General features: G+C 35.4%; 24 protein-coding genes, 7 long non-coding RNA genes, 4 other non-coding genes and 7 pseudogenes across 70 annotated transcripts; 19 read left to right on the top strand and 23 right to left on the bottom strand.

Annotated features, from left to right (window-relative positions):
- Window positions 1–6,376: 6,376 nt before the first annotated feature.
- Window positions 6,377–8,588, bottom strand: LOC104790726 (uncharacterized). 2 transcript variants are annotated; one of them, XR_768800.2, is made up of 6 exons: window positions 8,023–8,588; window positions 7,336–7,920; window positions 7,090–7,259; window positions 6,956–7,011; window positions 6,687–6,811; window positions 6,377–6,607 (listed from the first exon to the last, which is right to left on the bottom strand). It is a non-coding gene; the product is annotated as an uncharacterized LOC104790726 (long non-coding RNA). The 2 variants fall into 2 exon arrangements; XR_768799.2 differs by lacking the exon at window positions 6,956–7,011 and having other exon boundaries at window positions 6,687–6,900.
- Window positions 8,589–9,367: 779 nt separating this feature from the next.
- LOC109133425 (uncharacterized) lies at window positions 9,368–12,116 on the top strand. Its single transcript, XR_002038527.2, has 7 exons — window positions 9,368–9,492; window positions 9,860–10,524; window positions 10,819–10,859; window positions 11,015–11,100; window positions 11,245–11,314; window positions 11,616–11,673; window positions 11,794–12,116. It is a non-coding gene; the product is annotated as an uncharacterized LOC109133425 (long non-coding RNA).
- A 6,886-nt stretch (window positions 12,117–19,002) lies between these two features.
- Window positions 19,003–21,136, top strand: LOC147942507 (putative F-box/LRR-repeat protein At3g44810). The gene is made up of 4 exons (XM_087455739.1): window positions 19,003–19,130; window positions 19,384–20,308; window positions 20,389–20,535; window positions 20,637–21,136. Exons 2-4 carry the CDS (start codon window positions 19,397–19,399, stop codon window positions 20,904–20,906), a joined length of 1,329 nt encoding a protein of 442 aa, XP_087311865.1. The 5' UTR covers window positions 19,003–19,130; window positions 19,384–19,396; the 3' UTR covers window positions 20,907–21,136.
- Window positions 21,137–21,916: 780 nt separating this feature from the next.
- LOC109133306 (MATH domain and coiled-coil domain-containing protein At3g44800-like) lies at window positions 21,917–23,536 on the bottom strand (annotated as a pseudogene).
- Window positions 23,537–29,458: 5,922 nt separating this feature from the next.
- LOC109133305 (uncharacterized) lies at window positions 29,459–31,933 on the top strand. Its single transcript, XM_087456090.1, has 5 exons — window positions 29,459–29,630; window positions 29,736–29,944; window positions 30,056–30,112; window positions 30,179–31,457; window positions 31,569–31,933. The coding sequence occupies exons 1-5, from the start codon at window positions 29,459–29,461 to the stop codon at window positions 31,931–31,933; spliced, it is 2,082 nt and encodes a 693-aa protein (XP_087312216.1).
- A 31,628-nt stretch (window positions 31,934–63,561) lies between these two features.
- On the bottom strand, window positions 63,562–64,856 carry LOC104790725 (MATH domain and coiled-coil domain-containing protein At3g44800). The gene is made up of 4 exons (XM_019246702.1): window positions 64,756–64,856; window positions 64,481–64,641; window positions 64,110–64,366; window positions 63,562–64,035 (listed from the first exon to the last, which is right to left on the bottom strand). Exons 1-4 carry the CDS (start codon window positions 64,854–64,856, stop codon window positions 63,562–63,564), a joined length of 993 nt encoding a protein of 330 aa, XP_019102247.1.
- A 987-nt stretch (window positions 64,857–65,843) lies between these two features.
- LOC104790724 (splicing factor U2af small subunit A) lies at window positions 65,844–68,312 on the top strand. 11 transcript variants are annotated; one of them, XM_087452957.1, is made up of 5 exons: window positions 65,844–66,135; window positions 66,397–66,483; window positions 66,597–66,657; window positions 66,764–67,329; window positions 67,434–68,312. In XM_087452957.1, exons 1-4 carry the CDS (start codon window positions 66,127–66,129, stop codon window positions 67,309–67,311), a joined length of 705 nt encoding a protein of 234 aa, XP_087309083.1. In that variant the 5' UTR covers window positions 65,844–66,126; the 3' UTR covers window positions 67,312–67,329; window positions 67,434–68,312. The 11 variants fall into 11 exon arrangements, with proteins under 11 accessions (XP_087309083.1, XP_087309082.1, XP_087309079.1 ...); XM_087452951.1 differs by having other exon boundaries at window positions 65,850–66,153; XM_087452958.1 differs by having other exon boundaries at window positions 65,870–66,135; window positions 68,128–68,312.
- A 2,418-nt stretch (window positions 68,313–70,730) lies between these two features.
- LOC104698846 (uncharacterized) lies at window positions 70,731–76,872 on the top strand. Its single transcript, XM_010414234.1, has 6 exons — window positions 70,731–70,757; window positions 75,334–75,531; window positions 75,666–75,738; window positions 75,838–76,076; window positions 76,338–76,482; window positions 76,829–76,872. The coding sequence occupies exons 1-6, from the start codon at window positions 70,731–70,733 to the stop codon at window positions 76,870–76,872; spliced, it is 726 nt and encodes a 241-aa protein (XP_010412536.1).
- A 1,317-nt stretch (window positions 76,873–78,189) lies between these two features.
- On the top strand, window positions 78,190–80,040 carry LOC104790723 (UPF0725 protein At3g44770). Of its 6 annotated transcripts, none has more exons than XM_087452946.1 (6): window positions 78,190–78,602; window positions 78,691–78,769; window positions 78,898–79,111; window positions 79,216–79,337; window positions 79,420–79,497; window positions 79,613–80,040. In XM_087452946.1, exons 1-6 carry the CDS (start codon window positions 78,442–78,444, stop codon window positions 79,847–79,849), a joined length of 891 nt encoding a protein of 296 aa, XP_087309072.1. In that variant the 5' UTR covers window positions 78,190–78,441; the 3' UTR covers window positions 79,850–80,040. The 6 variants fall into 6 exon arrangements, with proteins under 6 accessions (XP_087309072.1, XP_087309071.1, XP_010514803.1 ...); XM_087452945.1 differs by having other exon boundaries at window positions 79,213–79,337; XM_010516501.2 differs by having other exon boundaries at window positions 78,223–78,602; window positions 78,691–78,825; window positions 79,300–79,337.
- A 2,014-nt stretch (window positions 80,041–82,054) lies between these two features.
- LOC147942506 (uncharacterized) lies at window positions 82,055–88,024 on the top strand (annotated as a pseudogene). The gene has a single exon (XR_015558963.1). The product of XR_015558963.1 is annotated as an uncharacterized LOC147942506 (transcript).
- Window positions 88,025–94,009: 5,985 nt separating this feature from the next.
- Window positions 94,010–98,988, bottom strand: LOC147942505 (uncharacterized). Of its 3 annotated transcripts, none has more exons than XM_087452941.1 (6): window positions 98,509–98,988; window positions 97,953–98,424; window positions 97,734–97,858; window positions 97,583–97,664; window positions 97,393–97,501; window positions 94,010–94,355 (listed from the first exon to the last, which is right to left on the bottom strand). In XM_087452941.1, exons 2-6 carry the CDS (start codon window positions 97,958–97,960, stop codon window positions 94,164–94,166), a joined length of 516 nt encoding a protein of 171 aa, XP_087309067.1. In that variant the 5' UTR covers window positions 97,961–98,424; window positions 98,509–98,988; the 3' UTR covers window positions 94,010–94,163. The 3 variants fall into 3 exon arrangements, with proteins under 3 accessions (XP_087309067.1, XP_087309069.1, XP_087309068.1); XM_087452943.1 differs by having other exon boundaries at window positions 94,010–94,454; window positions 98,509–98,938; XM_087452942.1 differs by lacking the exon at window positions 94,010–94,355 and adding an exon at window positions 95,347–95,556 and having other exon boundaries at window positions 98,509–98,971.
- A 1,442-nt stretch (window positions 98,989–100,430) lies between these two features.
- On the bottom strand, window positions 100,431–102,474 carry LOC104790721 (histone deacetylase HDT1). Its single transcript, XM_010516498.3, has 9 exons — window positions 102,334–102,474; window positions 101,946–102,016; window positions 101,634–101,848; window positions 101,499–101,518; window positions 101,363–101,419; window positions 101,219–101,280; window positions 100,906–101,059; window positions 100,742–100,814; window positions 100,431–100,644 (listed from the first exon to the last, which is right to left on the bottom strand). The coding sequence occupies exons 1-9, from the start codon at window positions 102,344–102,346 to the stop codon at window positions 100,581–100,583; spliced, it is 729 nt and encodes a 242-aa protein (XP_010514800.1). The 5' UTR covers window positions 102,347–102,474; the 3' UTR covers window positions 100,431–100,580.
- Window positions 102,475–106,326: 3,852 nt separating this feature from the next.
- On the top strand, window positions 106,327–107,445 carry LOC104790720 (putative phytosulfokines 6). Its single transcript, XM_010516497.2, has 3 exons — window positions 106,327–106,544; window positions 106,642–106,706; window positions 107,133–107,445. The coding sequence occupies exons 1-3, from the start codon at window positions 106,469–106,471 to the stop codon at window positions 107,241–107,243; spliced, it is 252 nt and encodes an 83-aa protein (XP_010514799.1). The 5' UTR covers window positions 106,327–106,468; the 3' UTR covers window positions 107,244–107,445.
- Window positions 107,446–107,597: 152 nt separating this feature from the next.
- Window positions 107,598–107,717, bottom strand: LOC147942504 (U5 spliceosomal RNA). The gene has a single exon (XR_015560592.1). It is a non-coding gene; the product is annotated as a U5 spliceosomal RNA (small nuclear RNA).
- Window positions 107,718–108,510: 793 nt separating this feature from the next.
- On the bottom strand, window positions 108,511–108,729 carry LOC147942503 (small nucleolar RNA U3). The gene has a single exon (XR_015560645.1). It is a non-coding gene; the product is annotated as a small nucleolar RNA U3 (small nucleolar RNA).
- Window positions 108,730–108,883: 154 nt separating this feature from the next.
- On the bottom strand, window positions 108,884–115,820 carry LOC104790719 (kinesin-like protein KIN-14F). Of its 2 annotated transcripts, none has more exons than XM_010516494.2 (18): window positions 115,452–115,820; window positions 114,865–115,051; window positions 113,743–113,906; window positions 113,505–113,651; window positions 112,980–113,366; window positions 112,772–112,840; window positions 112,461–112,688; window positions 112,242–112,323; window positions 112,062–112,157; window positions 111,798–111,977; window positions 111,538–111,644; window positions 111,251–111,429; window positions 110,974–111,138; window positions 110,630–110,883; window positions 110,376–110,539; window positions 110,105–110,299; window positions 109,313–110,034; window positions 108,884–109,236 (listed from the first exon to the last, which is right to left on the bottom strand). In XM_010516494.2, exons 2-18 carry the CDS (start codon window positions 114,959–114,961, stop codon window positions 109,086–109,088), a joined length of 3,387 nt encoding a protein of 1,128 aa, XP_010514796.2. In that variant the 5' UTR covers window positions 114,962–115,051; window positions 115,452–115,820; the 3' UTR covers window positions 108,884–109,085. The 2 variants fall into 2 exon arrangements, with proteins under 2 accessions (XP_010514796.2, XP_010514798.2); XM_010516496.2 differs by having other exon boundaries at window positions 114,865–114,996; window positions 115,452–115,724.
- Window positions 115,821–127,433: 11,613 nt separating this feature from the next.
- On the top strand, window positions 127,434–129,505 carry LOC147942502 (uncharacterized). Its single transcript, XM_087456089.1, has 4 exons — window positions 127,434–127,665; window positions 127,771–128,269; window positions 128,434–128,716; window positions 128,768–129,505. The coding sequence occupies exons 1-4, from the start codon at window positions 127,434–127,436 to the stop codon at window positions 129,503–129,505; spliced, it is 1,752 nt and encodes a 583-aa protein (XP_087312215.1).
- A 3,290-nt stretch (window positions 129,506–132,795) lies between these two features.
- On the bottom strand, window positions 132,796–134,643 carry LOC104698845 (arogenate dehydratase 4, chloroplastic pseudogene; annotated as a pseudogene). The gene has a single exon (XR_015558962.1). The product of XR_015558962.1 is annotated as an arogenate dehydratase 4, chloroplastic pseudogene (transcript).
- A 2,859-nt stretch (window positions 134,644–137,502) lies between these two features.
- LOC104790718 (uncharacterized) lies at window positions 137,503–138,678 on the top strand. The gene is made up of 2 exons (XM_010516493.2): window positions 137,503–137,750; window positions 138,439–138,678. Exons 1-2 carry the CDS (start codon window positions 137,539–137,541, stop codon window positions 138,500–138,502), a joined length of 276 nt encoding a protein of 91 aa, XP_010514795.1. The 5' UTR covers window positions 137,503–137,538; the 3' UTR covers window positions 138,503–138,678.
- An 816-nt stretch (window positions 138,679–139,494) lies between these two features.
- LOC104790717 (uncharacterized) lies at window positions 139,495–140,319 on the bottom strand. Its single transcript, XM_010516492.3, has 2 exons — window positions 139,854–140,319; window positions 139,495–139,749 (listed from the first exon to the last, which is right to left on the bottom strand). Exons 1-2 carry the CDS (start codon window positions 140,278–140,280, stop codon window positions 139,646–139,648), a joined length of 531 nt encoding a protein of 176 aa, XP_010514794.1. The 5' UTR covers window positions 140,281–140,319; the 3' UTR covers window positions 139,495–139,645.
- Window positions 140,320–145,169: 4,850 nt separating this feature from the next.
- Window positions 145,170–146,437, bottom strand: LOC147942501 (uncharacterized). The gene is made up of 4 exons (XM_087456088.1): window positions 146,087–146,437; window positions 145,813–145,969; window positions 145,484–145,720; window positions 145,170–145,324 (listed from the first exon to the last, which is right to left on the bottom strand). The coding sequence occupies exons 1-4, from the start codon at window positions 146,435–146,437 to the stop codon at window positions 145,170–145,172; spliced, it is 900 nt and encodes a 299-aa protein (XP_087312214.1).
- A 7,418-nt stretch (window positions 146,438–153,855) lies between these two features.
- LOC147942500 (uncharacterized) lies at window positions 153,856–155,292 on the bottom strand (annotated as a pseudogene).
- Window positions 155,293–156,723: 1,431 nt separating this feature from the next.
- Window positions 156,724–160,053, top strand: LOC104790713 (histone deacetylase 9). Of its 4 annotated transcripts, none has more exons than XM_010516490.3 (14): window positions 156,724–157,000; window positions 157,570–157,682; window positions 157,777–157,894; window positions 157,972–158,046; window positions 158,133–158,352; window positions 158,442–158,505; window positions 158,590–158,682; window positions 158,775–158,883; window positions 158,989–159,038; window positions 159,124–159,214; window positions 159,290–159,360; window positions 159,455–159,553; window positions 159,655–159,721; window positions 159,812–160,053. In XM_010516490.3, the coding sequence occupies exons 1-14, from the start codon at window positions 156,964–156,966 to the stop codon at window positions 159,883–159,885; spliced, it is 1,281 nt and encodes a 426-aa protein (XP_010514792.1). In that variant the 5' UTR covers window positions 156,724–156,963; the 3' UTR covers window positions 159,886–160,053. The 4 variants fall into 4 exon arrangements, 1 of the variants encoding a protein (XP_010514792.1); XR_015558959.1 differs by having other exon boundaries at window positions 156,750–157,000; window positions 158,597–158,682; XR_015558960.1 differs by having other exon boundaries at window positions 156,750–157,000; window positions 158,597–158,682; window positions 158,775–158,900.
- A 277-nt stretch (window positions 160,054–160,330) lies between these two features.
- On the bottom strand, window positions 160,331–160,421 carry LOC147942499 (small nucleolar RNA R72). Its single transcript, XR_015560603.1, has one exon. It is a non-coding gene; the product is annotated as a small nucleolar RNA R72 (small nucleolar RNA).
- Window positions 160,422–160,942: 521 nt separating this feature from the next.
- LOC104790714 (uncharacterized) lies at window positions 160,943–164,008 on the top strand. Of its 2 annotated transcripts, none has more exons than XR_015558955.1 (9): window positions 160,943–161,398; window positions 161,645–161,748; window positions 161,827–161,899; window positions 162,438–162,503; window positions 162,594–162,667; window positions 162,747–162,818; window positions 162,930–163,091; window positions 163,385–163,485; window positions 163,668–164,008. It is a non-coding gene; the product is annotated as an uncharacterized LOC104790714 (long non-coding RNA). The 2 variants fall into 2 exon arrangements; XR_015558954.1 differs by having other exon boundaries at window positions 161,186–161,398; window positions 162,567–162,667.
- Window positions 164,009–164,047: 39 nt separating this feature from the next.
- Window positions 164,048–166,149, bottom strand: LOC104790715 (putative disease resistance protein RPP1 pseudogene; annotated as a pseudogene). The gene is made up of 2 exons (XR_015558951.1): window positions 165,862–166,149; window positions 164,048–165,779 (listed from the first exon to the last, which is right to left on the bottom strand). The product of XR_015558951.1 is annotated as a putative disease resistance protein RPP1 pseudogene (transcript).
- Window positions 166,150–166,769: 620 nt separating this feature from the next.
- Window positions 166,770–168,540, top strand: LOC104698842 (histone deacetylase 9-like; annotated as a pseudogene). Its single transcript, XR_015560424.1, has 9 exons — window positions 166,770–166,797; window positions 166,859–167,079; window positions 167,184–167,247; window positions 167,340–167,432; window positions 167,525–167,633; window positions 167,741–167,790; window positions 167,878–167,968; window positions 168,044–168,114; window positions 168,210–168,540. The product of XR_015560424.1 is annotated as a histone deacetylase 9-like (transcript).
- Window positions 168,541–168,922: 382 nt separating this feature from the next.
- On the bottom strand, window positions 168,923–169,013 carry LOC147942498 (small nucleolar RNA R72). Its single transcript, XR_015560602.1, has one exon. It is a non-coding gene; the product is annotated as a small nucleolar RNA R72 (small nucleolar RNA).
- A 1,122-nt stretch (window positions 169,014–170,135) lies between these two features.
- Window positions 170,136–171,435, top strand: LOC104790711 (uncharacterized). The gene is made up of 3 exons (XR_015558957.1): window positions 170,136–170,298; window positions 170,910–170,975; window positions 171,042–171,435. It is a non-coding gene; the product is annotated as an uncharacterized LOC104790711 (long non-coding RNA).
- On the bottom strand, window positions 171,424–173,903 carry LOC104790712 (uncharacterized). 3 transcript variants are annotated; one of them, XR_015558953.1, is made up of 5 exons: window positions 173,383–173,845; window positions 173,200–173,269; window positions 173,044–173,105; window positions 172,488–172,558; window positions 171,424–171,849 (listed from the first exon to the last, which is right to left on the bottom strand). It is a non-coding gene; the product is annotated as an uncharacterized LOC104790712 (long non-coding RNA). The 3 variants fall into 3 exon arrangements; XR_015558952.1 differs by having other exon boundaries at window positions 173,189–173,269; window positions 173,383–173,754; XR_768795.3 differs by lacking the exon at window positions 173,200–173,269 and having other exon boundaries at window positions 173,383–173,903.
- Window positions 173,904–174,039: 136 nt separating this feature from the next.
- LOC104790710 (uncharacterized) lies at window positions 174,040–176,055 on the bottom strand. Its single transcript, XM_010516489.3, has 5 exons — window positions 175,538–176,055; window positions 174,909–175,044; window positions 174,676–174,743; window positions 174,498–174,584; window positions 174,040–174,278 (listed from the first exon to the last, which is right to left on the bottom strand). The coding sequence occupies exons 1-5, from the start codon at window positions 175,904–175,906 to the stop codon at window positions 174,216–174,218; spliced, it is 723 nt and encodes a 240-aa protein (XP_010514791.1). The 5' UTR covers window positions 175,907–176,055; the 3' UTR covers window positions 174,040–174,215.
- Window positions 176,056–180,251: 4,196 nt separating this feature from the next.
- LOC104790709 (uncharacterized) lies at window positions 180,252–181,573 on the bottom strand. Of its 2 annotated transcripts, XR_768793.3 has the most exons (4): window positions 181,241–181,573; window positions 180,964–181,096; window positions 180,835–180,886; window positions 180,252–180,750 (listed from the first exon to the last, which is right to left on the bottom strand). It is a non-coding gene; the product is annotated as an uncharacterized LOC104790709 (long non-coding RNA). The 2 variants fall into 2 exon arrangements; XR_015558956.1 differs by lacking the exon at window positions 180,835–180,886 and having other exon boundaries at window positions 180,951–181,096.
- Window positions 181,574–189,913: 8,340 nt separating this feature from the next.
- LOC104790708 (protein kinase G11A) lies at window positions 189,914–193,939 on the top strand. 3 transcript variants are annotated; one of them, XM_010516488.3, is made up of 3 exons: window positions 189,914–190,683; window positions 192,964–193,397; window positions 193,525–193,939. In XM_010516488.3, the coding sequence occupies exons 1-3, from the start codon at window positions 190,133–190,135 to the stop codon at window positions 193,899–193,901; spliced, it is 1,362 nt and encodes a 453-aa protein (XP_010514790.1). In that variant the 5' UTR covers window positions 189,914–190,132; the 3' UTR covers window positions 193,902–193,939. The 3 variants fall into 3 exon arrangements, with proteins under 3 accessions (XP_010514790.1, XP_087309065.1, XP_087309066.1); XM_087452939.1 differs by having other exon boundaries at window positions 189,988–192,649; XM_087452940.1 differs by lacking the exon at window positions 189,914–190,683 and adding an exon at window positions 192,564–192,711.
- Window positions 193,940–204,789: 10,850 nt separating this feature from the next.
- LOC104698840 (uncharacterized) lies at window positions 204,790–206,352 on the top strand. The gene has a single exon (XM_010414229.1). It carries the CDS (start codon window positions 204,790–204,792, stop codon window positions 206,350–206,352), a length of 1,563 nt encoding a protein of 520 aa, XP_010412531.1.
- Window positions 206,353–209,804: 3,452 nt separating this feature from the next.
- Window positions 209,805–210,339, top strand: LOC104698839 (F-box protein At2g35280-like). The gene is made up of 2 exons (XM_010414227.1): window positions 209,805–209,819; window positions 209,929–210,339. The coding sequence occupies exons 1-2, from the start codon at window positions 209,805–209,807 to the stop codon at window positions 210,337–210,339; spliced, it is 426 nt and encodes a 141-aa protein (XP_010412529.1).
- Window positions 210,340–211,446: 1,107 nt separating this feature from the next.
- Window positions 211,447–212,666, bottom strand: LOC104790707 (uncharacterized). Its single transcript, XM_087456087.1, has 6 exons — window positions 212,601–212,666; window positions 212,185–212,452; window positions 211,991–212,090; window positions 211,770–211,897; window positions 211,572–211,659; window positions 211,447–211,489 (listed from the first exon to the last, which is right to left on the bottom strand). Exons 1-6 carry the CDS (start codon window positions 212,664–212,666, stop codon window positions 211,447–211,449), a joined length of 693 nt encoding a protein of 230 aa, XP_087312213.1.
- Window positions 212,667–216,011: 3,345 nt separating this feature from the next.
- LOC104790706 (peptidyl-prolyl cis-trans isomerase CYP71) lies at window positions 216,012–220,418 on the top strand. Its single transcript, XM_010516485.3, has 13 exons — window positions 216,012–216,311; window positions 216,624–216,709; window positions 216,861–216,949; window positions 217,188–217,427; window positions 217,513–217,634; window positions 217,894–217,969; window positions 218,099–218,206; window positions 218,283–218,459; window positions 218,921–219,138; window positions 219,260–219,392; window positions 219,491–219,714; window positions 219,820–219,973; window positions 220,056–220,418. The coding sequence occupies exons 1-13, from the start codon at window positions 216,121–216,123 to the stop codon at window positions 220,134–220,136; spliced, it is 1,899 nt and encodes a 632-aa protein (XP_010514787.1). The 5' UTR covers window positions 216,012–216,120; the 3' UTR covers window positions 220,137–220,418.
- Window positions 220,419–220,744: 326 nt separating this feature from the next.
- Window positions 220,745–223,556, top strand: LOC104790705 (receptor-like protein 48 pseudogene; annotated as a pseudogene).
- Window positions 223,557–223,678: 122 nt separating this feature from the next.
- LOC109124753 (large ribosomal subunit protein P2B) lies at window positions 223,679–224,699 on the bottom strand. Its single transcript, XM_010516483.3, has 4 exons — window positions 224,565–224,699; window positions 224,370–224,467; window positions 223,928–224,154; window positions 223,679–223,850 (listed from the first exon to the last, which is right to left on the bottom strand). Exons 2-4 carry the CDS (start codon window positions 224,455–224,457, stop codon window positions 223,824–223,826), a joined length of 342 nt encoding a protein of 113 aa, XP_010514785.1. The 5' UTR covers window positions 224,458–224,467; window positions 224,565–224,699; the 3' UTR covers window positions 223,679–223,823.
- Window positions 224,700–245,167: 20,468 nt separating this feature from the next.
- LOC104790701 (putative fatty acyl-CoA reductase 5) lies at window positions 245,168–248,500 on the bottom strand. Its single transcript, XM_010516480.3, has 10 exons — window positions 248,102–248,500; window positions 247,921–248,024; window positions 247,622–247,827; window positions 247,415–247,515; window positions 247,124–247,319; window positions 246,884–247,045; window positions 246,388–246,469; window positions 245,992–246,264; window positions 245,714–245,841; window positions 245,168–245,606 (listed from the first exon to the last, which is right to left on the bottom strand). Exons 1-10 carry the CDS (start codon window positions 248,175–248,177, stop codon window positions 245,441–245,443), a joined length of 1,494 nt encoding a protein of 497 aa, XP_010514782.1. The 5' UTR covers window positions 248,178–248,500; the 3' UTR covers window positions 245,168–245,440.
- Window positions 248,501–255,157: 6,657 nt separating this feature from the next.
- LOC147942497 (uncharacterized) lies at window positions 255,158–270,033 on the bottom strand. 3 transcript variants are annotated; one of them, XR_015560170.1, is made up of 13 exons: window positions 269,207–270,033; window positions 268,845–269,008; window positions 268,525–268,696; window positions 268,196–268,436; window positions 267,727–268,008; window positions 267,145–267,635; window positions 266,746–267,020; window positions 266,546–266,650; window positions 266,289–266,383; window positions 265,758–266,208; window positions 265,477–265,640; window positions 264,959–265,150; window positions 255,158–255,415 (listed from the first exon to the last, which is right to left on the bottom strand). It is a non-coding gene; the product is annotated as an uncharacterized LOC147942497 (long non-coding RNA). The 3 variants fall into 3 exon arrangements; XR_015560169.1 differs by having other exon boundaries at window positions 266,289–266,650; window positions 266,746–266,773; window positions 266,939–267,020; XR_015560171.1 differs by lacking the exons at window positions 255,158–255,415; window positions 266,546–266,650 and having other exon boundaries at window positions 264,906–265,150; window positions 266,289–266,496; window positions 266,939–267,020.
- A 451-nt stretch (window positions 270,034–270,484) lies between these two features.
- Window positions 270,485–274,991, bottom strand: LOC104790702 (putative fatty acyl-CoA reductase 4). 2 transcript variants are annotated; one of them, XM_010516481.3, is made up of 10 exons: window positions 273,983–274,991; window positions 273,437–273,540; window positions 273,078–273,283; window positions 272,809–272,909; window positions 272,479–272,671; window positions 272,234–272,395; window positions 272,069–272,150; window positions 271,263–271,532; window positions 270,934–271,061; window positions 270,485–270,826 (listed from the first exon to the last, which is right to left on the bottom strand). In XM_010516481.3, the coding sequence occupies exons 1-10, from the start codon at window positions 274,056–274,058 to the stop codon at window positions 270,667–270,669; spliced, it is 1,482 nt and encodes a 493-aa protein (XP_010514783.1). In that variant the 5' UTR covers window positions 274,059–274,991; the 3' UTR covers window positions 270,485–270,666. The 2 variants fall into 2 exon arrangements, with proteins under 2 accessions (XP_010514783.1, XP_010514784.1); XM_010516482.3 differs by having other exon boundaries at window positions 270,934–271,006.
- Between the last annotated feature and the right edge of the window lie 8,458 nt (window positions 274,992–283,449).

Genomic DNA, 283,449 nt, shown 5'->3' with positions numbered 1-283,449 from the left:
TTGAGAAGTTGTTGTTGTTCGTGTAACTATAAGTCTCGTCTATCCCTTAAGTTCGTTTACAATTTGATGAATTTATTCTCATATCTCTTGGAGAGAAAGCTTGAACTTTTAGGGTTTTGGTATTTGAAATGAAATTGAAAGCTTTGAGTCTTTGACCTAGTAGCTTTGTTTACTGTGTCTTAAAGTATCTCTCTTTTGTAATTTTTTTCAATATGTAAACTGTATCTATTTGTCTGTGAGAAGCATCTCCTTATCTTCCGTTTGTGGTGTCAATTTTGAGTTTTGTGGTTTTATCATTGTCATCATCATCCTCATCCTCATCTTCCATCTGTTGTTCTTTTTCTTCGAAAACCAATTCTTCAGGTCTTAATTCAGTTTTTAATGATTTATTATTTATGATCATAATTCATAAGTTCATGTGGTCCTTGAACTATGGCATGAACAATTTTTGTTCCTTCTTGAACATTTAATGTTGGGCTTTCCAAGTCCAAGCCAATTCCCCTATTAGTATGATATTGTCCGCTTTGGGCCCATGTGGCAAAGCCCGCACGGATTTCTTATTGGACTCCTTCCCAAAAGGCCTCATACTAATTGGAGTTGGTCTTGGCTTATATATTAGAAACTTATTTTCTAATCTTCATATGTGGGACATTGTTTGTATCCCAACAAACCTCCCCTCAAACTATGTACCACGATACTTTGGCCTCCCCTTCAGTGAAACCCAGGTACCTAGGCTCCGATACCCCTTTATTCCTGAAGTATTCTTGAGGCACCCTTAATCATGTCATCTTTTTGAGAGATCCTCCCACACCGAACATAGAGCCCACACCCACTCCTTTAGGTCCACTTTTCGACCTAAGCTCTGATACCAATTGTTGGGATTTCCAAGCCCAAGCCAACTCCCCTATTAGTATGATATTGTCCGCTTTGGGCCCAGGTGGCAAAGCCCGCACGGATTTCTTATTGGGCTTCTTCCCAAAAGGCCTCATACTAATTGGAGTTGGTCTTGGCTTATATGTTAGAAAATTATTTTCTAATTTTCAGATGTGGGACATTGTTTGTATCCCAACATTTAACAATTCTGATATTCCTGATTTGTTTTGGTGATGGCTTCTTTGTCCTCTTCTATGTTACCAGTTACCACTGCTGCCAAAGTCTCTGAGTTTCACAGCCAAAGGAAGCAACTGGTAAATCTTTCTCTCCACTTGCATGAATGTGTGTTTGTTCATGATTAGGTTTTGCCAAAACATTGACTCAGTCTTAACAGTTCTATGATTGGGTATCGCCGTGACCTTAATATTGTAGGGAGTTGGATTTTAAAGTTTGTTGTTTTTGCAAAACAGAGCTGGTCAAAGTGATATGTAAAATTGTATATACCCATAACGAACATCTAGTCGTTTCCTACATGTAAGCATACCATATAGGTACTCATTGCAGTTTCTTAATTCTTTTTAATTGCTTTTGTTTGTTTGTAAGGTACTTAGTGGTGTCTGGTACGAGGATCCTTATATATTCAGGTTTGATTATATTCTTCCCTTCTAATTATATTGGCATTCTGATTGAGAGATGACTAGGATCTCTATCTGTTTAGGCTAGTCTAAACAATGAGGATCACAATTTACACAGCATATAGTTAGTCACTAACCATTCATTATAATTGCAATGTATAGATTGGTGTGTGAAATCTGGATGGCGAAGACACTTACCCGCAGGGGGTTCTTAGTCGACTCTACGGGAGTTCTCGACTCTCTTATAGGTCAGTTACTGCCTTTACAGGAAACTATCGGTTGATATATAACTTCTATATGGATTCAATGCAAGTCAATTCAATATATGTCTTGTTGTTCTTATCGAATGTATCTAAATCTCTTGCAGGTTAGAGGTGTGAGAGACCTACCTCTTGCTCTTCCAGAAATGGAGAATCTGTTATCTAGTTTCCAGGATTGTAAGTATTCTATATATCCACTTCATCACAGATCTTGAATGTGGTTTTCTTAAAGGATCCCAACCCTAATAATCTAGTGGCAAGCACAGCCTTTCTATTCTGGAAGTACAAGAACCGTGGTCTGTAACGCCCCCGAACCGCCGTATGGCCGGGCGGACCACGGGCAGCACCGGGACGCTACTATGGGAACATTCACCAACGGTCCGGCCGAGTACAAGAACACATCAAGACCCTTTGGCCAGTCCATCAGTGAGGTTCCCGACCACACGGCCTACCCTTACGGCTTTGCAACCTTACAGACATGCTGTGTGTTGAGCCGACTCGGACAAAGTCTATATCAGCACACTCGCCCGTTTAACATAAAACCGAATACTTTGATTTAATTAAGGAGTTCTTTATAACCGATTTAAACAAAAGGTCATAAAGTTTTAAAACACGGCCCATAGCCAAAGTTTGTTACAAACGAAAAACATACTTGTATTTTACAATAGACACAAATACAAATCTACTCCGGCTTTCCTATCGTTCACCACGCCCTCTAGTTCTCTCTAGGGTTACCTGCAGCACAAAAATTTATCGTAAGTAATCTAAGATTACTTAGTGAGCTCAGGGTTCCTGCAGAGAGTTAGTCCCCAACTCTAAACCCCAAAAACAACAACATGCATACAAGCAATCAACAATCACAACAATCACAACAATCACAACAATCAGAGATAGCATGCAGAAGATAATGAGCTAAACAAAATAAGCTACCATGCGAGTCTCACTAACATGCATAGACGTGCAATATTTAATAACATGCAACGACATGCAATACAACAACAACAACACATAACTTGAATTAAAACATGCAAGCTTTAAACAAGTTTAATTTTTAGGGCCCGGTATGCTTCCTCTCCTCCATTCCTCTTAGAACAACCGCGTTACAGCCACAAAGGCATGCAACCGGATTTCCTTTCAAATTACACCGTCGTGTAATAGCTTCGGCCAGGGTAGCGAACCCAGTAACCTCCGAGCTCTTCGTACTCAACCCTACAACACACGAACATGGGTTACATGTCGCGGTTGCATGTGATACGGTAGGAAGGATAGCCATACCCAATCTTACATGCTTAGCCGGTATTTCACGCGGACATGCATTAATACTTTACCAATTTTGATACTTGAAATTTACATGCATGGGTTTTAAACTCATGACTTCACAAGTATCATAACATATTACCACCCCTTGTTACTAGAACATTTCGGACTAGTAACTGGTGTAACCTCACACGCATGCACTTAAAACAAGAAAATCACAAAGAAATTTCAAGTAATAAATGCAACTAAAAATAACCATGCAATCCGTGTACTAGATGGAGGTTTTTATCCCTCATCTAAACCGGTTAATGCATGTGCCTGAACTCACTGTATAACCGGCGATGATCGGCCTTGGTTGATGAGCTTCTCCCACGGCACACTCGGAACTTGCACTTGAATGAAAACGATTGTCCTTATCGTTTCAACACTTGGTCGATAGTCTTGTCTTGCACTCTCTTCTCCTTTCTTCAACAACTCGCCACTTCTTCTTCTTTCTCTCAAGAAAATTCTCTCTCAATTTTCACCTTACCCCTTTGCTTCTTGTGCGAAAATGAGAGAGATGGGAGCTTATTTATAGAGAGTGTGGGCGGTGGAGATAGCCAATGCATGTTGCATGCTCTCTCTTCATTAGTGGCTATTAGTGCATGCTTAAACAAATGGAGGATTTCGAGCAAAACACCTTGAATTCCACTTAAGCTTCTCTTGAATTCTTTATTCTCCCACTAAGCTCCACTAACTCCATTGAATTATTTAATCTCCCCACTAACTCCTCCAAGATTAAAATAATTCTCCACTTAAACTCCATTTTCTCCCTTTGATTAAAATATTCTTAGTGGAGATTCCACTTTGATTATTTTAATCACTCCACTTAGAAAATTCTTCAACACTTAGAGAATTTTTCCTCCACTTCTTAAACCATGTCCGATCGCTTGCTAAATCGTTCGTTGTTCGTCCGTTACGTCCGTCGGTACACGTACGTCCGGTACGGTACATGGTACATGGTACATGGTACCATCGGCCATCTCTTGGTCCGTCCAGAATTTCTCGGACATTCCTTCTGTAATTCCATTATCCTCCTCTTTTACTTCCCGTTTGTATCCTTCGCACGTCCTTGGCCCTGGGATTTTTGTTCTGAAATTTTACCTCTTGGCGAGGGTCATTACATGGTCCGTTTGATCTAACTTTTCCAGATATTCTAATCTTAGAGTTGTTTTGTTCCAGTTCATGCATTAGTCACTTTCCCCAATGGCCATGTGGACGTGTATGTAGTTATGGTTACTAGAATATTGCCATCTCAAAATGTTGTGTATTTTCTATTTTCAGGCAAGGGTTGAAACTGACCCAGCAGGCAGGACCTAACTGCAGTTAACAGTAGCCTCAGGGTATCCTCCTACACTACATTTAACTTCTTTAAAATTCTTGAATTTGCTGACTTACCTTTTTCTTACATGTTGAAGTGTCTTCTTCCACGTTTAATTCATTTGATCATTATGCAAGGTTACTTTATTTGACTGGCATTTTGAGTAACCAACCTCATCATGAGCAAAGACTCTGCCACTGGCATCACAAACCTTAATCGGTTTAACCCTCGATTGTATGGATTTTTCTTCCAACAGCCCTGTGCACTTGTAAAGACGGGAAGTATCAGAAGATGTTTGAGAGGGCGACACCATTAAGAATTAATTTTTCCCTGTTTTATAAGATTAAGTTTGCAAATTTTGGCTTTTTGTTGCAACTCTTTGTATATCTATGTGGTAAGTCCATTTTTCTTTTAGAGAAAAATCTATAAAAATTTCCATTTAGAATACAAATTTTTTTTATTTCAAATTTAATACACTATCTAATTAAAATTTTGTTCGGTTAGTAATACAAATTTAGATTAACAAATTTTGTTAATCTATCTAATTAAAAAGAGAGCTTTTTAGAGAAATCCTAAGATACTTACATCTGTGTATTATAAGATTCCTAAAAACGGTTTTAGAAGAAAGAATATATGCATATTAATAATTTTAGCGCAATTTTTTTTTTTAATTGGATAAAGTGCACAGCATAGTTTGCCTTCGAAATATATTTATCATTGAAACAATATATGAATATTATTCCGACACTGATGAAAGACAGTACTTTTATTGACTGCAAACCTAGAGTCTTAGGTTCTCTAGAAAATCATTATGATTTATTTTATTTTTCTTGAATTTAACCATTAATACACATTTTGTTTTACCAAGCATTGGTTGAATCTCTTGGGTAGAGTTGATTATGCATCATTAGTTGAATTTCTTTTGTGAAGTTGATTATAGAGAAATTCCTTTAAATACCACTAAAAAAGTTTTTTTTTTCCAAAAATACCACATTTTAGTTTTTTTCTCCAAAATTACCACAAACATAGAAAATTGATTTTTACGGATATAGAATTTTTTTTTTTATGTTTGGGTTGACACATTTAATTGTAGGGTATAGTTTTTAGAGTTAGGGTTTAGTATTTAGAATTTAGAAATTAGTTTTTAGTATTAGAACTTTAATTCAATTATGTGGTATTTTTGGAAAAAAAATACATGAAGTGGTATTTTGGAAAAAAAAAAACTAAATTGTGGTATTTTTGAAATAAAAACCTATTTTAGTGGTATTTATGACAATTGCCCTTGATTATATATGGACGTCTTATCATTGTGACACCACTCACTTACTACTAATTTTGGGAAATTAGATAAGATTTAAAATTTCATTTTTCTGGTTTTTCAAAATATGGCTGACAAAGTGACGATGTGAAATTCCATTTTCATAAGTCATAGCTTTTTATTATTACTAGCTTGGTACCTGCGCTACGCCGCGTGGTTGTATTTTTTTTTCTTTCAAAAAACTTATTTTTTGGTTTTGGTTCTCTAAATTATAATTTTGTATGTTTTTAATAACAAAAAACCATTACTAATATAGAATTTGACAATGGTCATTGTTAATATTTCTTTTTTAGTTTGCTACTTGTTATTATTAGTTATTGCTGCCTAATTTTTCTTATCATTGTAATAGTCTAAATTTATTTTTGTATTTTTTTTCTTGTATTACGATACTATGGAGAGAGTACATTTTTATTCAACCTGGTTTTTCTATATTTTGTTTCCAAGTGAAAATGATCATTCTTTTTTTTTTTTCAAACAGTGAAAATGATCATTCATGAGTCAACAAAATGAACTTTAAAACATTTATATACTATAAGACAAGTTTAAGGGAAGATAAAAAATGATGCTTAAGGGGAGTTAAGAATTTTATAATATTAAATTTTTATAATTGTTTGGTTAAATTTTTTTTTAAGAAAAATTCTTAGTGTTTGGCTAACATTAAATTTACGAAGCCTTTTTGTTGAGTAATGTCTTCGTTTTTTACTGCCAATAGCCTCCACGTTCGTTCAAAGTTTTTCTACAAATCTTTTTCCAAAAGTTACATTATGTGTCTTTATCAAACTTTACTATAGCTTTAGTAATCAGGCTCGATCCTCGTCCAGACAGTTCATGTCTTTATGACTTTATCAAACCAGCCAAGAGAAAGTCTTTCTTGTTCAAGGAATTCACAGTCTCTGTCACTTGCCTGGTAAAAAACAAACACTCGAACTTTTGGGTTTACTAATGAAAGAAGTGAAAAGAGATATAAGTAATGAATCAATCACCTGCAAAATTCTTGGGATGATTCTTTTGCAAAATTTAGATCAAGATCTTTGAGCGTCGTGTTTCGATTTTAGACTCTAGTTTAGTAGTAAGACGGCCATGAGAGGATCCTTTGAGGTCAAACCGCCTATGGATGCAGTGACCCGTACAAAATAGATTACCCATTATCACAAATCAAACATGCATGAGCAAGTATTTTCTCATCAGTACATCCAACTGAAAATGTTAACAACCAACAATGGAGAGACATGAATACAAAAAGGGTATGGACCTTCATATGTGCAGTGCCAGTCAATTACACACAATGAAGACTGAAGAACTTGGTAACTAAAGTGTTACGGGAAAAAACAAACTCATGAGTGAGTTATAATAATCAGAATTAAGCGGTTAAAATACAGCTCTTACTTTTTCTGCCTTCTTCATAGTCTTGACTCTTGATCATGTAGGGGTCATCATTGGTCAACTACAAAAGCTTTCACTTTTTCTTGGAGATGATAGCTCCCTAATAGCATCATTCCCACAAATCAATAAAATATAATCTGTTGCATCCACATTAAATAGTTTCTGCATTGCTCCTACACGAAACAGAACATTTTAATCTGTTTTCTCAATACCACAAGATTAGAAATCAAAAGTAAGAGAGGTTTTTACCTGAAAACCAGAAGACAATATAATTCTTTCATTTGAAGTCACAAAACTGGTGTGGAAGAGTGTACATTGATCCTTCCTATGGGAATTTCGTCCAAAGTTTTCCCTTTCGATCGAATGCGGAAGCCATCAAATCAAGAGAAGTAGCGCTGGTGCTGGTAGCCGTAAAAATGTCTTCCTAACAAAAATAACACTCAACATCAAACAAAGCAAAACAAACAAAGAAAGCGGAAAAAAAAATAGTTCATAATTCTTGTGCCATTTGGAGATAGTTTGTCCTTGTTTTTTATCACGCTGTATTCTCAACGGCCCTAATGAGGATCTATTACTCTCTGCATTATCATCTAACTGAAGATAACCAGAACCATTATTCCTCAATTCCATTCTCCATTACTAACTCTTCCATCAATGAATCTCCTCCTCGGCCTCTTATTGTTCTTGGTCATGTTCCCACTACTACTCTGCTGCGAAAAATCATACCAAACATGCATCTTTTTAGACAGAAAACCGCGATTCTTTGACAAGTAGAATCCACAAATGAACTCAAATCAACATAAAACACTTGTTGTGGTTGCCAATCAAAATTCCCTGAAAATATGGAAGGGTAATCAGTCTCGTTCTGTTCTTTAGGATCTTTTCTCCAAACACCGACGTAAACACTCGCATCCGACCATCAGAAAGTTCCATTACCTTTAGGAGCTCCGTCTTCCCAAGACCCATCGTAATGGTTCCCGTTACTCCAAATCATGGTCCTGTTACCATTCATCAACCCATTCTTCCATTGTCCGATGTAATGTTTCTCGGTTTTCCATTGATACCTATCGTGTCCATCTTCTAAAGCTCTCCTCCACTCTCCGTCATAGCAATCTCCATTGACATACCTTTTCCGTTCATCGCCCATGTGGCCATGTCTCAGATTTATAACCCATGATCCTCTATATAAGCTCCACATGAATCGATACAAGTACCTGCCAAAACGAAAAAAAAAAAAAAAAAAAGAATCAATACTTTGGCATATGTGATACATATGAAACGATTTGGGGATTGTTTCTTCAAAGTGATGTGATGCGGAGCCTCGAGACTTGGTCAACGGAAAGGTCAGATAGAATTATGACATGTAAGCAAAATTAGAAGTGATCTGTATTAATGTTATAATTTGATAGATTAAAGAATTTAACTGATGTGTCAACACCAGTTAAATTAAAGCTGATGTTGAAACGATTTGGGAATTGTTCAATGTTGAAGCTGATGTGTCTATCACCCGGAGAGAAACACCTTCTTCTTTTATAGTATTGATTTAAAGCTTATCTTTCTTACTGAGTTTGGTATCGCCTATATGTCGTCTCAGATAAGTATGCATTAATTTGATCATTAGGCCATAAAATATGCTTAGCTTTCTTACTGAGTTTGGTATCGCCTCTTGGAATGATGTTGATCCAATTTTTGGCCCAGCTAACCCAGTCAACACTCACAAAATCAAACAACCCTAAACTCTCTTCGACATCAAGCAAACAAAATCAAACATAGGATACAATAGAGTTATGCCGGTTAACACTACCTAATAATATAATATGACTTAAATGTTAAGGCTTCTAACAGCAAGGAAAAAAGCAGAGACTTTTATCTGTTTTATCTTACAAGCGTAAAGTGGAATTTTTATATTTAAATACAATTCAATTACACTCTCCATTTCAAAATATAGGATGTTTTAGTTAAAAGCACGCAGATTTATAAGTTTTTACTTTTAACAAGTTCAACTAATCAAAAACAATACTGTATAATATAAAATACTAATTTAATCTAAAAGTTGCATAAAAACTTGAAAACATCATATATTATGAAACAAAAAATCTTCTCTAAAACATCTTATATTATCTTATATTATGAAATAAAGGGAGTATATGTAAATTAAAACACTACCTTTTAAAGTAAAAAATACTAACTTACCCAGGTGGCAGCTTTGTGTGAAGTCTTACCTTGTAATAGCCAATAACTGGCTAGTTTAGTGAAGCTTAATCTATCGAGTGTGATAAGCTCCCATCCTCCACCTTATAAACAACATAACTTAAAGACATATCAAGAGCCAAAAGAAAAAGAAAAAAAAAAAAAACTCGAACTGATCCTTGAGAAATGGGAAATTGAGAAGAGGTTGTTGGTCGTGTAAGTCTTGTCTGTCCCTTGAGTTTGTTTTCAATTTGATGAAATAATTTTCATTTATCTTGAGTTTGTTTACAATTGAGAAGAAGCTGGCTTGCGTGAAGTCTTGTCAGTCCCTTTAGGACTTTGGTAATTTTTTCAATATGGAAACTAGCTGAATCTATTTATCTGTCAGAATATCGTCTAATCATTTGAGGCTTTGTGGTGGCAATTTTGAGTTTTGTCTAGGGTGTCGTCGGAATGTATAATTTTCTTCAAAGTGATGTTGTACTTTACATACATACTTGTAGTATATTGTTGGTTCTTGTTATGTGTTAATTAGTGGTATATTATTGGTTTTTCAAAGTGTGTTGTACTTTTCATGTTTCAGGTACCACTAAGGCACTAAGGATGGGTTCTGTCTCTACGGCTTCTTTTAACATACTGGTCCAAATCTTGGTGGTCTTAGAATACGACGATTTTCATGAGCCTTTTGACCCGAATGTGACGGATCTCATCAACGGAATAGGCAACATCAAGATCCTTCAATTGACTTCTTCTGCTGTTGAGGTCAGTTTGAAGATCCTTCGATGTATGATGACGATGATGTTGACCATGATAAATTGACTTGCGAAGATTAGTTTGATGGAGTGTACTGAAGAGATGCGAGTCTACTATTCAAAGACAATTGCTGACGCCAAAAAGGTGCCAGTCAAGGAGGATATGTTGAAGCTTCCCAAGCTTCATCTAGGCTTAAGATGCAAGTTATTTTATCATAGCCAACATCACCGTCATCGTCCATCTGATGTTCTTTTTCTTCGAAAACCAATTCATAAGGTCTTAAGTTTTTAATGATTTATTATTTATGGTCATAATTCATAAGTTCATGTTTAGGTATTGTGGTCCTTAAACTATGGCATGAACAATTTTTGTTCCTTCTTGAACATTTAACAACTCTGATGTTCCTGATTTTGTTTTGGTGCTGGCTTCTTCGTCCTCTTCTATGTTACAACTGCTGCCAAAGTCTCTGAGTTTCACAGCCAAAGGAAGCAACTGGTAAATCTTTCTCTCCACTTGCATGAATGTGTGTTTGTTCATGATTAGGTTTTGCCAAAACATTGACTCAGTCTTAACAGTTTTATGATTGGGGTATCTCCGTGACCTTAATATTGTAGGGAGCTGGATTTTAAAGTTTGTTGTTTTTGCAAAACAGAGCTGGTCAAAGTGATATGTAAAATTGTATATACCCATAACGTATACATCTAGTCGTTTTCTACATTCAAGCATACCATTTCGGTCCTCATTACAGTTTCTTAATTGTTTTATTAATTGCTTTTGTTTGTTTGTAAGGTACTTAGTGGTGTCTGGTACGAGGATCCTTATATATTCAGGTTTGATTATATTCTTCCCTTCTAATTATATTGGCTATTCTGATTTGAGAGATGACTAGGATCTCTATCTGTTTAGGCTAGTTTAAACAATGAGGATCACAATTTACACTGCATATAGTTAGTCACTAACCATTCATTATGATTGCAATGTATAGATTGGTGTGTGAAATCTGGATGGCGAGGACACTTACCCGCAGGGTATTCTTTAGTCGACTCTACGGGAGTTTTCACTCTCTTATAGGTCAGTTACTGCCTTTACAGGAAACTATCGGTTGATATATAACTTCTTTTTCTCCTTACTTTTTATTACTAGATTTGGATTCAATGCAAGTCAATTCAATATATGTCTTGTTGTTCTTATCAAATGTATCTAAATCTCTTGCAGGTTAGAGGTGTGAGAGACCTACCTCTTGCTCTTCCAGAAATGGAGAATCTGTTAGATAGTTTCCGGGATCGTAAGTATTCCATATATTCTCACTTCATCACGGATCTTGAATGGTTTTGTTTTAAGGATCCCAACCCTAATAATCTAGTGGCAAGCACAAACTTCCCGCACAACCTTTCTACTCTGGAAGTACAAGAACCATGCTCCGTTTGGTCTAACTTTTTTTTCTGATATTCCAATCTTAGTGTTGTTTTGTTCCAGTTCACGCATTAGTGACTAGTCACTTTCCCAAATGGCAATGTGGACGTGTATGCAGTAATGGTAGCTAGAAATATTGTCATCTCAAAATGTTGTGTATTTTCTATTTGCAGGCAAGGTTGAAACTGACCCAGCAGGCAGGACCTAACTGCGGTTAACAGTAGCTTCAGGGTATCCTCCTACACTACATGTAACTTCTTTAAAACTCTTGAATCATGTTGAGTGCTGACTAACCTTTTTCTTACATGTTGACGTGTCTTGCACGTTCAATTCATTTGATCATTATGCAAGGTCACTTTCTTTGACTGGCATATTGAATAACCAACCATATCATGAGCTGCGCATAGACTCTGCCAAACCTCAAACAGTTTAATTCTCAATGATATGAAGTTATCTTCCAACAGCCCTGTGCACGTGTAAAGACGGGAAGTATCAGAGGATGTATGAGAGGGCGACATGTAGAGACGGACTAAAAGTGAAGTTAATAGTTTTTGATCCAATCATGCCTGTGTCCATGAAAATTTTGCTTGTGGGCTTATAATTATTAGATTAAAGGTTCATTTTTTTCCCTATTTTATAAGATTAAGTTTGCCAATTTTGGCTATTTTTCCCTATTTTTTATGTGGTAAGTCCATTAATCTTTTATCTAAAAAAATCATTAAAAAAAATATCCATTTAGAATACAAAATTTGTTGATTTAAAATTTAATACACTACCTAATTAAAATTTGTCAGTAATCCTCTTTTAAATAATTAGATAAGGATCCGCGTAAAATACACGGGTGTTTAAATAAATACATTGCCAACATTACATTTTCCAATACAATTTAACTATCTATTTCATCATAATATATAAGTGCAGTTTGTCTAAAATTAATTGAATGAGAGCTGAACTTTTATTTTAAAATCATATATACATCATATAAGATTATTTTTTGTTAGTATGAAAATTATTAAAATAAAATAGTAAAACATAAATAGTATAAAAAATACATAAACTTTTTTGGAAAACTAATTTTGTTTTAAATATAATTTTGATATGTTGTAGGCTCATACGTAATAATTATTCATTATGTCAAACTAACTCTAAGTGAATTAAAATATAAAATTAAAATAAAATATAAATAAAAATATACTAACACACTCATCAAGTAATCAAAAGCTCATTCTTATAATCAACCTTTATTTTTTTCCAAAACATTGTGTTTTTCGCATTTGATTACATTTGCAAAAATTGATAAGATACGTAAAACTATACTAATATTTACATTTGATAAAATTATAAGATACTTTAAACTACACTAATATTCACATGATACAATAAAAATATCATTCTTATAAGTTCATTCTTTAAAACATTTTGTATGTTTTCTTACGTATAAATATATTCTATTAAAATGGTATTTTTCAATCCAATCAAACAAGTGTTAATAACATATATCTCTATTTGAAGCTTCAACATTTTTTTTTATTGGTTAAATTTCTATGCGAAATGAATAAAGTAACTTAAGAACAGATGAATGTTAGCAAAGATAGATTTCTATTTTTCTTATTTATTTATTTTTTTAATCTAGCATAGAAATTTAATTTACATATGAGTGTATATTTAAATTTACCAAATTTCAATTACGTGTAAAAAAATTTTTTATGTTTTAATTTACATAATATTATGTAAGATATTAATACAAACCAATTTTTACACTTGTAAGATATAAAAAAGTTGGCTTCACTTAACAAATCAGCAACTGGTTATCACTTGGTAAGGATTCGCGTAAAGAAAGGCGTCACACGAAAACTTTTGTATTTAATAAAAAGGGTAGTTCTTTTTTTAAGGTATATATAATTAGATTGTATTGACGGAAAAAAAACTTGTGAAAATTCAACTAATCAGCTCGCTTTGTAAGAATTCACGCAATGCCATGACGCGGATTTAAAAAAAATAAATAAATAACAATTACCAGTGTTTTAATTTATATATAGTTTGATTGTATTATTCATAAAAATTACAATTTACACTTAGAAGAAACTAATTGAATTTTTATAACCATATAGATACACTTAACATTTCTAAGATACTACAAAGGTTACCAAGTGTCAATAGCTCAATTAGTAAAGTCTCTCAGAGAAAAAGCCTACTACTCGCTAGTTTGAGTAACGGTTGGAGGAGAATATATGAAATGCTTTGGTCTCTAGCCTAAAGGAATGTACGGACTTAGGCAAATTATTGGTTATTACTTATAAAGTTTAGCTTCACCAAATGAAATAGCTATTAAGTAATAACCAATAGATGGTTAGTTTAATGAAGCTAACACAGCTTTATAATATATATATATATATATATATCAAACATTAATTAAAAAAATAACTTTAAGGTTGGTTATCCGAACCAGAGGAAAAGAGTTTACAAAAATAGTTATAGAAATAAGAAATCTCTAGGCTCTAGCAAGGCAGTCCGTCTTCAAACTAAACGTGCGTTGAATCCTAAACAAGGAAAAGAATGGAAAAGAGGCATTGAGCAAACTGAAATCATCCCGCCGATTAGAGAACGCCGATCAATCTTCAGGGGTCTGAATTGTCACAATCTGCCTTGAAGCTCTGACAATTCAGGTCTCCATAGAGAATACACTCCATAGCTCACGTCAATACAAGTGTAAATATTTTAATATTTTACAAGTGTAAATTGTAATCTTTATTATTAATATAATCCAATTTTATATAAATTGAAATACTAATAGTTACTTTCAAAAAATCAAAATACAAAATTTTTTGCAAAGCAGCTTGCTTCGCCCAATTTCTTACTAACTGATAACCAATAGGGGATTAGTTTAGTAATGTTAATCTTTATAATATCTTTAAGTGTAAATTATTTCAGTGTTCCATGTGGTTGTGAATTGTGAGGCAATATATTTTTCTTTGTAGAATCCATAATTGTAAAGGATCGTATTTTGAACAATGATATAATTACGTTTCTTCTCAATTGCAAATTTGATATATTGTTTCTTGAAAGTCTTGATAATCCCTTTGATCTCTTACCTTTTTGAGATACGGAAAGGGACATTGCAGCAAAAGAGCGTTGGTGGTGGTTCTTTAAAAAAGGCAGAAAACAGAGTTTTTTATTCAAAGTGATGTGTAGCCGTTGAGTTTGGGGAGAGATCAACTTGGGAAGATATTGTTGTTGGTGTGAGGAAGAGAAAGCAAAGACTTCTCCGAGAAGAATGCATACATGAATACATGATTTAAGGTGGAGTAAAATGCGTTTACATGTTAACCTTAGACTTTGAAGTGTTAACATGTATTGCTAATGAATGATTGTGTTATTTGCAGTCGAAAGATGTTGTAAATAAAAGAAAAAAATAAACTTAAATCAATTTTGAGAAATGTTTGTGAAATTAACCGTTTACTACGTCGAAAGAAATTAAGAACCGATAGTAAGTGTATAACTTTAAAAAGGTTCGATGTATCCCCATGGGCTATATCTAACTCTACAGAAATTGATACAATTTCTCTTGCAATCACTCTTTAGGAACCACTGATATTATAAAGTTCCTTCAGGCGGGCTTTTAATTTTTCAGGTTTTGCAAAACATTGGCAATTAAAGTGATTACCACCAAGGTTACTTATGCTTTTTAAGTTATTATTATTATTTGATGTTTTGCTTTCTACATGAATTTGGTATCGCTCTGTCGTCTCCGATTAGTATGTGTTTGATCATTAGAGAGATTTTCATAAAATTTGTTGTTAATCTCTTGAGAAAAACCGGAGAGATTGTCAATTGTCATTATAGGTGCAATGCTAGATTCAGCTAGTGGTTCTTACTCTAATCTATACTAATAAAAAATAGAAGCTATCAGCTTCTAAGGCTGTCACATAGGATTTTAAACATCAAATCAGAATTTGATATGTCACTAATTAACAATTTTAGAATTTCAAAAGTTTTCTATATTAAGATATTTTTTAAAAGACCAATTAGGATTTGACATGACATTCATTAACATTTTTAAAATTTACAGATTTTTTTAGAAAAAGGAAAATTTTAATTTATGGAAATAAAAAAACTATGTACAATATCCCACATCGGTTTAATTTTTTTTAGAAAATGGTTCCGAACCATTATAAATAAGATTAATATGCTTCCAACAACGAATGAGCAGTAAAGCTTGATTTATCAGGCGTCCAAGTTTCAAAGTTTTATTCGGTTTGATACGGTTTTTTATCTGATCAAATTAAAACTTTTCAAAGTTTCAAAAAAAATATTATAATATTTAAAATTTTTAAAAGTTTAAATATTATAAATATTGAAACTGTTAAACTTTTAAACTTTTTATAAATATTATAAATTTTAAAAGTTATAAATATTGAAACTTTTAAAAGTTCTTAGATTTTAAATAGTTTTTTAATATTATAATTTTTAAATTTTAACAGTTTAAAATATTATAAATATTGAAACTTTTTAAAAGGTTCAAATATTATATTTCGAACCTTTTCAAAGTTTAAAATATTATAAATATTGAAATTTCTAAAAGTCTTAGCTTTTGAAAGGTTTCAAAATATTATAATTTTAAATTTTTAAATTTTTTTCTTAACATTTAAAAGGTTTTTTAAAAATTATAATTTATAAATTTAAAAGTTTAAAATATTATAAATATTGAAACTTGAAAATTTTAAAAGGTTCAAATATTAAAAATATTTAAACTTCATAGAATGTTTTAAAACATTACAATTACTTAACCTCCATAGAAATTTTAAGACATTTTATCTATACTAATAAAAAGTTGAAGCTATAAACTCCTAAAGGTGTCCATATAGGATTTTTAAAAAATGAATAAGAATTAGATATTTCACTAATAACATTTTTGAAAATATAGTAGTAATCTATATATTAAGATATTTTTAGAACAAAAAAGTAAAATCTATAGAAATAAAAGAAATATTTACAACATCTCACATCGGCTAGAAAATTTTAGACAATGGCTAAGAACCATTATAAATAAAACTAATATGTTTTTAACTATAAATTTTTCAGGTTTGCTTGATTTATGCTTATTTATCAGGTTTCCAAATTTAAAAGTTTTTTTTGATTTATTTTAGCAAATTAAAATATATAAAGGTTTAAATATTTATTATAGAATATTTAGAAATATTATAAATACCTCCATAAAAATGTTAAAAAATTATAACTATTTAAACTCTATAAAAAGTTAAAGTGTCATTAATATTTAACTCTAAAAAAATAAAATGTTACAAATATTTAAACTACATCTAAAGTTTGAAATATTTTAAAAATTTAATCTCTATTAAAAATTTAAAAGTTTAAGAATTACTAAATATTATATATCAAATTTTTAATATCTTGAAAGTATCTTATTTATCTCCGTTTGTGCTTTATATATCTTATGACCTGTAAAACATGTTTTTTGTGTATGACTTTACAGATGATTTGATACTTTTGCAGTAAATTTTTTATTTTCAAATCTAAGAAATAAGGATTGACGTCGCAAGACCTTGATTTGATGTTATTTGAGTTTAAAGAAGAAGGATCGACGAAAAGCATAAATATTGTTTTAACTATCTATGTGTTCATGTTACTTTCTCTGCAAGTAATGATTTTGGTTTGAGAAGTTTCAAACCGTGTGGATCTAAAACCGAATAAGTATATGGATGAAATTATCAATAATTTGGTGCATGTGTTGACTATGCTGGTCTTCATGAATTGCACAATTTTTATGAGAAAAGAAATGATTTTGGTCTTGGAGTTGGATGGGTTAACAAGTTGTGTGGTAGTCTAAAAAAAAGGTTCTTCAGTGGAAGAATGTGAAGAAGTTGACGAGGAAGAACTAGAAGAAGAGTATAACGAATAACCAGACGGTAAAAGTAATGATGACAATTACCATAAAATTTGACAGTTAAAATGACAAGAAAAAATATGAAGAATAAGTAAACAGTGAATAAAAAACATGAAAACATAGGTGATAGCGATCAATTAAATATGAAAAACAAGATAAATTCATGATTATAAAATTGTTCCGTTTCTGGTGGTCAAAGAAATGGTTTAGGATATATGAGGTCACTAGTTTGATCTGCTTCACCTGGACGTAGAGTTAAATTCATGATTTCAAAACACAACTGACCTTTATATTTTTTAAAATTGTGTATCTGAAATTTAATTTATTCATTAATACTAATTTAAAGTTTTATATAAGATAATATTTCATTACCGTCATCAATCATATATAATTTTTATTAAAATATATCAAATAAATCCACGTGTAACGTGGGTTCAAAACCTAGCTATATTAAGAATGTACTCAATGTACGGACGAGTAATGTTATGTTAACTGAAATATATTTTACTCCGTTGGAATATATTTTATTTCTGTTCAAGATAAAGAAACTCAAGAAATGAAAAAAAAAAATCAAACTACAAAGAAAAATAAATGCAAAGATGGAAATCATGAAGAAATGAAAAGAAAGAAAAGTGGGAAATGTGCAATTTACAATGTGTTAGAATCATAACTATATAAATAGAGTGTTTGTGTTAGATTTTTCAATCAAACATAGAAAATTATATAGAAAAAGAGAAGAATAAGAAACTGTTTAAGAGAAAGACACAAAAATCCCAACATATATACTTGCATCTTCTACTTATCTATGTGTAAAAGTAAATTCTAAGAAGTAAGAACTGTTTAAAAAGAACTACAAGGGTTTGTATTCGCAGTTTTGATGGTGCCAGAATGTGATATATTACCATGGATATAATGAACTTTCGGATAAGAAGCACCGACAATAAATTTCCTGGCAGTTTGCTAGATTCTGTGGGACTTAAGTAGATTTCACCCAAAAAAAAAGAAAAAAACTTTGTTTCCATACACCCTCCAGCGGAGTATCTCGAAATGACAAATGAATACGGTGAAGCTAGATAACTGTATTTGCCAAGTTGAAGCAACCTGAAAATTCTCTATCCCTAGACCTTGTATGAATCAGATTTGAAGTTTTTTTGCCCCTTGGAATGATGTTACTTCTTTCACAAGAAACACACAAACAGGTTTTGGCATGTTAACCCACCTCTTGATTTCTCCAGTGGTCCAATTTTTGGCCCAGCTAACCCGATTCCCTGACCCGTCGACATTGAGATCGACAAAATTAAACTACACTCAACATTTCTTCCGCATCAAGCAAAGAAAATGAAACTTAAGATACAATGACTTATGCTACGTACTTAACTCTACCTATTAGGCTTCTATCAGCAACAGCAACAAAAAAAAAAAAAAAAAGCAAGCCATTATAGACTTTTATCTAGCAGTCTGTTATTTGAACTATATATCTTACAAGTGTAAAATATAATCTTATGATTAATACAATCTAATTATATATAAATTAAAATACTAAAAATTACCTAAAACAGAAAGAAAAATCATATTTATCCATGTGGCGGAATTACACAGATTCTTAGCTAGAAATAACCAATAGATGGTTAGTTTAGTGAAGCTAACCTATCCAATTACTCATAAGCTCCATTATCCATCTTCTACCTCATAAAAAACCTAAAGACCAGTCAAGACCACAGAAGAAAACCCACTCAAACGAACTGACCCTTGAGAAATGGAAAATTGAGAAGAAGTTGTTGTTGGTGTAAGTCTTCTTGTCTATAACTTGAGTACCTTTTTTCAATTTTGTAAATAATTTTCATGTCTCTTGTCTCTTAGCGAGAACCTTGAATTGTTAAAGCTTTATATACTTTGTCTTAAAACCCTTTCTCTCTATTTGAACTTTATCTTGGTTGTCGGAATCTTCAAAGTGCGTTGTACTTACAGACTTGTGGAATGTTGTTGGTTCTTGCCTTGTGTTAATTAGTGATAGAGCGCAAATGTCATGTACGTTTCAGGTACCACTAGGGGATGGGTTCTGTCTCTATGGCTTCATTGAATAGTCTTCCAAATGAACTCTTGGCCCATATCTTGTCCTTTTTTTCAACGAAAAAAGCTGCGTCAACCTCAGTTCTCGCCAAGAGGTGGAGGACTTTGTTTGCTGTCCGGGATAATCTCGACTTTGACGACTCCGACTTTGTCCACCTGGAAGTGGGTGAACAGGACATGGACAACATTCAAGAGAGTTTCAGGTCTTTTGTGGATAGAACATTGGATATGCAAGGTGTTGTCCCTCTCAACAAGTTCTCACTTAAATGTGGAGATAAACATGGCGAGGATCATGTTGATCGCTGGATAAATAAAGCCCTGGAACATGGTGCCGTTGAGCTTCATCTACTCTTAACCGATGATATGCGGAGTTTTTTGCCATCCAAGTTATTCATCAACAAAACAATGGTGAAGCTAACATTGGGAACAGAACTTAGCATCGATACCATTCCTCCTGATACGTTTCTTCCAGTGCTTAAGATCCTCTTCCTTGATTCAGTTTGCTTTGATAGAAGAGAGTTCTTTGATTTGCTTCTTGCTGGTTGCCCTGCACTTGAAGACTTAACCATAGAACACAAGTATTTTCCAGGGACGCCACAAGTCATTTCCTGCAAAACCATCAAGAGACTCTCTATCATCTCTAGATTCGATGAAGAAGTTGATTGGTTTAGCTTTGTATCACTTGATGCACCAAATCTTGTCAACCTCATCTACTCTGATTATGCTCGCCGTACGTACCTTCGTTGTAATTTGGAGTCACTTGTCATAGCTACACTGGATCTTCATTTTGTTGAACATGTCGATCTTGAGGTGTCATTTGAACCGAATGTGACGGATCTCATGAATGCGGTAAGCAACGTCAAGGTCCTTCAATTGACAGGTTCTGCTGCTGAGGTCAGTTTCATTTTGGTCTCATTCTCATCACCTTTTTGTTAGAAAACAGGATAACATTCTTTGGGTGTGTGTTTGTTCAGGTGATTTTGAGATGCTGCAAAGGTGGACTACCCGTGTTCAAGAACCTCCTTGGCTTAGTGTTTTTAGGTAACAGTGAGCGAGTTTGGAAAGAGCTACTGCCACTTCTGCTCCAGCATTCTCCAAACCTAAATAATTTGTACCTCTCGGTAAGAAGCAAAATCCTACTTTAGATATATATGTATATATATATATATATGACTACATGTGGCATGAAATTAATTTAAACTAGTCTCTCATGTTACCTTAGGGTCTGGATCGTTGCACATATGCACATGAGTTCGATGGGATTCGCATTCCCACAAACAACAAAGTAACAATGTTGCGCATCTCATGTTATGGAGGCACTGAAAACGAGCTGAAGCACGTCAGCCATTTATTACTGACGATGGAGCACCTCCAAGTGGTGGAAGTCTACATTTTAAAGACAGTGGCTGACTCCAAAAAGGTGCAACTCATAGAGGATTTACTGAAGCTGCCCACAGATTCATCCAGTCTCCTGATGATGAAGATCATTTGATCATCATTATCAATTTATCATTTTGGTCATTAAACTATGGCTTCTTGAACTTGGATAAGTGTCTTTCTTATATTATATTTTCCGGCAAAACATTTAACAACTCTGATGTTCTTGATTCTTGTTTTGGTGCTGGCTTCTTTCGTACTCATCTATGTCATTTGCATGAATAATGTGTATTTATGATGCCGGTATGGTATCTTCGAGACCTTGATATTATTCAGCTTTTTCAATACCTCACTTTGCCATCTCATTCCAAAGATGGTTATATATTTACCTGGAAATCAAATGACTATATATTGCCAGATCTACCATATAGGTATTCATTTTAGTTTCTTAATTACTTTTGTTTTCCCTAAACAGCTTTCTCATAGACCATGGTTTTATATATTCAGATTTGATTCTCTGTTCTATTTATATTAGCTAATCTGATTGACATATATTAGAGCTTGGTATGATAGTTACTGCAACATCCATGAACAAATTTTCCAAGTATAACCTTCTTTCTAATCTGAGTGATTTTTCTCCAGTTCAGGCATTAGTCACTTTCCCAAATGGTCAGTTCCTTTGGGAAAGCAAACGTCAAAAGAAACTCTGGTTACTCTTTGAAATTTTACAACGTTAATGCAAATAACAATTTGGAGGTGATAAAACACTAAACTTGTCGTCGATTGGCTCATTTCTTATAGACTCTAGTGAAATGGTTTTGCTTTTGAGATAGTGGACTACTTGACTTGACTTCATTTAAGAAAACAAATATCATTTGCATCTTTTTCTATGTTTTTCCTCTATAAGTTGCATTACTTACTACCACAATTTGCATATTTGGTTCTTCCCTTGTACTCACTTTCCTGCAAAATATGAAATTGTTTCTTTTTACTTGGTTTGTTCAGTGCTCTCATGTTACTTGATGCATATGTTTTTACTGATGAAACCGATAAGAAAGCGTTGCTCGAGTTCAGGTCTCAAGTTTCTCAAAAGCAAAGAGATTACCTCTTTCCAAAATAGAGTAGTTTCCAACAGAAGTCTCTGTAGCTCCCTTTGTTAATTTTAAAACCTAGATTCAAACGAACAAAACACCTAGCAGAACCTAAGTCATCAGACAACATCATCCAACGTTAGAGGAGCAGCTCTGGCGGCGGCCAACATCTTTGTCTTCTCTTTTCCCAGCAGAGCTTCTGTTTCTGAGCACTTTAGCTTCAAGTTGTTCAGTTCCTCCTTCTCTTTCTCCAGTAGAGCTTCTATTTCTGAGCACTTCTTCTTAAAGACCTTGAGCTCTTCCTCTAACTCTTGCATCCGAGTCTTACCAAACAGCTCTTCCATCTTCTTTTCCTTTACTTCCTCCAGTTTACGCTCTAACCAATCAACCTTAAAGCCCGAATCTTTCAGATATGTTAATGCTTTCTCTGCTTGGCTTAAGTCATCAAAGGAAAAGTCTTGAAGTGACTGGCACAACGTCTCGATTATGTTGAGTAGGAGATTTATACATGATGTCCTCATATTTTGGTTCTTTACTCGCACCTCTAATGCTATGTCCCGTGTTTTTCAAATATAAGTTTCACAGATTCCGCGTGCAGTTGTAAAAAAAAGGATGAAAAACGCATAAACTCATATGTATAGTTGTATACATATCCATAAACTGAATGGTATACTTTAAAGATACTATTTTTTTCCCCAACATTTTCTCTGTATTAAGATGTGTTCCAGTGATAAATTCAAAACAGTAACAACAAACAAGGAGATGATAAATCTCATGAGTTTGAAACTGATAGTTACGTAATAAAGTAATTAATCAAATAAGTGCCTATCAAACAAAACGCATCTGAAAAGAAGTTGTGAATTCTTTATGAACAAGTTACCTGTGAAGGAAGAACTTGAAACCCATTGACATCTACTGATGAATAAGAATGACTAGACACCGCACCACCACCATCACCATTTAGCCTTATCCTTTTCAGAGGTTGGTTTACCTCTTGAGATTCCTCTGAAACATCTAATTTTCCAATAACTTCAAGAACATCAACCTCCGCAATAATCTTGACTTCATCATTCACAAGAAATCCACCTTCTTTGGCATTAAGTCTGGTAAGAAGAAGGCTTTCTGGATTCCCACGGAGAGGACGATTTTTATCAAACCATTGTTCTGTTTCTGTAGACCAAAAAAAAGATATAAGTCAGTTTAACTCAAAAACAAACACAAAACAGAAATATAATAATAATAAAAAAAATACGAACTTTCATTAGTCCAAAGCCTTATATAACTCACCTACTCGTGCGGAGAGTTTACCGGAGAGTTAGGCTAAATCTTGTGTGTCTTCTCCGTCCAGAAGGCAAAGTTTCAAAATCAGCTACCTTTAGATACACAGACAAATACTTAGGAATGAGAATTCCCAGAGGAAAGACAATGAGACACCTGCAACCAAAAATACCATAGAAAAACGAGTGAGGATGTTCTCATAAAATCTATACTAGCCAGAAGAAAAAAAAAAAGAAAAGAAAAACATTAGATATATAACAAAGTTGTCTTCTTCTTACCATTTGCAGCCACCAATCACAAATTCATCAGAATAAATGAACCTAGATTGCAAAGATGAGAAATTCTTAATCACCCACGTGAATTTTTCATTCCCCATTAAAAACGACTCCTCACAAGTATCTCACAACCAAAAGTACCAAAGCTTGAAAACGACCAACGAAAACCCTAATTAATTAATTTGGTCTAGGCTAGGAATTGATTCCCCCCAAAGAGCATAATTGCTAGCTTTATCTCTTTGGCCACATGGGTATGGTCCATTGCTTACGGCCCATTTGCAAACCGGGGAGAACTCTACCCGTGGGATACCATCTCCCCAGAGATTAGTCTCGGATCCCTCCATAAGTCTGGGAATTTACTCTGAGTTAACAAAAAAAAACCCTAATTAATATATAACCTGAGTAAAATCAAATATCGAAGAAAAAAAACCGTGGGCGAGAGACGATGGCGATGGCGATTGCTCTAGGGTTTTGACCTAACTATGAGCGTTTTATCGGTTGGTGTTCTAAGGATTCATTGCGGTTGGTTTGGGATTCTATTCGGTGGTGCTGTGGTTGGATACAGTTCACGGGATCTGTTATTCAATTATGGGATACGATTAGGTTATTGGAGGACGAAAGAGCGGTGTCAGATCTGGTGGAGATCAAGACGGATATTGGATCTGCTGTGCGATCTTTATTTATGGTGCTTTGTTGGGTTCGGGGTCAAACAAGGGATTAGGAAGGATTGGTATCTTCCTATGATTGGGTTTGCTGAGGATTCTGGGGTTGAATGGCGTGTTACGGATTTGATATGTCTTAATGATAGGATCTGGTTTGCTCTGTCCATATTGATTGCTGCAGTGGAGAGGAGATCCCATTTTCTGCGGGATACGATTGATTGGAGCTCTTTTGATATCGTTGCTGCTTTATTGTTGCAGATTTGGTTCGATGATGGGTATAAAGGTTCGATTCACGCACATCAGGGAAATCATCACTCACATTATTCTCTGTTCCTTTTCGGGGCTTCTTGTGATTCCAATGAGTTTTTCGGTTTTTGATTTCTGCTACTTTTTTCGATGTGATGTCGCAAAGCCTGGTATTGGGTCAGGGTTCGAATGCAATGATTTCGGCTTCATCTGTGATGAAGAGGAAGGTGAAGATCCCGTATTTTGATAATACGGCATTGATCGAGGGCTATTCCAAGACGGTGGTAGGGAGATGCATGAACCCGAGGAGGCAAGACATGAAGGCACTTCTTCTTTTTTTCCCTCGGATTTGGCATTTGGAGGGTCGAGTGGTTGGTGCAGATATGGGTATGGGGAAGTTCCAGTTTTACTTTGATGAGGAAGCAGACATCACCAAGGTTTTGAAGATGAGTCCGTTTCACTTTAACCATTGGATGGTCTCCATGGTCCGACGGTGGATCCCTCCTATCCGTCGTCTTTGACATTTTGGGTTCGAGTCATGGGTGTCCCTTTCCAGTTTTGGGCTCCTCCAACCTTCAGGAGCATTGGAGAGGCTCCCAGGACTGTATTGGAGGTGGATATCGATGGAGGGAGAGTTCAGGTTACAGTGAATGGTCTCAAATGTCTTTGCTTTGAGACGGAGATCGAGTTTTTCAACGGTGAAGCAACCATCGTTTCTCTTCACTACGAGCGGTTGTTTGGTTTTTGCCAGAAGTGCTTTAACATGTGACATGAAGAGGAGCCTACCTTGAACCCACCAGTCCTGCCTAGAGAGGATGCTCATCGGCGTCATCAGAGCTACAAGGGTGTAGTCAGATCGGAGAGGCAGAGAGGTCCTGGATCGGATGGTGGTGCTAAAGTGGGGTCTCGGGGTTCGTCGAGTAGTGTGGGGACTCAGGCTGATGGGAGGAGGTCGTCTGAGGGGAGCGGTGATAGAGGGATGAAGAGGCGCTCTGCTCTTCCAGGTGGGGAACCGGTGCCAAAGCAACGTAGATACCAGTCATATGTGCAATACAATGATCATAGACATCTCTGAGAGGCTGCGAGACGGTCAGAGGATAAGCCAGAGATTACGGTGGAGGAAGGTGTACCAGTCGTTGAGGATTCAGTGGGTGCTCCTCGGTCTAGCAAGGTGGTTCGTAAGTCTCTGTTTCAAGAGGAGGCTACGGAGAACACTACGGGTGGGGTTTCACTCTCCGAGCAGGTAATTGAGAAGTTGGGTGTTCTTGTTCCTGGTGTTGTCCCAGGGGAATCAGTTGCGGCATCTAGTGTTGTGGAGGGAGATAAGGACGGTGTTGCTACGCAGTCTGACTCAAACAGAGACTCAGTTGCTTCGGTGGTACAGGAGATTGTTGTGGATCCTGCTGTGGTTGTGGAGAAAGCTCAGGAGAGAGGTGATTCTTGTTCCGTTGTGGAGGAGTCCTCCGCTTTGCAAGTTGATGCGGATATGGCGGAGGAAGAAGAAGCTGCTGATACGGATGGTGATGGTAGGGAGGAGGAGTCTTTCTCTGGGGAGCAACTAGTTAATGCTGGTACTAATTCTGTTGAGGCAGCTGCGCCTCCTGTGGTGGTCGCAACAGGATCCTCCACTGTTGGGGAGAAAGCACGTAAAGGGAAAGGACTCATGGGGGTACAAGGTTTGGGCTCCAAGAAACTGAATGTGTATGTGCGTACCCCTCGTAAGCGACCTGCTATCAAGGGTTCTGCTCCGAATGGAGACATTGTTGCTCTGATACCTATGGGAATGGGGAAGGGTGTTGTGGGTGGGACTAAGCCACCGATTCCGAAGATTACCAAATGAAGATTTTAAGCTGGAACTGTCAGGGGTTGGGCAATAAAGCCACTGTTGGGTATCTCAGGGATTTATGGGGGAAGCATAGGCTAGATTTTTTTGTTTTTGTTTGAAACAAGAAAACATTTTTCTTTTTTTGGAACCTTGTGTTTGGTCATTTTGGTTATTCATCTTTAAAAACAGTTGAACCTATTGGTTCTAGTGGTGGTTTGGCATTGTTTTACAATGATAATAATATTAATCTATATATAATAGCAATCCAAATAAATACCACCAAAAGTTAGTGTTTTTTCATTCGTACCTTTAGGGTAATTTTCCAAAAAAAACTATAGAAAATTTAAATTGTGTGTTTTACAAAACATTGTGACTGTTCATTGTTACCGTTTTTTTGTAAAGTTGCAACTGTTCATTGTAAAGTTGTGTTTATTCGAATATTCATATCTTTTAAAATTTATATATATTTGTATGTTTGAACTGTTTTCATTTTTTGTCATGAAACAAAATAATATAAATTTTAAATCTCAACAGTTTTTACAGCGTTCTAAATTATTCTCTAGCATTCATTCTTTCAAAAGTAAAAAAATCCCTCCAATTATTGATTTGACAAAAGATTTTTGGAATGATAAATCTAATTTAAAACTTTTAGTTAATTTTAAATATATAAATTTAATGAAAATACTTAGAGTTCTTTTCCAACAGTTAGATGGATTATTTATTGAGTTTTTGAATTTGATATTTTCAATATGGTAATAAAGATGTCTTCTATTTAAATGCAGTTTATATGGATTATTAGGTATAATCAAGTGCAGACAATTGCGATTTTTCGTAGTACATTTTCGTAAATTTTTTTATTTTTTTTTATTTTTTAAATTCAAACGGTTGTATATGTTCATTGTTGAGTTGTGTCTTTTCACTATATTTTATTTATGTTTTTTCATCACAACTTTCGTCCGAAAAGGTGTGTGACGTCATTGACGTGTGTCTCTTTAAATAGTCATATCTTCTGATCTCTCTTTTTATTTGTCTCTTAGTAACTAACAAGTTACAAATTTTTCATTTTATGTTAAATCTAAATAATTGAATATTAATATCTAATATTCAAAGTTATTTTATAATCTAACTAAATTTTAAAAAATGATTATAAGAATAGAGAAATTTAATACAAATTAATATAGAATTTACAGTTGCGTATATTTATCGTAACTTTTGTTAAAAATATTTTAATATTTAATATTTAAAAGTAATAATAACATTCTGAATAAATGCAAACAACAATTACGACTTTTTGTAGTATTTTTTGTGAAAAATTGTTTTTTTGGTTTTTTTTTAACTCAAATAGTTGTATCTGTTCATTATATCTGTTCATTGTAGAGTTGTGTCTTTTCACTATATTTTATTCATATTTTTGCATCACAACTTTTCGTTCTAATAGGTGTGTCTATTTAAATATTCATATATTTTGAACTTTCAATATAATTCTCTCTTCATCAATAACTTACAAATCATTGTTTGTTGAAACAAATTTTCCGTTTTATGTTGAATTTAAATAATTTGAATATTAATATCAAATATTCAATATTATTCTATAATCTAACTAAAATTTTAGAAATGATTATGGCAATATAGAAATTTTATAAAACTTACTACAAAATTTACAGTTGCGTCTATTTATCGTAACTTTCGTTAAAAAGCTGTTTTTATATTGTAAATTTATTTTATTATGTTTCTAAAAGTTATGTATTTTAATTTCAATTTTTTATATATTTTCACTCATTATTAAATACATTTTTAATTATAATTATTTAATAGAAAATTACATTTACTCATTACAACCAGTAGTTCAATATTCTCTAACATCACTTTGTCATTATGATTTTTTAATTGTAACTCTTTACCATAATTCTTCATAAAATATCTTATATATTTATAATACTTTAAACAATGTTTTTGCATAGTTACGTCTATTTTTTATAATATTTTTTGTTTATAAATTTTCATTTTGATGGTTGTGTTTTTACTTTTTATTAACAGTTTATGTTTAATGTGTATGTATTCAAAATACATTATATTACATTCAAATGATTTCATAATGTATAATTAAATTTTTTTTTCTAAAATACTTCCTCCGCATCATCGCGGGGTCTGAGTCCTAGTAATATTAATAATAATTCTTTTTTATTTGAGTCCAATAGACTAATTGATGTGGAGATAACTTATAAAGGCCAATTAATTTATTTGTCTTTTGTTTATGGCTATCCGGTTCCAAAAAACTGCGATTTAGTGTGGGAACGTTTGATTCGAATTGGCTTGGCCAGAGATCAACCCTGGTTTCTGGTTGGTGATTTCAATGAAATAAAAGGCAACCATGAGAAGAGGGGTGGCAAGTTACGCCATCCTTCGTACTTTGTGCCTTTTAATACAATGATTTGACACTGTGGCTTACTGGAGTTTCCCTCTTTGGGTGATAGTCTCTCTTGGAGAGGATGGCGCGATAAGAAACCGATACGGTGTCGGTTGGACCGGGCTTTAGCAAATGAACAGTGGTATGATTTGTTCACTGATTCGTTCACGGACTATTTACCGATGATTGCATTGGATCACAAACCGGTGTTGGCCGTTATTGAGGCAAAACGCCGTCAGGGGCGAAGCAGTTTTCGCTTTGATCGACGATGGCTTGATAAGGAAGGTTTTTTCGGAGCCATTGCGGAGGGATGGGGTCTGGGGTCGGTTTTTCGACTATCTCTTTAGTGGACAAAATTACTACTTGTCGCCGAGCCATTTCTCAGTGGGGAAAGACACAGGTACCATACAGGCAGGAGACAATTGAGGAATTAAAATCAAAATTAGCGGTGGCACAGGAGAATGATGGTACGTCGGTTGAGGAGTTGGCAGAACTCACATGGAGGCTTCGGGAGGCGTATCAGGATGAGGAGGTGTATTGGTATAAAAAAAGTAGGAGTCGGTGGATGAGATTCGGTGATCGTAATACCAGCTATTTCCATGCTCAGACAAAGCAGCGTCGGGTTCGGAATCGAATTGTTGGTCTTCATGATCAGCATGGCACTTGGTCGACAGAGGAAAGTGAGGTCCAAAATATTGCAGTTTCTTATTTTCAGGAGCTTTTCACTTCTTCGGATCCCACAGATTTTGAGTAGAGTCTTGGTGTGATTAGTCCATCTGTCAGTCAGGCCACAAGTGACACTCTAACGAGGGAAGTTTCTTAGTATGAGATTAAGCAGGTATTGTTTATGATGCATCCGGACAAAACTCCAAGTCCGGATGGTATGACGGCATTATTTTATCAGAAAGCATGGGGAACAGTTAAAGCAGATCTGGTCTTTTTGGTTAATTCCTTCCTCCAGGAAGGGGTTTTTGATCGACGGTTAAACGAGACAAATATATGTCTTATTCCGAAGGTGGATAAACCAACCCGGATGACAGAATTACGTCCTATCAGTTTGTGCAATGTCGGATATAAAATCATTTCCAAGGTTTTATGTCAACGACTTCGTCCTTTCCTCCCGTCTCTGGTTTCATAAACACAGTCAGCATTTGTGGCAGGTCGTCTTATTTTGGATAATATCTTGATCGCACAGGAAATATTCCATGGGCTACGTACTAATCCTTCTTGTAAAGGGAAATTTATGGCCATCAAAACGGATATGAGTAAGGCTTATGATCGGGTGGAATGGCATTTTGTCGAACACCTGCTCAGGAAGTTTGGTTTTTGTGAGAAATGGATCTCTTGGATTATGTGGTGTGTGACGTCGGTACAATATAGGGTCTTGATTAATGGCCATCCTCATGGCTCCATTGTTCCTCATCGGGGGTTGAGACAAGGGGATCCGCTGTCGCCCTATCTTTTTATTCTGTGTACGAAGGTGCTTATTGCTCATTTTCGGCGAGCAGAAGAGGCGAAGCTTATTACTGGTATACGGGTTTCCAATGCATGTCCTGCTATCTCTCATTTGTTATTTGCGGATGATAGTTTGTTTTTCTGTCAGGCTACAAGGGAGCAATATGGGGTGGTGTTGCGGATTCTTAAGCAACATGAAAGGGTTTCTGGTCAGCAAATCAATTTCCAAAAATCCTCGGTCCAATTTGGACATACAGTGGAAAGTGGATTTCGGGAGGAATTAAAGGGATTTTTGGGCATAACAACTCTGAGTGGGATGAGTTCGTATTTAGGTATTCCTGAGAGTCTAGGTGGTTCTAAGACGAAAATTTTTTCATTTGTTCAGGATAGGCTGCAGGCACGGGCTAGTGGTTGGCCGGCTCGTTTGTTATCTAAAGGGGGTAAGGAGGTAATGATTAAATCAGTAGCTACGACGATTCCTACCTTTGTGATGACATGCTTTAAGTTGCCAAAAACGGTAACGAGGAAATTAACTAGCGCTATCTTGAAATATTGGTGGAGTTTGTCTGGCCAAATGAGGGGGCTGCATTGGATTGGTTGGGATATGTTGTGTTGTATCAAAAATGATGGGGGACTCGGTTTCAGGTGTTTAGATGACTATAACACGGCTCTGCTTGCCAAACAGCTTTGGAGGCTGATTACGGTCCCCGATTCTCTATTTGCACGGGTGTTTAAAGGTCGCTACTATCGACATTCTGATTCGTTGGATCCAATTAAATCTTACTCGCCGTCTTATGGGTGGCGGAGTATAGTTTCTGCTCCCTCTCTGGTAAACAAAGGACTAATTAAACGAGTAGGTTCTGGTGCTTCCATTTCTGTATGGACTGATCCATGGATCCCTGCTCAATCCCCGAGACCAGCACTGAGTACAGGGTCGTCTTATGATCCTCTGCTTCCAGTTTCAAATCTTATTACCAGGAGTTCTAATACATGGGATATGGCTCAGCTTATGGCTACGTTTGTACCGGAAGATGTTGCTATAATTTCTGCCATACCTTTGCGTCTACCAGATAAACCGGATTTTTTGGGTTGGCATTTTACTACGTCTGGTAGGTATTCGGTCAAATCAGGTTATCATGTTCTTCGTTCAAATACGTCGGCTACTGAACCGACAGTATTTGGACCAGACATCGCACCTCTCCGGGCGTTTGTGTGGAAAATTAGGTGTCCACCGAAGCTTCGTCATTTTTTGTGGCAAGTGTTTTCGGGTTGTGTGGCAGTTACCGCTAATCTGCGGAAGCGTGGAATTAGTGGTGATGCTATGTGTGGACTTTGTGGACTTCAGGAGGAGACGATAAATCATACCCTCTTCGAATGCCCGCCGGCCAAGCAGGTTTGGGCTTTGTCGCAGTTTCCGACGGGCCTGGGTATTTTCCTTTGGAGTCGGTTTACACGAACATGGATTTTTTTTTTCTGGAGGTTTAAATCTGTTCCAACATATGAGGTTTTTCCTTGGCTATTATGGTATATTTGGAAAGCCCGCAATGATAAACTTTTCAGTAATCTGGATTCGAATCCCCTTGTGATCCTACGGATAGCAGAGGATGAGGCAAAAACATGGGCTCTGGCTCAGTCCGAGGACATGATATTAGTCCCAGAAAATCCAGGTGTTCCAGGTGGCAGCCGGGGATTAGGGGTTCCCAGGTCTCTCTCGAGTTATATGTGTTTTTTTATGGTTCTTGGAAAGAAACGGATTGCTATGCGGGTAGAGGATGGTTTTGTACGTTACCCTTGGGCGACGTTCCCACTATGGGAGCAGCCAACTTTCGTCGTAGCCTTCCCCTCTTCATGCAAAGCTCGAAGCTCTTGTTTGGGCTATGCGTTGTATGATTGGAGCGGATAACCAATCCTTCATATTTCTCACCGACTGCTCCGACATAGTGAAGATGGTGTCTTCGCCTGCAGAGTATCCAGCTATTCTGCCTTATTTGGAGGACATACAGGCAGACAAGGAGGAGTTTGCTTCTTTCTCGTTAGTCTATGTCCCACGAGCTCAGAATGGTAAAGCGGATAATTTAGCGCGGAGAGTCTGCGTGGTACCGCACTTAGTTACCTATGTAAACAATGTACTTTCGGATTGGCTGATTTAGGTCAACCTTGTATTCTGTTGTCAAAAATATATATATATATATATAACTTGAGTGAGTGAGTGGCACGAACCACTCGCTAGTCTTCCTCGCTTATTTGCTTATGAGCTTCGGCCCATTTACTATTCCCGGCCCAATTCAGCATAAAGTTTTGTGGTGGGTTTGGAAATAAGTTAAAAAGGAAGGGCCGAAGGGGTACCAGAAGTTAATATAAGATAACTCAAATCTGTTCCAGAAACATCTTTTAGCCAAAGCAACCTTAATTATAACATTGAATAACAGTGTTTTAAACATACTCTAAAATTTATCAAATAAATACATAATGCACTTTTTCATCCATCCAGAAGGCAAAGTTTCAAAATCAGCTACCTTTAGATACAGAGACAAATACTTAGGAATGAGAATTCCCTGAGGAAAGGCAATGAGACACCTGCAGCCAAAAATACCACAGAAAACGATCAAGGATGTTCTCATAACCCTATACTGGCCAGAAGGAAAAAACATTAGATACTAACAAAATGGTCTTCGTCTTACCATTTGCAGCCACCAATCACAAATTCATCAGAACAAATAAACCTAGATTGCAAAGATGAGAAATTCTTAATCACCCACGTGAACTTTTCATTCCCCATTGAAAACAACTCCTCAAAAGTGTCTCACAAACAAAAGTACCAAAGCTTGAAAACGACCAACGAAAACCTCTAATATATAACCTGAGTGGCACGAATCACTCGCTAGTCTTCCTAACTTATTTGCTTATGAGCTTCGGCCCATTTACTATTCTCGGCCCAATTCAGCATAAAGTTTTGTGGTGGGTTTGGAAATAAGTTAAAAAGGAAGGGCCGAAGGGGTACCAGAAGTTAATATATGATAACTCAAATCTGTTCCAGAAACATCTTTTAGCCAAAGCAACCCTAATTATAACATTGAATAACAGTGTTTTAAACATACTCCAAAATTTATCAAATAAAGACATAATGCACTTTTTCATCCATCGAGAAGACAAAGTTTCAAAATCAGCTACCTTTAGATACAGAGACAAAAACTTAGGAATGAGAATTCCCTGAGGAAAGGCAATGAGACACCTGCAACCAAAAATACCACAGAAAACGATCGAGGATGTTCTCATAAACCTATACTGGCCAGAAGAAAAAAACATTAGATATTAACAAAATGGTCTTCGTCTTACCATTTGCAGCCACCAATCACAAATTCATCAGAACAAATGAACCTAGATTGCAAAGATGAGAAATTCTTAATCACCCACGTGAACTTTTCATTCCCCATTGAAAACAACTCCTCACAAGTGTCTCACAACCAAAAGTACCAAAGCTTGAAAACAACCAACAAAAACCCCTAATATATAATTTGAGTGGCACGAATCACTCGCTAGTCTTCCTCACTTATTTGCTTATGAGCTTTGGCCCATTTACTATTCCCGGCCCAATTCAGCATAAAGTTTTATGGTGGGTTTGGAAATAAGTTAAAAACGAAGGGCCGAAGGGGTACCAGAAGTTAATATAAGATAACTCAAATCTGTTCCAGAAACATCTTTTAGCCAAAGCAACCTTAATTATAACATTGAATAACAGTGTTTTAAACATACTCTAAAATTTATCAAATAAATACATAATGCACTTTTTCATCCATCCAGAAGGCAAAGTTTCAAAATCAGCTACCTTTAGATACAGAGACAAATACTTAGGAATGAGAATTCCCTGAGGAAAGGCAATGAGACACCTGCAACCAAAAATACCACAGAAAACGATCAAGGATGTTCTCATAACCCTATACTGGCCAGAAGGAAAAAACATTAGATACTAACAAAATGGTCTTCGTCTTACCATTTGCAGCCACCAATCACAAATTCATCAGAACAAATAAACCTAGATTGCAAAGATGAGAAATTCTTAATCACCCACGTGAACTTTTCATTCCCCATTGAAAACAACTCCTCAAAAGTGTCTCACAAACAAAAGTACCAAAGCTTGAAAACGACCAACGAAAACCTCTAATATATAACCTGAGTGGCACGAATCACTCGCTAGTCTTCCTAACTTATTTGCTTATGAGCTTCGGCCCATTTACTATTCTCGGCCCAATTCAGCATAAAGTTTTGTGGTGGGTTTGGAAATAAGTTAAAAAGGAAGGGCCGAAGGGGTACCAGAAGTTAATATATGATAACTCAAATCTGTTCCAGAAACATCTTTTAGCCAAAGCAACCCTAATTATAACATTGAATAACAGTGTTTTAAACATACTCCAAAATTTATCAAATAAAGACATAATGCACTTTTTCATCCATCGAGAAGACAAAGTTTCAAAATCAGCTACCTTTAGATACAGAGACAAAAACTTAGGAATGAGAATTCCCTGAGGAAAGGCAATGAACACCTGCAACCAAAAATACCACAGAAAACGATCGAGGATGTTCTCATAAACCTATACTGGCCAGAAGAAAAAAACATTAGATATTAACAAAATGGTCTTCGTCTTACCATTTGCAGCCACCAATCACAAATTCATCAGAACAAATGAACCTAGATTGCAAAGATGAGAAATTCTTAATCACCCACGTGAACTTTTCATTCCCCATTGAAAACAACTCCTCACAAGTGTCTCACAACCAAAAGTACCAAAGCTTGAAAACAACCAACAAAAACCCCTAATATATAATTTGAGTGGCACGAATCACTCGCTAGTCTTCCTCACTTATTTGCTTATGAGCTTTGGCCCATTTACTATTCCCGGCCCAATTCAGCATAAAGTTTTATGGTGGGTTTGGAAATAAGTTAAAAACGAAGGGCCGAAGGGGTACCAGAAGTTAATATAAGATAACTCAAATCTGTTCCAGAAACATCTTTTAGCCAAAGCAACCTTAATTATAACATTGAATAACAGTGTTTTAAACATACTCTAAAATTTATCAAATAAATACATAATGCACTTTTTCATCCATCGAGAAGGCAAAGTTTCAAAATCAGCTACCTTTAGATACAGAGACAAATACTTAGGAATGAGAATTCCCTGAGGAAAGGCAATGAGACACCTGCAACCAAAAATACCACAGAAAACGATCAAGGATGTTCTCATAACCCTATACTGGCCAGAAGGAAAAAACATTAGATACTAACAAAATGGTCTTCGTCTTACCATTTGCAGCCACCAATCACAAATTCATCAAAACAAATAAACCTAGATTGCAAAGATGAGAAATTCTTAATCACCCACGTGAACTTTTCATTCCCCATTGAAAACAACTCCTCACAAGTGTCTCACAAACAAAAGTACCAAAGCTTGAAAACGACCAACGAAAACATCTAATATATAACATGAGTGGCACGAATCACTCGCTAGTCTTCCTCACTTATTTGCTTATGAGCTTTGGCCCATTTACTATTCCCGGCCCAATTCAGCATAAAGTTTTGTGGTGGGTTTGGAAATAAGTTAAAAAGGAAGGGCCGAAGGGGTACCAAAAGTTAATATAAGATAACTCAAATCTGTTCCAGAAACATCTTTTAGCCAAAGCAACCTTAATTATAACATTGAATAACAGTGTTTTAAACATACTCTAAAATTTATCAAATAAAGACATAATGCACTTTTTCATCCATCGAGAAGGCAAAGTTTCAAAATCAGCTACCTTTAGATACGGAGACAAATACTTAGGAATGAGAATTCCCTGAGGAAAGGCAATGAGACACCTGCAACCAATAATACCACAGAAAACGATCGAGGATGTTCTCATAAACCTATACTGGCCAGAAGAAAAAAACATTAGATATTAACAAAATGGTCTTCGTCTTACCATTTGCAGCCACCAATCACAAATTCATCAGAACAAATGAACTAGATTGCAAAGATGAGAAATTCTTAATCACCCACGTGAACTTTTCATTCCCCATTGAAAACAACTCCTCACAAGTGTCTCACAACCAAAAGTACCAAAGCTTAAAAACGACCAACGAAAACCCCTATTATATAACCTGAGTGGCACGAACCACTCGCTAGTCTTCCTCGCTTATTTGCTTATGAGCTTCGGCCCATTTACTATTCCCGGCCCAATTCAGCATAAAGTTTTGTGGTGGGTTTGGAAATAAGTTAAAAAGGAAGGGCCGAAGGGGTACCAGAAGTTAATATAAGATAACTCAAATCTGTTCCAGAAACATCTTTTAGCCAAAGCAACCTTAATTATAACATTGAATAACAGTGTTTTAAACATACTCCAAAATTTATCAAATAAATACATAATGCACTTTTTCATCCATCCAGAAGGCAAAGTTTCAAAATCAGCTACCTTTAGATACAGAGACAAATACTTAGGAATGAGAATTCCCTGAGGAAAGGCAATGAGACACCTGCAACCAAAAATACCACAGAAAACGATCAAGGATGTTCTCATAACCCTATACTGGCCAGAAGGAAAAAACATTAGATACTAACAAAATGGTCTTCGTCTTACCATTTGCAGCCACCAATCACAAATTCATCAGAACAAATAAACCTAGATTGCAAAGATGAGAAATTCTTAATCACCCACGTGAACTTTTCATTCCCCATTGAAAACATTTCCTCACAAGTGTCTCACAAACAAAAGTACCAAAGCTTGAAAACGACCAACGAAAATCTCTAATATATAACCTGAGTGGCACGAATCACTCGCTAGTCTTCCTAACTTATTTGCTTATGAGCTTCGGCCCATTTACTATTCTCGGCCCAATTCAGCATAAAGTTTTGTGGTGGGTTTGGAAATAAGTTAAAAAGGAAGGGCCGAAGGGGTACCAGAAGTTAATATAAGATAACTCAAATCTGTTCCAGAAACATCTTTTAGCCAAAGCAACCCTAATTATAACATTGAATAACAGTGTTTTAAACATACTCCAAAATTTATCAAATAAAGACATAATGCACTTTTTCATCCATCGAGAAGACAAAGTTTCAAAATCAGCTACCTTTAGATACAGAGACAAAAACTTAGGAATGAGAATTCCCTGAGGAAAGGCAATGAGACACCTGCAACCAAAAATACCACAGAAAACGATCGAGGATGTTCTCATAAACCTATACTGGCCAGAAGAAAAAAACATTAGATACTAACAAAATGGTCTTCGTCTTACCATTTGCAGCCACCAATCACAAATTCATCAGAACAAATAAACCTAGATTGCAAAGATGAGAAATTCTTAATCACCCACGTGAACTTTTCATTCCCCATTGAAAACAACTCCTCACAAGTGTCTCACAAACAAAAGTACCAAAGCTTGAAAACGACCAACGAAAACATCTAATATATAACATGAGTGGCACGAATCACTCGCTAGTCTTCCTCACTTATTTGCTTATGAGCTTTGGCCCATTTACTATTCCCGGCCCAATTCAGCATAAAGTTTTGTGGTGGGTTTGGAAATAAGTTAAAAAGGAAGGGCCGAAGGGGTACCAAAAGTTAATATAAGATAACTCAAATCTGTTCCAGAAACATCTTTTAGCCAAAGCAACCTTAATTATAACATTGAATAACAGTGTTTTAAACATACTCTAAAATTTATCAAATAAAGACATAATGCACTTTTTCATCCATCGAGAAGGCAAAGTTTCAAAATCAGCTACCTTTAGATACGGAGACAAATACTTAGGAATGAGAATTCCCTGAGGAAAGGCAATGAGACACCTGCAACCAAAAATACCACAGAAAACGATCGAGGATGTTCTCATAAACCTATACTGGCCAGAAGAAAAAAACATTAGATATTAACAAAATGGTCTTCGTCTTACCATTTGCAGCCACCAATCACAAATTCATCAGAACAAATGAACTAGATTGCAAAGATGAGAAATTCTTAATCACCCACGTGAACTTTTCATTCCCCATTGAAAACAACTCCTCACAAGTGTCTCACAACCAAAAGTACCAAAGCTTAAAAACGACCAACGAAAACCCCTAATATATAACCTGAGTGGCACGAACCACTCGCTAGTCTTCCTCGCTTATTTGCTTATGAGCTTCGGCCCATTTACTATTCCCGGCCCAATTCAGCATAAAGTTTTGTGGTGGGTTTGGAAATAAGTTAAAAAGGAAGGGCCGAAGGGGTACCAGAAGTTAATATAAGATAACTCAAATCTGTTCCAGAAACATCTTTTAGCCAAAGCAACCTTAATTATAACATTGAATAACAGTGTTTTAAACATACTCCAAAATTTATCAAATAAATACATAATGCACTTTTTCATCCATCCAGAAGGCAAAGTTTCAAAATCAGCTACCTTTAGATACAGAGACAAATACTTAGGAATGAGAATTCCCTGAGGAAAGGCAATGAGACACCTGCAACCAAAAATACCACAGAAAACAATCAAGGATGTTCTCATAACCCTATACTGGCCAGAAGGAAAAAACATTAGATACTAACAAAATGGTCTTCGTCTTACCATTTGCAGCCACCAATCACAAATTCATCAGAACAAATAAACCTAGATTGCAAAGATGAGAAATTCTTAATCACCCACGTGAACTTTTCATTCCCCATTGAAAACAACTCCTCACAAGTGTCTCACAAACAAAAGTACCAAAGCTTGAAAACGACCAACGAAAATCTCTAATATATAACCTGAGTGGCACGAATCACTCGCTAGTCTTCCTAACTTATTTGCTTATGAGCTTCGGCCCATTTACTATTCTCGGCCCAATTCAGCATAAAGTTTTGTGGTGGGTTTGGAAATAAGTTAAAAAGGAAGGGCCGAAGGGGTACCAGAAGTTAATATAAGATAACTCAAATCTGTTCCAGAAACATCTTTTAGCCAAAGCAACCCTAATTATAACATTGAATAACAGTGTTTTAAACATACTCCAAAATTTATCAAATAAAGACATAATGCACTTTTTCATCCATCGAGAAGACAAAGTTTCAAAATCAGCTACCTTTAGATACAGAGACAAAAACTTAGGAATGAGAATTCCCTGAGGAAAGGCAATCAGACACCTGCAACCAAAAATACCACAGAAAACGATCGAGGATGTTCTCATAAACCTATACTGGCCAGAAGAAAAAAACATTAGATACTAACAAAATGGTCTTCGTCTTACCATTTGCAGCCACCAATCACAAATTCATCAGAACAAATAAACCTAGATTGCAAAGATGAGAAATTCTTAATCACCCACGTGAACTTTTCATTCCCCATTGAAAACAACTCCTCACAAGTGTCTCACAAACAAAAGTACCAAAGCTTGAAAACGACCAACGAAAATCTCTAATATATAACCTGAGTGGCACGAATCACTCGCTAGTCTTCCTAACTTATTTGCTTATGAGCTTCGGCCCATATACTATTCTCTGCCCAATTCAGCATAAAGTTTTGTGGTGGGTTTGGAAATAAGTTAAAAAGGAAGGGCCGAAGGGGTACCAGAAGTTAATATAAGATAACTCAAATCTGTTCCAGAAACATCTTTTAGCCAAAGCAACCCTAATTATAACATTGAATAACAGTGTTTTAAACATACTCCAAAATTTATCAAATAAAGACATAATGCACTTTTTCATCCATCGAGAAGACAAAGTTTCAAAATCAGCTACCTTTAGATACAGAGACAAAAACTTAGGAATGAGAATTCCCTGAGGAAAGGCAATGAGACACCTGCAACCAAAAATACCACAGAAAACGATCGAGGATGTTCTCATAAACCTATACTGGCCAGAAGAAAAAAACATTAGATATTAACAAAATGGTCTTCGTCTTACCATTTGCAGCCACCAATCACAAATTCATCAGAACAAATGAACCTAGATTGCAAAGATGAGAAATTCTTAATCACCCACGTTAACTTTTCATTCCCCATTGAAAACAACTCCTCACAAGTGTCTCACAACCAAAAGTACCAAAGCTTGAAAACAACCAACGAAAACCCCTAATATATAATTTGAGTGGCACGAATCACTCGCTAGTCTTCCTCACTTATTTGCTTATGAGCTTTGGCCCATTTACTATTCCCGGCCCAATTCAGCATAAAGTTTTATGGTGGGTTTGGAAATAAGTTAAAAACGAAGGGCCGAAGGGGTACCAGAAGTTAATATAAGATAACTCAAATCTGTTCCAGAAACATCTTTTAGCCAAAGCAACCTTAATTATAACATTGAATAACAGTGTTTTAAACATACTCTAAAATTTATCAAATAAATACATAATGCACTTTTTCATCCATCCAGAAGGCAAAGTTTCAAAATCAGCTACCTTTAGATACAGAGACAAATACTTAGGAATGAGAATTCCCTGAGGAAAGGCAATGAGACACCTGCAACCAAAAATACCACAGAAAATGATCAAGGATGTTCTCATAACCCTATACTGGCCAGAAGGAAAAAACATTAGATACAAACAAAATGGTCTTCGTCTTACCATTTGCAGCCACCAATCACAAATTCATCAGAACAAATAAACCTAGATTGCAAAGATGAGAAATTCTTAATCCCCCACGTGAACTTTTCATTCCCCATTGAAAACAACTCCTCACAAGTGTCTCACAAACAAAAGTACCAAAGCTTGAAAACGACCAACGAAAACATCTAATATATAACATGAGTGGCACGAATCACTCGCTAGTCTTCCTCACTTATTTGCTTATGAGCTTTGGCCCATTTACTATTCCCGGCCCAATTCAGCATAAAGTTTTGTGGTGGGTTTGGAAATAAGTTAAAAAGGAAGGGCCGAAGGGGTACCAAAAGTTAATATAAGATAACTCAAATCTGTTCCAGAAACATCTTTTAGCCAAAGCAACCTTAATTATAACATTGAATAACAGTGTTTTAAACATACTCTAAAATTTATCAAATAAATACATAATGCACTTTTTCATCCATCCAGAAGGCAAAGTTTCAAAGTCAGCTACCTTTAGATACAGAGACAAATACTTAGGAATGAGAATTCCCTGAGGAAAGACAATGAGACACCTGCAACCAAAAATACCACAGAAAATGATCAAGGATGTTCTCATAACCCTATACTGGCCAGAAGGAAAAAACATTAGATACTAACAAAATGGTCTTCGTCTTACCATTTGCAGCCACCAATCACAAATTCATCAGAACAAATAAACCTAGATTGCAAAGATGAGAAATTCTTAATCCCCCACATGAACTTTTCATTCCCCATTGAAAACAACTCCTCACAAGTGTCTCACAAACAAAAGTACCAAAGCTTGAAAACGACCAACGAAAACATCTAATATATAACATGAGTGGCACGAATCACTCGCTAGTCTTCCTCACTTATTTGCTTATGAGCTTTGGCCCATTTACTATTCCCGGCCCAATTCAGCATAAAGTTTTGTGGTGGGTTTGGAAATAAGTTAAAAAGGAAGGGCCGAAGGGGTACCAAAAGTTAATATAAGATAACTCAAATCTGTTCCAGAAACATCTTTTAGCCAAAGCAACCCTAATTATAACATTGAATAACAGTGTTTTAAACATACTCCAAAATTTATCAAATAAAGACATAATGCACTTTTTCATCCATCGAGAAGGCAAAGTTTCAAAATCAGCTACCTTTAGATACAGAGACAAATACTTAGGAATGAGAATTCCCTGAGGAAAGGCAATGAGACACCTGCAACCAAAAATACCACAGAAAACGATCGAGGATGTTCTCATAAACCTATATTGGCCAGAAGAAAAAAAAACATTAGATATTAACAAAATGGTCTTCGTCTTACCATTTGCAGCCACCAATCACAAATTCATCAGAACAAATAAACCTAGATTGCAAAGATGAGAAATTCTTAATCACCCACGTGAACTTTTCATTCCCCATTGAAAACAACTCCTCACAAGTGTCTCACAAACAAAAGTACCAAAGCTTGAAAACGACCAACGAAAATCTCTAATATATAACCTGAGTGGCACGAATCACTCGCTAGTCTTCCTAACTTATTTGCTTATGAGCTTCGGCCCATTTACTATTCTCGGCCCAATTCAGCATAAAGTTTTGTGGTGGGTTTGGAAATAAGTTAAAAAGGAAGGGCCGAAGGGGTACCAGAAGTTAATATAAGATAACTCAAATCTGTTCCAGAAACATCTTTTAGCCAAAGCAACCCTAATTATAACATTGAATAACAGTGTTTTAAACATACTCCAAAATTTATCAAATAAAGACATAATGCACTTTTTCATCCATCGAGAAGACAAAGTTTCAAAATCAGCTACCTTTAGATACAGAGACAAAAACTTAGGAATGAGAATTCCCTGAGGAAAGGCAATGAGACACCTGCAACCAAAAATACCACAGAAAACGATCGAGGATGTTCTCATAAACCTATACTGGCCAGAAGAAAAAAACATTAGATACTAACAAAATGGTCTTCGTCTTACCATTTGCAGCCACCAATCACAAATTCATCAGAACAAATAAACCTAGATTGCAAAGATGAGAAATTCTTAATCACCCACGTGAACTTTTCATTCCCCATTGAAAACAACTCCTCACAAGTGTCTCACAAACAAAAGTACCAAAGCTTGAAAACGACCAACGAAAATCTCTAATATATAACCTGAGTGCCACGAATCACTCGCTAGTCTTCCTAACTTATTTGCTTATGAGCTTCGGCCCATTTACTATTCTCTGCCCAATTCAGCATAAAGTTTTGTGGTGGGTTTGGAAATAAGTTAAAAAGGAAGGGCCGAAGGGGTACCAGAAGTTAATATAAGATAACTCAAATCTGTTCCAGAAACATCTTTTAGCCAAAGCAACCCTAATTATAACATTGAATAACAGTGTTTTAAACATACTCCAAAATTTATCAAATAAAGACATAATGCACTTTTTCATCCATCGAGAAGACAAAGTTTCAAAATCAGCTACCTTTAGATACAGAGACAAAAACTTAGGAATGAGAATTCCCTGAGGAAAGGCAATGAGACACCTGCAACCAAAAATACCACAGAAAACGATCGAGGATGTTCTCATAAACCTATACTGGCCAGAAGAAAAAAACATTAGATATTAACAAAATGGTCTTCGTCTTACCATTTGCAGCCACCAATCACAAATTCATCAGAACAAATGAACCTAGATTGCAAAGATGAGAAATTCTTAATCACCCACGTGAACTTTTCATTCCCCATTGAAAACAACTCCTCACAAGTGTCTCACAAACAAAAGTACCAAAGCTTGAAAACGACCAACGAAAATCTCTAATATATAACCTGAGTGGCACGAATCACTCGCTAGTCTTCCTAACTTATTTGCTTATGAGCTTCGGCCCATTTACTATTCTCGGCCCAATTCAGCATAAAGTTTTGTGGTGGGTTTGGAAATAAGTTAAAAAGGAAGGGCCGAAGGGGTACCAGAAGTTAATATAAGATAACTCAAATCTGTTCCAGAAACATCTTTTAGCCAAAGCAACCCTAATTATAACATTGAATAACAGTGTTTTAAACATACCCCAAAATTTATCAAATAAAGACATAATGCACTTTTTCATCCATCGAGAAGACAAAGTTTCAAAATCAGCTACCTTTAGATACAGAGACAAAAACTTAGGAATGAGAATTCCCTGAGGAAAGGCAATGAGACACCTGCAACCAAAAATACCACAGAAAACGATCGAGGATGTTCTCATAAACCTATACTGGCCAGAAGAAAAAAACATTAGATACTAACAAAATGGTCTTCGTCTTACCATTTGCAGCCACCAATCACAAATTCATCAGAACAAATAAACCTAGATTGCAAAGATGAGAAATTCTTAATCACCCACGTGAACTTTTCATTCCCCATTGAAAACAACTCCTCACAAGTGTCTCACAAACAAAAGTACCAAAGCTTGAAAACGACCAACGAAAATCTCTAATATATAACCTGAGTGGCACGAATCACTCGCTAGTCTTCCTAACTTATTTGCTTATGAGCTTCGGCCCATTTACTACTCTCTGCCCAATTCAGCATAAAGTTTTGTGGTGGGTTTGGAAATAAGTTAAAAAGGAAGGGCCGAAGGGGTACCAGAAGTTAATATAAGATAACTCAAATCTGTTCCAGAAACATCTTTTAGCCAAAGCAACCCTAATTATAACATTGAATAACAGTGTTTTAAACATACTCCAAAATTTATCAAATAAAGACATAATGCACTTTTTCATCCATCGAGAAGACAAAGTTTCAAAATCAGCTACCTTTAGATACAGAGACAAAAACTTAGGAATGAGAATTCCCTGAGGAAAGGCAATGAGACACCTGCAACCAAAAATACCACAGAAAACGATCGAGGATGTTCTCATAAACCTATACTGGCCAGAAGAAAAAAACATTAGATATTAACAAAATGGTCTTCGTCTTACCATTTGCAGCCACCAATCACAAATTCATCAGAACAAATGAACCTAGATTGCAAAGATGAGAAATTCTTAATCACCCACGTGAACTTTTCATTCCCCATTGAAAACAACTCCTCACAAGTGTCTCACAACCAAAAGTACCAAAGCTTGAAAACAACCAACGAAAACCCCTAATATATAATTTGAGTGGCACGAATCACTCGCTAGTCTTCCTCACTTATTTGCTTATGAGCTTTGGCCCATTTACTATTCCCGGCCCAATTCAGCATAAAGTTTTATGGTGGGTTTGGAAATAAGTTAAAAACGAAGGGCCGAAGGGGTACCAGAAGTTAATATAAGATAACTCAAATCTGTTCCAGAAACATCTTTTAGCCAAAGCAACCTTAATTATAACATTGAATAACAGTGTTTTAAACATACTCTAAAATTTATCAAATAAATACATAATGCACTTTTTCATCCATCCAGAAGGCAAAGTTTCAAAGTCAGCTACCTTTAGATACAGAGACAAATACTTAGGAATGAGAATTCCCTGAGGAAAGACAATGAGACACCTGCAACCAAAAATACCACAGAAAATGATCAAGGATGTTCTCATAACCCTATACTGGCCAGAAGGAAAAAACATTAGATACTAACAAAATGGTCTTCGTCTTACCATTTGCAGCCACCAATCACAAATTCATCAGAACAAATAAACCTAGATTGCAAAGATGAGAAATTCTTAATCCCCCACATGAACTTTTCATTCCCCATTGAAAACAACTCCTCACAAGTGTCTCACAAACAAAAGTACCAAAGCTTGAAAACGACCAACGAAAACATCTAATATATAACATGAGTGGCACGAATCACTCGCTAGTCTTCCTCACTTATTTGCTTATGAGCTTTGGCCCATTTACTATTCCCGGCCCAATTCAGCATAAAGTTTTGTGGTGGGTTTGGAAATAAGTTAAAAAGGAAGGGCCGAAGGGGTACCAAAAGTTAATATAAGATAACTCAAATCTGTTCCAGAAACATCTTTTAGCCAAAGCAACCTTAATTATAACATTGAATAACAGTGTTTTAAACATACTCCAAAATTTATCAAATAAAGACATAATGCACTTTTTCATCCATCGAGAAGGCAAAGTTTCAAAATCAGCTACCTTTAGATACAGAGACAAATACTTAGGAATGAGAATTCCCTGAGGAAAGGCAATGAGACACCTGCAACCAAAAATACCACAGAAAACGATCGAGGATGTTCTCATAAACCTATACTGGCCAGAAGAAAAAAAACATTAGATATTAACAAAATGGTCTTCGTCTTACCATTTGCAGCCACCAATCACAAATTCATCAGAACAAATGAACTAGATTGCAAAGATGAGAAATTCTTAATCACCCACGTGAACTTTTCATTCCCCATTGAAAACAACTCCTCACAAGTGTCTCACAACAAAAGTACCAAAGCTTGAAAACGACCAACGAAAACCCCTAATATATAACCTGAGTGGCACGAACCACTCGCTAGTCTTCCTCGTTTATTTGCTTATGAGCTTCGGCCCATTTACTATTCCCGGCCCAATTCAGCATAAAGTTTTGTGGTGGGTTTGGAAATAAGTTAAAAAGGAAGGGCCGAAGGGGTACCAGAAGTTAATATAAGATAACTCAAATCTGTTCCAGAAACATCTTTTAGCCAAAGCAACCTTAATTATAACATTGAATAACAGTGTTTTAAACATACTCTAAAATTTATCAAATAAAGACATAATGCACTTTTTCATCCATCGAGAAGGCAAAGTTTCAAAATCAGCTACCTTTAGATACGGAGACAAATACTTAGGAATGAGAATTCCCTGAGGAAAGGCAATGAGACACCTGCAACCAAAAATACCACAGAAAACGATCGAGGATGTTCTCATAAACCTATACTGGTCAGAAGAAAAAAACATTAGATATTAACAAAATGGTCTTCGTCTTACCATTTGCAGCCACCAATCACAAATTCATCAGAACAAATGAACTAGATTGCAAAGATGAGAAATTCTTAATCACCCACGTGAACTTTTCATTCCCCATTGAAAACAACTCCTCACAAGTGTCTCACAACCAAAAGTACCAAAGCTTAAAAACGACCAACGAAAACCCCTAATATATAACCTGAGTGGCACGAACCACTCGCTAGTCTTCCTCGCTTATTTGCTTATGAGCTTCGGCCCATTTACTATTCCCGGCCCAATTCAGCATAAAGTTTTGTGGTGGGTTTGGAAATAAGTTAAAAAGGAAGGGCCGAAGGGGTACCAGAAGTTAATATAAGATAACTCAAATCTGTTCCAGAAACATCTTTTAGCCAAAGCAACCTTAATTATAACATTGAATAACAGTGTTTTAAACATACTCCAAAATTTATCAAATAAATACATAATGCACTTTTTCATCCATCCAGAAGGCAAAGTTTCAAAATCAGCTACCTTTAGATACAGAGACAAATACTTAGGAATGAGAATTCCCTGAGGAAAGGCAATGAGACACCTGCAACCAAAAATACCAGAGAAAACGATCAAGGATGTTCTCATAACCCTATACTGGCCAGAAGGAAAAAACATTAGATACTAACAAAATGGTCTTCGTCTTACCATTTGCAGCCACCAATCACAAATTCATCAGAACAAATAAACCTAGATTGCAAAGATGAGAAATTCTTAATCACCCACGTGAACTTTTCATTCCCCATTGAAAACAACTCCTCACAAGTGTCTCACAAACAAAAGTACCAAAGCTTGAAAACGACCAACGAAAATCTCTAATATATAACCTGAGTGGCACGAATCACTCGCTAGTCTTCCTAACTTATTTGCTTATGAGCTTCGGCCCATTTACTATTCTCTGCCCAATTCAGCATAAAGTTTTGTGGTGGGTTTGGAAATAAGTTAAAAAGGAAGGGCCGAAGGGGTACCAGAAGTTAATATAAGATAACTCAAATCTGTTCCAGAAACATCTTTTAGCCAAAGCAACCCTAATTATAACATTGAATAACAGTGTTTTAAACATACTCCAAAATTTATCAAATAAAGACATAATGCACTTTTTCATCCATCGAGAAGACAAAGTTTCAAAATCAGCTACCTTTAGATACAGAGACAAATACTTAGGAATGAGAATTCCCTGAGGAAAGGCAATGAGACACCTGCAACCAAAAATACCACAGAAAACGATCAAGGATGTTCTCATAACCCTATACTGGCCAGAAGGAAAAAACATTAGATACTAACAAAATGGTCTTCGTCTTACCATTTGCAGCCACCAATCACAAATTCATCAGAACAAATAAACCTAGATTGCAAAGATGAGAAATTCTTAATCACCCACGTGAACTTTTCATTCCCCATTGAAAACAACTCCTCACAAGTGTCTCACAAACAAAAGTACCAAAGCTTGAAAACGACCAACGAAAATCTCTAATATATAACCTGAGTGGCACGAATCACTCGCTAGTCTTCCTAACTTATTTGCTTATGAGCTTCGGCCCATTTACTATTCTCGGCCCAATTCAGCATAAAGTTTTGTGGTGGGTTTGGAAATAAGTTAAAAAGGAAGGGCCGAAGGGGTACCAGAAGTTAATATAAGATAACTCAAATCTGTTCCAGAAACATCTTTTAGCCAAAGCAACCCTAATTATAACATTGAATAACAGTGTTTTAAACATACTCAAAAATTTATCAAATAAAGACATAATGCACTTTTTCATCCATCGAGAAGACAAAGTTTCAAAATCAGCTACCTTTAGATACAGAGACAAAAACTTAGGAATGAGAATTCCCTGAGGAAAGGCAATGAGACACCTGCAACCAAAAATACCACAGAAAACGATCGAGGATGTTCTCATAAACCTATACTGGCCAGAAGAAAAAAACATTAGATACTAACAAAATGGTCTTCGTCTTACCATTTGCAGCCACCAATCACAAATTCATCAGAACAAATAAACCTAGATTGCAAAGATGAGAAATTCTTAATCACCCACGTGAACTTTTCATTCCCCATTGAAAACAACTCCTCACAAGTGTCTCACAAACAAAAGTACCAAAGCTTGAAAACGACCAACGAAAATCTCTAATATATAACCTGAGTGGCACGAATCACTCGCTAGTCTTCCTAACTTATTTGCTTATGAGCTTCGGCCCATTTACTATTCTCTGCCCAATTCAGCATAAAGTTTTGTGGTGGGTTTGGAAATAAGTTAAAAAGGAAGGGCCGAAGGGGTACCAGAAGTTAATATAAGATAACTCAAATCTGTTCCAGAAACATCTTTTAGCCAAAGCAACCCTAATTATAACATTGAATAACAGTGTTTTAAACATACTCCAAAATTTATCAAATAAAGACATAATGCACTTTTTCATCCATCGAGAAGACAAAGTTTCAAAATCAGCTACCTTTAGATGCAGAGACAAAAACTTAGGAATGAGAATTCCCTGAGGAAAGGCAATGAGACACCTGCAACCAAAAATACCACAGAAAACGATCGAGGATGTTCTCATAAACCTATACTGGCCAGAAGAAAAAAACATTAGATATTAACAAAATGGTCTTCGTCTTACCATTTGCAGCCACCAATCACAAATTCATCAGAACAAATGAACCTAGATTGCAAAGATGAGAAATTCTTAATCACCCACGTGAACTTTTCATTCCCCATTGAAAACAACTCCTCACAAGTGTCTCACAACCAAAAGTACCAAAGCTTGAAAACAACCAACGAAAACCCCTAATATATAATTTGAGTGGCACGAATCACTCGCTAGTCTTCCTCACTTATTTGCTTATGAGCTTTGGCCCATTTACTATTCCCGGCCCAATTCAGCATAAAGTTTTATGGTGGGTTTGGAAATAAGTTAAAAACGAAGGGCCGAAGGGGTACCAGAAGTTAATATAAGATAACTCAAATCTGTTCCAGAAACATCTTTTAGCCAAAGCAACCTTAATTATAACATTGAATAACAGTGTTTTAAACATACTCTAAAATTTATCAAATAAATACATAATGCACTTTTTCATCCATCGAGAAGGCAAAGTTTCAAAATCAGCTACCTTTAGATACAGAGACAAATACTTAGGAATGAGAATTCCCTGAGGAAAGGCAATGAGACACCTGCAACCAAAAATACCACAGAAAATGATCAAGGATGTTCTCATAACCCTATACTGGCCAGAAGGAAAAAACATTAGATACTAACAAAATGGTCTTCGTCTTACCATTTGCAGCCACCAATCACAAATTCATCAGAACAAATAAACCTAGATTGCAAAGATGAGAAATTCTTAATCACCCACGTGAACTTTTCATTCCCCATTGAAAACAACTCCTCACAAGTGTCTCACAAACAAAAGTACCAAAGCTTGAAAACGACCAACGAAAATCTCTAATATATAACCTGAGTGGCACGAATCACTCGCTAGTCTTCCTAACTTATTTGCTTATGAGCTTCGGCCCATTTACTATTCTCTGCCCAATTCAGCATAAAGTTTTGTGGTGGGTTTGGAAATAAGTTAAAAAGGAAGGGCCGAAGGGGTACCAGAAGTTAATATAAGATAACTCAAATCTGTTCCAGAAACATCTTTTAGCCAAAGCAACCCTAATTATAACATTGAATAACAGTGTTTTAAACATACTCCAAAATTTATCAAATAAAGACATAATGCACTTTTTCATCCATCGAGAAGACAAAGTTTCAAAATCAGCTACCTTTAGATACAGAGACAAATACTTAGGAATGAGAATTCCCTGAGGAAAGGCAATGAGACACCTGCAACCAAAAATACCACAGAAAACGATCAAGGATGTTCTCATAACCCTATACTGGCCAGAAGGAAAAAACATTAGATACTAACAAAATCGTCTTCGTCTTACCATTTGCAGCCACCAATCACAAATTCATCAGAACAAATAAACCTAGATTGCAAAGATGAGAAATTCTTAATCACCCACGTGAACTTTTCATTCCCCATTGAAAACAACTCCTCACAAGTGTCTCACAAACAAAAGTACCAAAGCTTGAAAACGACCAACGAAAATCTCTAATATATAACCTGAGTGGCACGAATCACTCGCTAGTCTTCCTAACTTATTTGCTTATGAGCTTCGGCCCATTTACTATTCTCGGCCCAATTCAGCATAAAGTTTTGTGGTGGGTTTGGAAATAAGTTAAAAAGGAAGGGCCGAAGGGGTACCAGAAGTTAATATAAGATAACTCAAATCTGTTCCAGAAACATCTTTTAGCCAAAGCAACCCTAATTATAACATTGAATAACAGTGTTTTAAACATACTCCAAAATTTATCAAATAAAGACATAATGCACTTTTTCATCCATCGAGAAGACAAAGTTTCAAAATCAGCTACCTTTAGATACAGAGACAAAAACTTAGGAATGAGAATTCCCTGAGGAAAGGCAATGAGACACCTGCAACCAAAAATACCACAGAAAACGATCGAGGATGTTCTCATAAACCTATACTGGCCAGAAGAAAAAAACATTAGATACTAACAAAATGGTCTTCGTCTTACCATTTGCAGCCACCAATCACAAATTCATCAGAACAAATAAACCTAGATTGCAAAGATGAGAAATTCTTAATCACCCACGTGAACTTTTCATTCCCCATTGAAAACAACTCCTCACAAGTGTCTCACAAACAAAAGTACCAAAGCTTGAAAACGACCAACGAAAATCTCTAATATATAACCTGAGTGGCACGAATCACTCGCTAGTCTTCCTAACTTATTTGCTTATGAGCTTCGGCCCATTTACTATTCTCTGCCCAATTCAGCATAAAGTTTTGTGGTGGGTTTGGAAATAAGTTAAAAAGGAAGGGTCGAAGGGGTACCAGAAGTTAATATAAGATAACTCAAATCTGTTCCAGAAACATCTTTTAGCCAAAGCAACCCTAATTATAACATTGAATAACAGTGTTTTAAACATACTCCAAAATTTATCAAATAAAGACATAATGCACTTTTTCATCCATCGAGAAGACAAAGTTTCAAAATCAGCTACCTTTAGATGCAGAGACAAAAACTTAGGAATGAGAATTCCCTGAGGAAAGGCAATGAGACACCTGCAACCAAAAATACCACAGAAAATGATCGAGGATGTTCTCATAAACCTATACTGGCCAGAAGAAAAAAACATTAGATATTAACAAAATGGTCTTCGTCTTACCATTTGCAGCCACCAATCACAAATTCATCAGAACAAATGAACCTAGATTGCAAAGATGAGAAATTCTTAATCACCCACATGAACTTTTCATTCCCCATTGAAAACAACTCCTCACAAGTGTCTCACAACCAAAAGTACCAAAGCTTGAAAACAACCAACGAAAACCCCTAATATATAATTTGAGTGGCACGAATCACTCGCTAGTCTTCCTCACTTATTTGCTTATGAGCTTTGGCCCATTTACTATTCCCGGCCCAATTCAGCATAAAGTTTTATGGTGGGTTTGGAAATAAGTTAAAAACGAAGGGCCGAAGGGGTACCAGAAGTTAATATAAGATAACTCAAATCTGTTCCAGAAACATCTTTTAGCCAAAGCAACCTTAATTATAACATTGAATAACAGTGTTTTAAACATACTCTAAAATTTATCAAATAAATACATAATGCACTTTTTCATCCATCCAGAAGGCAAAGTTTCAAAATCAGCTACCTTTAGATACAGAGACAAATACTTAGGAATGAGAATTCCCTGAGGAAAGGCAATGAGACACCTGCAACCAAAAATACCACAGAAAATGATCAAGGATGTTCTCATAACCCTATACTGGCCAGAAGGAAAAAACATTAGATACTAACAAAATGGTCTTCGTCTTACCATTTGCAGCCACCAATCACAAATTCATCAGAACAAATAAACCTAGATTGCAAAGATGAGAAATTCTTAATCCCCCACGTGAACTTTTCATTCCCCATTGAAAACAACTCCTCACAAGTGTCTCACAAACAAAAGTACCAAAGCTTGAAAACGACCAACGAAAACATCTAATATATAACATGAGTGGCACGAATCACTCGCTAGTCTTCCTCACTTATTTGCTTATGAGCTTTGGCCCATTTACTATTCCCGGCCCAATTCAGCATAAAGTTTTGTGGTGGGTTTGGAAATAAGTTAAAAAGGAAGGGCCGAAGGGGTACCAAAAGTTAATATAAGATAACTCAAATCTGTTCCAGAAACATCTTTTAGCCAAAGCAACCTTAATTATAACATTGAATAACAGTGTTTTAAACATACTCCAAAATTTATCAAATAAAGACATAATGCACTTTTTCAACCATCGAGAAGGCAAAGTTTCAAAATCAGCTACCTTTAGATACAGAGACAAATACTTAGGAATGAGAATTCCCTGAGGAAAGGCAATGAGACACCTGCAACCAAAAATACCACAGAAAACGATCGAGGATGTTCTCATAAACCTATACTGGCCAGAAGAAAAAAAACATTAGATATTAACAAAATGGTCTTCGTCTTACCATTTGCAGCCACCAATCACAAATTCATCAGAACAAATGAACTAGATTGCAAAGATGAGAAATTCTTAATCACCCACGTGAACTTTTCATTCCCCATTGAAAACAACTCCTCACAAGTGTCTCACAACCAAAAGTACCAAAGCTTGAAAACGACCAATGAAAACCCCTAATATATAACTTGAGTGGCACGAACCACTCGCTAGTCTTCCTCGCTTATTTGCTTATGAGCTTCGGCCCATTTACTATTCTCGGCCCAATTCAGCATAAAGTTTTGTGGTGGGTTTGGAAATAAGTTAAAAAGGAAGGGCCGAAGGGGTACCAGAAGTTAATATAAGATAACTCAAATCTGTTCCAGAAACATCTTTTAGCCAAAGCAACCTTAATTATAACATTGAATAACAGTGTTTTAAACATACTCTAAAATTTATCAAATAAATACATAATGCACTTTTTCATCCATCCAGAAGGCAAAGTTTCAAAATCAGCTACCTTTAGATACAGAGACAAATACTTAGGAATGAGAATTCCCTGAGGAAAGGCAATGAGACACCTGCAACCAAAAATACCACAGAAAACGATCAAGGATGTTCTCATAACCCTATACTGGCCAGAAGGAAAAAACATTAGATACTAACAAAATGGTCTTCGTCTTACCATTTGCAGCCACCAATCACAAATTCATCAGAACAAATAAACCTAGATTGCAAAGATGAGAAATTCTTAATCACCCACGTGAACTTTTCATTCCCCATTGAAAACAACTCCTCACAAGTGTCTCACAAACAAAAGTACCAAAGCTTGAAAACGACCAACGAAAATCTCTAATATATAACCTGAGTGGCACGAATCACTCGCTAGTCTTCCTAACTTATTTGCTTATGAGCTTCGGCCCATTTACTATTCTCTGCCCAATTCAGCATAAAGTTTTGTGGTGGGTTTGGAAATAAGTTAAAAAGGAAGGGCCGAAGGGGTACCAGAAGTTAATATAAGATAACTCAAATCTGTTCCAGAAACATCTTTTAGCCAAAGCAACCCTAATTATAACATTGAATAACAGTGTTTTAAACATACTCCAAAATTTATCAAATAAAGACATAATGCACTTTTTCATCCATCGAGAAGACAAAGTTTCAAAATCAGCTACCTTTAGATACAGAGACAAAAACTTAGGAATGAGAATTCCCTGAGGAAAGGCAATGAGACACCTGCAACCAAAAATACCACAGAAAACGATCGAGGATGTTCTCATAAACCTATACTGGCCAGAAGAAAAAAACATTAGATATTAACAAAAATGTCTTCGTCTTACCATTTGCAGCCACCAATCACAAATTCATCAGAACAAATGAACCTAGATTGCAAAGATGAGAAATTCTTAATCACCCACGTGAACTTTTCATTCCCCATTGAAAACAACTCCTCACAAGTGTCTCACAACCAAAAGTACCAAAGCTTGAAAACAACCAACGAAAACCCCTAATATATAATTTGAGTGGCACGAATCACTCGCTAGTCTTCCTCACTTATTTGCTTATGAGCTTTGGCCCATTTACTATTCTCGGCCCAATTCAGCATAAAGTTTTATGGTTGGTTTGGAAATAAGTTAAAAACGAAGGGCCGAAGGGGTACCAGAAGTTAATATAAGATAACTCAAATCTGTTCCAGAAACATCTTTTAGCCAAAGCAACCTTAATTATAACATTGAATAACAGTGTTTTAAACATACTCTAAAATTTATCAAATAAATACATAATGCACTTTTTCATCCATCGAGAAGGCAAAGTTTCAAAATCAGCTACCTTTAGATACAGAGACAAATACTTAGGAATGAGAATTCCCTGAGGAAAGGCAATGAGACACCTGCAACCAAAAATACCACTGAAAATGATCAAGGATGTTCTCATAACCCTATACTGGCCAGAAGGAAAAAACATTAGATACTAACAAAATGGTCTTCGTCTTACCATTTGCAGCCACCAATCACAAATTCATCAGAACAAATAAACCTAGATTGCAAAGATGAGAAATTCTTAATCCCCCACGTGAACTTTTCATTCCCCATTGAAAACAACTCCTCACAAGTGTCTCACAAACAAAAGTACCAAAGCTTGAAAACGACCAACGAAAACATCTAATATATAACATGAGTGGCACGAATCACTCGCTAGTCTTCCTCACTTATTTGCTTATGAGCTTTGGCCCATTTACTATTCCCGGCCCAATTCAGCATAAAGTTTTGTGGTGGGTTTGGAAATAAGTTAAAAAGGAAGGGCCGAAGGGGTACCAAAAGTTGATATAAGATAACTCAAATCTGTTCCAGAAACATCTTTTAGCCAAAGCAACCTTAATTATAACATTGAATAACAGTGTTTTAAACATACTCCAAAATTTATCAAATGAAGACATAATGCACTTTTTCATCCATCGAGAAGGCAAAGTTTCAAAATCAGCTACCTTTAGATACAGAGACAAATACTTAGGAATGAGAATTCCCTGAGGAAAGGCAATGAGACACCTGCAACCAAAAATACCACAGAAAACGATCGAGGATGTTCTCATAAACCTATACTGGCCAGAAGAAAAAAAACATTAGATATTAACAAAATGGTCTTCGTCTTACCATTTGCAGCCACCAATCACAAATTCATCAGAACAAATGAACTAGATTGCAAAGATGAGAAATTCTTAATCACCCACGTGAACTTTTCATTCCCCATTGAAAACAACTCCTCACAAGTGTCTCACAACAAAAGTACCAAAGCTTGAAAACGACCAACGAAAACCCCTAATATATAACCTGAGTGGCACGAACCACTCGCTAGTCTTCCTCGTTTATTTGCTTATGAGCTTCGGCCCATTTACTATTCCCGCCCAATTCAGCATAAAGTTTTGTGGTGGGTTTGGAAATAAGTTAAAAAGGAAGGGCCGAAGGGGTACCAGAAGTTAATATAAGATAACTCAAATCTGTTCCAGAAACATCTTTTAGCCAAAGCAACCTTAATTATAACATTGAATAACAGTGTTTTAAACATACTCTAAAATTTATCAAATAAATACATAATGCACTTTTTCATCCATCCAGAAGGCAAAGTTTCAAAATCAGCTACCTTTAGATACAGAGACAAATACTTAGGAATGAGAATTCCCTGAGGAAAGGCAATGAGACACCTGCAACCAAAAATACCACAGAAAACGATCAAGCATGTTCTCATAACCCTATACTGGCCAGAAGGAAAAAACATTAGATACTAACAAAATGGTCTTCGTCTTACCATTTGCAGCCACCAATCACAAATTCATCAGAACAAATAAACCTAGATTGCAAAGATGAGAAATTCTTAATCACCCACGTGAACTTTTCATTCCCCATTGAAAACAACTCCTCACAAGTGTCTCACAAACAAAAGTACCAAAGCTTGAAAACGACCAACGAAAATCTCTAATATATAACCTGAGTGGCACGAATCACTCGCTAGTCTTCCTAACTTATTTGCTTATGAGTTTCGGCCCATTTACTATTCTCGGCCCAATTCAGCATAAAGTTTTGTGGTGGGTTTGGAAATAAGTTAAAAAGGAAGGGCCGAAGGGGTACCAGAAGTTAATATAAGATAACTCAAATCTGTTCCAGAAACATCTTTTAGCCAAAGCAACCCTAATTATAACATTGAATAACAGTGTTTTAAACATACTCCAAAATTTATCAAATAAAGACATAATGCACTTTTTCATCCATCGAGAAGACAAAGTTTCAAATCAGCTACCTTTAGATACAGAGACAAAAACTTAGGAATGAGAATTCCCTGAGGAAAGGCAATGAGACACCTGCAACCAAAAATACCACAGAAAACGATCGAGGATGTTCTCATAAACCTATACTGGCCAGAAGAAAAAAACATTAGATATTAACAAAATGGTCTTCGTCTTACCATTTGCAGCCACCAATCACAAATTCATCAGAACAAATTAACCTAGATTGCAAAGATGAGAAATTCTTAATCACCCACGTGAACTTTTCATTCCCCATTGAAAACAACTCCTCACAAGTGTCTCACAACCAAAAGTACCAAAGCTTGAAAACAACCAACGAAAACCCCTAATATATAATTTGAGTGGCACGAATCACTCGCTAGTCTTCCTCACTTATTTGCTTATGAGCTTTGGCCCATTTACTATTCTCGGCCCAATTCAGCATAAAGTTTTATGGTGGGTTTGGAAATAAGTTAAAAACGAAGGGCCGAAGGGGTACCAGAAGTTAATATAAGATAACTCAAATCTGTTCCAGAAACATCTTTCAGCCAAAGCAACCTTAATTATAACATTGAATAACAGTGTTTTAAACATACTCTAAAATTTATCAAATAAATCCATAATGCACTTTTTCATCCATCCAGAAGGCAAAGTTTCAAAATCAGCTACCTTTAGATACAGAGACAAATACTTAGGAATGAGAATTCCCTGAGGAAAGGAAATGAGACACCTGCAACCAAAAATACCACAGAAAACGATCGAGGATGTTCTCATAAACCTATACTGGCCAGAAGAAAAGAAAACATTAGATATTAACAAAATGGTCTTCGTCTTACCATTTGCAGCCACCAATCACAAATTCATCAGAACAAATGAACTAGATTGCAAAGATGAGAAATTCTTAATCACCCACGTGAACTTTTCATTCCCCATTGAAAACAACTCCTCACAAGTGTCTCACAACCAAAAGTACCAAAGCTTGAAAACGACCAACGAAAACCCCTAATATATAACCTGAGTGGCACGAACCACTCGCTAGTCTTCCTCGCTTATTTGCTTATGAGCTTCGGCCCATTTACTATTCCCGGCCCAATTCAGCATAAAGTTTTGTGGTGGGTTTGGAAATAAGTTAAAAAGGAAGGGCCGAAGGGGTACCAGAAGTTAATATAAGATAACTCAAATCTGTTCCAGAAACATCTTTTAGCCAAAGCAACCTTAATTATAACATTGAATAACAGTGTTTTAAACATACTCTAAAATTTATCAAATAAATACATAATGCACTTTTTCATCCATCCAGAAGGCAAAGTTTCAAAATCAGCTACCTTTAGATACAGAGACAAATACTTAGGAATGAGAATTCCCTGAGGAAAGGCAATGAGACACCTGCAACCAAAAATACCACAGAAAACGATCGAGGATGTTCTTATAAACCTATACTGGCCAGAAGAAAAAAACATTAGATATTAACAAAATGGTCTTCGTCTTACCATTTGCAGCCACCAATCACAAATTCATCAGAACAAATGAACCTAGATTGCAAAGATGAGAAATTCTTAATCACCCACGTGAACTTTTCATTCCCCATTGAAAACAACTCCTCACAAGTGTCTCACAACCAAAAGTACCAAAGCTTGAAAACAACCAACGAAAACCCTTAATAACTATTCCCGGCCCAATTCAGCATAAAGTTTTATGGTGGGTTTGGAAATAAGTTAAAAAGGAAGGGCCGAAGGGGTACCAGAAGTTAATATAAGATAACTCAAATCTGTTCCAGAAACATCTTTTAGCCAAAGCAACCCTAATTATAACATTGAATAACAGTGTTTTAAACATACTCTAAAATTTATCAAATAAAGACATAATGCACTTTTTCATCCATCCAGAAGGCAAAGTTTCAAAATCAGCTACCTTTAGATACAGAGACAAATACTTAGGAATGAGAATTCCCTGAGGAAAGGCAATGAGACACCTGCAACCAAAAATACCACAGAAAACGATCGAGGATGTTCTCATAAACCTGTACTGGCCAGAAGTAAAAAACATTTGATACTAACAAAATGGTCTTCGTCTTACCATTTGCAGCCACCAATCACAAATTCATCAGAACAAATAAACCTAGATTGCAAAGATGAGAAATTCTTAATCACCCACGTGAACTTTTCATTCCCCATTGAAAACAACTCCTCACAAGTGTCTCACAAACAAAAGTACCAAAGCTTGAAAACGACCAACGAAAACCTCTAATATATAACCTGAGTGGCACGAATCACTCGCTAGTCTTCCTCACTTATTTGCTTTTGAGCTTCGGCCCATTTACTATTCTCGGCCCAATTCAGCATAAAGTTTTGTGGTGGGTTTGGAAATAAGTTAAAAAGGAAGGGCCGAAGGGGTACCAGAAGTTAATATAAGATAACTCAAATCTGTTCCAGAAACATCTTTTAGCCAAAGCAAACCCTAATTATAACATTGAATAACAATGTTAACTTCAAAGCTTGCTTTCAAAATACATCAAATCAATACAATAAAACTTGTATGTGTTTCACCAGAGCATGACACATCAGTTTTAACATTCAAGTTGGTCTTGACACACCAATTAAAATCAGTGTTCAAGAAAGCGGTCTAGACGGCCGTCTAGGCGCTAGGCGCTCAGCAGACGCCTAGATGACCGCGTAAACCGATTAAAATTATATAAATTTTATTTTAATATTTATTTTTGATTTTTAAATTACATATATTTAAATTATTATGTTTTATATCTGTACACGTAATTATAAACATTTATATGTTGTTAATATAACTTAAATAAATGTATTTTTCTTACTTTTATTTATAATTTATAATTTTTTATTTTTATAACATATTTTTTGACATAATTATATATATATATATATAATATTTTATGTTGTAAACGCCTAAACCGCCTAAAAACCGTATAGGTCCCGACTAAACGTTCTAGGTGCTAGGCGCTAGGTCACTGCCCAGATACCGCCTAACGCTTTCTTGAACACTGATTAAAATCAATAGCCAATAACATATTTGAATTAATATAGCTAAAATTTCTACACCAATTAAAAAATTAGGTTTGGTAAAGGAAAAAAAACATGGTCACTACAGAAAAAAGGCCATTGGGCCATTATTGTAGTAAAAACCCATATATGTAAATGAGTTTGTTTAGTGTAAGAGTTAGGTTAAGACAAGACAAGTATAAATATGTTGATGTTCCAAAGCATCGTAAATCGAAAACAAGAAAACGTAAATATTACTTTACTATATGATTTCATAAAAATAATAACAAAAAATGCAGCAACAAAAAAGAGCAACAAGAAAAACATATATTAACAACAAACGGAAAAATCTATATTAAAAATGCAACTTTAATTTCATTGGAAGATACTTTAGTTTTTCAAATATACATCTAATTTTTTTGGTTTAATGAAAACTGAACATTTTGGATTAACTATATTAACATCCAAAATATTCACTATTGTTTTAGTAAGAGAAGAATCTAATTTTCAAGTCAAAGAAACAAAAACTTATTTCTTAACATAACAAAATTTAAAATATATGTAAAAACTAAATTTATGAAATTAAAATATCAAGTATCATATGAAAATAAAAATAATACGAAAAATACAAATAACCATTGAATTATCAAAAACTTATGAAACTTGGTTTCAAAAAACATATATATTACATCGTGAAATCAGAAAACTTGATAGCTCACAAAAATATTTTGTTATGATATGATGATTCATATAAACACTAGTGCTGAAAGTGTGGAAACCGCTTTGAAATTAGCAAGAAAATGGGGTCATGAAAAGAAATCTATTCTCAAAGATGAAGTACAGACTTTTAGAGTTCTTTCTTTTTAAGAATTTTTATTCACATTAACATATTACAAATTTGGAAAACTATTGTTAGAGGCTATAATCGTCACTTATTGTGGCTGCTTTTATGTCGTAAACAATATAATGGATTCGATTTCTATTTTATATATTACTGGTTTGAACTTAGTTGTGGTTGTTTTCGTGTGTTTCTTGCGTCTGGTTGTTTCTTAGATCTATTTTCTTGAACAAAAACCATGTGTTATATAGTTTCTTCTGAACTTCCATTAATATAATCAAAGGTTTGTGTAGAAAATTGCTCTGTATTAATACCTAAGCGAAAGTGGCTTTGTTGAAGAGGAAATAGAAAGATGATTAGTAGCACATGCATCTAAACACCAAGAAGGATCTTTAGCCTTTAACCACCATCGTTTTCCATGTATATATAGGATTTACAGCTGAATCCATATGATTTTCCTTGTTAAAGTGGGAAATCCATATGATTTTCTTGTTACAGCTGAATCCACGTTGTATATGGATTCCATGTATATATAGTACATGCACATGCATAATCCATATGATTTTCGGCAAAAGCCCGAAGAAATAGATAGAAGAAAAGCAATGTTTGTGTAGCCTAATTTGGTCGTCGGTAAAATCAGAAAATTGATGAATAAAGTACAGAAAAGGTATTGGCGTATTGATAAAAGATGCTGTTATATTTATTGAATGAGAAAAAGAGATAAGTTATGTGAAATTATGGAGACAAAGGTTGAAGTGACTAAACCTAAAGTACTCGAAGAATATTGTAGACATCAAAGAGTAATCTCTTTCAGTTTGTGAATTGTGAGTGGAAAACAAATTAAGAACTAAAGATGAAATCCCTTGACTTAAAAGTAAAACTAGGTGATACCCGTGCTATAACACAGGATGATACATGTTGTAATTAGTTTATGTATATTTCGAATGCATAAAACATTTTGGTTTATATGTTTTTATAATTTTGAAAATTTAAATTGTGTTGAGTAGTATATTTAGTTTAATTACATGGTAAATGTTAAAACATATTTAGATAAGTATGTTGTTTAGACATCGTTAATTATATGCACGGTAACAAATATACAATGATCGTTTTGTAATTTTTAAGCGATAGCGGTATTCTTAAAAATGTTAAATTCAAATATCAGATTTTAATTTGGCTTTAGTTTGGACTATTGCACGTATATAACCTACACGTAACTATTTTAGAATGGTAAAGACATCTCATCCCATCCTGTCTTGTCCTGTTCCATCATGTTTCATCTCGTCCCTACCCGTAAAAATTTTTATGTCCCATAACTGTTATCTTTTAAATAATTAACTATTAGACAATTTTTATTATATAAAAAATTTGGGTAAGAACATAACTAAATTTTGTGTTTTTCTCACATTTTTTTACATTTAATTTATTTCCTTCTGCAATATAAGATTTGTTCATAGTAAATAAATTAAGAAGCTACTTATTAATATTCAATTTTGCATAAATATATAATAATACAATATAGTCAACCAATTGTAGTTATTGAATTTTAGAGTTTTAAATACTTATTTTAGGGTAATTACTATTTAGAAATAAAAATATAAATTGATTTTTTTTTGCTTCTTTTTTTAAATGATTTTTTTATAATTTTTCTTATACAACAAATGTAATCCATGAAATAGTTTATTTTCATAAATATATATTATTTTTGTTTATGATTACAAAATATTATAGTTACATAAGATCTTTTTAAAGATATTTCTTGCATATCTTGTGTTTTAGAGAGTATTTACAAATAAGTTGATTTTAGATATATTTTATATATCCATTAAAATAAATTTGAATTGATTTTTATTAATTTCACATATTTTATATATTATTTAAATTTATATTATTAAGGCTATCATGAATATTTTACTATTTTAAAGTACCTTTTAAGTTTATTTTAAATTGTTTTTCAAAATTAAACAAAATTTATTTATTTTTGCTAGAACTGTGAGAAAAAAAAATATGCACATATATTAACTGTAATTTTCTTTGCTTGTTTTTTCGTTTTTTCCTAAAATATTTATAAAGAATTAGTAAGTTTAGATTTGATTCTGATGTATATGTTTTCCTTAATTAAATCTTCTAACCGATTCATATTTAGGTAATATTATAGTTGATTTAATACATAATAAAAATATTTGAAGAGAAAATTGGATCAACTAATCGGGTAATAAATGACCTGCGCGAGATCCAACTTAATTTAAATGGTTAGAAAATTTTAATGTCATGATATACTAATGTATTAATAATTATTGATTACTAACAATTTTATTTAAAAATTACCAAAACAAAGTTGAGAAAGTTATGATCCAAAAGTTTGGTCCATGAGTACTCCTGTTTTAATAGTATAGATTAAAAATATATTCAAAAACTAAAATTTTTAAACTAAAAGCTTATGTATCATATAATGATGTAAATAATAATAACCAAAAAAAGAAATTACCATTGAAATTATTTAAAAATTATAAAAATTATTTCAAATAACATATATTAAATTATGAAATCAAAAACAAAAATATAAGAAAAAACTGACAAGATTAGTAATAAAAATAACAATATTAGCAATGATCATTGTCATAAACTATATTAATAAATAATTTTTTTTATTACAAATAGCATTGTTCCTTTAAAATATAGTAGTGTTCAATAACACCCCCTAAAATTATAAATTGAACATTGAAAAAAAGTACACTTACATAGGAGCTTCTTAACCTTTGCCGGTGACAATCCGTTTACAGAGTCCAGAAAGAGGATAACTAACAAAATCCTAGTCCTAGCCTAGCGAAATCCTCTTAACCAAGAGATTAGCTCTTTATACAAAATATAGTAGTTTCCAATAGACATAAGTTTCTCTAGTCTCATGTCAATTTTGAAACCTAGACTTATAACACCTGGCAGAACCTAAGTCATCAGACAACATCATCCAACGTTAGAGGAGGAGCTCTGGCGGCAGCCAACACCTTTGTCTTCTCTTTCTCAAGCAGAGCTTCTATGTCTGAGCACATCTGCTTGGAAACCTTCAGTTCCTCTTTCTCTTTCTCGAGGAGAGATTCCATGTCTGAGCACTTCTGCCTAGAGACCTTGAGCTCTTCCTCTAATTGTTGCATCCGAGTCTTGCCAAACTGCTCTTCAATCTTTTTTACCTTTACTTCCTCCAGTTTACGCTCCAGCCAGTCCACCTTAAACCCCGAATGTATCAGGTACGTGAGTGCTTGCTCTGCTTGGCCAAGGTCATCAATGGAAAGGTCTTGCAGTGACTGGCACAACGTCTTGATTAGGCTGAGGAGGACGTTTATGCATGATGTCCTCAGATCTTGGTTCTTTGCTCGGAACTCTAGTGCCATGTCTGGGTGTTTTTCGAATATACGTTTCACAGATTCCGCCTGCAGTTGTATGTATACATATCCATAAACAGAATGCTTCAAAAAAGATTGTGAATTCTTTTTGAACAAGTTACCTGTGAAGGAAGAACTTGAAAACCATTGACATCTACTGATGATGAAGAATGACTAGACACCGCACCACCACCATCACCATTTAGCCTTATCCTTTTCAGAGGTTGGTTTAACTCTTGAGAAACATCTAATTTCCCAATAACTTGAAGAACTTCTATTTCCACAACAATCTTGACTTCGTCGTTCACAAGTTCGGTAAGAGAAATAACATCTAAAATACCACGGACGGGGAACTTTTGATCAAAGCATCGTTCTGTTTCTGTAGAACTCAAAAGATCAAAACAAAAACAAAAACAAAAAAACGTAAATAGAAATTCACAAAAGAAAAAAAAAACGAACTTTTCTTCTTGTCCAAAGCCTTATAGAAACTCACCTCGTCGTTGGGAGAGTTTATCAGAAATTTGATTAACAACAGTTAGGCTAAATCTTGCGTGTCTTTTCCATCCACGAGGCAAAGTTTCAAAACCAGCTACCTTTAGATACAGAGACAAATAATTATGAGTGAGAATTCCCTGAGGAAAGGTCATAAGACACCTGCAACCAAAAATACCATAGAAAACGATCGAGGATGTTCTCATAAACCTATACTAGCTAGAAGGAAAAAAAAAAAAAAAACTTAAGATATTAACAAAGTTGTCTTCTTCTTACCATTTGCAACCACCAATCACAAATTCATCAGAGTAAATGCCCTTATTAGATTGCAAAGATGATAAATTCTTAATCACCCAAGTGAACTTTTCACTCCCCATTGAAAAACCCCTCACAAGAGTCTCACAACCAAAGTACCAAAGCTTGAAAGACGACCAACGGAACCCTGGTCTTGAGTGAGTTTAGAGTTGGGAAAAGAACCATTTCATACTCGTACACACCCGAAAAGTGTGAATTCCTTCCTTTACAAACAACAAGTGCTAATTTAAACATGTACTCCAATACATTACAAATTTTATACTTGTACTCACCAAATTGAGCTAATTGCTAAGTTCACGTTAACGGATTTAAGTCAACCGTTAGAGATGATGACTCAGAATCCACGTGTTTATTGACTTGGCATCGCAATTGCAAAACGGCGTCGTTTTGGTTCATTTTATTTACAAAAAAAATGTTAAAAATCCTCACACTCCTATGGGTCAAACCATCAAACTCACATTTTTTTAGAGTAGGACTTAACCATTTCATCCCACAACATTACTCGATATTATGATACAAGTTTATGTTTATAAACCTATTTATTGTGGCATCGAAATCGAAAAAAATATGGGAAATCCACAATCCTGTGGGTCGAACCCGCGATCGCAGACTATTTAAGGGTAGGACGTAACCAGTTGATCCTACAATAATACTCAGTATTAACCTACAATTTTATCCTTATAAACCTCAAAACATTCTTATTCCAAATTAAATGAAATGCAAACGGTTGACTTAAATCCGTTAACGTGGACTGTGAAATTGGCTCAATTTTGTGAGTATAGGTATGAAATTTCAAATGTCTAAGGGTACATGTCTAAATTAGCACTCCTTTATTGTAAAGGAAGGAATTCGGGGTGTGTACGGGTATGAAATAGCCCTTTTTCCGTTTAGGGTTACAACAGGCACTTGTGTCTGTGGTCTGTCGCCTGGGCTTTTTCACTTATGGATTATGGGCCTTCGGCCCAACAAACCATTTGGCCCATTTTGACATAATTTTTGGAGTTGGTTTAGAAATAGTTAATAAAAAGGTAGGGGTAAAAAGGTAATAAGAACTCAAATCTGTTCGAGGAACATCAACCCTAATAAGAAGAAGAACTAGAAGAAGAAGGGTTTCGTGTTCTTCACAAAGTAAAGTTATTTGAAAGATGGCGGAGCACTTAGCTTCTATATTCGGAACGGAGAAGGATCGAGTGAATTGTCCTTTCTACTTCAAAATCGGCGCTTGCCGTCACGGTGATCGATGCTCGCGTCTCCACACCAAGCCTAGCATCAGCCCTACGCTTCTCCTTTCGAACATGTATCAGCGCCCCGATATGATCACTCCTGGTGTTGATGTCTATGGTAACCCCATCGAACCGCGTAAGATGTATCAGCGCCCCGATATGATCACTCTTTTTTTCTTTTCTCCAGGAGATTGAATTTTGGGATTAATTGATGCAATTTAAGGTTATTAGGGGATTTTGAATATATTCTTGAAGTATGCTTTGAGTTTTTGTTAGCGATCTTGTTGTATTCACTTGCAATTCTGGTGAATGATTTTGGATGAGTAAATTTGATTCACGTTATCTGCTTTTGATTCAGTATGTTATTGTGATTTTGCAGGAATTTTACGAGGATCTGTTTGAGGAGCTGAACAAATATGGTGAGATTGAGAGTCTGAACATCTGTGACAATATCTCTGACCACTTGGTAAGTTTGTGTTTGAGATACTACCAAAGCATTCTCTCATTTGTTTCTTTCCTTGACGTGAATGATAATTGTATATCAATCTTCTTGTGTACGTTGGTAATGTGTATGTGCAGTTTCGAGAAGAGGAACAAGCAGGAAAAGCGCTTCGCAATCTTCAAGGAAGATTCTATGCAGGTTGTTTACCACTTCATTCTTTTATCTATCTTGTGTTTCAGAAGTTTACTTGATTTTTTCAGGCTTGTACGTTAGTCTTACTTTACTGAAATATTTGGAAACGCAGGTCGTCCGATCATTGTTGACTTCTCCCCTGTCACCGACTTCCGTGAAGCTACTTGTCGACAGTACGAGGAAGAGACTTGCAAACGTGGTGGATACTGCAACTTTATGCACCTGAAAAGCATTAGCAGTGGATGGAGGAGGCAGTTATATGGAAGATACAAAAACAGGCATAGCCACAGCAGAAGTAGGAGTCCTTACAGGCATCGTAGTCATGAAGATCGCTCTCATGAAAGGCATAGCCACAGTAGAAGGCATGAGGTTGATGATGATAGTGAAAGCCGTAGCAGGAGCAGAAGATACAGGAGCAAGAGTCCTCGCCATAGAAGAGGACGGAGGAGTAGGAGCAGAAGTAGAAGTCCTGGTGGAAGGAGACAGAGGAGTCCTGTTAGGGAAGGGAGTGAGGAAAGACGAGCCAGGATTGAGCAATGGAACAGGGAGAAAGGAGAGCAGGAAATTGCAAATAACAGGGCAAATGATAATTGCAGCGATGGGTACATGAAGAAGGACGATTATCATCAGGAGCCGTCCTTTCAACAGGAAGGCTATTGATACCACCAATTATATCTGGTCAGTTCAAATTTTCTTTCCCATATGTCTCGTCAATCCTTAGAGGTAGATTCAGTTAGGTATTCAACAAAAATGTAGCTCACAGCCCATTTTCCGCTGTGCAGGTTTGTGCAGGGTCAGAAACTGTGATTAAAATTATATAGTTTGCTTAGTTTCAATTGATTGGTTTAGTGCTGACAACTTTTTCTGTGCAAGTCATGCATGTTGGTAGTCGTAGTAGTCCTTGCATATGCTTCTTTGTTTGCCCTGCAATGATGTGAACCACCCTAAATTTATGTTTCGCTCTTGCGAAACCATTCTCAGTTTTCCTGTTTGTTTTCATCAAATCAACTATCTTAGTGCTGCAAGTTTCTGATACGCTCATTTCTGTATTTACAAAGAAAGAAGTTTTCTGAGCTAGTCCGTTTTTCCCCTTTGTTTTTGTGGGTTCGTCATACTTCACTAATAATCATTGTGTTCATGCTTAGTTTGGGTATGAATTTGAAACCTTGTTTGTTACTCATAGTCATAGTCTTGTATCATTGTGTGTGTGTTTGCGTTGTTTGGGTGCATATAGAATTTTGTTTGTTACAGTCAGGGCAATATGACAAGTGCAAGTTGGGAATTAAGCGAATACAACCATATCTCTCTGTACCGGTTCTGGTCATCTTATCTCCAACTCTTATTTTTTGTCCCATTTCTCTGGCTTTGCTTTTGTGTGCTTACGATTTGTGAAGATTTTTGCAGGTTCAGGTTTGGCCTTGTAGGAATGATAGGTGCGAAAAGGTTTGTTAACTATCTGCGGAATTTGTTTTACAGGTTCTAATGGTGGCTTGAAGATTTGTGTTTGAAAAGATTTGCAGATTCTAGGACTCTTGGATTCATGGTGGCTTGAAGATTTATTTTCCGTTTGTGTTTTGAATTTTCAGACTTAGTTCTTCTTGGCTTTGTATGGATATTATTTTATACTTTTGGATTTGGAAGTTTAGTGTGATTTGTCTAAATGGATCTTACGGTTTGGTTAAGGTGATTTCAACTCGATTTGTTTGGTTCTGTTTAACAATGGATTGTGAATCCATAAACCAGTCTCTTCATTTTACCCATTAACTAACAAACAAGATAATTACTAAATATAGTAGTGAATAGTTTACTGCCAATTCGTGGATGTCATGTTGCACATTAATTTCTTAATGATAGATTTTAGGTGAACAACCCCATTAGGAGATGATCTCTGTTATGTGGAACTTGTCAAGAAACTAGTCCATCTTCCTACCAAGAAAAAAAGACTAGGTCCATCTATGGGAGGAGGAAAGAGAGAGAGTGAAGGGATGTGACCATGAACCACCGAGCAACTATGTAGAGAAGAGGGAAGATGTTGTAAAACTGACTAATGAAACGCAAATAACACCATTCAAAAATATATATGAATTCAAAAATTGCTATGTTCAAAATCCAACATGATGGAAATGATAAAGGTCAACATTGACAATGCATCCTCCAACATTAATTAGTATGTGTCTCTGTGTAGTACTTGAACTTCTTTGAGAGACACTGATTATGGATATGAGAGGTTCTCTTACAGACATTTGCTCTAACCAGCTGAGCTACATGTGAACCACTTTCATTTTAAACCTAACTGATACTAGCTACCGTTAATGAGTCTGTTCATTTATTTCAAAATTTATAATTTGAGTCTGAGCTGTAATAAATTGTAACTTTTTAACAAAAATAAATAACGCCCCAAAATAACTTATTCAAAGAAATAAATAACGCCCCAAAGTTTAAAACTAACTAAAATAACAAAAGATTTGACTTTGAATTTAATAAATTTTCAATCTGTTACCTAAAAAGGTAAGATTACTTTTCATTTTTTAGACTTTAGAATTTGGTTCTTATTTTGTTGACAAAACAACTTTGAAGTGTTTGAATACAAATACATATATAGTCCCCTATGCACGTCTTTTGTTATCTTTCAGGTTATCCATCAAATGATCAAAAAAACCCGTACATCAGTTTCATATCATGTCCCAGTTGCATGCTAAAATCTTTGCTACGAATTTGGAAATGTTGCCCAGCTTTCTGGGGAGCTGCCCGAATCTTAATTAAAACCCTCATCTTAGTACTGGTTTCTTGGTCTTGTGTGTTTACTTAATTAATTTCATTCATATACAAAATTATTTTATTACCACTCATCTTATACTTTTTGTTTATTTTGTGGTATTTTCAGGAGGTTGATGGTTCCACTAAGAAGAAAGAGGGAATTAGTTTCTCATATGTGCCTTGGTGTTTGTTGTCAAGCATGGAGAGTGTCGAGATTGTGTCTATCATCTTCATTGAACTCTTGAGATTCCGAAGATGCTCTAGCGCGTGTGGAGTACACGTTGTTGGACGATTCTGAAACTATGATTGTGGAGATTGTGTTTCAACACACTCAAAGCTTCGTCTCTCTTCTCTTGTGTTCATTTGGATTCATATAAAGTATAATATTGTGTGTCTCTGTAGATTTTGAACTTCTCTTAGAGATGCGTCTGATTCTAAAACTTGTTGAAACTATAATTCATAACATGGACCAACTTTTTGTTTAAAATCCTCTATTTCCAATTTCCCCTATATATATTTTACTAGTTATAAGAGATCACTTGAAGAAAAAGAAAACTAGTACTGATTTGTCAAATAATTAAATTAACTGCCCCAAAGGATATAATTAGAGACCGCACAAACTTGATCCAGCCCGGCCCGGTGGTCTCGAGAGTCTTGACTATAATTTAAGCCTAATGTTAGCTCTACTTATGAGAACTGAGAAGTGAGATTCGGCGGCTGTGGTGAAAAAAGAGTATAAATCAAGCCTTAATTTTCTTTTTGAAACATTAACAAATGGGAAAGGGAAACCTTATATTGGTAGTAGTATATTGCAGTTCATATGTAGAACTCGGTTGGGATATTAAATTTTAATTTTGATATTTATCCAGGTCAAACAGATGTTAAAAAAAAATGGGCCTAGAAAACATTTAACATTGCCCTTACAGTTTAAACTAACCGACACCAAAGGTAAAAAAAAAGTAAAGATAAAACCACAAAACTTGGCCAGATTTTTGGATAAGGGTTTGTCAAAAAATTGTTCTATCTCCAAAATGAATATTTTGTTCAAGATTTCTCATCTGTTGAACAACGTACGAGATGAAGCAAGTGGGATTGACTCGCAGATGGATAGCTTTGGACGCAGCTTTCAACAAATTCTCGATCATCTTCAACGTTCTCGTTACAATTTATATTTTTTTTTGTTCAAAATGCTCTCGTTATTGCAACGCTGGTTTTTCTTTTGAGGATGACATGGTCCATGGAGAGAATCTAAGTTCATCGATTTCGGAAACTTCGAGTTCTCGAAAGCAAATTTTCGTGTGGCGATGGGGATTTTAGCTCTGATGGTGCAGCTATGTATCAAGCTGGAAGTAATCCCTGGATTATAAACGACAAAGAGTTAGCCGTGATATATGGTTTCTTGACTCTGGCCTTATACCTCATGAACCTGTTCGCATTCGTAAGGGGGATTTTATTGCTATCAGTTTTTTCCTCCGAGTCTTCTTCTCTTGGTTTTTCGATTCGCCAAGTTCAGAAACGTAAAAGAATCTCAAGATTAGATTGCTTGGAGATGAAGATTCCAATATATATATGGTTAATACCTTTAGATTGTTAGGTTTATAGTCTTTTGTGGGTTTTTTCTTTCTATTAGGTGTTGTAACAAACGCTACGAATAATCTCAAGATTTATTAAATTGCTTGGAGATGAAGGTTCAAATTTGGGTTTTAGGTTTTCTTAAGTTGAATCTTTCGGTGATGATTTTTTTACTTGTAATTACTGCTAGTACTACTAGTTTTCTTTTGCTTTCGGAATTCAGAGTTTGTTCCAAAAATTGTACATTGAAACTATAGATTTTACAGTTCTCCATGTTGTTGGAGAACCTTTTTTTTTTTTTGACTTTGTACGTATATAAATTATACTGAATAGAAGCTATGTATGTTCTCGTATGAATCTCATCATTTCAGAAAATAAAATAGGTAAAAAGCTCGGTCATGTATATCATTACTATTTCAGTCTCATCTCTGTAGCTAATGCTCGATTTCAAGATACCTCGGTTACATTTGTATGTCGAACAAGACTTAATTATGGTAAGATGGAAAATCACCAAACACGAGTGCTAATGGAAGAGCAAATATTGGCCTCTGCTTAGCCATCAGTGTATTAGATTCTTTTCTTCACTAGTATCTTCTTGTCAAATTAGCTATTGTGCAAAAAGGATGTAATTAATTACAAACCTGAGTCCAGTGAGCCGGCCCTGAAACCTGAGTGCACCCTGATTAAGTTTGTGCACTACACATTTCCTAGCCCTGTCCAGCAAGTGGTAGGCTAGTTTTACTTCAAACGGGCAAGGAGAGGATGCGGATAATCCGTGTCGAATGTATGTGGAGTTCGACCCCATGATTCATAAGCTGTGGTGAAAAGAAAAAAAAAATCAAAGTATATCCATGTACACTAAGTTTGTCATGGATTGATATTGAGTTGTAATAGTTAAATCATTAAACTCATCAAAGTTTTTTGAGAAAACTAAACAAAACCAAAATATAACTCATCGTTATCACAAAATATATAACTCATCATTATCATCACACCATCTTTTATGATTCCAGATCATACATAACCAAAAAAATATAAAATATTGAACCAAAATCCTAAACGTTATTGGAAACACAAATATTGAACCAAAATCCTAAACCTAATTAATAAAGCCTAAAACGTTATGCTTAATAAAACCGACACCAAAACAAACTCGCCGATTCATCTTATATAATATGAGAAGGTTTTCTCCTAACTTTGCATAACACGATCACATTTGGCAGCGTATATTTTCGACACATGTCTTCACTTTTGAATTATTAAATTCTTTTAATTTATTTTTCTCAAAAGTACATAAATTATTTTCATATTCACTAAATATAAATGAGATTTCTATACTAAAAAATATATTGACATTTATGCAATATCCTTTTAATAATTATATATAGATATCATTTATCAATATTTTATATAATTAACATAACATTATAATTTTTCATAGGTATAATTTTTCAATACTTTATATAAGATTACCATAACATTATAATTTTGCAAATAAGAAAGAATTAAATATTAATATTATAAATTTAGACAAAATAAATTTCTGATAATTAAAGATTTAAATATTAATATCATAATTTTGTTAAAATATAACGTGATAGTTATTAAGTTCTTTACTAATTTCAAGCTATAAAAATATTATAATATTAATAATTATTTGTTGATAAAAAAATATAATATTTGTTTCACAGTTTTTGTCCCAAAATATTAAATCAATTTATTCTAAAATAATTTCAAGATATTAAAATATAATATTTAATTTTTCTTTAATAGTAATCATTAACACAATTTATTGCATATTATTTCTTGAAAATGTAAGTCCCGTGATGTATTAATTGCAATACAATTTGTGTTTTACAAAAAAAAAAAACAAACACAGACAAAACCTATGGTATATTTATTATTTGAAATGTAACCATCATCATCTTCTTCTTCTTCTGCTACTACTACTACTTCTTCTTCTTCTTCTTCTTCTTCTTCTTCTTCGTCCTGTTTCTTTTTGGATAAATTCAATTCGTCGACTTCATTACCCAATCCACGCAAAATCAAATGGCACTTCTCGTCTGATAACTTTCCACTATCCAACAGCTGCCTTAGAACATCCGCCATCTCCGACAGAGAGATCCCTAAAGCTTCAATCGATTTTTTAGGGATTCCAATCCAAACTTCTTCTTTTTTTATTTTTCTTCTTTTGTAATTAAATTATTACAGAATTGATTTTTTATTTTATTTTGTGCCTACATATTTATTTTGAAAATACATTATTCCCCATGTATTAATTGACAAGTTAATTTTTTGGAATCTTTTTTTGTAAATTTAATTCAGTTTTATGTAAATATTAGACTAGGATTGTTCATATCTATATTAATATTTTTAAATTACATTTGATAATCTACCTTTTTAGTTTATTTGCTTAATTACATAAAAGGTTTCACTTTTCTTTAATTTATATTTACATTATTTTTAATTCTTATCTAGTATATTTATTTAATAAAATTTGTGGCTTTTTTTCATATAATGTGATTTAAATTTTTTAAATAGACATATATTATTCAATCGATAAATAAAAAAGTATGTATACAATATTTTACATCTCTTGGAACAAATAGGATAATAGTTCAAAATCATACTATAAAAAAAAAACTAAAATGATCCCGAATAGGAAAGAGTTTAACAAAATACTCATTATTCTAATTTTAGCAGAGAGCATTATTTATCAAATTGTAACTCACATTTTTCTAAATATAATTTTTCATCACTTCTCTTCCTATAAATACTCATTATCTTATTTTCTTAGTCTGTCACTCTTTTATTCTCTCTCTCATCTTCTTCCACTATTCTCAAATCTCTTTTTTTATTGTTTTTTTTTATTTTGTGTTATTTTTGTTATTGTTGTTGTATGGGTAAAAAAAATCAAATCAAATATCATTGTAAAAGCTTAGTTTTAGAGTTTGTATGATATGTACATCTTATATTGTTTTTTAAAAAATGCTTTAAAAAAATTATCTCCATTGTCAATTTTATATTAACATCTTATAAGTCATTATTTTCATACTTTCTTACAATATTTACCACACAATAAAATCATAGAAGTTGAAATGATCCATATCTAATTATCTATTATGTCTCCGATTATCTCACATATTCATATATCATATTTAATAATATTTAAAGATCAATATAATTATCCATTTATAAAGTTTATTTTGTTTTGTAAAGTCTATCAACTCTATTATAAAATCTATTTTATTTTGTGATTCAATTGATAAATCTGCAAAAATCAATATAATATTTATTTTATTTATGATTTGAGGTTTTTGAAAACAAAAAGAACAAAAATAATATGAGCGTTGGGTAGACATAAAAAAAGATTTTTTTTTTTTATTTTTTTTTTTAATTGGATTCTTTTTTTGGTCTGTCGACAAAAGAGATTGCGTTGTTTAGTCTTTCTATTTTAAGTTATCATTTTTAAACATATTTTATTGTTTATCTATAATATGTTAGTTACTAATATCTAATTTAGATTATAATTTATATGGTACATGTATGTATATCGTACGATGATATTAATTTTTTTCACCGTTCCGTTGCTATTATTTGTCGTTGAAATTGTATTACAGGTTCTATAATCCGCTATGTTTATCAAATGATTCTTCATTTCTTCTGATACCATAACAAGAATAGAGAGCAAACTAAATAAACGACTGTATATTACTCATTAACTTAGAGAAAAGAGTATGTACAAGTGTATTTATACTATGTACTACCTGAATCTACATGATCTATCAACAAACTCTATACAGTATACTGTATCTGTACAAGTGGATATACAATGTCATCTAATACGATAGTTTTCTAGACATAACAGTTAATTAATAACCCTAACCGGCTCCGAACTATAAATAACAACATATTTTGCCTGTCAACCTTGGGCTTGGGATTATAGAATTAACATTCCTAGGGAAACCTATATTATATATAGTCTGCACTCTAACAAATTAATGATATTACGTTACTTTCATTGTTACGACTTTAATTTTGTTTACTACTATATATATAATTTTCTACGTAAGAATTCAAAATGAGTTGTCTTCCATGTAACATCGCCTCAAAAAATCACACTTTTTTTTTTTTTGTCTGGATAGGGTTTTTGGCAATTTTCCTGACATTATGGAGAAAATTACAAAGGCCGAAGAATACCTACCTCTTCCAGTAAGTATATATTATCATTAAGCAACTTTGCTTCAGGGATTAAGTAAAATTAATTAATCTGTGTCAAAAAGACTATTCTTTTGCTTTGTTTATACTATATAATGTATAATTAACAGTTTGATTATCGTAAAATCTAAAGAGGTTATCTACGAGTCTGATGAACTGTTTTCAGAAATAAAAAAGATTCGCAAGATCATTCCACTATCACTATTGATCAATATTCTGGAGGTACAACCTGAAGCTAAATTTGAGCTTTTCCGAGTGACAAATACAATACAGAAAGATACACCAACTGAGGAAAGTATTGATATAACCTATGCTCGCTTGAGAAAACACAGGGTACGCAATTATATGTACTAACTACTTAGAATTTAGTTAATAGCTTGCAACTTCTAATTGGTGATCAAATCTTATTATAATAATCAGTTTTTTTTTTTTTTGTCATTTCATATCGTTTTTTCCATGTTGATTAGGTAGTTCCAGATGAAACAAAGAAAGTGGACTGGAGTCCTTATTATGGTATCGTGCTAGATCAGGAAGACCACGGTATAGTCCAATTTTTCTCCTTTTTTCTTTAATAAATATTAATTTACAGATTTAATAATTACAAAAGGATTTGATAAAAATAATTAATATTTTTTTCAGACATATGTTGGGCTATAGTAGCAGCTGAATTGGTCAGGGCTATAAGATGGATTAGAAGACGTGAAAACGGAACGGCATACTCAATTCAAGAGCTTATTGATTTTGTGGATCAAGAGAAAGCAAAATTTGCCAAAAAGGGTCATTTTTGCTATACGCTAAGCATCATCAAAGCCTTGACATACATAGTCAAAATGGGAATCCAAAGGGAGGTAGATCGACCATTCGTTGGGTGTAGAGCAGTTACGCAATTCCGAATTTGGCTTTATTGGTGCTGCAAAGAAGGTCCCAACAATAGAAGAAGCACTTTTGCACTTGCAAAAACAACCACTAGGAGCCTTTTCCCATTTTCTTTCCGGATTACAAACAAATAAGAGAGGTACATACATACGCGCATGATCTCTTGTTTTTAATTTATGGAACGATTAAAACATTTCATTTGCAGCTTTATTTTTTGTGTATGTGTGTGTGTTAATCTAAAGGATTTGTGTGTGTTTTTATAGGAGATATATCAAGGGCCCATGTACAAGAGTTCAAGGTTTATGGGCATGCATGCAGTATCAGTGGCAAGAGCTGGAGTTGATGAAAAAACTGGAGAAAGTTATATGGTGGTGAGATCATCTCATGGCGAGAAAATAGGGGTAAAAGGTTACTTCAAAGTTTCAATAGATGTTTTGCTCCTCCGAACAAGCGAATAATGCCTCAATAAGAATGATGAGAGTTATTTCCAAACGCCCACACCACTACTAACGAGGTTTTGCTTTCCGGAACTTCTAGAGGAAAGCGAAGAGAAGAAAAAGAAAAAGAAGATCATCATGGATCATCTAGCAAAAAATTGAGAGAGGAGGTTAGATCTATTGAATAATAATAATACATAATTATATGATTCATTGTTTATGATTATACTCCTTTTGTATCCCATTTATAGTGTAGTGGAGCTGTTAGCTTGAGATAATTTATTATTCTGAAATGAGTTTTTTTTTTATGTTTGTAGGAAAGGATGCACTTCAAGCTAGAAGTGTTGGCGTGCTGGTCTAATTATTCTAATTTTGTTGTGTCCGATGCTAGCTTAAAAACACTTATATTTTGCAACTTCAATAGTTTGGTTACGGTCTTCTTGTTATCTTGTAATTTCTACTACTACGTGGATTTAATTATCGTGGGATTATGTTTTAGTTTTCTTTATAAATATAATGATAATGTTCTATTATAGAATGAAGAAATAAACAAGATGAATAACACTAGAGTTTAATGTAGTTTAGGAAAATGATTAAAAATGCTTAAACCAATAACAAATGAATTTACAAGAGTTTATAAAATCTCACATTGAATAACAGTAAATTCAAAATTTCTATTAAATTCTGTCAAAATCATTTGCCAATATCCCCCCCCCCCCCCCCCTAGTTTTCTTTATAAATATTATGCTTTTGGTTTTACTTTTTATGGATTTTCTTGTCATCTTTATTTTTTTCTTTCTTTTGGCATTAATGGCATTTCTATTATTTGAAGTTTGTGTGAGAAATATATATCCCGACCCAAAGTTATTTGTGACTAACAAATCTAAATGTTAAGTTTTATCTGTTTATTAATTTTGTTTTTTAGTGTTCAAGATTATATAATTGTATTTTGATTGTAAATTTTATAATTTAATTCGAGATATATCTTATAACAATTTATTTTTTAATATAATATTAACTTAATTAACTCTATTACTCTATTATTGATTGTGTTGATAAAATAATGTAACTATGTTTTATCTGTCTAGCACCGAATTAATGATATTTAAAATTTTTAAATGCTTAATTTTTTAAACTAAAGAATCGGAATAAACCAAATAAAATTTATATATTAGAATGTCTGATAAATTATGCTTTCTACTCATTCCTATTCGGGATCATTTTAGTTTTTTTTTTATAGTATGATTTTGAACTATTATCCTATTTGTTCCAAGAGATGTAGAATATTGTATACATACTTTTTTATTCATCGATTAAATAATATATGTCTATTTTAAAATATTAAATCACATCATATGAAAAAAAAGCCACAAATTTTATTAAATAAATATATTAGATAAAAATTAAAAATAATGTAAATATAAATTAAAGAAAAGTGAAACCTTTTATGTAATTAAGTAAATAAATTAAAAGGGTAGATTATCAAATGTAATTTAAAAATATTAATATAGATATGAACAATCCTAGTCTAATATTTACATAAAACTGTATTAAATTTACGAAAAAAATCCAAAAAAATTAACTTATCAATTAATACAAGGGGAATAATGTATTGTCAAAATAAATATGTAGGCACAAAATAAAATTAAAAAAAAAAAAATCAATTCTGTAATAATTTAATTACAAAAGAAGAAAAAACAAAAAAAAAAAAAAAAAAAAGAAGTTTGGAACCCCTAAAAAAATCGATCTCTGTCGGAGATGGCGGATGTTCTAAGGCAGCTGTTGGATAGTGGAAAGTTACCAGATGAGGAGTGCCACTTGATTCTGCGTGGATTGGGTAAACAAATCGACGAATTGAATTTATCCAAAAAGAAACAGGACGAAGAAGAAGAAGAAGAAGAAGTAGTAGTAGTAGAAGAAGAAGAAGAAGATGATGAAGACTGTGGAGTGCATTTCATCAAACACGAAGAAGGCTTTGACGTGTATTTCTCCAAAAAGAAAGAAGAAGAAGAAGAAAAAGTCGACGGATGGACATCTGAGGAAGAGGAAGAACCGGACGAAGAATACTGTCGCCAAGTCGACGAATCTATGGTACTCTTTCTTTCATATGTCTCTCTCTCTCTCTCTGCTTTTTTGATTTTGGGATTTGGGTTGTGTGTTTACGAAATTGGGCTGGCAGGGTTTCGATATTGATGGCAATGTTCGTATCCCAGCATATGGACTCTCACCAGTCTTTCTTGGTGATGATCGTAAACCAGGTAGCGAAGTCTCTCTTTATGGCCGTTTGGGTGTTCACTGCTTTAACTTTGAACAGGTTTGGTAGTAGATTCATTCATAACAACCTGGCAACTGTGGTTTCTGATTCATTTTTTTGTTTTTGTTGTAGGGGAGGAAGTTGCAGTATGTGCGCATTCCCAAATATAATATCCAACTTCCTTACGCTATGTCTTACCATATAACCGTCGAGGTGAAGGATCTTGCTGATGATGATGATTCACCTGATCACACTTTTCAGACCTTGGCCACCAGATTTTTCTCTAAGTACGGAGAAGACTTGAGAGTCTCTACTGTATTTTGCAGAATCAAACCCGACACACCTGGTAAACTCTCTATTTTAGTAATTCTCTCTATTCACAAAAAGTATGGTATGCTTTGGGATATATACAAACCAGTTTTTAAATGTTTCTTCGTAACACTCTAGTAGCGGAAGAACATATCTCTTTGCTGGATAACCATGCAGTTGATAAGTTTTACAAAGGTTGTATGCCCAACTTTGTCTCTGAAGCAGGAGCTGATGATGATGATGATAAGCTGAGGTTCTACGAGGTGGTTTTACATGTTTCTTCTTCTATATATGTGTTTGAATGAAACCGAAATTGTTTCAAGAGATTCTCTTGTGTTTTGACAGGTTCAGGAGCATTGGATGTATGATTGGCTACTTCTATATACTGAATTTGCGCTTTTCTGTTTTTGGAGAGATAATGAGGTACATACTTGAAAGTAGTGGGAAATTTTATAGCATGTTTGCGTTTTAGTCTTTTATAATCTTCCGCAACTTTTTTCAACTTTAGTAAGCTTTTTTTTCTTTATTTTTTTTGCAGGACGGAGGATTTGAGTCTTGTTTGCCTGTGGAGATCAAGAAGATTGTTGTGGAAACTTGTGAAACTCATACAGAGCCACGTCTTAAGCTCAAGTCGAGTAATGCCATCTTTCACATAAACTTCAGCGCCAAGAGTCGCCTCTACAAATCCGTTGTAAGGAGAACCATGGATGGGATTTCCGGGCATATGGTTCTCGAAATTAATAGGTGGGTGAACGATCAGCCAAGCTCTACTTGAACCGCTTAATTTACTACCAGCGAAAATATATCTGTTAACTTAGTTATGCTTATGCCATTAGAAATGGATGTACTTTGTTTTTCACCTCAGCTAATCTTATGAAGGTGTGTGTCTGTACACTCGTTGACATTATATTATGTATTTAATTGTCTTTAAGTTTATTGTTTTAGGAGCACTTCTTGATGACCAAATTTGTTATATCGTGTTCTTCTTCTTTTCTATAACACTTTGTTAATAGCTCTTTATATACAACTACACGTTTTTAAATGACGTTTAGTTTATTATAGGACTTAAGTAATTATGGATTGCCATCTATGTTCATTTTAAGGACTCCATGCATGTGTTTTAACATGATCATCTACAACATACTCTGCTTTTATTTATCATATTTTGAAGATTTTGACAAGTATGTCATGTTTTGAGATCCGATTCTACGAGGTAAAGGCATCTACAACATACTCTGTTTTTTTTTATGTGTTTGCTCTGCTTAAGGTTTATGCTCTGCGTAAGGTTTATGCTCTTCTTCAGTTTGTAACCGTACGTTGTTATGCTTCACAGGTTCAGGGGCATGACATTATGTGATAAAGATTGGCTTAATTTCTTAGGTATACCGTACCGACTTGCCACTTTTCTGCTTATGGAGATATATTTGACATTAATGAATTTGACAAATCAGTATTTGCATTTGCTTTCATGCGATCAATGTCTATAATCAGTATCGTTTCAATGTATTTTTGAAACAAACTTTGGATTCGAAAAGCAAAACCAGACTTTGTGCCAAATTCACAGCAATAACTAATAACATGATACGCCCAAAATTCGAGGATCACTCAGCCGGACTAAAAAGGATAGAAACTCGCCAAGGTGCAAGATGCAACAAGGGAGATTTGATGGATTGAGGGGTCGCACAGCAGTTGCGGAAGGCTGCTGATATTCCCAACTCCAATCACTGCTAGATATGACACACTAGTCCAGCAAAAGGAGGCTGTTGCTTGGATATTACACACCAAGAAACAGAGAAATGTTCTAGACAAAGAACAAAAAGATAGACTATTAAAATGAAAAGAAAAATTGGTGATTATTCTCAAATGAGATTACATGAGTTTATATAGAGATAGAAAACTTGGTCACAAAGCCAAGTATTATTCTTGAAACTAAAACACAATAAAGATAGATAGTTGAATGAAGATTCAACTCTTTGAAGTTTGTCTTCCCAAGGTGTCCTTCCCAAGGTGAGTTGAACTCCATTTTCGTCATCCCTCTTTGACCACAAAATAAAGTGATTATTTTGGGCTTTCTTGGACTTGAATTAGGCTCAAAGTGGGTTGGACTTGATAGGTATCATCCCCAATAGTATCTCCCATGCTCTCTTTGGGCATAAGCTCTTGAACTGACCCATAAAGGGTTTCCTTGATCTTTTCTCTCTTTGACTCTTTGGTCCAACTTGCTGATGAGAAACAACATGGACTGTACCATTTCTTCACATTGGGCTTAGTAGAAACACCTCCTGGTTGCCAAACATAATTCTGGAAGCACCTAAATGATGAGGCCATCGACCTAAGCTTATCTGAGACCGAAGAGGATGTCAACATACCTACTATGAGGAACACACCACGAACGAGGTCAGGGACGAGGAGCATAAGAGAGGAGTTTAACAAGTCAATAGAGAGCTTAATCACTCTCATAGAGCATGAAGCTCTCAAAGGAAAGCTACTCACCAAGGAGATCACCCGGGAAACCCCATTCGGACCAGAAAGCGAGTCAAGTGTTTCAAAGACTCAAGAAGTGGAGATTGATCATGAAGAAACCGGAATCATCGAAGAGAATCAAGGAGACGCTTACTTGCATCTCAAGACTCAACCTACATCCTTTTTGCAAGTTTTGCAAGGAACGAGGGAATCAACTTTGTTCACCATTACCAAAACGTCTTCGTACGAGCTGGGGCTTACACACACCTAGGAGAACCTCAAAATGTGTCACGTGCTAATGGAATTAAGGTAAGCATTTGAGTTTAATTTTATTAACAAGTCTCCTTTTATGTTTTATTTGCAGGAATTTCCATTAGTTTAAGTTCTTTCTTTTTAGTCCTCAATAAGACTTGTAATTTGCAAGTTTAGCACTTTCCTTTTCTGTAATAAAGACCCTCGAAGGTCACAGCTGAAGAGCATATTAATAAGGCTCCCCTGCAGCTTTTGTAACACACGTTTTTGCTTATGAAATAAAAACCTAGTTTTCTTACAAGAGAACTCACAGCCGCCCTAGAACCTTGTGTGTGATTCCTTGTGTTCTCGAGCATCCAGACTTATCACAGCTTCAATCCATCAGTTGTGTGGCATCTAACGATCCATTGTTATCTTTGTTCATTGACCATCTCGTCGGAATCCCCAAAGAGTGCCGTACGGCCAGTTGGTGATTCTCCATCAGTCCATCCTTGTAGGATCTGCAAATCTTGATCCTATATCATCTGGTATCAGAGCTAAAAGCTCCAAATCAGGTGTATTTATCCTTCTCATTTCTATTCATACTGCATCCTTGTTCATCGTTGCTTCAGCCTTAAAAAAAAAAAAAAGTATTGTTCATCATTGTTTATGCTTTACTCTGTTCCTGCTTGTTTTTGTTTCAATTTAAAAAAAAAAAAAATTACTTTTGTTGTTCATCGTTGAGTTACATTGCTGATTTGTCGGTCTTGTTTTATTTACAAAAAAAATATATATATATTATTCATTGTTGACGAGGTTGTGCTTCGTTCGCTCCGTAATTGACGTGTCGTCTTTGTTTGCATTGTGTCAGCTCATTTTTCTTTGGTTAATTCCTTTCACTTGTTTACTGCACTACTGAGTTGAACTTGCTTCTGTTTCGTTTCAGCCATTAGTTTCGTTTCCTTTGTTACGTGCACTTGTTTGTTGTGTCTTTAGTTGCAGGTTCGGTTCGAGCTTTTGGTCAAGGACTACTTCTCTGCCTTGGCTATCTCAACACGTTCCTCATTACAAATAAATCATTCAATACTTTTTTCAGTTCTATTAAAAAAAAAAAAAAAGGATATTGGTTAATTATATTTAAATTACGTTTGTTTGCTAGCAAATTTTTGTTTGTGCAAGAGACAGGAGAGAATACGACCATGGGAGAGCAAGGAGAGTTCAACATGGCTAAGCTATTAGTTAACATTCAAGCTCAGCTCCAAACTTTAGGAGAACGAATGGCAAGGATCGAACAACCTCAGCCCGCACCTGTAGCACCTGTCCGCGGAACAATCCTACGACGGGAAAATCATGAAGACGTCGACTTGTATGATTCAGAGGAAGATCCACCAGATCAAACCCAGCGTCAGAAACAGAGGAGACAACACCATCGTGATAGAGGTCATGATGAAAGATACACGAAAGAGGGAGGCAAAGATGTAAAGCTCACTGCCCCAACCTTTGCTGGAAAGATGAATCCAGATGCATATCTTGACTGGGAGAGACGTATGGAGTATGTTTTTGAGTACTATAAGTATTCAGACCAGAGGAAGGTGTCTCTAGCTGCTGCCCAACTCACTGACAATGCACTAGCTTGGTGGGATAGGGATGTTTCCGAAAGAAAACGACATAGACATGTACCACTCAACACATGGGAAGACATGAGGTTTCAGCTACGGAGAAGATATGTACCAGTGTACTATCACCGAGACTTGCAGAAGAAGTTTTGTAGGCTCACCCAAGGTGGCAGGTTCGTGGAAGAATACTTTGAGGAGTTTGAATCTCTTAAGAACCGACTGGAGGTTGAAGAATCCGAAGAGAACTTAATGGCGCAGTTCATCGATGGGCTTAGTGACCGGATTGCTAGGAAGGTGGAGAGACAAACCTACCATGACCTAGATGAGTTACTACATTTAGCGGTTCAGGCCGAGCAGCACATCAAGAGAAAGACTACGTCCACAATTCGTAACAAGCCTTCATGGACACCGCAACTACAAAAATCTTTAGACAAAGGAAAGTCTATCGAAGTGGACCAAAGGTTCAAAAAGACTCCACCAGAAACATCTAAAGGCACCAAACCTGATCAAGGTAAGTCTTCTAATCAACGAGCTCGTGATATTACTTATTTTAAATGTCAGGGAAAAGGACATTACGCGAGAGAATGCCCAAACCAACGAGTAATGATCATAAAATCCAATGGCGAATACGAGTCTCAAGATGAAGGTGAGGAAGAGCGAGTAGAATCCGAGGAGGACATCGTGGACTATCCAGACACCAGAGAGTTGTTAGTGATAAGAAGAGCACCCAGCGTCCTCTTTGAGCCGGAGACAATGCAGAGGGAAAACATCTTCCACTCTCGTTGCACGATTGACTCCAAGGTATGTAGTTTAATAATAGATGGTGGTTCGTGCACTAATATGGCCAGTAAGTATTTGGTTGAGAAATTAGGTTTACCAAGGACAAAGCACCCTCGACCATATCGTCTCAAGTGGTTAAATGATGAGACGGAGCTCAAGATTTCTGAGCAAGTCACCATACCGTTTAGCATTGGAAAGTATGCGGACCAAGTAGTTTGTGATGTGGTGCCTATGCAAGCCTGACATCTTCTCCTTGGGCGGCCATGGCAGTTTGACAAAGAGACGTTACACAACGGTCGTACAAACTACTACAGCTTCATACACAACAACAAGAAGCACAATTTAGCACCCCTCACTCCACAAGAAGTACATGAGATGAACAAAACAATGTCCAAAGGGACCAAGGTAAGTAAGACTAACCTTTACATAACTCCAACTATTGTTGCTAAATCTTTAGAGTCAAAAGAAGCGGTGCTACTAATGATCTTCAAGGAAAGTTTAGTTTCAAGTCTAGAACAACCTCATTTTCCAGCCGAAATTAAGGATCTAATGGAGAAGTTCGCCGACGTGTTTCCCGAAGAGATACCAGCCGATCTACCACCTGTGCGGGGAATAGAACATCAGATTGATTTAGTTCCTGGAGTACCTTTACCGAACCGAGCTGCATATAGAGTCAATCCCGAGGAAGCTAAGGAGTTAGAGAAGCAAGTGCAAGACTTAATGTCAAAGGGCTACATCCGAGAGAGTTTGAGTCCTTGTGCGGTACCAGTGCTTCTAGTGCCTAAGAAAGATGGAACATGGAGGATGTGCGTAGACTGTCGAGCAATCAACAATATCACCATCAAATATAGACATCCTATCCCTAGACTTGATGATATGCTAGATGAGCTTAGCGGAGCGACAATTTTCTCAAAAATAGATCTAAGAAGTGGATACCATCAAGTAAGAATGAAGGAAAGGGACGAATGGAAGACCGCGTTTAAGACTAAGCAAGGCCTATACGAGTGGCTAGTCATGCCATTTGGGCTCACAAACGCACCTAGCACCTTCATGAGGCTTATGAACCAAGTTCTACGGCCTTATATCTGTAAGTTCGTAGTAGTATATTTTGACGATATACTAATTTATAGCACTTGTCTGGATGATCATCTTAAGCACCTGACACAGGTTTTGGAGACCCTACGGAGAGAGCACTTATATGCTAATCTTAAGAAATGTTCTTTTTGCACTGATCAAGTTGTGTTTTTAGGATTTGTTGTAAGTTCTCAGGGATTAAAGGTTGATGAAGAGAAGATCAAAGCAATTCAAGACTGGCCGACGCCAACGACAATCGGGCATGTTCAGAGTTTCCATGGCCTCGCTAGCTTCTATCGAAATTTTGTGAAAGATTTCAGCACCATCGCTGCACCATTTACTTCGGTGATTAAGAAAGACGTGGCGTTTAGATGGGAACAAGCACAAGAAGATGCATTCAACAAGCTCAAAGACAGCTTGATCCATGCACCCGTTTTGGTACTCCCAAACTTTGAGAAAACATTTGAAATTGAATGTGACGCCTCTGGTACAGGTGTAGGTGCAGTTTTAACTCAAGGAGGAAAGCCGGTGGCCTATTCAGTGAGAAACTTAATGGAGCTACACTTAAATATCCCACCTATGACAAAGAACTCTATGCATTGGTAAGATCTCTAGAGACTTGGCAACATTATTTATTGTCAAAAGAGTTTGTTATTCATACAGATCATGAGACGCTTAAGCACCTAAGAGGCCAGACTACGCTCAAAAGAAGACATGCAAAATGGCTTGAGTTCGTTGAGACTTTCCCATATATTATTAAGTACAAGAAGGGAAAAGAAAACATTGTGGCTAATGCCTTGTCAAGGAGGCACACTTTGATCAGTGTGATGGACGCTAAGGTGATGGGATTTGAGCACATAAAAGAAACATATCAGGCTGATCCAGACTTCCATGAAGCTTATAAGGAGACAAGCAAAGCCGCATATGGAGCGTACTATCAACATGATGGGTGTCTATTCAAGGATAAGAGACTTTGCATTCCCCAAGGATCGATGAGAGAATTGCTAATAAGAGAAGCGCATGGAGGCGGACTTATGGGACATTTTGGAAGAGACAAAACTTTGGGTGTACTTATGGATCACTTCTATTGGCCACATTTGAAGAGAGACGTAGAAAGGTTATGTGCAAAGTGCATCACTTGTTTGAAAGCGAAATCCAGGTCACATCCCCACGGTCTATATATGCATTTGCCTATTCCTAACCTACCATGGGTAGATATTTCTATGGATTTTGTTCTAGGGTTGCCCAAGATCAATCATAAAGACTCTATATTCGTCGTAGTGGACCGGTTCTCAAAGATGGCTCATTTCATTCCATGCAATAAGACGAATGATGCGACTCAGACAGCCAATCTTTTCTTTAAGGAAGTTGTACGTCTTCATGGAGTTCCTAGGACGATTGTATCAGATCGAGATACAAAGTTCTTGAGTCATTTATGGAAGACCTTGTGGAGGAAGCTAGGGACTAAGCTACTCTTCTCCACCACTTGTCACCCACAGACCGATGGTCAAACAGAGGTAGTTAACCGTACTATCTCCACCCTCTTGAGAGCTACGGTGGGTAAGAATCTCCGAAACTGGTTATCTTGTTTACCATACATTGAATTTGCTTATAATCATGCTAAGCATTCTTCTACTAAATTTTCTCCTTTTGAGGTCGTTTACGGTTTCAACCCCGAGACACCAATGAATCTTTCACCGTTGCCACAAGCTGTTTATTCTAGTATAGAAGGAGAGACGAGGGCCGAGTTCATCAATAAACTTCACCAAAGGGTCAAAGAAAACCTCGAGAATAAAAATGAAAAGAATAAACAACATGCTGACAAGAACCGCAAGGAAATTACATTTGAACCTGGAGATTGGGTCTGGTTACACATGAGAAAAGAAAGATTCCCAAAAGAAACAAAATCCAAGCTCTCCCCGAGGGGAGATGGACCATTTCGGGTTCTAGAGAAAATCAATGACAACGCCTATAAGCTGGAGCTTCCAGGTGAGTTAACTATCTCTCCTACCTTTAATGTTGCTGATTTATCTCCGTTCACTGCAGATAATCCCGTTCTGGGGTCAGAACTTTCTCAAGAGGGAGGGAATGATGAGGCCATCGACCTAAGCTTATCCGAGACTGAAGAGGATGTCAACATACCTACTATAAGAAACACACCACGAACGAGGTCAGGGACGAGGAGCATAAGAGAGGAGTTTAACAAGTCAATAGAGAGCTTAATCACTCTCATAGAGCATGAAGCTCTCAAAGGAAAGCTACTCACCAAGGAGATCACCCGGGAAACCCCATTCGGACCAGAAAGCGAGTCAAGTGTTTCAAAGACTCAAGAAGTGGAGATTGATCATGAAGAAACCGGAATCATCGAAGAGAATCAAGGAGACGCTTACTTGCATCTCAAGACTCAACCTACATCCTTTTTGCAAGTTTTGCAAGGAACGAGGGAATCAACTTTGTTCACCATTACCAAAACGTCTTCGTACGAGCTGGGGCTTACACACACCTAGGAGAACCTCAAAATGTGTCACGTGCTAATGGAATTAAGGTAAGCATTTGAGTTTAATTTTATTAACAAGTCTCCTTTTATGTTTTATTTGCAGGAATTTCCATTAGTTTAAGTTCTTTCTTTTTAGTCCTCAATAAGACTTGTAATTTGCAAGTTTAGCACTTTCCTTTTCTGTAATAAAGACCCTCGAAGGTCACAGCTGAAGAGCATATTAATAAGGCTCCCCTGCAGCTTTTGTAACACACGTTTTTGCTTATGAAATAAAAACCTAGTTTTCTTACAAGAGAACTCACAGCCGCCCTAGAACCTTGTGTGTGATTCCTTGTGTTCTCGAGCATCCAGACTTATCACAGCTTCAATCCATCAGTTGTGTGGCATCTAACGATCCATTGTTATCTTTGTTCATCGACCATCTCGTCGGAATCCCCAAAGAGTGCCGTACGGCCAGTTGGTGATTCTCCATCAGTCCATCCTTGTAGGATCTGCAAATCTTGATCCTATATCACTAAACCAACTGGACCTAAAATTCTTCATGTGAAGAACTAGGTTGACCTCCTTTGGCAAATGAAGCGTAACTTTGTGGTTTGTTGGCCAGATCTTGTGTTCTTGGGCTTGTTGGAAACATAAGAGATCCATTAATATCCTCCAACCGATTTTGTGTCGAAATTGATGCTGAGTTAGTCTGTGTAACACGATATTTGGCTCAGACGCGAAACTGGGACTGGGGCAGATCCACTGATTTGAAATATCCATATCTTTCAAGTATGAACTGCTTTTAATGTGCTTACAATTCTCAGTGATTCTAGGATGGATCAAGATTCCAGAACAGTTTGTTTCATACCTTGAATCCTTCGGACTTGGTCGGAATCCTCCGTTGAATGCTCGTAGGTCCAAATCGCGTAGTCATGAGTTCACCTGATTTGTAAAATGAATAACTCCTTCATTTGAACTCTGATTGGACTTATTCCACTTCGAGATATGCTGCAAATGAGGTAAGAATGTATCCCAAATAGTCGTTTGGCTGGAAGAATTGATCTTTGATTTCGTTCGTGTTGAGCAAGACTCAAGCGTCGTCTTGGATGGTCTCATGATCACATCATACCCCTCCTCTTGAAAAAGTTTCGTCCTCGAAACTGTAAGGCCATGGGTTAGAGAGTAATGAAGTGATTATGGTGGCTTCTCTTCAAGAGAATATATGAGTCCATATTGTTGACCCTGAGACAGAAGTGTACTCCATTCCGTGAGACCTTCCTTTGTGGTTTCCTCACTTTGATGTTTGTTGACTTCTTTGTGATCTGGTTCGTCGGCTTCCGTTTGCTCACTCAGTGAATTTGTTATTTCCAACAGATTCTTCTGAACCAGCAGCTGCTTATGATCCTTTGGTGATGGTAACAAATTAAATACAACTTGCTCTTCCTTAGAAACAAGAGACATCCTTTCTCGTTGGTAACTTTGCGTGACAGTAGACGCTCCATCAGTTGGTCATGGTGATGGTGGGGAACAAATCGCTTCCTTAACATAGACTTCAATTCTGCCCAAGTCTCAATGGGATGTTCTCCATTTCTCCTCCTGCTTACCACCAATTGATCCCACCAAGTAATAGCATAATCACAAAATCCAGTGGCTACAACTCGTACCTTCTTCATCTCGCAATAGTTTTGACAACTAAAAATTGACTCAATCTTTTTCTCCCACTCAAGATATGAATCTGGGTCGTTCTTGCCTTGAAAGTTAGGAATCTTCAACTTCAAAATACCTATGTTAGCATCCACTCTTCCTCTTGCTTCTCTAGCACTTCTTGGTCTCAAGTGGCTCCCTCTTGAGGATTGACTATTGTAGTAATCATCAGCCCTTGCTACTCTAGGTTGATCTATTTCTCTTCTATGATGCAACATTTGTGGTCGTCTCGGTTGTGCGTCCGCTTGAACTTCATCCAACCTCTTGTAGATGGCATTCATCTCAACCTTCCATGACCTTCGCATATCTCCCATAAGTGCTTGAAATTGTAAATTTGGAATGCCAAGCCCTCCGTCTTCGATGATCCCACAATCTCGACGATCATTATACATTTTCTTTTCTTTTTTTTTTGCTTTTTTTTTTTGCTTTTTTTTTTGTTTGCCTCTTTTTTTTTTGTTGTTTTTTTTTGTTGTTTCTTTTTCTTTTCTTTTTTTCTTTTTTTTTTTCCTTTTTTCCTGTTCTTTTTTTTTTTTTTGAGAGAAGATGAAAGAAAGAAAAATATAGAAGATGAAAAAATAGATAGATGAGAAGATGAACAGACAAGTACCGGTTGAGTGGCTCTGATACCACTTGATACGCCCAAAATTTGAGGATCACTCAGCCGGACTAAAATTTGAGAAACTCGCCAAGGTGCAAGGTGAAACAAGGGAGATTTGATGGATTGAGGGGTCGCACAGCAGTTGTGGAAGGCTGCTGATATTCCCAACTCCAATCACTGCTAGATATGACACACTAGTCCAACAAAAGGAGGTTGTTGCTTGGATATTACACACCAATAAACAAAGAAATGTTCTAGACAAAGAACAAAGAGATAGACTCTTAAAATGAAAAGGAAAATTAGTTGATTATTCTCAATTGAGATTACATGAGTTTATATAGAGATAGAAAACTTGGTCACAAAGCCAAGTATTATTCTTGAAACTAAAACACAATAAAGATAGATAGTTGAATGAAGATTCAACTCTTTGAAGTTTGTCTTCCCAAGGTGTCCTTCCCAAGGTGAGTTGAATTCCATTTTCGTCATCCCTCTTTGACCACAACATAAAGTGATTATTTTGGGCTTTCTTGGACTTGAATTAGGCTCAAAGTGGGCTGGACACCATAGGTATTATCCCCAATAGTATATCCCATGCTCTCTTTGGCCATAAACTCTTGAACTGACCCATTAAGGGTTTCCTTGATATTTTCTCTCTTTGACTCTTTGGTCCAACTTGCTGATGAGAAACAACATGGGTTGTACCATTTCTTCACATTGGGCTTAGTAGAAACACCTCCTGATTATCAAACATAATTCTGGAAGCACCTAAACCAACTGGACCTAAAATTCTTCATGTGAAGAACTAGGTTGACCTCCTTTGGCAAATGAAGCGTAACTTTGTGGTTTGTTGGCCAGATCTTGTGTTCTTGGGCTTGTTGGAAACATTAGAGATCCATTAACATCCTCCAACCGATTTCGTGTCAAAATTGATGCTGAGTTAGTCTGTGTAACACGATATTTGGCTCAGACGCGAAACTGGGACTGGGGCAGATCCACTGATTTGAAATATCCATATCTTTCAAGTATGAACTGCTTTTAATGTGCTTCCAATGCTCAGTGATTCTAGGATGGATCAAGATTCCAGAACAGTTTGTTTCATACCTTGAATCCTTCGGAATAGGTCGGAATCCTCCGTTGAATGCTCGTAGGTCCAAATCGCGTAGCCATGAGTTCACCTGATTTGTAAAATGAATAACTCATTCATCTGAACTCTGAGTGGACTGATTCCACTTCGAGATATGCTGCAAATGAGGTAAGAATGTATCCCAAATAGTTGTTTGGCTGGAAGAATTGATCTTTGACTTCGTTCGTGTTGAGCAAGACTCAACCGTCATCTTGGATGGTCTCATGATCACATCACAACACCTGAAGAAATAAGACAAAAAAAAAAAAACCTAAAAGCCACCACCAAACAATTATAGCCTGAAAAAAAAAACCTAAATATTATATATGAGATTCTTGTAGTAGCTTCATCTCCAAGCAATCTAATCTTGAGATTCTTTAACGTTTCTGAACTTGGCCAATTGTTGAACCAAAAAGAGAAACGGAGGTGAAACAAGCAGACACAAAACTCCTCCCAAGAACCCCGATAACCAAGGCAAATAGAACATGAACAGATACCGCGTAATATAAGGTTGCCATCAGTATAGCCAAAATCCTCACTGTCTCACGGAAACTCGCTTTCGATATCTCAAAGTTCTCGTAATCCACAGGCTCTCCTATCATCCACAGAGCAATCAGCGTTGCAACTATGAGAATGTTGTCTATGATCGCCAAGTTGTTGAAATCTGCTTCGGATGCTATTAATCTGTTACTATATCCCACGTCTAGCTTCATCGTTTCTTAAGAAAGGAGACAAATGCGAGAATTACCTTGAAGAAACTGAAGATAAAGATCAGAACGCAAATCGTATATATATATATGAATCGGCGAGTTTGTTTTGAAGTCGGTTTCATTAAGCGTAACGTTTTAGGCTTTATTAATTAGGTTTAGGATTTTGGTTTAATATATGTGTTTCCAATAACGTTTAGGATTTTGGTTCAATATTTTATTTATTTTTGGTTATGTATAATCTGAAATCATAAAAGATGGTGTGATGATAATGATGAGTTATATTTTTGGTTTGGTGATGATAATGATGGTGTGATGATAATCAGAAAAGAATCTAATACACTGATGGCCTCTTCCATTAGCACTCGTGTTTGGTGATTTTCCATCTTACCATACAAATGTAACCGAGGCATCTTGAAATCGAGTATTAATTATACACGACCGAGCTTTTTACCTATTTTATTTTCTGAGACGATGAGATTCATACGAGAACATACATAGCTTCTATATATTCAGTATATTTTATATACGTACAAAGTAAAAAAAAAAAAAAAAAAACAAACAAAGGTTCTCCAATAACATGGAGAACTGTAAAATCTATAGTTTCAGTCTATTATTTTTGGAACAAACTCAGAATTCCGAAAGCGAAAGCAAACTAGTACGTAGTACTAGCAGTAATTACAAGGAAAAAAATCATCACCGAAAGATTCAACTTAAAAAAACCTAAAACCCAAATTTGAACCTTCATCTCCAAGCAATCTAATAAATCTTGAGATTATTCGTAGCATTTGTTACAACACCTAATAGAAAGAAGAAAACCCACAAAAGACTACAAACCTAACAATCTAAAGGTAATAACCATATACAGATTGGAATCTTCATCTCCAAGCAATCTAATCTTGAGATTCTTTTACGTTTCTGAACTTGGCGAATCGAAGAACCAAGAGAATAAGACTCGGAGGAGAAACTGGTAGCAATAAAACCCCCCAGAGGAATCCGAACAGGTTCATGAGGTAAAAGGCCAGAGTCAAGAAACCATAAAATACAGCTAACTCTTTCTCAATCCTTATCGCTGGATCGCCAAGCATAAGTGCGTCATTTATAATCCAGCGAGTACTTCCACTTTGATACATACCTGCCATGACGAACTCAGATTCTCTCCATGTCATCCTCAGAAAAACCAGCGTTGCGATAACGAGAACGTTGAATATGATCGAGAATTTGTTGAAAGCTGCGTCCGAAGCTATCCATCTGCGAGTCAATCCCACTTGCTTCATCTCGTACGTTGTTCAACAGACGAAATCTTGAACAAGATATTGATTTGGAGATAGAACAAATTTATTTTTGTTGACAAACCCATAAGCAAAACAATCTAGCAAGTTTTGTGGTTTTTATCTTGCTTTTTGGTGTCGGTTTAAGGGCATGCAACGTTTACGACTTTTCTAAGCCCATTTGTTTTAACATCTTTATGACCTGATTTGACCCGGATCAACCGGTTAATACCCAATCTTCTTGCGTTCTGGTTCAATTTGTGTGATCTGAACCAAATTGTGTCTTTATTAGGATGGTATGGTACAATGGTTCAGTAAAATGTTCATGTTTGCCTATATGGAGTTTAAGAAGATAATTGTCGAAACTTGTGAAGCTGATAGAGAATTGTGTCAAAAGATTGAAGTATGGTACTAAGAGTCGGGACCACATATCGTCAGTGAGTAGAACAAGGGATGGGAAAACATGAGATAACGTTCTCGAAATTAGTGGCACAGCCAAGCTTTGCATGAACTGCAAAAACTTACTACCAATAAAAGGGTTTAAAGTTAATGTACTCGTTTGCCATTTCAAATATAAAAGGCTTTAATTATTTTACTTAGGCAAAGACGTGCTTTGTTTTATTTTCACCATAGCTAATCTCACTTTTCATAAGTATAATTCGATTTAGACTTAAAATATATATAGTCAAGACTCGAGACCACCGGGCTGGATCAAGTTCGTGCGGTCTCTAATTATACTGATCAAACTATCTTATAGTTTACGTGGATGGGACTAGTAAAATCTATGGTTCCATGATTTTTTGAAACAAACTCTGAACTGGAAACGCAAAAACCAAACTTAGTGGCAAACTTGTAGCAATAATTACAATACGAAAACTAAAATAACTCATCCACCAAACGATTATATATTCTAATTGAAAGAAAAAAAAACACAAGTATCCAGACTTAAACCTTCATATCTAAGCAAAATAATTTTGAGAATACTCAATGGCAATAATTACAACACCTGAAAAGTAATAAATCACCACTAAACAATTCAAACCCTAAAAAAAAAACCTAAAACCCAATCTTTGTAGCTTCATCTCCAAGCAATCTAATCTTGAGATCCCTTTACGTTTCTTCTTAACTTGAGGAATTGTTGAACCAAGAAGAGAAACGGAGGAGAAACAGGTAAACATAAAACTCCATAGAAGAATCCCAACTGGCTCATGAGAAAACAGGCCAAAGCCAAGAAACTACATAACATAGCTATCTCTTTGTCAGTTCTTTTGATATCAACGGTCTTATCGCCCGACAAAACAGCGTCAAACGATGCATATTTATAGCAAAAAGGTCTACACAGAAAAGCAAATATGATCTTAGCGAAAAGACCCATCGTCTCACGGAATGACGGAAAGTTACTTTGGATAACTCAAACAAAGTTGTATAAACCGATCATCTCAAGTTTTCCGGTTCGACCAAGTACCATATACCGCAGTGAAATCAGCGTTGCAACAAGGATAAAGTCGTATTTGATCACGAATTTTATGAAATCTTTGTCCGACGGAATCAATCTGTGACTAAATCCTACTTGCTTCATCGTTCTTGACAGAGAAGAAAGATGAGTTAAAACCAAATCAGGAAATGAAAACGCCTACGTTTTTATTATATATACTAGATTATGACATGCGGTATACGGCGGGGCAAGTTTTGTTTTGATATTTTTTGTTAATGTATTATTTTAATACTAATTTTGCTAATGTAATTTTTTGTTAATTTTAGTGATTTAGTATATAATTCGTGGTATATCGAACAACAATTTTTGTTTAATACAATCTTAATTAAATCAGTTTGATTCGAGATATTTTATATTGATGTTGTTAAAATAGTAAAATAAGGATTTAACCCTTATTGAAGTAAGATATTTCATTTTTTAGTATTATCAATTCAATCATGTAATGTCTTATAACTCGTCATGTAATATAACTTGTTTGTGTTATTTTGAAAATTTAATGTTTAAATATATCATAATTTTAAACTTTTTATTAAGTTTAGATATATCACTTATAAATTAAAAACTTCTTAAAATTCTATAATTTACTATATACGGTAAATTTACTATATATGTGAAACGATCTGACCCGTTTTTTTTAAATAATAATAATAATAATTAACTACGACTAGTGGTCCCATATCCCCTAGCCACCTAACCACAATCACAAAACAACAGCAGAATAACAATACCAATTAAAATAACCAATAATAATTCAATATAGAATAACCAATATCCAATCTTAACCATTTCAATGTCAACAACAGGAAAATAAGGAACCGACAACGTAGCAAGTTCTAAAGACCAACTCTAGGCAACCTAGCAACGCCAGACAACATCCAATCGAGTCCCTAGAACATCTTCCTCTTCATTGCCTTGATTCCACGATCACACTTTGTCTTTACCTGCATCACAAACACAAATTGAGATGCATGAGTATTTGATAAATACTCAGTGAGGCAATCCTCCCATCTACTGGGCTATACACACAAGCAATAAGATCTCTCATGCCACAAACAACAACAATAAAACAAACCAGGAACATGAACAAGTGACCCGACACGATCCGGTTACTGTCAGAATCGTGTCGACCGATACCAGAAGGTGTCAACCAACACTGGATATCTGGTGTCGACCAACACCACTTGGGTGTCGACCGACACCTGCTCGACACCCCCGAAACCCTAACGGTGTCGACCGACACTCGCTAAGTTCCCGAGCCGTCCTCGCGTTAGTGTAGACCGACACCACTGTCGAGCAGTGATTTCCTTCGAACAGAACCTCCGAATCTCACCTCCAAACTTCTCCTCTTCGTCCCACACAATCCCAGGAATGAATCCAAGCCTCAGGAGCTACGAAAAAACTCACAAACAACCAAAACAAACAACCAAACAACACACAATATCACAGAGACAGAGATCTTAGCTTAGATAAGCCATGGTCATGCACTCACCTTAGCCAACAAAGAGATCTAAGTCCAAAGGACGAAGCTACCACCACAGAAACCTTCCCACCACGTTCCTAGCCATGGATCTTCACTCTCCCAGCAAGATCTCTCCAAAAATGCCTTCAAATCTCACAAACTCTCACAAGAACTCTTAGAAACTGTTTTCTCCTCTTTCTCTCTCAAAAACAACAAACGGCAACCAAGACAAAAAATAAAACACGACCTAGGTCGTTTTCTTACTTAAATATCCCGGTTAATGGTTTTTCCTAAACCAAACAGGTCCAAATCGATAATTAAATCAATCTGGTCAAACCAGAAATAAGTGGTGTCGACCGACACGACATGAGTGTCGATCGACACCCACCCCCAAAACGCAGAGTTTTGGTTCGCGGACGTTACAATATGTATGTTGAACACACACTTTTTATATTAATTGAGTAATATATGTTCGTTTTAAAAAATTCAAATCACAATATATGCAGGAAAAATATACATTTTTATTAACTTTATGCATTATATGACGATTCACTATATTTTAATTTTAAAATAAAAAAAATATGATAGGAAAATAAAATTATATATATGAATATTTAAAATATTTTAATTCTGTTTGGTTATAAGGATAGTAGAGAGAATTAACTAACCATATGAATATAAACATTGATATTAAATGTAAAAACTTTCCAAATAGTATTTTTGAGCAAAAACTGCTGCAAATATACTAATATAAATATAAAGAGATCATTAAGAGATCGTAGCCCTTGATAAGTTTTAATCGACGGTTTATTAAAAGGAAGCTTCACGTATCGGTTTTGGTGTCGGTTTAAGCGCAATACATATTGGCTTTTCTACTGCAGGGCTTGAATTAGACCCGGTTCGTAACTTTTCTTTTTTCAATTTGTGAAACTATTCTCATCAAAAAGTCACTACAGAAGAGACAGTCTAAAAACCAAAGAAAGATTATAATAGCGAAGTCAAAATTTACAAAAACAAACTAAAAACAAAGGACAAACTCAAGGCCTATCCTGTAAAATTTGGGACCCAAAACACCACAACTTTTCTTTATGGATTTTATAGATAAATTTAAAAATTGAGATCAAATTTTAAAATTTTAGAAACATGAGGCCTAGTTTTGCAATAACAAATAAAGAAACATAATTCCAGCTAGATTCGCCTAGTATCTTGATGATGGTGACGGAGCATAGAAAGTTGATTTTCTGTTTTTTTTTTGTTAGAGGAATTTGAAGTGAACGTGAAGTGAGGAAGCAAAGTTATGGGAGAGTTTAGTAGGTACCTGTGGGATTTCATTTTCGATAAACTCATTAAGCTCATTTATACTCAATGTTTCAAGCTTGGTTACGGCGGTGGATGAGCTTCCAAAAGCTGCATCTTGTTCACTTAACCTGATGATTGGGAAGTTTTTTTTTCAAAAGTAGTGGATGAATGTGTGATGTGAGAAATTGTAAGAGTAAGTGTAAACATACCATGTTATAAACTCTGAGGTTTCATCTATGTCGGTGTCGAAGAAGACGCGAGAAGCATATGTTGAGCTAAGTGTGACAGCACCTACGTAGAGGATGGTGTAAGTTAGTTGGTTTTTTTTGGTAGTTTAGAAGTATGATATATATTGTGTACCTCCCAAAAATTTTGCATTGGCAGTGGTGAGGAGTAGAACATTTGGTTTTGACTGACTGGCATTCCATCTTGAACGGAAATTTGCAGCAATGATATCCCAGAGGTAAATACGAATTGTTTCGCCACTGTTAAGTAGTAGCTTGTAAATAGCCAGTTGGGAATTATTTGATCAACATCATTTACACAAATCAAAGTATGTGAAAGTATGTGAGACCGTACTCTTTCATAAGGAGGTGAAAGAAGATTCTTTCCTTAGCTTCCCGTTGGCAGTTCTTGGTGCTTCAGCATTTGTAGTAATGTCTTGTAAGTTGTCCCCAGTGATGAGACGAATTTGGCCTATGACATCTACAATTTAAACAACATATAACAATCAGATTAAGAATTAGTTGTTTAAATGATACAATTGAAAATAAGTTTAAGAAGAGAAAGTGTTTCAGTCAACGATGGCAGCAAAATCATTGAAAGGTCGAAGCCTAAATTTTGGAGAAGCAATTTTGTGGTCTCCTTTGGTAACTTCTTGCAATTCTGTTTGATTGGAGAAAGATATGCCGTATTTGTGATCGGAAACTTTGAAAAGTTTCTTGCACGGGCTGATGAGGAATCTGTTGATGGTGTAGACTGAATTAGCTTTGAGGGAGTCTTTACAGCGACTTATTCTGTTTGCAGGTATGAAGGCTTGGATTGTTGTTGCCTGGTGGGAATTGCGGTAATTAGCAAATGGTTTTTTAAAAAATATGGTAGATGTGCGTAAGGACATAGAGATTTCGTTACTTACCTTTTCATCTATGAGTAATAGTTCTAGGCCAATGAGAAGGTTGCCTCTAGTGTGATTGCGAGCCTCCCAGAAGTGGATTAACCTGAATATAACTTCTTCTTTGCAGAAAGTGCCTTCAAGGGTGTTGAATGTTATGTTTTTTTTTTACCGGCAGGGATGGAGATAAATGCTGATGCCATGGCTGGTTTTGAAGGTGGTTTCACAAAGTTGTGGTGGTGATGGTTTCATTACGGCGGTGGTAGTTTTATAGGGTATGGGAAGTGAAGATAATAATGGAATTATAATGGTCATTTATGTGTAAGGAGAGTGGGCAATGAAGTATTTTTAATGGAAACGGCGGTTTTCAGTGCAGGCTGTAGGAAGCTGAATAGATTTGAGATGGTGGTTGTTAATTGCTCAAAGTCGGGCTTACGTTGAGAAGAAGAGGAACAGTTTTGGATGATGATGAATTGATGATGATTGTAAAAACTGTGTAATCGTAAATGTAATGTGTGCATAAGCCCACTAAATTTAAGTGGACCTAAAAGCCCGATATATCTCATTCGAGAGTGAGTGGGTAGGTTTTTTTTTCTTTTTAATTTGGTCGTGGAAGCACAATTAGTTGTAGTTGGTATTTAATTATTATGTTTTTTAAAATTTCTTTGGCATTCGTAAAGAGAAATTGAACACATAGAGGAATTAGATTTGAGAGCTGCTGAGGTGGCTTCTAGATAAGGTTTTTCTTTTTGCTTAGGTGTACACTCTCAGAGAGCTCAAAATGTCCCTTTTATTAGTAGTAATAATTTATCATACAGAGTATACAAAAAAAAAGCTTGCAAAAATCTGTATTTTGCTTTTTGCCTTCAACTGATCAAACTCTCTGATAAACATGGAGTAGTGAAAACTACAAATTGGAACAAACTACAATTGGAAAAGCAAAGTAATTACAACAGATGAAAAAAAAAAAAAAAAAAAAAGACTACAAAAGATCACCACCAAACGATTAAACCCTAAAACCAAGGTTTTATCTAGTCTTGAGATTACTCAACGCAATACCTGAAAATCCAAACAATTCAACCCTAAGACCAATCCGTGTGGTTTGAATCTTCATCTCCAAGAAATCTAATCTCAAGATTCTGTAACGTTTCTTCGCTTGATGAATTGTTGAACCAAGAAGAAAAACGGAGGAGAAACAAGTAGACACAAAACTCCCCCGAAGAATCCGAACAGGTTCATGAGCAACAAGACCAAAGCCAAGAAACCACATAACATAGCCATCTCTTTGTCAATCCTTTTGATATCAATGGTCTTACCGCCCGACGACAAAGTAGGGTCGAATGATGCATATATGATTCTGAGAGTGTCCACCTAAGCAAAAAGAAAAGCACTTGATCATCATCTTAGGTATTCCTGTTTGACCAAGTACCACCATCCATAGTGAAAACAGCGTTGCAGCAAGGATAAGATCGTATTTGATCGCGAGTTTGATGAAGTCTGCCTCGGACGGAATCAATCTGCGACTAAATCCTACTTGTTTCATCGTTTTAAACAAAGAAGAAAGTTGTGAAATCTTTGAAGACAGTTGTGAAATCTTTGAAGAAAGTGTAGATAAAGGAGACATTGTTGGAATTGTGAGTGTGTTTGTAAGTAGAAGAACTTCAAAACAAAAACCTTTTTTGGTGATCAGATGATGAAAGTACATATAAGCTCTTAGTATAACACTATAACTGCTGAAAAAGGAAATTTGCCTATTCTACTAAAGAAAAGCTAATAATTTCTAAATTAAAGAATAGTTTCCTTTTTTTTGTTGACCTGATTCAACCGGCTCAACCGGTTCCTAAAAATTAGTGTGTTCCGGTTTAGTTAGTGTGAAATGAACAAAATTTAATCTTTAATTCATTTATAATAGGTACTACCGTACTAGTGATTAGACTCCAACTGGCTTTCTTGAATCAAAACTTGTTATCCAATAAAGATGAGAAAATCCGGAGGTTTCATAAAGACTAGAAGCAAAATATCATAGATATCATAATGATCCTACTCAAAAACCCAAAACAGAGGAGTTTGGTTGATAAGCTCTCTAAGAAACCACTTCACTTGGCAGCAGCGTGCTTCGCCTTGTTGTGAGACTCAAGTGCATTACCTGAGTTGAACGTCCTGCCATTAAAGATCAGCCAATTAGAAAATGTTATCACACGCATAAATATAAGCAGAGAGAAGAGAGAGTTGGATAAAGAGAGTGAGAGAGGCTCACTTCTTGCATGAACCACAGGAGACTTGACTGGCTGACTTTGGGCTCTGGTTTTTTCCACCCTTCTTCTTCTCATCTGTGCCAAAGAAAATAGGTAGGTTCAAATCACTACTTATGTTTCCCAAATTAAGTGACTAATGTAAAAGAATGGTTGTTTGTATCTCTACCTGTTTTCTGAGGAGTAACTGCTACTTTCGCCTTCTTTGATGACACAGGTGTTTTAGGGGCTTCTTCATTTGCTCTCTTCTTGCTTGATACAGGCTTCTTAGGTGTAGGTGTCTCCTCTTCTTCCTCTGAATCCTCATCAGCATCAACAACCATCTGCAAGAATCATGACACAAGAATGTATCACTAAAAATTTCTTGAAAAAAAACATGTCTCATCTCCTCACTCAACAAAAGAGACAATTCAAACAGAAAGCTATACATATTACTGTAGTAAAACAAAGAGACAAATCACAGAAAGCTATAGCAAACTCACTCCATCAGCTGGCTTTGCATTCTTTGTCACTTGTGCAGGCTTGGCCTTTGGTTTTGCATTCCCTGTAAATGAAAGTCATTATTTACCAAGTATCAAGAAAACAAATCAAGACAGCAAGTAGTAGTCTCTGCCTAGTATAAGTACCATTAGCGGTAATGGTGGCAGGGACTTCTTCAAGCTCTTCCTCTTCTTCCTCTGAATCTGTCAAATCAAGATATAATGACTCATTAACAACCAAGCATATATCACAATCAGAAAGTGAATCAAAAGTGAGACTCACCAGAAAAGTCTTCTCCATCAGTGAAAACACACAATCGATTAAGAGTTAAGGAAATCACCATGGAAACACAAATCAATAGAGAAACTATCTAAACCAAACACAAAAGTTCCAATAAAAAACATCATCAAAGGATATTTATCTGCAATGTTGGGAGATGTGTATCCAACAAAGTAGAGACTTCCTTTTCCCCAGTTGTGAGAAAGCTCAAACTCTTTCTCGAATACCAAATCGCAGAAAAGCTGAGGGATGTTCTCAGTTGAAAGGTTTCCCATGACAAGTTTCTGGTTACCAACCTTTACATGTACAGACACAAACTCTTCCTTCTTGTTTTTACATTCTCCAAGTGATACCTACACACACACACAAAACAAAGAAAGTTCCAAGATTGTTACAATGAACCTCAAAAACTCTCAGAATCAAATCTAACTGTTACATTTGATACTAAACCTGAGAAACGTGGATAAGTGTGTCTTCTTCAGGAGTCACTTTAACTGGCTTTCCTGGTTTAACTTCAATACCTGATTACATCATTTACAAACAAAAATCAAAATGAGTATCCAAAAACAGCTTTATGGAGAAAATCAAAATGAGTATCCAAAAACAGCTTTATGGAGAAAATCAAAATGAGTATCCAAAAACAGCTTTAAGTTATTCCATACCATACCATTTCCTATTACAATATATTCATTCTCCAATCAATATTTCAACTTAAAAAGCCTAGATTAAGCTACAGCCACAAGAGAGCTCAAAAACAGATTATCCTAAAGAGGTTTTAGAAAAAACAACTGAGATACAAATCACTGATTAAACGACTCAAGAGAGAGAAGATTCTTACCCCAGAACTCCATAGCTAAGAATCGAGGTTGAAAAGTGTGGAAAAAGATAGGATTTTTTAGGGTTTATGACAGCTAAAATTGGGAGAAGGAGAAGAAAGGGTTCTGAGAGAAGACTATTTATAACGGAGAGAGTTTTAAGTGCTTTGGTCTTTCTTTAGGGTTCTTGTTTCCGCGACTTCGAACCGAACCGGGGATCTGGTTTTTTCAGTTAAAGAGTCACCGAATAAAATTTGGTTTAAATCGGTTCGGTTATTGGTTCGATTAATTTGTTTTTCGTAGAATAACTATGTCTGGTTTGGCCGGTTAGTGCAGAGAATTTTGGTAAAATTTCGTGAAATTCAGTTGAATTCGGTTGAGAATGGTTCTTAAAAGTGGAAAAAGACGGTTAACCGTTTGGTTCGATCAAAATTCAAACAGAGGAGACTCTTCGTAAATCGTTATCGGGTTAATCATCCTCTGACGAAGCTCAGGGGAACGTCGTCCGCGTTCTCTCAAAACGAATGTTTTTCGATTGCTTTCTTTTGTTAAGCGTCGACTTGGTCACGCCTATAGAAATTTTCGATTGCTTTGCTTGATAGATTGGATGTGTTTGTCTCAATCTTATTTAAAGGACTATTTTCTATTGTGTCTCCGTAATACATTCATTATGTATAGGAATTGCAGAACCTAAAGAAGTAAAGGTATTCTCAACATTTTCATCTGTTGTCTTAATGTTTTGTTAGTCGATGAAAGCAACTCTGGAATCCAAAAGGGGAAGCGGAGCAGTTTTACGTGTGTACTCTCAACAAAAACGTGAGCATCAAGAAGAACATGGCGTCAATCACAAAAGAGTGATCACTCCGTTAGTGATTGAACCATCATTTGGGATTGGTCGGATTATATATTGTTTCTGTGAGCATTGTTTCAGCACAAGGCCAAGCACAGCAGGGGATGAACAGTTGATATGTGTTCTGTTTCCCTCCTCTTGTAGCACCCATCAAGTGCATGGTTTTCCCCGCTTGTTCAGAAGCCAACGATTTGAGGAAACAGTCAAAGTTATTTCCAAGGAACTCGCTTCTGTTTGCATCTCATATAATATTGAAACCACTGTTGGTACATAAACAGAATTACAAGTTCTTAAACTTTTGAAATGGATCGGAGCAGAGTGAGTGAAGATGTAGCTAGAGAGAGGTGTTCCGTGTTCCACAATGCTGTAAATCAAGAGAACCTTTGCTGCCCAAGTAGTTCTCAATATCGCCTAACCTAAGAAAGAAGCGAGTACATGGATTTTATCTTCTTTTTCTTGATGCAACCTTGTGGGAATATGAAAGACAATGTCAAGAAGCTAATCAATACATTATAGGATGATTCTAATACCTTACTTGGGGAGAGAACCAATAAGGAAACTGAAACTTGAGACGCTCAAGTTAAGAGAGAGTCTAGACGCTGCCTGAAATGAGACCTGACCAGCTGACAAACTCATCCATTTTATTCTTTATATACTACAACAACATAACACTTCCATTGAGTGATAATTAATTCTCCTAGTTGTAAACTGATCAGGAGTGAAAGAAAACGGTAGAGAAGACTTCAATAGCTAACAACAAAAAGGTAAGGTAAGGGGAATAAGGAATAACTCTTGATTCTTAACAGAGAAAGGATTCTTATCCATGCAAATTCTTAGGTTCAAAGAAAATACCAATTTTTTTCTATATCTTCAGTTAACTTTACTCAGTGTATCAGTTTAGAATACATTCTCATTTCACATGTGAATGACTGTTACAATTATATTTTGTATGTAGTATTATTAAGTATCGGTGTGACTTGTGAGCAGATTCCACTCACCTGCTATAGTGTTTGTTTCTGTAATTATATAGGTGTAAAGGTTATAAAAGAGTTTTTTTTTTGTGATAAAGATTCCATAGAAGTAAGTGGTGTCTTGTCCTTGTCGTTGCTAAAGAGATAAAGCTTTGGGTTAGGGTTTGTCTCCTCAAGGCGTAGTAAGTGAGTGTCCCAAAATATGTGAGTTTATATAATCATGCCTATAACGTATACATCAAATTATGATCCATCCTTCTTGATAGAATATGGATCAAAGTAAGTTTTATAGATCTATGCAGTCATTCGATAGAACTTTTATGACTTTTTTAGTGGTACGCATATACGTTGTACCAAAGTTAGCAATTCCCGAAAACTTGCATGTTATCAAGTCATTGTTTAGTGTGCACAAGTCATGGAGTATCCAATTAGACGAATAGACGAAACTCTAACTATATTGATTTTAATTTTCAAGAAATACTCTAAAATACTAAGTTAATTTTTTTTTTTTGAACTAAATTAATTAAGTTTTTATTTGAAAAGTATTATCACTATTCTTGTTTTGTAATACAGTTACAAATATTTTAGTCCAAAAATACCACTATCACTAAAAATAACTTTTAAGGATTTATAATTTAAAATTTTGGATTTAAGTTTAAGGTTTAAATTTTAATTAGTTTGTACGGTTTAGGATTTAATTTTGAAGGTTTAAAGTTTAATTTTAGTTTTTTAGTTTTTATGGAAAAATGTCTTTTTGTGGTATTTTTCACAAAAAGAAAAATGATGATATTTTTGAAACAAAAACTCATGTTAGTGGTATTTTGAGAATTGTGCTTAACTTGTTTATTTTCTTATGCACTGTTTTATTAATTAATTAATATTGAAGGTAATATTTTTAATGTATGTTTTAAAAATATATATAATCTTCATACCATCAAAGCTAACTATTGTTAATAATTTAATATTCAGACTAGTATGCAAAATATATTTTTGGATTGAGATTTTATCATTGAAGCAATTCAACTTAAAAACTTCATTTTAATTTATGTGCTCTCCTTAGATTCTTTGGTGGAGATGGTACCTAAAACCTCATCCCCATTGTTTGACACCAATCAAAATATAAGATTTTTCCCAATCAAAATGGTATGTTGTTTGTACTACCAATTAAACGTGGTGTGTATTTTTTTCGTTGAATTCGTCATCAAAGTGTACTTATTGTTTAGATATGTCAACTTTTTTTAGTTTGCATTTACATTTATTTTATAGGTACTGGTATGACATCGACATAAAAACAGAATAAATGGTGTAGAGAGGGAGAGTGACTTTTTATTTTTATTTTTGTTCAAAGAGGGAGAGTGACTATGTAGCATTAAAGGACAGTCGCAGTGTTGCCACTTACGTAGGTTTTGCTAGTTTTGCTTACATGTGTTATGCAATTCCGTCCACAACTTTTGTTATTTGTTAGTATATTTATAGTTTTTTTTTTCGTTATATAGTTGTCTTTTTTTTTTTTTTGACAACTTTCGTTATAGTTGTTTGTTATGGTTTTAATTGCTTATTCAATGCTACGAATTACCTGCCAACGTTCCACCATTTTATTAAAGTTATATTTTACACTACATATGAAAACATATTTTTCTTCGAATTTGTTGTTAACTTACCATCTTCAAAACAAATATTTATTATTAATTTATTAAGACTTAATATCATCTAATAATGTAACTAGTGTTTAAATCTGATAAATATTTAAAATAATATAATAATTATAAAGCAAAATATAGAAAAGGAAAAGAAAAAACAAAACAAAAAAGGTTGAACAGAGAATGGGAAGAGGGATGGGAAACAGCTGTCAAACAATGTCGGAAGAGTTGACTTAGATTGGAAAAACTCTGACAGAACAGGCAAGACTTTAGCATTAGTATGTCTAAGACTTTGGTTGGACCACACTTTTTCAATTATTTAGTGAAACTTGGCACTCACCCGAATTACAAAAGATTTCCTTGTCCCCCTTAATTTTATATATGGCTCATATTAATCAACTTAAAATCATACTATCTCATTAACATTTTACAATTTCAATACAATATTATGTGATTTGTATACATTATAATCAGTGTCGAGGACATAATTTGGCATTTGACGACATTTGTTAAGTCCCCACTTAAGTTAATAGTTTGATTCAAATTTGAGATATTGAACCAAAAGAAGAAGAAAAAACTTAACCAAAGTAAGAAAAAATATATTAAAAAAAGGAATCTCAGATCGACTCGGTGTATATATATTGGTATATGTCTGTCACAAACTTCTTACTTTCTCTTTCTCTCTCAGCCGAAGAACATGAAGCAAACCTTGTGCCTTGTTTTGTGTGTTCTCTTCCTCATTTTATCAACAAGTTCGTCTGCGATTCGAAGAGGTATGTTGAATAAAGTAATGATTAAGTTCCTTAAAGTTTTTATTATCAGTAATACCAAATCATCTTCCTTAAACTCTCAATCTTAATATACATTCAGGAAAAGAGAATCCAGAGCTGAATCCAGTAGTCTCAGCTACATCGGTTGAAGAAGACTCATTTAATGTAAGTCCATCTAATTTTTTATCCCTAAGATAAATTGACAGTTTGCTAACTTTTTTTTTTTTTGGCCTAAAACCATATATAACCACCTAAAATATACATATGTATAGCCACGAAAAATTTTGAAACTTGATTTTTTTATTTTATTTTTCCTAATAATAAATCGTATTAATGTTTTACTGTTCCTAAACCCGAAAACTTGAAAGAAACCAAATTTCACTAACTTAACATGTAATTAAAGATAGTATGAGGAACTCAGCGGTGTATTTAATTTGTATTTCGTCCTAATTGTACGAAAAAGTATCTCATAATTGCAAAATAATAGAAATTAAAGTTCTTTTTTATTTTTTTTGGTAAACTTAAATTAAAGTGGTTAGTATATGGAGAACCTTAACCTGTGAGTTTTTTTTTTGTCTTTTATAAAAATAGAAACTGATGGGGATGAATTATTGTGGAGAAGGAGATGAAGAATGTTTAAAGAGAAGGATGATGACGGAAGCTCACTTAGACTACATTTACACACAGCACCATAAGCACTAACATTATAATTAATTTGCCTACATATATGTAATGTTTTTGTGTTGATGTTACTTAGATATATAATAATAAGTATTGTATATGAGTCCTATGTGACAGAACAGCTCCAAGAAACCAATTTTTTTGTTTTTAATTTCCTAGCTGAGTTTGTTTTATCAGCTCTAATGAAGATTTAAAAAAACACTAGGTAAAATTGTTTAATTAATTGGTTTGTTGCTTTGTTCTAGGTTTTCAATTCGACAATTATCAAGTTTCTGAGATGAGAGTCTGAATTAACAACAAATGCTTGGTAACAAACACCTCTGTTTCTTTTTTCTGACCACTACTGTAAATATTTAAAAACTAAAGAACTGATAGAGGGTTTATTAGTAAACAAACCCTTCCAAAAATAGGCGTACGCCGCTTAGCACAGAGAAGACACGGTATTCTTTAGTAAAAGGCGAAAGAATAGTTCGGTTTGTCTTCACTGCTCCGTGTGTCTTTCAAACCAGTTCTTGGGTCATTATTTATACTACAGTTTACTTACTGTTCATGAGTCTTGATACCGATGTGGGATAATAGCAAATTAGTTAGTTAGTTCCCATTCCCATGTTCGATAAGCTATAATCGAGATGCTCATATCGTAATGCTAGGTTGAGAGACAATCGAACAAAAATGGAAAAATATAATCGTTTTCTACTTCAAAACATTAGAAATGCTGAAGAAAATAAGTATATTACTCTTTTTGCTGTTATTACATAAGAATGTGGAAATCCACAAATCAATTTTCACAGGAAAGTTTGAAAATGTTGGACCAATGTGCTGCAAGAAGTTTTCGGCTATGGATGCGAAATGTTGGCCAAAAATATTTCAGCTCGATCCGTTCTTCCCTCTTCTTAAAAGTTAAAAGTGAATGTTCTCGCATCAATGGAGCTGCTCCAACACACAAGTGAAGTAAACGCTAATAAATCTTTGAATTTGGGTTATTCCTTATAGCTTTTACGTCCAATTCCAATCAGTCATGAAAGATATTCACGAGTATGGTTTGGTTGTTATCATTGTCCGTAACAATTTAAATTGCTGTAGCTAGCATGATCTTAACAAGTATGATATCTATTTTCAAACTATTTTATTCTTAAAAAATTTACAGTTTCAAGTGCCAGTGACTAAAAATGAAACACTGAATGAACTACTATAGAGATTTCGAGAAATGGAAAAATTTCTACCTCTGTTGGTCACTTCGTCGAGCAGCTCATGTTCATTAGAAACTGTGAGGGAACAAAAAAAAAGGAACCTGTCAGACCACCGTGCGACCACCCCGGCAAGGTAGAACCGAGCCGAGTAACGATCCTCTACAGCACCGGATGCGTCCGAGGACAAATCGTGGCCGTTAATCACGCTCTGATCGCACGGTCATGGTTCATCAACCAGGGTGAAGGGCCTGTCTCCTTAGAAATCAAGGAAACAGAGGTACAAGCCTATAGAACAGATCCTGTTCAAGTAAGGTCGTGACCAAAGTTGCTCTCTCAAAAGTTATATATACAACAAGTATTTTTCTTAGATGAGCGATGTGGGATGTTTGTACTCTTGTAATGTGAATTCCATTGTAATAGTAGGTGACACGGGCCAAGGCCCACTTACTTATTTATGTATAAATCTATCACTGGAGAGAAACTTCAGTTCTTTTATTGTATTGATTGTAAATGTATTAAACGGAACGGTTCAATCTCAGTCACAAGACTCACAACTATGGAGTAAAAGAAAATAACAAAACCAAGAAAACCCAACTTCAAGTTGTGAATGTACAAAGGATAATGATGTGTGAGGGATTTATGAGATAGGTATATTGTAGTTTTGGATATGTTTCTATGGTACCATGAACCTTGCATGATGCGTTGAACGGCTTCTCCTGAACTCGGGCATAGATATATTAGGGCTATTACCTTCTTTGATATGGGCTGTACCATTTAAAGGCTTTTCATTCACGAGTGATGTGTCCTCATGAGCATAAATCGCCCTGCGTGGTATATATAAATGAAGTTAATACTTGTTTGAGTATACGTAGTGAAAGATCTTGTGGAGTTCATAGTAACCTTAGTTTGTTGTTGAGGGAGCTTTTGGACACGTTTCTTTGGGAATTCTTCGATTTCAAGGGCGGTTCGTTGTCTGTCTCTGAGGAATCACTCTTGAGTGTTGAATCTGATTTGTCACCGGCACAGAGGTCCGAGAACAGGCTGATACCCACATCGAAATTTTGGAATCTTGAGTGTATCACATTGTGGTTGTTGTTCCCCTTTTGGGTCTGATAATTTCCTACCTTTGCTTCAGAATCTGCCTCAGAACGCAAACTGATCCCAACATCGAGTTTCTGAAACCTACCTGGCGATGGTTGCTTTGCCTTGGCTTTACTGCTCTCGGCTCTGGTCTTCTTAACACCACCTTGACGTATATGAAGTGTATGTCTTATGTGTTCCTCCTCGATCTCGGGGAAAAGCTTTCGAGCACTTAACTTCTGATGATTGTGAAATGTCTCTGAAGTGATTTCTGCTGATGGGTTCAATGGAACAGTTGCAAAGGATTTGGCTACTGGTACTCTAGCTGGAAAAGGTGTTCTTGCAACCGGAAGGTTTTGAGTAACTTCGGACTTATTCCTACTTTTAATGGCAGATCCTCTATCTGTGGATAGTGACCTCCTATTCGGACTCGGATTTAACCTTTCTTCTGCTACATTCGGCATCCTCGGGCTTGCTTCTCTGTTTCTCAGTGCAGATGGAAACCCTGTCTTTCTCTGCTTGCCAGTTGAGCAACTTCTGGTCTGCAAATGGCATTCACCAAACTGGTTAGTTATAAAGTAAAAAAAAAAACTAGTCTCTGAGTGGTTTCACCTCGTAGCTTCTGGTACTGTCGTTTGGCTGTGGACTTGCCTCAGCCTTTGTTCCAGCACCGTTACCATTTCTCGGGAGATGGAACGGAGAAACTGCTCTTGCTCTCTGACATTCAGTTGCGTTCCGAATGCTACCTGATCGCAATTGTTCCAGCTCTGCTTCCTTCTTCTCCATTGCCGATTTAAGGCTAGATATCTGCAAATGTGAGAGAAAAAATTGTTACCACATATTTCTTTCCCTGAAACGAAAATGAAATGGATGCCATATATACCTCATCCTTAAGATCTCGAATTTCACCGGTTTCCTTGTTTGATCGAGCTGCTCCAAGTTCAATAGATGCAACCCTTTGAGCAAACTTAAGGGTGCTGATAGTCTCTCCTACCGCGTTAACTTCAGGGTTAATATGCACAAACATTAAAGTTTTGGCTTGACCACCTGCATATGATGAGAGATGAAGCTACAAAGAAAATAAAACAGACCTGGTGTAAACAAAAATCACTTGCAAAACCTCGTCTTACTGTTTACCTAAGGAATCCTGCAGAACTTGTGTAAGCTTGCTATTTCTGTAGGGAATGTGGGAACTCTTTTGTGCAAGTGCATAGATGACATCTCCTAGTGCAGACAACGATTTGTTTATGTGTTGTGCTTCTTTGAGTCTCTCCCCTACAGCTTCAGATTTTTCTACTCTTTCACTTCCAGCCAAATCGACTAGATGAAGGCAGCCTCTTAAAATGGATCCTGAGGCCAATTCTTTTCCTTGGACGTGAACGGTCAATACACTGCAGTCAAATATACATCAGTTCAACTACAATAACATGATCATAGGAAAAATAGAGCTTGAATTAAGAAAATGAACTAAAAAGAATTACCTATGAGAACGGCTGCTCCTCTCATTCAAAGCAGTAGCGCCCACCGCACGATTCTTTTGGCCAATCCTCATCAAATCAAGAACATCTCGAGTATTAGAAACTGGAATCAAGCTTGCGTCGGGTACATTAAGGCCATTGAGTTGAGAATTATTGCGTATATCTAATGTGAGAAGCTGGTCAAGGATTACGGGCCTCTCAGAGGAAAACATCGAGGAGATATGTTAATATATGAATAGAACTCTTCGAACTCTTCATTATAAAGTATATGAAAGGATATCTTCTAGAGGAACCATCACTGACTAGTAAGTCTCTAACTTGTTCATTATATATTTCGATCATTTGGACTCCAATTTCATAAGTCACCACATGTGTTCTTGCATTTGAAAGCTGGAAGAGATCACGTAGAGCTCGGTAGTTCACTCCCCAAGTTGTCTCAGTCATCAGATCTGGCCCACTCTGTAAGTAAAAAAGATAGAGATAAACCATTCAATGTGCAAGGGATAATAAGAAATTAAAATGTCTGATGGTTTATGGAAGTAACTGTGCTAGCTAATATGGTCATACCATCGTATATGTTTTCCCTGAACCAGTTTGCCCATACGCGAAGATACAAACATTGAATCCGTCGAGGACAGACCTTATTACCGGTTGAGTGTCTATGTAGATTTGCTCTGGTAAGTAAACAACCACATAGTTAGGTTGTGCAAAAGCAACCAATTCTAAGCTAAGTCATATATAACAAAAGTCTCAAAATATCTTGGTGAAAATTAGAATACACTTATAAATAAATGAACATCGATGGGATAACAAAACATAAAACATACCTTGTGAGACATTCTGTCCAAATACTTTGTTGAAGGCAAATATTTTTCGTGCATCTTTTTCCTGCTTGAAAGGATTATTAATTATAATATTACCATTTTCTCCAATATAATCCACAGTTGATTGCATATCTTTTTGTTCTTGTAAGAAAGGTCTGACTCTGCAGTAGACTCTAATGGTCCCTACAGTACATAGATAACACAAGTCAATACACTAAAAAGACCTACTAAAAATCAAATGCAAGGATGTGTAATAGGTGGTGGTACCTTTGAGATCTTGGACCTCATTGTAAAGTAAGCGATTTTCCTCCAGAACCTTGTGGTAAGAAGAAGATGTAACTTCCATGGATTTAACGTGATGAACTGCCATGGAGGTTGATGACGATTTATCATGTAATTTATTTACCACCAAGAAGATGAAATTTGGGTTAAGAGAAATTTCATTACCTATTCTTTGAAGTTCTTCCTGCCATTCTGACTGCATCTGTTCAACTTGGCATCTTGTTTCCACAAAATTTGATTTTACTTCCTACATGTGTGCAACGAAGAAATGAACCCATCTCATAACAAAAATTCTCATAGCATTCGAGAATTAACTAAATGAAAAGGTTCAAACACACAAGAACTCAAAAAGTCTAGTATTGGAAGAGAATTGTAAATTCTGACCTCCAGCTCTTTCTGTTGAACACCAATAGCATCTGCATGACCAGGAGAAAACTCGCGGACGTCTGGTCTAATAAACTCAAGCTTTCCGCCACATTTACAAAACTTTGAAAACTCCTTTTTCACCAGATCTTTTCTGTGCTGAAGATACCTAAAGACTGCTTCTACAAAGCCTGACCTAGATAGATCTCCATTATCACATTTCAGTATCTTCTTTAGAAACGAACCCAGCTGCAAGTATACCATAAACCCCAGAGAATTGTCTCAACATTGCAAAAAAGTTCCACGAAGTATATATGCAGAGTAAGTAATACCTGAGTCCCCTGAGAAACTAGTATTGCAGAGAAATCCTTAACTACCTTGTTGAGCAAGCTATCGATCACCTATAGACGTAACGAAAAAGTGAAACAAAGATCATCCTTGTAATCTTGATAAAACATGATTCAACAGGAATGAAATGTATCATTGTTGCATCACTATATACAGAGCAACCCACACATAACTCAAACATGTCTTACCTACCATTTCATTTAAAGGCAGATCATTTGACCCATCACTCTCTTTGATATAAGCCTGTAGAAGCTGAAGCGCGAAATGATCAAAAAGAAAAGACAGGGAGATTGCAGTCTCAGATTCCTCAGTCGAGATTTCATTAGAAAGATGAAGAAAATCCAAAAGCTGATCATACTGAGAAGAAGACTCAGATTCATCCAAAGATACAGACTCATCGGTGGTAGTGCTTTCACTACCAACCCCATACTGCTGCCGCGGAGAGCTGCCCTTTGGATTGAATGAAACAATCCTCACAGTCCCTCCATACCTCCATACTCCCACTCCACCCGCTTGTTTCCACTCGTAAAACCCTTTCAAACACAAAATACAATCTACTACCTTGTTCGATGATCCTCCCTACCAAAAAACAAAAAAGTAACAATCTTTCATCACATAATCATTTCTCTGGGGAATTTCATCGAACACAACATATGCGTACACTCAATAGCCAAAACATAAAGTAACAACTACATGATTTGATGATAAAAATAGAACCTTTTCGAGATCAGAAGCTCCAAATGTTAAAAGCTGCATATCCTCAACAGCTTTAAGAAAGTTCCTCATGTTCTCAAAATATTGAATTGCGGATTGAGCCGCTCCCTCGGCGTACTGTATAGCTGGCGTAATCGGATTCTCCACCACCTGATTCAATAATCACAGGAACGTCAAATTCTAGATCGTTGCATTGGAGGAGTAAGCAAAGATTTAGAAAAAAAAAAAAAAAAAATCGGACCTTTAGAACGGAACCGGGATTGACTTTGTTGAGGACGTTGCAGAGAATGAGGCCGTTGCGGAGGGCGACGGAGAATTCGTTTTCCGACGGTTTTTCCGGCAGTGTCTCCGTCGCGCCTTGGTCCATTTGTCTCAGCCATGCCACCGCTTGGTACCTTCTCACAGCTTATGAATTTTTTTTTTGACAATACAAAGACACAAAAACACATTTATATTATTATTGTTTCTCGAAAACTGAAAGAAAGATAACGCGGGAAATGAATTGGGCTCAGATATTGATTAAGCCCATACTATCTTAATAGTCCACATTTCAATGTTATTTATTTCTAAGCAAGCAAACTAAACTAAACCGAAATTAATTCATCCAACAGAACTTGAACCAAATTTTACATAAATACCGAGTAAACCAATCAAAAATTTATGTTTTTGATTAAATATATAAAAATAAATTAGATAAACTAAAATGATATGACATTGATAAAGATAATTAGTTAGTGGTATTTTAGTATTTTTTTTTCTTAATTATATATATTTTCAATTTTTATTATATTTTTTTATCCAAGACTGAACCTAAGAACAAATATTTTTTAAACAAAAACTATATATGTTCTTTCTCGCATCATGATCTCCTCATCAAGGCAAGAAACCCCAAAACCGAAATCGTATTAAACCAAAAAATTTGCTTTACAATTTTGTTTTTTATTGTTTCCTATAATTAAAAGTTTTAAATAGGAAAATAATTTCGGGAGACTATAGAAAAGTTGAAATGTATGTTCAGAAATTTTTGACTATATTAGATTATATTTGATTAGTCGTAACGTATTACGTAAATGTATATCCACCAAACATAAAGTAATAATAGTTGTGCCGTTGTGGTGGGTTACCCTCTAATGAAAGCCAATTTCATAAAGCAATTTCTAAACGACTTTCTCTAATTCAAATCCAACGTATAATTTTTCTTATTTTTTTTCGAATCACAAAGCTATTTTAACATATGGTCCATCTTCGACTTCTTTTTTCTTTACTTTATATGATTTATTATCTTTCATATTCAACAGTTTATAAAAATAAAATAAAAGTAAAAGAAAGAAAACAAAGAAATGATCATGATGATGAGACAAACCTGTTTCTTCAGCTTTTCGTTGTGCAAGCTCATAATCCCCATTGCTTGTGGACGACACCACCAAACCCTTTAATCCTCTCATTACTTCTTGTGGCATTTTTTCACCTTTCTTCTTTTATTGTCTTTTTTTTGCTGTTGAGTTAATTTATTACTTCGATCTTCCACAATATTGTACTATAGTATTTTTCTGAAAACACGCTTTCCATCAATACATACGCATTTCTCTAAATTGAGCAAATATGGTTCTAGAAAAAAACACATCCATTTCTATGCATTTTATACAGAAATATTATCTTTTAGAGGCAAACTATATGCTGACGTTTATAGATTATTGCGTGCGAAGACCACATTATAAATAATAATATGAAATTTTAAATAATCGTAATATGATAATATTAAATAATCATAATATGAAATCCATTGAAGAAGTGATAGATCTCTAAAACTCAATAATCATGTCGATTAATTTTTCACATCAGAAAATGATTACTTAGTATTTCTGATAGCAGGATCAGAAATTCAACAATATATGGATGATTAAAACCAGTTTTTAGAAGTGAGAGTAGAGAGAATTTATATATACGAACCTTAGTTAGAAGTGTACGTAGAACATGAAGTCAATCTTCGGATGATGTTTTCCATCGATCACACCATTGGAACCAGAGAACAAAGAACTTGGGACGATGAGCTCTTGGATGTCGTAACTTCTAAGATGGGATAGAGAGTGAGAGTGAGAGAGAAGAGAGATTTTTGTAGAGAAAAATAAAGAGTTGATTAGCTGCCTTTTGCACTTTTTTGTATTTTTTATAACGGGCAGAAGATAGGGAAAGAGAGACGTGTGTAGAGAAAATCAAAGTGTTGTTGGTTCACTTGCCTTTTGCTAATTTATTCCGTTTTTTCCCCTTAAAATGTCAAAACTCAAAACTTATTTCTACTATTTATCAGGATATATTTATTACTATTAATTTATTAGTATCTTTCACAAATATATAGTTTGGCAAAATGTTAGAACTTGGAATTAGTTTTTTTTTTTTTTTTTTTTTTTTTACATAAAAATGTATAAGAAAAGTTTGTTTAATTTACAAAAGTTCCAACCCTCCTTCCGAGGGACCTTAATTATATTTCATTAACTAAATCTCTTTTTTTTTTTATCCATATATATTCTTCAATCCTCCAACTGATCACATCTTTCTAGTTCAGAAATACCTCTACTTTAGTCTTTGAAGAACCAATGTGACCGTACGTGGACAAAAAAAATAACGTGACAAACTAACAATGTTATGTCTGTACGTTGTTTCATCCTAAAACCCGCGTAAAGAAACAAATTACGTACTCCTCATTGCTCAAATCCCCTACCATACGCACTAAAAATCCAATAACGATGCTATTGTTTGATGAAATTACCATCCAAGTATCCAACAAACTTCAATCGTTTTTGACAGATTTGAAAATCCGACTCGAGAAAATACCCTTTACGTTTTAATATTTTTGCCTGACATGAATGGTATAGTAAGTGTACATTACTTTTTTATGGTTGTGAATTGTAATCACTGGTTAATAGTATCGTTGTCAAAACGTAAAACCCACTCCTCTTCTAGCAGATTATGAGATGGTTGACCTTTAAAGTATTAAAAACAACACGTGGCGAGCATACATAGGAGTCAGCTAATGAAAATTCTAGTCGTACGTCGGCCCACCTGATTACCTCACTAAGCAGCATGATATGCCCTAAAACAATTCCTCCCTTTTTCATCTTTCATATAATAATTTTTGTATATTTTGCTTTCATCATCGTATTTTAGTTTATATATGTGTAGCTTTGGATTTATACATATGTGTGACTTTGGAATAAATTATGTATGTCTTGAAATTGTTAGGTGAAGCGATTTCTAAGAACTAAGAAGTATATAATTCTTGTCTCTTGGAAACACCGAAACAAAGAAGGAAGTGAGAAGATCAAATGGGCGGCCAGCTTTTTCAAATTACAATCACCTGGTAAAGCCACAATAATATTATTAATATAATGAGTGAAGTTTTGGATATAAGTACTGTTATACGGAAAAGTATATTTGTTCGTTGCGATTATGTGACTGTGATTTTTATAAAATGTTCTCTCTTTTTTTTTTTTTTTTTATTTTTTTTTTTTATTTTGGAAAGTGGTGGGATGTTTATTTCCTCAAAAAAAATAAAAGAAGAAATCATAAATGAATAGTGGACGTTGGATCCTATGGAATTCAAATGATTACGGGCGGCACAATGAAAGCTTTCGAGATTGCTTTTTCTTTATTTCTTTCCCCACATTTGCTAACTCAATTTAGCAAACCAATTAATTCATTAAGTGTCGAGATCGCGTGAAGTACCTTAAGGACTATGCTATTGAGGTAAGTTATAAGAAGGTTCAGGTTAGGTTTGGATTGAGGGAGCGTGTGGAGAGGTTGATCAAGTGGCAACCGCCGGGTGATGGCTGGCTTAAGCTGAATACGGATGAAGCCTCACGCGGGCATCATGGTTTAGCTGCAGTTGGAGGCGTGCTGCGAGCCTGCGAGACTCTTTGGGTCGTTGGAGTGGAGGTTTTGCGTTCAATGTTGGGGTCTGTTCAGCACCGTTAGCGGAATTGTGGGGTGTTTATTACGGCTTGCACATTGCTTGGAGTAAGAGAGTGTCGAGGCTGGATCTTGAAGTGGATTCGGAGTTGGTTGTGGGTTTTTTAAAATCAGGGATCTGCGATACTCATCCCTTGTCTTTCATGATACGTTTGTGCCATGGCTATATTTTGCGGGACTGGATAGTCCGTATTTCTCATATCTATAGGGAAGCTAATCGTCTTGCAAATGGATTAGCCAACTATGTCTTTACTTTGCCTTTAGGGTTTCATTTGTTAAAGAACGCTCCGTTTGTTGTGGAGTCGTTTCTTGAGGATGGTATTCGCGGGGTCTCGACCACAAGAGCTGTCCGTTTGTAATTTGTTTCTTTCAGTTTGAATAAATAATAGGGAGACCTTGTCTCCTTGTCTTCTACCACAAAAACACTAGAAGATCTTCTGTCCGTTTGTTACACGTCAAATATTTTCATTTAGAAATCTATGATTTTTTATTTTTTTAGTGTATTTTTCTTAAATATTAAAAATATATCATATATACTAATATACATATATGTGTTATAAATCATTTACCCAAAAAGGTACAAATCGTTTTAAACAATATTAATTGGTATTTCTAGTCATGTTTTTAGTTTAATTATTAACACACTTATGCCATTTTTACTAAACCTAGAAAATTAATCTGCATTGTAAATTTGTAATCTGTAAATTTTGCGTATGTAATTAGGAATTCAAAAGGGAGTGGCTTTGTGTATAGCACTAAAATTATCAAAATTTCCAAAACTAATTGATAACTGTAATAATTAACTATGAAATACTGTAATATGATATTGTATCAAGTTTTCTATTATATTTTCTTCTAATTATAATTTAATAGTACAAGATATTATATAGTTATAAGTTGAAAACGATAAATAAGAAAGAGGGAAGGTGAGAATGAAAAAGAAAAGATAGCCCTAGCTTGATGTAGAAGTGTTGCTTAAAAGAGAAAAAAGGCTTGATGTAGAAGTCTGTGTTCAGATATAACAAAAGTAAACAGGTGATATGAGTTTGTAAATTCTATTAAGGTCCCTTCTTTTCATTTGTTCTGTTTTTTCATAAACCAATCAATTAAGGTTAAGACATTGAGATTAAAAACAAAAAGGAAGAAAGAAGAAGTAGTTATGACCGTAAGAATGCTTTGTTTGTTTGTTGGTCGCATGGTCCATTCTTTTCTTTCCCATCATTTGCGCATGAATCTCTCTTTTATTTGTTGTGTTTACCTTAAATTGCGCAATCATGTCTATAGACTAATATGGGCTGAGCTATAAACAGCCCAAATAATTGCTTGTGAGAAGCCTTTGCATAAGTCAAGCCTTTTGTTTAGTGATGATGTATAGTTGAGGTGTTCGACATTTTCATAAAAACGTGTTGGATAATGGCAGATCTGCGTTTCACGAATGTGCATGGTATATCAGTTATTGAAAGTTACGTTTAGATGTACATATGTGATGTGGAGGCCACCGTCCGGCCTAGCCCAATCTATCCAAAAAGCCACCATAGAAGTGGCTACATCTTAATTAGTTACTAGAGAGGCCTCATGTTCAAATGTTCAATTTAGTTTAGTGAATGCATTACAGTCACTCCCACCCCACCTGTATTTCAAACAAAGTGGTCGACGTTTTCATCTCGTGGAGATTCTTTCTTTTGGCTCCTGCATTTTTAATTTTAATAGTTCAGCTGACACGTAGAACGAGATCTCATAATTATTAATTAGTAGCTAAATCAATGAAATGAGCATATTTTCTTTGTCAAACTAATATGAAAAATATGTTTGCATTTGTAAAATGATAGGAGCAAAGTATCGTACTTTATACAATTTCTTAAGACTTTTGTAATATAGGAGAAAAACAGCTTATGCACTATAAACTTTTATATATCTTCGTAAAACGTAATATTTGTACGTCGTACGTTATTAATAATTTATTTGATAACATATTTTATTTTAAATTTTCTCTAATATTCAAATAAATAAATATGAACTACGCGGCAAATCCTAAAAATGCATGGCTGATGGCTCCCTTCAACGCCACCTACCACCCTACTTAAAATCTCTCCTACCTACCTCCTCACTCATCATTTCGCCATTCTTCTTGACTCCTCTTAAATATAACTTATATTACATTCCTTTGAAGAAATGATTATAATATGGTTTATCTTTAGGTACACGCTTTTTGTTAATTACAATTTACAAGTAATAAAATAGTACACGATTACTAAAATTCTAAAAGAAAGTTTTAAATTTTACCAAAAATAAAAGAAGATTAATTTTAGCTTAATCTTAAAATTTAATCTGGTAATCATGAAATCTATGTTGCTTAGCTAATGAAAATGACTTATTATATGTTAAAAAAGTCTTCAAATGGCAAAAGAAATGCAACGAGACAAGATCAACTAACCACCCCGTCTGATTCATCCACGCCTCTTCTTATGTCGAGTAACGACGCAAAATTATGGCCGGGGAAATAACATTGTACGTGCAATACTGAAGATTATAAATTACTACTAACAAATATTAATTTCATGATCAAGTATGACAACATGATGATGTTCGATATATATATATTAAATATATATCAAAATTTTCGACCATTTTTCTCCCACCAAACCCCAAATGGTTTGTTTTTTCTCTCCTACCATCATCACGTAATCGTTCTCCCACCTCATGAAAATTTTAAATTAAGTTTGGTTTTGTTGATACGATGATCTAATATAGTTAAACAATTTTAAAGATAATATTTACATCCCAGTTAATGTTCAGATCAGTTCGTGATTGTTTTGTGGGAAGGCCGGAAGGGGTTCCAGTGTCGAATTTTGAGTGATGGAAATATTTTATAATCTAAAATGTTATAGTCTCGTTCTGGTCACTACAAATGTTTTAAGTGGACAATACATTAATAGTTTTAAGTGGACAATACATTAATAGTTTTTAAATGTACATTTAGATGTTTGGTCTGGTTTAAAATTCTCCCATCTGATGATTAATAAAAATGTTTCTGGTGGAAGAGATTCTTATATGGCTAGACTGTGAAAATCAGACGTATTCTGTAACTAGTTTTTATAGCCAGACCTAACTTTCTATGAAGTTAGCACAAGTGATTTAGACTATATATATTAAATTAAATTATGGTATTAGATTTATAAGATAAGCTGTATAATAGTCAATAGACTACAATGTTTTCACTGATCACATATTTGCTTGTTATAGAACCATATTTACTTATGAGTTTCTTTGCAAAATTGTACATTTCTCTATTTTGTTTCACGACTCTAGATCAGTCTGAATTTCCAAACAATTGTAACTACAAAATGAATGAGAAAATTCAAGTTTGGTCATTCTAAAAATATCTTTACTCACCAGGAAACGAAAGTGCAACTAAAGGCTAAAAGCTATATTCACACGTGACCTTGACTTTTCTTTTTATATCTTTTTTTGTTCGTATCCTGAGAATTTCAAGGAAATTTTCACGTAATATCTACAACTAACATATATAGTATAATGGAGGAGGCTAGCTTTTATGAATACTATATGCAACTTTTAATCTTAGTCTTCTAAAACATATATGTATATTAATCAGGGTCTTCCTTTTTTCTATTTTTTCTTCTGTGAGCGCTACTGATTTGCTCATTCAAACTTGTAGAGATTGTTTCACGGTTTAGATATATAGTGGTTGAGCTTACTAGCTTAGAGCAAGATTATAGGTGGATTTTTATAAGTGGGTTGTTAAACACTGTTTTATGAATTAGTTGTGTATTGTTTTGAATATAAGAACTCATGATCTCTTAATTAAAATTTTCTCTTTCAATGGTAGGTTTTAATTTTGGGTCTCTTATTTTTGAAAATATTGTTTTTTGAAATTTAAAAATTTTAAATAGAATATAAGTGGTATAGAATATCAAGTATTACATTTACATGAGGAAAGAATCAATGTAATTTAGTATTCTACTATATAACATTTACAAGAAATTTACAACATATTGTAAAAGAAGAAAGAAAAAAAAACTAAAGTTGTTGATTATGGTTAAGCATTCTCAATAATCCACAAACAAAGCAGCCCTGTCTCTCTCAACTTCTTCTCTTCACACAAAATATAAATCAACCAAGTGTGGCTTATCGGACGAGGCCATAAATCAAGAGCAGCCATGTCTTTAACCTCTTGTATTCCCAAAAGCTTCATGGCAGCACAAGCTTTCTTAATCTTGGGATTTGGTGCCATTTTTAGAAAATTCGCTGCAACAACAAGGCCAAATTAAACTTTTTTAGTTTTTACCCACCAAAAAGATTGGAACTTTTTTTTTTGTTTCCAGAGGGGAACCGAACAGACCACAAGGGTAACACATAAATGTAGAAAACCCTAAAACGTCGAGCAAGCAAGGGTCTCGAGATTATCTATGAAGGAAACGAAATAGAATTGGTCTCCAGATAATGAGAAGAAAACTGGATTTTTGAACTTGCAGAAGAACTGTAGTTTCATTGTCTGATCGATTGAGTATACCTTTCTTGTTATGTATTGGACTGATGCACATCCGAGATGGCACTACAAAAGTTCTGCAACAAGAAAGTGACAATTCAACACCATATACACTGATCTTACCAGCATTTCCTTCAAAACTCCAAAATTTTACTTAATTAACCATCTCATGAGTCATGACCAAGATAATTGCCAATTCAAGAACTCCATCAGAAATCTCAGAAGTTTGACAATTTTGTGGGGAAATCAAAATATTACCTGTTAAGAAACATGGCTTATAGAGACTGCAGCCAATGTTCTTCTCAGGCATTCTCTCTGATGCTTCTTCTGCCTGAGATTCAGTAAAGGGAGTGGTACCTGAGATTTTGCATATCAACTTCAAATTGTTTAATAGATTTTTAAGTAGGATGCTAAGCGGTGGTGTTTCTTTGTCCAGGTTTTCACCTACCATAGAGAGAAAGAACAGAAATTGAGCAAAAAGTTTCATTATATTACTTTCATAGATTAATGTTACACGACTCATTTGAATACATACAGCTACGAAAAAAAGAAACTAACATGCAAACTAGGTACTCCTGATGGCTTCCTTTAAAGTACTTGTCACTTTGACAATCAAGAAAGCCAGAAGATGACTTTGCTAGAGTTTTCTAACAATGTAGACAACTCTTCAATCCTAATTTCCCCATTAGATCATTAGTCAAGAAAATCAAAACAGACGATAAATAACAAGAGGCAGCCAAATAAATACTTCAAAGCACATCCGCTATGCAAATCATAATATTCATAATCCAAAATAGCCGCAGTTACATATAAAGATCATAGATTTATAAATACAAATCGATCAAAGACTTAGAATCATCCATATCAAAGATCATACATTTGCTTGCGCTAATGAGAAAGAATCCATCTGGAGTCATCGTACTATAAGCCACATCGACGACGGGACGAGAATGCCCGTCGCACATTAACGGAGCACCCATCTTCTCTTTGTATCTTGTATATTTCCTCCGATGGTAGTTAAATAACTGCCAATTGAGAATCGATTCAATCTCCTCCTCTGATTCCAACCGATCCCATCTCATCTGATTGAGAGATTCGCGACAAAGAGAGAGAGAGGGAGAGGAAGAAAAAGAACACAATTGGGCCAAAAAAAAATTGCTTTGTATTAAACGGAGCCAACGATTTAGCGACACGTCACAGTCTCTTATGTGAAATTGAGGTTACTATATAAGAGGAGCTCTTCAATTTTTTTCTATTTTCTGATTTATTTTTTTATTTTTTTTCCTTAAAACCCCACTAACAACCTGTCGATGGAGAAGATCTTAGTTTGGGAAGAACTTTGGTCCTTGGTCAACAGTACTGGAGATGAAGTCACACACGATACTAATTAAACAAATTTTAAGTGGTTGGTCTGATCATGCCTTGATAGCTCCCCGCGACTGAAATATAATTAGAAACATCTCTACGTAAAAAAAAAAACATTTACTAAATACAGCATGAGAACAATAAACTAATAATGTTGATTATAAAAAAATGTTGTCATATTTCAAATTCCCAATATTGGTTGTTTTTCTTGATTAAAATTGAGTGAACATACAAAATAAGAAAAAAGGGGAAAATTTTTACTAAACATTTTGAAAATATACTATTAAAAAATAAAATTGGGATAAAAAAATAACTATGAGAAAGAGCGGCGATGATATTAGCGATACTAGGGTATTGATTCTTGGATGATTCTTGGGGCTTCTCTGGTGGACAGATGGGGGTTTCATTTGGTTTCTTCGGTTCTATTGGAAAGAGGGAGGGCTGTTTCGGGGGTTTTTTCTTTTGGTGGATTTGTTCAGATCGATTTCGGGATTTTGGGTATCTTTGGGATGGTGATCTCTTAAGGATAGCACTTTGGCGAATCTCTGATTTTTGTATCTGTTTTGGAGATCTTCGGTGTATCTGGGTTTCCATGTTTTTTGGCTATTCGGACAGGGGATTGAGGTTTGGTTTTAATAGATGCGATTCTGCTCCAGAGGTTTTTTGGCAAGTAGAATATTGGTTGGGTGTCATCGCACCAACTCGGGCGAGGTTTATCGAAGGAGATTAGTTTTTGGTTAAGATCGGATCATCACTAATTGATTTCGATTCCCTACTTCGATTTTCTCTCTCGCAGCGACTGGGTTATAAATTGGTTTTGACAGGATTACGAGGACTACAACATTTTCTCTATGCTTCGTGCAATAGCTCTTTGGGTATTCCTTGTTTATTTTCGTTTGGTCTTGCTATGTCACAGAGTGGCCTTATGGGGAAGGGTGTGGCTTGTTTGTCGGGGGAGGGTTCACTAACACGAAGGAAGATCAGGATCTCCTACTTTGATAACTCTGCCCTCATCGCGGGATACTCCAGGACGGTCATTGGGCGGTGTTTTAACCCACAAGTCCAAGATATGAAGTCTCTGCTGATCATGATGCCACATATTTGGCAGGTGGAGGGTCGAGTGGCGGGAGCTGACTTGGGTTCAGGGAAGTTCCAATTTGATTTTGATGAGGAAGGCGATATTTTGGAGGTTATGAAGATGGAGCCATTTCATTTCGATTCATGGATGGTTTCGCTGGTCCGATGGACCCCCGTGGTGGATCCGGCTTACCCATCTTCTTTAAAGTTTTGGATTAGAGTATCGGATGTGCCCATTCAGTTCTGGGCAGAACCCACTTTCAAGGATATTGGTTCGGCTTTAGGGGTGGTAGAAGCGGTGGATATTGATCGAGGGAGAGTGCAGGTGACCATTGATGGTCTTAAACCTCTTTGTTTTGAAACAGACATCGAGTTTTTCAATGGCGAGGTGACCTATGTAAAGCTTCACTACGAGTGTTTGTATGGTTGGTGTAAACTTTGCTTCAGTCTATGCCATGATGAAAACAATTGTCCAAGTACTAAGTTTTCATCAACTGGTGGAGCCTGTGTTGGGTCTGTGGTTAGTAGCGGACATGGACATCTAATGAGTTACAAAGGGGCAGTGTTAGTGGATTCAAGAGGTGGATCTGGTCCTAAAAAGGGACGACATCAGTCTTCATTTTATGGTCCTCCAAAAGCTAAGGCTGATCAAGTGGCGGGTCCTTCTTATCGGGTTAAGGGGAATTCCCATGGGGAGTTTTTGCCGGTTTCTCATGGACGAGAAGAGGTGGTTAGGGGACAGCCCCGTCAGCGTGCATAACAGGTCAGGGAGTCGGTGGTGGAGGAGGTGCGGTCACCGGGGATGCTGTCTCAACCACATAAGGTTGTCAGAAAATCTTTGTTTCAGGATGAGGGTGTTGTTGAGCGCTCATTGGGGTCTCCGGTTGTGGAAGGTGATGTTGCTGAGGAGGGTCAGATTATGGATGTTTCAGCAGGGTTGGTTGGTGATGAGCAGGTTATCGTTTCTGAGAGTGTTGAGGGTTGTCCACAGGCGGGTTCTTAGGTCGTAGATAAGCCTCAAGAGGAGGCACCCTTGGATTCTCCGATGGTCCCCACAGGGAAGTCCATTGTTGTTGGAGGATCCGTTGCTGTTGGTGGTGATTCCTTTCCTGATCAGGATTTGGTATCACAGGTTTTGTCTGTTGATGCGGGGACTCAGGGTGGTGATGTGGAGTCTGTAGAGGTTCAGCGGGATCTTGTCGAGGTTGCTGGTGTGGAGGGTAGCACGGAAGGGACTGGTGGGGGGATGGAGGAGGACCCGGACACGTTTGACGACCTGGATGAGGATATTGGGGGTGATGAGGGTGATACAAGCGAGGTTGCTTTGGGGGACTCCAACTCGCAGGCTATGGAGTTGAGATTAAGAAAGGGACGTGGTATGGTGCTCAGAGGTGTAAGTACGAAGAAGTGCAATGCGCAGTTGTTGCTCTCTCCAAGGCGGAGACCTCCACATGGCCGGTGGTAGGCGAAAGTGGACCTGTTCCAAAGGCCCATGATGGGGTAAAGGGCGGGTTTGGTGGTGTCAAACCACCCAAACCAAAAAATTTTAAATGAATGTTCTAAGTTGGAATTGTCAATGGCTTGGAAATAAGGCCTCTATAGGGAATCTTAGGGATCTCTAGAATAAACACATGCCATACTTTTTATTTTTAATGGAAACAAAACAGTCTTTTTCTTTTTTGGAAAAAATTGTAGGCCATTTTGGCTATAATAATTTAAAAACTGTGGAACCGGTTAGTTGCAGTGGTGGTTTAGCTTTATTTTATAATAAAGATGCTTTTAATGTTTCAATTCTAATGGATTCCAATATATTAATTGATATTGAAGCATGTTTAAAGGGTCGGGTTATTCATTTAACTTTTGTCTATGGTGATCCGGTTCCCAAAAACCGTGATTTGGTTTGGAAAAGGTTGTTACGGATAAGTGCTACTCGGTCTACCCCTTGGTTTATTATTGGGGATTTTAATGAATTAACTGGTAATCATGAAAAACGTGGAGGGAAGTTGCGTCACGCATCTTCTTTTCTTGCCTTTAATGGAATGATAAGAAATTATGGATTTTTGGATTTTCCTTTTTTAGGGGATTGTCTGTCCTGGAGAGGGTGGCGAGATAAAAAGCCTATACGGTGTAGGCTAGATAGAGCTTTAGGTAACGAGGATTAGCATGATTTATTTCCGGATACAGTGACGGAATATTGCTAGTGTGGGGCAAAACGGCCGCGGGGACGGCGGAGCTTTATGTTCGATCGTCGGTGGATTGGAAAAGCGGGTTTAATGGAGGCAATCTTGTCCGGTTGGATGAGCAATGGGGGCCAGGGATCACTAGAATTTGTGGATAAAATTGTGAATTGTCGCCGGGCCATCTCCCGCTGGCGTAAAGCACAGGCCCCGTACGACCGGGTTTTGATTAAGGATATTAAAAGGCAATTAAAGGAAGCCCAAGCAGATGATGCGTCACCTCCGGGTTTAATTTCAGAGTTACACTCCCGGTTACTGGATGTCTAACGGGATGAGGAGATACATTGGTATCAAAAGAGTAGAAATCGGTGGATGCGTGTGAGGGGATAAAAATACAAATTATTTTTAGGCACAAACTAAGCAGCGACGAGCCCGAAATCGGATTGTTGGGCTATATAACAAGAATGATGTTTGGTCTACGGAGGATGCAGATATCTGCGACACGGCTGTGTCCTATTTTGAGGATTTGTTCACTACAATAAACTCGGAAAATTTTGAGGAGGCCTTACGGGAAGTCAACACGGTTATTACAGCAGCAGACAATGAGCGGTTGATATCCCCAGCCACAGAGGCAGAGGTTAAGCAGGCTCTATTAATGATGCACTCGGATAAAGCACCGGGTCCGGATGGGATGACTGTTTGTTTTTCTAGAAGGCATGGACGGTTGTTAAAGCAGATCTGGTTTCAATGGTAAATCAATTTCTAGTTGAGAGTGTTTTTGATAAGAGCTTAAATAGGACGCATATTTGCCTTATCCATAAGGTGGCCAAACCAACACGGATGGCGGAGATGCGCCCCATTAGCTTGTGTAATGTGGGATATAAGGTCCTCTCCAAAGTTTTGTGTCAACGTCTTAAGACGTTGTTACCTGGTCTAATCTCGGAAACGCAATCAGCTTTTGTTCCAGGTTGGTTGATGTCGGACAATATCTTGATTGCTCAGGAGATGTTTCATGGCTGGAGGACATATAATTCATGTAAAGGGAAGTTTATGGCCATTAAAACGGATATGAGTAAGGCGTATGATAGGGTTGAGTGAGGCTTTGTCGAGGCTTTGCTACGAAAGATGGGCTTTGCGGAACGATGGATTTCATGGCTCATATTTTGTATTTCCTCAGTTGAGTATAGAGTTCTTCTTAATGGTCAACCAAATGGATTAATAGTCCCAGAGAGGGGTTTGAGACAGGGGGATCCGCTGTCACCGTATTTGTTTATCTTATGTACGGAGGTCCTCATAGCCAATATTAGGAAGGCAAAGGAGGATAAGCGGATCACGGGTATTAAGGTGGCGAATAAATGTCCCCCAATTACTCATTTGTTATTTGCCGATCATAGTCTGTTTTTCTGCAAGGTTGATAAGGACCAATGTGGGGTGGTTTTAGATATTTTACAGCAATATGAGGCTGTTTCGGGACATCAAATAAATTTTGCGAAATCTTTGATCCAGTTTGGACACATAGTGGATGAGCTGGCAAAGACAGAGATGCAGAGGGTCCTAGGGATAACCAATCTGGGGGGTATGGGTTCGTATCTGGGACGCCCAGAGAGTTTGGGAGGATCGAAGACTAAGGTTTTCTCATTTGTTAGGGATCGGTTGCAAAGTCGAGCGACTGGCTGGTGAGCCAAGTTACTCTCGAAAGGGGGTAAGGAGGTGATGATCAAGTTTGTCGCGACAGCGGTTCCGACCTTTGTGATGTCTTGTTTTCGTTTACCAAAAACCATCACATCAAAACTCACTAGCGCAGTGGCAAATTTTTGGTTGAGCACAAATGGTCACACAGGGGGTATGCATTGGATTGCTCACATCAAAACTCCATTTCAATATGGAATGATCCCTGGGTTCCGGCTCAATCCCCGAGACCAGCTTTAAGTAACGGTCCTTTTAAGGACCCAAATCTTCGTTTATTACATTTCATTGATCGTCGCACAAACTCTTGGCGTAAGGACATGCTTGTTGCGCATTTTGATCATGTGGATGTCCCTTTGATAGAGGCAATACCGCTAGGTAGTTCCTCGAAACCAGACTATTTAGGATGGCATTTTACAAAGACTGGAAAATATACGGTAAAATCTGGGTATGAGACAGAACGTTTGGCTGTACTGGGTACTTTCTAGGCTTTTGGGTTAGGCCCAGAGATTACTTCTCTTCTGGCCATGGTTTGGCAAGTTCAGTGTCCACCGAAATTAAAGCACTTCATGTGGCAGGTTTTGACGGGTTGTATTTCGGTCTCTGCTAACTTGAGACGTCGGGGGGTGAATTGTGAGATCAGTTGTACAAGGTGCGGGGCGGATGAGGAGGACATAAATCATGCCATATTTCTGTGTCCACCGGCTCGTCAGGTCTGGGCTTTAGCGTATGTACCGGTAGGGTTGATCCTCTTTCCGACGGAGTCTGTATACACTAATGTCGATCATTTTTTGGGTCCTAAAAACCCGGGTTCACAGGTAACGGCTTTTCCGTGGTTGATGTGGTATATCTGGAAAGCCCGGAATGCCTATATTTTTGAAGGTCATGATGAACGTCCTGATGAGGTTGCCCGAGTGGCACAAGGAGAGTCAGTAGCCTGGCAAGAGGCTCAGGCGGAGGTCGAGGTAGGGGAATCTCCCTCCCTTCCTATAGGTCCAATTTTTGGGGCTCGAGGAACTATTCCAACTTATCCTCCGGATTTTACAGGATATATAGATGTTATGTTGACGGCTCTTGGAAGGCAACTGATGTTTTTGCAGGTGCATGATGGTTTTGTACCACGTCACATGGATCGCCGCCACTACACGGAGCTACTAATTTCCGCCGGAGTTTATCCCCGCTACATGCAGAGGTTGAAGCCTTCATTTGGGCGATGTGGTGCATGATTGGACATGATTTCCGGGATGTGGTGTTTATTACGGACTGTTCAGACTTGGTGAAGATGGTGTCTTCCCCTCATGAATGGCCAGATTTTGCAACTTACCTTGATGACATTCGGATCGACAGGGAGGAGTTCTCTTCTTTTTCTTTGATTCATTTTTCGCGAACAGCAAATGTCCGAGCGGATTCTTTGGCACGATAAGCGCGTGTATCTCCGCATCATGTTTTGCTTGTAAACAATTTCCCTCCAAATTGGCTCGTTTGAGCTAATTCTTTTGTTGAAAAAAAAAAGGAACACTACAAGAAAGCACATCAATTTCGGATGGAATTTCTGACGGAAAAAATCCGTAGGAAATTTCTGACAATTTTCCAAGAGGTTTCCGATATATTTCCGAGGATATTCTAAGGAAACGACAACTCTCAGAAAACCCTCAAAAATTTGTTATTTCGTCGGTAATATCTTGGAAATTTCTGACGAAAACCCGGTCATCGGAAACTCGTCGGAAAATTGTTAAAACTTCTGACGAATTTCAGAGGGACAGAAGACCGTTGGTAAATTCCAATAGGTTTCCAACGGATTACTGAGACCTATGCCATTATATCCGTTGTGATTATATCAGTTACGATTATATATATAATTTCGTATGTATTTGTATATATATATATATATATTAAATATGTATAAATATATATATTAGTCTTGGTATTAGAGACGGAAAACCAAAGAATATAATATGGTCTCTCAAATCCGTCGGACATTTCGTCGGAAATCTGTAAGAAATTTCAGAGGGCTGTCTGAGGGAAGACGAATGTGGTCATATTAAGGAAAAAATCTCATTTCCAAGAAAAACCCTCGGAAATTTCCGACGAATTACCGAGGCTTAAACCGCGTCCTAAGAAATCTGTCGGAAATTTCCTCCACGTCCTCTGAAATTTGTCGGTAATTTCCGACGGTTTTCCTAGGGATTTTATTTATACAAAGAATTTAGTAATTTTGATACATCTAATGTGTTGTCTAATACTATAATAAGTCATATCTGACAATTAATTAGATTATGAAACATTGTACCACAAAAAAAATACAACACTTGAAAGATTACATTATCTACACTTATGTGTTTATAAGATGATATTAGAGATATAGTTGAAACTTAGTGGAAATTTATTTCATTTATAAAAACTATGTGATTTTTTTATCTATTATGATACTAATTGTAACTGTGTTGACAATATGTCTTAGGCAAGTTTTAAACAACTATTAAAATCAATTAATTTTAATAAAACAGTTATAAAAAAATAAAATCCGTCTAAACGTTCTTGGAAATTTCCGACGGTTTACCAAGGGGTACAATATTTTCGACGGATTTCCAAGGGATTTGGACTGTTCCGATGAATTTCCGAATTTTGTGTGTTTTTGGGTTAAATAAATGGTTGAGTAGCCAATAAATATACATACAATTACTATGCGACAGATTTCCGAGGGGACCCTAAATATTTCAGACGGATTTCTGAGGGTATTTAATTTCCGATGGTTTTGCGATGCAAAAATTTATGCCCGCCTATTATTTCATTCACGCGGCAAAACCCTAATTATTTCTTAGAAATTTCCGACGGTTATATCCCTTTGAAAGATTTATATATATACATACGGTCTCACAATTTTTTCCCAACCGAACTGCGCTGTTAAAACCGTTTGTTTCTCCTCCGCCGGTGGTCTTCTTCCTCCCTGCCGATCGTTGCCTTGCCGCCGGTCTTTCCTCCGCCGCTGGTGGTGTTCTCCGGTCTTCTCCTCCACTCTGATTTTCGAGCTTCTCCTCCACTACGGCATCGGTCTTCTCCTCCACAAAATCATATAAGTTTCTCATTTTATTATGATTTTGATACATGATTCGTAGTTTTGTTTGTTAATATTTTTTTTAGTATTAGGTTTTTGAATATATTTAATTAGATCCTAATTGGATTTGTTATTAAATTAGGATTTTATATTAGAATTAGGAAGAATTTCATTTAGAATTTGGTTTTTATAATTAAAATTATGAAGAATTTACTTTATAATTAGGTTTTAAAAAAATATTTTATTTACTTGTTAATTACTAATTTATAATTAATTTTAGAAAGAGTTATAGAAAGAATTTACTTTAGAATTAATTTGTTGATTATTTATTTAAATTGTGTAGGTTTTTCTTATGATTTTTATATTAGTTTAAAGATTTTGATTGGATTTAGTTTTAAAGTTGTTATATTTTGGGATTTGAAATAGTTTTGTAAATAAAAAAAAAGACATTTTATTTGATTACTAATTTATTTAAATTTTGTAGGTTTTTCTAATAATTTTGATATTAGTTTAAAGATTTTGATTGGATTTAGTTTTAAAATTGTGTCTTGAGGTATATTTGAATATAATGTTTTATCTTTTTTATTTATTTCTAATTACTAATTAATTATTTTTTTGGTACTTAGGAAATTCTTTTAACCAAGGATCGGAGACCCGGTTTAGGAAATCTTGTGTCACGAGATGGGAATGTCTCTACGGTTTTTCCTCGGGACAATGTACTTGTTCAACAAGTTCAAGATCTTAACCAGATCGTACAAGAAAAAGACGTGACTGTCGAGCAACAGAAGCAAGAAAACCTCAAGATTAAGGAACAATTTATCCACACCCAAAAAACACTCTCCCAACTTCAAAATTTTATTTCCTCCCAATTTCCTGGACAATTCCCTCTTCCTGATCCTAAATAATTTGTTTATTTTTTTTAACTATTTTAGTTTTATGAAAATTGTTATTTAGTTAGATAATTATGTATTGGGATGTATATATTTTGTATTAGGATATTTATATATTTATTTTAAGCTTTTTGATATATATATTGTTATTTTATTTATTATTGAGAATTTCTATTTTTAGGGAAAATAGAGAATTTCTATTTATTATTGAGAATTTCTATTTTCGTAATTTATATATAAGATCCCTCGGAAACTCCGATGTCGTCAGAAAACCCTTGGACACGGAAATCCCTCAGAAATCATGTTTATTGGAAAACCCTTGCAAAAGTGATGCCCTTGAAAATTCTTCGGTAGTTTGACGTCCTTGGAAATCTTTTGGAAATAGTTAACCCTTGAAAATCCGTCAAAAATTTCCGACGGATTTCAGACGAGTTCTAATTTCCGACAAATGATTTCCGATGACTTTTTATTTTTGGTAATTCGTCAGAAACGACTATTTCCGAGGATTTACCAACGATTACGTCCCTCAAAAATTGGCTGTTTTCTTATAGTGGAACTCTTGAATAAAAGATTCTGTGAACAATGTTCATCACTATTATTAAGTAAGAGATCTGGTAATATCGTAACAGACAAATCAAATAAATTGTTTTCTTCACCTAATTAATCACCACGTGAATAATGAGCTCTACATTTACGGTTTCATTTTAGTATATACCACAATTTTCACAAAAAAAAAAAAAAAAAAATACGTAATAATTTAATAAACTTATTGGTTTGTTTTGTTTTTTTCTTTAACGATGGGGTCATGCGTCTTCGGTGGATGTCATGGACCATGGTGTCATATCCATGGGGTAACTTCCCAGCACTCTTAAGAACGACGTGTACTCTTGAACCTCCGCAAGCGCGTTCTGTGCACGCGGCTCCGCCATCGACGCCTCAAAATCAACATAAAACATGTACTCGAAGTTCTTGGCCGTGCCAAAGCTCCCGTCGCCAACGACCCTGAGTGGGCGGTTGTGGTGAGGCCGCGACTCGATCTTGGTCAAGCTAATGTCTCTGAAAGCGAAAGCCGAGAGGACTTTAAAGAGGACGCTGGTTCCTTTGTGCTCCTGTGCAGCAAAGACGATGCTCGTCTTGAACGGCCGGTCCGTGCGTGGTATTATAGGCTCACGCGCTAGCATTAGGAAGCGTGTGACGTTCCCGGGATCGTCTTGGATACCGTCTGCTAATATCTGGAGGCTGTAGAGCTCGGCAGCGCGTGAGCTAGCCACAGCTGCCGTGTCGTGAAGGTTGTTAGCTGCAATGTATTCTGCAGCAGCCGCTGTGTCGTGGAAAGCCTCACGCGCTGCATGTGGTGTAAGGACGTCGAGAGAGTGTTCCGTCTGAGCCAAGGCTTGCGGATGAGAGATCACCCGCGAAACGCAAGCCGTTCTGACTCCTGGGAGTGCGAGGAGGCAATGGTGAACTGGAATCTGAACTTCTCCGACGATATGGAGACGGTGACGGAGGAGAAGATCATAGTTCCGATGGATTGAACCACCGAGTGAGTTCTCCACCGGAAGCACGGCTCTATCAGCGATCCAAAGCTCCACCGCCTGAAAAGCAACGTCGAACTGATCACATGGAATAGCGTCGCAATTAGGATAAGCTTTTCCGGCGGCTGCTTCCGAGTACGCGCCGGGAACACCTTGGTAAGCTACACGGAGACTAGAACCATGCAACGGTGCCGGAGATAAATCAGTAATCGTCAACGGCTGAACCGGTACCGGAGCTAATTTCCCGTTAGTGGACTCAACGGCGACGATACCAAGATTGACGGAGCCGTTCGTGTGACCGTTAACGGCGGCGATTTTGTCGGCTAAACCACCGGAGTTTTCAACGGAAGCAACTTTACTAGATAAAATGGCACATGAGCTTTGCCAATCAGCTCGGTTCACGGAGACACCGTTAGGGAAGCTAAACGACTCCGACCTATAACCGCAAGTAACAGACACGCGCTTTGGAATCGCGTGAGAGAAACGTTTGTTCCTCCTAGCTGTGGGAGCTGTTGATCGGAACTTGAGATCACACGACGTAGCGGCTTGCATGATTTAGTAATGATGATAAAGACAAAACAAGGGTTAAGAATCGCAAAACGGAGGCGTATTATAAAATTATGGTTATGAGAAGCTTGAGTTCTTTCGTTGAGAGAGAAGCTCAAAGCTGAGAGATAAGGGAGAAGAGAGATGGTCTTATATACACACACAAGAATAAGTTTTGTTTTTTTGCAAAATGAGTCTTGACGTTTGTAATTCGGTAAAATCATTCACCTACCACCTTCCATGTAATTTCTATATATTATATTTGATTATATTTTCTTAAAGCTTTAGTTTGGAACTAAACAAAATGTGAAATGTATAATAATAGTGTTTTGGCAAAATATATTATATTACTGGTTTACGTGAAAGCGATGTTATTAGTTCTTAGTTCTTAGTTCTTACCATGGTTTTGTATTGTTGGTTTACGTCCATAGATTTTTCAATCAATGTTAGCTTTTATGTTAGTATCATTGGTGTTTATTTAGAGCACGGATGGTAACTTTTTCTTTGAAAAAACTATTGAATATGAAGTTAATTGGCAAAAATGTTATTTTAACCATGAACTTTCTAATTTTGGTCATTTAAACCATGAACTTTGTTGTATGCCATTTAAAACATCAATTTTTGTTGACTAATTTTTTTAAACATAAAATTTCGTTGACAAAACCAAAAAAAACATGACGTTAAATCTGATAATTAACCTACTAACAGACGTTATTGTGCCATTAAACACTCCGTTACTGACAAAACGATATCGTTTTAATGGAAGTTTTAATTCCAAAAGTGTCGTTTAAACTATGAACTTTTAAATATAGGCCATCATGAACTTGTAAATATATGTCATTTAAACCATAAACTTGTAAATGTATGTCATTTAAACCATTTGGGTGAGTGAGTGGCAAATATTAATGTGGCTTAGCTGGTTTTTGATTCCGTTGAGGGCATTGGAGGTCAGGTTCAAGTCTTGATTTTTGTAGTATTTAACGACGTCGTTTTGTTGCTATATGTGGCATCGTAGTTATTATTTGTTAACGACGCAATAACACTGTCTCACAATTTGTGGTTTTTAACCGGATTTGTATAGTTCTTATAACATATTCAAATTTTGTCGTAGTTAACAGAGAATAAACACAAATGAAAGTTTCATGGATGAAGTGACGGGGAAATTGACAATTTTCCCAAAGATATACGATAAGTTTTGATAAAATATAAAATACAGACATTTGCAGTAGTAGGACTAGGCCCAAGGTTTCCGTTGTCTTATGTGGAATTTATATATCCACGAATAACACGTACAGTTTAGCTCACCTTCTTTTACTTTGACACGATCGTCCAAATCTGTGAGTGCATGCGCAGAACCATAATGGAAACAGTAGTTTTAAGAAATAACTTTGGACGGTGATCTATCATATTGGATTTATGATAGGTCCACTAGAGGAAGCCAGCGTTACAAATTACTAATTTCAATATGTTCTTTTTATAATTATTAGATTAGGACTCGTTCCATATGCCAATTTTAAAATTGTCTGCTACTAATAGATTTATGTTTTGACATTATCACACATTTAAAAAACAATTTAATTTGTATTTGTAAATTAATTTATAATTACTTTTGAGTAGATAGAGAAATTATAAAATATTACAGTGGATCAAACCCAGGACCAAGCAGACGAATAGTTAGTCAACAAAAGACCAATATTATCAAATTTCAAAAACGTTCCACAATTTATTCATGTTTTATATAGAGATAACCTGTCACTACGTCATCTTATTAGAATCCACATACAATTTTACTTTATGGTTTACCAGTAAAAAATGTTCTTACATCCAAAAATATTTTATTATTAAAGTTTGCTCTTATCACCACATATAAAATGACCTTGTGAACAAATTAAACCAATTTTTGTTCATTTACTTTCAATTTGACGTAGTTCCTTTTCACCACTAAGATTAGTTTGTGACAATTTGTATAACCACTAAAATATTTCTTTAAAATTGTTTATTCAAAAAATATTGTGGATAAAAAGAAAAAAAAATACTTACACGATTGCAATGAGTTTATGACCAACCCACTAAAATTTGAGAAATTCAAAGATAGTTAACTTGATATAATAAAAATTAAAATTAAAAATTATAAGCACGATGATATATGAGTCTTATATAATTTAGAAATATAAAATATAAATTAAAAAACAATTTTAAAATACTACAACATTAAAAAATTAAAAAATAAATATTGAACTTACATATCCTTAACTAAAGAAAAAAATTCAAAATAATATAAAAAGATATTTAAAATCATCACGAATTCCTAATAAGAAATCAAATTTAACTAACTAATATAACTTTTTTTTTGAACAAAAACTAAAATCTAAAAATATTACAACTTAATTAAATTAAAATTAAAAAGAAAGAATTAAAAAATATTAATAGTTAGTGGATTTCTTTTCTATAATACGTTTAGAACTTTTACTTTTTAGTTTTTAGTTTTTTTCAATGTTTTAGTAAATTTATAATTGACATATGTCAACATCTTATTAAACAAATAACATGTGTCACGATCTTGTTAATGAGTAACTTTGATATCAAACTTTATATAATAAGATTTACTATATAACTATATTAAATTTTACATATTTGTAATATTTTAATTTTTTATTAAGTTTCTACATATTAATTATAATATTTCAATAAATATGAATCAAAGTTATTTTTAGTAAAGAATAAAATCTCACAGTTTTTGGAAAACAAAATGGCAATCAAATTGTTGTGTTCTTTGTTTGCATGAATATCTTCAAAACACAATAGAAGATGTGGTTAAATATATCTTAGTTTCTATTTCCATATTTATTTTGCTGTAATCTTTTTAGTTGGAATGGAATGTAAAATATTGAGGAAACAAAATCTGAAATAATTCTATTTTTGGAAATTGTTTAGAGATTAACTTTGTAAATAAGTACAAATAAAAAGATAGAATCCAAAATGTAAATCAAAAATGTATATATAGATTTGTTAAATCTTACCTAGAGAGATGGAATCTTTATTTGAAGTAAGTAGAAAATAAAAATCATTTAAGATGTATTCAAATCCAAATTTGTTAGAAAACCAATTCAAATTGACCAGCAAACTAACTTTCTATAGAAATGTACTAAACATTTTATAAATAGAACCTAACGATTCATCATAAGGCAAACGAACAAAACAAAACAAAAGATTGTTTTCAAAAGAAAAAGAAAATGGCAAAATGGATTGTGATAACGGTGATAATGTTGGTGATGATTGCTGCAATAGGAGGAGAAGCAAGACATATTCATAAACATAGACATGGAAGGACTTGGATAGGTTGCTTTCGGTCTTGTTCTCGCAATTGCACTGATTCAGATGGAAATTGCTTTGAAAATTGCAAGATCAAATGTGGTGGTCCTACCCCTCCAAAAACCAGTTCAAGGTACACTTTGTTTTCATTGTATTAAATTCGAGCTTTACTGTGGGCTTCCAACTCAAAACCAATTGGCAATGAGTGGAGAGGCCCTAACTCTTTATATATTACTTAAATTCCTTACATATTTCCAATGTGGGATATTTTACACTAACACCCCCCTCATGCTCAGGCATGACCATCTGAAGCATAGGCATATGTGGGAACAACATCCACGAGTGGCCCAAGAAACAACCTGGCTCTGATACCATATTAAATTCGGGCTATATTATGGGCTTCCAACTCAAAACCAATTGGCAATGAGTGGAGAAGCCCTAATCCTTTATGTATTACTTAAATCCCTTACATTTTTCCGATGTGGGATATTTTACGCTAACACATTACTTCTTTTATAATTTACTGATTACATATGATCGTTTTAACAAACTAGACACGCACCATACAATCATCTTTGCAACGTGGTAACAGATTTTGCATGTTTGTTTGGCATGATAGACTAACTTCAAAAGACTTAAATCTTTTGTTGAACCTTTAGAACTAAACCGTTCCATGTTATGACATTTATAGTTAACATGTGGATTCTTGATCCAAATTAACACTCCTGTTTGTCACACTTATGTCTTGAATTTGAAATTTCATACATAAATAGTAAAAGTTTTGCTTTGTTCTAAGTTTCAAGTATTTTGTACATGGTCAGGAATTCACATGGGAAGAATGATACGTACAATGAGGAAACTGAGGTTCGAGGAAAGAGAAATTGATCAAAGGAGACTCATGCAGTAGAGACCAATATTCATATCACTATATATATATATATATATATATATATTTTTTTTTTTGCTAAGCAAATATCACTATATTTTACTACATTCCTTGTGTTCCTTTACTAAGAAGTGTTGTTGTTTCGTGGAAGTTCAATAAAAAGACCATTCAAACATAGAGGCTTGCTTTTCATAAACAATATCATTTCCAATAAAAACCTATATATAAAAAACTTATATGCGTTATTAAAAAACTACCTATATATTGCTCAAAGTGTCAAAGATCATTTTTGTCTTTATGCCTTAGTTGTACTCTTGTAGTGAGAAATATCTTCATGGGGGATCTCTGTGGATATAAATCCTTGGCCATATTATTCTTAGGCTTTCAAAAGACTTTGAAACTCAGCTCATCTGTATCCAATATTTGGTCCCTCTCCATCCGCAGCTATACCTTTCAGTCTAAGCTCTTAAGAGTCTTTCATTAAGGTCGTTGGAATCTTTTGCGCCAAATCGAAACCCTACTCAAGACAGATTGATCAATTGGGATCTCCAAGTTGATATTATATGTCTCTTATAGCGCTCGCACAACTAATGACACAACCACATCTTTCAACAGCATATTATCTCAGACTGTATAGTGCTATGTTACTGCTCATTTCTCTACACTAACAAGTCCGACTTGCAAGTCATGGACTGGATCTATCAGCCGTGTTTACCCAAACCTTAACGTCATCTCCTAATCTTTTCATGGCACGTTATAGTCTATGCCACTCGGATCCTAAAACTAGTGGACCAACATGTGAAAAGCAAAGCTAGCTCCTTTAGTGGTTAAAACCAACTCTCTTACTTCGGGCTTATTCTAACTTCTTGGTTCTGCACATCTGTATCCTCCAACACAACAGCTTCCACCTAAAAATGATATCTTTTACTATCATAGCTGTTGTTCAGTTTGGTTTTTGGTTTTGTATGAAATCCATAAGCTCCAATCCATCTCAATTCTAACCCCAGATGTATTACTCATTTCCAGGTACCACCATACATTGAAACAACAACCATAGATTACATATCTAAATTTGTATTCGAAACGGATACATAAACACAAATCCCAAGACTCAATTACACAAGGATCAAACAATATACATCTCAAAACCACATAAGAAACAAAGCCATGGACACAAGTGGAAGAAGCTGCTGCGTGTTACCAGATAAAGCTCGAGACTTTGTTCCGAAATTGACAACTTTATTCTCTGCCAAAAGTCACCCACAAAGAAACAGAGCAAAAAACCCATCAATAAACAGAGAGATGAATCTCACTCACATTGGTAAATTCAGATTTAGCTCAAGACTTAACTGCATTCTTTAGGATGACAGAGACATCTTAGAGCAACACCACAGTTACCATCTGGTCTCTCACAAGCGATGCATAAATCAGGTATGCGACCTTCGACTTCCATAGAAACCCTAGCTCTTAATTTAACTTCCTCTGTTCCGGAGACATGGAAGAGACCAGCTGAGGTTTTGAAGTAGAGTTCTCCAGACCTGCAGGTTATGATATTAGATGGGTTTGGGATTGGAGTGTTACCACAGTAGTATAATCCTTGTTGTTGTTGTTGTTGTGGGTTTTGTGTGGAAGGTGAGAAAATTAGAAAGAAGAGGAGAAGAACAAGGAGGAGGATTTGGCTGAGGATTTCTTGCATCTCTGTTTCTCTCTGCTTTGCACAGTAATTTACACTGAGAGTGATTTTTTGGTAATCCAACCAAACAAAAGTTACATACATAAAGTTCTTAAGCTAATTCTCTGAAAGAAATTCATTTTTTTTTTCTCCAAAAAAGAAATAATATTATTTCACATTTGAAGTTTTATACAGTTCATCGTTCTATTTCGGAATCAAAGTTTTTTTTTAAAATGTTTTATGTTATTATTTTGTGTTTGAACAATACAATCAATAAAAAAGCTATTTATCAAATTCATTAAAATTTTAATTTTTAAAATGGTAACATGTAAAGTTGAAAATAAGAGGAGATATTGAGCTTAATATTTTTAGAAATTTTTTAGATATTTTTAAAATCACTTGTTATTGAATTAAGGGTTTATTGCACCATACTTACTTTGTGTTCAACTTGTTGCACCTAATTTGGGTTCAATTTGTTGCACCCACACCCACTTTACAAATTTGCTATACTTTCTTAAGTTTGTTGCTTAGGTGTCATTGTTAGTTGGACAATTTTGCCCCTCTCTTCTTTCTCTCCTTATTTTCTCTATTTTTCTCTTTTTTTGTTATTAACACTTTAAATGGTTATCATAAAACAAATTATCTATATATTTATAAACAATATGTTATAATTATATATTTTTTTACATTTTAAAATACATATTGCTATACTTTTGATGAATTTTTAGATTATAAAGTATCCATTTGTCGTTGAATATTTTGTTCAATGATAAGTGGATAGTCAATTGCAATATTGTTAATAGATAATTATTTGTGTTTATTCATACAGAATAGAAGTAGAAGTAATACACATCAATTCAGATGACTATGACAACGTGTCCATATGGAAACATATGGGGTTATAGTGCAATTTGTGGATAAGATATTTATCCACATGGATAACTATTTCTGGATACAATATTCGGGAATACAGTATTTGTCAAACTTATCCAAATGGATAACTATTTGTGGATACAATATAAGTAATGAATAAAAAAACTCAAACTTTTTCCCAGATCGAACTGAAACAAATTCAATATTAAAAAGTTCACAAGACCACAATTAATCAGTGAAATCACAAAATCACAATAAAACCAAGAAAACCCTGATCGAATTTCATATAATCTAAAGTGATAAGGAAAAAGATCTAAAGATTTCACCTTCTCTAGATTTCCACCATTGTTGGAATGGTTTTTGAAAACTTTAGAAAAGGAATGTGAGAGAGAAAAAGAGAGAAACATAAATAAGCTTTTCTCTTTCAATGGAGGAGCAAAAGCAAAACAAGGAAGAAGAAGATGTATTGTTTGGTTGAATAAATTGTGAGAGAGATGAGTGAAGGGTAATATGTAATTAAACTTGAGAAAAGTATATGAGTAGTAGAAAGTGGGTGTGAGTGTTAATACTTTTGGAGAAAGTGGGTGTGGATGCAAAATTCCCTTAAATTAATGATTTAAATATATATTTTTAAATCCTATGTTATTTTGTGTTGTAAAGTATTTGAAAATCATCGAAAGTTTACTTTTGAGATGTTTTTGTACCATGCAAACTTTTTTTTATATCAATATATTTTGATTTGCCGCAAAAAAATCATCCAAAGTTTACTAATAAAATCTCATAGAATCACATTTTTTTCTTTAAAAAGAAAAACTCTAAAACACAATAAAGTCCTAAAAATTAACTTAGTAACCGCTTCCAGAGCAGGCAAATTTCTAAAAATGTTGTCTTCTATTGTTGCTGATCAACCTGATTATGTAAAACTTGTGACATAATCAGTCAAGCTTAAACAATCTAGACAAACATAACTCTTTACCAATTAAAAATTATATTTAAAAATTATGATGAAGAACTCAAACCCAGAAAATGATAAAACAGACATGATCAGAAATCTAAGAGAGAGATCTACAACTTAAAACAAAGAAGCAAACTCAGATTCGTAACAGATTAAAAGTTCTGAAAGTTACAAACTCTGAACATCTAGGAAAATGATAAGAAAAAGTGGATAATGATGCAATAAAGTAAATAAACCCCAAAAGAGAAAAAAAAACTAGGTTTGCTCACTCTCTCTCACTCCTAAAAAGATATTTTTCTGACATGGTACAAGGGGTATATAGAGTGAGTGAAGGAAGCTCTGATTATGCTAGAAGACAAAACACTAAGTCGGCTGGAACTGCTCGACCATGTGCTCGGTCGAGTGCATGGTAGAGTGGTTGGTCCGTCAAGTTGCTCCAGTCTTCGATCTGAGATGATATATGTTCTGTAAAATCGGGACAACTCTTACACTACACCTCTGATTGACCTGAAACCACCGGCGTTGGAAAGGTAACTCGATTTCCTATAACTTTTATGAAGGATTCTGAAGCTGAATCACAACTGAAAATCTTCCTTCGAATCGATCTTTGAGGAGCTAGTTATGATTCCGACCGTGTGCTCGACCATGTGCATGGTCGAGTGGTATGGTCGAGTGTCTTCCTTTCTCTTCCAAATACTTCCAATCCTCTTATTTAGCTCCAAAAATAACACCATGTCCTTCCTTAGCTTTTTAAAGCTCCATAACACCTAATAATACTCCAAATGCATAAATGTATGCAATGCATGCTTCTAAACATCCTAAGTGCATATTTGGACAGAAATGACCATAAACCTAAGGAATCACTTCTATATGATGCAAAACATGAACAAAACAAGACCTAAAATACGGTAAAATACAGTGACATCACTCCTATCATTGATGATGATGATTTTCTTGACTTGGAATTTGTTCCACCTAGTAATTTGGAACCGCCTGGAATCCTCTTGCTAGTGAATCTCTGGTTTCACCTACGATACCAATCACTCCTTCTACAATGACTCCTCATGTGGATTCTCGGACGTTGTCACCGGAGAGTACGTCTTTATCCTGTTCTACATTTTTGGAGCAGGTACCTATTGATTTTTTGGCTGAGTCTTCTGTTGTATTAGAGTTTTCTACTAATGATTCTGACAAGTCTATGGAGAAAGGCGCCAAAAATTTCAGTCTACACGTCTTCATGGATATGTGACAAATACGAATCATGAGGGCTCCGATAGTGAATTTGTTGACTCTTGTTGGTATCCTATCGATTCATATGTTGATTTTTCACAATTTTCAGATCACCATCTAGCTTTTCTAGCCGCAATCATGTCCGGTGTGATTCCTAAACTATATGCCAAGGCTATTGAAGATGAAAATTGGCAAAAATCTGTTCGTGGCAAAATAACGGCTCACAAGAGCAAGGAACTTGGACGACTGATAAGTTACCTCCGGGTAAGAAAGCTCTTGGCTGTATATGAGTATTTACTTTGAAATACAAATATGATGGCACTCTTGAGAAATACAAGGCTAGGTTAGTTGTTCTTGGTAACAACCAAACTAGAGGGTCTTGATTGCACGAATTTGCACCAGTTTGTAAGATGAATATTGTGTGTTTTTTCTTGAAAGTTGTAGTGGCTCGCGATAGGGAAGTACACCAAATGGATGTCCACAACGTTATCTTACATGATGACCTAGAAAAGAAGTATTCATCCGTTTTCCTCCAGGTTTTTGTACCATGATAAATCACAGATTTGCCGCCTACAAAAATCTCTTTACGGGCTTAAACAAGCTCCCGTTGTTGGTTTTCTAAGCTCTCCAAAGCTCTTAGAGAGTATGGTTTCCAAAAAAGTTTCCAAGACTAATCCTTATTCATTTATGCTGATGCGGAGAGACATATACATGTCCTTGTCTAAGTTGATGATCTTATGGTTACAAGGAACTCTAATAAGGTCATTAATGATTTTAAGTAGTATTTGAGCTCTTGTTTTCATATGAAGGATCTTTGTATCTCTAAGTATTTTTTGGACATTGAAGTTGCTTGGAATTCTACTATATCTTTATCAGCGGAAGTATACATTTCCTATAATTTCAGATACGGTTTTGCTTGGGGCGCAACCAGTTTCTCATCCGACTGAACAAAATCATCAAGTGGCTAAGGCTAAAGGTGAGCCGCTACGTGATCCTTTTTGTTATCGTTTATTGGCTGGTCGCCTTATCTATCTCGGTGTTACACTCTCGTATGCTATTTATATATTATCTCAGTTTATGCACGCTCCAAATTTGGAACATTTGGAGGCTGCCCGTCGTGTTGTTTGTTATCTCAATAGTAACCCCGGTCAAGGTATTCTTCTTCAATTTGCTTCTAAACTTTGACTAACGGCTTGGTGTGACTCTGACTAATTAGGTTACCCTTTGACACGTCGCTCATAGACTGCTCGGTTTGTTCAACTTGGCGATTCTCCGGTTTCTTGGAAAACATGTAAGCAAGATGTGCTCTCTCGCTCTTCGCCTGGGGCTGAGTATCGCACCATGGCTGAGACAATTTGTGAGATTTTATGGTTGCGGAAATTGATCACTTCAATGGGTGATGATTGTTCAGCTCATGTGCCACTTCATTGCAATAATCAGTCTGTTATTCCTCTGAGTAAGAACTCGATGTTCTATGAGAGGACCAAACATATTGACTAGGATTGTCATTTCATTCGTGATGAGATTGTGATTGGTGTTAGGGCATCATTAAAGGGGAAACTATTTTATGTGTTCTTAGATTAAATATATAGTGAAAATAATGCTAGATCAGTTGTTAAGATCATAGGTAAAAAAAATGGGAGAACTAATTATGGTGTTCTTAGAATAAAGATATAGTGGAATTATGTAAGATCAGTAGTTAAGATCTGTTGTTAAAAAGCTAGTTATTGGGAGAACATGTTTAAGATCATAAGATTTAATAATATAATATTTATAAACATTTTACAAATTATGAAAACTTATAAAATAACATTTAAATTGCTTACTTATAAACTTGTAAATAAAATGTAAAAAAAGAAACAAACATATTACTTAATTAATTATAGCAGATAAACATCTTATTTAATGAATAAATAGTTTAATTTCCAAATTTATTTCATATATGCTCTATCAAATCCTCCGTTAATTTCTGATGTGCTTGTCTATCACGAATTATAGTATGACCATCACCTAAACCCTGAAGATTTGAAGGCATATTTACTGAAAACGAAATATCTGGAGTAATTCCGATTCCATCTTCTTGTTGGAATTCTTGTTCGTCATAGAGCGTGTATGAATCTCGTTCATCTTCGACAATCATATTATGGAGTATGAGACATGCTCTCATAATATATGCAATCTTACCCTTTGACCATAAAAGAGATGGATTTTTAATCATGGCGAATCTAGATTGCAGGACTCCAAATGCACGCTCAACATCTTTTCGTGCACCTTCTTGTTTTTCTGCAAACAAACGATGTTTCGGATGTTGTGGTTGTGGGATGGATTTAACAAATGTCGCCCATTCCGGGTAAATACCATCCGTCAAATAGTAAGCCAAGTTATACTCATTTCCGTTGACATAGTACGTAACTTCAGGAGCTCGACCGTAAATAAGGTCATTAAATACTGGTGATTGATCGAGAACATTTAAATCGTTACAAGTACCTGAAGCTCCAAAAAATGCGTGCCATATCCAGAGATCTTGTGAAGCTACCGCCTCCAAAACAATTGTTGGTTTACTGGTGCCTCGTGAATACATTCCTTTCCAGGCTGTTGGGCAATTTTTCCACTTCCAATGCATACAGTCGATGCTTCCAACCATCCCGGGAAAACCCCGCAGTTCTCCGTAAAAGAGTAGCCTTTGAAGATCCGCTTGTGTGGGTCGGCGTAGGTATTCAGTGCCAAACAAGTCAACTATTCCAACGACAAAATGTTCCAAACATTTACGAGAAGTCGTTTCAGAGATACGTAAATATTCGTCAACCGAGTCCGCCCCAATCCCATATGCTAGTAGTCGAATTGCTGCAGTACATTGTTGTAGCGGTGAGAAACCATTCCGGAAGGTTGCATCCTTTTTTGGTTTAAATATGGAACTTCTTCACTGAGACGATTCACAATACGCAAGAACAATGACTTGTTCATGCGAAACCGTCGGCAAAATTGCCTCGTCGTGTAAGTCGGATTATCAGTAAAATAATCGTTCCACAAACGTTCGTGGCCTTCTTCCCGTTGTCTATCGATATAAATACGTGGAGATGGTTCCTCCAGAATTTCATGAACAGCAGCTTCAAATTGATTACTAAATTGCTCTTGAAAAAATTTGTTCATACTATCATTATTTGGATCATAATGATAGTGAAATTTGTTTGAAGAAGATGCCATAGCAAATAAGAAGAGAAAGAAGTATTTGAGAGGATGAGAAGGACTGAAATATTTAATTTTGGTTATAGAAGGAAATAACAAAGCTTGACGATGTTTGTGTTGGTGGAAGTGATCAAACTAAAGTCCAAAGAAGGCAAAGACATAGCAAACATCACGGGTTCATTCACGAGTACATAGCGACATCACAGGTTCACAAACATCACGGGTTTGGTAAACAACATCACAAAATAACCACCACACATCACGGGTTCACAAAACAACCACCACACATCACGGGTTTGGTAAACAACATCCGAAAGCAAACAACAACATCACGGGTTGATCATTACTTGAGCTGGTTCACTTGGTCAGTCAGCTGGATCACTCGGTCCTTGAGCTGGATCACTTGATCTTTGAGCTGGATCACAAGTACCTTGAGCTGGATCACTTGATCGTTGAGCTGGATCACTTGTTCGTTGAGCTGGTTCAGTTGAGATGGTTCCGGAGGATAGTAACAGGTCTCAGCCTCCTCTTCTGACTGCGTACTATAGTCTAATGGGCTGTTTATACCATAGTCATATTCACGGTCCATGACTTCTTAAACCTGAAACCGAAACACATATATAAGTTCATGAAAAACATATATAAAACATGGATTCACATATAGCATATTAACATTGATATGGATTCACCGATTCACATATAGCATATAACATATATCATATTAACATTGATTCAAACATCCGAGATTCGCTTAGACAACAAACAAGATGGACAAACATCCGCATACATAGCTAAAAAAAACATAGTTAAAACAGTTCCGCCATTAGCTTCTTCTTCAATGCTTTTTCATCTTCGTCTAGGGTTTCATTCTTGGAAATGAGAGTGTCAAGAATGGACATCTTCTGGAGTTGTTTCATGCCCTCTAAATCCTTCTGTTTTATCTCCCACATGTGACTAAACTCCGCAGATGGTGCAGCCTTCTCTTTGCCTTTGTTCCTTACTCTTTGCCTTGATTCCCGCAGGTCTGCTCTCGTGCTCACCAACGACAGAACCCGTAGATGGTGCAGCTTCATCAGCTTTTCTCTTGTTAGAACTGGTTGTCTTTGGAGTGGGGTTCATAGCCTCGAGACTTGTCCATTTCTGTTCATAGCGTAGAACATTCCAAGCATACTCCATACCGAACTTCTTCTTGTACAGGTTAGTGTAGATTTGGTGAGCATTTTGTAAAACATCTAGATCGTTCATCCCACTAGCTCTCTCACTCTCTGCCTCTGCAAAAGCTCCACAGAACCTGCTCACTTCCCTACTGATTTTTTGCCACCTTTGTCTACAATGGTCAGGGCGCCTAGGCTGAGCACCATCACGGACATGACTACTTGTTTCGTAATAGTCTCCTATACGGATCCAAAAGGACCCTGCCTTTTGCCCATTCCCAACTACTGCATCCTTCGATGTGTTTAACCAGCCGCTTATTAGGACTAAGTCATCTTGGGTGGACCATAGCCTTCTCTCCCTTCGCTGTTCGGCTGTCTCTTCTGTTTGACTAGGAGGTGGACTCGGCTGTGAACTCGGCTGTGAACTTGGTTGTGAACTAAAAGAAGGAATTTGAGAGGAACCAATGTTTACATTGGGAGCAAAGCTGTCATATGGGAAGTTAAGAAGGCTAAAGTAGGGTTGAGACTGATTGTTAGGAGTATTGTTTGATTCCATAGCAATCAGAATTAAACAAAGAAAAGATATTGTTCGAAGGTGGATGATAGAAGAGAAGTAAAAGTTATGATAGATTGGAAGAAAGAAGCCAACAAGAAGGATGATAGAAGAGAAGTAAAACAGCGTGAGAGATTGATAGAAGATTCGGATGTAGTATAGATCACTTAAGAAGGAAACAAGATGGAATTAAGAAACAAAGCGGTTGGACGTAAGATAGAGAACTTAAGAAGCCATCATTAAATCAAAAGTTAGGTGTTGTTAGGGAGTTTTAATTGTAAATAACAACAACCTACTTATGTCAAATCAGTAGTAAATAAAAGTCATTTACTATTTTTTCAAAGTAAATCATTCATAGATTTGGTAACTACTCAACTATATTTGTTAAAGCATTCATAAGTTACAAAGACTAGCCAAATCTAAGAGACATACAAACAAACCAAATGATAAAAGGTTAGATGGTGAGACATACAAACCAAAACAAAGAGACACTTAATTGACAACAACAATGTCTAACATCCGACACCACAAAACAATTTCCCTCATTACACAATCAAACCACAAATAACAAGCCACTACAATCACAATTAACAATTAACAAACCACTATTAACTACAATCAAATATAATCATTGAATAAACACTAATATCACAACTCAAATCAAGAAACCACACATGGGACTTACCTTTTACTTTCGAGCAACCGCAGGGTTCTTGAAGGATCCGATTCAACTTGCGCTAGTTAACCTCACCTACAAGCCTCCGAAACAAAGAAAATTCAATTTTAAAACATGAGGGTTATTGTTGATTCCAAATTCAAAATACAACTCTCGAAATTCAATCATAGATAAGTTCACTAAAATCGTATATTGATTAATCAAAATAAGATGAAACAAACCCTATGACAGATGAAACAAACCCTATGACACATGAGACAAATCCTATTCTAAACCGGGCAAACCTAATTAACAGATTTGAGATTAACCCTAAATCGATGAAACATCCAAGAAACAAAGAGTGAAAGAGAAAACGACAGAACTACCTTCTCTATATGGCCGGTCAAGAAGATGTCGACTTCACCTTCAAATCGCCGGACAGATCAATCGAAAAAAGAAGGGAATTGAATCGTGTAAGTCAGAGAAGCTATGTAAAGATCGACTGCTAGATGGAAGAGCTCTCGATTTTGGGATTTCAATTGCCGGAAAACAAACCTTCGGCGGTGAATATGGAGAGAACGCGGCTTTCGCCGTTTTGGAGAAAAACACAAACCCTAGACTCGATTTCGCAGCAGGATGAGACAAATGAACATTTTTCTTCGTCTACAAAATGTCTCGACCAATCAGAATAGAGGAAAGAAAGGAGAACTGGGCTCTAGAACAGTTCTATCTCAAGACCAAAAAAATTGATCTAAGCCCACTATTCATTTTTTTATTAATTATTTTGGGCTTAGAACACTCCATCTGTTCCCCCTTTAAGGATGGCCTTAGTGCTCCTCAATATGTTTTGACTAAATTAAAGTTCAGCTGGCCAATATCCTTACAAAAGCTCTTGGTCCGAAAGAGTTTGATAGTTTTAAGCTCAAGTTGGATATTTGGGAATTTCATACTCCACCTTAAGGGGAAGGGGGGGGGGTATTATGAGTCAGGGCTCTCCTATGTAGGTTATTTCTGTTTACGTACCTAGGTTAACCGTATATAAGGCACAACCCTTACAACATTATGAAAAAACTTTTTATATATCTTACGGTTTGTGACATATTTTGGTAGAGAATGAAGATTTTGCCAAAGGTCTAGCCGTCTAAGGAGAGGAGTCTTCCTAAATGATAGAAACAAAGCATATTTCGATGTGAACACTACAAGAAAACAGCATAAAACCGACAGGCATATCCGTCAGTTTTCCGTCGGAAACGACGATTACCGACGAATTACAGATGTAAATGTCCGTCGGTTCTAGAGCGTCGGAAAAAATAATCCGTCGGAAATCTGTCGGAAACTACCGACTGATTTCCGACAAGACAAAGACCGACGGATAACCGACAAACATGTTGAGTCGGTAAACCGTCGGTAAATACCAACGGATTTCCGATGGATATCTTACCGACGGATTTCCGATGGATTTTGTACCGACGGGTTTCCGACAGCATTATACTTTCCGACAGCATTATACCGATGGGTTTCCGACGGAATATTTACCGACGGGCTTCCGACAGCACGAATACCGACGGAACTACCGACGGTTTCACGATTGATTTTCGAAAAACTCCGTCATTTCCGACAGAATACTGACGGAATGTTTCGAAAAAATCCGTAGTTTCCGACAGATTACCGACCGATTTCTTCGAAAAAGTCCGTCATTTCCGACTGATTACCGACTGATGTATTTTTTGTATTTTTTTTAAATTGCATAATTATTCAAATTTTAATACTAAATTTTTTGTTAAAATAGAAATGCTTATATAATAATATTTAAAAATTTTAGGGAAATATTATTTCGTACAAACATGGAAAATGTTCTAAAAACCGAAAACATAAATATTTTACAAAACAAAGCTAGAATTCAGAAATCTAAAAGGCAGAATGTCTTGCCCGCATCTCGCTCATGAACGCTGCTAGATCCTCATCCCTCTTCTTGTTCTCCTCTTCCCTTCTTTTGTTCTCCGCTTTTTGTTCTTCCATTTCCTTTTCCAATGCTGCAATCCGAGCATCCTTCTCTTGCAGAGCTTGTTGGAACTCTTGTGTGGGAGCAAATGAGTAACCCGTTGATTGAGATAACGGGCTTTGTTGGGAGAGATTTCCAAGTCCAAAAATCCGTCCCTTGTTTTTTTCAGTTTTCTACACATTCATTTTAAAAATTATTCAAACATTTTAAAACAAAACAAAGTAAAATCAAATTTTTAAAAAAAACAAATATTACCTCATAAAAAATCTCGTTTAATTTCTCTCTTCCAAGTTCTACAGTAGACTCCGATCCTTCAGAAGATTGTTGGGAACTGATTATCTCCTCTTGCCGCCTCCTCGAACTCTCAACAACCAGCTTAGCTTTACCATCTTGTATTTGTTTGGTCTTTTTGTTGGTATGCATATCCTCCATCAAAGTAATATGGTCTAGTACCACACCATCCCTAATAGTCTAAAAGAAGTATTTTAATTATATAAAGATTGTCTTATTAATGATAAAAAATAACAATTATACGAAATCTTAAAACTTACAAGTTGGCGTTGTCGGGTATAGGCGCTAACTGGACCATTGTTGTGGGTTGCCATGCCCAACCCGCCACGGTCGCTCCTTCTATTCTGAGAATATTTTGAGGAAAGTGAAACTGTATTTACTTCACCCCAATATTGAATCAAACCTTGGAAGAGATCATCGCTCAACCTTTTTGGCACCTTTCCTTTCTTCCACTTTTGCTTCCACTCATTCAACATCTTAGAATATTGTCTAGCAGTCGCCTTCTTAAACTCTTTTGGAACGTTGTTGGTGATATCCGGATGCCAAGTGAAATCTTGCTAAAAAAAATAGAAAGATAATGCATTATGAGAAAAATATTATAAAACGATGTTATAAAATTAAAGTAATAAAGTTGAAAACTGTACCGCAAATTGCTTAATCCACATTTCTTGTTCTGACGAAGGCATCACTGAAAACTTTGCGTATGGTGTTTTGAGGATTCCATACATCATACGCAAAAGAGATTTTGTGATCCCATTATGCGAATCACAAAACCATATGGTATTTGGAGCGCCATAAGGATCTAAGCGGGGGATAAGTTCTCATCCAGGGTGAGAAACAAAATCTTCAATGGTCATCTCCATGGGAGCATGTTGTGAAGCTTGTGAATCTGGAACAGGGCTATGACGTGAATGGGAACCACTAGCTTCTCCAGCAGCGTGGTTCCCACATGTGTTTGCAACATAAGAACCATAGTTTCTTTGGGAAAAAAAAACAAATTTAGATCCTATATGAATATAGGGGAAAAAAAACAACAGAGGCACAAAAAGATGGTAAATTTTAAGCTGAAAAACGATTAGAGTTTGATAATTAAGAAATATAAATCCAGAGTTTTAGTTTAATTAAAGAACATAAATGATTGTTTTACCAAAAACACAAAAATTAGTTTTTTCCAAAAATAACAGTATTAGTTTTATTCCAAAATCATTTTTAGTTTTTTTCTTCAAAAACTAAATTAACACATAATTTATAACATTAACACATATTTTACAATAATAACAAATAACTAAACTTCCAACCAAAAAAAAAAATTTCTAGAAAAAAAAAGAAGATAAAACAATTAAACAAAAACCAAATCATCAAAAAAAAACAAAATCTAACACCCTAACAAAAACAAAAACGAAATCCAATTCATCATTCATCAAATCACAGTCTAACAAATCACACTCTAACAAATCTAACACTCTAAATCTTCAAATTAATCTAAAGCCAAATCTTCATAAAATCTAATAAATATACCATAATCCTAAAAAACTAACAAAAATTAAGGAAATATGACAAAAAATGAGAGAACTTACGCCATTCTTTAAAGAGAGCCGCCGGAGTAGATCCGCCGGAGTAGATCCGCCGGAGTAGATCCGCCGGAGTAGATCCGCCGGAGTAGAGACAGCCGCCAGAGTAGAGAAATCCGCCGAAGTAGAGAAATCCGCCGGAGGGAAGAAAGCCGCCGGATGAGGGAAGAAAGCCGCCAGAATAGCAGCTGGTTTGGACGCCGGAAGTCGCCAGATTGGAAGCCGATTCGTTGCCGGAATTTTGGTTGCGAGAGCGAGAGAGAGGATTTGAGAAGTTGGCGTTATGTCGACGAGTGCGAGAAAGAAGATGAAATGACTTAGGTTTTATCGATGTTACCGACGGAACATCCGTCGGAATTCAATAAAAATTTTAATTCCCCGCGATACCGAAAATTTAATTGTATTTCGTTCCCGGGGTGAAATTTCGCAATCCGTCGGTAATCCGTCAGAAAAACCGGACGGATTACCGACATAATACTTTTCCGATGGTGTTCTGACTATTTACCGACGCATTAGATATTAAAACCCTTAATCTTATTATTTTTCTTGACAAATATGCTTATATTATGTAGTTTATATTTTTTCTTGACAAATATGAGTAAATTATGAAAAATAAAAAAAAATTGATAATTTAAAAACATTTACCCATAAGATATAATATCATTCTATTAGTACTTTAGGCAAACAACATATTCATTTTTTTAAATACACAAATTTTGAAGATTTTAGTTTAAAAGAAGATTATAAGGTCATTGAAACTTCATACTTTATACATCTCTTATTAAATATGTGCGTTATAGAACAAAAATTAGAGGTTTTACAAAACTCCATCGGAAATCTGTCAGTATCCGTCGGTAAAAACCGACGGATTACTGACAGCACAAGGAAAACCGACCAAAATTTTACTAACACGACGAAAGTTAGATCTCCATCGGTAACTCGTCGGTAATTTCTGACGGATTACCGACGGATTTGTTTTACCGACCGAATTACCGACGGAATTGACCATTTATTTTTAATTGATTTTTTTAATTATTAAGTTAATTACATTTATTTATTTTACTAAAAAATTTGAAAGCAAATATTTATTTTTATTACGCATGTACTTCAAAGTTACAATTGTTAATAATTAAAAAATCTATTCTGAATCAGAAGAGTAATCGGTAGAAGCTGAGTCTGAATCATCTTCGTCAAATTCTCCAATTTCATCTTATGATTCAGAGTCGACTCTGTCATCTGTGAATTGGGTGAAGTCAACCACGAGGTCAACATCAAAAGAATGCTCAACTGGGGCCATGTAGCCAATTCCGCTAGGTTGCAAAGGATAATGATCGGCAACTCCGTATATTCTTCCTCTTGGGTTTATTTGCGTAACTGTTACCCAAGTATCGGGAGCATTAGAAACGCGAGGATAGCGAATGTAGCAAACCTGTTACAAATAATGTTATGTTAATAATTATGTTAACTAAATGTATTAAATAATTATTCAATAAACGGATAATGTAATACTTATTTGGTCTGCCTGTGACGCAAGGATGAACGGATCATATTTCACCAATCTACGTCATTGGTATGTTTTCTTCCAAATTACGAATACCGTCAAAAGTAAGTGTTCTCGAGCATAAATCCCAAAAAATGCACCTACACCTATAAGTTAAATTTTTAATGTTGAGGTTGTATATATAAATAAAAAAGTATATAATAAATAAAAAATTGCAATATTTAGAAATGTACCTGCAATTGCTTGGTGGACATTGTCGGGTAAAAGATGATCAAATGCAAATGGAAGAAGTCGCTGCATCACAACATGACAATCATGGCTCTTCATCCCAATCCTCTTATATGGAACTGGAACCCTACCGATTCTATCCTGATATCTTGGTTTTTGACAAAATCGACACCTTTTCCTATCTTCGTCTTCTCTCCAATAGATCATGCAATTATCTTCGCATACATCTATCATTTGATAAGGCAAACCAAGACCGGCGACCAATTTCTGAATCTCGTAATATGTACCTGGAAAATGACTATCTTCCGGCAAAATGTCTTTCACAAAATCAGTTATTGCATCCACACATTCCTCAGCCAAATTATAGTTCGTCTTTATGGTCATCAATCTGCTTGCAGATGACAAAGCGGAATGACCGTCCCTACAACCTCCGTATAACGGCTGCTTAGCTGCGTCCAACATAGAAAAAAACTTGTGTGCCTCTGCATTAGGCTCCTCTAAACTATAAACATTTTGACCCATCGATTGCATATTTTCCCTATATGCATCATTCACCATCTCAAGAGAACCCACACCATAATCTACTTCTGTTCTAGGTTCCTCTACTCTATCAACAATATATGGTTCGCTAGAACTATTGTACTCTGGTCTTTCACCATGGAGAAACTAAATCTTGTAACCCGGCATAAAACCATTGGAATAAAAATGACCCCATACTAAATCAATCCTAATATTGTGAGAATTCTGACAAATCGAACATGGACATTTCAACTTACGGGTTTTTAGAGCGATCGGTTGTTGACAAGCCAATTCCATAAATTCACCAACACCACGAGCATACTCATCATTCAATAAATTTGATTCTGGATCGAGCATCGGTCCGTCCATCCACGATTGAAAATAAGAAGAAGAAGACATTTTACGTACTTTTTTTTCTGAAAAAATGAGTGAGAACATGAGACAAAGCGATTTGTTTATATAAAATGGTTTCCGTCGGTAATCCGTCGGTAAATTTTGAAACTGCAACGGTCATAAAACGGCTATAAGAATGGATACTTTGGGTCGTCGGAAATCCGTCAGTAATTCGAAAAATGTAAAACGGACATATTTTCCAACGGATATTACTGACAGACTATATCCGTCGGAAAATATAACGGTTTTCCGACGGATAAAGTCTGTCGGTAACTTACCGACGAAAAACCGACGAAATCATTCGGCGTCAGATAACTGTCGGAAATCCGTCGGTAATTTCCGACTGACAAATTTCCGTCAATACGTCCGTCGGAAATTACCAGGAAGACAAATTTCTTGTAGTGCAAAAGCCAACAACTCTTAAAAGAATCGTGAAACAAACTCTTACTTTTATGGCATGATGAATCTCAATCTCAATAAATCCAACATTTTTTTAGACCGGGAAGATGCCAGAGCTCTTGAACTTAGTAGGTATTCTTTGATGATGGAAAAGAAGCATACATGGATTCTAGAAGGGGGATGCATATCTGCATTATCGCGCTTCATATATTATTGTAGACCATGCATGGAGATGTCAATGCACTAGAGCTTAGAAGGTTAAACTTCAGTGATAGAAATGAAGCATATTTGGATAATAAAAGCAAGGATGTTTATCAGCATTACACAAAATACCAACAAGGACTATGACTATAGCATTGACGTCACCAAATCATAGGTTGTGGTAGACCGAGGAGGTGCTAGAGCTTTATAATGTAGAGGAGTACTAATCCTTGAATGAGGGAGAGTAAACCTATTTGCATTATGAAAGCTAGAAACTCCTAAGAGATAATGAAATTGATCCATATGGGATTGGGATGATGCATCAGCTCGCAAGCAAGATGAGGTAGCTCTTCGGTGTAGGAGATGTATTTTTGATGACTAAAATCAAGTCTACTTTGATGATGAGCGCTTGCAACTACGAAACGGTGGTCATGCTAAAGTTCATGCAAATATGAGATATTCCGATGGTAGATATTCAAATTAATAAAATTTTGCGTACAAGAGTGATTATGGTCATAGAGACGACGTAAGTGAGGAATGTTACAACTACAATGATGTTAAGCAACTGGGAATGTCATACGAGAATCAAGATAGTGGAAGCCATGACAAAGTAGCCTACGATTATAGAGACAAGCTAGGTAATTATAGCTTAAGCCAGAATCCAGCCGGTTAAAGAACTTGTAACTTACTATTTGATTTGGTTTGGTTTGGTTTTTATGCTGTTTAATTCGATTCGGTTCAAATGATGGAAAGTTACCGGTCTGGTTTTATTGAGTCAAAAACAGCTTTTACATCAATACACTTTGAATGACGTCATCTGCCATGTCATCATAACACTAAACGGCATCGTCTCGCTTTGGACTATCTCTTCTCTCTCTTCTTCTATTCGCTTCGTTACTCCTCTCTTGTCTTCTCTTCTCTGTTCTGCCGGAAAACTCGTGAAATCTCTGCGGCTTTAGTAATGGAGAATTCGTCTCATCTCTACTGAAGCCAACGCAGCTCTCGAAATTTCTCTGTCTAGTAATCCTCCTCTCAGATTGATATCGCACGATCTCTGTGACTTGTCTTCTTTAAGAGATGCGCTCCAAGGACAAAATCTCCTACTTTTATGATGGTATATTCATCTCTCTCCCCTTTTCTTTTTATTTTCTTTAAGAGAAAAAAAAAACTCCAAAAACTCTTTATTCTTTAGTTTCACTTCGTAATTCTTGAGCAATTTCATCCACTTGAACCGCGCTACTCTTGTTGTCTTTATTGCTCAATAGATGCATCGAAAGGTTGAATCTTTCGCATCTAAATTCTAGAATAAGTAAAGGGTTACGATTAATTTGGATATACTCCAGCTCGATTTAGTTTTTGAGTAGGGTTTTTGATGAAAAGAACAAAGGGTTTTAGGTGAAGTTTCTGATTTTATTCGATTCCTTAGCTCTAGTTTTAGCTTAAGCCAGAATCCAGCCTTCTAGTTAGGAAGAGTATTCTTAGTATGTGATTGTTTTGACCTAGTCTCTGTTATCTCTTTGCTGAAGATATGAACCCTAGAATTTTTTGTCAAGTTAGAGCTGTATTCATCATTGCATATAATGGAGTTCAGTTTATATTTTCTTGTTGCTTATGGGAGCCTTTGTGGTAGTTTATACAGGTTTTGTGATGATATGCTGATGGGTTTTTTTTAATGTGGTTCAGGGGACGTGGGGAGTGTCTATTTTGGTCCAAATCACCCAATGAAACCTCACAGGCTTTGTATGACTCATCATCTTATCCTTGCATATGGCCTCCATAGCAAGATGGAAGTTTATGTTAGTGTCTCTTGCTCATCTTTCATGTTTCTTGTTCCTCTTCCATTCATCTCTACTAAATTTTAAAGTCTATATTCGTTCTCTACTGTTTCAGCGTCCACACAAGGCATATCCTATTGAAATGGCTCAGTTCCATTCTCCTGACTATGTGGAGTTTTTGCAACGAATTAATCCAGAAAATCAGAACTTGTTTCCCAATGAAATGGCTAGATGTAAGTTGTCTTCATCAATTGTTTTCTTATTTTCCAAATCAAACATATTTAGCTGAAATTAAGTTACTTTGATGCAGATAATCTGGGAGAGGATTGTCCTGTCTTTGAGGATTTGTTTGAATTTTGTCAAATTTACGCAGGAGGAACAATAGGTAAATCCTATTACATTTAGTATATGTTGGTATTCATGTTTGGTTGTCACTTCAGAGCATTTTTAACTGTAAGTTTTGTAAATTAGATGCTGCACGCAGATTAAACAACAAACTCTGTGACATTGCTATAAATTGGGCGGGCGGGTTGCACCATGCCAAAAAATGTGATGCATCAGGGTTTTGTTACATCAACGATCTCGTACTAGGAATTCTTGAGTTGTTGAAACACCATCCCCGTGTGCTATACATAGATATAGATGTTCATCACGGTGATGGAGTTGAAGAAGCTTTTTACTTCACTGACAGGTTTGTACACTTTGATTAGTCTTAGAGTTAGTCTTAAGTTGTTACGATAGAAACTGATTACCAATATCTTTGATTTCTTGTTATGACAGAGTGATGACTGTTAGCTTTCATAAGTTTGGTGATAAGTTCTTTCCTGGGACCGGCGATGTTAAGGTAATATTCGTGTACCGATTCTGTGAGGACTGTTTCTATGTGTTTGGATGAATTGTCACTGTGACATACTTTTTCTTTAAAAAGGAAATAGGAGAAAGAGAAGGGAAATTTTACGCCATCAATGTGCCACTGAAGGATGGTATCGATGACAGTAGTTTCAACCGTCTCTTCAGGACAGTAAGTTCTTGAACCAAACCACTCAAATTTCAATTATTTTCAAACGTTTCTCGTGTTTTGATCTCGATCGGTAAACCTTTCCCTTCTTTTAGATAATATCCAAGGTTGTTGAGATATATCAACCGGGTGCAATTGTGCTTCAATGCGGGGCAGATTCACTAGCCAGGGATCGACTAGGATGCTTTAATCTCTCTATTGATGGTGCTTTTTTTCTTCTTGTAATCGAAATCTCTTTCTCTCTTTCAATCTCTCTTTTGCTAGTTTCTATGTGACTTGTTTATTCTGAAATGGCTTCCCCTTGTGCAGGACATGCTGAATGTGTTAAATTCGTGAAGAAGTTCAATCTTCCCTTACTGGTATCTATTTTTCTTGACTTATATCTAGTACGTTCTTACTGTTCCGTGACGATGAAGTCAGTTTCTTTTCTGATTGTTTAATTAGGTTACAGGAGGTGGAGGATACACAAAGGAGAATGTAGCTCGGTGTTGGACTGTTGAGACTGGCATTCTTTTGGACACAGAACTTCCTAATGGTTAGTAATGTTTGTTAGAGAGTGATTCATGTTTCGGAACTTACTTCGGAGCTCACAGATTCATTGTTTTTGCAGAGATTCCTGAAAACGACTACATCAAGTATTTTGCGCCGGATTTTTCTTTGAAGATACCTGGTGGTCACATTGTAAGGACCTCTCTTATGTACCATATAGTTCCTCATTCCTCTAACAAAAACTAAAGAGAGATTGAGAATCATTTGTGTTTTGAAACTGTAACAGGAGAATCTAAATACCAAATCGTACATCAGTTCGATCAAAGTGCAGATTTTGGAAAATTTACGATACATTCAACATGCTCCAAGCGTGCAGATGCAGGAGGTAAAACTCAGATCATCATAGCACAATTGATGATTTGATCAATCTTGTTTGTTTTATTTGTGTTATCTAACACTGATCAGTTTTTGACTTGACTTTCTTAGGTACCACCTGATTTCTACATACCAGACTTCGATGAAGATGAACAAAACCCGGATGTACGCGTGGATCGTAAGTATTCTAAACCACCTTGAAATCTACCTTAGTCCATTCGTTTTCTCAGCGAGTAATGTTGTATTGTAAACGGTTTGACTGTTTCAGAGCGTTCGCGGGATAAGCAGATCCAAAGAGACGATGAATATTTCGATGGTGACAACGATCACGATGCTTCGTAACATGGATTTCTACGAACAGAAGACAATCAAAAGTTTGTATTTTTTTGTTTGGTTATGAGAATTGTGTAATGCTATCAATATTTTTAACGGCTATATATGACTACCAGAGACGATTGATGATTGATTCCATCTTTTTGTCTTGTGTATATGATGAAGCTTTCTTTTTCATTTTTTTCGTCACTGTTCTGTTATAGTTAGCCTATAACTTTTTTTGGCCAAGTTTTGTATACTTCAGTTGGGTCATAACAAAATAAAAATTGCAGAGCATTATGGAATTACGAATGACATTTTCTCAATAGTATTTTTACTGTTTTACTAAATACAATTGAAGGTGGAAAAAAACAGTGTAGAGAATGTAAAAAAATTGGAAACCAAAAATCATAAGATTATTTACAAAAATCTGAGAAAGAAGAGGAAAATACGGAGCAAAGATCTTAGATCAAAATTGCATCAGAATCATGGAAGTTTATGATTTCCAACACTGCTCAATAATTTAGAGCTTCTTTTATCAATTGTGAGTTACTCATTATTTGCAAAAAACAGATATATAAATATTATAAAATCGAGTAACTTAAAGAGACAATGAATATTATAAAATTAAAAGCCATTAGAAAGAACAAAAATAAAAACACAAATAAATAAAAAAACAGAGAAAATGATAATCAATCAGAGGGCGTAAAGAATTGTTTTCCTGGTGCTGAGGTTATTATATTGGGGGCTACGACGAGGTAGGGTTCTTACTACATGTAGGATGGCAAAAATTTTGTATTGAATTATAATAAAATTAGGTTATGGAATTGATGAATTACGAACACTTTTTTAACCTTCGATCAAAAATATTTCAAAACAAAATATCATTACGATGGGCTTAAGTCAAAAACCAATTAGATGTTTTGATTAATATTTAATGGGCTTGTTCTGCCTCTGAAAGGCCCATAATTACGACAATTGCCAGCAAATACCGGCGGCTAACACAACGAAGTCTATCTTCAACCTCCGGCGCCGGTAAACTCAAAACCGATCTGTTAGGTTTGACCCTAACCAAATAACCAGAATTGATTAAGAGAAGAGAAGAGAAGATAGAAGATTAGAGAGAAGATAGAAAATAAGAGAAGAGATTAGAGGTAGAGAGAAGGAGATAGAGAGAGTATTAGGAAGAAGAAGATAAACATTGTGTTGATTAATTGGATAATCGTTCATAAAGATCAGGTGTTACTCTAAGTACGCAAACGTAAAAGGCCTCATTAGCCAAAGCCCACTAAAGCCCAGTATTTATCTTGAGTTCGTATCACGATCCAACGGCACCAATACTGAAACGTCGGACCCGACCCGCCGCGGGAACTCCACCGAAGAAGACGACGACACGAAGGCGAATTCTGGGTTTAATCGAGAAAAGGATAGGATAATATAGTAAATTCCGTTAAATAAGAAAACTTTCTTCTTCTTCTTCTTCTCTTAACTCCTTCGCACGCTTCAGATCCGAGTTTGAGCGAAGCTATCTCTTATCCTTGAGGTATCGATTTCACCTTCCTGTAATCGGATATTTTCTTTATGATCATTCTAATTCAATCGATTTTATAAGACAATGGAATTGCGTTTCCTAACTTGATTTTGAAAGTTTTTGATTTTTTTTTTTTTTCCTTTTCTTTCTTGACATTACATAGACGCTTATAGATCATCGTGTATGCTTACGCTGGTTCTGTTTGTTGGCATCTTACGTGATATATTGAAGTAATATGTGGTGGTGTTGTTATTGTAGGATGGTCCAGCTTATGTTCATCTGTTTGTTAGCATCTTACGTGATATATTGAAGGAAGATAAGAGTGGAATATGTTTTGGCTTTGATTTATGAAATGCTCTTAGGTAAGTACTTTTTTTGCTGGAGATATTTGCGTTTAATTTTAACTTCGGTTTAATCTTGATGCGTCAACTGTTTCCCAGCAAACCTGACACGAGCTAGGTTATTCCATGAAAAATCTTTGGCACATGAGGATACTTATGAGCCTTTCTTAAGGTGAGTCTTTTTACTTATTGGATAGAGTCTGTTGTTTCTGCTTTGGAAAGGTCTAGGACTTCTTATTTCTTGTATTCCACTGTTTATATTTATGTTGTCAAATGAACCTGACCTTTCCTAGTGACAGTAAACGGCTATTTCTCAAAAATATTAATTTGTATATGTGTTATGTTTAGTGGGACATTTTCGCTTGACCTGATTTCTTAGTCCTGCACTGATACGTTTTGCTTATAGAAATGGATATGATAGATTATAGAACTGGAATTACAAAAGGAACTGAGGATTTTATTAATGGAGCTCCTCCCACTCCCCCTAAAAGACCTCACAAAATACTCGATAATCCTCTGTAACTCTCTCAGACCTTATATATAGCCATAGACTAAAGAAATAACCTAAACCAACCATGGTTAACTATCACAACAAACCTTGGTTAAGTTGAACTTAAGTAAATATTATTATGCATTTTCACTGCTTCTATCATGCACATATAGGGTATCTTCAAAAGTATATGCAAGCTTAAAGATATGTCCTTGTTCAGGTTTCTGTGGAAGGGAAATTGGTTCATTCAAGTAAAAAGCTGCAAGATCCTTTCCTGGATAATAAGGTATTCAAAAGTATATGCAAGCTTATCTTCCATACTTCTGCATGTATTTAACATAAGTGCTAGGTAATGGTGTTATTACTAATGGAGAAGCTTCGGGTTCAAAGAAACAAATTACTACAATTGATGATGTTCTCAAGGGATTGGTGGAATGGCTTTGTGCTCAGGTTTCTCTTTCTCTCTATCCTCTTTGTTTTCTTTCTATTTTATGTTGTTTTTGCATTGTTTATTGTCTTTGTCTTGTAGAAACTACCATAGTTATAGCTAGAGCTCAGAGGTATAGCAGTGGGGAAAATTGAAGCAGTAACTTTGACTTTGGTAAATCTTCAATCTTCAAGTTTTGTGATATGGATGGAACCTCTTTTTATATATATATATAGTGAATCCAAAAAAGCGTTTGATATCACAATCCTTAAATTTGATATGCAGTTGAAGCAACCTTCTCATCCTACTCATGGCGTTCCAATTGCAATAAGCTGTCTGTCATCACTGTTTAAGTAACCTGATGTCAGATCGTCATTTGTTCAGGCAGATGGGGTTAAGTTACTTATTCCTCTAATCTCCCCAGCATCCACTCAGCAGTCTATCCAGGTAATTATATATGTAGTGGTAATTATATATTTAGTGGTAATAGTTTTCAGTGAGATATGTCCACCAAAGCTGTAGAATTTGAAAAAAATGCCTATATCTGTAATTGATCCCAAAGCTGTATCTAAGTATTGCAGTTTCTAAATTATGCAAAGTTCTTGACAAAAAGGCAGACACTCTGGCGATGGTTTTGTTTATTGCTTAGATAGTTCTGTTTCAGTTTTCAGAAGAACTTTCTTTTTTGTCATAATTTCTCAGTACATAATTCATGTGATTTATATGCTTTCGGCCGACAGCTTCCGTATGAAACATGTCTCTGCGTGTGGCTTCTATCCTATTATGAACCTGAAATAGAGTACTTGGCACGGAAGTGGTTAAGAGCTCGACTAAGGAAAAGGTGAGCTATGTTCTCTTGTGTGAGTTGGTCACTGCTATCCTGCAATCAGTTAAAGATCATATATATGACATGGCTTGGTTAATCAATCAGACTCTCAGCTGTCCAATACCAAGTTTTTTGTTTCTTTTATTTGTTTTGATGCACTTGTTATTATGTTAGCCTGACGCTATTTTATCTTACAGGTTGTCAGGGTTGTCATATTGACGTTCAGGAACTTGCTTCCAAAAGGTACATTTGGTGCCTAGATGGTTGACCTTGGACTCCCGCATGTTATCCACAGTCTAAAAACACAAGCGTGGAGTGACGAGGTAAGACGAGTTAGATACAAAGCCTGACGACTGCTTTTTATTTAGTTGTCATGTGGAACTTGAATTTCTTAATTCTCTGCTAAATCTACAGTGAGAAAAAATCTGGTTATATAAGTGATTTCGACAACATTAGATCTGTTTTTTAAGTACATGACCGTAACTCAACCCGTTATATTCTGAATTTGTAAGGATGAGATGAAGATACCTTTGATGTAGTTTTGGTAGCATGGTTTAGTTAGATAAGATATATCTGCTTGTTATCATAACATAATAATTAATATGAATCTCAGCTAAAATATTAAAACAAGCAGAGAAAGGAACACATTAACTTGAAACTAAAAACAACTCTCTCAAAATACGGCTTCTTACTCTGGTTCCAAACAAGGACCTGACTCTCTGTTTTCTCTTTGCAAAAACATACTACTGCAATATAAGATTATGCACAGTGTTGAATAGTATCTGACAAATCCACGGGTTTTCACATTGTTCTCATGACTTGGATTCTTACTTCACCTTCTCCTTCCTCGTCTTCATCTTCGCTATCTTTATTTGTATTGTTCTCCCAGTCTGCATTTAACTGATTACACATAGATGACCATACACATTGATGAAAATTTTAATACCTCCTCTACGGATGCTATCTATATATGAAGCTTTCATCATGTTCATTAACACTAAGGAACCTCCAAGATGTGACATACCCCGCATTCTCCTATCTTCCAGTCCATATAGCTTGTTTTGAACTCTAAGACAAGCTCGGTGGAAGTCACCTTCTCTGTTTCAACTCTAAATATGTAGATATGCTCTGTTAAAAATATATCTATGAATTGGTAGTGTGGTTTACACCAAAACGTGTGATCATCATTTTTGTTCATGATTTCAATCTGGACATACTCCCACGGAGCAAAAGATTCTTCTGTACCCTTAACCAGCATGACACAAGCCTTAAATCTCAAGGATGTATGAAGAAGCGACTCATTCAACTTGATTGTCAATAAACCTCCAGCAGTAGATCGGTGATTGAAGTAGGCAGGCACTTGTTTACCGGGCAACATCGCATATCCAGAAGTCGATGTGTGCATGATGAGATCTCTGGCTTCTTGGTTCAGTTTGAAGCAGTTGGTGAACTTCAGATGGATCTCTGGATTGTGAAAGGAACAATCCAGTCTCTCAAGGGACTGACAATTGTCTGCATCAATGCAAGATAAGGAATCTGAAAGTTGTGGGAGTGATACCAGATTCTTGCAGTTGTTGAGTCTAAGGACACCTAAACGAGACATTCCCTTGACCCATGGAGGAACTTCTTGTATATCTTCTTCGTTTACCAAATGCAGCTCTGTGATGATGTCATGAGCATGCGGGAATGTTTTGAGGCTTTCAAAGTATGAAATCTTAAATTCAGAAAGAGGCAAGGACATGATGGGCAAAGGAACTTCTTTTATTGCAGTTCCTGTGAGCTTGAGATTCGTAATGTTTGTGGAGATCTCAGGGAAAGTTTTCAACTGCGAGCAATCTGTGAGATCAAGTGAAAAGAGAGATTTCAAGTTGATGTTGGTTGGAAGAGCCTCTAGCTTTGAGCATCCGCACATCGTCAACGTAGACAATCGCTGAAGGTTTCCTATGGAGGGAGGAAGCTCCACCAAATTTGAGCAGTTTGAAAATTGAAGATTTTTATTCAAAATTGCTTACTTTGGTTCCGTCCCATAGCTTGTGAAGCTTGTTGGAAACCATACATAATTGGACGAGAAACTCTGGATTAAAAGTAGATGGCATAAATATACTCTGGAAATAACTCCAATCAAGTAATCTAATCTTTTGAGAATGATACAGAAGTGAGTGCAGTCTCTCAGGCTGAGCAAGATCCTCCTCACCATTGATTTTTACGATTTCGAGATCAGACATTCTTCCAAGTGCTTTCTCACTTATATTCAATTCTTGCTCAGTTTTAGATAAATCTAAATTTATCCCTGTAAACCTTCTATTATCCTGAAAAGAACCCAATAATAATAATAAGTAGACAACATAGTTAGTTATAAAATAAACTCAATTTGTAGGGCAAAAAGCTTACTGTTGTATCAGTACTGAGCACTTCACAAATATCTCTTCCATCAACCAAAAGCTGATATTTCAAAAGCCGATTGTGAATGAATTGCTTACGAGAAGTTTCTATTCCGAATTGTTCTAACAGAGTATGCATATATATAACTCCGAATTGGTCAATAGATATGAGAGATTTCTCAACTAAGACGCCAATACCGACTTTCGTCACATGCAAAAACTTCTTTGAAAGAACCTTTTCCAGTTTATGATGATCTACGCCGTTGAAAAAGCAGGCTATTTCGTGGAAAATGTTGCTACCGACAAAATCTTTGTCCTTAGTATATATGCAGGCTCCACAATATTCATTGAATTTCTCCGAAGCCAAAAAGGGAATATTACGAATTATTATTTTTATTTGCATTTGCTACTGTTCTATATATATATTTTTTTATTGGATCTAATTTTTTAATTTTCTTCTTGACACTTTGTTATGATTGAAATTAAATGGTCAAATTTGTGATAAACGGATTTCGTAGTAGTCTTTTTATAATAAATTTGCCATTTGGTGGTTTAATCTCAAGTAGTGTTGACAACACTGTGTTGTTAAGCCTAAACTGACAATGAAGCAGGTTGATTTACATGTTCACTTCTGTTAACTTGGTTGTATAATCCAAACTTATTAGAGATACAGTCTGTAGCAGATTACATATAATAATAATATGTTTTCAAATTTTAATAATAACTTAATATCCAAACTTTTGTAAACTTACTATGTTTATAGATGTAAGTTTTGTGTCTTCATTAATTTATTTCTTATTTTGCAATCAAACATATTAGCCGATATTAAGTTACTTTGATGATGCAGATAATCTGAGAGAGGATTGTCCTGTCTTTGAGGATTTGTTTGAATTTTGTCAAATTTACGCAGGGGGAACAATGGTAAATCCTAATACATTTAGTATATGTTGGTATTCATGTTTGGTTATCACTTCAGAGCATTTTTAACTGAAAGTTTTGTATATTAGATGCTGCACGCAGATTAAACAACAAACTCTGTGACATTGCTATAAATTTGGGCGGGCGGGTTGCACCATGCCAAAAAATGTGATGCATCAGGGTTTTGTTACATCAACGATCTCGTACTAGGAATTCTTGAGTTGTTGAAACACCATCCCCGTGTGCTATACATAGATATATATGTTCATCATGGTGATGGAGTTGAAGAAGCTTTTTACTTCACTGACAGGTAGTTACACTTTGATTAGTCTTAAAATTAGTCCATAACGACTTGTCTTTAAGTTGTTTCGGTAGAAACTGATTTACCAATATCTTTGAATCTTGTTATGGCAGAGTGATGACTGTTAGCTTTCATAAGTTTGGGGATAAGTTCTTTCCTGGGACCGGCGATGTTAAGGTAATATTCAGAATCCGTTTCTCGATTTTGTGAGAACTGTTTCTATGTGTTTGGATGAAATGTCATTGTGACATACTTTTTCTTAAAAAAAGGAAATAGGAGAAAGAGAAGGGAAATTTTACGCCATTAATGTGACATTGAAGGATGGTATTGATGACAGTAGTTTCAACCGTCTCTTCAGGACAGTAAGCTCTTTTAACCAAAACAATCAAATTTCAATGCTTTCGAACGTTGCTCCTGTTTTGATCTCGATCGGTAACCCTTTTCGTTCTTTTAGATAATATCCAAGGTTGTTGAGATATATCAACCGGGTGCAATTGTTCTTCAATGCGGAGCAGACTCACTAGCCAGGGATCGACTAGGATGCTTTAATCTCTCTATTGATGGTGCTGTTTTTCTTCTTGTAATCGAAATCTCTTTCTCTCTTTCAAATCTCTCTTCCGCTAGTTTCTATGTGACTTGTTTATTCTGAAATGGCTTTCCCTTTGTGCAGGACATGCTGAATGTGTTAAATTCGTGAAGAAGTTCAATCTTCCCTTAATGGTATCTTTCTTTCTTGACATGCCTTTTTGTAGTCTTAGTTAAGCTCCTCGACGATGAAGTCAGTTTCTTGTCTGATTGTTTGATTAGGTTACAGGAGGTGGAGGATACACAAAGGAGAATGTAGCTCCGTGCTGGACTGTCGAGACTGGCATTCTTTTGGACACAGAACTTCCTAATGGTTAGTAATGTTTGTTAGAGAGTGTAACATGTATGTTTGGGACTTCAGGAGCTCACAGGTTAATTGTTTCTGCAGAGATTCCTGAAAACGACTACATCAAGTATTTTGCGCCGGATTTTTCTTTGAAGATACCTGGTGGTCACATTGTAAGGACCTCTCTTATGTAACTTATTGTTCCTCATTTCCTCTAACAAAAACTAAAGAGAGATTGAGAATCATTTGTGTTTTGAAATTGTAACAGGAGAATCTAAATACCAAATCGTACATCAGTTCGATCAAAGTGCAGATTTTGGAGAATTTACGATACATTCAACACGCTCCAAGCGTGCAGATGCAGGAGGTAAATTTCAGATCATCATCACACAGTTGATGTATTTCGATGGCGACAACGATCACGATGCTTCGTAACATTGATTTCTAAGAACAGAAGACAATCCAAAGTTTGTTTGTTTTTTGTTTAGTTATGACTTATGAGAATTGTAATGCTATCAAACAACTATATGACTACTAAAACAATTGATGATTCATTCCATCTTTTTCGTCTAGTGTATATGATGAAGCTTTCTTTTTTCTAGCTTGCTCATTTTTTTTTGTCACTGTTCGTTTACATTAGCTTATATAACTTGAAATATTCTTATACTAGGTTCTTTTTTTGGCCAAGTTTTGTATAGTTCAATTGGGCTATACCAAAATAAAAAATACAGAGTATTATGGAATTACTAATGACATTTTATCAATAGTATTTTTACTGTTCACTAAAAACAATATTTTTGCAGATTTTTTTTAATCTTAGGAATCAAAGAAGATAGATAAACTGGTCAGATCCGACTCAATTTGAAGGTGGTGTAGAGAATGTAAAAAAATTGGAAACCAAAAATCATAAGATTGTTTACAAAACTCTGAGAAAGAAGAGGAAAAAACCGAGCAAAGATTTGGAGATTTCTTAGATCAAAATTGCATCAGAGTCATGGAAGTTTATGATTGCCAACACTGCTCAATAATTTAGAGCTTCTTCTGTCAATTGTGATTTACTCATCATTTGCAACAAATGAAATGGATATATATATAAATATTATAAAATCGAATAACTTAAAGAGACGATGAATAATAATATTAAATTAAAAACCATTAGAAAAAAAAAACAAAACCAAAAACACAAATGAATAAAAGAAGGAGAGAAAATGATAATCAATCAGAGAGAGTAAAAAAATGTTTTTCTGGTGCTGTGGTTATTATACTGGGGGCTACGAGGTAGGGTTCTTACTCCATGTATTTATATGTAGGGTGGCCAAAATCTAAACCCTAGGTTTAACTGGGTTTAACCACGGTTAAGTTAACTTTATAATTTTAGATATTAGATATTCTGTATGAGATTTTTTTTTTTGTATTTCTATGGAGAACAAACCAAACGTAGACCAACAATTATAACTCTTGTGTGGAGAATAGAATCCCAACAGAGAGGTTTACCACACATTTTTTTTTTCATTTAGTTTGATTTGATTTTTTTTTTTTTCATTTTCAAGTTTTAAATTTGTTGGTTCGACATTTTAGATTTCACCATTTTAAATTTTAAAAAATTAGAATCCAAGGATTCGAATGATTTTAGAGAATAAAGCGAAAAAACCGTTTATGTCTTGTACTATTTTTTGTTTACTATTCTGCTATTCATAACATTATAATTCAAAAAGAAAAAAGAAAAAAAAAACAATTAGAAACCGTTTTCCCACAGAAATAAACTAGTATATTAAAAATGGATTAGCCCTAACATCCATTAAAACCTAAATAATTACATTTTATTTCATTTCAGTTTGTAAACTTGGATTCCGTTTGAAAATAGTTTATTCTAGATTCATGTTATTATAAAATTATATTATGTTTAATAAATAGTATTCTTGTATATTTAACTTTTCAAAAGAAAGTTGTCATTGCAATTACGAAACACCTAAGCATAACCTTCGACGAAAAAATATTTAAAAATAAAAATATCATCAATCAAGAATTATTTAATTTCCAACATTCCCTGACTAACCATCGGTAACTAATTAATGGGCTTAACTCAAATACCAATAAAAGTTTTGATTAATGTTTAGTGGGCTTCTTCTTCCTCCTAAAGGCCCATAATTACAACAAGTCTCGGCAAAAACCGACGACAATTCTTCGACCTCCTGCGCCGCCGGTTAACACAGAACCGATCCAACGGCACCAATACGGTTTACGTCGGTACCCGAACCGCCGCGAGAACTCCACCGAAGAAGACGACGACACGAAGGCGAATTCTGGGTTTACAAGCGAGAAAAAGATAGGGATAATATCGTAATTCCGTTAAATTAGTAAACTGTCTTCTTCTTCTTCTTCTTCTTCCTTTAACTCTTTTCTTCTAATTTGTAAATAGTTAACAGATACTTGAGTTAGTTTCTCTTTGTTATTATTAGTGGTTGAAGGTCATTTTGAAAGTAATATGTGGTGGTGTTGTCATTGTGCTCATCTGTTTGTTAGCATCTTACATTCTTACGTGATATATTGAAGGAAGATAAGAGTGGAATATGTTTTGGCTTTGATTTATGAAATGCTCTTAGGTAAGTACTTGTTTTGCTGGAGATAGTTGCGTTTAATTTTTTCTGAGACTAATGTTGATGCATCAACTGTTTGCAAGCAAACCCGTCACGAGCTATTCCTTTATACTTTATTGGATAGAATCTGTTGTTTCTGCTTTGGAAAGGTCTAGGACTTCTTATTTCTTGTGTTCCAATGTTTACATCTTTGCTGTCAAATGAAATGAACCTGACCTTTTCTAGTGACAGTAAATGGCTATTTCTAAAATATTAATTTGTATGTGTGTTATGTTTAGTGGTACATTTTCGCTTGACCTGATATATTAGTCCTGCACATATAGCGTATCTTCAAAAGTGTATGCAACCCTTAAAGATATGTCCTTGTTCAGGTTGCTGTGGAAGGGAAATTGGTTCATTCAAGAAAAAAGCTGCAAGATCCTTGCCTGGATAATAAGGTATTCGATACTACTTATGTTTCATATTTCTGCATGTATGTAACATACAGCTTCATTTGCATATAGTGCTAGGCCAAAATCTGGTAATGGTGTTATTACTAATGGAGAAGCTTCGGCTTCAAAGAAACAAATTACTACAATTGATGATGTTCTCAAGGGATAGGTGGAATGGCTTTGTGGGAGTCTGGGACCTCCAAGATTTGTAGTAGGCCGCGTTCTTTGATCTCCCAATTGGTATTGCTTGTTTTGAACTCAAAGACAAGCTCGTTGGAAGTCACCTCCTTTGCTTCAACTTCAAATGTTAGATATGCTCTTCTAAAAGTCGATATAATCCATGTTATTTTTGGGTCAACAATCTCAAATAGTGTGTTGTTAAGTTTCTCAACTATCCATGGATCATGGCACTGGCATCAGGCTATGAAATAAAACAGAGCAAGCAAACAAAAAAGAAAAACAAAAGTATCTGCAATACGTCTATTAAGAATCCATAAAGAAACCGGGAATTATTAGATACAGTTTGTAGCAGTGACATGACCTGGTTTCTTAGTACTCAGCATATATATAGTGTAGTGGTTCCAGCACATGATTTCAGTAGTCTGTTCAGGTATGAGGTAACTATATATCCTGTTATGAACCAGCAATATAGTACTCGCCTGATTGGTCCTTCTCTAGTCTAGAATACATGCCAGATTGGTCCCTAAAATACATGTAACCTTTTTTCCCCAACAGAAAAAAAAATGGTAATGTCAACATTTTGTAGTTTTCTTGGAAGAGATTCCTCGGTATAGTCTCTCATGCGTTTGTGTGTTCCAAAGAGTCCCGTGTACACACACCCTCGTCCACTAGCGTCTTCCAACGGTAGGACTGTGAAACCCTGGACAGAAAATCACAAACAAAAATACCATTAGGGAAAGAACAAAAATCTGAGTCAGACTTTTGCAACGCACAACAACTTTTGGATTCTGATCTAAAAAATATGCTTGTCAGAGTAAAACATTTTACAATGTTTCTCATTTGAAAGCATGTTGTCTGAACATCAAAATTGTTACTCAGCAGCCAAGGCTAGTTGTATCTGCAGAGTAAAGGATAAAATAAAACAGGGCAAGCAAACAAAAAAAAAAAAACAAAACTTTCTGCAGATACGTCTATTAAGAATCCATAAAGAAAGAGATACAAAAGAGCATAAAGCTTGGATCAATGCGAACAAATTGCAAATCTGAACACCTAAAAACTGCAACTGGAAAATAAAATAAAATAATGATTAATATGCATTTTTTTACAATTAAGTATTAAACTTTATGGTATCTCAAGTCTTTATGGTAATTCCAATAATTACAATCATTCAATCGTGCATATTAGATAATTAATGATAAAACAAGGTTTTTCAAGGGTAAACACCAACGAAGATTCAAGCTTAATATCATATAATCTCTCACTAATGATGTCTAAAATGTGATAATAGAATTTTCAATTTTATATGTGCAACGCCAACAAAGTGAGACTGTAACTTACATATATCATCAACTTTCCACAGTGATACTATCCAGCAAAAACTCACATGCATCTTTAAGCAAGTCCAGTACCTGTCAAAGAAACAAGTAGTCCACGTAAGAGATCAATAATCAATTTTCCATGTGAGCTTTGTCCTAACAAAACAGATCAACCAGGAATATAAGCATTTACAAAACTAAAATTAGTGTGATACATGAAGCTGTTTTTCAATAAAACTACTGACCGAACAGTCTGACTAGTGACTACAAGAGCTAATTAAGCTGATGCGCCTTTCCCATAGACAGCTTGAATGGACAGACTCATTAAGAGAAGTGCGACCTAAGCAACGCATCTACCGACCGAGCTAACTGCCTCAGATGATTCCCGTTTCCTGATATACTTTGTTTTGCCTAAACGACCTTCTTCTATATATGGAGGGTTCAGCTACCTCTATGGTGACTTATTGACTTACAATTATCTAAATGAGCTCTAAAATGATGCTTACTGAGTTAACCAGAGGAGCAACTGTCAACAACCATTCAGTAAGAGATAGAATAATTCTTTAATAGTAATTTACCTTGTCAAAATATCAGAACTCCACAATCGTGTTTGGGTGTACATTAGTTTAACCTGAAGAAACTGCAATGAAAGCATTTTGTAAAATCTCCAGAAAGAAACTCCAAAGTTAAGCAAACAACAACAACAAGAAACATTAACGGTACCGGATATTAACTTTTAACTCTTCAAAGACTAAGTGTAGAATGTTGAATAATGACTATCAAATAGTCTGGTCATGAGAACTTCTGATACACATCGAAACATATGTATTTTCTTGTCTTAATATTTTTTTTTAAAGCTACAAATAAACTCTAAAAGGAAATATTAATTAAGGAGAGTAGAAATCAAGAGAACAAACCAGTTGCGAGAATGATATCCAGCGATTTGGGCCACATCCTCCAAAGCTATTCTCCATCTCTCAGTACGCTCTTTTGTTTCACCTTTACATGTTTTTTTAAAGGCTTTTCCAAAATCTCCAATTTGTTTCTTTATATCAGTTGGATCCACTTCGTAGAAAATGGTCATGACAATCTGACCCGACACTTCCCTGCATTTCATGATCTCTGCCAACTCATCAAGACACCAAGACGAAGAAGCATAGTTCTTGGAGAGCAAGACGATCGCGATCTTTGATCCTTTGATAGCTTCTACGAGCTCAGGACCGATCGACTTACTCCTCTTTATATCATTGTCAATGAATGGGTCAATTCCCTTATTTCTGAAGGATTCCAAAATGTGGAAAATATAGTGAGATTTAGTGGAAAATGTTGCTAAAGACAAAATCGCTGTCCCTATCTATGCTCCACCACCACCATTCACTTAATTTCTCGGAAGCCAAATAATGATAAAGGAAAATTAAACAACATTTCACGTCCACACATTCTTTTTCTATCTCTCTTTCTCTCTCCTAATAATAATGGTAGAAGGAAATTGTTCAATTGTGTAGCCACCCTCTATGTTACTTTAATATCAACAAGAACATCTTCTTAAGAATTTGTTCAGTTAAATAACAAGGTTTTTAGAGGAAGAAAAATATCAAAGATTCAAGCTACACATCATTTCTCATGCTTTTACATTATTAAGATGTCTATAAATGTAGTCACAGAATAATGGAACTCTCAGTTGTATGTGCAAAGCTACCAATCTCAATAATTGCAACAACATAAGTGGGACTCTGAACTTGCAGTATCATCAACTTTCCACGGTGATACTGTCCAGCAAAGACTCACAAGCATCTTCAAGCAAGTCCAGTACCTGTCAAAGAAACAGTAGACCAAGTAACGAACAAGTGAGTTTCCAAGAAAGTTTTGTCCCAATCTGGAATGGAAGGCAACTTGGAACTTGGAAGTGACAAATGGCATGCCATTTAAAATTCTTATAAACCCAATAAACCATTTTGATAGACAACCTCTAGTGGTTGATTTTGTAGGTAGCATCTGTCTAAACAAAAATGTAATCTCTAATGATAATTACCTTCTCAAAACCTTGAGCTCCACCATAATATGGATCAGGAACAAACTTGTCACTGTGTTTCTTGCAATACGAACACATTAGCCTAACCTGAAAAAATCAATGAAATATATGTTCTGACAATCTCCTAAAAAAGAGTTCCAAAGTCCAGCAAAACGGCAACAAACACTAACGGTGGTACCTTGTTATCTGCATCGGGCGGGAAATTCCCTCTGGCTTTCCATCCATTATAAGCCTGCAATATGTCCTCTGCAAACATCAAACATTCAAACTCATATTTTATTTCATTTCTCCATAACTAATCAGATCTTAACTTGCAAATTCCTAGTCCTAGGCTGAACCCCATTTGTATAGACATTGATCCTAACCATACAATTCTTATAGAATGTTGAATAGAGTTAGTCTTTCTTCTACCTTTGTTCTGTTCATCCATTGCAAGAATGAGATCAAATTCCCTGAAATCAGATGCCTTAATCGGTCTTGATAATGACGTTATCTCAATCCCACGACGTTTAGCAGCACTTCTCATTCTCGGATCCGCCATATTCCCCTTTTAAAAGAACAGTTTCACATATCAAAAAATGAGTCAGAAACATCAATTTCAAAGTCCTTACTCCCACCAAAAGAAAAAAAAAAAAAAAAAACCTTAATCCAAAATCAAACCTTTCTACGTCTGTGAAAAGCATCACTCACTAATTGTTCAAACTTCAAATCAAGCATCAATTTTTCTGTACAATCCTAAAGTCAGATTATTGTTTTCATCTCTTATAAAAAAGAGCAGTTTAACAAATCACAAATTGATTCAGAAACATGAATTTCAAAAGTCTGCACTGCTCCTTCCTCTAACCAAATTGCATCCACCAAAAAAAAAAAAAAAACCCTAAATCCAAAATCAAACCTTTCTAAGTCTCTGAAAAGCATCATTCACCAATAAAGCATTAATCTTATTACAAAACACTAAAGTTAAGTAACTTGTTCTGTCTTCTTCTCTTCGAATTCAAAAAGCAAAAAAAAAAGAATCGGAACAGAAAGGATTAGTATACCTCGTGATAATCAATGGTTCCAGCGGAATCAATGTTGAATTTGGAATCGAGACCTCTCTTCTTCACGATATCTCTAAAGACACCTTCAGCTGCTGGGCTCCGACAGATGTTTCCGAGACATACGAAAAGAACAGAGAAAGGTTTGGTTTCGCTGCTCTGCGTCGTCGGAGTCGTCTCCATTGAAGATGATGCGAAGCACCCAAGGGAATGAGATATTCTGGGTTCTGCTCGGAAGATGGAAACGAGATTCGAGTTTTTGTCAGATGATCGGAAATGAGGAGGAGGAGAAAGATAAGTGGAGTGGCAAAATGGTAAATAGGAAGAGATTGTTGGAGAAGTGGTGAGGAGGTTGGCACAGTACATCCTCATTCCCCCTGAATAGTTGGAGATGATATTACGAGTTTCTTTCTTCTTCTGCTCTTTTTTTTTTTTTTTTTTCTTTTTTAAAGTCTTATTTCGTAATAAACCGAGGAAGTGAGGGGTTTAATATTCAATTCATAATTTATGTTATAAACCGCATTTAAAAATCGTTATTTTGAATGTTTGAAGGTACTTCATCAGGTCACAAGTCTTTCCAATAATCAACAAACTACTACACTATTGAATTCTATATCAAATAAAATAAAGCATTCACAGAAATTTTATTTTATCTTTAAGAAGAGTGAAATTTTATAGAAGATTGTTATAAGTGTGTTGTCGATGTGTCATCATCAGTTAAATTTTGTGGGAAAATTGTCATAGGAGATTGTGCTAGTTCTGTCGATGTGTCACTACACGTACGATTGAATTTTATGAGAGGTTGGTTGTTCATCGGAAAACAACAAGTTACTGCTGGTAGATAGTTCGATCACTGGATGGATATAGCACACAACTTTCTATCTTTCCAAAAGACGAAAGGATCGCATCAAGACAAGCACGACAGATTTCAGACATAAGCTTCTCTAACAATCAAATATGAACCAACACCGACAAGAAATTCTCATTGTACTAATCATTCTACACTAGTTAGAGAAGACATACATTTCTCTTTCAACAATGTGAACACCAAACATAATTTAATCAAAATAGAAATGTCAAGCCTAACCAGCTATACGATCTTTACACTTAAATACAACAAACAAACAAAAAAAAACACACTAGTAACACTCACACTGCATGTAAATTAATGATTTTCTAATCAAGATTAATTGTCACAAATAAACATGTGTAGTTGTGATCTTTGTCTACAGGAAACAAGACCCGACCAAATATAAATATTAACACTCAGTATTCCATGGAAATTTGACTGACTAAACGAAAAGGCATTAGTATAGCAAGTAAAAAGAAAAGCTTTAACTTAGCAATAAACTCTAACTTTAACACACAATATCATAAAAATAAACATAACTAGGATAAGAAAAATGAACTTTGTCCAAAAAAAAAAAAAAAAGGATAAGAAAAATGAACAAGACACCCAAATTGTAGACATCATCACTTCGAAATTGCAAACAAACAAGGGCATACACAACAATAACAAGAAGACAACCAATACAGCTAACAATTAATGCAAAAGAGATTTCAAACATAAGCTTCTCTAAGAATCAACTAAGACAATTAAGATGTTTGATTCAGTGGTTCAAACGTGTGTTTGATCCACTAGTTCAAACGGGTATACCACTTTTAAATTTTATTTTGTCTGAACATCTATACATTGAATTGTTCACATTTTGCAAGGTTGCAAAATCTTTCAAACATAAGAGAAGATATGAGTGAGAATTTTATCTATTCAACAAACAATAACGAACTAAGAAAAACAAAAATAATTAGTAACTATATAACCAATAAATACCAAAATCGGAAGCAAAAAGCACGACTTCAATATGACAACATTTTAAAATTTCTTCTCCTATTATATAGGTTGTAATTTTCTTAAGTTTATAAACGATCCTTCATCAAACTCGATTTGTCTATAAGATCTAAAGGATGACACAATATCAACAAAACAAACATAACTAGGATAAGAAAAATGAACAAAAACAGCCAAACTGTAGACATTTTCATCACTGGAAGATCCCAAACAAAGAAGAGCATACAACAATAACAAGATGACAACCAATGCAGCTGATAATGCAAAAGAGAAGGACCACACAATACACTTCCATAGAGATAAAAACCGAGAAAATAACTAACAGCAAGATGGTTTCATCAATTACATGATGCAAAGTGTAACCCAATATTTTAAACTGGAATAAGGAATCACAGTGAGACAATGCATGCACTCCAAATCCATCTGACAAACACATGCATAGCTTTTACCGCTGCACACAACTTCCTATCTTTCCGTAAGACAAATGGAAGACAAGCCTGACAGATTTCAGACATAAGCTTCTCTAAGAATGAAATATGAACCAACACAGACAACACTTATTGTACTAATCATTCTACACTAGTCAAAGAACACATAGGTTGGTTTTTCAACAATGTGAACACCATATATAGTTTAATCAAAATAAAAATGTCAAGCACAACCAGCTATACGATCTTCCAGAATAAAACTGAACTATCACATAGTCACCTACACGGTAACACGGCTACACTTGAAGAAAACACACAAAAAAAAAGAAACTATAGTAACACTCACACGGCACTTAAATAAATGATTTTCTAATCAAGCTTGGTTGTCACAATTAAATATGTAAGTTGTATACAGGAAACAAGATCCTACCAAACCAGCCAAATTGTAGACATGTCATCACTGGGAAATCCCAAACAAACAAGGGTATACAGGAAACAAGTTAGAGAAAACATATGTAAGTTGGTTGTCACAATTAAATATGTAAGTTGTATACAGGAAACAAGATCCTACCAAACCAGCCAAATTGTAGACATGTCATCACTGGGAAATCCCAAACAAACAAGGGTATACAACAATAACAAGAAGACAACCAACCAACACAGCTGAAAATGCAAAAGAGATTTTAGATATAAGCTTCCCTAAGAATCAAATATGAACCAACACAGGCAAAACACTCATTGTAATAATCATTCTACACTAGTTAGAGAAAACATAGTTTGCTCTTTCAACAGTGTAAACATCATGTATAAATTAATAAAAAATAAAAATGACAAGCCCAACCTGCTATACGATCTTCAAAAATAAAATTCAACTGTCACATAGTCATCTACATGGTAACACGGTTACACTTAAAGAAAACACACAAAAAACCCGAGAACTGCATGAAAAGGTCATTCTACACTAGTCATAAGTGTAGAACAACTGCATGCAAAGAAAGATAAAAAGGCGGTGTTAGAAGACCTATGTAAGTTTGTTTGCTACTTGTCGAGACTGTGTACACACAGTAATGAATTTGATAAACAACAAAAATTTTTAACCTTAGAGATAACGAAACTGAATCAAGTAATAAACATATATTAAAGAAATAGAAATTCACATACCTGATTTTCAGACGTAAAATATCAAGAAATTCACATACCTCAATTTAAATGTAAGCGTGATCATGCATACTCCAAGGATGTCAAACTTCTGCACTGAGGCATTTGTTTTTAATTCAACCAAAGCAGCTTATAGATTTGGGACTGCTTCATTTGCTAATCAGAGATCACGGTCAGGGACAATCAGAGAGGTAATTTAAATTACCTCAACAACCGAGGCATTTGCTTTTAGCATCAGGTGACTAGGAACCCGAATGATTTATGCATTCTAGGAACAGGGACAATCAGCGAGGTAATTTAGATTACCTTAACCTTATCGAGGCATTTGTTTCTTTGCTCAGGTGACTAGGAACCTGAATGCATTATAAAGACAGGGACAATCAAACCGATAGGGACAGGGACAAGCTGAGAGGTAATTTATATTACCTCAGCCAAACCGAGGCATTTGTTTCTTTGCTTAGGTGACTAGGAACCCGTTTGCATTCAAGGGACAGGGATAATCAAACCGATAGGGACAAGGACAAGCTGAGAGGTAATTTAAATTACCTCAGCCAAACCGAGGCATTTGTTTCTTCGCTCAGGTGACTGTATGCATTCAAGGGACAGGGACAATTAAACTGATAGGGGCAGGGACAAGCTGAGAGGTAATTTAAATTACCTCAGCCAAACCGAGGCATTTGTTTCTTTGCTCAGGTGACTAGGAACCCGTATGCATTCAAGGGACAGGGGCAATTAAACCGATAGGGACAGGGACAAGCTGAGAGGTAATTTAAATTACCTCAGCCAAACCGAGGCATTTGTTTCTTTGCTTAGGTGACTAGGAACCCGTTTGCATTCAAGGGACAGGGATAATCAAACCGATAGGGACAAGGACAAGCTGAGAGGTAATTTAAATTACCTCAGCCAATCCGAGGCATTTGTTTCTTCGCTCAGGTGACTGTATGCATTCAAGGGACAGGGACAATTAAACCGATAGGGGCAGGGACAAGCTGAGAGGTAATTTAAATTACCTCAGCCAAACCGAGGCATTTGTTTCTTTGCTTAGGTGTCTAGGAACCCGTTTGCATTCAAGGGACAGGGACAATCAAACCGATAGGGACAGGGACAAGCTGAGAGGTAATTTAGATTACCTCGATAGAAACAAGACAAAGAGTATTGCATACCAATACATAACAGTTGTTGTTATGACTAGCTCATCATATGAGTGAACGTGAGACTAGTTAATTGGCAAGCAATCAAAAACGTATAATACATAAGGAAAACCAAACCGTGGGAAACCAAAGACACAAAACTGAAAGATAATTATCCTAACGGTACAAAAGCAATCGTCTTACTAAGTTACAAAACCCTATAAGGAACACACACAAAACTATAGGCAAAGTAAACGATTTTGAAACCCAATAGACAGAAAAATTGAAAACCAATAACCGAAGATACTAAAGTCAAAAGAAAGTAAGATTTATGTGTTAAAACCATAATTATAACCTAACGCTAACACAAACTATGTATGAGTATTGAGTAGCATCAAAGTCATCCCATACCTTCATAACCTTTCGATAACCATTAGGCTTCGCAATAGGTTTTGTCCTGATTTCCAGTATCGAGATATCTGATATTGAAGCTAACGCTAACACCTCTCCACGGAATCCAAACTTCGAAGTAGCTGTTCTCAATCGAAGACTAAGAAGTGGTCTTTATCAGTGCATCAAACATAAAAGATCGCCACAACTTACTGTATCTTTTTCCCAACAAAACCAAAGCATCTCTGGAAACGCCTGATCCTGAAAACCAAAACCAGTAAAATATTTCCAAATTAGGACTCAATCATGAGGTAAAAGTAATCATCATAGTGGAGCTATACTCACCATCATCAACAACCTTTATAGAGCACGAAACAACACCCACGAAGAAAGAAACCTTAAAATAGAGAGATCAATCAGAAGAAATCGAAGTAGAAGGGGAGAATTTGATTTTTGCAGACCTTAAGGTCGCACCATTATCTAGACTGTTGAACACGAGTTCCTCCAATGACCCTCTTCATCTCAAACATGATAATTCCAGAACGCTTGGAGTGATGAACACCCTCAGGCAAAGGCTCGATCGACTTCATCCTCCGATTTATCCCGACTGAAACAAAGAGAAACAAAAACCCTAAAACCCATAATAATTTTTAAGATGCAATTCTGGCGGATATCAATTATTGAAGATTGCGAAGCTATTTATCGCTATTAGACCCAAAAAAAAAACCCTAACGACAATCAAATGATTTACCTAGAGATGGCGATTTCTTGGGAACTGGGGAAGTGATTGATCGTCACTGAAGGATGAAAAAAACAAAACAAAACAAAGTCAATACAATCGAAATTGAAAACCCTAAAACGGGAAAATCAGAAAGGCAAAGAAAGATCTAGAAACTCATATATAATAAGTGAAGAGAACTTATCTACAGACTGTGGATCTCTCCTCGCAAGTGATTAATTGATTTTTCTCTTGACCTTGATTTCGTCGGAAGTGATTAAACAAACGCCTCTTAAAGGAAGAAGACGATGAGAGCAGAGAGCATTTTTAATTTTGATTTTAATTATTAATTGAATTTTAACTCTTACATAAGACTTCTCTCCCTCTAATCCTTTAAACGGTATCGTTTGTTGTATTGTATCTCATACCATATACAATATAGCCGTTGGAAAATATTGAGATTCAGAATTGGAAAGTAACCGTTGCAGAAGTGCTTTTACATGTGTGAATTTCTAGATCTTATATTATAATTTCATAGATCCTAAAATTTGATTATAATTTTATTTGTTAATCGAATTAGAAAAGTTATATTCTTATAAATAGTATATGAAAATATATATTTTTTGCATTTTATTAAGTTAATTGATAAATAGAAAAATATGTTTCAAGATTAAACCTTAAATGGTTTAGGGTATAGAGTTCAATTTTAAAGCATATTTTTAGTGTTTATCAATTAACAAAATAAAATGAAGAAAAAAACTTTATTATATTTGATTATTTAGTGATGTATATAATTAACAATGAATGTTTAAACATTTGGGAATATTATTTGATTATGTATAATTAACAAATGAGTGTATGAGAACAATTATGAACAAAATATAAGTTTTAATTGTAGTTATAATTATGTATTAAGTTGACAAAAAAATTATGTATTGAGTATTTTTAATATATATATATATATCTTGAGAATAAATCTATCTTATTGGTTGTGTCTTCTTTTTTTTTGTAACTCTTAGTTCTTTGGTTGCGTTTTGATAATGTTATTTATTTATTTTGGATAATAATAACATATTTAGAGAATGATTTACGGAAAAAAATGTTTTATTTAATCTATATATAATAACAATCCGAATAAATGCGACTAACAATTGTACCTATTGGATATTTTCCGAAAAGTCGTGATGGTTCATTAAAACGGTTATTTATGAAAAGTTACAATGGTTCACTTTAGAGTTGTGTTTAGAGTTAATTAAAAAAAGAGCACTGAAAACTCAATGCCCTTCGGATTTAGGCACTGTGGCAATGAATTTCAGATGTAGGCATTCAACAAAATGCAAAATATCGCTTTTGCCCTCATTCACTGACGTCATCTTTCTTGTTCCTTTTGCTCTTAAAGACTTTATTTTCTCTCTTTCCCAATTCTCTTGAACTTTGTCGACAATTACAGACCAAAAACCAAAACTTCTGGCGACCAACACCAACGGCGTAGGAGTCATCGATTTAGAAAATATCTATTGCAGCTTAGTGGTTTGAGAAACGCAGCGTCCAAGCCACAAAAATCCAAAATCGCCACATGATTGGTCGCGAATCAAGAACTGAGATCTCGGTTATAGGTACTGTTTGGGTTTAGGAACCCCCAAACTTAGGGTTTAGCTTTCTTATGCTTATTCCGCCCAAAACGCTAAGGGGTAATTTTGTCATGAACAGTTGATAAATGACTATTATTTATGGCATTACACTAACAATGCCTAAATCCGAAGTTACACCTCCAAAAGTGCCTATTTTGATAATAAGCCCTTGTGTTTATTAGAACATTCATATCTTTTGAAATCTATATATATTTGTCTGTTTGAACTGTTTTCATTTTTTTACAATGACACAAAATAATATAAATTTTCAATCTCAACAGTTTTTACAACTTTCTAAATTATTATTCTCTAGCATTCATTCTTTTAAAAGTAAAGAATTTCCTCCAATTTTTGATTTGACAAAAGATTTTTGGAATGATAAATCTAATTTACAACTTTTAGTTAATTTTAAATATAAAAATTTAATAAAAACACCTAGAGTTTTTTTTCAATAGTTAGATGAATTATATAGTGAGTTTTTGAATTTGACATTTTTAATATGGTAATAAAGATGTCTTCTATTTGAAAGCAGTTTATATGGATTATTAGGTATAATCAAGTGTAGACAATTGCGATTTTTCGTAGTACCTTTTCATAAATTTTTGTTTTTATTTGTTTTTAAAAAAAAAAACAAATCAAACGGTTGTATCTTTTCATTGTAGAGTTGTGTCTTTTCACTATTTGATTTATATTTTTTCATCAAAATTTTCGTTCTAATAGGTGTATGACGTCATTGACGTGTGTCTATTTAAATAGTCATATCTTCTGAACTCTCTTTATATTTGTTTCTTCACCAGTAAACAACAAATTCGTTGAAACAAATTTTTTATTTTACGTTGAATCTAAATAATTGAATATTAATATCTAATATTGAACGTTATTCTATAATCTAACTAAAATTTTGAAAATGATTATAGCAATAGAGAAATTTAATACAACTTAATATAGAATTTACATTTCGGTCTATTTATCGTAACTTTTCGTTAAAATAATATTTAATATTTAATATTTAATATTTAAAAGTAATAATAACAACCTGAATAAATGCAAACAAGAGTTGCGATTTTTTGTAGTACTTTTGTGAAAATTTGTTTTTATTTGTTTTTTTCTCTCTAACAGTTGTATCTGTTCATTGTAGAGCTATGTCTTTTCACTAGATTTTATTCATCACAACTTTTCATTATAATAGGTGTGTCTATTTAAATAGTCATGTCTTTTGAACTTTCTTTATAATTGTCTCTTCAGCAATAACTAGCAAATCATAGTTCGTTGAAACAAATTTTTTGTTTTATGTTGAATTTAAATAAATTGAATATTAATATCTAATATTAAATGTTATTCTATAATCTAACTAAAATTTTAGAAATGATTATAACAATATAGAAATTTAATAAAACTTACTATAGAATTTACAGTTGAGTCTATTTATTGTAACTTTTGTTCTAAAACTCTTTTAATATTTAAAATTTATGTTATCATGTTTTTGAAAGTTGTGTATTTTAATTTCAATTTTTCTTTGATATAGTTTCACTCATTATTAAATACATTTTTAATTATAATTATTTAATAAAAATTACATTTACTCATTATAACCATTAATTTAATATTCTCAGTTAAGATCACTTTGTTACTATGATTTTTTAAATTGTAGCTTTTTACCATAATTCTCTATAAAATATCTTATATATTTATAATACTTTAAACAATATTTTTTTGTAAATTTACGTCTATTCTACATAATATTTTTTGTTTATAAGTTTTCATTTTGATGGTTGCGTTTTTAGTAACAGATTATGTTTAATTTTTATGTATTCAAACTATTCTATTACATTCAAATGATTTCATAATGTATAATTTTAAATTTTAAATTTATTCACTTTTTCTAAAATACTTTCCCCGCGATATCGCGGGGGGTCTGAGTCTTAGTAATCATAATAATAAAAGTTGTTGTTGAAAAAAAAAAAAAAGTTGTTTACAAAACCGATGGGTTTCACATAAGATATTGCAGAAACAAGAAGAAATTGACTAATTTGTATTTACATTCCATTAAAGAACATCACACTAAGGGAATTAAGAAGTTTTGAGATTTATTTAACTATCCAAACGTGTTTTCTCAACTGTACATAATATATGGAGAACCCATTCTTCTTTCTTGTCGATGCTTGAATACATAGCTCCTGCAACGGATCAACCATTTACATTAATTAGACTGTACGTACAAACTAAAAAGATCACTCGGCGTGTTCACAAGAGACCCGAGAAAAATCTTTATTTCATGTCAAATTACCAAACCCAACACACAATATTGTACTTTTACTCTTTATTGGCTGTATATTCAAAGAAACTAAGTTTTGTCCAAAAAAAAAAATTCAAAGAAACTAAGCAAAAAACTGATGAAGAAACTTACTTGAAATCAGTTTAGATCAACCTGGCTACACATTATCCCATGGGGAGTCAGGAAATCAGCACTGTATCTTAAATAATTCTATGGAAACCAACCTGTGTTCATCACAGAAAACGGCAAGTCTCTCAAATCACAGACAAAATATCAGGAAATAGACCAGCAGAATCCATCTACAGGATGCTTACAAAGATCTGAACAAATCCAAAAACAAATCGAATTCAATATCAAAGAACAACATCAAACAGATTTGTTAAAGATACATGTTGTTTTGTGTTTACCTTAAAGGCATGCCCATTATTGTCCACACGGTTTTGCCCATTTGGTCATGGGTAAAATTTGGTCTTTGGACCAATTGGACCATTTCATTATTGGGCGTGTCCATAGCCCACCCGTAATAGTTTGGACTGGTCCGTCGGCCCATTTGACAGCTCAATTACCTTTGACCTGTTCCTGAAGTAGACAAGCTTGTGAGGTCATGGCGGATGATTTATAAATCGAGAAAGAGGAAGATGGTAAGTGAACAGAGAGTTTTATATGCAAAAAGCAATTGAGATTTAAAAACTATCAGCACAAATCTTGAATTTGTGACAACTTCATGGAATGCAAAATTTCAAGGTTTGCTTGCCAGCCTGTCATGAACTTCTTCGACGCTGCCCAACCCCTAATGAACAACATGAATGACCATAACATTAACACTCAAGAATCGACAGATCCACTTGGGATGCAAATTCGTACTCAATCCGGAGAGGTCAAATTTTTATCAGCATATGCAGAATTAAGATCAGTGTTTGGCTAATTCACACGCTAACCAACTTATCTAAGGAAGAGTTCTTATGAATAGACTGAATCTAGGGTAAAACAAGTTCCAAGTTTTTAATTAAGGGAAAACAAATTCGGCCAAATCTCTGAAGAATAAATCTTGAAAGGAACAAAGAGCTTAATATCAATCCAGTTCTACTTTTAATTTCACATTAATCTTGAAATGAGAAAACATATATATAGCAAGATTCTAGATCAGGTGAAAAGAAAACCTAGACCTCGTGGCTGGTTTGATGCGAAGAAGAAGAAGAAGAAGGCTTCGAACAAGTAAAAATACTCAAGTTCTTTTTTCCCTTTGTATATTGCACAGTTGGCTTTTTTTTTACAACGGTTAATTTCCAATAATCGCATTCCCCAGTCCAATGTTCTAATTCTTTTACCTGTGACCCATAAAAAGAAAGAAAAACGATTTGCTTCCCATTTAGATCACGAATAAAACGAGCCAACATAAGACATTGTAGTTTTTGTCAAGTACGTACTTACAGTGTAAATGCTCAAAAGAGTGATCCATTTGGAGCATATTTAAATATCAAGATCCTGGTGAAAGGTTCCTTTTCCTCACAGTACCCAAGCAGGTTTTACAAAATTCTTGTAATTGAGCTTCGACAACATTCCGATCTGAAATCATGGAACAGTACGCGCTAAGTCCACTTTATATATAGTCTTAGTAAAAATAAAACTAAAAATGGGAGAAACTATACCTTCTGATCCGAAAGTGAATTTATGTATTGTTCTTCCGGTCTTTAGCGGATGTAGTAGCAAATGAAACAACAGCTATCTCCACACTACTTGATAGTGTGCGTTCCTTTGAACAATCTCCTAAGTGAGCAAGATCCAATGACATTACTAAAATCTTCACATCACATGCAACTTCAATCTCAGATCTTTTGAGTAACATGGATGTCTGAGGATCAAAATCACAGACTGATTAAACCAAAGGATACAAAGTTGGCTAATACTCATAAGTAAGTAATATTTTATGCCATGTAACAATGAAGAAAGAAACTTACCAAGTTACAAATACTTTCTGAAGTTGTCCGCTAAGACCCGTACGCCAAGGATTCACAGTTTCCTCAGCCTTACGTCTGTAAAAGTAGAAGCCGGTAGCTACTAGGGGAAGAAAAACAAATGGAGAAGGTGAAACATCTTGTAGATGAACTCTTTTGTGAATGATGACGGTGTGGCAGCCCCGCCTAGTTAAACCGTACATGTTTAACTGTAACCATATCAAAAATTGATCCTAACTACGTACAATTCCTGTATTAGGTCGAATAGAGTTACTCTTTTCTTCTACCTTTTGTTCTGTTCATCCATTGCAAGAATGAGATCAAACTCCCTGAAATCAGATGCCTTAATCGGTCTTGATAATGATGTTATCTCAATCCCTCGACGTTTCGCAGCATTTCTCATTCTCGGATCCGCCATATTCCCCTTTTAAAAGAACAGTTTCACACATCAAAAAATGAATCTTATCTCTCGTAACTTCAGCGTATATATCATCTATTTTGCCCACTTCGGTGTCGAGGTTCTCTTTAATTGGTTTCTTTGGTCTCTTATATATGAACCACTCTTGACTTTTTTTTTTTTTTTTTTTTTTTTTGTTATATCAAGACCGTATATGGATGTGAATACAAGTTCTGTGTAGTTTGCTAATCGGTCTTTACTCTAATCAAATCATCAAATGTACTTGGGTTCTTTCTTCTTTTGATAAGCATTCATATATAGTTTTCGAAAGGTAGGTTTATTCATGTTTTGTCCGACGATGTAAACCGTTGTAAACTTTCATGTTTTGTTTGTTTTAGTTCTTATTCATTTTTATGTTGTGTTGTAGTTTCTATGACAAGTTAGGTCTCATGTTTCAGTACATTGTTGATTTGTAATGACAAGTTACTCTTGATAAGCCTTATGGTAGGATTATATAGTTGTATACAGTATTACACATATTAAAACAGAATGGTCTTTAAAGTTTCTGAAGAAGAGAAAAATATAAGGCCCATGGTTTGAAACATATCATAGCCCATTTAAAAAAAAAGATTACACAACTTCATTAGCCGAAAAGAAAAAAAGTTAGTAACCAAAATTAGGCGGCCGGTCAGAACCATGGGTATGATTATAAACATGGACGACATGGAGTGATTAGACGGCACGAGGATACGGTGGTCGGGTCAGCGTATCTCATGTGTTTAATTTTCAATTCATATTTATGTTATTAAGCGCATTTATAAAAATGGTGTTCGTCATTGTTTTGAATGTCTAAAAGTTACGAATGAATTAGAACTTCCTTAATTTATTTGTATTTTTTCGGTATGACTAGAAACCTTCCAGTTTGAGACAAATGTTACAAATTGGTATCACAAGTTCAGAACCATACTCGATGAAACTAGTTTAAAAAAAAAAAAATTTGCTAAGCATGTAAATAATTTATTAAAAATGAAAAACAATTTAGGTGTACTATCAATAATTATCAACCTAGACAAATGGTTCCATGGCAAAATATAGAAGTATTTAATATTAACCAAAATTTTTTGGTCCATCCACTCGACCATCAAAAGATATTACGAAGTGATGATGATTTTGTTAGTTCTTTGTTACTGAATGCAAAAGAAGAAAGGTAAAAACAAATCGTGACCGCGGAATTACAAAAAACACTTAAAAACTAGAAACCTTTCACGATATACCTAAGAATGAGGCCAACTGTGTAGAGGTTCAAACCCTAGCTCACATTTTCTCCCTGCAAAAAGTGAGAGCGATTCTTCGCACATGAGTTAGAACCTCACAAGCCAAATTATGCCAATAGTGTGTACTCCCTCTACCAAATTCATAACCAAAGTCGGCTAGGGCACAGCAAGGTTAGAAACAAATACCACCACACCAAAAGTCATTAGCCTTACAAGCTCCTCCAACAACACCATCTTAACGGCAAGTAAGAGGCTGATACGCAAAGCAAAGCTTACTTCTACCGTGATGTAACAAAACCGAGCTTGAACCAAATGCAACAACAATGAAACCGGTTTTGACTTGAATAAATTTCTTTTCCAATGATACGATTTTCAAATGCCGAGCGACCACAAACCCGAGGTTCGTATAATAGGGGTTGGAGTTCTCAATACAAATTGTACACGGACTCCTTGTCTAGGTTGTCCTTGTGCCTTGGTGACAATGTTCAAAAGACAGTGTTTAGATATTTTTAATATATAAGATTGTACCATACGAAAAAGTTATAATAATCACAATTTAAAATAGAACAAGCACAAAATATGTATATGTCCTTATCTTTATCCCGTAGGGGCCTAGTTTATAATGTCTCTTTGTTTCTCTCTTTTGAAACAAAATGCAACAACAAAGATCTTTAAAAAAAATCGTATCAAATAATTCCCTAATTATTGTCTACTTACACATAAATAAAACATATCAAACATTTATGTTGGATCAAGAAACAACAAATAAATTGATTTGATTAGGAAATAAGATATGGACGAACTTTCGGTTTAAATCGATAGAAACCGTAAAGATCTGCGAACTGGATTTTGTATTAAGTAAGTTTGATTCGTGCTATCTTCAGTGCGTTCTCCCTCCAGAGAGAAGCCAATTATATATCAAAAAGCAATGCCTAACAACGCCCTGAATTTCCTCCTTGAGTCTCGTCTCATCGCTCCAAGATCTCCTCCACTACTTCGAGCTCTCCCTTTTCACTTGACTCGGAATCCTCTTCAACCGTCTTATGCTTACTGGGTCTCTCGCGGACCGATCTCGAAATCTCCATTAATTGCCTATTAACGGGCTTTGTCTTCCGGCCCATATCTGGCGAAACCCAACACCAACAATTTAGAAAAAGTTATTTGGTTTAATAATAAGCAAACAAGGTAAAATTACAAAACGAGTCATACCTAAACCCTTAAATTACTACTCATGCCATCGTCTTTTGTAATCTTCTTTTGATTCTATTTTTTCTCATCCCCAAAAAGGCAAAATCTCAGAGTTACTTCTCTCTCTCTCTTCTTCTTCTTCTTCTTCTTCTTCTTCTTCTTCTTCCCTTTCTCTCTTTCGTCGTCAGTCTGAGTAGATCGGAAAATGGAACCATGGATTGACGATTTAGGCGACGATTTACAGAGTGTGAGTTTCACATCAGCCGGAACCACCGTGAATCGAAGCACAAGCTCCGGTTCTCGCTCCTCCTCCTCAGCCGCAGCTCTAACACCAGCACCATCAGCTCACGGTTCATTCTCATCCTCGAAACTCCCCCCTTCACTCCGATCGTCTCTCTCACTCTCCGATCTCAGATTCCGTCTCCGTCTCGGTTCCGGAGACATCGGTTCGGTTTTCTTAGCCGAATTTAAATCCCTAACCGCCGTAAACGTAACGGAAACCACTGCCGTTAAATTACCTCTATTGGCAGCGAAGGTTATGGATAAAAAGGAGCTCGCGAGCCGGAGCAAAGAAGGTAGAGCTAAGACAGAGAGAGAGATACTCGAGTCTCTTGATCATCCGTTTCTTCCGACGCTTTACGCCGCCATTGATTCGCCGAAATGGCTCTGTTTGTTAACGGAGTTTTGTCCCGGCGGTGACCTTCACGTTCTCCGTCAAAAACAGACTTATAAACGTTTCCATGAATCCGCCGTCAGGTAACAGTTTCCGTTAAGTTAATTAATTTAAAAATATTCAGTTTCTAAAAATATAATTTGAAAAAAATGGGAAGTAATTATTATGAAGGAGTGAATAATATAAAAAAAGCCGATGAAATCAGGGGGAAGTGGGACTCTCGTCCAGCTGGCGAATTGTCTCGTAGTTAACTCTTAAACACTCATATGGTTCAGTTAATTAATCACTAATTTATTGCCTTTTTAACGGTAATTATTTCGTGATTATCATAAATCTTTAGATATATAAAGTAAATTATACTTAAGTGATTTCCGTAATTTCGTCAATTTTTTTTTTGGCAGTTTTCAATAATGAGCTTATATACAAATTTTGTAGATTTGTTGTTGGAATAAGTTATTTATTGACTGATGTGCTTATATTTTTTTAAGACTAGACTAGAAAAGTCTATTTAGACCACACAAAAAAAGGGACTAAAAAGTGTATTTTTTAATTAAAAGTTTAAAACCATAGAGAGGCCATTTATTTATACTATATATGTAGTTTTTTTTTAAGGGAAATTATAGACTAATTATGACATAGGCCCGTTAAGGTTGTTACTTGTTATAATTATCTTAGTGAAAATCACACACAATCGAGGTTTTTATTTCCGTAATTTTGGCAGTTTTCACTAACGCTAGCTTATAAATTTGAAATGATTTTTTTTCTAGATTTTTGTTATTGGAATATATTTATTTATTGATTGATGTGCTCGATAATGCTTTTTTTTTTAATATAAACTTGGAAAAGTCTATTTGCGCCACACAAGAAAAGGGACTAGAAAGTGTATTTTTAATTTTAAACCAATAGAGTGGCTATTTTTATATATGTCCGCAGATGTACGCACGATTGACAAAAGTGTGCATCTTACTTACATGTGTGCGTATAGCGTAGGGCAGCATAATTTAAGTATAGTTGCAATCTGGTGCGATGCTTAAAAATAAAATAAAAAAGTCAAAACGAGTGGGGTTTGACTTCGCTCTCGAAAAATTTATTTAAGGACACGTGTAAGTTTTGTGGTGGAACCCAGGTGATTGAATTAAATCACGTAGCATGCCGTGGATGGGAACAAAAAAATGAATAGTATATTTTTTTTTTCTTTTGTAGTTGGGCATGTGGTTACAGTACAAGCACATCCCAGCTATTAAAACCGGTGGTTATTATGAATTATATTTTGTCAAATAATCTTAATGAGTTGGTCCTACAAATTAAGAGGAAATTTTTGGAAAAATTATGAAACTTTGTTTTGAAAAGTAGTTGTGGTTTAGAGTCGATGGTATAGTGCGGTTTGGTAGTAGATGAAGTTATATCATTGTTTGTTAGTTGAGGTTAGCCACTTATTTATCCCTTTATGGACCAATTTTTGTATCACGTGATAATTACTAGAAAACCGGATCTTGTTCTTCTTCTTGGTAGATGTTTAGATCTGATTTGTTTTGTGTTCTTAAGTTATTTGTCAGATTGACTAGTGTAGTGGTTTACACGTTGACGATTCTAAAACTGAAGTCAAGGTTAAGTTACATCTAACTTCTTATGTAACTGAGTTTTTACAAGGTTTCTTCTTTGCTGTTAAAGTAAAATGATTGAGAATTGGGACCAAAACATGTAGTCGAATCTTTTATCATGATTTGTCGGGATTCCTTAATATATATCTATATTTTTAAGGTTGTCCGACAAAAATAATTTCAAGGTCCCATTTCTCTCCACTCAGCTGCATTTTACATTAGAAACTTACTAAATTAGATTCTGGTTTTTCTTGAAATGATATAGAGAACAATGGTTTTACGGAAGTGGATAGATGAACCGAATAAGTTTCGGGTTTTATCATTTGTGTGAACTTGTTCTTAGAAGTTTGCCTGTTGTACAGTTTTACTCTGTTTTTGTGTGGAGTATGTATGTTTGTTGATTGTGGACCCGTGAAGGACAAAAAGGGTCGGCTGGAGGAATCTTGGGGTAATGTCTTAGCACCAGAAACTCTCTATTAGACAAAAGAGTTCGTTAAGCCAACCAACCTTGTAGGTCCATTTTTGTTCCTTGTGTATAGTGACATCAAACCCAAAAACATCATCTTCTTGTCCCCAAATCCAACAAATGCTGTTTTGTCACATTACCTAAAATCGTAACCAAAAAGATTCCAAACAAAACTCTTGTTTAAAATTATTGCAAAATCTCAATTATTCGTTTTGTCCTCACTACCATGTTTTCTTCTCTTTGTCTCTCTTCTTTTCACATTATGCTAATCTCAACATCTCTTAACTATTTTTCAGATTCTATGTATCGGAAGTGATCGTAGCCATTGAATATCTTCACATGTTGGGGATTGTTTACCGTGATTTAAAGCCTGAGAACGTGTTGGTTCGATCAGATGGTCACATCATGCTAACCGATTTTGATCTCTCCTTAAAATGTGACGAATCGACTTCCACACCACAGATAGTGCTGAACCGGAACAACCTTCCTAACGGCTCGTCTGACCAGAACGAGAACCAAGGCATGGACCACCATCAAACCACATCGTCCTCTTGCATGATCCCTAACTGTATTGTCCCTGCTGTCTCTTGTTTCCACCCGAGAATCCGGAGGCGCAAGAAGAAAACCGATCACCGTAATAACGGTCCTGAGCTTGTCGCTGAGCCTGTGGATGTACGTTCCATGTCCTTCGTTGGAACGCATGAGTACTTGGCTCCTGAGATTGTTTCAGGTATTCTTCAAATCTACCTCATTCTCAACTACCCTTTTTTTTTTGCTTTTTTGTGTAGAACATACCAAATCCTTAAATAGTGCCCAAGCTCTCCTAACATGAGTGAAACATAATATGTGGATGGCAGGAGAAGGGCATGGGAGTGCGGTGGACTGGTGGACATTGGGGATATTCATGTTCGAGCTGTTCTACGGAACGACGCCATTCAAAGGGATGGACCACGAGTTCACTCTTGCGAACATCGTGGCTCGAGCACTCGAATTCCCAAAAGAGCCAACGATTCCAAGCGCGGCCAAGGATCTGATCTCTCAGCTACTGGCCAAGGACCCGAGCCGACGGTTAGGATCATCTCTCGGGGCAACGGCCGTGAAACGCCACCCATTTTTCCAAGGAGTGAATTGGGCATTGCTCATGTGTACTCGTCCTCCTTTTCTTCCTCCGCCTTTTCGCAAAGACCTTTTGTCAGACGACATTTGTCCGGAAACCCATGTAGACTATTATTAATATCTTAATTAGCATTACGTAATTAATCATTTTCTTCAGTTACTACTATAGTACTAGTATAGTTGCACTTCATGAAATAAGAATTAGCAGAAATGCATTTATTAATTGTTTAACATAGTTTTTTTTCATAAAACAAAAGACCTAGTACTGTAGTTTGTAGTTTGTAGTTAGTACAAATGCATTTTAATAGAAGTTTAGATGTTTTTTTTGTCAGAAAGTTTAGATATTTTCATCATATAATTTTGACATGCAAATGGAAACGCACGTAGCACGTTATTGTGTCAACTAATTTACACATATTAAAAAACAATTAAATTTTCTGTTTTGCTGTTCATTAATATATACTTTTATTTGATATATGCAGTTAATAAGCTAAAACTCAGAAATAAAATTAGAAAATTGTTTGCATCGTAAATACAAAAGGATGAGTACGTAATACTTATGAACTAAAAAATTAACTCTAAAAACAACAACTAAAAAAAATGGAAGGAATATTTTGTTTGAGAAAAAAGCTAGATAAGATATTTATGTCAGCTGCAAAAAGATACGTAAAAGAAGATACACCTTTTTTTTTTGGTCGAAAAAAGAAGATGCACCTAATATTGCATTTCAGTCATTTATTGTTTTACTGAGATTTTGGTACAAGTAAATGAGTTCCACATTTATGCATCATCATAAAAAAATTATTAATGTCTTTCTGAATTTTGATACAACTATACTGCCATTTAAATTTAGGACAAGCAATTAAAAAAAAAAAAAGATAATTCCTATGGATTTGGACAGATAAATGACGTAATTGAATGAAGAAGACCCACGTGCCTCATTCATGACATATAGAGGAAGTAACTTCACGTGCATGGCTTTATTGTAATCGTACTTTTGGCTTATCCTAAAACTTTACAAACCAATCATTGATTCTACACCAATTCGACCGTCATGGGTAGGCCTTACTAAGTCATGGGTTCTCTTTCTCTATGAGGTCATGATATATTAGTAGCTGCCGGTTTCGGACAAGTGTAGAAGAAAATAATATTCAAAAAAAAAAAAACACTTTTGCAATGATAAACACAATATTGATGCACGTGAAGTTCAACCAAAGTATAAAACGTAACAGATAATTTGTCAACAACTCAACATAGTGTTAACTGATGAAAGCAATACCACACTACTTGTTCGGCTCTTTGTTGAGGGTCACCAAGAACTTGAAGCCGAAAATTAATGATCCAATAGTCCTCGTAAGGCTCCCCACGCACGACGCACGTAGCCGGTAGCCTTGCTTTTGTTTACGTTAGAACTCCAATAAAATTCAAAGAGAATTAAGTTCCATATATTGGAATAGTCGAGCTAGCTAGTCTTTTCTTCCAAATTAAAATGTTGTTGAAAATGAATAATTTATATTTTAACATATATTATTTTGGTTCTCCATTAACATAGATGAGGCCAAATATATTAAAATAAATTTAGAAGAAATCAATATAGTTATTTTTTGTAGTGATGATTTAGTTATTAAAGTCAATGCTCTCACAACATGATCGGTCGCGGTTCCACAATCACGTATATAAGCTGGATTTATCATATAGCAGTTTTTCTTTTGTATCTTACATTTCGATTTCAGATTTTCTATGAATAGTTCATTAAAAAATGTCTTATAGCTAGACATTTTACAGATAAATTCTAATTAATATAATATAAAAAGAATGAATATAATATAACACTCGATTCATTGGAAACAATGTAGGTAAATTTAACTTACATATACAGTATATATATAATGGAAATCTGGTCTCTCTTGTCTCTGTATATGAGATGAACTCAAATAGAGTTTCTCATCGCTCTACTAATTAATAATGGAAACTGTTTCAAAGAGGCTTACGGCCAGGTTTGTCCGAATCTTATGGAAATGTCCCACTTTCACGTGATATGTTTGGCAGGAGAGGCTAATTGTGGTTGTAATTTTGGTTGATTGCATTAATATTTTCATATATGCCGGAATTATATATGTAATTTTGGTTGTTAACAATAGTTTTAGTTGATTGCATTAATATTTTCATAAATATTTTATATTTATTTACTTAAAACTTCGCTCAATTATTTCTCCAAAAATGAGTTTTTATAAGTCCTATATTTGAAAATACCCAAAGCTTTTATAAATAATTTCACTGTTAAAGAAAATATAAACTATAAAATAAAATACATACTATTAAATAAGTGCCAATTTAAAACTCGTTTTTTGTTGTTGTTGTAGTGCCAATTTAAAACTCCACATTTTTTTTGTTAACTTATGTTAGTGAAAACTTTAAAATAATTAAATTGATTGTAAACCTTAGTTATTGCTCTTTCTTTTAAATGTCTATCTTTATTTTTATTTTAAAGATAGACACTTAAAATGAGTTTAATTTCTGGAATTATAAATTTTGTGAATAATACAGGTTCCCTTTTAACCAATTTGTTTAAAATAGACACTTTGAAAAATTGAGTTGTAATTTTTATATTTTTAACTTTTCTAAGAACACTATGGTTTTACAAAAAATCAGCTATTCTTTGAACATCTTAGAAAGTTAAAGTTTTTTTTTTTAGTTTTTGTTCAATGATAGTGTAATATTAAGGTCTTGTATATAGATACAAATATTTCTCGTGAGGAGGAGAAGCAACCTGAGTTCAAAGTTGGAGCAAGCAATTGCTTATATGCTATGTTTTGCATCCAATATGTTTGAGGAACGATGACAACATATGATATCTCTTTTTTACCTAAGTATTAAAGCAAGATTAGGTGATTTATTATTAAAAAATATAACTGCTCTTTATTGCTTTATTGAATCTTATCGGGGAAGGAAATCTAAAAGGAATATTTAAAGTGAGCTGAAGGTTAGGGTGATTATTGATGAGAATCATGATTTCAGTGAACTGTTTGTATGCATAATCTTTCTCATAACTAAATTTTTTGTTTTCAGAAGCTAGGGATATAACATAAATGTCATATTTGCTCGAAAAAAATTAAGGTACCGAGAATCACCATTTATAAAGGTTGATTGTTTGGTTCATCATATTCGTCCTCTAACCCAAAATCTAATGATACTTCTTTTTTGATCATATTCATTTTTTATATAAATTATTTGATGTCATAAGAATGAATATGACCATAAAAGAAGTACACGTACATTTTATGATGGAAGACAAGTATGATAAACCAATTCAATCAATATAAATAGCTGGTGAAGCTATTTTTGGTCACCTTAACGATTTTTAAGCAGTTAGGATCTTAATGTTCTCATCTCTTTCAGTATCTTAAGATTTAAGTGTTTACATTTTTACATTACATTTTATAGAACAACAAAATCACATACTAGCTATAACAGTTAATTACGAAATCTACAAATCACTAAATTTTGTTTGGTAACATTAAACGCGAATGGATTCTATGTTTAACATTGTTATGGTGGTTGCGTTACGATTGAGAGATGTGTTAGTCCTTGTCAAAATGATTCTATAAACAAAAATATAAAGATAAAAAATAAGAAAAAAATTTAAAAATACGTTTTTTATTTAATTTGTTTTAGAAGGTCTATGTGATTAGTATTTAAAAAGTTAAAAAACAACTCATGTTTATCATTGAATCAGCATCTATAATGTGGCTCAACATCTATAATGCGGCTCAACATCTATGATGCAACGAATGATATCATGTTTCTCATTGAATCAACATCTATAATGTGGCTCAACATCTATGATGTGACGAATGATATCATGTTTGATCATATTCGTTTTGAAATAATAATTAGCAATTGCAATCGATCCACCATTCTCAGCCATTATATTCTCATAGTATGAGGTTTAGAGGTTTTCATATAGAAGATATTGTTCAGTTTTAGGTCCTTGTTGAAGAGTTCCATGAAATAAGATTTCATGTAATGAATCCAGAAATTGAAAATTTGGTTGTTTTTATATTTTACTCTCGAGAATTATTTTTTTTAGAATGTGTTGAATAATGTGAAAATTAAATAAATGTGTGCATCTATATATATAAAGTTACCTTTTCCTCTCTTCTGGTGAAGCTATCTCAGCATCCTCTTCAATTTATTTTGGGTATCATGGATATTGGACAACCCACAAGACATTCATACAACTATCTTATTTTGGACCAATTTAAAAATCCATCTCAACCTAATTAGGCCTACCGTCGACGCAATGTCTATCGTCGGCGGCTAGAGGGACGCTTTACCTTCACGCGCATCTCCCTTTCGTAACTCTCCATCTATGCCCTTTCACCATCTCATGTTTTTTCGCAAGACATTCAATTTCAATTACTCAAATCCTCTTAACTTTAACCCAACTTCTAACTCTTCCTTCACCATTGCTACGGTTTTGATTGTAACAGATGTTTATGTTGTTCCATCTTCTCGCATCTATTGTACAGCCCACTACTTCTTCCTTAAATCTTCGTAAGTTCTTATTCTATATAAAGCAATCTCTATCATTTTGTTTTCTCACTTTACCTTTTCCTTCTTCCAAATATGAATTCCGCTTTTGTTTCTTTCGGTGACCTCAAAGCTGGTCGACTTGACCAATAAATCGTAGGGAGGATTCTCTGTTCTGGCCAGCTCGAAACATCAAAAAAGGTGGACAACTCATGGGTGTTGACTTCCTTCTGATTGACCAAAAGGTTCCTTCTGTTTTCTTTTCTCCCTTGATTCATTTTCTATTATTTAGTTACCCTGTCTAAACTTTTCCTCCGTCTTCAGTCTACTCTGATGCAAGGTTCCATCTACGTGACTCACCTTCACAAATTCGAACACGCTCTGCGTGATGGGGCCATCTATATAATCTCCGCCTTTGACGTCATTAGAAGCAACACCCATTTCAAGCTGTTGGATTTCCACTTTTCCCTACGGTTCACAGCAACAACTCTTCTTGAGGAGGTGGGGGAGTCTTTCTCTGTAATTCCAAAAGAGTTTTTCCGCATAAAGTCACATGAAGATTTAGTGTCCCTAGCGAACACCAATACGGAACTTCCAGGTATATTTACATAATATTTGATATATGTGTGAGTTATGGTGCATCCTTGGTGGAGTTTCATTCAAAGTATATGTTCTTAGTAATGCGTATGGTGGTGAATTAATATCATCTGATACTGCTCTTATTAGATGTCATGGGTGAAGTTGTTTCCAGCAAATTGTATCATAATGGGATGACAGAAACTGTGGAGAGAATGTTAGTCCACCTCCGTCTTGAAAGGTTTTTCGTCACTGTCTTCCATCAAATTCACATGTATTTGTACTACTCATCTCCATTTTTTACTTTTATTCCCTTCACCACATGTTGTTTCTTGAATCACTGGTGAGAAGGTCCGTTTAAGTGCATTTGACGACCAGGCAACCTCACTGGAGAAGGTCTTTAGCAAGAAGGATGACGGGGCTTATATTATATTAGCGACCAATATAAACCCAAAGATATTTGCAGGTTCGGCACTTCATGTTTTCTATTATTTGACGTCAATTTGATTTGCAGCCAATATTCAAATATTATATTATTTCAAAACAACCACACTCTCCAGGTGAACTGTATCTTAATGCTACATCTGGTACTAAGTTTTATTCTGATGGAGACTTGACCACGACACAACAGTTCGCTAAAAGGTAGTTTTAAATCGCCTCTATTTCACTTACTCATTCAGACTTAATATTGAAAGTACACGAACGCTTAACTACATTAACAAATAGGTTGATGGGGAGAGATAAAGATGGGACCAATTATAATGCACCATATCACGGAGTAGAGAAGATTGAGCATGTATCCATTGAAGAACTAAGTCAGTATGTTGCCACTGCAGAAGCAAAGGTATTTACTTCCAGTTGATCTACTTATTTACTTTGGTTAAACATCAACTCGAGATTAACTACAGCATATTTCCTTGGATATTGTTTATTTATAGGAAGCTGAATTTTTATGTACCGCCACAGTCTCCGACATACAAACTCATCGTGGGTGGAGTTTCATTTCTTGCGCAGAGTGTGGCACAAAAATGGTGAAGAAGGAGTTGTCCTTAGCATGCAAAAACTTCAAGTGTGGCTCAACAACAACAATTGGAGATGTCAAGTAACATTACTAGCATCTTCTCACTGTTCAATTTTTAATCTTAACAAATCGTTAATTTTGTTTCTGACCATTCTCTTCTCCAATGATTTATTAATTTCCAAGATACTGTGTGGAGCTTGTCGTTAACGACGGCATTTCCAGCGGCGTCTTTGTCGCCTTTGATAAAGACATGGTGAAGTTAACCAACATACAAGCAGCAACACTAGCTTTGCAGATGGTATCTGTTTTATTTCCTAAGCTTTTAAAATTTACTCAGTTCATCTCACAAATCTATATAAAGTTGTGTCCGACCTATCACTCACTCTTGCTACTTTACCTTTTGCAAGGCTGACACTAATCAAAACTCCCCATGTGAAGCATCAATTCCTAAAGTAGTTTCTGATATTGTTGGAAAGAAATTTACATTCCAGATTAAGCTTACTACATTCAATTTCATGCCTCACCACGAGTCATTTACTGTCTCTCGAATTTTCGAGACTTCGAAGGAGGCACCTGGCCCTAACTTCCGAGAGGTAATGGGTCAGCAAACATATGTTTCTCTTCAAATGTATGCCCATATTGTTTTCTTCATTATTTACTAACATTAATACAAGCTGAAGGTTCTTTGGATTTAGCAGCACAATTACCAGCTATCAATCCAACACAGTTGGGACTTCAGAACACTCTGCCAGCCGGTGAGAAGACATCAAAAGACCTTCTCAATGTTTCTGAAGAAGGATCTGAGGTCTCTCCGTCATCTTCTGCAGGCAAGAGGAAGCAGAAGAAACAAAAATGCAATTAGTTTATCATTTTACTTTTCTTTCCATTCCTTAATTGCTACTCCTTAGCACGTCACATGTCGACACCTTTCATTACAACTTTTGTTTCTTATGTTTTCTTTTCCCTTGGTTACTTTGAAAACTATTTGCCTGCATTTTAATAGTGGAGATGAGTTGCCTTCCTCTGTTAAAAGTGAAGTTTACTTGAGTTATCATTGTATTTACGTTAAGGGAATTATCATAACCGTATTTAAGCAGAACATAGAAGGCATATTGTTTGTAAAACATTTGAAACAGAGGTCATACAGTAAACAATCTTTGTTTTTCAATTTATGCAAATAAACAAAAATACACATGAAGGCATTAAGAGCAATAACATGATTCCTCTACAATATCGTTTGGGAGTGATGATGCAAACACTACATACCTTCTTCCACTAACTTATACATTACAAAGTAAGTACACACAACTTTATAATTTAAGAGTCACACTTACAAACAGTTAGTGGCCTTTTGTTAAGAAATACGTAACAACTTTTAGGGATCATGAGAGATGAACAAGATCATGAGTAGAAAAATATAAACATGACACAAAGATTGATAGGACAATGAAAAACAAAATAGGCCCTAGGTATTATTTGTCTTTGGAAAACAGCAAAGCACTGGTCACATATAACTCTTTGTTTTAATCATAAGACCTATCAAATACTACATACCTTCTTCCACTAACTTATACGTTACAAAGTAAATACACACAACTTTGTAATTTTAGAGTCACAATTACAAACAATTAGTGGCCTTATTGTATCCTTCTATTGTGTTTAGAATCCATTTATAATCCTTCTTGATCTTCCCTTTCCATTTCCTCCTGTTATCGATAATATAAGAGCATTAGAAAGCACTGCAAAACGTACACACACCATGAAAGAAACAATTAGTGGTGAAGGCAGCATATAAGGCAAACAAACATGCAGAAAATCGAAAGAGAGATTGACCAAACCGAAGAAAAAAGACAAGAAGAGTAAGCTTTTTTATGCTCTTCATAACATTGTTACGGATGTCTATTTTCTTCTTCACGTACCTAACAAACATGGCAATCTGACACATTCCTACAGATAGCAATGATTGCCGACCATGGCTAAGTGAAAAATACATACGTGTTTCACCAGATATGTGGAACCTGTCCCAAAAATCAGTTGGGAAAGAAAGTAAATATCACGACTCTGTACACTACTCTATTCCCTAAATTATTTTGATGCCTGTAATTTGAAAAGTAAATTGTACAGGTATATGTAGAAGAGCTCGAAAGCTAAGATGTGCAATCATTTTGGCAAAACTGAAAACTAAAAAGCTTAAAGGTAGAAAAAAAATATTCTGTTGACCATACTTTGTTAGCCTACAACACAAACTCCTTATACCAAAGATCAAACTTACAGGTACAATGAATAAAGGGGACTCTACCTCCACCAGTATTGTGAATTGCCAATTTTGTCAAGCCCTTCTATGGAAAACTGAGCTGAAAAATCAAACAATATGTTATGTTGTCAACAAGGGCGCGTAAGATTAGCAAGGGTGCGGCCAACACCACCTGAACTTGAAAAGTTGTACAATGAATCATCAGATTTTCGTCGTAGCATTCGGGTGCTGAACTCAATTCTAGCTTTCACATCAACTGGAGGTAAAGTTGATACAAAAGTGACAAGAACAAAAGGGCCCTATACTTACAGAATCCATGGTCAAAATTATCACTCTATTGGGTCTTTGTTACCAGAAGCTGTAAAGGAACCATGCTTTCTACAACTTTACATTTTTGATACGGCAAATGAGATTAGGAAACGGAAAACCTGTTGACGAAGAGGTTGTTAGTATGTTGATTATGATGCTGGATAGAATTAACGAATTGGCAAAAGTTTTTAGAAAAGCAAGGGATAGATATGAAGATGGACAGAGCAGTGAATTTAATATCAGATTGGTTGGCCAAGCAAAGAAAGGAAAACAGTATGACTTACCTACTGTAGATGAGATTGCCGGTCTGATAGTTGGTGATTTCAGTACAGCAACAGCATGACGTGATGTCATCCTTCAATTTAAGTCTTCTGAATTACAAAGAATTAGTGATCTGCATCCTTACTATATGAGTCTTCAATACCCTCTACTATTTACCTATGGTGAATCAGGCTATCATGACCAAATTCCATACAACTCAACAGTAGAAAGCCAAGTAAGGAGGTCATTTATGACAATGAGGGAATATTATGCTTACCAGATTCAGACTCGATTAACGGATGGCATGACTATTACTAAGGGAGGAAGATTATTTCATCAATACATTGTTGATGCCTACACAACCATAGAGCAAGAGAGACTGCGTTTTATAGCTCTTAACCAAGAGAAGTACCATGATGCTATGGCTATATGTAGATGGTTTGGTAACCCAGATTTATTTATCACATTCACATCAAATCCAAATTGGCCAGAGTTGACAGAACATCTACAAACATATACTACAGAAGGCTCAAACACAAGGCCTGACCTTCAATCAAGAGTCTTCAAGATGAAGTTGGACGAGATGGTTGCCGATTTTAGCAAAGGAGTCTTCTTCCTTGTTCCTGTAGCAGGTATAAATTATAGTATTAATCTATTACTCTCATGTACTCACATACGAAATGTAAAAACAAAACTCAATTATAATTTTTATTATGCAGTGGTGTACACAATAGAGTTCCAAAAAAGAGGCCTCCCACATGCACACATCCTACTTTGGTTAGAAGGTGCAAGCAAAAATCCAGAACCAGCTGTGATAGACAGATTCATATCGGTTGAATTACCAGATAAGGAAACAGACCCAGAAGGGTTTCAACTGGTAGAGCAACATATGTTGCATGGCCTTTGTGGGCTAGATAGACCGTACTCACCATGTATGGAAAATGGTGTATGCAGTAAAAAGTTCCCACGACAATTTGAAGAGAATATAACCATTGACAAATCTGGTTATGTTGTGTACCAGCGACGCAACGATGAATCCAAATGTGTCTTCAAAGGTGTTAGTAGATTAGATAATCAACATGTTGTACCACACAACCTCCATCTGTTGAAAAAATATAAGGCACATATCAATGTCGAATGGTGTTGCAAGACTAGCGCTGTCAAATATCTATTCAAGTATATCACAAAAGGTGTGGACAAAGCTACATTTGTGATTGTGAGGCCAAGAAAAAGCAAACAAAAACAGGGGTCTAAGAAGGAAGAACCTGAAGCTGTGGATGAAATAAGTGAGTACCTTGATTGCCGCTATGTGTCTGCTTGCGAAGCAGTATGGAGAATATTTGCATTCCACATCCATTATCACAAGCCAGCAGTGATTAGCCTACAAATACATCTGAGAAATCAACACAGACTGCTTTTTGACCAGAAGCAATGTTTAGAAAGTATTCTTTCAAGAGAAGATGTAGAGAAGACAATGCTCACCGAATGGATGGCCACAAACGAGAAAGAGAAACAGTCACCTAACGAAGGCAACAATTCAGAAAAGAAGGCATTTGAACTTACATATGTTGAATTCCCTAAATATTATGTTTGGAACACTACAAAGAACTGGACAAGAAGGAAACAAGGTTTCACAATTGGTAGGATAGTCCATATCCACCCATCTGCTGGGGATTTGTTTTATTTCAGAATATTGTTGAATATTGTCAAAGGTGCTACATCTTTTGACGACATTAAGACAGTGGGTGGAGTAATATATGGAACATATAAAGAAGCATGCTACGTCAGAGGTCTACTGGACGATGACAAAGAATGGCACGTTGTACTAAAGAGGCATCTCAATGGGCAACAGGTTATCAATTACGCTATCTATTTGTCACGCTACTGCTCTATTGTGAAGTGGCTAGGCCACGAGATCTATGGAACAAAAACTGGAGATACTTAGCATAAGATGTCCAGCATAACAGAAGAAATGTGTTTAATTTCTCAGGTTTGGAACTCAAAGATATTGAGCTGGAGCAATATGCTTTGATAGAAATAGAGCAGTTACTAATGGAGAATGAGAAATCTCTGTCCAATTTCCAAGACATGTCGTTGTCTGACAAGGCTATTTTGAAAAAAATCAATCAAAGTTGCATGACAGAAGACCTACTTTTTGACGTAGAAAAAGAAAGGAATGATCACAATCTACTGTTTCTTACGCTTAATGAAGAGCATAAACAAGTTTACAATGCAGTTCTAAAATCTGTCGAAGAGAAATCAGGGAGACTATTTTTTGTACAAGGACCAGGAGGTACATGGAAAACTTATGTATACAAGGCAATAATAGCAAAGCTCCGGTCGATCAGCAAAGTGGTAATCCCAGTTGCATCAGCAGGGATAGCAGCTCTCCTCCTACCTGGGGGAAGAGCGGCACACTCTATATTTAAGATACCAATAACCGTCAATGAAGGGTCTACATGTGAAATAAAGCCAGGAACGATGCTAGGTACCTTAATTGCAAAGGCTGACTTAATAATTTGGGATGAGGCACCAATGGCACATCGACAGGCGTTTGAGGCTGTAGATCGAACAATCAGAGACCTGATGGCATTAGAAGATGAATCAGCAATTAACAAACCATGTGGAGGGAAAACTGTTTTACTTGGCGGAGACTTCAGACAGATATTACCTGTGGTTCCCCAAGGAAGTCGCCAGGACACTGTCCAAGCCGCTATTAATCGCTCTCATCTATGGACTGCCTGCAAAATTTTCAATTTGTCAAAAAACATGAGGCTTAAAAAATCAGACGCAGATTTTGCAGCATGGATTTTAAATGTGGGAGATGGGAACTCAAAGTCAGCAAGCACTACACCAGAAGAGCAAGGAGGATGTTCCAGAATAGCGATAGAGAAAGCTTTAATGCTACCAAATACAGGGAACAATCTAGAGGAGGTTACAAAAGCTGCATATCCAAGGTTCTCTCAGTCCTTCAAGGAACGAGATTACTTAACCGAAAGGGCTATCCTGACTCCTCGAAATGAGACTTTATTGGAGTTAAATGATTATCAGCTATCAAAAGTGGAAGGTGAAATTAAAGAATATCTAAGCTCAGATTCAATTCAAACAGAGCTTGCCCCAACTGGGGACTGGAATAACTTATACACAGTCGAATATTTGAACTCCCTAGAGTTTTCATGCCTACCAAACCATCGATTACGATTGAAAGAGGGTGTACCAGTAATGCTCCTGCGGAATTTAAACCAGAAAAAAGGATTATGCAATGGTACGCGGCTAATCATAACTAGACTTGGTGAAAGGATAATAGAAGTCCTCATCCCAAGGATTGTTTTGTCCCCTAATGACACCAAGCATCCTTTCACCCTACGAAGAAAGCAATTCGCAATTAGAGTGTGCTACGCTATGACGATTAACAAGAGTCAAGGCCAAAGTTTGAAACAAGTTGCTCTTTATTTACCACAATCAGTGTTCACGCACGGACAATTGTATGTGGCTCTATCCCGTGTCACTTCAAATTCAGGATTGAAAATCCTAGATGCAACGTCAGAGAAGAATGGTCCTGGAGGTGTCATGAATATAGTCTATAAAGAAGTCTTCAATAACATAAACACTTAAGAGGTAGAGGCCTAACTCATAATGCTTTATACAAGGAAAAAGTCATGAATAATTTCTGAATTTTTCTTATAAAACCTCTGCTTATAAAATAAGTAAAATATACTAACCACAGTTTGTATGTCTTCTTAGGTTAATGGCCAGGAGCATAGTCATCAATCAATAAACAACGGTAGACGTCCAACAAACCTGCCAAACTCACTATCAAATACTTTTATCTCAAGGAAGACATATTTACTATTCATTACATTATTTCGTATTTTACAAGCTCCTTAAGGATCATTTCAAATAATCAACTTCTCCAGTATACACAAATTCAACCACCTACAGTATTGTAAACGAAGTATACACATAATAAGAAATATAGATAACACATAATACTGGGCTAAACGAACTAAATAATTATATCAATGAAATCAATGAATCAGGAAAACTAAGAAAAAGGCCCATTACGGCGAAAACAAATGCATCAGAATATTAAAGAGATGGAAATAAGCAAATAGAACTTGAAACGGCCTATCACTTATACCTACAAAGCCTCTATCTTTAATTGCTCTTCGACTCCCCACCACCACCTCTATCATCACATTAATCAAAGGCCACTAACCCAAAAAAAAATCAATTACATACGTTTATTGATACATTTAATCAATGAAACGGCAAAGTTTTCACAGCTATATAACCTCTACACTGAACACAAGCAATACACAAAGTCACACCACCAAAAACGAAGCTAACATGCCTTCCACTAAAAAATATTCAGCTTTAGAAAGCCTACCACAAGATCTTCTAGGCGACATTATCTCCAGAGTTGCCAAATCTGGCCGTCAAGAAGTTCGTCATTGCTTCCAAGTTTCACATGAACTCGCAATTGCCTGCAAGGATGAAAGAGTTTCGGAAAAAATCAATCTCAAGGAATGACCATGAATCCATTAGCAACATTAGATCTGATCGATGTTGGACCAAGATCAAATTATCTCTCCAAGGTATCCATATCATCATGAAACCATGCTACTTTCTATCCATAAGAGACAACAAACCAAACAAGATATGCAAACATAACAACATGGATACAAGATGCAAGAAGTGCTACTACTACAAACAGATGAGGAAGTTTGTAAACTGTCATTGAAAAAAAAAACTATGTCTCTGAACTACTTCATTGTTTTGCAGAACTACTTCTTCTTTTGAAACTCTTTATGTTTTATATATCTTTAATAAAAAGACAGAAAATATTAAATATGCTCAAATTCCTGCTCCTATCGTCCATACAAACATGACGAATGCCATTTTATAAAGCTTTAAGAAATACATAAGACACTACAACATTTTCATAAGAAAAAAATATTGAAAATGTAGAAGATAGATCACAACAAACAATTTAAAATCAACCCAAATTATACGAGTAGTCTCTTAAACAAATCTGAATAAAAGGAACTTGACTTATTTTTTAAAAAAATAAACAAATAAGATTTATTTTTAAATAATAAGAACAACAACAAACAACCCAATTTTCAAAGAGTAAATTAAAAGAATTGGAAAGTAAAGGACCAACACTTATATTACACAAAATAAGATGGACCTCACTTGCAAATTTTTTACTCTTAAAACAAATAAGGTTTATTTTTAAATAATAAGAACAACAACAAACAACCCAATTTTCAAAGAGTAAATTAAAAGAATTGGAAAGTAAAGGACCAACACTTATATTACACAAAATAAGATGGACCTCACTTGCAAGTTTTTTAAAAATGCAATATCAAGATAAAGAACCTACAATTATAAGACAAAACTTGGGCCTAGGCCTACTAACAAACGTCTTAGATCAATAACCCAAATACAACCACATTAAATAAAATAGAGTTTCAGAAAATCAAATGTTTGATATGAAAATAGCTAACACTAAATATACTATACTTTATCTCATTTAACACGGTTCGGTTACAAAGTTGCAAAAACAAAAGACGTTAAACTTTAAAACCCCACTACACCATTACAGAAAATAGAAACGACAGCCAATCGAACAATCCTGGGTAAAACTTCTTTAATGGACGACTCTTAAAAGCCAACTACACAACATCTATATATATAGGAATCATATACTCTACTCCAAAAGCTACAAACATTAGAAAAAAAAACTCAGCACAAAAATGGCCAGATACCAAAATCTGGAATATACGTTTTCTTATGAAACTGTGCCGTCCACTCTGCTGAGCGAAATATCAATACTCCTCACAATCAGAAGGCCACATACAGGAGAAAGTCAAACCGAGATCTACATACCTTACCCAAGAAACACCGACGAATCGACATTGACACTCTTTAGAGGTAACTTACTATACAATCTCACTACTAATGGCATACCAATTAACGAGGCTAGAAGCAGGACAGTATGGTTCATGCAATTTCTGAACGCAATTCTACTATTAGAAATTCAAAGCGACATGACTTTTCTTATACATTTCACAGTTACAGAGTACAACATCCAGCCAAACTACACTCAGAATACTGAAATGGTCATTGCCAATCTACAATCATCAAAAAGAACGCCAACCAAAGAAGAAGAAGATGAAGCCTGCGTTATTTGTTTGGAAAAATTTACAGGGGAAGATGAAATCAACACACTCAAATGTAACCACACTTATCACCATCACTGTATTACAACTTGGTTACAAGTGCAAAAGAATTGTCCTATATGTAAGGGAACAAATGTGTAAGAGAAGGTCTAATACAATTGTTACTTCATTGTCTTATTCATTATTTGCAACAGTTCTTCGGTTCATTTGCTATTTTTACAATATCAACAAACCGTAAGAATTCATGTTAAAAGAATAAACGAGTAAAGAGAAATCCAAACCGGATATAGATAAAAGTAAACAGAAATAAATTAAAATTGTTGAGCTCAAATAATCATATTTTTAGGTTTTAGTTTTTTTATTGCTTTACATATTAGCTAGCATCAGAAAATAAGACTCCAAAGACATATAAACTAAAGGGATGACTAAGAGGAAACAAAGTTTGAAAATTATTAAAAAAAACAACAATAGAAAGCAACACTTGAAATAAACAACAGATAAGAAACAAACAACAAACATACTAAAAAGCTAAACTAATACTTAGAAGATGACTAATAAGATTAATAACAATTTGGGAAGTTAATAAGTAACATACTTATGTTATAATAGATATATATAACAAATACTATTCTACAAAAAATAAAATCCAGAGAAAGGCGGTTTTACGTATACACCAAATGTGTTCCAATTCTAATTTTAAAAACAAACATCTAATTGTTCACAATTTTAAAACGGTGAAAAACCGAAAGGACGACAAAGTTGATACCAAACTCCACTTAGCCATCTTAAACACACAATTATGACCAAAATTAGTAATTTTAAAAAAAACGGCAAAACTCATTACATTATCAATAACAAAGAGACATTGAAAAGAAAGAAATGGAAGGCCAACAGGTAATATTGCAACAAACAAAAACGTAACTCCAACACATGTCTAGCCTATAAATAACAGTAGCAAAGATTTCTGACCATAACAATCACAAACAACTTGCAAAAAATGCAGCCAAATACAGCTAAATCTCTTGAAAACCTACCAAATGACGTCCTTGGAGATATAATCTCTCGAGTTGCCAAACTCTCACGCAATACTGTCAGACATGTTATGCAAGCATCACCACATCTAGCCAAAGCAGCCCAAGATCACAGAGTCTACAAGAATACCAACCTAAAGCCCCTAGCCATGAATCCACTAGCAGCACTAACGAGATACCAAGACTTCATGGAAAAGTGCATTGCAAGTGGAAATGTCGAGGCTCACTACATTAAAGGGATCCAGGAATATTTCCAAAAGAACAACACACAGACAGGCCTAGAACACTTGAAGACGGCGGCAACAAGTAGTTACGAGAATGGTATATACCTTTATGGAATTGTGCAGATGTGCAGGGGTGACGGAGATGAAGGAAAACTTTAGTTTGACAAGCTAGGCTGGAAAGAAAACAAAACAAAGGGTGATAAATGCTGGAAAGATATCAAAAAGGCGTTAAATAGAGTCAATGTACAAACTCTACCATGCTACTACACTACATTAGTAGCAATCAGACCAACTATCAACTGCAACGTCAATGACATGGAGACTAGATGCGCACATTGCTACTACTACAAACAAATGCTCAAGTTTGTCTTTTTAATTTAGTTTAAGGATGAACTATATGGTGTACCAATGATATCAACCTTAAAGGAATCCCACATTCCGAAATACAAATCTCTGTTTCTTTCCTACATCATTGTGACGAAAATGATGAAAACAATAACAAAAACAAAAGGTTCTAATTTTCAGAAACGAAATCAGAAGAATTCAAATCTAAATCTTTGAAATAAACGATTCAATCAAAGGTCTCAGTTCCTAATACTGTTGCATTACGTTAGAAAAATATCAATAAAGTTACTCAATCTCTTTGATTTGAGATCAAGAGGAAACAAAAATTTGTTCAACTGAAGAACGTATGTGAATATATGGAGAACAGACGAAACAATTAGGATTGGCGTAAGACAACAATCGAACAAGAAGCTTACTTACAAATAAATTGATCGGAGAGAAGAGGACGATTTGGGGGAATTCGAACACGGCAGAGAGCCTTTTTTCCTACAACACCAACTTTTTTATTTCATTTTTTTAATATAATAATATCTAAAAGTCAGTTTATCCGATTTACATTATATGTAAGCTTTACTTAGATTTTTCCCTTGTAATAAAATTTAGAATTGTTTTAAATTGTTCAATAGAAATCATGGCTAAAATCTAATTGTTACTGTTTAACCTTTTTAATTCAAAAATCTAATAAATCATATTAAAATCTAATAGATATTTTTTTTTTTTGGTGTGAAAAAATTTAATAGATATTGTTTAAAGAGAATAAATCATCATCCATAAAACATTTCAAATATAAGCAAATATCTCTTCAAACAAAAACATAAAAATGCAAACTACAATCACTGAATAAAACAAAAAATTTCAAAACTAAATAATTAAAGAGCAGAGCACCACATGTGTCTTATTGAAATAAAAATCACTCTTCCCTCAATCATTTTCATCATCTTCAGAACCTCGGTTGTAATCAAGGCTGCATAATAGTTTTGTACAAAGTCAATCAATTGTTCTCTCATTATTTATGTCATAAAGTACAATGAAAACATAGGTATTACCTCCTCTTAAAATCATCAACCTCTACAATTGGTGGTTTAAAATAAATCTTTGAAACCCCTGATGTAGAATATAATTCCATTCTTACACCTAAAAAACAATAAATATCTAACATAAACCATTACAGTAGAATTATAAAAATTAGGTTTATTTACTATCAAATAAACGTCCACTTAAATCATAAAGTTTTATTATATTACCTCCACTTTGGTATTTCACATGCCAAAATTGCAAAACTGCAACAACATGATGACATCCTGTGCTCCACCAATTGTTATAAAAATAATCGGCCAAGTCATTATATGCCAAACATGGTATGTCAACTCCACTATAGTTTACACAAAAACATGTGTTAATATGAAATTAATTTAAGCACATCAACAAATTCATATGCACAAAATTAATGAGAAAGTTAACAAACCTCAAAAACCGTAAAATCCTTATCATCTCATGTGGCATCTCAGCATTTGGATCATGTACATTTAAGAAGGGTTCCACATTCACGACTTCACCCATTATGTCTATTAAAAAACCAAATATTTGTATAAAATTATTTATTACAGAAAGGGAAAAAATATAAGAATGTACAAATATAAATATATATTAACAACATACCTAATGGTAGATTTCTCACAGCATGATATTCTTCGAAAACTCTATCAAAACTTTGAAAATCATAAAAGTGATTATTGGAAATCACTGCTGAGTTCTCAACAGTGGTTTCATTGATGAACCTAATCCTATAATCACAATCAGTGTGCTTAAGCCGTCTGTCATTGTAACAGACAGAAAAAGTTGAAAGTATTTTCCAATCATTTTCTTCTATTTCATGATCAAATATCTCAAACAAATCTTCGGTAATTGTTGTTTCAATCTTGTCAACCTATATCAAATGAACAAAAAACAATTACTCAAACATATGTTGCTAATTGTTAAACTAATCTAAATATCTATATACTTACAAATGCATCACACAAAATTAATTCAATTGTGGCATCGTCCTCAGTAACTTTTCTCCACTTCCTTAACACCTTGACTTGAATCTTCCACCCAGATCTCCATGAATGTAGATCTTTCACTCTATCATATTCACCCATTTTCGTGAAACTGTTTTAAATCTGTTTGAGGAAAAAATGTAAAGAGGATATCTTCACAAATGACATCTATTGCTTTCTTTTATAAGCAAAAACCAGATATTAAGCATTACAGCATTTTGTCACCAATAAATATCATAGGCATATTAACAAAACCAACTTTTACTGTTTCAAAATGGCATGCATAAATTTAGTCAATGCATTCACTTTAAAATAACAAAAACAGAAGACATTATCATAAAAAACAAAAAAACATTTGAATAGTTATAGAAAATGGCATGCAAAAGTTCAGTTTCTCCAATTGTATTTAAAACATAGGTATTTATCTCTTTCATTTCAGTATCCAACTATTTGATATATATATAGATTTAAAATAATTCCATAGAGAAAGCGATTCTCTTAAGTTTAAGAGATTTCTACCACTCACTTGAAAAATATGGAAAAACAAAAAACATACAGAAAATAATGTTAATATATTATAGTAAAAACAGCATACTAAATTATACTGCAAAACCTATTTGTATATAAAATATCCAACAAAACAATGTAACAAAACAAAATCAAAACTAATCCAAAATACACATTCAGCTAACTACCGCGCATAGCGCGAGTCAATTGCTAGTAATAGATAAAGAAATGAAGCAAATCGACATAATGAATAAGCTATAAGAGGATTTAGAGTAGAGAAGATTCAAGTAGTGCATATAAAATTAGAGGACTTAATAGACTCACCTTATATATGGTGGCACTTAAGTCTTCTTTTATCATCTCAATGAAAACGAGAGCTTTGGTTTAGGAGATAATATCATTCCCAACATTTGTGTAAATGTTGGCTGAAGCAGATGACAAAAAGACCGATCTTGTTTGTTTATGCAAGAACTTGGTAGACTTAGAATCCAAGCAAATGACAAATGATGAAGAGACATCTTCAGGCTTTTTTTCATGACTTAAAGAAACATCATCATGACTTAAAGAGACATCTTCGTCGGCAAAGAAGCGTGAAGGCTAAACTATTTGAGCGAAGGCAAAAACATAGAATCTTCATAACTATCTTAGTTCAGCCATGTGTGCATATATTGATATGGAAAATCCACTACTTTTGATTGAATAAAGATATTTTTTTGGGACTAATGTTAAAGAGATGAAGAAACAACTCATGGATTCATTATTTATGATGTGACAAGGGATATCAATTGTTTGGCTTTAATCCTCAACCACACCAATCACCATCAAAATGAAAATATTTTCAAGTGAAACTATTTGTTACAACAATGCAACCTCATGGGATTTACAAACATACAATAACATGATTCGAAGAAGATTGTAAACTGTTCATGTTTGATGTTACAAAAAAAAAATTTAGTTACTGATCAAACATTATTTAGTTATTTGTGAGGTTTTTGTTCACAATATTTTTTTTCAACTACCAGTTATGTATTTTAAATATATTGTGGCATTTAGTATCCCGATCTCTCAACTGCTACTAATCTTCGAGAAGTGGATCTTACTGAATGCTCAAGTTTGGAGGAGCTTATATTATCTATTGAGAATGTCACTAATCTCCGACGATTGTGTCTCTCTGGATGCTCAAGTTTAGTAAAGATTCCTTCGTCTATCGAGAATGCTACTAATCTCTTGCATTTGAGTCTCACGGGCTGCTCATGTTTGGTGGAGCTTCCCTATTCTATTGGAAATGCCACTAATCTCCGGAACTTGTATCTTGGTATGTGCACTAGTCTGATGGAGCTTCCCTCCTCTATTGGAAATGCTACTAATCTGCAGAACTTGTATCTTGATATGTGCACTGGTCTGGTGGAGCTTCCTTCCACTATAGGCAACCTTCAGAAATTGCAATGCTTGAGTTTGAAAGGATGCTCAAAGCTACAAGGTCTTCCGGATAACATCAACTTGAAGTCTCTTGATACACTTGTTCTCATTGATTGCTCTCTTTTGAAAAGTTTTCCTGAGATCTCTACAAACATCATGTCTCTCCAGCTCAACGGAAGTGCAATAAAAGAAGTTCCTTTGTCGATCAAGTCATGGCCCCGTCTTAATCGCTTGGAAATGTCATACAGTGAAAACCTCCAAAAGTACCCGCATGCTCTTAATATCATCACATCACTATGTTTGGACGATACAGAAATACAAGAGATTCTTCCATGGGTCAAGACAACCAATCGTCTTTGGGGACTTTGGCTCAACAATTTCAAGAAGCTGGTATCACTGTCACAGATTCCAGACTGTTTATCATACCTAGACGCTAGTAATTGTGAGTCTCTGGAGATACTAGATTGCTCTTTTCATAATCCAAAGATCTATCTCGACTTTACCAACTGCTTAAAACTGAATAAAGAAGCGAGGGAACTCATCATCCATACCAATAGTAGACGTGCGTTGTTACCTGGTGGAGAAGTGCCTGCACACTTTACTACCCGAGCTACTAACGGCAGTTCCATGACAGTGAAATCTAATCAATGGCCTCTTTTTACAACCTGGAGGTTTAAGGCTTGCATCTTGCTAATTGATAAGGGTCTCACTGGGGCTGGTGATGATGGTGACAGGAGCGAGGTACATCATCACATCATTTACAAACGAAATGGTCTCACTCTTAATGAAGAAGCTGCGAATAAGTTTCTACCTGTCCTTTTGACAGAGCATCTGTACATGATAGAAGTTGAAGTAGAGGAAGCTTTCACCGAAATTGTCTTTAAGTTCGGCGTTGAATCTGACAAATGGGGTATAGGAGAAGGAGGTGTACTCCAACTCCCTGATAAAGACAAACACTGAAAATAAAGTTCACCGGGGAATGAGAGTCCAAAGACAAAGGAGGAACAGCCTGTGATTTATCTCCATATATATATATATATATTGTTTACTCGTGCAATTTCTTGTGATTATCACCATTCACCACTCTGGTGGAATTGGTTATGTTCTGTTTTAGTTCAAATCATAAAGTCATAATATGTGTGTGTACATAAACTTATAAGATATGTATTTCATATCATATGCCTGAAGAATCTTTGGATATTTTTTGGGTTACTTAAATTCTTCTCATGTCACAATTTTCATAATATATACTTACTAAAAATTATCACATCTATAAAGAAGCTTCATGAATCCATAAGAGCTATAATAACACATTCTGAAGTTTGTTTATGTAGTTCGCAGTACTTCTTGAGTTTGCATTTTGCAACAACAGCAGCAAAATCTCAAACCAAGAATCAAATATGTTTCTCTGTTCTTCGATGATATTATTAATAACAGAGTTGTATTAGGAGATCACAAAATTCTGCAATTAGGCTCATAAATTTATATATGGGCTTCAGGCCCAATAGAAATGTTTAGTTCATGAATCTAAACTTCCCTTCTCTCTTCTTTTTACCGTCTCTTTCTGAAAATTCGAAGTTGCTTTCAATCGACGAAGGAGTTTTGAGTTGAGGAAAGAGAGCAGAGATCAATGGAGGAAGAATCGAAGAACGGTGGAACCGCGAGTCCGATTAAAAAATTGGCGGTGGTTGCGGTGCCGCCGCCTGAAGTGGAGGAGGAGGAGGATGCGATAGTCGGACCTGGACCTGCTCCACGAGGAAAACGCAAACGTCCGCTTCAGTTCGAGCAAGCTTATCTTGATTCGCTTCCTTCTGCTAATATGTAAGTACTTTTGAACTTTCTCTGTTCCTCATCAATCTAGTTAACTGAAGTTTTGGGGTTTAGGGTTTTAGTTTCGAAGAGTTGGTGCTTACTTCTCCGTAACCTAATGGAATTAAGCTTGGTAACGAGCTCACATTTGCAATGAAAATCTCAAATTAGTGACAATTTAGCCTTAGTTGTGTTCTAGTTAATAATACATTGGTGGTTCTTATTACTGCTTCAGTTTGAGCTTTTTGGAATTCATGAGATTCGTATGCTTGTAATCTGTGAATTCATGAGATTTGTATCCTTTTTTGCTTTCTCTTTCTCCAGGTATGAGAAAAGTTATATGCATCGAGATGTAGTTACGCATGTTGCTGTTTCAGCAGCTGATTTCTTCATAAGTGGAAGCATAGATGGTAATCTTCTCTGATCTTTGTGCTATTTATGTGATTTGTGATTTCATTCTGGCTTTGTAATGTCAAAGCACAGATACTAATGGATTACAGTGAAACTTTTCTGTATATATCATTTTGGTTGTTATAAGTATGTTTTGTTTCATAATCTAAGGTCACTTGAAATTTTGGAAGAAAAAGGGAGTTGGTATCGAGTTTGCTAAGCATTTCCGTTCCCATCTCGGTCCTATTGAAGGTCTAGCGGTAAGTATCGCCAGTGATTTACAATGTGAACTCTTTTTTTTTTAGATCTAAGATACTGTCACCTCAAATCCAGGCATATGCTCCATGTTTGACTGAAAGATTAGCTTTGTATTTATATATTTTATGAATGAAGATAGTTGACCTGGTGCGAACTTATAGTTAGACGTAATATGGTTTCCACTGTTTTTGTGATTGTGTTTAGTTCTGTTATCAACCATGACCCGTTTCAGCAATGCAGGTTAGCATTGATGGTTTGCTTTGCTGCACAATCTCAAATGATCATGCTGTTAAAATATATGATGTTGTCAACTACGACATGATGGCTATGATCGCCTTGCCATATATCCCTGGTGCTGTTGAGTGGGTCTACAAACAAGGGGATGTCAAAGCCAAACTTGCTGTTAGTGACCGAAACTCATCGTTTGTGCACATTTATGATCCCCGTTCTGGTTCCAACGAACCCATTGCTTCAAGAGAGGTTTGTTTCATTCTGTTTTTCTTTTGTCGCTATTTCTTGACTCAAAGCTAAAAAGGTTTTTCTTTCTTAATCTATGTATGCCCAGATACATATGAATCCAATTAAAGTCATGAAGTACAATCCTGTTTCGGACACAATGATCTCTGGTGACACAAAAGGAATTATTGAGTACTGGAGTCCAGCGACATTGCAGTTTCCGGAGGATGAGTATGTCCTTGTTTAACTTCTTATCATAAACGCTTTCATTAGTTGTAGCCTGTAGCCTGTAGGGTAAGAGGAGCATAGCTGTTTTCTGTGAGTAGCTAATGTAGTTAAATATCATATTGCTGAGAATGACGCAAAGAGCAGCATGTAGTAGAAGTACTTTAGTCGCCAAAGTTGACCATCTTTAGAATTTGAGTATGATTGATGGGCTGCTTTCAAGTCACCTATGGTTCACAATTTGACCTTTTACTTGTTGTTGTAGGGTGAACTTTAAACTGAAGAGTGATACAAATCTCTTTGAGATTGCAAAGTGCAAAACTACAATCTCTGCAATTGAGGTACTTATGTGGCATTTAGTATCTTTAGTTTCTCTTTATGTGCTTAAAATGCAGATATAAGCAATTGATATGTCCGGTGAAAATCATAGTGCAAGTTTTCGTCTCTAAATTTTGTGATTTTCATTTCAGGTGAGTCCAGATGGTAGACAGTTTTCTGTTACATCTCCTGATCGTAGGATTCGCGTGTTCTGGTTTATAACTGGTAAATTGAGGCGGGTATATGATGAGTCACTTGAGGTAAGGTTACATATTCTATACTTTTCTCTTTACATGTTGTTTTCACATTAATCTTAATGATCTATTCCACTATTAGGTGGCCCAAGATCTGCAGAGGAGTGATGCTCCATTATACAGGCTTGAAGCAATTGACTTTGGTAGAAGAATGGCAGTTGAGAAGGACCTTGAAAAAACCGAGAGTGCTCCGCAGCCCAATGCTGTTTTTGATGAAAGCTCTAATTTCCTTATATACGCCACTCTTCTTGGAATAAAAGTAAGAAATCTACCTTTTTTTTTTTTCGTTTTAAAGTACCATAGACATATCAGTCTAGACATGATACGTATCCTGTTTCACATGCACATTATACGTATATAACCAGGTTAAAAATCTGGGCCTTTCACCAGTGGCTAGCTTTTACTTAGGTGATTAAAGTAACCAAGATTTAATGAGGTTACGTTTATTGTTACCATATATTTAAGTGGTTATGCTCTCTGCCAATATAGTGAATGTAGAGGAAAAGAGCTTGAGATTTTATCGTAAATTTGGGTGTCTAAGGGGGAGTGAAAGGGGCTCCATTATCACAAATCCTCGATATCTTTGTATTTCCAGCAGATCATTATGTAAAAGCAGACCAGTTTCTCTTGATTGATTGTATTTAGAACTCTTCCATGCTTGTTAATGGAATCATAACAAGCAACTCCTAATTTTCTCTGTCTACCTCTTTTGTTCTCTAGATAATAAATTTACACACCAACACAGTTGCAAGGATCCTTGGAAAGGTGGAGAGTAATGAAAGGTATCTGAGAGTTGCATTATATCAAGGTGATCAAGGAGGCAAGAAAGTTAGGAAGATTCCAGCAGCTGCGGCAAATGTAAATGAAAGCAAGGAGCCTTTATCTGATCCGACTATCCTATGCTGTGCCTTCAAGAAACACAGGATCTATATGTTCAGGTATGTGACCCCCTATCGTGCTAAATTGACTTATGTCTATGTTTTCTTAGATATCCCTAGAGATACCTTGATATTGCTGAGAACTACTATGAATTTATTATCAACTAATTTTTTTCTGCAGTCGGAGAGAGCCAGAAGAACCTGAAGATGCAAGCCAAGGGAGAGATGTGTTCAACGAGAAGCCTGCTGCTGATGAACTTATGTCTGCCTCAGATATTGGAAACTCATCCACAACATCTCTTCCAGAGAACGTGGTATGTTTTCATAATCCACGATGTTTGCATCTACTACTCATTACATAATCTATAATTTGGATCTTTAGCACTAATTATTTTAACTCCTAATTATCCAGATCATGCATACTTCGCTGGGTGACATTCACATGAAGCTTTACCCAGAAGAATGTCCCAAAACTGTGGAGAATTTCACAACACACTGTCGAAATGGCTATTACGATAACCACCTTTTCCACCGGGTTATCAGAGGATTTATGGTCCAGACTGGAGATCCTCTTGGTGATGGTACTGGAGGACAGTCAATTTGGGGCAGAGAATTTGAGGATGAGTTTCACAAAAGGTAAACGTTTCCAACTTCCATGCCTGCTTTGAATTTAGCCATCCTTTAGAAACAAATGAAATGTAACTTAGTTTTTGATATGTTGTTGTTCTTCTTGGTCTGCAGTCTACGGCATGACAGGCCGTTCACATTGTCTATGGCAAATGCTGGGCCAAACACAAATGGGTCTCAATTCTTTATCACAACGGTGGCTACACCGTGGCTAGACAATAAGCACACTGTTTTTGGAAGAGTTGTGAAGGGAATGGACGTTGTTCAGGTATGATTTGATAACCAGAAAGAATGTTTTTACTTGTTGGCTTAGTATGGCTTTGTGTCTAACCATAAAACCAAATGAACAGGGTATAGAGAAAGTGAAGACTGACAAGAACGACAGGCCTTACCAAGATGTTAAGATAGTTAATGTCACTGTTCCGAAATAGTGAACAATCGTTGTTGATCCGTACCCGTGGTTGGTTCCCTGCTGGGAAGTTGTTCTTGCGGCTAATCTGAACTTTGTGGCTCATCTGAGATGGATCGAACTGTGGGATATGTTTGTTGTGCCCGAGCAGATTAAGTTGGTGGCATCATCTTCTTGATACTACTGAACATTAGTTTTTTAGTTTTGTAAAACAACTTTCTGGGAATGCTTTAGTGGACAAACAACTTCTAATGTTACTTCAGTTCCGCTTATTTTCTTGTAATAGAGTGGCTCTACTTTCTCATACCTTATCAAGTTCCGGGGGTTTATGTCTCAAAAGACAACCAATATGCAGAGGGTAACTAGATAACTTGCGACTCTTTAGTTCCTTCTTTTTGTTATGGACTACCTAGTATGATGATAGTCTACTCTTGGCTAGGCACATTCATAAGTTATAACTAGGCAACATTTTTTAAGAGTTACCTTTATCCAAAAGTATACTTGATTGACCATTCATTTGGAAATTTGTAATCTTTGTTGAAGATCACCTACAATTTTCACAGGAGACTTGTTAAGTCAAGCTTTAATATTTTTCCTATAAACGTAAGAGACCATCTATGCATCTAGAGTCGAGAATTTATCAACATAACTTGTTTTACTTCCACATAAAACAACAAGTCACAACAGAGAAAAAGAGTGGTGATATGATGTATTCTTGTAGTGAGTGGAAGATGATAATATGGAGACTTTGTTTGATAATCTTCTCACTTTCTAACTCAGAACTTATGTTTGGTTCGCGGGCTAAGCACTTGTGTCGTCCAGATCAGAGGGATGCTCTTTGGGAGTTCAAGAACGAGTTCTACGTCGAGGAGTCGTCGCAGTACGCGTTGTGGAGTAACAACACTGATTGCTGTTATTGGGACGGTATCTTTTGTGATCCTAAGACAGGTAAAGTGGTTCTGTTAGATCTCAAGGGCAGTACTCTCAATGGCCCTCTGAGGTCTAATAGTAGTTGTTTAGACTACGTCATCTTCACAACCTGTATCTTTCCTACAATTATTTTTCGGCTACTCTACCAGATTCCATCGGCAACCTCAAGTATTTGAGGGTTTTGAGCCTTCGTGAATGCAATCTCTTTGGAAAGATCCCTTCTTCACTTGGAAATCTTTCTTACCTCACTGATCCTGATCTTTCTTTTAATAGCTTCTCCAGGGAACTACCAGATTCGATGAGCAACCTAAACCGGCTAAGATATTTGAAAATTGTATCGACCAAGCGCAGTGGCAACTTTCCTCATGTGCTACTTAACTGGACCGAGCTCACCTCGATCGACATTCGTTCTAACCAGTTCGAAGGTATGCTCCCATCTAACATGAGTACACTCACCAAACTAGAGGATTTTGAGATCAACGAAAATCTGTTTTCGGGATCAATTCCTTCATCTCTCTTCATGATACCTTCGTTGATCCAACTTGACCTAGGAAGAAACGACTTCAGTGGTCCTCTTGAGATTGGAAATATCTCTTTTGCATCTAAACTTAAAGTCTTGTTCCTTGGAGAAAACGATTTCAATGGACCAATCCCGGGATCTATATCGAAACTAGTCAATCTTTCTTATCTTGACCTCTCTTTATGGAACACAGGGAAGGGCATTGTCGATTTCAGCATCTTCTTGCATCTCAAGTCACTTACGTTCCTTGACCTATCTTATATTAACACAAGAAGCATGGTTGACACGAGTGTTTTCTTACAGTTTCTCATGTCACTTGATTATTTGGATCTTTCAGGGATTAATCTGAAGATCAATTCAACTCTGCATATTTCCTCATGCATATCCACCTTGAGTTTATCTTCCTGCAATATTGGTGAGTTTCCCAAGTTTCTACAAACCGAAACTAGCTGTTTGTCTTATTTAGACATCTCTGCCAATCATATTGAAGGCCAAGTACCAGAGTGGTTATGGACACTGCCAGAGTTGTGGTTTTTAAACATTTCTCAGAATTCTTCTAGTGGTTTTGGAGGATCAGCGAGTGTTATTCAAAGAAGTGAACTAGAAATGCTTGATATAAGTTCAAACACATTCCATGATCTTCCTTTGTTACTAAACTCTACAAAGTTCTTTTTCGGCTCTGACAATTGGTTCTCGGGAGAGATTCCTAAGGCAGTGTGCAAATTGGTTTCTCTTGACACACTTGTTTTATCCAACAACAACTTCAGCGGTTGTTTTAAATACTTCACTCGTATTTCAGTCCTGCATCTACAGGATAACACCCTTTCTGGTATTCTTGCAGAGGGATCTATCAGTGATTACTTGAGATCACTTAATGTTGGTCACAACAAGTTATCAGGAGAACTTCCGAAGTCTCTTGTCGTTGTGGAAAACAACAGAATCAGTGACACATTTCCATTCTGGTTGGGATCGTTGCCCGATTTACAGATTCTTGTCCTTCCTTCTAACGAATTCTATGGACCAATATCTTATCCTGGAGATTCTTTGAGTTTCCCTAAGCTGCGACTCTTTGACATTTCAGATAATCGCTTCACTGGAGGCTTGCCATCAGATTACTTTGCGCTTTGGAGTGCAATGTCATTGGTCGTGGACATTGTAGAGAATATCATACGCAGATCAAGTATTTAAAAAACTTAGTCATTATCGATGGTATGCCGAGTATATGCGGGACGTGTGGGACGTAACGCTGGAAACTACCATAACTCAGTGACTATGACGGGCAAAGGATTGAAGATGGTTATAGTTGGGAGTGGTTTCACAATCTACAAAACCATCGATGTCTCTGGAAACAGATTTGAAGGAGAGGTCCCTGTATCCATCGGTTTACTCAAGGAACTGATTGTGCTTAACATGTCAAACAATGCATTCGTAGGCCGTATCCCACCATCTCTGTCGAACTTGACTAATCTTTAATCATTAGATCTATCTCAAAACAAATTATCTGGCAAAATCCCACCAGAGCTCGGGGAACTCACGTTTCTAGAGCGGATGAACTTCTCTTACAACAGGTTTGAAGGTGCAATACCACAAGGCACTCAGTTTCAAAGCCAGAATAGTTCCTCATTCGCAGAGAATCTCAGACTTCGCGTCTTCCTCACCAGAAAACCTGCGGTGGAGAAGAAGAAGAAGCAACAAAGCAAGATCAAGATGATGAAAAGGAAGAAGACGATCAAGTATTGAGCTGGATTGCAGCAGCTATAGGCTATGTAACTGGTGTTGTGTGTGGAGTCACCATAGGCCACATTCTAATTTCATGTAAACGTCACTGGTTCATAAGAATCTTTCACTCTTACCTACGTATCTGGCTCAATCTCGTCTAAGCATCACTTGTCACGAGTCAGGAGGATGGTGTCTCTACTAGCGATAATAAACTTCACACTTGTTCGAAATATATAGTGATATCTACACATATTAATGATCTCGATGACATTTCAATTAACGTCGTAACAAAATTTGTTTTTTTTTTTTCATGATATACTATGAGTTATGTAAATTAGCTCATACCAGGTTAATTACTAAGCAATACAGAGGGCATATAATCTGTAAATCCAAAAGATAAAAACCTTCTTGCTTCATTATCTAAGTAGTAAAATTCGTAATCCAATAATCTTTGATAACAAAGAACTACAAGAGAGGAGCAAAAAATGGTTCCACTAAGAGCACCAAAAACTAAATCTCGACTCATGACCGTGTGTAATCTTACTCGAAGAGACTGAATCCCATGTCCTGCATTTCAAGATCAAAGACCAATATCAAGAACCCGAATCAAGATCATAACAAAGAGTAAGTAATCGAATGCTTACATCATCAGACTCCTCTTTCTCTTCCTTCTTAGCTTCTTTCTTCTCAGCAGCTGCAGGAGCAGCAGCAGCACCACCACTTGATGGAGCAGCTGCAACAGCACCACAACCACCACCAGATGGCACAGAAGCCAACTTCTCCCTACCGGAAGCAATCAGCTCAGCAATGTCCTTACCACTCATTTCTTTCAAAAGAAGCTCAATGCTCTCTCCATCAACATCAGCACCAACTACAGAACAAAACACACAATAACACCTACTACTTCACTATACAACAAACCCATAAACTCATCTAAAACAACACATATCAACAAAATCACAAAACTCTCATCACAAACTTAAACAAAGCAAATGCAGAATCTTCCAAAACCAACATTGCTACTACTAATTCGTTCACAGTAACACAATCTAATAATCAAAACACATTCAGAAACACAAATTTTACCAGCTCCGATGATATCTTTGATATTCTCAGCAGAAGGATTAGCGTTTCCGCCCAAAACAGCGAGGAGAAAAGCAGCAGCAACCTTCATTTTTTTTCTTCTGCAGGAACCAAAAAAGATAAAACCAAATTAGTCAAGAAATTGGAATTTAAGTTAACAAAGAGAGCGGATTGAGAGACAATTGAAACAAGAGTTACCAAGAAGATTTGAGGAGTAGGAAGCTACTAGAAGCTTGTATTGCTTTTTTTGAGTTTTAGGATAAGCGAGGAAACGAAAATGGAGGAAGACGATGAGTGAGTTGTATATATAGTTAGGGTTTCTTCTGTTTCCGGTTATTTACGGTTACTTGGTTTTACTCTCAATTTTTTTGGTTTTTTGATTCAGTTACGGGTTTGATTTGGTTCATTATGAATCAGGATTAATAGGCCTGTTCTCCAAAGAGAATTCATCCCAAAAGTCCCTATATAAATTTTACAAATCTCTTATCTCCCTCTTTATTTTCCATACCCTTTTCTCATTTAATGAAATATGATGAGACTAGAATACCCTTCCTTCCATTCTCAACTTTTTTTTATTTATTTTTATTTTTATTTTAAAACCCAAAAATAAATTCAGTATCGATATCTTCTCTTCCTCAGTCGACGTCGTTCTTCGCCGGAGCTCTCAACCGCCGGCGATTTTTCATCGGAACTTTCCATTGTCACCGTTTCTTCACCTTTTCGAGTTGTATCAATTTTTCCTTCAAAATACAAGTGTGTTCTTCAACATAAGAATAAAATTCTTGATGAATAGGGTTAGGTTTTGAATTTTGGAAATTTAGTTTAAATTTTGCTTGAGATGTTTAGCAAATTGGGTGTTTTACCATGGGTTATGGGTCGATTGAACTATTTAGTTGATAAGAAATGATTTTTACTGTTGAATCGTTGTGAATTGCATAGATTAGAACCCCAAACCATTCAATTTTCTGTTATCACGACTGGGTAAAATTGGTAAAACTGGTAATATTAGTAAATGTAGTATAACTAGTAAAACTGGTAATACTGATTAATGTAGTATAACCAGTAAAACTAGTAGTATTACTAATTGAGTTTTTTTTTAATTTTTTTTGGCAGGATACAGTGGGAGAGAACGCGAGCATACATTTTAAGTGTGAATGTCGCATATATAGTATAATGTTCAAGACACATGTGACAAATATAACTTTGTTGATGTTAAAAGCAAAGACATACAAGAAGCTTGAGTTTGTTGAAAGTTACGTTAAATTGCAGTTGAACAACATTCAAAAGATGATGAAATTGCACCTAACACCATTGTTTGATCTTTTGGTTTGTACTACTATTTTCTTGGTTATGTCACAACTACTGTAAAACTTATTTTTAAAATTTAGTAATGTTTGATTTTCCTTTCCCTTGATGTGTATATTTGCTCTGTCATAACAGAGTAAAACAGCTATTAACAAAAATAAAACTGATAAAACTGGTAAAACTTGTAAAATTGAATTGAACATCCATAAAATGATTTTAAAGATAACATAACAATATGTGTACTAGTAAACATCAAAAGTAATGTTTAAATGTTTACTAAGAATGAATTTTTAAAAATATATGAATTTTATGTTGTTATGTAAGAACTTAAACAAGTGTTTCTTTATACTTTTAATGTCACTTTGTAAATAATAACCAAGTTAGGATGACAAAGTTATAGAATTGTAATTGGTAAACATATGAATGCATAAAAAACTCATAATTATATGTTAATAGACTTTAATCAACTGTAAAACTAAAACATATAATTTTAAGAGTGAGTAAAACTACTTAAATGGAAAAAAACCCAAAAGTAGAACTATTTGCAATTTTGGTAAAACTATTATACTTGGTATAACTATGTGTGAACACTAAATGTGAATATTATGTGTGAACACACATATTGCACACGTGGCTGTACAATTCTGATTTTTTTTTACTTTTTTTTTTCAGCTGCACGTGTGGTTTTATTTTTTTGTATCTGCAATAAACGGTTAATTACAAATAAAATACGACTAGTTTTATCTAGTTTTATCAGCATTACAAAAACATACTAGTTATACCTATATATACTAGTATTACTTAAAACCCAAATATTCAATTCTGAATAAGGTGCAGAACAAACAAATCATGAATCTCTTCGTAACCAAAACGAATGAGTTTTATCGAGTTCTACTTGTTCAACCAAATTCAACTACTAATCATTGAGTCGATGGAGTCACTCACGGTTGGGTTGTACTTCTTCAAGAGTTGGTTCATCGCCACCGTCATTCCGGATTTTCTTCTTATTGTTGAGTCGTTCATCACCGCCGTTTCTTCTTCCCAAAATTGGTTACAGAGATCGCTCGTCGTTGATTGTTCATCGTCATTGAGTCGTTCATCACCACCGTTTCTTCTCCCGAAATTGGTTACAGAGATCGCTCGCCGTTGATTTGTTCATCGTCGTTGAGTCATTCATCACCACTGTTTCTTTTTCCTGAATTAGTTACAGAGATCGCTCGCAGTTGAGTTGTTCATCGTCGTTGAGTCGTTCATCGCCGCCGTTTTTTCTACATATCATTGTTGAGTTGTTTATCGTCGTTAAGTCATTCGCTATGAATGCTGCTAAAACCATTTTAGCTTACTAGTTTTACTAATATTTCAAGATCACACTAGTTTTAATTAGTTATACTAGTTTTACTTAGTTTACTTGTTTTACTTAGTTATACTAGTTATACCCATAAATTCAAATACGAACATAAACCCAGAATTCACAAATCACAATTCCAAAGCTTGTATTTTTGACCCATCTTCCTTATCAATTGAACACCATAACATAATACCTAGTTTCTTCAGTTTCACAAAATCGATTTTGAGATTGCAGTTTTAATTTCAAAAATTTCTCAGATTTTAGGGATTGGATCGAGTTCTGAAAGAGAAAGAATGGAGCCATTGTTTCTTCTTTCCAGGTTGGTTCAAGAGTCTCCCGTCCTCGCCATCGCTGTTCATCGCCGCTACCGTTGAAATCGAAGAAAGTGAAAAGATTTTGAGAAAAGGAAGAAGACGATGAAATTAAAAAATTTATTTTGTTTAATTTTATATTTTTGTTTTAAGTATATTTTTATATATATTTTGGATTAAATCCAATAGATTTTGGGTGATTGGATTAAACTCAGGTTTTCAATATAATTGTTTTGTTTTTTCTAGGGTATCATAGTAAAATACTAGTTTCTGGAATTAAAAATAATTGAAAAAGAAAACAGTCTAAAAGAAGGGAGTTTTGAGATTGTCAGAATTTTTTATGTACTTTTGAGATTTTGACTCGTTCTCGAAATCTCTCACACTTTTAATAGAATAATTCAATGTCTTAACTCTCACACATCTAACTACTGTACAAGGTATTATTTTATTTGTAGTTAGTAGAGTTGGTGTCAATGACTTCAAAAGTTGTGTACTTCAAGGCGAGTTTTAGAAAAAGAATGTTGCCCTTTTAATCATTTTTTAAAAAAGAAAAATTAAATAAAAGAATGTAATATAACATTTTGGTAAGAAAAATTGATACGGTTGAAGAGTAAAAAACCTATTTGTCAAAAAAAAAAAGGGAGATTCTCAAAAATAACACCAAAATAAGTTTTTTTCTAAAACTAACACAACATTTCTAAAATTCTAAAAATAGTACCAATTAATCTTTTTTTTTTCAACCAAACATTAAACTAGAAAATAACTCCAAGATTGGTTGCCCAAACCGGAGAGTAAGAGTTTACAAAAGAAGTCTCAGAAGATAAAGATCTCGAAGAATGAGCCAGACAATCTGCCCGAATGTTTGACGTTCGGGGAATCCTAGACAGCTGGAAGGTTGGGAAGGATAGCCGGATTACATTGAAGTCGTCCAAAAGATAGGAGAAAGCGGACCATTCATCAGGAGACTGCACCATCGCCTCTAATTTTGCACAATCCGTCTCGAAGCTCTAACAATCAACCCCCGCCGTGAGTAATCTTTTAATCTTAAATTCTAAATTCAAAACACTAAACCCTACCCATCAAAATTATACCCTAAATGTGAAATTGAGAACCCAAACCTAAAAAACAAAATTCTAAAAATTAATTTTAAATATTTTATTGTGTTAAATAGTGCTATTTTCGGAAATTTATGGAATGTGTGCTATAATTGTCTATAAAACTTGTATTAATGATATTTTAGGGTATTTCTCACAAAAATATGGTAACCTGTTAAGAAATCTTGATGATATTTTGGGAATTCAATTTTTTAAATAATAAATTTTACCTTAAAAATATCCTAAAGACCAAAACCAATATAGTACTTTATTTAATGTTACAATATATTGTAATCTATACTAATAAAAAATTAAAAAATAGAGAAGCAATATATAAGCTTTAAAATCTATACACATAGGTTTTTAAACAATTATCAAGATCAGCCACTTCATTATTTAACATTTTTGAAAAATACAAAAGTTTTCTATATTTTTTTTCGTCAAAATATGATTTTATTAATGTAAAAGAGTTTCATACAAATAATTCTGTAGCCATATAGGTGGCTTTGAAGTATCAGAATAAAAGAGACAGTTTATACTTCCAAAGTGTGCAACGTTGTGAGCTGCTTGATTATTTTTTCGACTTGTGTAGGTAAAAGTAACATCTGTAAATTTTGATGACCAGAATTGGATATCTTGGATGATTCATGAAATGTTCACATCTGAGACACCGTTGTTGATGTTGTTTATGAGTGTTAGACAATCTCCCTCGAAAACTATTTTGGTGTATCCTCGAATCCACGCTTGTTGTATTGATGAAAGTAATGTTAAGCCTTTAGCTTCCAAAGGTGAACCTGTGTCATGTAAACGGGGGGTTAAGGAATGGTTAACAACGACCTCTAACCAAACTTTCGGTGCAAACAATGGTGAGATACGAGAAACTTCTATCCCACCCTGGACATGTCCGTTCTTAAAATGTAACAACGATGCAAAGTTTGATATTCACACACATCAAACTAATGGCGGATGGATTATTAGAGACTACGACGAAAATACAAAGGTTTAGGGTTCATCTCGCTTACATGACAAAAGTTTTCTAAATTAGTAAAAAAAATTAGAAAAGGAAAATGTTTAATCTATGGAAATAAAAGAAATATGTATAATGCTCCACATCAACTATAAAATTTTAGACGAAGAGAACCATTATAGATAGACTAAAATGCTTCCAACTACAAATAAGCAGGAAACTTGATTTATCACGGGTCCAATTTTAAAAATTTTATACGGTTTATTTTAGCAAATGAAAACTTTTTAAAAGTTCAAATATTATAAATATTTAAAATTTATAAAATCTCTAAAATATTATAAATATCTCCATAGAAAGTTTTAAATATTATAAATATTCAAACGTCGCAAGATCTTGATTTGATATTGTTTGAGTTAATTTTTGGTATTCAAAAAAAAACTCGACGTCAAGCATACATGTTTTATTAGCTATATATGTGTTCATATTACCTTCTCTGCAAGTAATTTGCAATTTTTAGTATTAAGGATTTTGGTTTGAAAAGTTTCAACACGTTGTTGATCTAAGGAGTATATGGGTGAAAGTATCAATAATTGAGTGCAGGTCTTCATGAATTGCAAAAATTTTAGGAAAAAGGCAATGATTTTGGTTTTCGAGTTTGATGAGTTTGACGGAGGAGATTCACCAGACCTGAAAGAAGAGGAGGAGACTCACCGGACTTGAGAGAAGAGGGGAGATTAACCAGAAAAGAGAGAAGAGATCGAGGTAGAAATTAACCGGATCGGAGAAGAGAGAAGAGAATGAATTAGGGAACTAGGGTTTTTTTGCGGCTGCGGATATGTCGAGGTTTGAGTTTCGCTCAAACTTGGTTTTCTGGTTATATGGAAAAACCGAGCGTCGCAAATCCCTCACAAATATTGCTAGGGAATTGCTAGGGTCCCCGCAAAAGCCTAGCAAAATTATAAAAATATACAATTTGTGTTTCCAAATATTTAAATCCTCCCAGTGTTTAAATTTTTAGCAAATAAATTCATAAACTAAAATTCAAAAAAATTCAAAATTTCAATAGATTTGCAAGAAACCGTAGCAAATCCCTCACAAAGTCTTTAGGGTTTAGGTTTTAATGTTGTCATTTGTGTCAATATTTGCAAGGAAAATGCTATAATTTGAGTAGTTTGTGATGGAATTGCGACACATTTGTTATTCGTCTTGCAAATCGGTTGCAAATTTGTCCCAAACCTTGATTATCTATTTTATAAAAACCATCAAAACAATTTATAAAAATTGGTCAAATAAATTTTCAAGTATATTATAAGGTCCAATAGTCTCATCATACTCTTTTTTACCATCAAAATTTTCCAAATTGTCCAATTTTTAATCTTCCTCTAATCATTAATCTTCTACTATATCTTCTATATATGTTCATTGCATTGAGAATATATATATATCTCCAACAGTTTTGTGTTGCACTGCCCTATCTTTGATTATAAGTCTTAGATTCATCTTTTCAATATTGATAGTAATGTAATTAGTTTAGGGTTTGAAGTTTGCAATGCAGTTGCGATGAATTTGCTATGCATCTAGCAAATCTGTTGCATAAATCTCGCAAATCTTTAATATCTAATTTATAAAAATCATCAAAATAAGTTTTTAAAATTTTTCAAATTAACTTTCATGTATAATATAAAGTCCAATGGTCTCATCTTACTCTTTTCTGTCATCTTCTTAATCATTAATAGTAATTTAATTCAGAATAATTCACGTTACGAACATTCAAATATATGACAGAATAATTCTTTAATTTTTTTTTGTAATATTTATAAAAAATTAATTTCCTAATTTTGCAATGTATTTGCTATGGCCTCCGCAATTCACTCGCATATCCCTAGCAAAGTTGCTATGGAGTTTGTCTTCGCAAAAGCCTTGCAATATTGCAACGGATTTGTGACGACCTCCTTCCTCGCAATTTTGCGAGGGATATGCTAGTAATTTTTTTGGTCTTGTACTACCTTCGCAAATCCAACGCAAATTTGTGAGAGCTGTTTTCCGGTGCACGTTGTCCTCGCAAAAAGCGTGTTTTCTTGTAGTGAACAAATTATGTGGTACTCTAAAAAAATGTTTTTAATGATTATTCAGTGGAAGAATGTGAGGAAGTTTAAAAAGAAGAGGAAGAAGAAGAGTATAAATGAAGAACCGGACGGTAAAGGTAAAGATGAAAATTATCATAAAAATTTGACAATCAATATGACGAGAAAAAAATATGAAGAGTAAGAAAACAATGAAAAAACACGAAGACATCTGTCGTGGAAGTCAATTTAACATGAGAAAACCAAATATTTGACTTTGTTTGATAACAAACAACTATAAGAATAAGAAATATATAATTGACGTTGTAGACATCAATTTGAATGTTTTTTTAATAGTGTTTTTGGCAAATTTCAATAGTATTTTTTAATTGTTTTGAATGTTTTTATTCTATTGAATAGTTATATGAGCAGTCAAAAATCCCTTAACCACTAATCAATGCATTGTTTAAATGTTATTCTCTTATTAAAGATGAATTTCATAAACTCTCTTATAGTATTATTAGTGATGATGATGAAAAAATGGAAGATTATATAAGAATACTCAATCATTTCATTTCTATCTCTTATCTCTCAAGAAAAAAAGAAAGTGTTCATCTTTCAATCAAAGAACAAACATAGAGAACGCCGACATAGAGAACGCCGCCCCACTCAACATGGATGCAAGAGCATAATCAAGATAACACTTCAGATGATAGCAAGGAGAAAGGTGATTTCATGGTGGTTGCTCTCAAGATTACTGGGAATAAGTTGGCATAGTTTGGAACGGTTTCACTGTCCTGTTTGGCACTTCACTTAATCAAAGTCCACGTCCAACCGAAGTATGCAACATGGAAGATCTCATTAGATTTCATTGTCATGAGTTTTGGCTTAGCCTCTATCATTAAAAATTATTACTGAAATAGATCTTAAAAACAAGAGAATAATTAATTTATAAAAATAAATATGTAAAATATATATATATATATATATATATATATATATATTTGGAGAGCTTCTAAATATAAAATTGTTTTTGGAAAAAAGATTGCTTTTAAAATTGTTTAGTTTAAAGCATGAGTTTTTTTGCTTTAAAAAAAATGGAGAAAAAACAAGGAAGAGAGAAAAAGAAAGAGAGAAAAAATGGCTTTGAAAGCTTTAAAAAAATTAAAAGCAAAACATTTTTAAAGTCTGAAAAGTGTGTTACCTATAAGGGCAATATGTGGAAATAGAAGAAAAATCTGAAAATAATAAGTAATTAATATTTACGGAAATCATTTAAATTTGAAATATATTACTCAAATGATAAAGAAAATAGTAGTATGTACAAATGTGGCACATCAACTAGAATATTTTAGACAATGGTTCATAACCATTATAAATAACCTTAATACTAGGTTTTCACCCGCGGTACACCACATAACTAAATTATAAATTAATGTATTTTAAATAATATTTTTAATTTATTTAGTTTTCAAATTTCTAATTAATTAAATTTTATCTAATTAATTTATAATTTTGTTTAGAATGTTTTTTCTTCTTCTTACGTTTTATACAGTTTATAACCTAATTATATTAAAATTGTTATTAGAATACTTAGTTTTGTTTTCTATAATTAAATATAGGGACATGCCTATATGGTATGTTAGTGTATATTTTTATGTGTATACATTTTTTTTTCTGGAATATTAAGAATATGTTGTAGTATGTGTAATATTTTGTAGTTCATATACTAAATAATTTATCACTTAATTTTCCAAACTATGACTATAAATCTATAATATATAAAATAAAGTAATAATTTTAGTGTTTCTTATAGCCCAAACCCGTCATGCTACGCGGATCACATAACATGTTCAAAGATTTTCAATCTGCAAAAACTCATCATACAAAACCCGTGAAAGTAAAATATAGTATGTGAGGCTAAAAGTCACTTTTTATTAAATCAGTTTTTCAAATTTTTAAAGAACAATACCTCTTCACTCACTTCCTTATAAAATAAGGAAATAAAATCTGCATACATTTACAATTATGTTTGTTACTTTTGAAAACAATTAGTTTCTATAAAAAAATCAAATATAAGTAAAGTTAATTTGTTTATTAAATTAATTATTTAAAGTCAACAGCATGCCTGTAAATAATTGCCAACTTGAGGATTTATTTTATAAATGTCTCCAAAAATGTATATATAGATGCTTCCAATTACGAATGAGCAGGAAACTTGATTTATCATGCATCGAAATTTAAAATTTTAAATTGGTTTAATCCGTTTTTTATTTGAAAATTAAAAGTTTTAAAATATTATAATATCTAAACTTTTAAAATTTGAAAATATTATAAATACCTTTCTCCTCCATCTTACATACATTTATCATTGACACAACAAGAGAGCTCACATCTCACATTTACTATTGACTTAACCTTCTATATTGTCAAGAGAGCTCTTTCTCTTCAGAATCTCTTCAGAATCACATTTATTATTGACTTAACCACGAAAGGAAACCTGGTTAAGGATAGGACTCAGACGTGTTCAGAATTGTTTGCTCTAATGATAGTTGGTCCTGAACGATTTTTGGGGGACTTTAGTTCTCCTAGTACCGCCATATTCGGAGACTTTGTGGCTTGGGAGTATGATTGGTAAATTGACTTCGGAAGACGATTCGGGTGCGTGCTGTAGGGTGGCAACCCAAGAGATGAATATTGGACTTTCTTATACATTATGGAATACGGGCTTAGGCTCGATGAGGAGCCAACATTATGGCATGCAGGTTTCAGCCTGATATGGTGCCAATATAAGCTCAAGGTTGAGGCCTATGAGTAAAGGAAAATCCAAAAATCGAGAGCAAAATAATGCCTAAAACGTGAGTTTATCGTCTAGAGGTGACCTTCGTAGATCGGTCGGAGGAGTGAGAGTCGTGGAGACGGTTGCATGGGAGTCCTTCGTTGATGGTTGTTCGAGATTCGAGGACGAATCTATGTGGGTGGGGGAGAATTGTAACATCCGCAAACCAGAATCCCGGTTTGGGATGTGCATCGATCGATGCAAATGTGGTGTCGATCGATGCAAGGTCGGTTTTCGCGAACGAGTTTAAATTAAACGCTGCGTTTTGGTGTTAGGAAAACTCTGAAATCGTGTATAAAAGGAGGAACTCGAGGGTTTGACCGAGTTTGGCCATTTTGGAGAAAAAGAAAGAGCGAAAGAAGTTCTTGAGTATTCTGGAGAGTTTTGATAGATTTGAGGCTGTTCTTGGGGAGATCTGTAGTTGGGAACAGTGTAAGAGCTTGTTAGGAGTGTAGATCTGCTTGTTTGGGTGTTATAATCTTCTTGGCAAAGGTGAGTGCATATTCATGGCTTATCTAAGTTTGAGATTCTCTAATCTTTCCTGTTTATGTGTTATGTGGTTGATTATTTGGCTTGTTATAGTGTTTATGTGTCTGTTGAGGCTTTGGGAAGCTTCTTTGTGGCTTTGGATCGTGTTTTGGTGGTTTAGGAATGGAGATCCGGCGAGAAGCTTCAAGGAAGAACGATGCTCGGCATGTGCATCAATTGATGTATTTTGTGCGTCGGTCGATGTAATGCGAGGACGACGCGATTTGACCTAGGAGCATCGGTCGATGCCATGTGGAATCGTTGCAATTAGGGATTTCGTGCAATGTCGAGCATGCATCAGTCGATGCAATGTTGGTGTCGGTCGATGCAGGTGAACCTTGCATCGGTCAATGCAAGCTTGTGTTGGTCGATACAACCCTAGTTGGTGTCGGTCGATGCATGGGTTGGTGTCTGTCGATGCAGTTTTCCTGGTTTGTTGTATGGTTATTGATTGTTATTTGATGGTTAGAGATATATCAATTGCTTGGGTGTATAATCCTATAGATGGGAGGATTGCTTAACTGAGTATTTATAAAATACTCACGCATCTCATATGTGTTTTGGTGCAGGTAAATGCAAAGTGTGATCGTGGAATCAAGGCTATGAAGAGGAGGATGTTCTAGTAACTCACTGATGTGTAGTCTGGCTTCTGCTAGAGTTGAGTCATAGAATATTTCTATGATGCTGATTATGGTTTATGATTTCTGTTGGATTGAGTTATTGAATTATTATTTTACTATTGTTATTGGTTTATCATTTATTGGTTATTGGTTAATGATTTATTGGTATATGTTGGTTATTTTCCGCTGTTTGGTGTGATTGTGGTTAGGCGGCTAGTGGGTATGAGATCACTAGTTAGTTAATTATTATTAAAATAACGGATCGGATCATTTCACCAAGTTGAACAACGGAGAGTATTACGGACCAACTGTCGCAAAACTTCCTTGGTTGCCTTGGCTGCCTTGTCAGGGATATGTTCTGCTCCTTCTTGAGGTGACGATGCACTTGGGAAGGAGCTCTGTTCTGTAGTCTGGGGGCGAAAAGAAGTGTTCCATGTTGTTGATTTCAATTTCTGTTCGAAAGAAGCGGTCGTCGATGGGCTTCGGAGAATGTAGCCGGATCAAATTGCAATAATGCGTTCTGCATCTGCGGACGAAGACCCCCAATGAATCCAGAAACCAGCTGAATATCACTATCATATATCTCTGTGTGTGTCAAGAGGAGATGAAATTCTTCAGTGTAATCATCAACTGATCTGGAGCCTTATTTCAGATTCTACAGATGAGTGAAGATGGTACGTTCTTAGTTGTGCGGAAGGAAGGTTGTCTTCAGCTTTTGTTTCAGTTTTTCCCAAGATTTCATCAGAGCTTTCCCAATGCGAGACCTGGTTGTCTTGAGCTGTTGCCACCAAGAGGCTGCATGGCTACAAAAAAAGGGTAGCGACCAACAGTACTCGACGTTCATCAGACACTTTCTTGAAATCCAAAATTTCTTCGACAGTCACTATCCAATCAAGGAGAGAATCACCACGAATGCCTCCATGAAATTCAGGTAATTCAATTTGGAACCCTGTTTCCCAGCGAGACTCTTGTTGTCCAGGACGCTAATTTTCACCTTCAACAATACAGTTGTCATGAGCCACTTGTATTTGTTGATTCGGGTTTGCAGTAGCGTGAACAAGTTGATGTTGTGGATGCTGCGAATTTGGAACAATGGGGTTGGTATCCTGAATAGCTTGAACGATGACTGCTCCTAAATCTTGAAGGGAATCATGAAACGCAGTTTGCAAACTCAGATTCATTGAAGCCAGGTCTCTTTGTAACGAAACGAGATCCGTCGGATCTGTGAGTGGCGGAGGTTTTTAGGCGGAGGAGCCATAACGACGTGAACATGACCGGTGTGAATCTGATACCAAATGATGCAGAGTGGAAGTGACGAGGCGGGGAGTGGCCAATGTCGTTACGAAATGAATTTGCAGGGTACGATGCTCTGTTTATTGAGTAGGGAAAACAGAGCACAATCACGAGAGCTCAAGGAAGAGTAACAAAAGGAACAAAGGTTGAGAGTCCTCATCTCATGTCTTACGCAAGGCAAGATCTTGATGGGCAATTTAAATTGCCTCTGTTTTGGGGTTTTCTTATTCAAAATAAAAGGTGGTATACATAGGTGATCACAAGCTCTATTTATAGAGTTGTGTAAAGTGAAATAATGAGATGCGTGCTAGATCTACAAACTTGTATGACAGATCTCTATGTGCGATGATTAACAAAGAGATGAAAGGATAGTGAAGAGACGACACAAGAGATTTGTTAACGGGGTTCGGATAACCTACATCCCCGAGACCAAGTCCAGAATCATTCACTAGAATTAGAACGCAAAAGTCACATTTGCCAATGGTATCTAGCACACACTTGTGCCTACCACTCTAATCTACATGAACTAAAGGAACCACCACTCTTTGTCTTTTCCGACGAGTGTGGACCTCTACAAAAACCACCAGCAGATTCTCTATCTTACTGGTGGGACAACACCACACACAACATGTGTGCTTCTCTCAATTTTAGGTCTAGGGTGCGTAAGCTTCTCCTTGTTACCTCCTCTTCCTTTTATACCTCTTAGAGTTCTTCACAAACCCTAGGTTCCACAAGCTTCTTCCTCTTGTCTTCTGGGTAAAAGCTTGTTCTCTTTTTGTCAACTTGACCCATACTTTTGTTCCTGTCGTACCTAACACAAGCATGCTTCTCTGACACAACCGTTCCACTGTTTGCTGCAACTTGACGCTTTTCCGCTCTGTTGCACTACACAACCTTTTTACGAGGTTTACCTTGTTTCCAGCTCTGTTGCACTACACAACAACTACAAGTAGTATGCTCTGTTTTCATCTCTGTTGCACTTCAAGTATACTCAACTGCTAAAACATATTTCTGCTCTGTTGTGCTTTCAGGTTTATGCAGCTGCTAATGGAAGACTTGTTCTCATGAGCTTAAAGCATGACTGGTTGAGCTCTCACTTCTTGGATCTTCTCGATAAGACTCCAAGGTTCAGCATGTCACTTCGTTCCATGTGACTTCACATTGAGCTGTCTTGGCTGAGCTAGTATTCTCTGATTCTCTTCATGAGGAATCATTGCGTCTGTGTCTGTAGCTGGTTACACATGCTCCATCTTGTTCACTGCTTCTATGTCTGAACATGTGTTTGTATCAGACTTGTTCACTGCAACGTTCAATGAATCTGTGTCTGTACTCTTGGTTGTATCAGGTTTACTCATTGCTTCTTGATCATCTCTCTTGTGTTGTATAACCAGTAACAACACCAATATATCTTCAATCTCTCCCTTTGTTACTGAGTTATAGAACTCAAGCTTTCTCTATTCTTGCACTTGATGATCTTCAAGCTTTCATGTTGTAGCATAATCTTTGGCAGCTTCATTGTACTTAAGAGGATTCTGTCATTGTGATCTTCTCTCTTTTGTTTCAATAGTTGCTCCTTTACGCCTTGTTGTCAGTCTTACAATTCTGTCAACACAATGTATCTTCAATCTCTCCCTTGTTGATTGAATTGTAGGACTGACAAACATTGATGATTTGCAACCTGTAAATATCATGTTCCTGTTTCTTTTGGCACATCCGTTTCAAACAACTTCAAACTCGGTCAACACACAAATCAATCTCTCCCTTGTTGATTGAGTTGAAGGACTCTAGCTCTCCCTTAATCATAACCCATCAAGTTCCTGATTTTGACCTGATCACATCTTCAGTGAATATCAAACGCGTCCAAGTGTTGCCTGCAAACGCGTCCAAGTGTTGCCTGCAACCACGACATAGCATAGCAACAACAACAACTAGCATATGGGAGTAAATCAGAGAGTCTCCCTTTATAGCTCAATTTGATATTCTACTTCATACAATGAAACCAACTCATCATCATCAAACCTTGGATTTTGATTGTAACGCCATCTTCTGCATTTATCAAAGACCTTCAAGTTGTGGCAGCAGCAATGACACAAGCATAGCAGACCCAACAACTAGCAAATGGGAGTAAGTACAAGAAGTCTCCCTTTTAAGTGCAGTTTGATACTCAAGCAATCAATGACACTAACTCATCCTGCAAGGCAGCCATAAAAGCTCCCTCTGCTTGAGTGCATAACTAAGGTAAAAAGTAACATATCAAGAGCATAGTCCAATAAAGAACTTATTATGCAAAATAATGATCCTCCTCTTGCTTTGATGTTAAGAGTCTGCTCAGACTTGCCTGAACACTGCAGAAACTTCACACATACCAAAATCATAAAACCAGAACACGATATCAGCCATCAAACCATTGACAATGATTACTTGGTTACAATGACACATAAGAGAGTAGTTCAGAACTAGTTAACCCATCTTCAGAAATGTACCGCTGTCACTAATAGGATCATGATCAAAGCCTGCCGTACGCACAGGACAGCTAATTTCTGAAGACGAAACACAAACTAGTTCTGAGCCGAGAACACTTCCTTGAGAACACAACTGTGAGAACACTTCTTTGAGAACACAATTGTGAGAACACTTCTTTGAGAACACAACTGTGAGAACATCTTAAAATCCTCTTTGAACCTGATGACTCTTAACTCAATCATAACCTCATTAGCACTAGCAAGCAATGTGCTTCATTTCAAAAAGCAGCCTTTGAACAATGGAAACCAAAAACAGATCAGGAGCAATAACACAATCATCCGAATAATACCTTTGTAGTCGCAGCGGAAACTTAGACATATAATCTCTTGAAGAATTGATGATTTGTTAAACGTAGCACTGACTGAATAGCCCCAGCTTCTACAGACTTACTTGCTCAAGTAGCCTTGATTTAAAGTTGTTTCCATTTTTGCAGATATAGCCTTCAGAATGCCCTTCTTTAAATTCAGAAACCGTTCTTACTAAGCAAGACTAGAGATCCATATATTGTACTTCATGAGGTCGACATGCAGCTTCCATCAAACAATTGCAATACATACCACAACTATGATTTCCTTGAGACTCCACCTTGAGACAACCTTTAAACAACATCTTTTGATCCCAACAATGAACCAATGAATAAGATAGACAATTACAACTTCTGTAGCAGTTGTTGTTTCAGTATTTGGAACATCCTTCTTCAACACACAAAAGAAGAACCTCATAAACAATCCTCAAATTTAAAAACTAGAGCAGCAACAATTTCTTGAATTTCTAAAGTGATGTCCCAACTTTCACTGACAAGACACTTCAGCTTCCTGGGTTACAACATAATCGGTTTTACTCAACTCAGAGTATTCTACCTCAGATTGATCCCAAACAACATCTCCTTGCAGATGTCACTTACGCTAACATTGTAGAACTGAACCGGAGTTACACAACTCTGAGTATTCTACCTCAGATTGATCCCGACCCTCTTATACTACTAGTGAAAGTGAATCCTTCTTTTAAACTTTAATAATTAAGCGCTCTTATTCTTCTCTTCTAACACCCAGAGGTCTTCTTGAATATTCTTTGAGGTAGTGACATAGAGGTGAATGTCTGCCTTGAACACTTCAGACTTTGGTGCAAGATATTCACCTTCAGATCAGATGACTTTCCACACTTCTTCACAAACAACTTCGTCTTACTCACTGATGGAACTTAATGCTTTGATTGTGATTACCAGACCTAGGAACATTAAGAACTTCTGTTTCTTTTTCCAACCATGAGGTCTTACACTGAGCTTCTTCTCCTGCATTGATGCAGAGCCTGTCTTGATGCAGAGCCTAGACGAAAAAACAAAACAGCCCAGAAAATTCCAAAATGTTGTGGGATGATCAAGGACAACAATATGAAACCACAGGAGAAAGCATATCACAATTTGGATTTACAGATTGAAAGTTAAGACCAAATTCCCAAAGCATATCCAAAATGCTAAACACCAGCGAACATCTAACTTTGGGAACAGTTTCCCATCAAATGACACCGAATCAGAAAGAGAACTTTATATCGCTGAAAAGATCTTGCTTTCAAGATTCTAAGACATCTTTCAATGCATAGATCTGAGGCCTATAGCAAAGTCAAACTCAGAGGCAAAGCCAGACAAGAAACCAACTTCATGAAACTGCAACTCCATCAAACTCATAACTTATTCTTCATATCTCCTACTTTTATCACTATGAGTTAGCTTTTCTCCCCCATGTTGATTATGTGTTTCAACCAAGAACTGTTCCACAAGAAACACACAATCAACAGAACAAAGACCTTGACTCTTTGTAGACTTCAAAGACCTTGATGTATCTTTCATAAAAACTTGTTAATCATCCTTGATACACGACATCGACGAAGAAGCAATTCAACCCAGAAAATTCTGTAACTTAGTAGCAAGATCAACATCAGAGATAGAGAGCCATAGGTGAAAGCAGATCATGGTTTGGGTTTATGGTTTGGAAGTTATGACCAAATCCCCAAAACATATCGAGAAAGATAACTCTGCAAACAGCCAACTTCAAAAGCAGATTCCAATAATATCACACAGAACCAGAAAAAGATCTTTATGTCCTTAAGAAGATCTCATTTCCAAGTTTGAGAACATCTGTCAGCACTAGAAACCAAGATCCTGTCTTTTGATCTCAACTAATCAATATGACCTCAAGTCTTCTTCTTTAGCTAGAAGCTTCTTTGATAGGCTGAGACAAACCTCTACAACACAACTCATGCAATTCAACCACTCCCTGATCGCTTCATCACCATATTGTTTCTATCTTCATCAGATGGTAACACTCCACATGCTTCCTCAAGAATACATAAAAGCTCAAACTGAACCCAAACATGTGGTTGACGTCGAACTTCACAGACACCTGCAGCTTTAGACTATCTTCACCATTTTCTGTAGTGGGCTTAGATCTAATACCACACTAGGTCGACTTCATCTTCTTCAGAGCATCTTTCAAACCCAAAAACCAAGCTCAAAAATCCAAACTTCTGATCTTATAGCCATATTGAATCAGCTCTAAATTCTCTACCTTTCTAGACCTTGAAGCTTAATTCAGAGAGGATCGTGTTTTCTTCACAAAGACAATTCAAACCCACTCAAATTAGAAGACCAGATTCGTTGATCAAAGCAGAAAATAATGTTACTGAACATCCTGTCTGAGCTACTCCGGCCATCACCGGTACACCATTGTCTTCTCTTAGAGAGCAGATAGAGAATTTAGGCCGAAGAGACCTCACCAGAAATCATTTAAAAGGTCCACTCCACTTTTTATTTTCTCACACTTTTCCGATAAAAATATTGAAGAAGAAAAAGAGAACACACCTGTTGACTTTTGTTCCATCATTTCTTCTTCTTTGAGAAGCCAGCTGGTCACGCATACTTGTCCACTTGATATTATTTTAATAATAATTTTTGCTCATGAAATTTTTGCTTTTCTTCCAACATGGGACAAACATACACGTTTCCTCTTAGCTTCAACATTTAGGATCTAGAGATCAACTCTTTCTCTTCAACCTTCAGAAAAACTCAGATCTTCAGAAAACCCAGTTCATCAGAACCCCAGATCTTCAGAAAACCTAGATCTTCAGAAAACCCAGATCTTCAGAAACCCAGATCTTCAGAACCCCATATCTACTTAACAAACTTCCTTTTAATCCACTCATGTTATAAGAACTACAACCACTTGACAATAATTCACCAAGAGAGATGTTCCACCACATAACTTGAACATTCTGACTTCCATTAAAAGTTTCAACAGAACATGCTTCTACAATTGATGCTAAATACCAAAGACAGACAAACTACCAGCAGAACAAACACATTCCAGCGAGTTTGAAAACAGATCCACCGTCGTCATCTTTCTCTCTAGACACATCTCAAGATGTTAACCTCAGATCGGTTTCCTGCTCTGCTACCAATTGAAATAATGAGATGCGTGCTAGATCTACAGACTTGTATGACAGATCTCTATTTGCGATTATTAAAAGAGAGATGAAAGGATAGTGAAGAGACGACACAAGATATTTGTTAACGGGGTTCGAATAACCTACATCCCCGGGACCAAGTCCAGAATCATTCACTAGAATTAGAATGCAAAAGTCACATTTGCCAATGGTATCTAGCACACACTTGTGCCTACCACTCTAATCTACATGAACTAAAGGAACCACCACTCTTTGTCTTTTTCGACGAGTGTGAACCTCTATAAAAACCACCAGCAGATTCTCTATCTTACTGGTGGGACAACACCACACACAACATGTGTGCTTCTCTCAATTTTAGGTCTAGGGTGCGTAAGCTTCTCCTTGTTACCACCTCTTCCTTTTATACCTCTTAGAGTTCTCCACAAACCCTAGGTTCCACAAGCTTCTTCCTCTTGTCTTCTGGGTAAAAGCTTGTTCTCTTTTTGTCAACTTGAACCATACTTTTGTTCCTGTCGTACCTAACACAAGCATGCTTCTCTGACACAACCGTTCCACTGTTTGCTGCAACTTGACGCTTTTCCGCTCTGTTGCACTACACAACCTCTTTACGAGGTTTACCTTGTTTCTAGATCTGTTGCACTACATAGCCACTACAGGTAGTATGCTCTGTTTTCATCTCTGTTGCACTTCAAGTATACTCAACTGCTAAAACATATTTCTGCTCTGTTGTGCTTTCAGGTTTACGCAGCTGCTAATGGAAAACTTGTTCTCATGAGCTTAAAGCATGACTGGTTGAGCTCTCACTTCTTGGATCTTCTCGATAAGACTCCAAGGTTCAGCATGTCACTTCGTTTCATGTGACTTCACATTGAGCTGTCTTGGCTGAGCTAGTATTCTCTGATTCTCTTCATGAGCAATCATTGCGTCTGTGTCTGTAGCTGGTTACACATGCTCCATCTTGTTCACTGCTTCTCTGTCTGAACATGTGTTTGTATCAGACTTGTTCACTGCAACGTTCAATGAATCTGTGTCTGTACTCTTGGTTGTATCAAGTTTACTCATTGCTTCATGATCATCTCTCTTGTGTTGTATAACCAGTAACAACACCAATATATCTTCAATCTCTCCCTTTGTTACTGAGTTATAGAACTCAAGCTTTCTCTATTCTTGCACTTGATGATCTTCAAGCTTTCATGTTGTAGCATAATCTTTGGCAGCTTCATTGTCCTTAAGAGGATTATGTCATTGTGATCTTCTCTCTTCTGTTTCAATAGTTGCTCCTTTACGCCTTGTTGTCAGTCTTACAATTCTGTCAACACAATGTATCTTCATAAAGACTCGCGAAACTTATCCTAAGTAGAAAAGATAAAGCAAAAAGCAACAAAACATGATCCTGACCAAACAAGATAACGACAGATCAAAACCAAAACTGACTCTTTCTTGATGGGCAAGCAACACCGGATAAAGCCCATTAAGGTTTCGTTATCCGCTACATCAAAGAGAGTCTGAGAAATTGAACAAATAAGGGGAGGGGGGGGGGAAGAGGTGAAGAGAGAGAGAGACGTAGAAGAGGAGAAGATGGAATTTATGTCGTTATTTTTTTTTGGGCATAAGTTGATAAATTTGCATAAGACAATAAATTTGTTAGATTTAGTTAATGTGACCCATTAACCATTTAATACAAACATAACACAGCCATTAACAATTTGTTTAAGTATGGGATAAAGGGAAGAAGAAAAGATAGGAGTAGAATTCACAAGCAGAGCCGGCCCAAAGATCAGGCTAATGAAGTAGCTGCTTGTGGCCGCATATTTTTATAGATATATTGGGCCCTATTTTGCAGAAAGTTGTCTTTAGCCCAGTGGTATTAATCTTTCTTGGAGAGTTTGGGATCTTTGGTTCAAACCTTAGTTGTAAATTTGTTTTCGTTTTTTAAATATCTGACTGTGTTAGTTAAAAAAAAATTATATAAGCAACCCTTTTTTTTTCATTTGCCGGTGGTCTTCAAAAACTTAGAGACAACTCTGTTCACAAGTGTCATGTCGTAAACAGTAAGAGTTTCTTTAAAAGTGGAAGCCTATTTTATTATATAAGATGTGCTTACTCTTGATATAATGAATCGCTCAAAGTTCTATATATAGCTAAAATGTAGGCTCTTTTATACTCGAATGTAAGAACGAACTCGTAATTCATATGTACATGTGTTTTTCATTTTCTTCTACTTTTCTTCTGTTCTTCGTCATGTCTCTATGTGTTTACATTTTATCCAAAAAAGTAATAGTAGACATGAACCGTAATATTCGTCATCCAAACTGTTTGTGATGTTTGATTGAATTTTCTTAAGCAGTTCAAGTGACTGTTTCGCTTAATTTTGTAACTATAACTAAACTGTAGTGGTAAAATGAACTTCCAACGCTTAAGTGATATATATCTAAAACAACCACTTAAGTATTTTTATAGAATACTGGCATTGCATATATATAGTAAAATGAACCAACAATAAGATTGTAAAAGAAACAAACCATACTTATTTATTACAAAATATGTATCATACTTAGTATTATCAAATAAATAGTACTTTCCATTGATGGAAAAGCAGAAATTATGTTTTATTTTTGAAGAATTACGTCTACAGTACAAATAAATAAATATATTTGTTCCCATCAGGGAGAGTGTCTTATTAGTGATACATGCAGAACTTAATATTTTTTTTTGCATGTGGTTTTATTTTTTAAGCACATGAGTGATGAGACCAGGAATGTGTATACTTGTGAGATAATCTCCCCAGTTAATGACTTTTGGGTCGAAATCAAACATCATTTTTTCTGAATTTTGGCTCTCCTCTTCCTTTTGGTTGGCGCATAAGCTCTTAGTATTTCTATCGTCGAATCTGAGGAAAAAAATAAAAAGTATTATATATTATTATGTAGAAAGTAATGTTTCAGTTTACTATCAAAATTAGAAAACTAATAATTTGAAGTTAATATATATACGTACATGCCCTTGAAGAGTACGTAAGGCTCGTAAAGCTCTACCAATCTCATCACCAACTCTATTTTACGGTTCTTGTCTCCGTATTTATCTCCTTTTCTCCAAGGGTATATTATATCAATCAATTTTAATAACTGATTCAGAAGGAAAAAAAGAATTTAAAATACATATTATATAATACTCTATGATGGGAGAAACATGTATGAGAAATTATATATATAGCTTGTAACGTAGGGTCATGTATAAATGTATTGATATGTATTGGTCGACCTATTAATTTATACCTGGAGAGGTAGTTTGTAACGTAAGGTCATGTAGAGGCTGAACAAACCCATGGTTGATAAGAACCTCAGTTTGGAGACGGTTATGAGCGAGCCTGTACTGCGACTACGCAAAGGATTTTTGGTGAAGTACCGAACCGCAATCTCATGAATCTCTCCAAATGTCACTGGGTTCTGATGAGATGAACCGACATGGTACACCATGTGAACCCCTGAACCTCCAGCGTGTGTGGCTGCAGCCGTGATCATTGCGTTTGCAACCATATCCACTGGTATCTGTCAAAATGATTTTGATATTGCATCCAATCAAAGAGGTAAGATATAAAGCTAGCTTGATTTGAATTTGAGTAACGTTAAATTTAGTTATAGCTTCATGTGTAGTTTAGTTTCAACAATTACCATATCGCAAACTGAGTTTACATCGACAAGAAAACACTTGAGCACTCCCTTTCCGTATGCGATAATCACGCTGTCTACGGTTCTGCATACAAATATCATTAACGTGAAATACTTGTAAGCATATATGGACAAAGAAAAATATAAATAGACTGGTGAGAGATCTAGAGTTATTCAACCGGCCAGTTATAATTTTTTTTATTTATAGATAGACCCTGTCCAATGAAAATGGTTGTCCAAAAGAATTAAATGTTGTGGTCCTTCTGTTCCATATTTATTATTCAAAACCCCGAATAATATTAAATATATTTTAGTTTCTTTTGAAATATGATCAAAATTTTCTAAACAACTTTTTTTCTGTTGAAATTTAATCAATATTCTCTAACCATATTTCTGAAAAAATAAGCCGCATGCAAAAATAAAGATTGGTGACCCAAATCTAACAACTAGTTTTTACAGTTAGAATAAAATTTCACATTCATGATCGAATAAAATATACCTTAACCCTTCGATCCAACCAGGAAATGGTTCTGAAAAAGTGCTAGTGATCATGGTAGGACGGATGATGACGAGAGGAAGATTTTCTTTATGGTTACCAAGAAGCATCTCTCCCATCGATTTGGTGAAAACATATGTGTTTGGCCATCCATGAAGCTTTGCCCTAAACATCAAATTATATTTCATTCCATTCTGATAATTTAAACTAAGATTTTCTTACAATCATCAACAACATATTCACCTTTCCATTCCAAGTTTTTTCATGGCGAGCGTAGTGTCTTCTTCCGAACAATCTTGTTCATTGAGTTCTTTCAATCTTTGCTTCATCAGTTCCCTTTCAAGATTTATATCCAGCTGAAGACCGTTCTCGTTACGAATGTCTTCCATGACGAATGGTTTCTCAGGTAGGAGACCCGCCTTTTCTCCACAAACATAAGCTAGAATATGAAAACGGAAAACTATAAGTTTTGTCAAGAACCATATAAACAGTGAAATAATTTGAGTAATAATAATAATAATAATAAAGACATACCAGTAGAGACATGGAGAAACAATTGAGCTTTATCACATTTTTTGGCAAAGTTAAGGACGTTAAGAGCTCCAAATGTGTTGATCCCAAGGCCAACATCGTATCTTTTTCACATATATGAAGATGTTAAATTTTAGTAGAGACAGAATATAAAAAATTATTGGAATTTGGTATATGGAAATATGGAATGTCTCGTAGCTAGAGAAGTACCTTTCGTCAAAGTTTGTTGTGGCTGCAACATTGACAACAATATCAATTTCTTTTTGCATACGTTCTCTAAGATCGGAGTCATTTATGTCTAAATGATCCGTGGCGATATCACCTGGGACCGGGACAATTTTTTCGTGCAACAATCTATTCAATTTTTCATCGCCAAGATTCTCTCTCAACACCTTAAAAAGATCTTTTTCAAAAGCCTGTTATATTTGATGCATCAAATCAGAATGATACAACTTTAATCTCACCTCACATATTAGGTAGTAAGTTAGGTTTAGTTGGTATTTATTAACCTCTGTGCGTAAGCGTTTAGTCGCAGCTTCGTTGTCCGATGCTCTCACCAAAAGGTACAACTTCTTCACATTTGGTTGTACTCTCAGAATTTTCTCCACAAAAACTAAATATCAATGAAATTAAATTATAATCTAACAAATCTTGAAGAATTAACAAAAACCATCCAAAAAATATGCATACCCTTGGCAAGGAAACCTGTAGCGCCGGTGACAAGTATCGTCTTGTTTCGAAGAAGTTGAACACAGGTGAGTTCCATTGTTTGGAGTACGTTTGGTTCAACTCAGCGAGAAGTTATGAATAAGGCAAATAAACTCTTTGTTATAGAAGAGTATTTATAGTAGCAAAGGACGTTGCACGAAGTCTATTATACCCTCCTCCTATAATATAATAAGCAAAACCAATATCTGTCCAATCCAATATATGACATAACATATTAAAAAGACTATCTGCCATGATTTTAACAAGAGGTCTTTTATTTGAATTTGTTACTAGTACAAAACGATCCCAGCTCAGAAAAAAAAAATCAATTAAAGAGATTGAATAAATTCGGAATAAATTAGAAAAACTGTCTAAATGTTCATGATTTATAACTCGTTAATTTAGTATATATGTGGTATGAACATACTACTGCCGAAGTTTGACTATCGTTTTAATTAATACCGGTGGTTGAAATGATTATTCTCTGAATAAAATCATATTGATCTGTATGATAATTTTCAACTTTTGTAAGTTTTTTCTTCTTCTCTAAACCTAGAATTATTCAATTTTAGAAACTTTAAGTACTATAAGAGTAATTTAAGTTCTTATTCAGTGTATGGAACTTTTGTAGAATTCTTCTTTCTTAAGCATATAACTCAAACAGAAATCAGTTTTCTTAAGGAATAATGTTAATGTTTATATATTCTTTTTCCAGGGTTATCAAATAGTTAAACTAATTTTTCAAGATTGATTTAGGAAATGATACGTTAGCCATTCTTTTACATCTACTTTAGTGTATACTAAATCTATTGACGAATATAGGCCAACAAAATAGTTAACGTTCTTAGGAGCGAGGAGATGTGTTTCTGTTTATTCGTTTAAAATTTGGATAAATTTATAATTTAATTCCGTTTTTATTATGTAGGTAGATCTATAAATAGTAGATGATATGGGTCAACAATATGGGTCAATATGATACGACAACAGTATAAGAACAAAAAAAAACAAGAGCTCATGCAATAGAACTTTCGAAGTTTACATATTGGCATGTGGTGTAAGCTTCAAAGGAGCCCATGTGGCTCTCCGACGCAATCAAAGATGGGCCATTTTGATTTATCAAATTGTTTCGGCAGTGTTCTGAGACTTCTAAGCAAATTTGAATGTTTATACGCGGATTATAACAATTCTACCATACTAATAAATGCTCCATTATTTTATATTCAATTTCCCTCATTTTGTATTAATGTGAAAATCAAGTTTAGTGATTTTCACATGATCTTTAAACTCTTATAAGCCTATTAAGCTCGAGAGTTAAACCGGATGTCTCAGTCGGACCAGTCTCCACTCTAGTATTGCCCTAAGTACATATATAGCCCTAAGTACCAAACGCACATAAAAATATGCAACGTAAATACAATTTGAGTTATTAATTTTTATTAGAGTTCAAAGGGTAAGTGATTAAAAAGGTTTGTTATAAGGCCATTCGATATTTTTATGGAATGATCTTTGCATACTAAATATTTTGTCTATACATACAAAGTGTATTGGTCAAATTACTCATCCTAATTTGGGGTAGATCATTCCCTTGATTAATTTTTTTTGGTTGTCAATCGCACCTATTTGAATAAAACCCCAAGATTTGTATCCATAACCGGAGATAGTTGTTTACAAAAGTTTTTTTTTTTAATTTTTATATAATCACTTAGATACTTGGTGACAAGTTTATAAAAAATACACAAAAAGAACTTGGTGACAAGAATATGACATTTGGAGATGTTTAGTAAATTCATATGGAACCTTCATATATTTTGACAAGTTTACTCATTTTATTTCACAATAAGTGTCGTCAAAGGATTTCGCATACAGATTAAGAAACATTAATTTTTTTCTTTCTATTTTACCCTTTATATATATATATATATATTATACAAATTATACAATTGTTATTGGTCAATATATTAAAATAATAAAGATATAATTGAAAAATTAACCAAACATCTACATTAATAATACAAAATTACATTTATTTTAAAATAAAATTTGAAATCTAAAATGACACTCAATTAATATAATACAGAGAGAATATATATCCTGTTTGCGTGCATTTTTTAAAAATTTCTTTTGACACACCTCAAAAATTACAAATCTTTTATCATTAAGTTCATAACTTTTATCCATGCGGATACAAAATTTGATCTGGGAAAAAATTAAATCTTAAACAGAGATATGAAATTGAAACTAAAAAATATTAGCTTTATTTTGTTTATAAGAAAAATAATCAATAAATATAAAACAGTGCGCATATATAAGAATTAATATAATCATCAACGCTGAACATACTACTTCAAAACAGGATATATATGTTTGGTTCGATTTCTCATTTCGAACTAATTATTGTCTTTTTTAAATCAAACCAAATCAAACGTGTCCAAGAAAATCAGTTTGGATCGAAGATGTGGCCGGTGGGGAGGTTATCGTACAAAATATATGAAATGATTTGCTACCTAACCGAATTTTGAGGTGGGTTTATTCTTGACCAATATTTTGAACCTTTGTGAATTGTTTGAATGTATATTTCTATAAGTTCTTAAAATGTGAAAATGAACAAATGAATCATGCAATAATTTTGCGTAGAATTATTACCGTAATGTAATATTAGAAAAGTAATTCATATATTGAAATTGTAATGGTAAGATCCCATGTGTATGGGCAGAACAAAGGCTTGGTTCTGCCAAATAACTAATGTTCTGTTAATGTTTATGAATGTAGTTACACTTGTGACTAAATACACGTGGGATATGATGTCACCGAGACTGTAGACTGCACTCTAATAGTGTTTTGAACCCAACCATATGAGATTATGAATGCACTGTTTTGGTTGGGGGAGAGCCGCTATCAGCCAAATAAGAACATGTCTTAGCTCGTTCATGTTACTTCTAAAGATGTGACAATCATTGGCAAATATGGATCCCTATCTTTTGTTTTGTAACTTTGAAATTTTTGTTTCCAGTCTTTTCCTAGCAAGATACATGTCTCAAAGAACAAAGTAAACAAAAACTTACTCGTAGGTGGATACTCTTTACCCGCCAACTAATAGGTATTAGAAAATATGAAAATTATGTGGTTTCAAGTTAATGTAAAAACTGAAAAAAATTGATAAGATAATGAAATTATATATATTCTAAAATTCCATATATAAATATAAGGTCAGAAGTTAATAATTATATATAAAAGTTGATAATTTTATATATATATATATATAAGTTGATATACTAATATTCTTTTTTAAATAAAATTTTGTAACGTCTCTAATTTTTATTGTGAATGTATATATATATATATATATATATTGTGTTTTTAAAATATCGTATTATAAAATACTCTATCACTATGTCATAAAATAGCCAAAAATTTCTGTAATTTTATTTTTATTTCTGAACATATATATTTTTTATTTTGATAGTCTTATATACAGTTAAAATATGACAGCTGAGATCCTTAATTATAAATTAAAAAATTATATATATCGTTGAGAATTCATCTATAGTCTTTGTATACATTAGAAGAGTCTTTTTTTCTAGATATTAAAAATTCAAATATAACCTAGCTACAAATTTAATTAAGGCATCCAAAACACTAATTTGACATGAATAACAATTGCTAAAACCCTTGAAAATTTTAAAAGTTATCTTCACTAGTTTATTAATATCATTATAAATTAAGAAAATATCATGATATCAATCTACAGTACAATGTGTGAATACAAATTTTCTTTATCTCTTTTACGGTTTTACCAAAAGTTGAAATCTAAAATACCAATTTTATGAAAAAAAAATCACAACTACAGATACCAGTTACTATCGTATAAAATAATGTTCTCTTCCACCGAGTAATAGCAACGTGAAGAAAAAGGTGTTCAGTGTTCAACTCCTAACCACAAAATCGACAGGGGAAAAACACAATCAATTGAGTAACATAATATATGAACAATTAATAACATGTGAATTATTAAGAATACATTAATGTTGGCCTGTTCTTATCTACGATACGAATGTTGGTTTGTTCTTATCTAATATATGAGATAGCTACTTCAATGATTAACTATTTTGGTGAAAGCCCCCCTCAACTTTGGTAAAAGAATCCTTCAAATTTTGTTCCATTTTAGTGGATAAATCTTTTAAGTTTGGTCAAAACCATTTAAGTGAAAACATTTCTCAACATAGAATTTGATTTGGCTTTATGTTTGTCTGAAAGTTCTTGTAGACGGAGAAATCGTTTACCTAATTTACAAAAGTTGATGGTTTTGAGAAAAACTTTAACTACGTGCTTAAGGTTTTATATTATATTATACATACTGATTTTCACAACTCTATCCTAAAGTACGACATATTAACAAAATTTTGTAGTTACAATTTATAAATAGTGTAGAATTTGTGATATATAGTATTGCTATTTGTTATATATATGTGTGATTCTCGGAAAAAATTATGGCGAAAATTGACGTGATTCTCCTTTAAAAAAATAAATGAAAGTTGGAAATATATATAGAAATTCTCCTAGAAAGCTATAGAACTAAATAGACGTTGGTACGTCCAAAAAGATTATGAAAGAGAGGTCTGACTTTTTTTGATTATATACAAAAAAAAAGAAGAAAGATAAGAAAGTAAAAAACAGAAGAAGGCCCCGCCAAGAAGTATTTTTCGACAGTTATTATAATCTAAGAACTAAACCACACGTAAAGTCTCTTTTTGGGAAGACTTTTGTTAACTCCTTATGTGTAGGCGGAGGGAAAGTCCTTTTTAGTGCTTTCTTGAAAGAAGATTATATTATCTAAACAAGACTTAGAAAATGAGACACACTTCTCCAAAAATCTTTGCAATATCCAACTCACTCACTCAATTCCAAAATCACGATAATGTCCATAAGTTGGAACCAAACTTGTTTGACAAAGCAATGCACCTTTTTTGATATGGCGTGGCTTTACACTGACTAGTAGTTTCTTGGAATTCAAGATTTAATTTGTGTCATAAGATTTTCTAAAAGCATAAGCAAAATAAACAGAACTAAAGACTATTTTCACCCTTTTTTCTAATTTGTCCTTTGAAATTTGAACTTGTAATATGTGTAACATCCGCGAACCGAAATCCCGGTTTAGGGGATTGCATCGGTCGATGCATATAGTGCATCGGTCAATGCAGATTCAGTTTTCAGCGGTTTGACTTAAGTTAAACGCTGCGTTTTGGGTTATGAAAACCCTTAAACTCGAGTTTTGCCGTTTTTGAGAGAAAAGAGAGAGAGAGAGAGGAGTTCTTGGTGTTCTTGGGAGATTCTTGGAGTTGGAAGCTGTTTCTGTAGAGATCTGTAGCTGGGATCGTTGTAGGAACTTCCTAGGAGCGTTTTCTTCCTGTGTTTGGGTCAGATTTCTTCTATGGCAAAGGTAAGTGCATGACTATGGCTTATCTAAGCTGGAGATTCTCTAATCGGTTTGTTTATGTGTTGTTGGCTTGGTAGAACGTTGTTTAGGTTCGTGGGAAGCTTTCTTGTGGCTTGAGATCGAGTTTTGTGGTTGTAGGAACGAAGATCCGGCGAGAAGCTTTGGGGGAGAACGATGCTCGACATTGCATCGGTCGGTCGATGCAAATGCGAGGACGGCGCGTAAAATCTAGGGTTTTTGTGCTATGTCGAGCATGCGTAGGTCGATGCAATGGGAGCATCGGTCGACGCAACCTCCAACTGGTGTCGGTCGATCCATGTTGGTGTCGGTCGATGCTGAGTCCTGGTTTGTTATTGTTGATTGTTGATTGTTGGTTGATGGTTAGAGATTTCTCTATTGCTTGTGTGTATAGTCTAGTAGATGGGAGGATTGCCTTACTGAGTGTTTATAAAATACTCATGCATTGCAATTTGTGTTTGTGGTGCAGGTAAAGGCAAAATGTGATCGTGGAATCAAGACAATGAAGAGGAGTATGTTCTAGGGACTCGATTGAATGTTTTCTGGCATTGCTAGGTTGCTAGAGTTAGGTCATTAGAAACATTGCTAGGTTGCTGGTTTCATGTTTTTCTGATGATTGGTTATTGGATTATTGTTATATTTGATTAATGGTTATTATTTATTGGATTTTTGTTGGTATTGGTTATTCCCCTGTTGGTTGTGATTGTGGTTAAGTAGCTAGTGGGTATGGGACCACTAGTTGTAGTTATTATTATTATTATTATTATTATTTATTATTTTATTATTAAAAAAAAAACGGGTCATGTCGTTTCAATATGATACATTGAAAACACTAGTATAATCCAATTGACCAGATGTATTGTAAGGAGACAATAGAGACTAGGCAACTCAATGCGAAAGTTTCAGATGTAATGAAAAAATTGTATGATCATTATAGTTACAAGCTGATCACACCAGAAGCCATCAAAGATCATACAGATTCTCAGCCACAATCAACTGTCTTTGAGTTATCAGATGATGAAGATGATTGTGAGGGGATAGTAGCAATATTCGAAAAGGTGATTGGGTTGAAGAGGAATGTAGATAGCTGCAATGAGTTACAACAGTATCTAGCAGAAAAACCTGAGCCTAGAGTAGAAAATAAGTTGGGTATGCCTTATGATGTTCTCATTTGGTGGAAATGTAATAGCTCAAAGTATCCAATCTTGTCAGAAATGGCTAGAGATATTCTAGCAATTCAAGACTCATTAGTTGCTTCAGAGTCGGCTTTTAATACAAGTGGGAGGGTCTTAGATCTTTACAGATTTTCTTTAACTCTTTACATGGTTGAGGTTTTGTTGTGCATCCAACAATGGTTAAAGTGTTTGTATAAAGGAGAAGCAGTCGTAGCAAACTTGGCCTAGATGTTGGAAGAAGTTGAATTCTTTGAGTTTCTTGTTTCTATGTTTAGTAATCCTTTCAAATCTCTTGATATCTATAAGTTTATTAATCTCTTGACTCTAATTTCTTGTGTAGTGAAACAACCCGACCCGTTTTTTTTTAAATTAATTATAATAATATATAATTAAACAACCCATACTACTTAATTAAACCAACCAAACCACAATTCATCATTAAACCAGCAACAACCAATTTGCACAAAGGAAACATACCAACAATACAAAACTAACATATCATCAATACAATAACATTCCTAACCATTCTATCCAACAACCTAGCATAACTCTATCCAACAACCTAGCATAACTCTATCCAAGGTTCCAACATCAATAACATAACCATAACACAATAACCGAGAACATAGATCATCCTCCTCCTCATCGCCATGATTCCACACCACATACCTACACACCACAAACAACAATTGAGATGCATAAGTATTATCACAAATACTTAGTGAGGCAATCCTCCCATCTACTGGGCTATACACACAAGCAACTGAGATTCCAATGTTAAACAACACAACAACACAACAAACCAGGAAAACAAGCGTCAGCCAAAGTTGGTGTTGACCAACACTGACTCCTACTTGGTGTCGACCGAGAACCACCTGGTGTCGATCGACACCGACTCCGCATACACGTTTTGTTCGACACCGATCATCGAATCTCCGATTCTAACTACCTCCAATCTGTCCCAAAACTCGCCAGACTCTAAGTCTGTATCGGAAGGTTTGTTTGTCAAAGGAAGAACTGAGACCAGAAGTAATCAACAAGGAAAAGGAAGGTATAAATCCAGGTCTAAGTCTAGGGATGGCAAAAAGATTTGTTGGATATGCGGTAAAGAATGGCATTATAAGAAGCAACACTACATGTGGATTGAGAAGAACAAGAACAAGGATCAGTCTCATGGGCAAGGTGAGTCTGCATTGGCTAGGGATGATGCGAAGATTTGATGGCTTTGATCGCTGCAGAAGTAAATCTAAGTGAAGGAAGGATTAACCAAGATTAATGGATCTTGGATAATGGTTCTAACTTTCATATGACACCGAGGAAGGAATTCTTCATGGATTACAAAGAATTGAAATCAAGAAAAGTAAGGAAGGTTAATAGTTCATATTCTGAGGTTAAAGGCATGGGCAGTATACAGTTTATGAACACAGATGGTACATCGTTTGTGCTATATGAGGTAAGATACATGCCTGAGTTGTCCAGGAATTTGATTTCTCTAGGAAAACTTGTGAACAAGGGATGTGAGTTTAGAGGTAATAATGGAGTTCTTAGGGTGATAAAAAGTTACACGGTTATAATTAAGGGTAATAGAAGGGAAACATTTTATGTGCTACAAGCGGAAGCAAAGAGAGAAAAAGCTCTGAGTGTTGTCATAGACAAAGGTTCAGAGGGCAAGGATTAGACGCAGTTATGGCATAGTAGATGGGTCATGTAGGTTAGAAAGCATTGGATGTTCTGGCAAAGAAATGGTGTTTTGGTGCAGATAAAGTTTCCGAGGTTAAGTTCTGTGAAGATTGCATTATGGGAAAAACACAGAGAGTTAGTTTTGAGTCTGCACAGCATAACACCAAACATAAGCTAGACTACATTCACTCAGATATTTGAGGATCTCATACTTTTCCCCTTACTCTTGGTCAATGTCAGTATTTCATCTTGTTTAAAAATGATTGGTTAAGGAATGTGTGGGTGTACTTCTTAAAAACGAAAGATGAAGCTTTTGAAGCATTCATCAATTGGAAAAAGATGGTGGAGACTCAGAGTGAAAGGAAAGTTAAGAAGCTTCAAAAATATACTGGATTAGAGTTTTGCAACTTCAGGTTTGATGAATTTACAAGAAAGGTGTAATGAGCACGAAACGTATAATAATACGCCTCAATAGAATGGGTTGCGGAGAGACACAACAAAACAATTATGAATAAAGTCAGGAGTATGCTCAGTGAGAGTGGTCTAGGACAAAGGTTTTGGGCTGAAGCAGCTTCAACAACAGTGTATCTAGTAAACAGGACACCGTCGTCTGCCATTGGTTTTGAGATTCCAGAAGAAAGATGTACATGTGCGGTCCCAAATTATTAGGCTTAAGGAAATTTGGTTGTGTGGTCTATGTGCACATTGATGATGGCAAACTTAACCCTAGAGCAAAGAAAGGGATACTCACAGGCTATCCAGAAGGAGTTAAGGATTGTAGAGTGTGGGTTTTGGATGAGAAGAACTGCAGCATAAGTCGTAATGTTGTATTCAGAGAAGATGTGATGTTCAAAGTCATGGACGCACAACAAAACTCAAGTATGATTCCTAAACCCTAATTATTAACTAATGAATTTTCTAGTGTTGTTTGTGGAGATAAGAACTGTTTAAAGGTGAACAATGCTCGAGGTGGAGCTATTGAGTCATAAGGTTCTAAAATTCCGATTGATACAGAGGAAACAAAATAAACTAGGGAACATGATTCTGATGATTATCTGTTAGCTAGAGACATACCGAGGAGGCAAATCAATCGACCACCAAAATTTCAAGACTATTTTGGTAATGAAAAGGAGTTAGAAGAAGTGGTTGGTTATGCTTACTTGATCACAGAAGATGGTTGGAAATCGGAAACAAGCAGCTATCAAGAAGCAATGATGGATCCGAATAAAGATAAATGGGTTGAAGCAGTAGATGAGGAAATGGAGTCTCTGAGGAAAAACAGGACATTTGATATGGTGGATAGAGTTAAAACACAGAAGCCTATAGGATGAAAATGGGTGTACAAACAAAAAGCTGGTATTCTAAACGTTGAAGGTCCGAGATTTAAGGCGATGCTGGTAGCCAAGGGGTATTCACAGAAGGAAGAAGTAGATTACCAAGAGATTTTTTCACTAGTTGTTAAGCATATCTCCATCAGGTCTATTCTAAGTATGGTGGTGCATTTTGATATGGAGCTTCAACAAATGGATATAAAAACAGTTTTTTAACATGGTTTTTTAGATGAGGTGATTTCTATTGAGCAACCTGAGGGTTATATTGATCAGAGGTATCCAGACAAGGTGTGTCTACTCAATAGGTCTCTATATGGTTTAAAACAGTCTTCGAGACAATGGAACAACATGTTCGCTGGGTCTATGCAGAAGAATGGATACAAAAGGATTGCATATGACAGTTGTGTATGCTTCAGGAAACTCAACAGTAATGAGTATGTGTATCTTCTTATTTACATAGATGACATATTTATAGATTCTAAAAATAAGAAATAGGTCTGTGAGCTTAAGGTATTATTGAGCTCAGAATTTTTGATAAAAGATCTTGCAGATGCGAAGAAGATCTTAGGAATGGAGATTACCAGGAATAGAGAAAAATGTACTCTTACGATCTCTTGATGTAGTCCTTTTATCTATTCAATTAATATTGAACTACAAGCTTGCAAAGATTCAACTCACTAAGAATGCACAAGATGGCTTAATCTAAACTCAAATAAAAGGTTGGTTTTAGTAACAACTTAGCTAAACAAACAACTTTAAAGAAAGCAAGCAAAGCAAACACAAAACAGAGCAAACACAAACTGAAAATGGTTTTAAAACAAAATTAACAAGTGAACCTTGGGCGAGGTTATTGACTCGGTAGATAGTTAATCAATCCAAGATGTCTAAGCAAAAAAACAATAACAATCTTTAGGCTAAGAACACTAATGTAAATCAATCCATTTCCATGATAAAGACTCTAAATCAATTTCCAAAGGCAATCACAAGATAAACATGCATTATAATCAAGTCTGAATACCACTAAAAACTCTAATAATCAATTTCCATTGGCTAGGAATGCAAAGCTCATTAATAGTTTGGTTCAGGAATTTCATCAAACACCTTTTGGGCATAAAAGTCCTAATATCTAGAATCAACATGATCAAGGTTAATCTAGCATTATAATCACCAAACAAGAAATGATTCATGTAAATAGAACCCTATACATCAAAGATCAATCATCTATCTCCCTAATCTACCAAGCCCAAAGTTCTAAAGGATCTACTCACTCATAGTTATGACACACAAAGGTAGAGGTTTGTTCTTTGTGAAATTATAGTTATAGATTGTAGATTAGAAGAAATAAAGAGAGATTACTATTAATAACTAGAAAATAAACAAATAATCCAACAAACTTTAATAAACAAGCTTAAGAACCCTAAAAATTGCTAAACAAAAGATGGTTTCTCCTAATGAGGAGTTAGTGTGTTTATAGAAAAGTAAGAAACTAAACCGGAAGAAACCAAATTGAAATATGATAAATTAAAGGAAACCGGAACAAACCGGATTGGGTTGCAAAAATAACGCATGATCAACCAATATTCCCAAAATGATCTACTAGTTGGTCGATCGTCTGGTCGATTGTTCAAGTATGGGAGTCTGGTTAAGTCTGGTTCGAGTTGATCGACCAGTTGGTCGATCTATTGGTCGATCGGTTGAAGTCCGGGAGTATGGTCAAGTCTATTCCTTGTTTGATCGATGGTATGACCGACCAGATGGTCGATCGTTCTATCATGTGGCTCCAGTCTTCGCTCTGGCTGTATATATGTTTGCTAAAACAGGTATAACTCTTTACACGCATGTCTGATTGGCCTGAAATAACCTCTACTGCAAAGATAACTCAATTTCTAATAATTTTGATGAAGAACTGTGAAACTATATTCCAAGGCAAGGTCTTCATATGAGTCGATATTTGAGGGGCTACAGACTGGTTCCAAATCATCAGTCATTTTTTTGCATCCAAATGTGTGTCTTCCATTATATTAATCTGAAATGGTTCAAAAGACACACAAAAGACACCAAAGCATAGACAAAAACACTATAGGACCTCTAAAATTCAAGAAGACTCACTCGGACACTAAATGCAACAAAACAAAATGAAAATACTAATAAAACACAATATAATGGAAAATACCATGAAAAAACAGTAAATATAGAGTATATTATCTCTCAAGAAGGTGATTTTTATATGGATCAGTGTAATTCAGTTGATACACCAATGGGAACTCATTACAAGCTTAAGTCAGCTACAGAGGAAGAGATCACAAGGCAGAGTGATTCTATGAGGGGAGTACCTTATCAGAGTGCAGTCGGGAGCTTAATGTACTCTATGATAGGAACAAGATCGGATCTAGCTTATCCGGTAGGCCTTGTATACAGGTTTATGAGTGTAACGCCCCTACTTCCATCACTTTTAGTGGGCTCCATGTCCACTCCTAGTCCATGGGTCCACCTTTCCTAATGGTCCTCACGTCTTCTCACTAAGCCCGTGAACCCGTATATATCCGATAATTGGTTTGCTACGTTCAGGAGACTTTAAGAACTTGTTTACCGATCCTACAAATCACCACATGATCTTTCCCTGTGTTTTGTCCTCACTCGCACAGTTCCGACAATCACTTCCCAGAAGGTCACCCATCCTAAAACTACTCCAGCACAAACACACTTAATTCTGGAGTTCTTTCATAATGCTTGACCGAAAAGATAAGTGCACTTTGTGACATAGATAGCCATATTAATTCTTTTAAACCTTTCTGCAAGTCTCTGAAACCGGGGTGTCACAATGAGCAAACCTCTTAAGGAGCACTAGCAGGCGGTAAAATAGGTGCGTAGATACATAAGAGGCTCTTTAGAGAGGAAGCTGTGTTACAGAAACGAAGGCGAGTTCGTTATTAGGGGTTATTGGGACTTAGATTACGCGAACAATCAGGATAAGAGTAGGTCCACGTCAGGAATGGTGTTTACAGTTGGAGGTAATGCAGTAAGTTGGAGATATGGTTTACAGAAGGTTGTGGCTTTGTCTTTGCCTGAGGCTTATGTCACTAACTGAGACAGGAAAGGAAGCAATGTGGCTGAAAGAATTGATAGAAGAACTTGGATACAAACAAGACGCAATAAGTATCTACTGTGATTCTCAAAGTGCAATCGCACTTGCGAAGAATGTTGACTTCCATGAGAGGACGAAGCATATAACTACTAAGTTCTATTTCATCAGGGATTTGATCACTAATGGTACAATCAAAGTTATCAAGATTGCTACAAATTACAATCCGGCTGATATTTTTATAAAGTTGTTGCAAGCCAGCAAGTTCCAAGATGCTTTGGAGTTGCTGAGAGTCACAAAAGAATGAATGGAGCTTAGGCTCCATAAACATGAAGCTGAGTGGGTTTACTTAGGGCATCTGCAACAAGACTCCTCATTTTGAACGGAGCAAATCCTCAAAATGAAGATTTGAATGTGGTTTGCTCCAACAATGACCCCTCAAAAAATATTTAAAAACTAATTAATTTGTAATGTGGTCCTTAATGTTTCCAAAATTCACTAATATTGATAGAAACTCATAAATAAATCTATAACATATATTTTCTATACTATACAACATAAAATATTCTTTATTTTATTATACAACACACATTATTACATAATAAAAGTTACATGCTAATATATATTACATATATAATGATTAAAACTTTCATATAAATATATATATATATATATATATATATAACACAATAAAAAATTGTATCAAACAATATTAAAAAATACAATACCTTATATGATAAAACAAAATAGTATGTAATTTTCAAAAAACATAAAAGAAAATTACATGTAAAAGTATAAAATTACTCAATATAACTATTTTCATAGTGATCCCATATATGATAAATTATTGCATTGTTGTTGTAAAAAAAATAATTTATAAATGGTATATCTTTTATATATCAATAATTTTAATTTTAATTTAGTGTGTTTGAATTTATAGATATATATATATATATATATATATATATATATATATATTTATAACAATTGAATTTGATAAAATTATTTGTAAGATATATATATTACAAGGACTAAAATGAAATTTGTAAAAACATTTGAGAGTCTCAATAGTGCCCCCTCAAATTTGAAGGCTCACTATTCAAACCTTAAAATTTGAAGGTTTAAGTGTCTGTTGGAATTCAAAAAGGGAATTTAGTGAGAATTGCCATTTTTTGAATGAAACTTTTACAAAATGCCATTTATAATTTTTCTTGTCGAAAATGTCATTTTCTAATTCTATGTCACATAAAAAAAAGACGAAATTACCCATGAACTAAATGAGGAGATTTGTTTTTTAATTTTGGGACTATATGTGGTGGACAAGTATCATCACTCAAGTAGATTTGGTCTACTAAAGAGATAGACGGACAAAGTTGTGGTGGACAAAAACATGGTTGGGGTTGAATTTGGTCCACAGAAGGCACACCCTTTTAATACGTCAGCATATCAACAAGGTGGACAACCAAGCGGATTTGGTCTACAAAAGAGATTCGATGGACACAATTGGAATAGACAAACATGCCCGGTTGTTGAATCTGATCCACCGGATCTGGTCCATCGAGAGACAATAAACAATGGATCATGGATCTAGTCCACTGGAAATGCATCAGATGTGTCTTTTAAATTGCAAATTTCTGGGACAGATGAATTAGATGGAGGTTTGAAATGAGAGAGATGGGTGTTTGGAAAGAGATAGTTGGAGGTTTGAAAAAATGGAAGTTTGAAGAGAAAGAGTTGAAGTTTTGGAGGTTAAAAAAAAAAGAATGGTGGCTGAGAGAGATCGAGAGATGAAAGAAAGAGAGAAAGAACATAAATGTAAAAGAATGGTTAACATGAATGCAAAAGAATTGGTCAAGGGCAATTTTGTATTTTTATATGTGTCAGTAGTGGGTTCTATGGCACTTTAGAGAAGACTTAACTGAAATTGGCGTTGGCCATAAACTTTGTTACTGTATATGGCACAATCAATAAATTTCTCATTCGAAAACTCTTCAAATTTGAAGGTTTGAGGGTTTGTTGGAGATGCTCTTAGGAAGATATGTAGTTGAGAAGGTTTACTTAGGAAGATATGAAGCTGAGAGGGTTTACTCGGGAAGATATGATGTTGAATGAGTTTGTTCATTGAGTTTTGAAGGTACAAAGATAGGTGAGCGGGGTTTCTCATGATCTGGAGATGGAATTCAAGTTACAAAACTAGGTCCAGGGCATAATGGACAAGGTGGAGAATTGAAGACTGAGTGTCCATGATGCGGTTATTCGTAAGTGTGGAGGATACACTGAGAGATACAGAGGGTTTGACTCTTTAATCATTAACATGGGCACGTGTGAAGTTGGCGTCACGTACGAAGTAAGAAGAGTTCTAAAAGCAGCTGTAAGAGCTTAGATCTCATTTCTCTCTTTATAATCTTTTTCATATTTGCATTTGTAGTCGTAACAGAATCAGAAGCTCAATAAGCTCAATAAGCTCTAGCGAATTTCAGAATAAAAATCTGGCCAGACGTAGACTCTGATTTGGAGCTAAACTTGTTAAAGTCTAGTGTCTTCTTTTCTAGTTTACTTTCTTTCAAAGTTTTCGCATAAGCAAAAACGATAGAGAGTGAGAAAGTTGTGAGTTGATTAAGTTAGATCTAAGGCATAGATTTTCCAATATGAACGTCCAATTTTTTATTTTATTTTTGTTTGATTGTCTCCACTACAAATTTTGGCTCCAATTTTTAATTGTTATGTAAAATCGAAAACTGAAATAGATTTACCTCCAAAATTAAGTGTCCATTGTGAAGATAACTTGATCTTAGAAATGTATTAAATTATCACAATGACTATTGACTAAATTAACAAGTACTCTAAGAGATAAACGTCTACAAAACTTTCTCTCCATAAATTAAAAGAAAACAAAAGAAATAGAAGCTTTCAAACGCTCCCAGGCATACCTTTCGAGGAAAGGATGAAACCTTTTGTCCAGATCTCACCCACCCACCTCCACCAATAGAAAGCAGGACAATGGCTTTATCCCCCAAATATACTCCTTGTTCCCTCCCCGAAAGCATGTTCTTCAACCCCCAACCTAGATCCAAACATAGCAACAAGAAGATTCACAAGCATTCAACCTATACAATCTACCAACAACAGTAAACCTTGCTTGCATTTACTCTCTTTACCTACCTGTTTGTTTTGTCCGTTTGAAAAGATCCCTTCCTTTAAAGCTTTCCCGCTACTTTCGCTTTTTCAACCTGAACAAATCTGTTCTCACATCTGTTTCGAACCTGTCTTGAGATTCAACCAAATATCATGTCGAACCGTATCCCTTATCATTTGAAAGGGAAAGATTTAGCAACAGAGTACTCGCCGCCACCCCGTAAGAGAATAAAAGCCCCAGAACTGGATACAACAAACCTGATACAAGAAAATTCCCTTACCCTCCTAGGCAGACTCTTAAACCCTGATGGCCAAAGAATGTGGGCTATCTTCCCTTTCCTCCTCAACCGCTGGAACCTAAAAGGAAAAGCCACCAGTGCAGACTTAGGACAAGGAGTTTTCCAATTTAAGTTTGAACTAGAAGAAGACCTACAACAAGTTTTGGCTCATCGACCTTATCACTTTGACCAGTGGATGGTCATTGTCCAAAGATGGGAAACGGAAATCTCCCCTTCCTTCCCTTCCATGCTACCCTTCTGGATTGAGATACAAGGAATGCCAAAGCACTACTGGAAAAAAGAGATGGTCTTTTCCATCGGTGAGGCCTTAGGTGAGATATTGGATTGGGATATCTCCTCCTCCTCTATTCAGCTGAAAGTTGTCATCAATGGACTTGAACCCATAACGAAAGAGACTATACTTGAGTTCCCAGATGGAAGCGAAGCAGTGATCTATTTAGAGTACAAAAACCTAAAAAACTATTGTTCCTACTGTCTACGATTATCCCATGATAAGTACCATTGCCCGGGCCTGAAGGAGAGACAGAAGGAAGCAATGCGGAAACAAACCCAGGATCCGGCTATAAACACACAGAACTCCATCTCTTGGAACTACTACACGCCCCAAGACAACTTTCTACCCCCAAAACCTCAAAACAAGATGCAAGAAAATAAAAGATACTCTCAAAGGCAACAAAGAACTTACTCAAGGAAAAGATCCTTTGAACATGTAACCCAAAGAGATCAGTTTAACACTGGCTCACGTCTGTCCCCACTCGAAGGCGGACACAACTATTTGAGACGGACAAGCTCCCGAGCACCCTCAAGATCTTTTTCCAGAAGAGAGGAGCTTCCCCATCACCATCGACAAAGCCCTCATCTCCCTCCTACCCGGAACCTATAATGGAGAGAAAAGTCAAACTTGTCAGCAGAACTACAAGGTGAACCATCTATGTCCTCTAGAACAAGAAGACCACCACTGGAGAGAATTGTTTCGAGCCCTGACCCCCTCACACCACCACCACAAACAGAACAAGAACCAAGATTGAACTCACCACCTAACTTGAAACAAATGACAGATAGAGATCTCCCCTCAAAAGACCAGGTACTTAATGACCTAAGAGAAGTGACTGTTCAATACATTTCCTAACATGATCCAACAAAAAGTGTCGTTAGATTAATGAGAGTTATGCATAGTGAATCAGAAGATCTCATGGAACGCACCACAAACTCGATCCTTGCCTCTAACCTGGCAATTGCAACTGACAGGAACCCTATGCCCACCAACAATGTGCAAGAAAACTCTCCTCTTGGTGAAACAAGGGACTTCCTATATCTGCGTGATCCTGAGACTGGAGAAACAAGCAAACGGGGAAGAGGAAGACCACCTACAACAAAGCAAACTGGTAAGGGAAACCAAACCCTGATGGGAGCAAAAACACAAAAAAGAAATTTCACTCGGAACTCCCCAAGAAAAACACTGGAGTCAAAGGGTTTGCCCAAACCTGGAGCCTCGAAGACCAACCGGGGAAAGAACTCAAAAGGTCCCCCTGGGACCATCACTCAAACTGCTAGAACCCAATCTCCAACCTCTTCTTTGAACCAAGTCAGAACCCAAACTCAAGCGATTACTGAGCCCCAAAACCAAATCCTCCCAAGTGCACCACGAGTAAACCTCATTCCGGCAAGCAGGAAGAAGAAAGCGGATTTTCAGAAATCGCTTCCATCTTTTCCTTAAGGATGGTGAGCTGGAACTATTGTGGGTTGGGGAACTCCATAACAGTCCAGAGACTAAAGGACATAACACGTATGTCCTGACCTTATTTTTCTAATGGAGACCAAGAATCCTTCAGATGTGGTACTGCAGACCTTCCAGTGGCTTGAATACCCCTCTCACCACCTGGTTCCCCCCTCTCTCCTGGGACAGGTGGACTTGCTTTGTTCTGGAAACCAAGCCTGGAAGTAGAAATTTTACACTGCTGTGAGAATCTAATTGATACCAGAGTCACAACAAAAAGGAGAATTTTCTTTGCTACCTTTCTTTATGGAGAACTGGATAGAACCAAGAGAATGAAAATTTGGGAGAAGCTCCAATCGCAAACTAATTCTCGATCTGACCCCTGGTTCCTAACTGAAGATTTCAACGATATCATTAATGGCAATGAGAAATCAGGAGGACCAGCCAGACCTGAGAGCTCCTTCTCTGACTTAAGATCACTCATGTCAGCATGTGACTTTTATGACCTACAACATAAAGGTCAGTTTTTATCTTGGAGAGGGAGGAGGTACTCACACCTAGTACGATGCAGTGAATGGACTATCGAATATCCCTCAGGAAGATGTGAGTATCTCAGGTTTGAGGGATCAGACCATCGGCCTCTACTAATGGCTTTTGACCCTATCCAAAGAAAGAGAAGAGGCCTCTTTAGATATGACAGAAGGTTAAGACACATACCAGAGGTCAAAAAAACTCATCTTCGAAGCCAGGAATACCTATTCTGATGCGGAAGTTGAAAAATGACTCCACCAATGCCGTATGGCCATTGTAGAATGGTCAAAAGAACAACAAACAAACAGTCAACAAGCTATCACAGACCTCAAAATGCAACTCAAGAAAGAAATGACTGATGATTTAAGCCCTTAAACCCTACTTGATGAGATAAACATGAAACTTTTAATGGCTTACCAAAAGGAAGAGGAATTCTGAAAACAAAGAAGCCGCCAGCTGTGGCTAGCTCTTGTAGACAAAAATACGGGGTATTTCTATGCTGCAACAAAGGGACAAAAAGCCATTAATAATATCTCTATCATCGAGACTCAATCAGGTGCTGTTGTTTATGAAGAGAATGAAATAAGTGAGGCCATAGCATCATACTACCAAAACCTCTTTACCTCTATCGATGGTCCAAGGAATAATGTTGTCCATGAAGCAATTACACCCTGCGTGACAGAGGAAATGAATGAGAGCCTTGTTAAAATACCATCCCCCACAGAGATCAAGACTGCATGTTTTGACATTCATCCTGACAATGCACCAGGACCAGATGGCTTCTCAGCCAGCTTCTTCCAGACAAATTACAATCTTCTCTGCGGTAACCGCAGAGATCCAGAACTTCTTCACCTCGGGATCCTTACTTATGCACATCAATCACATACATGTCAGGCTGATTCCAAAGACTACTAGCCCAAAAAAGTGGCTGACTATCGACCAATAGCACTTTGCTCGGTATATTACAAGATTATTGCAAAGATCATCTCAAAACGTCTCCAACCAATCCTCCAAAACTGCATCTCTCAGAACCAATCGGCTTTTGTACCTGGTAGAGCCATCACGGACAATGTCCTCATCACCCATGAAATTTTACACTATCTGAAAACGTCGGCTGCATAAGAAAGAGTGTTCATGGCTGTCAAAACTGACATGAGTAAAGCCTATGACAGACTAGAATGGAGATTTATAGAGGAGGTACTAACCAGGATGGGCTTCCATCATCAGTGGACTGCCTGGCTCATGCAATGCATTACAACTGTCTCCTACTCATATCTATTAAACGGTCAAGCCAAAGGCCTGGTGCAACCTCAACGCGGGATTAGACAATGAGATCCCTTATCCCCGTACATCTTTATACTTTGTAGCGAAGTTCTGTCAGGACTATGTAACAAGGCACAATTACATGGCCGATTACCAGGGATCCGGGTGTCAAAAGGCAGTCCCAGGGTGAACCACCTCCTTTTCGCAGATAACACTATGTTCTTCTGCAAGTCGGATAAAACGAGTGTTAGACATTTGAACCTCATCCTGCAAAGCTACGAAACCGCTTCTGGACAACAAATAAACCATGATAAGTCATCCATTACGTTCTCAAACAAAACTAAATCTGAAGTGAAAGAGCGAGTGAAACAAGAACTTGGCATCACCAAGACAGGAGGGCAAGGAAAGTACCTAGGTTTACCATAACTCTTTGGCAGGAAGAAAAAAGATCTATTTAGCATGATAGTAGATAGAATCAAGCAAAGAGCTCTCAGCTGGTCCACCAGGTTCTTATCCTCTGCTGGCAAGTTAACACTCCTTAAATCAGTCCTCGTTGCAATGTCATCTTACACGATGTCTTGCTTCAAGCTTCTCAATTCACTATGCAGTCGTATCCAATCCGCCTTAACCCGCTTCTGGTGGGATGAAAAACCTGACAAGAAGAAGATGTGCTGGATTGCATGGGATAAAATGACAAAATCTTTAAAAGATGGAGGGTTGGGATTCAGAGACATTCAGACCTTCAATGATGCCTTACTTGCAAAGATCAGTTGGCGTCTCCTGACTCAACCATCAAGCCTCTTTGTGAAGATCCTACTAGGGAAATACTGCAAACACTCTTCATTCCTTGAGAGCCCTGTCCCAAAGTATGCCTCCCACGGGTGGAGAAGTATTTGTATTGGAAGAGATCACCTGAAAGCAAATTTGGGGAAAGTTGTGGGAACAGGGAATTCAATTCCTATCTGGAGTTCTCCATGGCTCTCACTAGATCAACCAAAATCTCCCTTTGACCCCCCAACAAAAGAGAATCAGCATATGCGGGTTTCTGACTTAATCTTACCTCACTCGAAGGAGTGGAACACAGACTTGATCCGTCACACCCTCCCATCCTATGAGGAAGATATCCATAAACTTCGACCAAGCATAAAAGAAGGACCGAATTCATGGGGTTGGCTCCCAACAACTGATGGCATCTATACCGCAAAGTCTGGCTACCACGAAGCACTGAGAACACAAACAAAGAAACAAGATCAAGCCTCAGCTACAAATCCATCTATCCTAGTTAATGAACCCAATTTCCTGTGGAAAAAGGAAATCTGGAATATCAAAAGCTCAACAAAAACAAAGCTTTTGCTATGGAAAGCTTCTCAACATGCCCTCCCAGTGGGAAAAAACCTCATGACCAGACAAATCAATGCTTACCTCTCCTGTCCACACTGCGGTAACCCAGAAACGGAAGTCCACCTTTTCTACCACTGCTAGTTTGCTTCAGAGGTCTGGCCGAAGGCACCCTTTAAGGAGAACTTCAACTCGGGGGAGGTGGAAAATTTCAAATCGGGGCTTAGTCAAACCACAAAACTAACCTGCCTTCCCCAGACTGGACTAGCGATAGGACCTCTAGCACCCTGGATAATCTGGACACTCTGGACAACCAGAAACCGACTCATCTTCGAAAAAACCCAAACCCAAGCCGATGACACATTAGTCTTAGCCATCATCCGCGCTAAGGAATGGCAGGAAGCACAACAATCACAGACTCAAGAACCTCAAAATCAGATTCGATCTTTCATACCTGCCCAGAACCCAAACCAAATCACACCGAATAGGGTTCTCTGCTTCACGGATGCATCTTGGAGGGATAACGGAAACACAGGATGCGGCTGGATCTTTAAGGACCATGACCAAAACACCCTAATCAAAGATCACTCAGCTACTCGACATATTCGCTCACCCTTGATGGCTGAAGCCCTAGCAACTTTCAAGACATTGGAAGTTGCCATGGAATTGGGTTTCACTCAAGTCCTCTTCGCCTCAGACTCACAGATGCTAGTCAGAGCACTCAATCGGAAGTCCTCCCCAAAGGAATTCCATGGGATTCTATATGATACCCTTACTCTCGTCTCTCAATTTGATTTTTGTGGTTTCTCCTACATCCCTAGGAATTGTAGTCGCCAGGCAGATACTCTTGCGAAAACTACCCTCGATGGAATGTGTATTGAACCCTAATTTGTTTTCTTAAGGGAATAGCTGTTTGCTAAAAAAAAAAACTAATTATTTATAACTACATAAAAAGAGCTTAAAATATACAATTGTAATTACATATATAAATAGTTTCGGGTAGTTTTAGTCTATTTTCGTGTGCTGATACTCTTTGTAAAATAGAGGGGAAAAAGAGTATAAAATTTGTAGCAATGAATGCATAGGATTAATACTCAAATTTTTGTTCCCAACTGCACTACTATTTAAAAAACTCATTGATTGGTAGTTCAGTCTACAAATTTGGTTTGAACTGTACACGCTAACCGCTAAACCAATCAGTTTGACAATTTAATCGATGTATCCCTGAAAATTATAAGGCTGAATTCGTCTACCAAACTGCAAACTCAGCCAAATATATGACAACAAGTCAACAATTGATAAAGGCAACTAAAGAGGTATAAAAGTATATATTCATAAATTTAACAAGATGTCAAGAACTAGTAGATCAAAAGTTAAAAGTATATATTCATAAATTTAACAAGAACTAGTAGATCAAAAGTAGTTTAGTAATGGGAATACACACCTTGTTTTTGTTTTCAAACCCATACACAATTTTACTCAGTTCAAATAATTTCTAGGTAACCAGGAAATGTAAATAATAAACATTTTAAGGTCTTAACGTTTTATTTTTTGAGTACATAGGTGATGAGGCCGGGAATATGAATGGTCGTCATGTAATCTTCCCAATCAATAGTCTTTGGATCAAATTGGAACAAACCATTAATTTCTTTGTTAACCTCTTTTATTTTCAACCGCAGTATCTCAGTATTCGAATCGTCAAATCTGCACACAAAAAAAAGTAGCGGCAAAATTAGAAAAAATATTTGGAAGAATGAAGACTGTAATAGATATTAAAAATCAGTTATGAAAAATTTGAAATTGATACGTACATGCCCGTAAACAAGACATAAGGTTTGTAGAGCTCGACCAACCGCATCGCCAACTTAATTTTGCGGTCAATGTCTTTATATTTGTTTCCATTCCACCATGGATAAATTATGTCTATCAATCTCAACATCTGATAGTAGAAGAGAATAGTATGCTTAAAAATTTGTCAGAAATTTAAGACTTAAATAACATTCGTTTTGTTTTTAATATATAATTTTCTTTTGATTTACTTTTTTTTTTCAATTTTATTAACAAAGTAAGACTCTTCTTTCAACATTCGCCATTTGGTGTTAGTATTAATATTTAAGAAAGAAAACAAAAAGATGTGTACCTGCAAAGGTAGCTTGTAACGAAGGGTCACGTAGAAGTTGAACTGAGCCATGGTTGACAAGATAGTACCTTTGGAGACTATGATGGGTGAACCATTGAGTCCAACAAGAGGGTTTTTGGTGAAGTAACGAGCCGCAAGATCGTGAACCTGTTCGAATGTGATAGGGTTCTTACACGACGAGCCAACATGATACACGGTCTGCGAGCCTAATTTTCCCGCGTGTATTGCCACAGCATTCACCATTGCATTTGCGACCATGTCCACAGGTACCTGTGAATGTTACTCTCAGTGCACCACAATGAATAATATAGCTTATAATAACACAGACAATAATAGCGTGTATTCCCAAAGATAGTATTAACTGACTAATTGATATCATGTGCCATTCGAAAAGAATGTTATGGTCTTAAGGCCTATGCTAATTTATGTCTATTACACACTCTGTGGTGCACTGAACTCTGGATCTTAGGTACATTTAGTCCACCAATGGAACCAAGCTTTGAAAGTGTGGTTGACGTGTGAGATTGCTAGAAATTTAAATTATGGTATTCTTCTTTTTCCAAATTACACCTTTGAAGAATTTTGAAGTAATTTTATTTTGTTAATTTGTAAACACAAACACCAAATTTAAATTTTGTATTTAGTGTTTAACCAGACACTCCCTAACATATATTTTTATATTAAAAAAATTGTTTTATCGTTTTAAAATGTTTATTTTATTTTAACTTTCTATATAAACGCAAACGCACAATTGACGTTTTAGGAGGACAAGTAGACAATCACAACCTAAATTAAGTTGAACTTACAAGATCAAGGACTGAGTTTGGATCTGCAAGAAAACATTTAAGCCTTCCTTTGCCATATGCTACAATCACACTATCTATGGTTCTGCACATACAACATAAGAGTATCATGAATTTTCCAATTCATGCAGTCTAAACATGATCAATCTATAAATGGTATATATTTACCTTAACCCTTCGATCCAACCGGGAAATGGTTCTGAAAAAGTGCTAGTGATCATCGTGGGACGGATGATAACGACAGGAAGATCTTCTTTATGGTTATTAAGAAGCATCTCTCCCATTGATTTGGTAAACACATATGTGTTTGGCCATCCATGAAGCTTGGCCCTAGCAATTAAGACCAGTTCGATTCTAGATAGATGGACACGTTCAAAAAGATATAAAAGCTGGTTTATGATTATTACACTGACCTTGACATTCCAAGATCTTTCATTGTTTGTGCAATTTCTTCTTCAGGACAATCTAGTTTTTGTAGTTCTTTCAGTTTTTGTTTCATTAGTTCCATTTCGGTTTCGATAACTAAATTTCCATGTCCGTTCAACGTCTCTCCCATGTGAAATGTTTTCTCTTGTAAGAGTCCAGACTTCTCTCCGCACACATACGCTACAAAAATAAAAAATTTGAGGGGTCTATCACTATATCTATATGATCCGTTAACTACGGTCACTACTCAACACATAAAAAAAAACATAATAATATGATTTTTATAACATAAAAATAAGATCATCGATCGAACTCACCCGTTGAGACATGGAGAAGCAACTGTCCTTTAACACACTTCTTGGCAAAGTTAAGGACATTGAGCGGTCCAAATGTATTGATTCTAATCCCAACATCGTATCTGTTTTTTATATATACATATAAGAAGATTAAAGTTAGGTTTCAATCATACAAAACTATAAAAACAAATCAATTTATAATTTTATCGTAAAAACAAAAGTTAGATTTCAGGATCGTCTTCTTCACGGATAATAACTGAAAGACTTAACGACCACAATTTATTCTACACCTTTCATCGAAGTTCGTCGTGGCGGCGACATTGACAACGATGTCGATCTCATTCCACATACGTTTTAAGAGATCAGAGTCCTTCACTCCCAGATTATCAACTGAAATATCACCCGGAATAGGGACGACTTTGTCTGATACTAAAGCTTTTAGATTTTCATCACCTAAATTGTTCCTCAACACTCTAAAAAGATCTTTCTCCAAAACCTGTTGTATTATAAATATCATGTAAGTCAGATCATATTTCCAAAAATATAATATATAGAATTTACATAAAAATAATTTGGCTGTAAAGCTTATTTAATCTTCATAGAGATATTAGTTTATAATTATATGTATGATAAAATGTTTTATTTTTACCTCACTGCGAAACCGTTGCATGGCTGATTCATTGTCTGCTGCTCTCAAAAGAAGGAAAAGCTTCTTCACGTTTGGTTGAATCCTCAGTATTTTCTCCACAAACACTATAATAATTATAAAATTTATTAGTTAAACTTTAAAAGTCATTAATTATGATTAGTTTCGGAGGAGAAGGGAAGTGGTTTACCATCACAAGTGACATTAGTTAAAATTATAATTAGATAGATTCCAAATGAAAATAGAAAGAGCCAAAACTATAACGTTTGCTGTATGTACGACAAATGAATAATATAATATCGAAAGTAAGGTTCTTTATGACAAATATATATGTATACCAATTTACATATAAAAAATTCAGTATTAATATGTGAAATATTGGTTTACGTTCACTAATGAATTATATATATTTGCATGGCAAATACAATACAAAGGCCGTAATGAACCAACAATAGTCACTAAAACAATTAAACACAAAAATTGGACTGAATCACAAAATCTTGAATGTGATGCTGAACATATTATCTGGTAAGGGATCCAAGTTGGTACCTTTGGCGAGGAAACCAGGAACACCGGTGACGAGAATAGTCTTGTTCTCGAGAAACTGAACGCAATTGGATTTCATTGATGAAGACTCAAGACACTGATATCTATCTATTCGATTAATAAGAAAGAAAGAACAATAGATTGTTTTGGTCCATAAGACCTTTGGAGTTGAGGTACAAATTATATAGACTCATAAATGTTGACCGGTTTTGTTGAACCCATCGTATCTACTATTTGGAGACCTACCTACATTTACTTTAAAAGATAATATTTAAATCACTTCTTATTTTAATTTTTATTTTGAAAAATGAAAATGAAAATCAGATATATACAAATTGCGTGCCTAACTTAAATAACAAAAAAAAATGACTGTTAAAAAAACCCACTTAATGTGAATGTCTGGAAATTAAATATGAAAGCGTTTTTACAACATTGAGAAAAATAAAATTCTGAATTTCTGTATAAGCTAATTGAAATTATGATTCATCGAACTTTCGTCAATTTTCTATATTTATTTAATTTCCTTTATAATCTATATTTATTTTTTTATTTTAAAAGTGTTTAACACATATTCTAATGACTATTATATAGTTTTATGAAGTAGTTAAGCTTTTCTACTGTTTCTTTAATAATGATTTGAAACTGGACATGGGCCACAAGAATCCAAGAATGCATGGCAATGAAAGATAAGGTAAACGATTAAGGATACGTTAAAATAACAAAACAAGTAAAAATGGTTAGATTTTGGTACACCAAAATAGAAGTGCACGTAAAGGATCAATTAGAATTATTAAAGAGAACTAGAAAAATCCCTGAATTGAATGGACCTTTTTCACCGTGCACGAGAGTTAGGATCGTGTTAGTGTTTCCCACAACAAGTTTGAAATTAAGCATTTAGATTGTGGACCGTTCCAAAAAAAAAAAATAGTATAGATGGTGTCTAAAATCCATGCATGTTTTTTAGTGTTTGGTTGGCTGTAGTGTTTTATGTTGTAGAACTATAATTGTATCTGTCTTGAATTGTAAGGTTGGCTTTGTTAGTATTTCAATGTATTCTAGTTCAGAGCATTACAATATATACCTAATTGTTTTCATTTTTTTTTTTTGGGGTCAAAAGAGATGGTTTTCATTTAAATTGAAATAGGTTTCAGTAGCTGGTTCAATAAAGATAGAATTTAAAGCAGCTTTAGCAATCTCATAGATACTAGTAGCACGGGGTAAAAAAAATATTTACCATCTAGAAAACATACGATGTTTTGCAATCATCCATAAAAGTTAAACACGATGTCTTACGTGTGTTTGGTTAGATGGCTTAATCTAGCAATTGATGAGTTTAAAAAACTGCAATTGATGAAATATTAGAATCATGTTAATATTTCATATCTTTTATGATATTTCTTATTAATATTTTTAGTGTTACTTAACCAATAACTAATTCCTTTTATGGGTGTTGTTATGTAAAACGACTTGTCTGGCAAAATATTTATAACTCGGATTAATTCCGTTTCTAAAAATGTCGGACCACAGCCCGTAGACATATTTGATATCAGTAAAATTGTTAAGAATGTCAATTTTCAAAAAATTTCCTTCAGTAAAAATTTTAGAAAAATATCCTTAAAAATCTAAGAGCTACCCAAATTATTTTATAAAACTTTTTAAATATCTTATTTTTTCTTATAAAAGAAACTACTTTTATATGTATGTAAAACCGGATAAATACTTTATGAAATCTTACAAATAACTTATAAAACCTTATATTTTAAAAATTTATTTGGATCGATTCTCCAACGATACAATTTGGATATCTTCTAAGATCTTACGGTTAAATAGTCTTAAGAGTAACTTAGTTATTTTCAGGTTTAGTGAGGTGTAATTTGTATAATAGACAGGTATATTGAGTTATATTCCATCCCTTTTATAATATGAGATATTTTGGGTTTTTTCGTTTTCTTTTATATTATAATTTTTTTAAAAATTCCAATGCAAAATTTAAATTAAATTAGTTCTTTTTAATAGATATTCTTATTGTGCAGTATTTTTTATGATTGACTAGGGGGTATTGAACATAGAAATGTAACTAAATTTAAAAGAATTTAAGTTTCTAATAACTCTAGTGTTATTTAAATACATATTTTATAGATTATAAATTATAGATTTAAGTTGTTTAGAATTGCATACTTTTAGTTTACGTGTTTTTAAGTTAATACATTTTTTAATTTTGAAACAGTGTAATATTTAATCTATGTCAATTCAACGAAAACATTTTTTCTTTAATAAGAAAGAGGACTATCTAAAACTGTTTCGGTCTTCTAAGGTTTGGTACTTTGGTTGGTCATAAATTATGCAACAATGACATAACAAGCTAAAACGTCTTGAAAACGTCAAAATTTTTGGTAAAGCGACAGAAAAAAAATACCTAACCCCATACATTAGGAAGAATTATATCTCAACTTATAGAAATGCCTCAAACCTCAACTTTTTCTTGAGTTTTAGAATTACAAGTCATCATTTCTTATAATTTAGAGTTACTAATTTTCAAAGCTACACAGATGGTGACAGTTTAACCCTATCTGATATTGTCCATATTTTTAGAGAATTTGATTACCTGATCATGTACGAAATATAGGTTAATTATATAAAAGCTGAATAAAGTTGTATCATTAGCCAAATCGTTTAAATATGATGGTTTCTATACATGTTTTGCTCATACGCAAGGATTCATTATACTCTATGACTTTTAAATTCTGTGTGGTGGATAAGATACCATGGGATTAGTTTGGACTTCATATGATATTGAATCATGATTTTCACAAACCTAACATGTTTACATAAATAGCAAACTTGCTACGGAAGAATGAATTAAGCCTTGTATGTATAAATACGAATATAGCTAAGCTGATCACAAGACCAGTAAGATGGGCTATCGAGCTAAATTTGATTGATAACCTACATATTTCGGTGTTCATTAAATATTTAAATGATCTAGGCTCAATGATCTTTCGTTTTCTGCATCCAAATGAATTATTCAAACTTTGTTTTGGCAATATAATCGTAGGCTAAGTTATTATCTTAGACTAGATTCAAATTTTTTTTGGATAAAAGTAACTCTAGTAATCATAATTGTTTTATTTATTGAAACTAGGAGTTTTGTTGGTCAATCTTAACAGATTCAATTAAACTTATGCAGTTGTAATAATTAAGGTGTCAATCCAGTTGGGAACTTCACTAGCAATCAAGATGCAATCAAGCGATCACAAGTCAAGCCAATTATAAGAGTGATTTTTTTATCTAACAATCCTAGAATGATCAGAATGCAAAACGGAAATGAACTACAGAACTAGAAACGAAAATGCAAAAACGGTTCTAAGCATGAACTAGACAGCAAGATCAGAAACGGTCTCAGGAATGCAATATCAATCAGAAAGATAGAAGTCCTAAGGATGAGAGTAATTGATGTCGGCGAAGTCTCCTAGTCTACAGAATGTTTAACATGCCACAAGCAAACTATCCCTAGACAATGAACATCACAACTTAGTTAATCAAATCTCTTGGCAGAAGTTACTCAAACTCGAACACTTCCAAACCTAGCTCTCGCTAGAGAAACATGGTCAAGCAGGCACGACAAAACAGTTCATTCACGTCAACAAACACCCTAGACAAATAATCTCTTAGGCTAGGAATGTAGGTCTATGGCACTAGTTAGTCAGAGATTTCATCAAACACCTTTTAGGTGTGGAAATGTCTAAGACCTAGTTCCAATTTATCAGAGAGAAACTAGTATTTCTAACTCTAGTCAAGAAGGGAATCATACGAATCTAAAATTAAACACCCTACATAGTAAGATCTTCCACCTAATCTATCTCATCCTCAAGAACTCTAACACTACTCGGATCCATAAATCATCATCAAGGATACAAACTCGGAAAATATTGAATCAAGCATCATGAGATAGATAAAAATGAGGTGAAAAATATTGTAGAAGAAATCAGATGCAAAAACTCTATAAGTTCAAAGATATCTGGATTACAAAATCAAAGAACGTTTTATGTGGCTAGGTAAACCTTAAGGAAAAACGAGATGTCTTGAAAAAAATGTATTTATATTAAAACATGCAAACCCCTAAAACGGGTTGGCTGAGAGACCCCTAAATGTATTTATATTAAAACATGGAAACCCTTAAATGTATTTATATTAAAACATGGAAACACCCTTCTGCAGCAACCAATTACGTTATGTTGCTTCGTGCATTGCCTGGTTTGTTTTATTGTTTGTTGATTGTGGCATGAGTGATCTTATTGCTTGTGTGTATAGCCCAGTAGATGGAAGGATAACCTCACTAAGTATTTTTGGTAATACTTATGCCTCTTTTCTGTGTTGTGGCGTAGGTAAAGGCAAAGTGTGATCGTGGAATCAAGGTTATGAAGAGGAGGATGCTCTACAGGCTCGGTTGTTTGCTCTGTGTCTTTGTTAGAATTCTAGAGTGGAACTTAGTTGTCTAGAACGGATGCTAGGGTTGCTGGTTTTTTTGATTAGTTATGTTCTGGATTGTTGTTGGAATTAATATTATGTTATTTCTTTAATTGTTATTTATTATTGGAGTTGAATTATTTGTTATACACTTTTGTGTTGATTTGGGGTAGGTTTCTAGTGAGTATGGGATCACTTGATATTAGGATAAAAAAAAAACGGGTCAGGTTGTTTCAATTTGGTATCATAGCCCATACGATTCTAGGTACGGGTTCGCTGTGTGCTTTGTGATGCGGATGTTGGATTGAATGCTTGTGTGTGGCATGGGGTCCTAGAACATCCTCTTCAAGCCTTCAATGAGATTCCACGGTAAGTTGTGTTTTGTTGTGGTTTGACTTGTTGTTAGCCTTTTGTTCTTGGTAGTGCAGCTGGTTAGAAGTTGTGTTGTTGTTTGACGCGGTCGTGGTGGTCGTGGGCATGGTCGAGTCCATGCGATTTGCGTTAGCATGGACCAGAGGGTCACGGGTGAGAGCGTGAGAGAGTTGCAGGATCATCCGGGAGGGCTTGGGGGCTTGGCGGGGTTTGTGGGCTCGGCGTCGGTGCTGGTTTTGTCCCAGGTATGGGGGTTGCAGCTAGCGGTACCCATACCGTGATGATAGTCTGGCGAACCTGTCAACGCAGTTGTTGGAGCGTTTAGTGGTAGTGGTTCTAGTAGAGGCTCCAGTTGTGCCGCATGTGGCAGGTGTGTAGCTATTAAATGGTGGCGGATTTCTTCTTGGGAAGTACTAAGCCTGGAGAAGCTGATAGCTGGTTAATGCGTGGACATTCTAGTGTGGAATTATGAGTGGGTAGGTATAACATTGCAATGTTATACTCGGACCACAGGAGGTACTTTTGGTCGGGAGATGTTTATAGTCGTTAAAGATTGTTGCTTGATAACATCATTATTTTATCCAATTTAGCTATAGTCTTAGTATTCATTTAGGAAGAGTTTGACATGATTTCAAGGCTTTAATGTTTATTATCAAGTATTTTAAGTTTCAAGAAGATTTTACAGGTTTTATAGCAAAAGTGACTAAAAGATAAGGAAAATATGTTTCAGGACAGATCTAGAGCTTTACAGTACATGATACTTTTGAAGAACTTCCAGAACTCACATTTTGACGAACTTGGTGTCTATAAAAATCTGAAAGAGTCATCTTTCTCTTAGAAGTTGAATCAAGTCAATCCGTTCAGTCATCAAGAAGATATACCCGATTTACCCAAACGTGTTATAAACCAACGAGAAGATAAGTTTGAAACCAAGTGGACTTTAATGACGGCCTGATTAGCAACTTTCACGGAGGCCCGGCCCAGATGAGTCACGACGGTCCAGAACCTTCCTCAGCCGCTCCTTGTCCTGCACTCAACGAGAAAAGACGTTTTTACCCTTACAAAACCCTAAGTCTTCAAAATCTATAAATACTCATCTAAGACCTAGGGTTTCGTGTGCACAAATTGGAGCAGCCAAGAGATCACGACCAGAGGAGCACAAATTCATCAACTCTTTTCTATTCTATTTGCTTTGTTCTTTGTTTCTAAAGGAAGAAGATCCTATACTTTGTCATATAATCGTTGAAGTAATACCTAAAACCATTTTCTCTATTTATTCTTTTATGTTTATGAGTTTATTAAATCTAGCTTCGATGATTCCCTTAAACATGCTAGAGTAGTTTTCTAGTTGTGTTTAAAGGGATAATCAAAGGGGGAAGATGATCTTAGTTTAGGTGGCAATTTTTAGGGTTTGTTAGATTTAAATTATGTTTATTCTATACTTTAATTCTAAGTCTTTGCTTAATGCTTTAATTTAGCATCATGAACTAACTATGATCTAAAGTGTGTGTGCATCGCCAAAAACTTGCATATGTGCTTGACCTAGCTTAGATGTGTGTCGTGTAATAGGAAGCACATACCACTTACCTATGGAACTTCATGGATTAGAACTGAACCTGTTTTAAATGCTTTGATCTATGCGTCGTTACCTGCGACAGTTGAGTAACAGTGTATAGGGATCTTAGACGGTTAGCTTGTGATCTATAAGTTAATGGTTCATTTGTGTTTCGTAGTCCGAGTCTTAGATAAACAAACTAACCCTAAACTTTCCTAGATCGATAGATTATCAATCCCCTGCGATTTCCCTTGTTGCCCAACGCTTTTTATTATTTATGAACAAAGATGAAGAGAAACTAATATAATGGGTCATAAATTTCTAGACTCATAGCAATTGTATAGGTAACATGTAGCACTTCCTCAAAGCAAATTTAGAATGGTAGTCTACTTTACTATATAAGTATATATATATTATTATATAAAGCTTGATGTCATAGTTACTCATTAACAAGAAAGTGACACATGTTACTTTTATTGATAAGATGTTGACATATGTCAATTTAAAATATACTAAAACATTAAAAAGAACTAAAATATAAAAAGTAAAAATTCTAAATCTATTGTATAAAAGAAATCCACTAACTATCAATATTTTTTTAATCTTTCTTTTTAATATTTTAATTTAATTTTCTTGTATTATTTTTAGATTTTAGTTATATTACTAAGTTAAATTTGATTTCTTATCAGTGTAACACCCGCAAACAAAAATTGTGCGTTTTGGGGGAGGGTGTCGATCGACACCATGGTGGTGTCGACCGACACCACTTATTTCTGGTTCGACCAGATTGATGTAATCATCGATTTGGTTCGGTTTGGTTTTGGGAAACCATTTAACCGGGTTACTTAAGTGTTTGTCGACGAAAAGAAGGATTTTTGGCATTTGTCATTGTCGCCGTTTAACGTTTTTGAGAGAGAAAGGGAGAAAACCTTGTTCTTGAGCTTTTGAGAGAGATTTGTGAGATTCCTTGCTGATTCTTGAGAGATCCAAGGCAATGAAGGAGTTACAGGCTTGCTAGGAGGGTTGGATTCATTGCTGTGGTTCAGAAACTTCGTACAAAGAGGTGAGTGCATGAACATGGCTAATATAAGCCTTTGATTCCTTGTTCTTGCTTGTTTGTTGTTGTTTTGTGTGTTTTTCTTGCTGAGATTGGTTGCTACAGGTTCTTATGAACGTATATGGCTTGGGTTTTGAGTATTGGACGATTTTGAGGAGGTTGGGAGCGAGATTCGACTCTCGGTTTTGAGTGGATCGCGGTTGCAGAGGGAGTGTCGATAGACACCTAGTGGTGTCGGTCGACACCAGCAAATCAGCATCAATCGACACTGTGGGGTAGTGTCGGTCGACACTAAGGCCAATGTTGGTCGACACTTGGCTGGTGTCGGTCGACACCTCCCTTCCAGCGAGATGATGTTTGTTTTCCTGGTTTGCATGTCTTGTTTGTTGATCGTTTGGAACATTGGTATCAATGTTGCTTGTGTGTATAGCCCAGTAGATGGGAGGATTGCCTCACTGAGTGGTTATCAAATACTCATGCATCTGAATTTGTGTTTGTGGTGCAGGTAAAGGCAAAGTGTGATCGTGGAATCAAGGCAATAAAGAAGATGATGTTCTAGGGACTCGATTGGTTGTTTTCTGGCATTGCTAGATTGCTAGAGTTGGGTTATTAGAAACATTGCTAGGTTGCTGGTTCATGTTTCCTATTGTTTGGTTATTGGTTATTGGTTATATTTGAAATATTGGTTATTTATTATTATTTGATATTTATTGGATATTGGTATTTGTTATTCCGCTGTTGATTGTGATTGTGTTTAGGTGACTAGTGGGTATGGGACCACTAGTTGTAGTTTATTTATTATTATTGTTATTATTTATTATTTATTTATTTAAAAAAAAAACGGGTCGGGTCGTTTCAGTTTGGTATAATAGCCCTTACGGTTCTAGGTTTGGGTTCACTAGGTTTCTGTTGTGATGTTTGGGATTGCATGTATTGATTGATTATGTGAGTTAGTCAATTGTGTGTGGCATGAAGTCCTAGAACATCCTCTTTGAGCCTATAGTGTGATTCCATGGTGAGTTTATGTTTTTGTGTTATGATAATTGCGAGTTGAACCTTCTGTTCTTGGTAGTGCAGATGGTTAGAGGGGATGCTGTTTCTGGTCGTGGTCATGGTCGTGGACGCGGACATGGTCGTGGTAGGGGCAGAGTCCCAGCGGTTAGTGAGACTGCGGACCAAAGTGTGACAACAGAGGGTGTCGGCGAGTCCCAAGGTGTCCAGGGGGATTCCATGAGTGTGGCCGAAGGGGGCGGTGTTGATGCTCCAGTAGCCAGTGATGTTAGGGTCCCAGGTGTGGGAGTCCCAGTGGGTGGAGTCCCAGGTGTCGACCTTGCGGGTTTCCTGACACAGTTGTTAGCGCGGTTACAGGCTGTGGTACCGGCTTAGGCACCAGTAGGGCCACCAGTGGCGGCGGAGGTGCAGCAGCCAGCGGCTTCGAATGTAGGGGTTCATTCTCGTTATGTCAGCATGCTGAGAGAGATGGGCCATATCGGTACCGAGCGATTCTCGAGAGGTATTGATCCTACTGATGCTGATGCGTGGAGGACGAGTGTGAAACGTAACTTCAATACTCTGATATGTCCTGACAAGTTTTGAGTGGACATTGGGGTCCACCATTTGACTCGTGATGCTCCATGGTGGTGGAGTATTATGGCTGCTAGGAGAGTGCAGAGGGAGATGTCTTGGACTGACTTCGTCTTGGAGTTCAACCGTAAGTATTTCCCTAGAGAAGCACTAGATAGGTTGGAGGTGTAGTTCCTTTAGCTAGCTCAAGGGACTCGGTTAGTGCGGGAGCTTAACTTGGAGTTCAGTCGACTTCTGAGGTATGGGGGTTGGGATATGGAGTCTGAGGAGGCTCACGTCAGGAGGTTTTTGAGGGCCCTACGTGATGATTTGAGGGTTCACTGTAGAAGGCGGAGTTATGCTATGCGTGCAGAGCTGGTTGAGACTGCAGCAGGGATCGAGGAGGATATCTGGGCACAGTCAGTGGCGACTAGCCCAGCAGTTCAGCCTGGTAAG

This window comes from Camelina sativa, chromosome 6 (assembly GCF_030686135.1).
Source record: "Camelina sativa cultivar CO46 ecotype springtype chromosome 6, ASM3068613v1".
Lineage (NCBI taxonomy): Eukaryota > Viridiplantae > Streptophyta > Magnoliopsida > Brassicales > Brassicaceae > Camelina > Camelina sativa.
Note: the sequence above shows the minus strand (reverse complement) of the source record. Positions and strands in the feature narration are given on the sequence as shown.

Bases quoted from the DNA above. Each gene is read 5' to 3' on its own strand.
- LOC104790723 (XM_010516499.2), top strand. From the start codon at position 78,270: ATGGCGGATGTTCTAAGGCAGCTGTTGGATAGTGGAAAGTTACCAGAT. The intron at 78,826-78,897 runs GTTTGGTAGTAG...TTTTTGTTGTAG, and splicing joins ACTGCTTTAACTTTGAACAG to GGGAGGAAGTTGCAGTATGT. The intron at 79,498-79,612 runs GTACATACTTGA...TTTTTTTTGCAG, and splicing joins GTTTTTGGAGAGATAATGAG to GACGGAGGATTTGAGTCTTG.
- LOC104790719 (XM_010516494.2), bottom strand. From the start codon at position 114,961: ATGCCACAAGAAGTAATGAGAGGATTAAAGGGTTTGGTGGTGTCGTCC. The intron at 111,430-111,537 runs GTATGACCATAT...TTTTACTTACAG, and splicing joins CAGGGAAAACATATACGATG to AGTGGGCCAGATCTGATGAC. The intron at 110,540-110,629 runs GTAAACAGTAAG...CATCATATGCAG, and splicing joins AGTTCTGCAGGATTCCTTAG to GTGGTCAAGCCAAAACTTTA.
- LOC104790710 (XM_010516489.3), bottom strand. From the start codon at position 175,906: ATGAGGATGTACTGTGCCAACCTCCTCACCACTTCTCCAACAATCTCT. The intron at 174,585-174,675 runs GTACCACCGTTA...TGATTTTTTCAG, and splicing joins CGCCCGATGCAGATAACAAG to GTTAGGCTAATGTGTTCGTA. The intron at 174,279-174,497 runs GTAATTATCATT...TTTCTTTGACAG, and splicing joins GAGCTCAAGGTTTTGAGAAG to GTACTGGACTTGCTTGAAGA.
- LOC147942502 (XM_087456089.1), top strand. From the start codon at position 127,434: ATGGCGGAGATGCGCCCCATTAGCTTGTGTAATGTGGGATATAAGGTC. The intron at 128,270-128,433 runs GTGAGCCAAGTT...ATGGTCACACAG, and splicing joins CAAAGTCGAGCGACTGGCTG to GGGGTATGCATTGGATTGCT. The intron at 128,717-128,767 runs GTAAAATCTGGG...GGTACTTTCTAG, and splicing joins CAAAGACTGGAAAATATACG to GCTTTTGGGTTAGGCCCAGA.
- LOC104790720 (XM_010516497.2), top strand. From the start codon at position 106,469: ATGAAGCAAACCTTGTGCCTTGTTTTGTGTGTTCTCTTCCTCATTTTA. The intron at 106,545-106,641 runs GTATGTTGAATA...ATATACATTCAG, and splicing joins TTCGTCTGCGATTCGAAGAG to GAAAAGAGAATCCAGAGCTG. The intron at 106,707-107,132 runs GTAAGTCCATCT...TTATAAAAATAG, and splicing joins TTGAAGAAGACTCATTTAAT to AAACTGATGGGGATGAATTA.
- LOC104790702 (XM_010516481.3), bottom strand. From the start codon at position 274,058: ATGAAATCCAATTGCGTTCAGTTTCTCGAGAACAAGACTATTCTCGTC. The intron at 272,672-272,808 runs GTGAGTTCGATC...TTATTTTTGTAG, and splicing joins GCTTCTCCATGTCTCAACGG to CGTATGTGTGCGGAGAGAAG. The intron at 270,827-270,933 runs GTACGTATCAAT...TTTTGTGTGCAG, and splicing joins TATGTCTTGTTTACGGGCAT to ATTTGACGATTCGAATACTG.
- LOC104790707 (XM_087456087.1), bottom strand. From the start codon at position 212,666: ATGGGTGAATATGATAGAGTGAAAGATCTACATTCATGGAGATCTGGG. The intron at 211,898-211,990 runs GTTTGTTAACTT...TGTAAACTATAG, and splicing joins AGGATTTTACGGTTTTTGAG to TGGAGTTGACATACCATGTT. The intron at 211,660-211,769 runs GTAATATAATAA...ATTGTTTTTTAG, and splicing joins TGTGAAATACCAAAGTGGAG to GTGTAAGAATGGAATTATAT.
- LOC104698846 (XM_010414234.1), top strand. From the start codon at position 70,731: ATGGTGCAGCTATGTATCAAGCTGGAA. The intron at 76,077-76,337 runs GTTACGCAATTC...GTGTTTTTATAG, and splicing joins CATTCGTTGGGTGTAGAGCA to GAGATATATCAAGGGCCCAT. The intron at 76,483-76,828 runs GTTACTTCAAAG...TTATGTTTGTAG, and splicing joins CGAGAAAATAGGGGTAAAAG to GAAAGGATGCACTTCAAGCT.
- LOC104790701 (XM_010516480.3), bottom strand. From the start codon at position 248,177: ATGGAACTCACCTGTGTTCAACTTCTTCGAAACAAGACGATACTTGTC. The intron at 247,046-247,123 runs GTGAATATGTTG...TTTGATGTTTAG, and splicing joins AAAAAACTTGGAATGGAAAG to GGCAAAGCTTCATGGATGGC. The intron at 245,842-245,991 runs GTATAAATTAAT...CTTCTGAATCAG, and splicing joins GTTACAAACTACCTCTCCAG to TTATTAAAATTGATTGATAT.
- LOC104790721 (XM_010516498.3), bottom strand. The intron at 101,281-101,362 runs GTACTTATACTA...TTTCATTTACAG, and splicing joins TGCCACCATTACCGCTAATG to GGAATGCAAAACCAAAGGCC. The intron at 101,060-101,218 runs GTGAGTTTGCTA...TGATTCTTGCAG, and splicing joins ATGCAAAGCCAGCTGATGGA to ATGGTTGTTGATGCTGATGA.
- LOC147942505 (XM_087452941.1), bottom strand. The intron at 97,665-97,733 runs GTACACAATATA...TCCTCTACGTAG, and splicing joins CAATGCAAAATTTTTGGGAG to GTGCTGTCACACTTAGCTCA. The intron at 94,356-97,392 runs GTACCTACTAAA...TATGTTATGTAG, and splicing joins TCGAAAATGAAATCCCACAG to TTTCTTGGCTTTGGCCTGTT.
- LOC104790706 (XM_010516485.3), top strand. From the start codon at position 216,121: ATGGAGGAAGAATCGAAGAACGGTGGAACCGCGAGTCCGATTAAAAAA. The intron at 216,312-216,623 runs GTAAGTACTTTT...CTCTTTCTCCAG, and splicing joins TCGCTTCCTTCTGCTAATAT to GTATGAGAAAAGTTATATGC. The intron at 219,715-219,819 runs GTAAACGTTTCC...CTTGGTCTGCAG, and splicing joins GAGGATGAGTTTCACAAAAG to TCTACGGCATGACAGGCCGT.
- LOC104790724 (XM_087452950.1), top strand. From the start codon at position 66,337: ATGAGTAAATTTGATTCACGTTATCTGCTTTTGATTCAGTATGTTATT. The intron at 66,484-66,596 runs GTAAGTTTGTGT...GTGTATGTGCAG, and splicing joins ACAATATCTCTGACCACTTG to TTTCGAGAAGAGGAACAAGC. The intron at 66,658-66,763 runs GTTGTTTACCAC...TTGGAAACGCAG, and splicing joins TCAAGGAAGATTCTATGCAG to GTCGTCCGATCATTGTTGAC.
- LOC104790725 (XM_019246702.1), bottom strand. From the start codon at position 64,856: ATGGGGAGTGAAAAGTTCACTTGGGTGATTAAGAATTTATCATCTTTG. The intron at 64,642-64,755 runs GTAAGAAGAAGA...TTTTGGTTGCAG, and splicing joins GTGATTGGTGGTTGCAAATG to GTGTCTTATGACCTTTCCTC. The intron at 64,036-64,109 runs GTAACTTGTTCA...ATACAACTGCAG, and splicing joins TTCAAGTTCTTCCTTCACAG to GCGGAATCTGTGAAACGTAT.
- LOC104790708 (XM_010516488.3), top strand. From the start codon at position 190,133: ATGGAACCATGGATTGACGATTTAGGCGACGATTTACAGAGTGTGAGT. The intron at 190,684-192,963 runs GTAACAGTTTCC...ACTATTTTTCAG, and splicing joins TTCCATGAATCCGCCGTCAG to ATTCTATGTATCGGAAGTGA. The intron at 193,398-193,524 runs GTATTCTTCAAA...TGTGGATGGCAG, and splicing joins GGCTCCTGAGATTGTTTCAG to GAGAAGGGCATGGGAGTGCG.
- LOC109133305 (XM_087456090.1), top strand. From the start codon at position 29,459: ATGACGGCATTATTTTATCAGAAAGCATGGGGAACAGTTAAAGCAGAT. The intron at 29,631-29,735 runs GTTTGTGCAATG...CATTTGTGGCAG, and splicing joins GACAGAATTACGTCCTATCA to GTCGTCTTATTTTGGATAAT. The intron at 30,113-30,178 runs GTTTCCAATGCA...TTTTTCTGTCAG, and splicing joins AGCTTATTACTGGTATACGG to GCTACAAGGGAGCAATATGG.
- LOC104698840 (XM_010414229.1), top strand. From the start codon at position 204,790: ATGGAGAATGAGAAATCTCTGTCCAATTTCCAAGACATGTCGTTGTCT.
- LOC104790717 (XM_010516492.3), bottom strand. From the start codon at position 140,280: ATGTATGTAACTTTTGTTTGGTTGGATTACCAAAAAATCACTCTCAGT. The intron at 139,750-139,853 runs GTTAAGTCTTGA...GACTTTTGGCAG, and splicing joins CTGTCATCCTAAAGAATGCA to AGAATAAAGTTGTCAATTTC.
- LOC104790718 (XM_010516493.2), top strand. From the start codon at position 137,539: ATGGCAAAATGGATTGTGATAACGGTGATAATGTTGGTGATGATTGCT. The intron at 137,751-138,438 runs GTACACTTTGTT...GTACATGGTCAG, and splicing joins CCTCCAAAAACCAGTTCAAG to GAATTCACATGGGAAGAATG.
- LOC104790713 (XM_010516490.3), top strand. From the start codon at position 156,964: ATGCGCTCCAAGGACAAAATCTCCTACTTTTATGATG. The intron at 157,001-157,569 runs GTATATTCATCT...AATGTGGTTCAG, and splicing joins AATCTCCTACTTTTATGATG to GGGACGTGGGGAGTGTCTAT. The intron at 158,884-158,988 runs GTGCTTTTTTTC...CCCCTTGTGCAG, and splicing joins CTTTAATCTCTCTATTGATG to GACATGCTGAATGTGTTAAA.
- LOC147942501 (XM_087456088.1), bottom strand. From the start codon at position 146,437: ATGGCATCTTCTTCAAACAAATTTCACTATCATTATGATCCAAATAAT. The intron at 145,970-146,086 runs GTACTGCAGCAA...TCGTTGGAATAG, and splicing joins TTTCTCACCGCTACAACAAT to TTGACTTGTTTGGCACTGAA. The intron at 145,325-145,483 runs GTGCATTTGGAG...ATGACGAACAAG, and splicing joins TGCACGAAAAGATGTTGAGC to AATTCCAACAAGAAGATGGA.
- LOC147942507 (XM_087455739.1), top strand. From the start codon at position 19,397: ATGGGTTCTGTCTCTATGGCTTCATTGAATAGTCTTCCAAATGAACTC. The intron at 20,309-20,388 runs GTCAGTTTCATT...GTGTTTGTTCAG, and splicing joins TGACAGGTTCTGCTGCTGAG to GTGATTTTGAGATGCTGCAA. The intron at 20,536-20,636 runs GTAAGAAGCAAA...ATGTTACCTTAG, and splicing joins TAAATAATTTGTACCTCTCG to GGTCTGGATCGTTGCACATA.
- LOC109124753 (XM_010516483.3), bottom strand. From the start codon at position 224,457: ATGAAGGTTGCTGCTGCTTTTCTCCTCGCTGTTTTGGGCGGAAACGCT. The intron at 224,155-224,369 runs GTAAAATTTGTG...TTTGTTCTGTAG, and splicing joins CAAAGATATCATCGGAGCTG to TTGGTGCTGATGTTGATGGA. The intron at 223,851-223,927 runs GTAAGCATTCGA...CTTGAAATGCAG, and splicing joins AGAAAGAGGAGTCTGATGAT to GACATGGGATTCAGTCTCTT.